This window comes from Notechis scutatus, chromosome 9, assembly GCF_049901735.1.
Source record: "Notechis scutatus isolate UNSWTSFEM ecotype Mainland chromosome 9, rNotScu1.2, whole genome shotgun sequence".
Classification (NCBI taxonomy): domain Eukaryota; kingdom Metazoa; phylum Chordata; class Lepidosauria; order Squamata; family Elapidae; genus Notechis; species Notechis scutatus.
In genome coordinates, this window is record NC_142017.1 from 9,828,389 (window position 1) to 10,116,746 (window position 288,358).

At 40.5% G+C, this 288,358-nt stretch overlaps 12 protein-coding genes and 1 long non-coding RNA gene across 21 annotated transcripts in view; 8 read left to right on the forward strand and 5 right to left on the reverse strand.

Moving 5' to 3' along the window:
- Positions 1-55,072: 55,072 nt before the first annotated feature.
- ZNF507 (zinc finger protein 507) lies at positions 55,073-68,265 on the forward strand. 2 transcript variants are annotated; one of them, XM_087971520.1, is made up of 7 exons: positions 55,073-55,312; positions 56,128-58,184; positions 59,500-59,605; positions 62,390-62,504; positions 63,574-63,678; positions 66,324-66,486; positions 66,895-68,265. In XM_087971520.1, the coding sequence occupies exons 2-6, from the start codon at positions 56,133-56,135 to the stop codon at positions 66,484-66,486; spliced, it is 2,541 nt and encodes an 846-aa protein (XP_087827646.1). In that variant the 5' UTR covers positions 55,073-55,312; positions 56,128-56,132; the 3' UTR covers positions 66,895-68,265. The 2 variants fall into 2 exon arrangements, with proteins under 2 accessions (XP_087827646.1, XP_026531702.2); XM_026675917.2 differs by having other exon boundaries at positions 66,324-66,458; positions 66,895-67,952.
- Positions 68,266-73,431: 5,166 nt separating this feature from the next.
- DPY19L3 (dpy-19 like C-mannosyltransferase 3) lies at positions 73,432-102,623 on the forward strand. Of its 3 annotated transcripts, none has more exons than XM_026675919.2 (19): positions 73,432-73,582; positions 78,446-78,587; positions 80,377-80,501; positions 83,121-83,211; positions 83,845-83,966; positions 85,022-85,167; positions 85,722-85,845; positions 86,459-86,593; positions 86,864-86,995; positions 87,408-87,509; positions 87,913-87,986; positions 88,124-88,282; positions 88,922-89,044; positions 89,676-89,787; positions 91,125-91,181; positions 93,418-93,500; positions 98,673-98,805; positions 100,270-100,428; positions 101,340-102,623. In XM_026675919.2, the coding sequence occupies exons 2-19, from the start codon at positions 78,485-78,487 to the stop codon at positions 101,508-101,510; spliced, it is 2,151 nt and encodes a 716-aa protein (XP_026531704.2). In that variant the 5' UTR covers positions 73,432-73,582; positions 78,446-78,484; the 3' UTR covers positions 101,511-102,623. The 3 variants fall into 3 exon arrangements, with proteins under 3 accessions (XP_026531704.2, XP_087827647.1, XP_087827648.1); XM_087971521.1 differs by lacking the exon at positions 73,432-73,582 and adding an exon at positions 76,297-76,553; XM_087971522.1 differs by lacking the exon at positions 73,432-73,582 and adding an exon at positions 76,452-76,557.
- A 940-nt stretch (positions 102,624-103,563) lies between these two features.
- On the reverse strand, positions 103,564-110,382 carry LOC148129823 (uncharacterized). The gene is made up of 3 exons (XR_015750634.1): positions 110,290-110,382; positions 106,262-106,335; positions 103,564-103,666 (listed from the first exon to the last, which is right to left on the reverse strand). It is a non-coding gene; the product is annotated as an uncharacterized LOC148129823 (long non-coding RNA).
- Positions 110,383-115,369: 4,987 nt separating this feature from the next.
- PDCD5 (programmed cell death 5) lies at positions 115,370-122,156 on the forward strand. The gene is made up of 6 exons (XM_026675926.2): positions 115,370-115,542; positions 117,528-117,568; positions 118,318-118,379; positions 119,399-119,490; positions 120,194-120,265; positions 120,943-122,156. Exons 1-6 carry the CDS (start codon positions 115,477-115,479, stop codon positions 120,982-120,984), a joined length of 375 nt encoding a protein of 124 aa, XP_026531711.1. The 5' UTR covers positions 115,370-115,476; the 3' UTR covers positions 120,985-122,156.
- A 367-nt stretch (positions 122,157-122,523) lies between these two features.
- ANKRD27 (ankyrin repeat domain 27) lies at positions 122,524-168,113 on the reverse strand. Of its 6 annotated transcripts, none has more exons than XM_087971528.1 (29): positions 167,917-168,113; positions 161,853-161,993; positions 160,767-160,877; positions 160,036-160,192; positions 159,362-159,516; positions 157,498-157,557; positions 157,348-157,401; positions 157,192-157,257; positions 156,067-156,143; positions 155,375-155,496; positions 154,154-154,232; positions 151,952-152,084; positions 146,759-146,851; positions 145,323-145,450; positions 144,667-144,749; positions 143,747-143,862; positions 141,154-141,246; positions 137,999-138,196; positions 137,000-137,059; positions 136,758-136,883; positions 135,795-135,839; positions 131,961-132,083; positions 131,150-131,347; positions 130,156-130,275; positions 129,347-129,508; positions 128,269-128,368; positions 126,643-126,724; positions 124,638-124,710; positions 122,524-124,005 (listed from the first exon to the last, which is right to left on the reverse strand). In XM_087971528.1, the coding sequence occupies exons 2-29, from the start codon at positions 161,952-161,954 to the stop codon at positions 123,748-123,750; spliced, it is 3,174 nt and encodes a 1,057-aa protein (XP_087827654.1). In that variant the 5' UTR covers positions 161,955-161,993; positions 167,917-168,113; the 3' UTR covers positions 122,524-123,747. The 6 variants fall into 6 exon arrangements, with proteins under 6 accessions (XP_087827654.1, XP_087827652.1, XP_026531708.2 ...); XM_087971526.1 differs by lacking the exon at positions 167,917-168,113 and adding an exon at positions 167,723-167,884 and having other exon boundaries at positions 122,524-124,001; XM_026675923.2 differs by lacking the exon at positions 167,917-168,113 and adding an exon at positions 167,723-167,884.
- A 216-nt stretch (positions 168,114-168,329) lies between these two features.
- Positions 168,330-169,270, forward strand: RGS9BP (regulator of G protein signaling 9 binding protein). The gene has a single exon (XM_026675986.2). It carries the CDS (start codon positions 168,461-168,463, stop codon positions 169,172-169,174), a length of 714 nt encoding a protein of 237 aa, XP_026531771.1. The 5' UTR covers positions 168,330-168,460; the 3' UTR covers positions 169,175-169,270.
- Positions 169,271-178,445: 9,175 nt separating this feature from the next.
- NUDT19 (nudix hydrolase 19) lies at positions 178,446-182,840 on the forward strand. Its single transcript, XM_026675927.2, is given in 4 exon segments — positions 178,446-178,799; positions 178,802-179,283; positions 180,667-180,874; positions 181,447-182,840. Coding segments are annotated over 4 exon segments (1,110 nt in total). The 5' UTR covers positions 178,446-178,585; the 3' UTR covers positions 181,653-182,840.
- Positions 182,841-186,038: 3,198 nt separating this feature from the next.
- TDRD12 (tudor domain containing 12) lies at positions 186,039-213,339 on the forward strand. The gene is made up of 32 exons (XM_087971530.1): positions 186,039-186,182; positions 186,268-186,426; positions 187,144-187,280; positions 187,724-187,843; positions 188,198-188,253; positions 189,895-189,980; positions 190,482-190,662; positions 190,907-190,924; positions 191,777-191,859; positions 192,819-192,892; positions 193,801-193,872; positions 195,081-195,138; positions 195,444-195,551; positions 196,765-196,947; positions 197,548-197,704; positions 198,594-198,721; positions 199,390-199,581; positions 200,395-200,523; positions 200,782-200,899; positions 202,411-202,550; positions 202,829-203,049; positions 203,898-203,997; positions 204,681-204,868; positions 205,774-205,984; positions 206,401-206,493; positions 207,533-207,702; positions 210,124-210,308; positions 210,817-210,871; positions 211,761-211,874; positions 211,958-212,111; positions 212,198-212,264; positions 212,851-213,339. The coding sequence occupies exons 1-32, from the start codon at positions 186,159-186,161 to the stop codon at positions 212,964-212,966; spliced, it is 3,897 nt and encodes a 1,298-aa protein (XP_087827656.1). The 5' UTR covers positions 186,039-186,158; the 3' UTR covers positions 212,967-213,339.
- A 390-nt stretch (positions 213,340-213,729) lies between these two features.
- On the reverse strand, positions 213,730-234,898 carry SLC7A9 (solute carrier family 7 member 9). The gene is made up of 13 exons (XM_026675929.2): positions 234,632-234,898; positions 230,846-230,986; positions 228,530-228,677; positions 227,511-227,753; positions 226,589-226,714; positions 225,164-225,263; positions 223,782-223,826; positions 222,297-222,420; positions 220,442-220,545; positions 218,530-218,626; positions 216,910-217,059; positions 216,619-216,793; positions 213,730-215,386 (listed from the first exon to the last, which is right to left on the reverse strand). The coding sequence occupies exons 2-13, from the start codon at positions 230,942-230,944 to the stop codon at positions 215,322-215,324; spliced, it is 1,476 nt and encodes a 491-aa protein (XP_026531714.1). The 5' UTR covers positions 230,945-230,986; positions 234,632-234,898; the 3' UTR covers positions 213,730-215,321.
- A 9,885-nt stretch (positions 234,899-244,783) lies between these two features.
- Positions 244,784-274,673, reverse strand: CEP89 (centrosomal protein 89). Its single transcript, XM_087971531.1, has 19 exons — positions 274,519-274,673; positions 272,938-273,044; positions 270,727-270,888; positions 269,923-270,118; positions 268,178-268,271; positions 267,712-267,740; positions 267,447-267,498; positions 266,620-266,835; positions 265,236-265,378; positions 264,070-264,120; positions 263,774-263,857; positions 262,641-262,750; positions 262,043-262,158; positions 261,226-261,406; positions 260,738-260,905; positions 259,582-259,723; positions 258,925-259,014; positions 251,445-251,614; positions 244,784-246,788 (listed from the first exon to the last, which is right to left on the reverse strand). The coding sequence occupies exons 1-19, from the start codon at positions 274,555-274,557 to the stop codon at positions 246,554-246,556; spliced, it is 2,385 nt and encodes a 794-aa protein (XP_087827657.1). The 5' UTR covers positions 274,558-274,673; the 3' UTR covers positions 244,784-246,553.
- LOC113432144 (E3 ubiquitin-protein ligase RNF182-like) lies at positions 251,651-255,024 on the forward strand. The gene is made up of 2 exons (XM_087971532.1): positions 251,651-251,774; positions 254,201-255,024. The coding sequence occupies exon 2, from the start codon at positions 254,217-254,219 to the stop codon at positions 254,940-254,942; it is 726 nt and encodes a 241-aa protein (XP_087827658.1). The 5' UTR covers positions 251,651-251,774; positions 254,201-254,216; the 3' UTR covers positions 254,943-255,024.
- A 237-nt stretch (positions 274,674-274,910) lies between the features above and the next one.
- Positions 274,911-279,371, forward strand: FAAP24 (FA core complex associated protein 24). The gene is made up of 5 exons (XM_026675933.2): positions 274,911-275,070; positions 276,290-276,435; positions 277,199-277,338; positions 277,979-278,131; positions 278,994-279,371. Exons 1-5 carry the CDS (start codon positions 275,063-275,065, stop codon positions 279,234-279,236), a joined length of 690 nt encoding a protein of 229 aa, XP_026531718.1. The 5' UTR covers positions 274,911-275,062; the 3' UTR covers positions 279,237-279,371.
- A 4,410-nt stretch (positions 279,372-283,781) lies between these two features.
- The window catches only part of RHPN2 (rhophilin Rho GTPase binding protein 2), a 44,592-nt gene continuing 40,015 nt past the window's right edge, over positions 283,782-288,358 (reverse strand). Inside the window, exons 14-15 of the mRNA XM_026675930.2 lie at positions 287,552-287,707; positions 283,782-286,458 (exon numbers count right to left, since the gene is read on the reverse strand). Of these exons, the coding sequence (XP_026531715.2) occupies positions 286,204-286,458; positions 287,552-287,707 (411 nt within the window). The 3' untranslated portion in view covers positions 283,782-286,203. The remainder of the gene's footprint in view (positions 286,459-287,551; positions 287,708-288,358) is intronic.

A 288,358-nucleotide genomic window follows, 5' to 3' on the forward strand; every position in this document is an offset into this window, starting at 1 on the left:
CACATGCAGTACCACGTTTTGATCTGTAAGAATTTCATATATTCAAACCTATTCAAAACCCACCTCGTTTTACAGCCTCTTTGTCTCAGAATGTCTATTTTGTTTGGACAAACCAGTTAAGGCTATAAATCCCCCTCACATCTCATCCAAAGACAGACACACACACACACACACACACACACACACACACACACATACACACACAAAGATTGATGGGAGCATCGCCGCACTCCCATGCATGGAATTCACAAATATTCACATGGTGCAAAACTAATTAATGTATTTATAACGGCAACTAAACTGTGTTCATGCCTGTCCATTACAACACACACCCCCTCTAAAAAAAAAAACCCATAAGTGTACAGAGGCCAGGGTGGATGCCATGCTTCAGCCCATCTCCTGCTGCTGCTGAGATACATATTTCTGTAGCTCTCCAACAGAGGAGCAGGAGGAGAGAGAAAGAGAGAATAAAGCATATAATAAAGGCCAGCACAATAAAAGAACTCTGGAGAAAGACCTGAAAAGTAGCTATCATGTTGGCAGATAAATTCTAACACACAATTATTCATTCCTAGCCTCTTGACATGTAGATTAATGAGTTTGATAACCCAGGATTCTAAGAAGTAGATTCAACACTGTTTCAACAGCTTCCTTTCTCTCTCTCTCTTTCTCTTTCTCTTTCTCTCCCCCCCCCACCCCGCCTCGTAACTACACACAAACGCTTCAGTCTATTGGAGGTGGGTAGGAGAGACACAGAAGAAAAAAGGAAAATCAATACATTTGTGCAAGTCATGAACATTTCTGTCATCCAAAATACAATCTCAAACATACGTCAAGGCAAGGACCCTTGGCAGAGTCCAGTATGAATCCATTGGGAGCATGTGATTGCTGGAGGGAAAGAAATTTGGGTTTCCGAATCTATTTCTAAGCAGAAAAGAAATTCATTGCACATTCCCACTTGCTATAAGGCCTTGCTGTGGGTTATATATCTGTGAAATTTTCCATTTCTGCCCTGAAGGCAAGTGGTTTGTTTTCTGCTCATCCCTATGGTTCAATCCTCTGTGATCAAAGTATGTTTTGAAAAGTACATGTTCCGTCAGATGCCAGCAAGGACATTTTAGAAGAATTCAGGATGGTCTCCATTCAGCAATTGTCATTTAGGTTGATAAACAGATTGTTTTAAACTGAGCTTTGCAAAGTTGGTTGGGGGAGTATATCTCTCTTTTCTTTCTCCTATAATCAGCAAAGGTTTTGTTCCACATAAATGTGTCTATTCAAAGCTCCGAAAATCAATTAAGTGAAGACTATTTTCAGATTGGCTGACAAATTCTGGGAGTTGAAGTCTTAAAGTCACCAAGGTTGGACATTCCTGATTTGGGCATATGTGATTCTCCCCGTCATGTAAAAATTCCTCTAAGTTACGTTTGATTATATTATTGAAGTGTTTTTTAAAACACAGTTGTTTGGTTATTTTCTAATATGAATCCCTCCATCACAACTGATTTTGTTGCAAGTTAAGAGACTTTTATGACAGCACTTGTCTAGGTGAGTCCATCAATATCATAAGTCAGAGGTGGTATTCAGCAGGTTCTGACCAGTTCTGGAGAACCGGTAGCAGAAATTTTGAGTAGTTCAGAGAACCAGCAAATGCCACCTCTGACTGGAGATTTTACAGTATCCTTCCCCTGCCACGCCCACCAAGCCACACGCACAGAACCCATAGTAAAAAAATTTGAATCCCACCACTGTCATAAGTGACTTATATGCAAAAGAAGACAATTTTGGGAATCTAGGTGCATTTAGGATTAATGAAATGGCACTTAAAATGCAGAGGACAAAACCAAGATTAGAGTCCTCTTCCTTCTCCTTTCAGGAAAACTGGTGTGTATTCAACAGTATTTTTTCAGGGATTTAGTGAAAATAGTGAATCAACATAGCACCATGCTCAGAGCATCTCTCTCTCTCTCCCTCCCTCCCTCTCCCCCCCTTCTCTCTTTAATGTAATAACAAGTGACATGATTAGCTAAGTGACTAAGATAAGTTGCTTGCATAGAGGGAATTTATAGCAACTCAAAGAAATGGGCTATTTTTATCACCATCGTCATCAACAACAATATGCTCTTAATATAGTTGTTGATTTCTTCTAATCATAAGAATGTTGGCTATAGAACTTGGATTTCTGGGAATTGTAGGCCAAAATGGAAGACTCAAGGTTGAGGAAGACAGAATAACAGTCCCTGTTTGATTACCCCTTATTTTTCTATTATTTCTCATACAATAACATCATCCATGGCACGTTATACGACAACAAGCTTTCCACTTGCTCAGAAGTGTACAGAACAACACAAAGGTGGGCCTTCTTCCTTCCTCTCAGCTTTTGAGATCCAAACTATCCTCTCTCTTGCATCTTCTGAGGCACTGATTTGAAGGTAGATACTCCAACAGTGCCTCCATACCAATTTCCTCCCACAGTGTCTTCTTAAGACGGACATTTCCCCCAAAATATTCCTGAAAAGGAAGCTGGTCTGTCAGCCACACAGGTTGCCGTTGCCTCAGACATAACAGAGTAGTTGCCTTGAGAAATTAGTTAGAGCCTTGGATCCAATTGCATAAAAATGCAAAGGGAAGGCAAGCAATTAAAAATAGGTAGAGATGACTAGACTCGGTTTCCCTTCCGGTGCTAAGCATTCTCCAGACCCAGCCTGCCCCTCTCTCTCTCTCTTTCTCTCTCTGCCATTAATCTGGCTTCTGCCAGTGATAATCAAGCTAGATTTTGATAAAGAACTGCAAATCTGTCTTCCCCGCAATGTTTTTGACTTGCTGCAAATTTCACTCAAGCTGAAGCATCTGTACAATCCCTTGAATGATTTGGAGTTAATAATTTGTATTTCACAGCCTCTGTTAGGCTTTAGACATCAGGGGTGGGAACAGGTTTGGCTTTTTAATCGCCTTGTATATTGTGCTGCTGAGAGATAAACGACACCCACTGTCTCAAATCTACATTCTTGCTTCTGATGCAAAACTGTAATTAATTTTGTGCAGTGTTTCAGAATTGATTGTGGTCACTTGAATTCCTAATTTTTCATCCACTTCAAAGATCTTTCTTGCTCTCACCCCTTCGTTAAAGGATGAGCTTTCAAGTAGACAAATACTTAGCTATGCACGTATTGTAAATGGGCGGCTTCTTTTTCGATAAGGTGAATCAGAGGTCAAGACATAAGTTTATTGTCTTGGTCTATTTGGGGACAATCTCTCCTTCCTCAGCAGGAAATAGACCATCTAAACTTATCACATTTATGTTTGAAAATTTCGCTTCTCAAACCTTTCCTTCCAAGTCTCATTACAAACTCAGAAGATTTCATTCATGGCATTTCTATTCAGCATAAAACAATTAGGCACAATTTAGACAATAATTACCCTAATTAACTACACTCTAATGTTTGTATTCAAGATTATAGAAACATTGTGTAAGTCTCCTATTTAAACAAGGTCCCTCTCATTTCTGTTCCTTGATAGTTGTGGCATGTGGTTCTTTTTGGCTGTTGTATTTCACTGCTTTAAAAAAAAATGTCAGTGAAAGATTTAACATTATGAATGAATTTGATTACGCCATTGTCAAAAAAAGCCCCATGTATCACAATTTCTTGTTTTTAATCACTACTGTAAACCTCGCAGCCTGGGGGCATAGTTTTAATTTGGGTGCCTTACTAATGAAAAGAAAAAAAAATAATTGTTTTGCCAGGATTTAATAATAAGCAATAAAATCAGCCAACCAGATTTTACCTCTGCATTCAATCTCTTTTTTATTATAAAACATTTTTGTCCTCTTTTTTTTCCCTTAGATTACTGGCGTAGATACGGAACATTTTACTAATAAATATTTCAGTTTGCTTATGAAGGCTAATGCTGTCATCTGAATATGGAATTATATTTCTTTCATGCTTCATTATCATTTCATGGCAGTAATGACAGTGAGGCGATGGAATATTTACCGGCTTTTCAGAAGACATTTATCCAATACATTTCCCTGAAGGGCACCTAGGCTTAAAGATACATTATCTTTTTATAAAACACTGCCCAGAATCCCAATTTGGACATCAACCAATCAGTATTTTGGGGGGAGAATCGGCTACTGATACTTTCCTTCCTCTATCTATCTCTCAAACACCATCAAAGTGCTATCCTATCAATTCTGCAATACTATGGTCTGGCCAAGCACCATTCATTCTTTCCAACGGATTGACAGTGGTGCTTTTATTAACAGTGCAAATATGAATTGCAAGCCAATTTTGTGAGCTCCATTGGATGCAAAGAACATGGAACAAGTGTTCCCAGTCTGTAAACCAGCAAGCAGGAGACATATACTTGCATGCATGTTTTTGTCACTGCAGAGTAGTATCCAATTGGTTGGTTGATTAATTATGTGCAGGATAACTCTGCTCACTGCCAGCAGTTTGATTCTGACCGGCTTAAAGTTGACTCAGCCTTTCATCCTTCCAAGGTGACTAAAATGAGGATCCAGATTGTTGGGGACAATATGCTAACTAAACCACTTAGAGAGGGCTGTTAAGCAGTGTCGAGCAGCATATAAGTCTAAGTACCATTGCTATTATTGTCAGTTTTTAGCAACCAAATAGATGGGTTTTCTTCATGATGATCTGGTCCTAACCTTTGTTCTTTCAGGTCTTTCTTCCATCCTGTAGCTGATTCGATCCACCTTCCTGCTGATCATCCTCTCCTTCTCTTTCCTTCTACCATTCTGAGCAATGGATCCTTCTCCAAAGAAGTAGAGGGAAAAATAAATTCGTTTTCAGAAGTTGAAAAACACAGCATCTTTTTTGGCTCTTTGCATCACACCAAATCCTGGACCTCAGACAAAAAAAAAAATCAAGGAAGATTTGTGGCCTGCAAATTCTTTCAAGGATACGTGTGAAGGCAACTCTTCCCAACCTAGCCCTCTCTTGACATGACGGGACCACGGTTCCCAGAATTGGTAGCAATTCAGAATTTGGGAAAGTTGTGCTCTCAAAATATCTGGATGGGGTCAAGATGAAGTGGAAGCTGATTGGGGGCAAAACCCTCTGGAGAAGAATTTGGAAACTGGTTGTTTTCTTAATCTACAATGACATAATGTGTCCCCTACTGGGGAAGATTCATAGTTTTTAATCTTACGGCAAACTTACCTTTGTTCTTTGCTTCAGAATCTCTGAAAGCCTCCAGGGAGAAAAATGGCTTTTCTCTTTGGACCTCGTATTGCTAAAACCTTTGATTCACCATCTTGTTTTGCATGACCCATCAAGCTAAAATGTGCTTGGCAAGATTTTGGGAGGAACAATTTGACTTCTGAAATTGTAGGTGCTTCATCACTGGAGGTTTTTAAGACAAGACTGGACAGCCACTTATCTGAAATGCTACAAGGTCTCCTGCTAGAGCAAGAGGTTGGACTAGATGACCTCCAAGATCCCTTCCAGTTCTATTCTGATTGATCGATTGAGTGAACTCGGGGAATTAGGCTAATTCACTAAGCACACAACAGCCATTCCCAGGTCAAGATTTCACATGGCTAACTGGACAGAATTATCCAGATTTAAGAAGTGTAGTAGGGGAAAACATTGACAGTGGCATCTGATGCAGCCCAGCCACATGAAAATCTTAGCCTCCATGTAGGAATATTTCAGATGTACAGACAGAATCTTTTGCTGGCAATGTTTGCCACAGGGATTCACCTTCCAAAATAGCAGAGAAAATATAAGAAGTGCCAAAAAAAAAAATCTTCCGTTCAGTGTTAAGTAGCCAAAGTTTCTTTCTAATACAATGAACGGTTGCAGAAACTGGGCTAGTCTAGGGAAGAGAAGGACCAGGGGAGACACGATATCAGTCTTCCAATATTTGAGGGGCTGCCCCAGAGAGGAAGGAGTCAAGCTATTTCCCAAAACACCTGAAGGCCAGACAGGGAATAGTGGATGGAAACTGAACAAGGAGAGATTCAACCTGGAAATAAGGAGAATTTTTCTGACAGTGAGAGCAATCAACCCATGGAACAAAGGTTGCCTTCAGAAGTTGTGGGAGCTTCATCACTGGAGGCTTTCAAGAAAAGACTGAAAATGGTGTAGGGTCTCCTGCTTGGGTGGGGGATTGGACTAGATGACCTACAAGGTCCTTTCCAACTCTGTTAATCTGTTAACTATTTCTTACCTATGAATTGCAAGCCGTCCCCAATCACAAATTCAGAAAATCTTTCATTACTCTATTTGACTCCTCTTGCTATCTAAATGAAGATCAGATCATACCTAATGATATTTCAGGTCACGGCGAAATTAATTAAATAAAAATATTTAGGACAGGTGCCAAATGCTTGGCTGTTTGGGGCAAGCCACCTAAATTAATACCGTGATTTCCCTTCTATATCCCAGAATACTCCACATCAAGAAGGAAACAGAAGCTGAATGATTACCCCAAAGTGTGTTAGATGAACTGGAAAAAGTCTATTCAAACAAAGCTCATTAGTTTTGATACCTCCAGGGCTATGACAAATTAAGCGGTGGGTGAATATGCTTGCAGACAAAAGGAAGATGCAAAAGAAAAAAAAAAGAAAAAGAAATAAAGAAGAAAAACCTAGCTCCCTTGCTCAGCATTGTGTAAGTAAATTTACTAGGGAAACAAAGGTTAAAAAAATACCCTGGGAGCTAAAATGACATCCATTTAAAAAGCAGATCTACAGTAGATCATTTGTTTTATTTTGATACTTGTGTGAGGTTGCATGGAAGGATGGTTAGACACCTGTATAACCTCAAAAGCAATATTAAACAGGGCAAACTTGCAAACTATAGAGTTGCATGTTCTTTTCTTTCTGATTTTGGGATCGTCTTTCCCTCTACATTTTTAGATGTGTGAAGACAAGTCTTAAGCCATACACTATGATTTGTACATTTCTTACCTCTAAATGTCAGTAAAAGGGGCAGTCAGAGGAAAATCTAGGGGCCACAGGTGAGTTTTCTTAGAGATCCCTTGAAGACCCAGAACAAAAGAATGGCCATCTCGGCTTAGGCCAAAGACCAGCATTGACTTAAGTTCTCCATCAAGAAAAAGTAAAATGAGTTCAAAACACATTCAACTTATCATTATCTTAATTGAATGGAAAAATCCCCAAAACCTTTTATGTAGGATTTGATGCAAGCTATTGATTTGAGTACTCCTTACTAGTACCTATCTCTTCCATCTTACGGCTATATCCATGTTGCTTGTATCTTCTCAACTTACATTGTTTTTATTGTTTCCTAGTATGATTTGATTGTTTATTAGTATCCTATGACTATCAATAAGTGTTGTATCTTATGATTCTTGATGAATATATTTTATTTTTTCTTTATGTACACTGAGAACATATGCACCAAAGACAAATTCCTTGTGAGTCCAATCACACTTGCCCAATAAAGAATAAACTTGGACAATAAATAATTCTATTCTATTCTATTCTATTCTATTCAAAAAGATATTTGCATACTAAGTCTGTGTAGCATTTTGCAGCTTGGTGGTCAGTTGGTCACTCAATTGGCCATTGTCTTCTAGTGACTCTAGCAACATAAAAAGTGTGAGATAAATTATAGCAGGACCGAAGCACGGCTTTTAATCTCCTTCCACCATCTGTACCTGGTGCTGCCTTGCCTTATACTGCAGGTGTGCATAACAACAAATTTTGAGTGTGTCACTCTCACTACTGCCGAAGCCCTTAGAACAATAAAATCTGTGTGAATTTTCCCCAGATCCTCACAAACTGATAAACTAATGCTGTGAGGGAAATAAATAACAGAAATTCGTATTCATATTGGTTATTATTCCTCTTTGCAAACAGTTCAAGACAAGGGATGAATAGACTGAAGAAAATGGGCAGGATCTCTTTATCATAGATGATAAAACCCAGGTAGTTTGAAGTGGGATTTTACAAGCTTTTTAAACAATACTCCAAGGCTGACTTAGGGGAATTTCCTCAACATTTATACTTTAAAACTAATGTAGTTATTGTTTCATACTTTGTCTCTAAATTAAAGTTCATCTCTACATAAATAAAAGTGTAGTCTTTAAGGGACCACAAGCTCTTTCTTAAAGAAATGTTTGGTCAAATATCTTTGTTTAAAAGAAACAACTTTATTTAAAATCAGAAAACAGATAGAACTTGCTCAATTGGCAGTTTGTAATTCTCATGACTCAAGACTGTGGATTGGTGCAATTTCTCCATAAATGTGATTTCTTTTTCAAATCTTATCTACCTATCGCTGTGGGGGGAAATGGGATGCAATTATTCTACCTAAATAAATAAAGTGTATGTCCATTGTATGGACAGAGTTTTTTCTTGGCAACCATATTGAAATCATAACTTATTTCTCTTGGTAGCTAAGCAGTTATTATTAGCCTCTGTGGGTAGGACAGAAAGCTATGATCTACAAATATAGAAAAACAAATTGTATGACCTCTTGGTTTTCCAGGAAGGTCTTCAAATGCCACACAATGGAGAGGGAAAGAAACGGCATAGTCCAAGTTACCCAAAGAAAGAAGAGATTCAATACAAATTGGAATTGTAGTACAATTGTAGAATTGTAGTGCAATTTCAATTGCCTTACTGGAAATAATAATGTGTTAATTGTATGATTGTAACCTTGTTGCTTGTATTCTAATCCTAATGATGTTAATTGTAAGACTGTAACCTTGTTGCTTGCATCCTAATGATTGGCATCAAAACCCTAGCCACTATAGAAAACCCCAGCTACAGAATTATCAGAGAAGCCATAGAGATTGAAAAAAAGACCTGAAAGCATGAATAGAAGAGATGATTCTACCAGACTGTCAATTATTTGGAAGCCTGCACTCACAAACAAAAAAATCTCCACACCACAAACCAGGCAAACAACTGGGCACAAACAGATCCCCCCTGATACCTCCAGCTCAAACACACCCCAACCAGGCATCCAGATGAAACCTAACTTCCTAATAAATGATAGCCGTCCGTTTACTCGGAGCCAAGCCGCACCAAAAGCCTCCAATACAGCAAACACAATGTTGCCAGCCAATCAAGACAAAAAAAAAGCTACAAAACAGACAGAAGATATTAGAAACACCAATCAAGCAGAACACAGAAAACTCCAAGCCCAATAAACACAGACTCCCAACCAATCAGGATGAAGAAAAAACCATTCTGGCACAGCAGTAGGCTAGCATCAAATTTAAAACAGAAACGGCTTTGAAAGTCTGACTCACAGACAAACACAATACAGAAGCCTGATGATGGCAGATGAGATTCTGCCAAAATGTTGCTACTACTTTAAAAGCACAACTATAATGACGTGGGAAAATACCCGAACAAAGCTAAGCTGAATACCATACATGTAAGTACCCGCAAACTTAAGAAAACAAAAACTTATATATATATATATATATATATATATATATATATATATATATATATATATATATATATATATATATATATATATATATATATATATATATATATATATATCGATCATACACACATACGAGAGAATACATAACAAAGACATATATATATATATATATATATATATATATATATATATATATACATATATATATATATATATATATATATATATATATATATATATATATATATATATATATATATATATTCATAGATTTTGGGTACAGGTATGTAGGTTAGGTCTTGGCGTGTTCGGGTCTTTTTCCATGTAAGATTGAGAGCATCTTGGCAACATTTTGACAAGGTCCCACTCGCCATCTTCAGGCTGGTGCTTTCGGCTTCGTGCTTGTGCAAGCAAAGCATGATCGGAACTGCCATCTCCCTATATATGCTGGTGGGGAGGTTGGCTGTGTTGTCATTTCTTGATTGGTTGATGGAGTTGATGTTTGCAAATTGGCTGGCTTTTTCGTAAGAACATGTATGGCTGAGGTATTGGCTGTGTGTCTATCAGCCTCCTGTGTTGTAATGACCTGGGTAATGGGCTGTGTGATGACCTTCTGAGTTCCATTGTTGTGGCATCCTGGGTCTTGTGCTGTAATCTCCTGGGTCATTGGCTGTGTTGCAACATCCTGAGGTTTTGTGGTGTAACCTCCTGAGTTCTGTGATGTGATATCCTGAGCGGGTGGCTGTGATGTGACTTCCGGGTTTTGGTTTGGCTCCGAGTTTGAGGCCTGGATATGTGTTCATGGCATGTGTCTTTTGCTTGGTTTGGGGGTTGGGGTGTGTGGTAGCTGGTGATGCAGCCATGGTCTGGTTTCTGCACGGTGGTTGTCTTTCGTCTGTGGGATGGGTTTGGGTTTGAGTCTGGTGAGGGAGATTGGTGGTGGTGTCAAGTGTTGTTTTGGGTCCAGTGTTGGTTTTCGTGGCTGAGACTCATTTGTTGATAAGGGCCTGTTTCCAGATGTCTGGAAGGTGGGAGGCATTGTCCTGTTTATTCATGTTATGCGGGTGTTTCTCTATTTCGATGGCTTCCCTGATTATTCTCCTGTTGAAGTGTTCAGTATTGGAGATTAATTTGGTTCCCTCAAAATTAATTTCATGTCCTGTGGCTTTAAGGTGCTGGAAAAGGGAGGAAGTATTTTCTTCTCTTCTTCTTTGCCAAGCCTGACACACAAGATTAAAAAGAACCCAATACACTATATATATAATACATAAATAAAGTTATAAACATAAAAAAAATTTAAAATAAAATAGTAAAGTAAAGTAAAATCATTGTTACAGACTAATCCAGCATTGGCACATCTGCACCAAAGCTGGCAGCCATTCATCTTTTCTTTTATGTATCTTTTCTTTTATATATACTGAGAGCATTTGCACCAAGACAAATTCCTTGTGTGTCCAATCACACTTGGCCAATAAAAGAATTCTAATTCTAGTTGCAAGAGTGTCCAAAAAAAATCCTATTCAAAACCATGGACAGTTCCATAAAGGCAAGTGCACTGTGTTGATTTCTAACCCATTTGTGTAGTAGTGTGACTTTTTACAAGATAAAATATTCTTAATGAATAGGCAGTCAGCCTTGCAGCATTTAAACAACTGTTCAAAATATAAACAGCTTCCAAAATCAAGCAAGAATAGAAATATGAAGAGAATATGAAACAGCTGTGTGACTTGTCTATTTATGCCAACTTCTCTATTGAACTCACTAGACCTTGGACAAGTTGTTGCATGATCTAAACTGGCTTAACCAAGATAAGATGGCATAAAGATAGTTAGACAAATGTAACTAAAGCTCACCTTCAAACTCCCTTCTTTTCATCTTTGTTAAACACAGAAAGATAATGCCACTGCTTCTGATACTGCCAAACCAGCAAATGTTGGGGAAATCACAAAGGAGAGATCTGCCAGATGGAAACTGGGTTTCTATGTGTGAAGCCCTGGGAAAAAAAATCGTATCTTGAATAAAGTTTGCCAAGAAAATGAGGGACTCGTGTTTAACTTGCTAAAAAAGAGAAGGAATTACTTTATAAAATTGCTGCTTTGGAAAAAGTACAATGGTGTATTTAAGCATAAAGGGCAATGTCTTAGGGCTATAGATTTAATTGTACTTCACAATGCACTAACTTAATCTTTAAAAAGGGAAGTTATATGAATCCAGCTGTTCAACCATGTAATCCAGTTGCATAAACTAATAATCCCAAGTGTTTGGAAGCATTTTTGCTTGTAAATTCCTCAAGTACATGCTGCTGGAAGAGAGTATGATCCAATTACAGTAAATATTCTTCACATGCAAACATTCAACCCTGGATCTCCAGTTAGGACTAAAAAAACATATGCTAATAGAAAACTCAAGAAATCCATTATAATTTACTAAATATGGAGAACTTGTGGACCTTTAGATGTGAGGAGGACACACATCACCAAGTAAAAAGATATGGTTGCCACTTCATCTTAAGTTAACAAAGGATCTCTAGGACATTATTATTGTGCCCCTTGGTGTAAAGTTGTCCTTCAGGACTTTGTAAACTATGATCAGATTGAATTCTGCTTTCAGCATCTCTTTGCCTCCAGAAAGCCTCTTCATTTTATCTGACTCAGGTCTATGTTTTTCAGACATTATGTAGTGAATAACCATATCCAGGTCCTGATTTATAAGAATCATGGAAGGAAAGAACAAATAATTATATGTCAATATATCCTATTTCTCCCGATTATTCCCATTTGGATATTAAGCAGCATAATGGCCAAGGAGTCAAAATCTTCAACATCTCCATACAAAATAGATAATTAAGGAAGCACAGGGAACATCATAAATGGAACCTCCCACGTTCGTTGAGGGCACTGATACCAGAAAGTTGATATTAAGGTTGATATTAGCTAATTTCTAGATTCCTTCCAACTGGTCTGTTGTTCTTGCTTTTACTTTTTTTTATTTCTTTTAATTTATTTTGATTGATGCCACTGCCTAGAGTCACTGAAAGTCAGGGGGAATACAAGTTTAAACATACACACAGACACACATAAACACGCACACACAAACACAGAGACATATATGTCCCATTTGAAATCCAAGCCTGATGTATTTTTCTCCTATAAAACCAAATCAAAGATTTCTTTTTTAAAAAGTGTTTTTTTCCTATAAGCACACAGCTGGAAAAGAACCTGGTTTATCTCATCTCATTAATGTGTATTAAACCTGAAGTCATTTTGTGTGCAAATATTGTAGAAACTGGAATTTTTTGGTTCACTGGCTTTGACATTTGAGTCTATTGGTTAAACACTCACATTTAAAATTATATATGTCCTTTCTTCATTTTTTTTTCTTGTGCACAATGTTTAAAAACACAAAAGAAATTTTGCTTTTAAAACTCTGCTCTATATAAGTTACCTAAAGTAGCTAAGTTTGCCCTATTTTTTTTTTTTTTAAATTAAGGTTACAAGGAGGGGAAAAAATGTAAGAAATACAGTCAGCCAAAGATACATGCCTTTAAGTTCAGTGAGGTCACTGAACTTCTGCAGCTCTGCCATCACACCAAGAGATGTAGGCAAAGGTTGGGACCACAATTCATGCAATGAGCAAGACGTCTCCAAAACACTTACAGGAATGGCAGAGAAAATGAAAATACCATCTAGAATGGATGATCAGGTATTGTCATGCCCTTGTTGGAGTCTGATTCTGAGGGGGAAATTGAGCAGCTGACAGGGAGGGGGAGTGTGGCTCCGGTGGCTGTGGAAGAAACAGGGGAAGGGCACAGTTCGGCTGGGCATTCAGAGGAAAACCCAGGGCCACCCTCTCTTCATCCTAGGACACGCAGGGAGGAACAGAGAAGGGAGCAATGTGGCTTATGAGAGAGAAAAAGGCCCTGATCCCTTTCATTAGTTGCAGCTAGGACAACAGGATATAAGTGGGGTGTTTGCACACAGCTCCTTGCTGGAAGCAAAGCATACATTATCTTGGTTGAGGCTTATCTGGGTTTTGGCATCCTCCCAGCTGTGGGTGCTGCGTTATCCTCTGCAATTTATCATCCTGGCCTGCCGTGTTAATTACTTCAGTGTGGTTTGTGTTGGTTTTTTTTATTTCTAATTATCTTTATTTTGGGTTTGGACTGCATTTCTGTTTTTTGAAAAGTTTGATATCCAGCTGAGGATAATTGGACATTGGGGCCAAGTTGGAGGCATTAAAGGGAATTTATTCTACTTTTGTGACTTTGTTATTTTTGTGTCACGCCCCTGATCATCACAGGTATATAGAATAGCTTCAAAGAACCATCACAATAATGTCCAGTCTCATCCAATACAAGTAGTCCTCGACCTATAACCATTCATTTAGTGGCTGTTCAAAGTTACAGCAGCACTGAAAAAAACATGATTTATGACCATCATTCACACTTAGGACCGTTGCAAATTTCACAGGGTCACCTGATCAAAATTCTGTATCTAGAACAATCATAGTGTCACGGATTCACATGATCCCCTTTTGCAACCTTCTGACACGCAAAGTCAACGGGGGGGGGGAGCCAGATCCACTTAACAGCCGTGTTACTAACTGAATGACTGCAATGATTCACTTAAAGAACTGCGGCAGGAAAGGTTGTAAAATGGGGCAAAACTCACCACTGCCTCCCTTAGCAATGGAAATGTTGAGGACCACTTGCACAATGTTTGCAAGGGGGCGAGCATGCCTGATATACATGAAATTGGTTTTTTATCAAGTTGGCTTATCTAACTCAGTTTTGAGTGCAACCTAACATGGTGCTGGTCTACATTAGAGGCCACCACGTTGGGTAAAGCCAAAGAACAATGTGGTTTTTCTGCATCTTCGTCTAAATTTTTCGTGGCCCTTCTGTTAACTCTGGGGAAAGACTTAGTAAACAAGCTGAAGTAGCAACTACACCCACATAATAATTAAAAAAAAGACTCAGTTTAGAATTCTTTCTGTAGGTAGAAAGAAACAGATTGCATCTGGGGAAGGACACCTCCAGAATCCAAATAATCCAAGAATCCAAGCATTTAAAATTCAGGATGCATGCATAGATAAATAGAACAGCCCTGAAATCAGCTTTTTCTGGAGTCTTTTTACATTATTGTGGATAGAATTTCCCAGCTACCATGGCTGGATCTGCAGAAGGAAGGCATCAGGTTGAAAGAAACTATATCTTATAAGATTTATCTGGAAGTTGCATCATGGCAACTGGAATTCTTTTCTTTTTTGGTCTGAAACGTTTCGCTGCTTAGCTGAGTAGCTTCTTCAGTCAGAAGTAGTTCTTCAGATTTAATTCCCAGATTGCTGGAGATCCAGAGAAACCATTCGTCTCTGCATAAACAACCAGCTGCAAAATTCCCAGATATCCATGAAGGGATTAACCTCTTCAGCAGTTTGTTGAAAAGCTATTAGAAAGAGATCCAGAATGCATCTACTCTAATGTAGATGGGGATGTGTTTGTTAGAAAATTGTTCACTTGCCGGAATTCTAATAATTCCATCCCATTCATTTCGATAAATATTGAAAACTGTGAGAATCAGAAAAGGATCCCTTTTGGTTTAGACAACTGCCACAAAGCTTAACTTTATTTATTTATCTCGTTCCTTTCTTTCTTTCTCTCCTTGCTTCCTTTCTTCTTTCCTTTCTTTCTTTCTTTTTTCTTTCTTTCTTTCTTTCTTTCTTTCCTTGCTTCCTTTCTTCTTTCCTTTCTTTCTTTCTTTCTTTCTTTTTTCTTTCTTTCTTTCTTTCTTTCTTTCTTTCTTTCTTTCTTCCTTTCTTCTTTCTTTCTTCCTTTCTTTCTTTCTTTCTTTCTTTCTTTCTTTCTTTCTTTCTTTCTTTCTTTCTTTCTTTCTTTCTTCCTTCCTTCCTTCCTTCCTTCCTTCCTTCCTTTCTCCTTAAAATCATCAACACATCATTGTCCAGTATTTTTGCTTACAATGAATGAAATCCTTAAGAGGCTGACTTCATAAAAATCCTATTTTTTTAGACCTTTGATGTAAAGATTAAAAGCTTTCCCCTCTTTGTTCAATGATTGAACATTTGTGACTTGTAAAGCCAAGATCTTTATTTAAGGTCTGATTCTATTAAAATCAGCAGTAGAAATGCCTAAATTAATTTAATCTCCCACAGAAAACTGGGCGATTAAACACTGGGGCCAATTCCCCATTTCTAAAATTGATTTCTTCAACTCAGGTTCTTGCAAAAAGCTCAGCCTGCAGGCTCATGCCAAGCCATAATATCCTTTGTGTAGACCTCAGAGACCATCCCCTGAAAACAGGAGCTCTAAAATATAGGTCCTTTCTTAAGCATGTTTAGAGGCTCAAGGGACGTTAAGAGAGAAAATGGATGCCTTAAGCTATCAGTTGCTTAAATAACCCATTTTGCCCCTTTAAATTCCTGGCCTTACGTGCCATTGATTTCAATGACTAAGTGGAAGCAAGTCATATTTTTTTCCAGGATCTGAAGAGTTGATAAGATCCACTGAGTTTAGTGCATAAAAACCAGACTCTTATTTAAAATATCAATAGTCATTTAGCTGCAACTCTCAGTTTGCAAAAAGTACAAACAATACAATCCAAGCAACAAACTGAACCTACACAAATCAACATTCTGCTTGTGCTGAAGATAAAATAATAAAAATGAAGCCTGGCAAAAAAAAATATTTTGGGGAAAGCAAATTTTGGTCCATTTTTAGTTTCTACCCCTAAAGGATGTAACACAAAACATACCAAGGACTGATTCAAACACAGAAATGTAATTCTGCTTATACTGTACATTTGAGTGACGGATTCCTCCACATCAAATCACAGTAACTGACTTTCAAAATGCTCCTCTATTTGAAAAGTGGTTTTCCCACAACTCTAGAAACAGAAGTGTTTTAGTTCAATCCATCCCATCTTCATGTACAGAGGAATTAACAGTAATCCTACTTCTGCTGATTGTAAGTTTTAGAAATAGCCACCTCTCCATTTGAATGCAGACTTGCCAAACTGAAGGATTAAAACAATCTTTCCCTTAGTAGAAAGACTACCTACCCATTTTTTTAATAAACAGGGGTCATATAATTAGAGAAATTTTGTGGCTGGCTTCCAGCATGCTTTTTTATGAAATGGCGCCCATTATAATTAGCTGTGCGACACTGATTTTGCATATTGAAAAATGTTAGAAAACATCTTCACCCGCTAAAAGGACATTATACACTTGTAAGAATTAGCCTCTCGTAATTCCATTTTGTTTCTTCTTCTTCTTTTTCTTTCTTTTCTTTTCTTTTTCTTTTTGTCATTTGCTTACAAAGATCTTCTCATCCTGCCATGAGAAGGAATTGTGTAACTGTTCATTGTGTGCCGTTTAGGTACCTTGAAAAGCAAGGTAACCAAGAAAGCTGTAATGAAGGAAAAATCACTACACTTTGCAACAAATTGTGGCATAAAAGGGACACCGTTTTAAGTTCTTGCAATTCCGGAGTGGATCACTTTAAAATAGATTTACTGCAGAAAACAGTGAGATCGTTGGATCTTAGTTATAATTTTCCATTTTATAATTTTATACTACTTTAGTTTATATTTGCACATTAAAATATAACACCTAAAAGTCTATCATTAAATACTTTTAATAAGTGCCATAAATAAGTTTTACAGTGCATATAAATCTAAGGCAAAATGTAGCACAAATTGTTAATCTTACACTTTTTCTCATTAATTGCAATACATAAACATATGTTTTGTACAAAGATATTTATGGCAAAATAAGTATAATAAATACAGCTTACTGCCTGTATTAATCTTAATAGTTACAAGTTGTTAATCTTATATATTAGGTAATAATTTCCAATAAATAATTGTTTATTATCTTGATATTTGCTTGTCTTGAGTTTTAGCAATATGCAATAAAGAAATGCAATTTTGAATAATTTGATTGTGAGACTGCTGGGAAAATATTGTAAGTTATAATTAGCCGAGGGAAGGTTTTGCTCGGTACATGAACTATAGAGAGACAATTCAATAACAAAAACATGCATTATTGCAACCATAAATTATTTAAAAAGTTAACTTTTGATTTCAGGCAAAAAAAGGGGGGGCTTTGAATTTTAAATGCAAAATTAGCAAAATATTTCCTATTCTTCTGGGCCTTTTTATTACTATAGAGTCCCTGTATATCCAAAACAAAAATGTTTCATTCAGATTTGTTTGCATAAGACTATATATATAACGAGAGAGATTACAAATTTTATTTACAGCTTTTACCATCAGATAGATAGAGGATAGATAGGGCCAGTAGTTAATTAGTTAGTTAGGTAGGTAGGTAGGTAGGTAGGTAGGTAGGTAGGTAAATAGACAGACAGACAGACAGACAGACAGACAGACAGACAGACAGATGATAGATAGAATCTTGTTACATCTGCTAACGTATTAATTCATTGCTTTCCTTTAGCACATTTTTTTTAAAAAAATCAAAGTTACAAAATACTACCTTAGGGGGGATTTCATCCTCTGTAACTGAGAAGTTAGGATGGTTCTTCATAATCCTGAGCAAGGTTTAAAGACAATTGAAATATAGGTGTGACTCAAAAATAACTGACTAGGTGATTCAAGTGCTTAAGCATCTAATAAACTATTAATGTATCTATAGCTAGAATATTTTTCAAGAGTTGACGCTATTACAGGTTTTTCATTAACCCACCAGGAATGAGTTCACTGCTAACCTCAGTCAAGGGAAAATAAGTTAGTCATAATCATCTCTAAACGGAATCATTTCTATAGGTACTGTAATGTCTTTTTTCCCCCTTTACTATTTAACTGCTGACACAATTACATGGATATACTTTTTTTTTTAATGGATGCTTCGTTTTATAATATTCCACCCTCCCTCCCATGTATTTCAAGAAACTGCAATAATGCAAAGGTTTAATGGATGAGCTTGTATTCAAAAAATGGATAATATGTGGGATAGAAAACTCTGAAGAATTATCCAAGAGCCGAAAGGGCCATTATGTTAGGGATTCAAAGGCAAAATGTCGGTGTTTTGCTTTTCCTGTACGAAAACAGGCAGGTGTGCTGCAAATCTAGGTCTACCGTGTGTAGATGGGAGCTGGAGAAAAGAAAATACATCAGTTTTAAAGCCTCTTGCCAAGGACTGAAGCATACTGACACGGATTCCTTTTTAGACTTGTTCTTTTTTCAAGACAGAGCACGTTTTGGCCATCTTTGGATCTCCTTCTATGTCTGCTTTTTCCAGAATGTGACTATCAGGCCTGCAACTAAGTTTTGAAGGAACCACGATCACTCGAGGTTTTTCCAGCCATCGTCTCAAAGGTTGCCGAATAAATAGAGAAAAGAGCTCAATGAAGTCTTCCTCCATAATCTGCAAAAACAGAGGGGCAGTGGACAGGGAGAACAAATCGTGGTTTTGTTGTCTTCCAATTATACAACTGTAAAGGACAAACATGTATTGTGAACAGCTAAAGTGTGTGCCGTGAGTAGGAACACAGGAACTGTTTGAACACAGTTGTGCAGATTTCAGTATCAATTAGGCAGACGTGCCATTTTCAAAAAGAGATGAGAATTACTTAACAATCTGCCCTGTTTTGAACAGTCATATTGTTGTTCACATATAAACTATCTTGCTCTTCCTTTGAAATGTTCTTTTTTGGGGGGAAATAGACATTTTATAATAATCTTAAACTAAGACTCAATAGTAAGTCTTCTCTACATCCTTGGAAGAAGAAATCAGAAGTCATTCTTTGGATATGTATTTGTGGATTTTTTCCCCCCTTTTCTTTATACTTTTCCACACTTTTATCCCTATTCTCTTTTTACTCTTTATCGCTTCTTTCAATTGCTGGCTTATGGGATTTTGTTTTTTTACCTGCATGCTTTGTAAAATGTAATTAAATATTATTTGAAATTGATGGAATGGTGCTTTTTTTCCCCACTGCCTTCAAAATTTCTCCAAATTTAGGAAAGCTAAATTTGGTTGAGATTATCTTCAGAATTTAATGAACAGTTAGATAGCAGATTTCTACCTCTTTATCCAGAGGTGATCCTTGCGATGTCATTGATTTAATGTGCTCCTTCTTATTTTCAGAGCCCTACAGTTGTTAACAAAAACTTTAATTGTTGGCTATGTGCATTATTGGAGGTGCTTTTATCTTTAAATTGCACTGTGTTGTTGATAATGTTTCCACTCTGAAAATATCCTCATGCCTTTCCAAATACAGCGTATTTCCTGTGCAAATGTTTCTCTCCACCCAGCCACCCCTCCCCAAAAAAATCACATTCATGTTCCAATGTTTGTTTCTTTGTGGCATTTGCTCAGATGCTGTAATGGAGAAGACGCTATTTGTGCAAATGTTGATTGCTAATAACAAGAGAAGTTAATCTTTTTCTTTTCTATTTTTCTTTTTATTTCTTGTTCTTTTTTTTCACTCTGAGTTCTTTGCATTCTGACATACCCTAGCAACAAATGAGCATTATTTTTGCTTTGGAGCAAGACCCACAGAGGGTGTTGGAAATAGTATAGCCAGATAAAGCCCAGAAGTTTCCCCTATGAACAATTGTTTTCATTTTCCTCCCGTGCCACTGGATATTATAAGTGGAAAGTAAAACACGAGTAAATATGTTCATTCCACTCTTGTGATCAGTGATAAATGAAAGGTTATGTTATGGCAAAGGTCATGCTTGGCCCCCTGTATGTTGGGAGGACAATTCAGCTCCATGAGGCTCTACTCCCACCAACAGGCCAATATTAGTATTGCACCCAGGCTGATTTTTCTTCTCCCATCCTTTTATTCCGAACTAATAATATATCTGATGAGAAGCACGCAAAATGCCTTTTAAGCTATGGCTACGTGCTTAGCAGCTGCCACCTAAATTCAGCAGCTCCAAAAAGTGGTTTTCTTTTCTTTTTCTTATTTTTTTTCAAGCCACAGACCTTCTTAGGAAAGTTGACTCTGTTACAGTCTTAAAATACTCCCGAAAGGCATCTTGCCAGATCATACAATTGCAAGAGCCAGAAGGCTAAAGAGAAACCCTGCTAGATTCTTGCATTTAAAATAGTATTTCCTCACTCAGTCGAATTAGGGCAACCATCTGGCAGTCACTAGCCAACCTTGGTGGCCTCAAATGCCATCTAAATACAAACAGTTCTAATTCTAATTGGTGTTTGGAGAGAACGTCTCTAAATTTCCAGATTTAGACTAGGAATTTTTTTTAAGTACTTCTATACTATTGCAAAGAAAACCCCTATATAGTTGTATACCTGAATTCACCAGGAATCACACTGTTCAAGAAAGAGGAAGTCTTGAAGGAGGACTCCTCCTATAAGGGTTGACTCAGAGATTATCTGATGGTGTCTTCAAGATAGAATATAAATAAGTCTTTGCCAATATGATGCAACTCGATTGCCTCCTGGGTTGTTTTTGGGTACCATATTTACTAAGCAGGCTTTTCTAATCAAACACAGTATTGTAATACAGGTAATTCTCAATTTACAACTACATTTGGGACCAGTTGCTAAGCAAGATGATTCTTAAGCAAGCCGCATCCTTTTTTATGATCTTTTTTGCCATGGTTTTTAAGCAAATCGCTGCCATTGTTAAATGGTTCGCAGGGTCATTGAGCAAATTCAGCTTCCCTCCATTGACTTTGCTTGTTGGAAGCTGGACAGGAAGGTCACAAATGGTGACCAGATGAGATTTTGCAAACCATTCTAAAAATGCGCTTCTTGCCAAGCATCTGAATTTCGACCATGCAAGTGTGAGAATAACACAACGGTCGTAAGTGCAAGGACCAGTTGTAAATTGCTTTTTTCAGCACTGGGGTAACCTTGAATTGTTTATGAAGATCAAGATTCTTGTGTTGAAAAGGCTGAATTGAAGAGAATAAATGAGTCGTAATAATTTTTTGTTGTTGTTAGTTGTGAAGTCGTGTCTGACCCATCGCGACAACGTTCCTCCAAGCCTTCCTGTCCTCTACCATCTTCTGGAGTCCATTTAAGCTCACGCCGACTGCTTCAGTGACTCTGTCCAGCCACCTGATTCTCTGTCATCCCCTTCTTCTATTGCCTCAGTCTTTCCCAGCTCTTCTCCAGTGAGTCCTTCCTTCTCATTAGGTAGCCAAAGTATTTGTCAATATTTCAGGAGAAGGATGATAGGAGGGGTCTATGACAATTCACTGTGTCCAACTTGCCATGGCCAACTCATCATGGGTCCAGAGTTACATGAATATCAAAGAAATGGTGGAATAGAATCATTAAAGAAAGGATGCAAAAGGAGAGGCAAAACGAAATGTGAATGACAAAAGTTAACGTTTTATTTATTCGAAATAATTAAATGGAATTGTTAAATTGTCCCGCAGTAAGTTGGCTGCAGCAAGTTATCCCATTCCCTGACAGGAATCAGGCATGATGGGATTGCTAAGTATGCGTCTTTCTAAACATGCTTCTGAATGTCAAACACTAGCATTGTGGCAACTTCTGTGTTTATCTACTTTTATCTACTTTCGTGCAAACGGCTGTTTTTCCTGCTTCTGTAACCAAATACAGCACGAAGGCATGTTGAATAAAACGATGGGGGACGTGGGTTCTTTCAGCTTTATGGGAGATCTCACCTTTATCCAGATCTGAATAAACATGTGACTTGGGGAGAATTGAACTCTTCCTCTTTGTTCCCGCTCTTTGTCAGATTCCCTGCTTGACAGAACGGACGCTAAACGAATGAGGGTATGCCGGGGATTACCTGTAGGTAAGAAATTTTGAGTGAGCAATAAGGAACGTGAAAGAGTAATCTCACAGAATTGCAATCAGAATAGAAAAACACTAGGAGGGAGCTACGACGTTTCCATGGCTTTAAAATCATCACAGAATAGAATAGAATAGAATGGAATGGAATGGAATGGAATGGAATGGAATAGAATAGAATAGAATGGAATGGAATGGAATGGAATGGAATGGAATGGAATTGGAATGGAATGGAATGGAATGGAATGGAATGGAATAGAATAGAATAGATAAAGAAGAATAGAATAGAATAGAATAGAATAGAATAGAATAGAATAGAATAGAATAGAATAGAATAGAATAGAAAGAATGGAATGGGAATGGAATGGAATGGAATGGAATGGAATGGAATAGAATAGAATAGAATAGAATAGAATAGAATAGAATAGAATAGAATAGAATAGAATAGAATAGAATAGAATAGAATAGAATAGAATAGAAAGAATGGAATGGAATGGAATGGAATGGAATGGAATAGAATAGAATAGAATAGAATAGAATAGAATAGAATAGAATAGAATAGAAAGAATGGAATGGAATGGAATGGAATGGAATAGAATAGAATAGAATAGAATAGAATAGAATAGAATAGAATAGAATAGAATAGAATAGAATAGAATAGAATGAATGAATGGAATGGGAATGGAATGGAATGGAATGGAATGGAATGGAATAGAATAGAATAGAATAGAATAGAATAGAATAGAATAGAATAGAATAGAATGGAATGGAATGGGAATGGAATGGGAATGGAATGGAATGGAATGGGAATGGAATGGAATGGAATGGAATGGAATAGAATGTAGAGGATAGAATGGAATGGAATGGAATGGAATGGAATGGAATGGAATGGAATGGAATGGAAGAGAAGAGAAGAGAAGAGAAGAGAAGAGAAGAGAAGAGAAGAGAAGAGAAGAGAAGAGAAGAGAAGAGAAGAGAAGAGAAGAGAAGAGAAGAGAAGAGAATTCTTTATTGGCCAAGTGTGATTGGACACACAAGGAATTTGTCTTGTTGCAAATACTCTCAGGATACATAAAAGAAAAGATACAGCCTCCAGTTATGCTCTTCTTTCCTTCTTCAGCTCTCCAAAGATGGGGGAAATATCCTTATGAAGCAGTGGTCCCATTTTACTTCAGAACCCATATTGTTTGGCCACCAAAAAGCAGCTTTCCGTCTTTCCCTAAGAGTTGATAGGAAACAGCCAATGCTAGACTAGTCAGGCTCAAAGCATGGATTCAAAACACAAATCAATCCCAGCATTTATTGAACATGGTAAATTCTAATATTTCAAAGTGTGTGTGGGGGCGGAACAAACCTAAAACAAGGGGAAAACCCTGCCTGGCACTGATGTCAGAAAGGAAGCTCCATCAAACCACAGCCAATAAGGTAAAACCACTTGCAAAAAGCTTCATCAGCCATATAGTTTATATATGTAGTCCCCCTTCTTCTTTGCATCCCTCCTACTTTTGGTCTCACAATAATACACAGGTGTCCCTGCAGTGCTAAAATAATACAAGGCCTTCCAGACACGGAAATCATTTCTGGCTTTGACCACCTGCTAAGCTCCAAACTTTGTCGCCGAACGCTACTCGGCTGCAAATAGCCATGTACAATAAGAATCAATGTGCAATCACTGAAAAAAGCAATAGAGTCATGAAATAGCTTCATATCATTCTTAGACTGTCCCCCGGTATAAATAGGAAAAAGAACTGGGGATGGGAAGAGGACCAAGTCAAAAGCTGGTCGGTTATTTATGTCATGAAAGAAGCTACTCCCCCTTCCCATGCTATTTGTTCTCTAATCATTCTTATTCACGAAAATAGCATCAATGGAGGGGTTGCTTTGTATGCATTCCTACCCACTTAAACGCGGATGGAAGGCAGATGAAAATGAGTTCACTAGAATGCAATGCAAATGGGATGTACACTTTAAAAAAACAACACTTGTTTCCTCTACAGCTTGGGGGGAAAAAACACAAGGATGCAATCTTGTAAAACTGTTTCCTTCCCGTTTCCAAGTAGCAGGTCCCAAATTTGAAGGTGAAACAAGAGTCTTCAAAAATGTGTGTTTTTGAAAAAGGTGATTACAGAGAAAGAGAGGATGAGAGAGAGATGGAGATGGAGAGAGAGAGAGAACAAGAGAGAGAAAGAGAACAAGAGACACCTATAGATATAGATAGATAGAGAGTCAGAGATAGAGAGATAGAGGTAGAGGTAGAGGTAGAGATAGAGATAGAAATAGAGATAGAGATAGAGAGAGAGAGAGAGAGGGAGAGAGGGGAGAGAGAGAGAGAGAGAGAGAGGCAGGCAGGCAGGCAGGCAGGCAGGCAGGCAGGCAAGCAGGCAGGCAGATAATAGAAGATGATAGACAGAGAGAATAGACAGTCAGAAAGATGGTAGAGCTTTTAAGTTCTCCATTTCTAAGAACATCTATCATTTGTTTACTGTGGCATCTTGAAGATGTTTCAAGGATCTGTAGCCCTAAAGATCTTAACACCATCCAGGAAGCCTCATCACCCTTTCAACACAATGCATGCAGCTTCACTGCCTCTATCTACTTTTTGGGGGTGATGTGTGTGGCCACAAAGAGATCCCAACAAAGAAGCGGCATGTTTGCACTAAATATCCACGTGCTGGTTTATCGGTGCTGATGAAAACTTTAGGAATGATTGCTGTAATTCAAAGAGAAAGCTCATACATCTCATCGCAGAGGGGAAAAAGAGACATTCCTTGTCTGACTGGCAGCATGCTGTTTAATTTGCTCTCCTGGTGCTGTTCGTTGTTGACAGGCAAGTTCAAGATTTTTACTCTCTCTTTTTCTGCCTGGGCTGGACAGTTCAATAAAGGAAACCAATATAGAAAAGGCTGTAGAAAAATCTCAGTTACCGGTCTGATAATCCCAAACTATTAGACATTACTATGCAAATTATCTACACTGACACAAATGACATCAATGCATTTCAGGCATCAGGCTAGAAGCCAGGAGACGGCGAGTTCTAGTCCCATTTTAGGCATGAAAGCTGCTTGGTTACTTTGGGCCAATCAACAGGAGACGGTGAGTTCTAGTCCTACCTTAGGCTTGAAAGCTGACTGGGTGACTTTGGGCCAATCACCAGGAGACGGTGAGTTCTAGTCCTGCCTTAGCCATGAAAGCTGCTGGGTGACTTTGGGCCAATCACCAGGAAATTGTGAGTTCTAGTCCTGTCTTAGGCATGAAAGCCAGCCAAGTGACTTTGGGCCAGTCCCCTTCTCTTATTCCAACTTACTTCACAGGGTTGTTGTGAGGAAAATAGAAAGAGTACGGAATATTAGGTATGTTTGTCGCCTTGATTTATTTATAAAACTACTAAAAGTGTGATATAACTAAATAAATACCAATAATATCACAGTCTCACTTATTTTATTGATGAATTTCAGCAGTTCCTCTAAATAAAATACAGGTAGTCCTCAACTTACAACAGTTCATTTTGTGACCATTGGAAATTACAATGAAACCAAAAAAAGTGACCTATGACCGTTTTTCACACTGACCATGCAGCACCCCCAGGGTCACATGATCAAAATTCAGATGCTTGTCAACTGACTCATATTTACGACAGTTTCAGTGTCCCGGGGTCACATGATCCCCTTTTGTGGCTTTCTGATGAGCAAACTCAACGGGGAAACCAGATTTACTTAACAACCATGTCGCTATCTTAACTGCAGTGATTCACTTAACAACTCAGGCCAGAAAGGTCGTATAATGGGGCAAAGCTCCCTTCACAAAAGTCTCACTTAGCAACCGAAATCTAGGACTTATCTCTGGTCGCAAGTTGAGGACTGTCTGTACAGTAGCTAAATCAGACAGCCAACTAAATTCCAAGATAATATTTTTTGCGGCTCTCCCTTTATCACTGTTCCCCCTATCTGTGCATTACTATGATTTCATTCTTCCCTCCCTGCCTGTCGCGACCATTTTTCTCATGCTCTTTTGTCAAGAAAGAAATACTAAACAGAGCGCAACTATAATGTAACAGAAAAATTGCTAAACAATAAGACGGATCCCTGAGAAAATTTGATATAGATTTCCTGTAGTTTTCCAGCATTATTTTTCCACCTTTCTCACATGGGATGCTGCAAAATGGCAATGAAAAGTGAATTTCCTGCTGTTACAACTACTTTGGATGCTTCTGCTTCTGCTCCTGTGGAGCCCGTTTGGATCAATTTCGAGAAAATAGCCTTTATCTACACTTCTGCACAGGGGGAGGGGAAACCATATTTCTACTTAGAGGTACGCTGTGCCAGCCTCTATGGCATACAGTTTGGCTGGCCAGTATAGAGAGTGGAATATAACGCTCAGGGTCTTTTGCATTGCAAAGACGCAAATGCTTTTTCATGCTTTTCGTCTGGTTGATGATTTGTGTGAATCATCCCTTGGAAAATGATCTGGTTCTAATTCCACATTCCAATAAGTTAGTCTGATCTGAGGATAATCCTGCTTGAATATCTCAGCTACGCTACGGTCTCTTTTTCTGGAAAACCTTTCGTGGCTTCTCTCTTTTTATTGCATTGATATTTTATTTTTATTTTGTTATAATTTGCTATTTCACTACAAGGTGCGAGATCAATGAACTCCTATAAGTTAACAAGACCTCAGGAGGTTTCCAGCATTCTTGTACGAGATCTCAGTGGGACATTTTGGAGCTCTCAGAAGACATGCTCGGGCACATGCTCTTTCAGAAGACACACTCTGGCATTACTAACTTAAATGTTTATGTTCCAAAACCGTCCCATATTGCTGATTTCAACCATCCCAGGGCACATATAGAATCACAGAATAATAGAGGTGAAACCAACCACTGTTCAGTGCAATAATCGAATTTAAAATAACCAGATTCTACTTCTGCTTGAACATATCCAGCAAAATGGAATTCATCAGCTCTTTGAGTAATTTGTTATAATTTTTTCTTATACTTTAGCTGAAATTTGTCTATCTGAAACTTAAATATATTATGGCATGTACTGTGACGTCAAAAAACTTCCATATTCTGTTTGTTACTTACAATGTCCAAAGATTATTTTCCCAGATACTGTACCCAAACTATTGTACACCTATTTATTTGCTCTCTTGTTTCTTAACTAAGGCACTTAGTTATTAAATTTCATCCTGCTTCTTTCAATCTAACTATTAAGGCTTCTGTTTCTGCTAGAACATTAGATATCTCATCAACCTTGGTGTTTTTTGCAGATTTGATTTTTGTTCCTCGCTCTTCACCTATACTGCTTTATTATAATATTATTATTATAATATTAAAGAATAATGGGTTGAGGACTGAATCTTGTAGCCCATCTCCCTGCCCAAACATCTCTCTCCAGTCTGAATACGTTTTTCAAGCCAAATATGTGCATTTTTTTTTCTTTTCATACCATCCAGTCCATCCTCAGTTTGCAAATCAGAATGCCATGAAGCAATTTTTGAACGCTTTGCTATAAAGGCATATTATATTTACCACATTCCTGCAATCTATTAAAGAGGCTATCCAATTAAAAATGAAATAAGGTTAGCTTAGCGAGATTTGTTTCTGACAAATCCGTGTTAATATATTGCTTTATTTCCAAGGTGCTTTCAGACAAGTTCTGTTTTAGACCTTTTCCAGGTATGGACGTCAAACTAAGTGATCTATAGATCCCTGGATCCTCCTATTTCCCTTTTTGAAAGCCAGGGAGAACATTTTTACCTCCTTCAGTTAGTTAGTATTACAATATGGCAGATTTCTCAAAGATAATATACAACATGAAGGTTCAGCCAAACATCATTAAGCCCTTTTCGGTCTCCTAGCATACAGTGCATTTGGTATGACATGTTTAAACTTATTTTGAATAAATCATGTTTCTATCAATCAAAACAGGATTCGACTGGCTTTTCTTTGTATAACCTGTTAGTATTGGTTCTCTCTTTGCTGAATACTTGGCATTCTATTTTTCCCCTCTTCCTTTTACTACAAATCCCAGCTGCAGACTTGGCTACATATGCAATGGTAACTCTTGGTTCATTCACTTTGATTCATCCGGAGTGCGGAAGGTCAGGAAAACTGGGAACTACAGGAACTGGGCCTGGCTAGTCTAGTGAAGAGAAGGACCAGGGGAGACATGATAGCAGTCTTCCAATATTTGAGGGGCTGCCACAGAGAAGAAGGGGTCAAGCTATTTTCTAAAACACCCAAAGGCCAGACAAGGAATAATGGATGGAAACTGAACAAGGAAAGATTCAACCTGGAAATAAGGAGAAACTTTCTGACAATGAGAACAATCAACCAATGGAACAGAAATTGCTCTCGGAAGTTGTGGGAGCGCCATCACTTGAGACTTTCAAGAATAGACTAGACTACCATTTGTCAGAAATGGTGTATGGTCTCCTGCTTGGGCAGGGGATTGGACTAGATGACCTACAAGGTCCTTCCAACTCTGATTATCTGTTATCTGAAAAAAAATGGCCAAAACGAAGATCATGTCTCTCAAAGTCATATTGTTTTCCTTGAACAGGTTTGGATCCATTTGTTACTTCCTACCAGTAGCAAATTATACAATGCATGGATTCCTTGTGCACCTATTTCAACAAATCTCCTTTCTGCGCAGCATTCCAGAAAGCTCCAAATCCATCCAAATAGCATGATAAACACTGGAAAGTTCTGCTTGACCTTTCATTAACATTTTTTTTCCTCCCTCAGCCAATATGGTTTTTCTTTTGCTACCGGCACCCTGAGGAATTATGAAAAATACTTTTTTCTCTAGTTTAGCCCATGTGCACTTAATAGGTTCACAAATATAAAACCATTATAAAAAAGAAAAACTGCCAACGCGGCTAAAACAAATTGTCATAACACTAAATTATTATATAAATATAAAAGGAATATGTCTGTAAAATATTCACTCAGTGGGGATCCCAAGGTGATGCTTTGGCTATGTTGCTCTTATTCCTGAGAGATCCATAACACATTTGGATATGTCATATGTCACCACATGAATCAGAATGTTAATGCATGTGCTTTTCGAAAGCAGAGATGTCTCCTTTACTGAATGACTTTATACATACATATATATGTGTATGTATATATGATTCTCTGGCTTTGTCTGATCAGTGTAATTTAATGTCTTGCTCATAATACTGCATCTTAAGGAAAAATATGCACTGTCTTAAGTAGTTATTTATTGTGGAATGCTAAGTCTATGCAAATCTATTTCCTCGAGATTAGTGGGATATAACAAAGGTCAACAATGCTTGAAATATTTGGAAATATATTCCCCACACACCTTGTCTATAGTACTAATGTCCAATATGCACATAGATCTTAATAGAGTTAATATATTTCCAGTGTAGGGTTTCGCCCCTATTGTTTTACAGTAGCTTTTCATGGATTGTTGATTCAGGAGCAGCTGGGGCCGACATAAACCTGCCCATCAACATCAGGCTAAATGATATCGTTTTAAGGGAAGGGTGTAATCTGGCAAGCTTCAGTATTTTTCATGGGAGAAAATAGTGCCCTCCCAATCATACCTTCAGAGACAAAACTCCAAAAACTCCAAACTTCTTCCTTCAATGGTGTGTAAATGGGACAGTATCTTCTCTATCAATGTTTCTCAACCTTTGAAGTCCACTTTACGAAGTGTGGACTTCAACTCCCAAGATTCCCCAGCCAGACCACTGAGGGAATTCTGGGAGTTGAAGTCCACACCTCATAAAGTGGACTTCAAAGGTTGAGAAACACAATTCTACATAATTTTGCAACTACGGCTTACCTTTGGAGGTGAAAGGGAGATGGAAGCCTGATGAAAAATACTTGTAAATTTTAATGTCTGTTCAATTTGGAATAGCTCATTCACACATGCAAGACATTGTAGAAACCAAATGTATGTGTGATTCACCCTAAAAAGGGCTAAATATAGTTTATTTTGTTTTATTTTTTTATTTGTACGGCCACCCATCTTAAACAACTCTGGGTGGATCATAATACATTCCTAAAGAGAAGGATGGGCTTTAGTGCCCATATTCAGGGTGTTTTAAAAGCTGTTCTCTAAACTTCAGCCTGATAATGAAATTAGTGGAAGACAAAAGATCTAAAATTGAACTGACTGAAGAGGAGCTACTTTGATTAGAGCCTCCTTTCTTTAAAGAAAATAACCTGCTCAGTTCCTCATGTCCTTTCATGAACCCAATCATACAATTAACAGCAAACATATTTTGACAGGATTGTGGCAACCAAATTCACATGAAAAACCCCTAACCTTTCCTGTATTTTTTCCTACTTTTACAACGAGAACACGGTGTTCAAATATTGTTTAATTAACAAAGTGTCATTAGAGCCAGTGCACTTCCATGCTCCCGTTGTAATGGTTAAACATAACAAAGACTGTACAATTCAGCAGTTATTGCATTCTCCCCAAAAGTGCTTAAATAATAGCCTAAAATCTGAAGAATTATTTTAATACTTCAATAAAAATAACCCAATTCAAAACATTTTCGTGGAAACACAGCTCCTTGCTCTAGGCTAGCGAATAATGGCTGAAAGGAAGTATATAGCTTGTCACTTCTGATTAGAGAACTGTGCCTCTGTGCTTTGAATGAGCGGCACGGTTGGTAATAGGAAGTGCAGATATTAAAGTTAATAAAATAATGTGGAATACGATATATATGAAACTTGACCAAGTATAGCCCAGAACAGGACATACATTATGCTGCTCAGTCAGCTCCTGTGTTCGGGCATCTAATCACCGACTTAATTTCTATTTTCTAAGGAGAGCATTACAAAAATAAAAATAAAAATCATAAAAGAAAACCCCTCACTCTTTGGAGATTACCCAAATATTTTATTGTGCTATATCACAGATGCCAACCAAAACGGCCTGACATAATGATACAAGCACACGGCAATGGGGCCAGAATTTTAAATTGCTTAGAGATATAAGTCCTATTTCAAAGCTAGAAGCCTGGTGGTTATTAGAAATAATTAGCCACAAAACTGCTGATGCCAAACTATCACATTGTCCTATTATCTACAGCATCTTCTCTTCTGGGTTGCCAATGCTTTATATAGTTTTTGTCAAGCAGATAAATGGACTTATAGACAGAGTATCCAATCATGGATTATTGATTAATCTAATATTCTAAACAAGTTATCGGATTTTCTTTTTCTCAATACCCAACTTAGCATTTTCTTATTTAAGGGCAGGCTATATTTGCGGCAGATCTTTTCATATACACCTACCCTCAAACCAATAATGAAACTATCCCCGCATTGTGACACTCTTAGGGGATTTTTTTTAAAAAAATAACAACAATAATAATAATTCCACAAGCTAATGCTAGTAAACCCAGAATTAAAGTTTATGCTTCCATATTTCACTCTCAAAAATATTTAGAACTTTGACACATATGACATTATGTTTTCATTAAAACAGCTGATTTCAAAATGCTGCACTGTGCAAAAACACTATAAACAGTTTATGATGAACTGCCAGGCTCTTAATTAAAACAATAAATCCAGACTGCAATATTTGTGCAGGCTCTGGTTTGACCTTTGCCTCTTGCTATCCACTTCCAAAGCCACTGCCTTGTTCCCTGTGCCAGTGGTGGATGGTTTTAAAACATGATCTGAAAGGCACTAAAAGATAAAATAAGAGAAAATGCACCATTACTCTTTTGCGGTAATGATTAATTCAGTTCATATTTTACAATCTGGTTATGAAGTTAAAGCCCGCAGACTTTACATCAAGTCTCTCCCATCTGTGCACCTCCTAGAGGGGGTACAAAGTGCCCAGCAGTTTACAAAATGGACATAAAGGTGTAATTGACAACCAACGTACATGGAAAGGAGGGGTGGAAGCAAGGCAATGTAGACATAATGAGTAAAAGATGATGAACTTCTCAGTGCATCAGATTCGATTTGTTCCTTAGCAGAGCCGATTCAAGGGTTAAGTGTGACTCGATTCTACGTGTGACTCTATTGTTAGTGGCTCTATTGATAGATTCTATAAGTGAGCAGATAATGGGGTCCACAGGAAATAATTTTGTAGGTCCACCACCTCATTTTGGAAAAACAGAGTTACATTATCATTATTTTCCTATTCGTACACATTTATTTTTTACTTGTCTTGACTTTACAGATAGTCCTTGACTTACAACAGTTCATTTAGTGACTGCCACAGAGCTGGAAGTGGAGTTACAGGACAATAGGCCAAGAGGGGAGTGGATCATGCAACTCTGGAAAGCCCATCAGTCCAGCAATGACCCCAGAGCACAACCAACCCTGATGGCAACAACCGAGAAGGCCACAACTGCCCCGCCACCGATAATATGCTTCCGATGTGCAAAGCTGGGCCACTGGGCGGTCGATTGCCCTGAGGTTTGAAGTTACAATGGCACTGAAAAAGTGACTTGCGACTATTTTTTCACCCTTACAACCCTTGCAGTCACACGATCAAAATTCAGGTGCTTGGCAACTAGTACTTCTTTAGGATGGTTGCAGTGTCTTGGTGAACACAGGAATAGCTTTTGCAACCTTCTGAAAAGCGAAGTCAGTGGGAAGCCAGATTCACTGAACAAGCCAGTCGCTAACTGAATGACTGCAATGATTGACTGCGGAAAGAAAGGTCGCAAAACTCATTTAACAAATGTTTCACTTAGCAACATCCATTTTGGGCTCAATCGTGGTAGTAAGTCGAGGATTCCCTGTATAACATGGGATATCAACCAGCTCATTTCATTTGCTCTGCTTGTGTTTTGGTTCCTGGGCTTTTCTGCTCTGTCAAGGCTCAGATAAACACACTACAGATTAGCCCATATAATCTATAAAATGAAACAAGGAATCTTGCGGTTTGGTCTGAATTAATAGATGCGCTGGATCCCAGATTTCTGATTTTAAGATTCACTGGCAATCTCAAGAGCAATATACACACACGTGCACACATGCGTGCTTTTTCAATAGCATGGTACTATGGGTTTCCTTGCTTCTTTGCCCAGCCAGGTTGCTTAACAACTTCCAAGAAAACCAACTTTGCTTCATGTCTTCCCATCACTGATTCACACCATCAAGGGGATAAAGTGCAAAAACACTACAAAAAATAAATTGATGAAGGCACTGACATTTCCAAATGTCTACATTCCTAGAATTAAAGTCGTGCAAACCAGAAGACCAAACCAGCTGCTGCTACATTTTCCTCTGTATAAGAGCGAGACCAAAGTCTGTGCTTTTTTGTGTCCTTAAGAAACAGTCTCTCTCTGTGTGTCTCTCTCTCTTCTCTCTTTCTCTCTCTCCCTCTTCCCCCCCTCTCTCTCTGTGCATGCATGTGTCTGTGTGAAGACTGAACTTCCAAACATCTGAACAAACATCCATAGTCAGCATAAAAGTGTCTTGAAGATCCATACGCAGCTGACAGACCATCTGTCTCTCCATTCTTGCTCTGTATCTACCGATTAAAAAATGAAGCTAAGCAAAAGGAAAAGGTTTTGTTCAGATTATACACCAGGCTCCAATCAAAATGCATACTGCTAACTTGATTTTGCCCAAGGTGTCCATTTAGCATTACTATTACATTTTTACGACTTTACACAAAAGTTATTAACTTCTGTTCTCAGGTTTGGATAGCCATAAATAACTCAGTTTAATGTTGCCAAATGCACCAAATCATGCCTTCCCATTGGTCATGCTGGATGGGAATTATGGGACACCAAGTCCACCACTTCTGAGGGGTACCATGTTGGGAAAGACTGCATCAAATATTCTTCTTTACTACTACCCAACTCCAACTTTGCGGAGTACTGATGACTCCTTTTGCCCTGAAATCTCCACCCTGTGGCCATATCACACAAAAGGAAACACAATCGCTTTCCAGACTAATTACTTATTATTTTGCAGTCTTAAGCTGAGCAGCAAGGGTGTCCAACTTCAACTTTAAGACTTGTGGACTTCAGCTCCCAGAATTCCCAAGCATGGGTGGCTGGGGAATCTGAGGACTTGAAGTCCACAAGTCTTAAAGTTGCCAAGGTTGGACACCCCTGATCGAATTTAAGGTGCACTGTTGTTGTTTCCAAATGTGAGGCAGAAAATCTGATTTATCAGCTAGGTCAATGAAGTCCATTTTGGAGCATGCATGATATGCTTTGCGTCTGCTGACCCAGTTTAGTGTGATATACATTTCTAAGATCATTAAAGGTTGTGGTGCATCAGATCACAAAGTACACTCCCCATCCAGATGTCACTCCTCAGATGCTCCCCTTCACCCCAAAGGTTGGCAACATATAGTAAAAGGTAGGTAGAGGAACCCTAGCCAGAGGACAATCGGTTGTGCTCCGATAATTTCTCTTTCCAGTATCTTGGCTACTCTCCATGGTGCTGAAACATTTATATAGGTCTGTAGTATCTATCTAAATCCTAAACCAGGTGTCCCAGTCTTGTTTCCATCAACTGACCCCTGTTGGCTCTTCTGGTTTGAATGACTATAGATTTAGATGATGGAAGTCATAATGGAGCAGAAAGCTGTATTGTAACCCTTCCAGCCCCTTACATCTTTCTCCTGCTGTGGATTTAGTAATGGTGGCCTCAGTTTAATGGTGAGTGACAGAACACTCAAGTAGTTCTTTTATCCCAGGCTGAATGTGCATATTTTATTCTGATAATAAATTAATTTTATTGATAATTAATGATAATTCTCCATCTAGAAACTGGCTGTTTGATCTAAAATCTTACACCGAGCCCTTGAGTAAAGCATATTGAAGCTAATGGGACACCTTTTTGAATAAATGCACATAAGACTGTACTCGTGATGATGACTGCCTCCAAATCTGATGGTCTTCTGAATTTGATTATTCTGAATTTGATCCAGTCTGATATTTGATGCCCTGGATCAATGCTAATTCAGTTGAAGATTTAATGAGGCCTTGGAATGCCAGATCTTTCTAGCCATTTGGTGTCTATGGTCATGCTGGTATTCACACATCCCATGATGCTATAGAGAAAGAAAAAAGATCTGAAATAAATAAAGGGTGGATAGCATATTGACTCCATTTATATCCCTGCAGGTTTCTTTTTGTTTCTTTTTTTTGTTATATTTTATTACCTCTGAAAGGGAGAAATGTTAAAGAGGCAGGAACCTGAAATGGAAGCAAAATTCTTCTATCTCCTCTTTTGTGGTGAGTAGAAATGCTAAGAACATGGCCCTTAGTCAACCCAACCAGTTATCCTTTATTATGCACTGCTGGCATTCGAAATGAAATGACTTGCCTAGAAAAGATAATCGGATCGGTCAACTTAAGCACACAGGGCCAGAATAGGTCTTCAAGTAGAAGTAAGACCTCCAGCAACAGTTTCTGGGAAGAAAGAAGATTGGTTATTATTTATCCCGACCCATATTTCAAAATAAATTTAGGCTACAGAAAGAACAGCCAATAAATCATATCGTTTACAACCTCATACCCTCATTAGCAGGACCAGTGCCAAGGATCAGAGGGCTTATACTTCAAAATATCTGGAGACCATCCTGTTGCTTATGTTCAGTCAAAGAGATGAGACCCCCAACTGGATGGGTCGAGATTTCCTTCTGAGTATCAGAAGTAAGATTGTGCTGCTCCAGCACCAATGTGGTCCATGTCTGGTCAGAAATATCTCCTGCCGATTTTAATGAGACTCGTTTTAGCATGAGCTGTACAGCGCGGTAGCCCTCCAGGCATTAATGAACTACAACTCCCATCATCTCTGGTGCTGACTAGGCTTATCCAACCCTTCCAGGAGCTTCTATTTCAGCCCTGTTCATGAGCCACAATTCCTCTGAAGGATGGGAGGCTGAGATTCTTATTTGTCCTTCCTTAGGGGGAAAAAAAAACACTGTGGGATTAAAATACTTAGGTAGATAGATGTCTGGGTGAGCCACTTTGGTGGAAGTCGGTGGGGAGAAGGGAGGTGGTGGGGCTGCAGTGGGAGCATACAGGTTGATCACAGTCTTCTCAAGGACTGCTCTGAATTCCCTGATCTTGTTATGATTTTTTCCCCTCTCTCTCTCTCTCTTTCCCCCTCCCTTCCACCTTTCCCTCCCCCTCCCCACAAACGCCCTGAGTGCCTGGCTTACAAAATGCATGAAAAGTAATTTAATTAAGTATCTATTCTGAGCTGAAAATGACCATTTTGTTCGAACCAGCCGAGCACTAGTTTAACCGGGGTGTTCACAACTCCCAAGCAAATCAGCACATTATGAAGGCAGCTCTTCAACTTAAGAACAATTACTGTCATTTATCAGCCTGGATAGCAATAGTGCCTGCATCGACAGCATTTGAGAGGTAAAAGAGCAAGGTAGGTGTAATGATATGCAAAGCCACCACTTTCCCGCATTTTGAACTGTCTCCTTCCCATCAATACATCTCCTGATCCCTACAATTTATCAATACAAGTGGGGGGGAACCCGTTGAAGGCAGGTGGGGGAAGGGGGGGGATCAAGAAGATAAATATGAATGGGGCATAATAAAAAGGTTCAAGAATGTTTGAGTTTCAAAATGATGAAAGGCGCACGACATCTTCGCTGTGTTTCCTGTACGATGACCTGATCGCATCAAGTTTTATTCAGCACAAAAAAAGAAGAAGAAGAAGAAGCCAGGATAAAAGATCATCTTTCTTCCAGATGGCTGTAGCAGCTACTTCTTCCACCATGCCTTCCTTCACTCTGTCATTTCCACCACCTCGGCCACCATTTCTATTTCAATCATACGGAATAGTAGCCGCATCGAGGTTGTTGCTTATACCCAACCAGCATGATTATATCCATGCTGTTACAGCTTGGGGATTTGCAACGGAGAGAAAGCCACAATTGTCACATGAATCTGGGTGACTTAAATGACTGCAGCACCTGACTTCAAGACCAAAAGCCAAGCAATAGATGGGGGAGGAAGGAGGAGGAAGAATTATAGCTGTCACATGATGGGAAACTGCTTCCCATCTTTCATTTCTGCATTCAGTTTCCCATTCCTTATCTTACAGATCTTCCAGGTGGAAGATAAACCGTCCTCTTCCAAGTCAGACCACTGGTTCATCTTGGCCAAGGATCAAGAGCTCATTGCCCTCCAGAAGTTTTGTATCTCAACCCATTATCTGCTGCAGCCAGCATGGAAAACGAAAGTAGATTATAGGAGATAAATGGCAAAGCATCTTGGGGGTGCCAGGTTTTCATCCCTTTATCCATGCTGATAAAGTCTCATGGCCCAGTTAACCACTTTCCAAAGTCTCTTGCAGATGCCATCTCCAGATCTATGGAGTTTTTCAGCACTGAGATGGGAAGATCAAACGGTAGGAAGATGCCACTTAAACAACCAGTCATGGAGACCTTGAGATTATCAGGAGCCAGATAACCTCTGTTGCCTCATCTGAGCTGATAGTTCTCTCTGATATAAAGGTTGGCATAATTCCACATGCAGAGTGCCAACACAAAGACTCTTAGCCACTGACCCACTGAATGGCTCATGATGCCCCCCACTCCATCCTCTTTCTTCCAGATGGCTGTAGCAGCTACTTCTTCCACCATGCCTTCCTTCACTCTGTCATTTCTACCACCTCGGCCACCATTTCTATTTCAATCATACATTTCTATTTCAATCATGATCCCCCCACTCCATCCTCTGTCCCAGAGCCAGTCCCACCCCTTGCCTCTTAAAACGAGTGGCAAAGAAAATGCCATAGTGGAGAGAATGCCCCCTGCATGAGAGCAGATGTGGCGTACTTCTTGGATTGGTGGCACTACCATGGCATTCTTCAATATGAGTCTCCGCAGGAAATGTTGATATATTCAAAATATGCTCTGAGCCAGAGGGTACGTCTTCCTCACTGTCATCTTATTACACCATGCAGGTGGAAAACGGACAGTTCAATCACAAAATCATAATGCTTAAGGCAGCATGAAATCATAAAGCTAGCAACAAAACAGGTGAAGCATGCTAGACTTATGATTCATGGGCTCCTTTACACCCTGGCATGTCAGTGATTCAGTGATAGCCTTGAATGGTTAGTCTCTGGCAGGATTCTCTCCTGCCTCTCTACCTTGCCCCCCAGCCCACCAAGCACAGGAGGAATAAGATACATTATCCATTTGGGTGCACTTACGTTTCGTTTTCTATTCCATAAAAATACTCATGAATAGTTAAACTGTTTATCCAACTGTACACACTGGTTACAAAGTATAGAAATGGACGTAGGAGGAAAAACTCATGTACCAGGAATACGGTTCCACATCTCACTCCCAAAATGCAACTGTTGGATGGACATCATATGCTATTCTCAAAGGGAGCTAGGGAGATGAGTCACGCAACATGCTGAACCACAAATTACTTAACCTTGATTTTAAACTAGACTAATGTGAGCGTGACTTGGGTTTTTGTTAGTCCCTAAAAAGCAAGGACCACATTCCTTAGTTTCTATCATGTTCTCTATTTCAGATGTCAGGTGCCAATAGTCCAAAAGCCTAGGCCTCTGACAAAAGCGATGGAGGTCTTTTTTATGGGGTTATGGGTTCCTTTTATTCATTCCCATCCAGTTTTCATCATATTTTTTTCTTGTTGTTATAGTGTTCTTTTACTAAAACACTGGCATGACATGACATAACATGACATGAGTCATTGGCACTCTGGGCACTAAATAAATGTAATAATAAATATACACATAGAGCTACCAGTTTCTCTCTATATCTCTCACATACACACGCACACACACACAAAATAGAATACGTCAATCTAGAAAGAGGTGAAAAATATTTGTTTACGCTATAATATGCTAAGATGCCGAGTTTGTCGGTCAGAAAGGTTGGCAGTTCAGTGGTTCGAATCCCTAGCACCACGTAACGGAGTGAGCTCCTGTTACTTGTCCCAGCTTCGGCCAGCCTACCAGTTCGAAAACATGTAAAAATGCAAGTAGAAAAATAGGGACCACTTTGGTGGGAAGGTAACAGCGTTCTGTGCGCCTTCGGCATTTAGTCATGACCACGGAGACGTCTTCGGACAGCGCTGGCTCTTCGGCTTTGTAACGGAGATGAGCACTGCCCCCTAGAGCCAGAAACGACTAACACATATGTGCAAGGAGACCCTTTACCTTAATGAAGGTAGGTTGTCCTCTGTAGAGAAGAGATAAAGACCAGGTTTTGCAGTGTGGAGTAAGCCACAAAGCCTGAATTCACACTTACAGCTGAGCTATAAACCATTGTTTCTACACCGCAATGATGGGGTTCACACATGTCAAGCCCAAAGCAAATTAGTCACACCCTACCACATACATCAGCTATAGAGTCCAAAAGTGATTTTATTTTCATATCCACATACATGCTTTCATTTCTCCTAATAACAATGGCGTATCTTGCTATTTACAAAGCTGAAATCTGTTCTTATTGTTGGCAGAACAAAACACTTGGCTAATGTCTTTTGCATTATGCCACAATGATTATTTATTTGACTCTCTGAAATATTCCCTGGGTTTTGCTGAACTTGCTCCTTTGGTATACCATGCTTGCCTTTTCTTCTCTCTACACAATCCAGGCAATTAACGAGATGACATTTCAAACGGTTCTAATGCCATCATTCTATCATTTCTGCTCCATAATATGTGATGTGATCATGCCTTATTAAGGAATGTGCAATGCAATGAGAGTAGGCGATAAATTCTAACTAGATAGAGGTGTAAATTGAAAGGAGGGGATTCATTCAAATAAAACTGTAGTTACATAATTATGGGACAATTTCAAGGAAGTAGCTGCAAAATCTGCTTTCAGACCACTGGGAAGTTTAAACAGAGCAACATGCTAACTGGTTCCATACTTACTGACTAACAAAACTCAGGAAAAAGACTGATGGCCACCTGACCTCAAATGTTTAATTTGCAACTGGTAGCCAGAAGAACTCTGGGAACTGGTCCACACAGCTCAAACACTGTACTAGATGGCAGCTAAACTAGCCTTCCTTTCAGACATAGTACAGTCTTTGTTCCCAGAAAGACCTGCAGAGGCTCAAAACAATTTGGGATGATGATAGATCAACAGCTTTTCAGACTCCTCCAACAGGTTACTATTTAGCTAAAAAAGATACCAAGCTTAAGGTTATGGTTCCTGGATGCTCCTTTATTATCTGAGTACAGACTGAACCTGGTTTCTCTGAGCTAAGGAAACCTTATCTGAATTCTGTCTACTTCATGTCTCTACAAATAAAGGTTTTTTTGCAACAGAAAAAAAGTGCAGTGAAACAGCTTCTCCAAAACCTTTTCCCTTTGATTATACTGGACTCCATCTCCAATCATCCTCAGTCTGTCTGACCATCATCAGTGAATGAGAGTCATCATCCAATAGGTCTCAAGGCTACCAGATAAGGAAAGGAATGTTTTGAGAAAGAAAAGTAGGCTAAAATAGTAGCTAGCATTTTTGATATTACTTTTGCTTTTTAAACAAATTTATAAATACTCTATTCCTCACTGCCATACAGCAGTGGGGGTGGGTGAGGATGGGGTGTATAGATATGAGGGGGAGGGAGGGAGGAGAAAGAAAGAAGAAAGAAAGAAAGAAAGAAAGAAAGAAAGAAAGAAAGAAAGAAAGAAAGAAAGAAAGAAAGAAAGAAAGAAAGAAAGAAAGAAAGAAAGAAAGAGGAAAGGAGGGGGAAGGAAGGAGAAAGAATAAAGAGAAAGAAAGAGAAAGAAAGAAGGAAGGTAGGAGAAAGAAAGAAAGAAAGAAAGAAAGAAAGAAAGAAAGAAAGAAAGAAAGAAAGAAAGAAAGAAAGAAAGAAAGAGGGAGGGAGGAGAGAGAAAGAAGAAAGAAAAAGAGGAAGGGAGGAAGGAAGAGAAAGAAAGAAGGAAAAAGAAGGAAGGAAGGAAGGAAGGAAGGAAGGAAGGAAGGAAGGAAGGAAGGAAGGAAGGAAGGAAGGAAGGAAAGAAAGAAAGAAAGAAAGAAAGAAAGAAAGAAAGAAAGAAAGAAAGAAAGAAAGAAAGAAAGAAAGAAAGAAAGAAAGAAAGAAAGGGAAGGAGGGGGAGGAAGGAGAAAGAAGAAAGAGAAAGAAAGAGAAAGAAAGAAGGAAGGAAGGAGAAAGAAAGAAAAAGAAAGAAAGAAAGAAAGAAAGAAAGAAAGAAAGAAAGAAAGAAAGAAAGAAAGAAAGAAAGAAAGAAAGAAAGAAAAGAGGAAGGGAGGAAGGAAGCGAAAGAAAGAAGGAAGGAAGGAAGGAAGAGAAAGAAAGAAGGAAGGAAGGAAGGAAGGAAGGAAGGAAGGAAGGAAGGAAGGAAAGAAAGAAAGAAAGAAAGAAAGAAAGAAAGAAAGAAAGAAAGAAAGAAAGAAAGAAAGAAAGAAAAGAAAGAACAGCTCAGCATTTTGGTGGTTGCATTTTTGAAGCCCACACATGCTGTGCATAAGGAGAAGAATGCATTATTACATGACATTCCTAATTATACCTCTCTCGGTTGGAGTCCATCAGAAGCTCTGCATGTTGTGCCTTTATAAGAAATACTGTCTCCAGAGAACATAAGAAAGCACATGGTAAGCTGGGAAATAAATCGCCACCGTACCGATGCTATCTGTTATGTTTCCCATAATCTGAAGCTTTGCGAAGACAGTGCAGGTAGTTGGCGTTTCTTCTCCCAGCTCACACATGGCGTAAGACAACACGGCATCAAGAATGGCTTATCATCTAAACCCTGTAAGTTAGTTTCAAGTGTCATATCATATTAGGTATAAAATCTCAGAATAGTAGAAGCCTCACCTTTCTCTATACGCACTTCAACTATTTCTTTTTCGCCCCTTCTTCTCTCTCTAAGTTTTTTTTCCCCACATGGGCCAATCACATCCTCAAAGTACACAGGTAGAAAAGGGCTTTCCAGTGAGACAATGGGGAGAGGTCAACGTCCTGTGGTCTTGGCCAGTAAAAATACATACCCAATATTGAAAGAAGAAGGAAAAACAAAGCTCTGGTTATGGAAATCCAACCCACCATGTAGTCTGACTCCAAGACTCAAGGTTGGCTTCCACAAACAAGCACACAGATCATCTTCTCTCTTCCTGGTACCATTCAGGAGCATCTGTAGCTGCTAGGACATCCCTTATACCAAATATTAGGAATATTTTGAGTGTTCTGGGAGTGTCTGGAGGATACAAGAAATGTTTTTAATCAATGGAAGGTAAGTTTAAAAAAACAAGTAAAAACTAAACTAAAGATAAAATAAGTCCATGTATTTTAAAGGCCAGATTCAAGGGTAGCATGCCGTAGGTTTTAGATTGGAATGGGACAACTCACCTTGGCCAACTCGCTGCGGCCAACTCTCCACCACGGTCAACTCACTTGCCACGGGACAATTTAACAATTCAATTGAACTATTTAAAATAAGTTTAAAAAATTATTTCAATGTTTGTCATTCATTTCATTCTGTCCCTCCTTTTGCATTCTTTCTTTCGTGATTCTGGGCCATGATTTCTTTGATATTAGTTGGCCGTGGCAAGTTGGCCAAGGTGAGTTGGCCGTGGCAAGTTGTCATAGACCTGTTTTAGGTTATGAGGTGCATAGGTACACCAGCCTGCATTCATTCCTTCTATTTCTCTCCTCCCCCTTCCCATCATTCTCTGCCCCCAGGACTTCTCTACATAGGATATCATTGAGCCATGGTGGCGCAGGGGTTAGAGTGCAGTGCTGCAGGCTACTTTGGCTGACTGCCGGCTGACTGCAATTTGGCAGATCAAATCCCACCAGGCTCAAGGTGGACTCAGCCTTCCCTCCTTCCGAGGTGGGTAAAATGAGGAGCCAGATTGTTGGGGCAAGAGGCTGACTCTATAAAACTGCTTAGAGAGGGCTGTAGAGCGCTGTGAAGTGGTATATAAGTCTAAATGCTACTGCTATCGCTATACGTTTATATGGGGCACGCAGCCGATTAGTGACTCTATGCAATGGAAATGAAATTGATGTTGATACTCTACACACTTTTATCTCGTCGATATTAAATGTACATCTGTATGAAGAAGGGAAAGGACTACCACCATCTTGTATACGTAACCTGGAAAAATATATCCTGGGATTTTTTTTTTTTCCTGCATCCTTCCCTTTTTTTTCACCGCCACCATGAAACCGGTCAAAAACTGGCACATCACACCCACAAAAACGGAGCCTGAACACAAGACCAAAACAAGCACAGATCAACCACGAAGCCCTCCCCCTCTTCGCACACCATGCACCAATGGATAATACTTTTCCCAACACAGGTATCCTGCAGCCCCATAACAATTTTCTTATCAGGAAGATTGAATCCCCTTCCTTTTCTCTCCCCTCATCTCCAGCACTTTGTTAATGCCATTTCCAATTGGCTACTGAGCGACACTGGTCTAACTTTCGTATCTTGCATTTGTTCAGCAACAGTGATATTGATCCAGAGACGCACACAAACTCTGCTCTTTTTTTCTTTTCTTTCTTTCTTTCTTTCTTTCTTTTTTTTGTATATAGATAGAGAGATAGATATGGATAATTCAGCAGAATGGGTCTCTTCTGAAATTACTCCGGCTATCGGGGGGAGATTAATTCCTGCTTTTTCTCCTTTCAGCAACTCTTTCCTGATTCATGGATATCAGAGGATAATTTAGTGCCGTACATAACCAAACAATATGATCTTACTTGGCGCTGGACTTGGCGCTGCCTCTGTTATCTGAAAACAAAGCAGCAGAGGGCGTCTATTTCTCCCTCGCCTGGATTTCTTTTTCAATGAAAAGCTTCAAAAGCTCAGACAGAACCGGGATGTTTCATGGCTGTAATGGTGCAGTCGGTATTTAAGAGAAAACGGAACCCCAAAACACATAATGTGGCATAATCCTTCAAGGAGTTTGATTGGGAAGGGGGTTTTCTAGTCTTGCTTATCAGAATTTGAGACAACTTGGGGTTTGGGGCAGTGGCATTACATCCTTTCCCTGGCGTCGGGTGTGCTCCTATTCGATCGCTTTCTGATGAAATCCATAACTATTTACTTAGCTCTAGATCAGAACAGTATGCATTTCTTTTGCATGAATTCATGACCAGGTAAAGGTTAAGTCTCCCTCGATTGTGAGCTGCACCGGTTGTCGGTTTGTTTCCATGTGCAATTCAAGGTGCTGGTTGCTAACTGCATGCCTACATGCTATAGGGACTGGTTACTTGAGGCAGCCCCTGACTCTTGTGAAGATTATGCACAATTACAGGATTGGTGTGCTGCAAAATCCTTTGATTAAACCTCATTTCTCACGACTGCAGAAGGGCGCCTTCTCTGCATCAGCCCCTTTGGTTGCTCCTCAAAATCCAGATTTCCCCCTCCCACTGTTGTTTAGAAGAGCTGTGAACTCCTGGCTGTCCACCCAGACCTTTGGCAAGGGCGAGTGAGACCCTTCACCTCATTCCACTTGTCATCTTTTATCTCTTTTTTAAATTTTTATTTATCTTCTCCCTTTTTTTTAAGAGCCGTGGTGGGGCATTGGTTGCAGGCTAACTCTGCCCACTGCCAGGAGTTTGATTCTGAGCAGCTCAAGGTTGACTCAGCTTTCCATCCTTCCGAGGTTGGTAAAATGAGGACCCAGATTGTTGGGGGCAATAGGCTGACTCTGTAAACTGCTTAGAAGGGGTAGTAAAGCACTGTGAAGAGGTATATAAGTCTGAGTGATAGTGCTATTATGGTTTATTGATTTAATAGTAATATTTTGTATGAATGGTGTGAGATGCCAGGAGTCATTGAGAGTCAGGTGACATAGAAGTTATTACCATTTATTAATATTATTATTTCATGGATATATATATACAACAACACTAACTATGCTGTTATTACCTTTCAGGTTGCTATTCTATTTCTCCATCAAAGCCAACAACCCAGGTTTCCTATCATCTCTAAGTAAGGAGATCCTATTTAGACTTATTTTATTTTATTGAATGCAAATGTTAAAATCAGTCAGAAGCCCTCACCTAATTTGGCATCTGTTAGTTAGACACCATCTAATATAGCTAGCTGAATGGCTAAATGATTGTCATTTTGACCTTCCCCCCCCCCCCCCCCGATGATCATCCATGGGTCTCCCAAATAGATCCCTCTAGGGATCTATCTGATCTTGTATATCCACTTTATCTGCTGGTTTCCCCTTCTTCTCTGACGAGGTACTATTCTCTTTATACTGCTAAAGGATGCCTTGGAACACGACGGCAGACACTGAAAAAAAATGGAGAGAACACACAGGACATCCCGATGAATTCACTGAACGCACATTCACAAATTAATTCTCGTACACAATGAAACTATCCATCAAAATCAACACTGCCTTCTGGATAGGGGAACTTTTGTGCCAAGAATATTTCCACCAAGAACAAAAAGCTGTCCTACCATCTTATTTTTAAACCAAGAAAATTACATATTTCCAAAAGTATCTGAAGAATTAATTATCCAGATACAAATACCTTCAACGCTACAGGAAGAAAGGCTGTAACAGAGTTCTCTCGGGAGAACAACCAGACAATAGGCTAAAGAAAACTGCTCCATAATGTTTCTGTTCAGGTAGCCGTGTTAATCTGATGCAAGAAAAACAAGAGACTGGCATCACCTTAAAACAGGGCTTCTCAACCTCGGCAACTTTAAGACAGGTAAGACCTGCTGAAGATAATTTGGTGCCAGAGATGAAAAACAAAAATGTTGTTTCTCCATTCCATATAAAGGTAAAAAGTTCTCCCCTGTCTACTCATGTCTGACTCTAGGAGGTAGTGCTCACCTCCATTTTAGACAAGAGAGCCAGCATTGTCCAAGAACATTTCCATGATCATGTGGCCGGCATGACTACCCACTGAGGTACACGGAACTCTGTCTACCTTCCCACCAGTGGTGATATTCAAAAATTTTTTACTATCAGTTCTGTGGGTATGGCTTGGTGGGCGTGGCTTGGTGGGTGTGGGAGGGGAAGGATACTATGAAATCCCCATTTCCACCCCACTCCGGGTGAAAAATCCCCATTCCCTCCCCACCCCACTAACCTGCTTTCCAGCTCCGTTCTCCTGTGCAACAAAAGAAGACCCAGCCAATCAGCTCGGATTCTGATCAGCTGGACTCAGGAGGCAGCAAATAGATGGGGGCAGGGCCAACCAGTAGTGGTATTTACTGGTTCTCCAAACTACTCAAAATTTCCACTACTGGAATACCGCCTCTGCTTCTCACCAAACTAGTACCTATTTATCTACTCACATTTGCATGCTTTTAAACTGCTAGGGGTCAGGAGTGAGGCAAGTAACAGGAGCTTGCCCCATCACGTAGTGCTGGGTCTCAAACCTGGACGGTCAGCTTTCCAGCCAACAAGCTCAGCATCTTTAACCGCTGAGCCATTACATGTACAAAGTCCAATTCACCAGGAGTTGAATTTTTGTTCAGAACTGAAGTACTATAGAGATAATATTCCTACTATTCCTATGCTTTTTGTCTAAGGGTAGAACCGGAATCAAATATTTAATATGGATTTGGCACCAAATGAGGAGGGAACTGACTAAAGATACCTACTGAGATGGTCTTAACATTTTAAGGGGGATTTTCTTGCTTGTGTCTTTTTGGCACACAAGAACACTTAGCATGCCTACTCCCCTTTTTTGTATATATTATATGGTATCACACATTTCTTTAATCATTGATAAGTGCAATGATTATATTCTGAGAAGTATGTGACTTAGCAGGGTCTAGCAAAAATACAACCCTATGTGTGTTTCGACATCATAAGCAAACCTGAGCTCAAATATATGAGTTGATAGAATACCCTTGCTGTGCAAGATTGAATAAGCACGTTGTCACAATGTGCTCATTCTCCCCATATTAGCATCCCAAGCAGGATCTTTAACCATTGTAGTTATTGGCTTTCTGTCCTATTGGTGAAACAAACAAATGAACGCCGTTCTGATGGAACAGCGCACGCACTTCCAACACGTTGCCCATGCAGATTTCCTGTTGGAAAGTGTGGCACTATGGAGGGTGGCTGCTTGGGGACACCAAAGGCCTCGTGTGTCATGAAAGGAGAAAAAAAATTGAGCAAGGTCCACATGACATACTGAACCAAAAACTATTTTAGCAAAATAGTCTAGAAAAATCCAGACTATAGGATTCATGTGTGTTGTATTGCGTTAATATGGCAAAGAGAAGGATTAGGCATGACATGATAGCTGCAGGGATGGGATTCTACCGGTTCGGACCAATTCTGTAGAATCGGTTATGATTCTGCACAGTTCGGAGAACCGGCAAATCTTGCCCCTGGCAGGCCCCTCCCTGCCCCACCCAGTCAGCATCATGCACAGGCCCAGCATTGCTGACTGGGTCCTCCCTTGCCCAGTCACTCCACGAAGCATTTCTTTTGTTTTCCCCTTCCGGCCATCAGCTGTTCCTATGATCAGCTGTTCTGGGATTCCCTTCCTGTTGTACCGCTTCGCCCAGGAGGCTTCCCTGAGGCTCAGGAAGTCAAAACATAGAGAGGGGCGCATCACACACCCCATGCGCTCCATTTTTTGCCTTCCTGGGCCCCAGGGAAAAACGCTCCCCCCCCGGAGGCAAAATCACCCCTCCAGGAGGCTTTTCTGAGGCCCAGAAGGCTCAAAAATTTGGGGGGAGGATTTGCTGCCCCCCCAAAAAATAAAGGCCACACCCACCCAGTCACATAGTCACACCCACCTAGCCACGCCCACAGAACCGGCTGTTGAAAAATTTGAATCCCACCCCTGGATAGCCGTCCTCCAGTACTGGAGGGGCAGTCACAGAGATGTGTGGGTTGAGTTATTCTCTAAAGCAGGGATCTCCAACCACGTTCCGTGGACCGTACAGTCCGCTGAACAACTCACCGGACCGCTGGCTTGCTGGGTGGCGCCATCTTTTTGATGAAAAAGCGCTTCCGGTGAGCTTTTCGGTAGAAAGCTCACGGAAGCACTTTCATCAAAAATGATGGTGGCGCTTAGCGCTTTCATGTGAGCTTTTCGGAGTAGAAAGCCATTTCTACCGGAAAAGCTTCACTGGCGAAAGCGCATGCGCCATCTCTTTTGATGAAAAAGTGCTTCGGTGAGGTCACCGAAGCACTTTTTCATCAAAAAAAAGATGGCGGCTGCCCAGCCGATACCGGTACGCGGCGCCCAGCTGGATGTCTTGGTACCGGGGGCGCAATCAAAGGTTGGGGATCACTGCTCTAAAGCACCTGAAGGCAGGACAAGAAGCAACAGGTGGAAGATCGTTAAAGAAAGATCCAACCTAGAACTAAGGAAAAATTTCCGGACGGTGAACAATTAATCAGTGGAACTTGCCGAATGTCTTCAAGAAAAGATTAAGCACAGTTAGTCAAGACATTTGAGGTGCTATCAAATCCTTTGGAAAGTTTCTTTTAGAAAACTGTGCTTTCCCAAAGGGTGCTTTTCATTTTACTATAACATTTGACATGTTGCCAGCTTTTACAGCTTAGATCTACATTTAGCCTACTTCGACATGCTTTTAAAACATATCTGATAAACTAGTAAAAATTACATATAATGCAAATGACATTCGAGACAAGTTTTTACTGGCTTAAAGAGCAAGCTATAAAATGATAACAAATAGGGTTGTTTTGATTTAGTGCTTTTTAAACACACACACACAACCTCTCACTCCAAATGTATGACGGAAGTTAAACGTAGTGTTGCTGCCACCTCAAGGTCTCGGAAGAAAAGTGTCCTGTTTTATTTTCACTCGCTCCTATCCAGCTCATTTTAGTGACACCGATTGAGTGTGTACATGGAGAGGCCCTGTGAAAATATGTCACCTTATAAAATCTCAAAGTGATTCAGCGTGCCTGCTCAAAAAGACGGGCTTCTTTTATACAGAGCACAGTCCTTACTACTGGAGGAGCAATGGATTCTAGCAGTTAAGACAGCAAGAGGAAAGTATATCTAAATTAACCCAAAAAATTAGGTAAGTTTTTTTTTTAAATCACTTGGAGATGTGTAGCGAATTGCAATGAACTCTAGGACATTAAACCTGGACTGTTGGTAAAGTCCAGGAAGGTTTCTTTTCTCAGAGGCTGCTAATAAGTCACAAACAGCTAATGAAAGCAATTAGGGATAAACAAAGAAGAGATGTTGGCACTTATTTGCAAAACTATTTCATTGAAGGAGCATTGTGCCAATAGTGTACAATGGATGCTACTAGGCCCAGGTGTTAGGAAACGTTTTTTCTCCAATAAGAAGAAGAAGAAGAAGAAGAAGAAGAAGAAGAAGAAGAAGAAGAAGAAGAAGAAGAAGAAGAAGAAGAAGAAGAAGAAGAAGAAGAAGAAGAAGAAGAAGAAGAAGAAGAAGAAGAGGAGGAGGAGAAGAAGAGGAGGAGGAGGAGGAGGAGGAGGAGGAGGAGAGAGGAGGAGGAAGAGAGAAGAGGAAGAGGGAGGAAGGAGGAGGAGGAGGAGGAAGAGAGAGGAGGAGGAGGAGGAGGAGGAAGAGGAAGAGGAGGAGGAGAGAGAAGAGGAAGAAGAGAAGAAGAGGAGGAAGAGGAAGAGAAGAGGAGGAGGAGGAGGAGAAGAGAGGAGGAGGAAGAGGAGGAGGAGGAGAGGAGAAGAGGAGGAGGAAGAGGAGGAGGAGGAGGAAGAGAAAGGAAGAAGAGGAGGAGGAGGAGGAGGAGAGAGGAGGAGGAGGAAGAGGAGGAGGAGGAAGAGAAAGAAGAAGAGGAGAGGAGGAGGAGGAGGAGGAGGGGAGGAGGAGGAGGAGGAGGAGGAGGAGGAGGAGGAGGAGGAGGAGGAGGAGGAAGAGAAAAGGAGGAGGAGAAGAGAAAAGGAGGAGGAGGAGGAGGAGGAGGAGGAGGAGGAGGAGGAGGAGGAGGAGGAGGAGGAGGAGGAGGAGGAGGAGGAGGAGGAGGAACCTTTTGCGGAGCAGTGCTAATGAACCTCAGAAATCCCAAAATTAAAGTTGAGTTACCCTCAAACCTCACTCACTCTTGAGTCCAATCAGTGCAAGGGAAAAAGGAACAGGTAATCCTCAACTTACATCCTTTCATTTCGTGACTGTTCAAAATTACCACGGCACTGAAACAAAGTGGCTTATAACCAACCATTTTTCAAACTTAAAATTGTTATGGCATCCCTGTGGTCACGTGATCAAAATTCAGATGCTGGGCAACTGGCATGTATTTATGACGGTTGCAGTTTCCTGGAGTCATGTGAACTTCTAACAAGCAAAGTCAGTGGGGAAGCCAGATTCACTTAACAATCGTGTTATCAACTTAACAGCTGCAGTGGCAAGAAAGTTTGTAAAATGGGGCAAAATTCAACAAGTGTCTTGATTAGCCATGGAAATTTGGGGTTCAGTTGTGGTGATAAGTCAAGGACCAGTTCTGTTGTATGCATGGCATTCGGCCTTTATCTGATGGGCCTGATCCTCTAAATACCGGGTAAGCCATGGTTTTGGAAGTGTTTCAAACATCCTAATACCAAGAACTCAGTTATGGCCACTGCACTGCAGCATGCTATGTAATATGCCACGAAACAAATTTATGATTGTTGAGATGCCAATTAGATGTTCAATTTAAAATGAAGAGCCTGTGATTAAAAGGCTGAGGAAGTTCCAATGCACTCACATTCCCCACTACAGAAAATGTGTAGGCACTGGGGGAAATTTACAACCCAAATGTTACATAAAATATACTACCTCCTTTTGTGCTTCTTGAGGAATTCTCCATGACTTATCCCATTAATAACACTAAGACACCCCATTCTTTTTAATCACTGAAAAATATTTTGAACCCGAGCTACAACGAATAAGTAGAAGACTTGACCACTGTGAGGTCAACAATTCCGGAGGACTTTTAATGCATTTGTGAGCTCACAGATTTACGAGCCCATTCTTTTAAAAAAAAAAAAAATTAAAACATAAGTAACAGCATTTTTAAAAAATGATTACATCATCTACTCTTTTTTAATGCCTTCAAAGCATGCTTTCTCTTTGGTAGCTAAGTTGAAGAGTTTGTAGAATAATTACAAGCTAAGAAATCTTTATCCCACAAGATGAAGGAGAAAAGGCAAGAGTGGTGTGGCTGGCCTAGAGGTGGAATTCTCACCTCACAAATCAGGAGGCTGTGAGTTCGATCCTAGGTAGGGGCAGATATTTCTTTCTCTGGGCATGCTGGAAAAAAACAACTCCACCTTGGTGACAGGAAGGGCATCCGGCCATTAAAACACTTTGCTAGCTTCATTCAGTTGCCCAGACTCCACCTTGCAAGGGATTATGGGTCCCATAAAGTTAAATGAAGATGATGATGAAGGGGAAAAGACATGCATACAGGGTGTTACATTTTCTTCCTTTGCACTGGTTGGACGCAGAGTGAAGTTTAATAATAAACTGGGAGACTGTGAATTCTAGGCCTGCCTTAGGCATGAAGGTCACCTCAGCCAGTCCCCCGCTCTCTCAACCCAGCTGTTGTAGGAATCACAGGAGGCAGGAGTATTCAGGGTTTCCAAGAGAAGAAGAGGATCCATAGTTCAGGTTGGAGTGCTTTAAAGCAGGCCCGTCTCTGATTTTGGCTATTGGCCTCAGATATTTCATTACCCAGTTAGGTAACGTCATCCGTGCACTGCTTTCTTGTGAAAGCAGGACCACACTAGTTGCACTGATGATGTTACCGAGGTGGGTAATGAAACGTCTGCAAGCCAGCAACCAAAATCAAGAGAACCCCAAGAAACTCTACAATATGAGATGCATTAGCTCCCTTGAGTTTCATATACAGATGTAGAACATAGAATAATAGGATAAGGAAGGACCTTGGAGATCTAGTAGTCCAATCCCCTGCTCAAACATATGCGCAATGTGTTTATGTACACATGTACACACACACATATACATGTGTCTGTGTCTACACACACATACATTACACACATTTGTGTATGCACACATAAATATAAATATTTAACTATTCTATACACACACAGGGAGAGAGGCAAAGTAAAACTATAACAGCAATAACAATAGCAGCCCCACGTCTGCCAGGCTGATAAACTGAGGATCACCTCTCCAGGGACAGGAAATGGTAGCTTAAGAGAGATGCATTTATTTATTTTATGTATTGATTTATTCAACCTCCCATCTCAACAAGTGACTCTTGTTGCAGTGAAGAGAATTAAAATGAAATGAAAACAAGTTACAAGAATCACAAGGCAAGCCAAGCAGCCTGGTGATCAAACCCAAATCCCCAGTAGTACAGTACAAACAAAAAGCGGTTGCCAGATAAAGATGTGCCCCCACCCACACTTTGAGGTGTAGAAATGGACGTTCACACGACCCAAATGACCTGGCTCCCCAATATACCCCCCCACACACACACACGCCAGGCTCGGATAGCTTTTAAAGAGGACCCGTCTTATAGCTCTGGTTACCGCACGGCTTACGGTACCAGAGAAGCGGGTCTGCTCGCCCCTCCCCCAACGAAGCGGGTTAAGAGCGTCGTGCGAACGCGGAGAGAGTGAGAGAGGGAGGGGGAAAGGGAGGGGAGACAGAGCGCGCACGCGCGCTTCCCCGCTGGGCCGGCCTCGCGCGCCTTCCGGTCTCTATGGTAACAGCTGGGCGGGGAGGGGAGGAGGAGGAGGAGGAGGAGAAGGAAGAAGAGAAAGTCAGAGACGGAACTTTCACTCCCCGGTCACCTGACCTGGCCCCGCGGGGTCACGTGACCGCCTTTCCATCGTCGCCATTTTGAAGTGGAGTGGTTACCGCAGAGAAGAAGGAGGGCGAGAGAGCCGGGGTAGGGAAGGGAAGGGACGGGAAAGGGAGCCGTCCTCGGGGAAGCGGGCATCGGGGACGGGGACGGGAGGCCGGCAAGCCATCGGATAAGGGGGCAGCCGGGACCGGGGAGACAGCGAGGGAGCGAGGCGGGGGAGGGATCTCGAAAAAGGCTCTTCCCCTCCCGCGGCTCAGCCGGAGGGACCCCTCGGATGAAAGGGCTGCCGTTTTGCGGGGAGACTGGCGGTTTGGGGGTCTCCCCAGAGCCCGTTTCGCCCGGCAGGAGGGGATTCTCTTCCCCCCCGCCCCAATCCGCCTCCTTCGGTTCACACGAGGGCGCTTGGCCAGGCTGGCTCCTTTCACGCCGTAAGCCGAGCGTGGCGTGTTTCCCCGCGGGGTGAACCGCCGAGGTTGGGCTCGCTGCGGGGCAGAGACCCAGGCAAGGGGTAGATTCCCCCCCTGCGGGTAAGGGCGTCGTGAGAACAGACGGGTGGCGTGGGTGGGCTCTGAGTTGGTCCGACCCTGACGTTCTTTTTTTTTTTTTTTTTTTTTGTTCCCTTCGTTCTTCACGAGTTTTCTCCACCCGCAATAAGTGGGTGTGGAGAATAATACAACCTTTTCCGTACGGATTTGAACCAAGCGACCTACCTATTCACTCAATAGGACATGCCTCCAGATGCCTGAGATTTACCCTTCTTAGAATTCCCAGCCAATAGAAGCGCTTGGCTGAGGATGTTTGGATTTGTAGTCCCAAACCCCTCTGGAGGTGTCAGGGCGCTGGGGGTAGAGACTGGTGGAGCCTGTCAAACTCCTTCCTTAATGGTCAATTGTGAAGATTCTGTTTGGCGGGTTTCCCTCCCCCCAATTCCTTGTCTTGCTATGGCAGGTAAATGCACCTGTCCTTCAAGATTTTTCCTGGTTTTATAGTGTGTTTTTTTCCCTACAAAGGTCCTCCCAATTGGTTAGGTGTGTGAGCTGACGATATTGCCATGCTAATAGGTCTTGAATTAAATTGGTGCCCCATATTAAAAACAAGAAACAAAATTAAAGGCTACAGCTTTAAAGTCTGTGTTTGAACCTTCCCCTAGAGCCAGTTTTTGTAGTTTCATAAAAGGATTTTAGTTGGCTTCAGTTCTCATACATTTTGCATACATCCTCTAACTTGTCCTTCCCTGTCCTCTTCTGCCTTGAAAACAAAGCACTAATTTTAAAATCCTATGTGAAATTATGTCCTGATTGAAATTATCCCACAGTTTAGCTTCAATTGAATTGTCATATATAAAAGGCTAGTATGAATGTAGCTACCGGTAGTTAGATTTAGGTATCTCAGGCTGTAAAATGCCAATGAAGGAATTGGAAACCTGGGATTCTCCACTGTGTTGTCCAAATTTTTATTTTATTTTATTTTATAATTTTCCGACATAGGAAGTCATCACAGCCAAATTCCAATCCACCTAAACTGTTTGAGTGCAGTATTATTAGAACCTCTCACTAGATTAATCAAAATGTTATTTCTATTGTGTGGCGCATTTAGTAACTTAAGGCAATAGACCTCTACCTATTTTCCTGTGAGGTAGATTGGGCTGAGAAAAAGTGACTTCCCCCAGTTCCCTAGTGACTATTTGAAAGTGAACCCAGTTCCCTGCTCCTGGTCCAATATATCAACCATGCTGCCTCTCTAAGCTGAAGACAATCTACAAATTGCAGCTAGCCAAGAATGATGGCATGGATAATGATATTGTTAGAATTTAAACAGTTTGTTGCTTACTGATTGCTTTCCAAGCTTATTCCAGATGCTTAGTTTTGGTATGGTTGAAGGCCATGTGGGTAATTTGCCCTAAATTTATGAAAGTCTTTGTGAACCAGTTTGGTGTGTGATTAGGCTCAAAGCCAGCTGGATGACCATGAGCCAGTCACTCTCAGCCATTGGAAGAAGATACTGGCTGTCAAAGCCATCTCTGAAAATGTTGCCAGCAAAAAGGCAGGGTCTCATCCAGACTGTTGCCAAGAATCAAAACTGATTTGAAAAGTAGGCTTTATACACTCCTCGGTCTTTAATAGATTACATTTTTATTTCTAAAGTAAAATAATGTTGCATGGTGCTGTAGAAAAGATGCTTTCTTATACTCTAAAAAGATACTTAATCAACTCTATTTTTGTCCCAGATTACTGCTATGAAGGTTTTCAGTTAGCAAGAGGAGAGCATTCACAAGGAAGATGCAAGTACTAAACTGACAGTTGTTCCGATGAACAGTGCTGTGCTCTGGCACATGGGAACATCAGCAATAATCACCTGTAATAATAGAGCAGGAGAGCAGCTAACAGGAGTGCTGGAGTCGGCAAAACGAAAAATTGTCTCTGAACCCTTTCCCTTTAAAACCATCTGTTACACTGGCAAGAACTTGGTAAGTCCATCATGTGAAAGGTGATGATGATGTCCATTCAGTCATATCCAACTCTTGATTATTCTTTGGGCCAGGTCTCTGCACATCTTTGGATCTTGCACTACTACTTTGAGTTTTTCTGTTGTTCTGGTTGGTGTCAGTTTTATTAGTGTCCAGCCACCGTGTTGTCTGGTGGCCTAATTTCCTTTTATTGCTAACTCTTCCAAACGCAAATGTTTTCTCCAGTGAATTCCCCCACATGACATGGTCAAAGTAAGCGAGATGTAGCTTTGTGATTTTACCTGCTAGTGATAATGTCTGGGGTTATTATGCGCTCTGGTACTTGCTTGTTAGTCCTCTCTGCTGTCCAGAGAATACGCAGGAGCCTTCTCCAGCATCACATGCAAAAGATCATTTCTTAATTAAAGAAGCATCCTGTTCTTGTAGTTAATTGCACATACTTCAAATTACTGATGATGAAACAGATCGTGTCATATACCAGTGGCCCCCAACCTTTTGGGCACCAGGGACCAGTTCCATGGAGAGAGGTTTTTCCACAGACTGGAGATGGCACGGTTTCAAATGCTGCCTTGTAGCCCACAGATGGGCCTTTGCTTGTTTGTGTGGTCTGGTTTCTGGCATGCCATGGCCCGACGCTGATCCATGGACCGGGGGTTAGAGATCCCTATCATATACTATCATAGCCAGTAAAATGAAAAAGACATATTTATAGCCCAAAAATATGCATCTTTTTCTTCTCTGTACTTTACAAGCTGGAGGTTTCCGTCTGTAGCCCAAGCATCAATTTATTGTTTGTTTGTTTATTGCCATTTTAGGTATTATGGAAGAAGGCAGTAACATCATTGCCCTAATCTCAAATCTGAGGGAGCAGGAAGCCGTCCTGATTTCCGAAGCCATCGTAAGCTCATCCACAGAGAACGCCGATGACCCATTAAAGGGTAAACCTGATCCCCTCATCCAGGTCATTCAAAAGCTCAGCAAAATTGTCAAAAGCGAAAAGTCGCAGAAATGCGTTTTGATCGGGGGGAAACGCTTGTACCCCGACACCCCCAGCCTTCCAGAGGCCCCACCCAAAGCCCTGGAATTGCCTGCTCTGGGCACCATCAACATAGAAGACTATTACACGATGGACGACCCTCCGCAGAGCAAGCGGAAGGTCCTTTGCTATGAGTGCAGCCTCTGCAAGTCGGTGTCGCCCACTCTTCCCCTCTTACAGGAGCACATCAAGCAACACGGTCAGCAGAACGAAGTCATGCTCATGTGCTCAGTCTGCAGTTTCACCACCCGGAGCGTAGAAGATTTTGAAAGTCACATTCGAAGTCACCCGGAGAACAGCAGCAAAATCCACGCCCTGTTGAAGGAAGAGCATTGCATCGGCCCTTCGGGCACCGCTTTGCCTGGGCCAGTAGAAAAAGTCATCATCGGCAGCGATCATGAGATGCCACCTCCCCAAGGGCCTGAGAAAGGGAGGCGGAAATGGTACACTTACGAGCAATACGGCATGTACCGATGCTTGATTTGCAGCTACACGTGTGGACAGCAACGAATGTTGAAAACGCACGCTTGGAAGCACGCGGGCGAGGTGAATTGCTCCTATCCCATATTCGAGGAAGAAAAAGAGCAGGCCACCTTGCCGGATTCTGCCATGTTGGATACCGTCGTCCTGTCCCTAGATAATAACGAGCCAGGGCTCTGCAATAACCAGCCCGTACAACTTCGCATTTGCAGCCCCGAGCCGGTGGCTTTCAAAACTGAATCGCCCATCAAAGAAGAACCATCCCTCGGTCAGCCAGCTGCGCTTTCCCCTGCAGACCAATTATCAGAGGAGAAGGCGTCACATGAAGATCTTGAGGCGGATCACTTGGGGGCTGACAGCTTGCTTTCTTCGGCCCAGAAAATCGTCCACTGCAGCCCGAACAAAAAGGGCCATGTTAACGTCATTGTGGAGCGCCTGCCCAGTGCCGAAGAGCCTGTCTTGCAGAATGACGTCATGGATAATGTCTTGCATTACTCCGTGGGCGCCGCCCCCGAACACCCGCCGGCTGGGCGGGATGCGTCGGATGACGTTTATCACATGGATAAGAATTCGATTGAAATCGAAGAAGTTATCATTGGGTGGAGCAGCACGGAAAAGGCCGAAGATAACACGAATCCCAGCCGGGCTAAAACGGCCGACGAAAATGCTCCACCTGCCCGGAGGAGAACCAATTCAGAGTCTTTGAGGCTGCACTCGCTCGCCGCCGAAGCCCTGGTTACGATGCCAATCCGAGCCGCGGAGCTTGCTCGATCCAGCTTCCGGGCTTTCGCCGACGTAAACCCTTTAAGCTCGGAGGCTGGGCAGAGGCCTCCCGACGGTGGCTATTTAGGCCATTCTAAACGGATCGCCTCCCTGAAGACGGAGGAACTGGGTAGCCTGAACCAAGAGGAAAGGGCTTTCGTGGAACTGCAGAAGGAGAAACCGGAGCTCCCCGAAGGCCCCATTAAAATGGGCATCAGCATGTCGCTGCTGACCGTGATCGAGAAGTTGAAAGAGAGGACGGACCAGAATGCCTCCGACGACGACATTTTGAAGGAGCTGCAGGATAACGTTCAGTGCCAACCGCCGGGGGATGCCAGCGTGCTTGGGAGCAGTCTGGTGGAATACATCCCTGACGCGGAACGGCCCTTCCGGTGTCGCCTGTGCCACTACAGCAGCGGCAACAAAGGGTACATCAAGCAGCATTTGCGGGTCCATCGGCAGAGGCAGCCTTACCAGTGCCCGATTTGTGAGCATGTGGCCGACCACAGCAAGGATTTAGAAAGTCACATGATCAATCACTGCAAAACCCGAATGTACCAGTGCAAGCAGTGCGAGGAATCCTTTCATTACAAGGTGAGCAGCTGCGCTTTGCGTTCATCAAACGCCCAGCCCTTGGGGGGGGGGGGGCTTAGAATTCAAGTGAATTGGTGGGGTGGCGAGTGTGTTGTCCTCTGCTCGTTTAATACAACCCACCACCGTGGTTTCTAATTGTGGTCCCGCTTGTGGGGACCTCTGGGACTTGTGCAAGACACAGAACGTAGAATAACAGGGTTAGAAGGGACCTTGGAGGTCCTCTAGTCCAACCCACTGTTCCTCAGGAGACCCTATAACCTTTACAGACAAATAGCTGTCCACTCTCTTCTTGAAAACCTCCCGTGATGGAGCAGCCCCAACTCTGGGAGGCAAGCTATTCCCATTCACTCGCTGTCAGTAGAATGTCATTGTTCTTCCTGTCAGGAAATTTCTCCTTAGTTCCAAGTTGGATCCATTGCTTCTTGTCCTGCCTTCAGGTGCTTTGAAGAACGGGTTGACCGCTTCTTCTCTTGGAAGCCCCTCAAGTATTAGAAGACGGCTATCATACCATACCCTAGTTCTTCTCTTTATTAGACTAGACATACCTGAACCCTGCAACTGTTCATCCTGGTATGTTTCTTTCTAGCGGTAGCTTGGCAAAGCAATGGAGTGGTGGCAAGCAGTATTGCAAACAAAACTTTTTTTCAGGTTGTCAAAAATGATTAATCCTTTAGAATTAATCATCTTTATTAGATTTCTATACGGCTGCAATCATCGGTGCGTTGTTTTTAATGAACGCACATGAGTCAAGCAAATGTAGTTTTGTTTAGATTAGCCTTTTCCAAATTTAGAAATTTTAAAAAATGTGTGGACTTCAACTCCCAGAATTCTGAACTTGTGAACTCAACATGCCAGGCTAAAATCTGGCATGTTGGTTGGGGAATTCTGGGATATGAAGTCCGCATACCTTAAAAGTTGCCAGGTTTGAAAAACACTGTTTTAGACTGAAAATTATCTCCAGTTATCTGGTAGGATTTCCTATAACCCATCTTATTGTATGCAGTAACTTCCCCCACATTCTCTTCACCAGGATTAGGTATTTGACCAAGTTTACACATTGGCACCTCATGCTGTGTGAACTAAGCTGTTTCGACTTTTAAACTATGACCGACAACCTAGCAAGATGGAAGCATCCAACCCATGTGGGTTCAAGTTATCAAACGGCTGTTAAAAGTGTGGCTTCGAGTCACGCGCGGACATTGTTAGTTCATCCACTGTCATTAATGCTTACGGCATAAAAGAATGCCCAACTGAGGTTGGAGTTAGGGATTAACAACATCGTTTTTAACACTTATGCGACTGTTTTGTGTTCCAGAGCCAGCTGCGCAGTCACGAAAGAGAACAGCATTGTCTCCCAGATACATATGCAACCCCAACGTTTGACGGCTTAATGGCTTGCAGTGAAGCAGATGAAAGAGTTGGTACTGTCTATCTCATTGGCTAGTTTTGTGGGTTGGGTTGGGTTCCCTTGGTACACCATGGCCTGGGTGATTGTGAGAATGGCCAGGATGCTCCTTCTCTCTTGGTACCCTCCAAAATGCTGCACTACTCATCTCTTTGGCTCTGCTTGACTGACAGTTTCAGGAGTTATAACATGGTAGATCTAGAGCAGCGTTTCTTCATCTCAAGAGACTTTTAAGAGCCGTGGACTTCAACTCCCAGAATCCCACGAGTCTTAAAAGTTTGCTGAGTTTGAGGATCATTGGTCTAAAGCTCAGGGATCTCCTAACTGGTCCACTTTAAGACTGGTGGACTTCAACTCCCAGCATGAACTCCCACTCAACTCCCAAGGTGTCTGGGGGAATTCTGGGAGTTGAAGTCCACAAGTTGCCAAGCTTGGAGACGCCTGCTCTAAAGGGTGCCAGTTTGCAAGAAGGCCATTGTAAATTCATCCTTTATTTCCCCAGTTGCACAAATAGAATCTGATAATCGTGGGGGAGAAAGATTCCTTGGAGAATTGAGAGAGGGGAATGTTTCTCAGCTACCCTTATTTCAGGCCTTTTGTCACTGAATAATGATGAATTATTTGAGGGTGGGATGTTCTTTTTCTTATTCCTTCATCTGGATGCAGAGATTAGTGTTTGTCTGCATTTTTTCTTGATTGCTTATTGCTTTTTTTTTTTAAAGGGAGGGTGTAGGGTTTTTTTTCCTGCCTGGTTAGTATCTTAAAGTATCTTTTTATTTGAAAAGCTCATGTCAGAAGCCTGCCTTCACTTAACACCATTTCCTTTTTTAATTGTATTCATTAAAAGAGAATGCTAGCTTTCCAAAGCATTTTGGAAGCCCTTTGCAATCAAATTAAGATACAATTGCAGGAAGGAAACCCTCTTGTCAAACAGATGCCGCCTCTATAAAAAAAACCCAAAGTTTATGGCACAGCAGCTGCTTGCACGTCAATCCCTTGAGCAGGAACACGCCTTCCCTGCTTAGAAAATCATGGTGGCTGCACTTATAAACATTAAAGGCATCCCCGGCGCCCAGGATTGAAGGGGGAAATATGGTATCACTATAGAAAGAGACCCTCAGCTAAACCGGGATTGTCCTTATCTTCTACCCCTTCCAAAACATGTATGCATTATAAAGCAGGTCCCAAACCTGCCAGCTCAACTAAATCGTTTAGTAAAAAGGAATGGGAGTGTAGTGCTCTGTCAGATTTAACAAATTTAATCGGAGAGTTTTATAGTTTACAATATTGGTTGTAGTGACTACAGGCATGAGTAAGCAGGAGTAGGAGTTTAGGTCAGAGCACTTTATTACATCATACCTATACGCAAGAAACTGATCTACTAACGGTCCAGGCAAATTGGCACTAGGTAGGAGTCAACGGAATTCAATGCGGGGGCTAGACTTAGGTCTGTTATGGGAGCACAGCGACTCCAAACTGATGACATGTTTGATCCCATCCTCTGGTTCAGCGTGGTCATCTCCCACCTCCAGTCAATGATACATCATTTGCCAGGGCTTAAGACTTTTCTTCTCCCAAAGGTGCTTTTTCAAAAGGCAACTGGACTTTGTTCTTCCTTGAAGTTGTTTCGCTTCTCATCCATGAAGCTTCTTCCATTCCGACTGACTGGTGGAGGATGGAAGGATCGATATTCCTTGCAGTCCTCTAGTCGTTAGCACTTTCTCTGAGAATCATTGAGGCCAATTTGGAGGTTTAATCTGCACCCTCAGGGTCACCTGAATAGTGCAGATGGGTGTGTGCGTATTTTATTGATACATCCTACCCTCCGATTACACAAAGGGTGACTGTTACGCTAATGGCAGAGGAAAATATGTCCAGTTTTGATCATGGCAATACAGAAATGGTATTGGAATCTAGAAACATCTAAGGAAAGGGCTTTGAATCACTGGAGAATGAATAGCAGGTGATTCAAGGCAGCAGCGGCAGCAGCACTTAGACTTATATACCACTTTACAGTGCTTAATAGCCCTCTCTAAGCAGTTTACAGAGTCATCTTCTTGCCCCCAACAATCTGGGTCCTCATTTTACCCACCTCGGAAGGACGGAAGGCTGAGTCAACCTTGAGCTGGTCAGGATTGAACTGCTGGCAGTGGGCAGAATTAGCCTGCAACACTGCATTCTAACCACTGTGCCACAACAGACAGACAGACAGCAATAGACAGATAGATCAGACAGACAGACAGACAGCAATAGCAATAGTACTTAGACTTATATACTGCTTAACAGCCCTCTCTAAGCAGTTTACAGAGTCAGCCTCTTGCCCTCAACAATCTGGGTCCTCCTTTTACCCACCTCAGAAGGACGGAAGGCTGAGTCAACCTTGATCCTGGTGAGATTCGATCTGCCAAATTGCAGGCAGCCGGCAGGCAGCAGAAGTAGCCTGCAGGACTGCACTCTAACCACTGTGCCACCGCAGCTCATTGAAAGGCAGCATCCCTTAAAAATTGTGGTAATGAAAGCTGCCAATCTACATGGTTGGAAAGGGTGAAGAGGATAAGTTCATCAAGGCCACCCAGAGTTTATCTTGATAGCAAGATAGACAGCCTATACATTTAATAAAGAAATAAGTAGCTGGTCAACAGCATAGCTCAGCTTACCTTTCCCTGTCAGTGGGCTATGCTGCATGGTGTCCTTCCCTGTATTTTATTTGCAGCTTAGAGGGTTCTCACAGGCATCTAATTAGGCCTGGTGGAAACCAGTGTTGAAGGAGAACCAATGTCTTCTGGTGTTCTTGTTACAGGGGACAAGATTTCAGTCCAGAAACTTTACCGTTGCGACATTTGCGATTACACAAGCACAACGTATGTTGGCGTGAGGAATCACAGACGGATTCACAACTCGGATAAGCCATACAGGTGAAGATAATCTGTATATTTAAGCCGATTTTGTTTTGTTTGTTTCTTAATGCAGCAACCGGCAGGTAATTTGAACTATTCTGATTTTGAAGAAGGGCATAAATAAGCGATCAGAGATCCTCCATCCTTCTGCGCACTGTTTCCTACGCATCTGCTTGCCATAGGTATAGCCTGTTTTCATTGGCAGAATTCAAACCTAAATTTTACCCACTAAATTATTAAATCAAGTGGGTTAAGCCTGGCTTTTTAGAGAGTCCCATTTGCAAAAGACACGTGAACGCTTAGAATATTCCATTTAAAACGTTCAGAGAGAGCTTGAAAGCAGTCAACTGAGGTTTGTCAAGCCAAAGTCACCTCTCAGGAACGTTTCAGAGATTGCATTCTAAAGTAATGCAAGGCTTGAGATGTAAATAAATCTGAATCTGCTTTTTCATCTAATTGTTAAATTCAGTTACAGGGCTACGGTCCATATATTTCCCCATCCTGTCATAGTGAACAATTTAGCAGCCATTTTTGCAAAGGCTGTGGGGTTTTCAGACTTTGGCAGATAGCTGTCTCTCTGTTTCCTTGCTTAAATAGGTTGCCAACATCTGGAATGGACTCTTGACTCATGATTTTGCAATCTTAATGGCAGCTGTCCAGTAGTGGGATTCAATTTTTTTTGCTACCTGTCATGCCCAGTGGTGGGTGTGGCAGGGGAAGGTTACTGTAAAATCTCCAGTCAGAGGTGGGATTTGCCAGTTCTCCAAACTACTCAAAATATTCACTACTGGTTCTCCAGAACTGGTCAGAACCTGCTGAATCCCACCTCAGCAACCTTCTCTTAATAAACTTGACCAGCCTTTTGCCGACGGTTGCTTCCAGAATCCCCCAACCAGAATTTTCTTTCTCTCCCATCAGAAAGTGAGTTGGGAAGTAAAGGAAGGCCACTTTTGGGTTGCAAGCGATCAAACCTGGAAGCGTTGCTAATTTTCCAAAACATTTTTTTTTAAATATTTAACGCTGGGGCCTTAAAATGCCAAGGGGGCGCAAGACGGTTGGAGTCAACCCTTTCTTTGCTTTTCTTCAGATGCCGCGTCTGTGACTTCGCCACCACAAGTATGAATAGCTTGAAGTGTCACATGAGGCGCCACCCACAGGAGCATCAGGCGGTGCAGTTAATGGAGCAGTTCAAGTAGGTAACAAACAGCTCACCGAGACAGCAGCGCCAGCAGCCATCTTGTTCTGTGGCTAAATAACAGGGTCACAACTCTCCAGGTTTCTTTGTCTCTGTTCTTAGTGCTTGGTCTGTCTCCCTTTTTAGTCGTTGTGTTGCCGTCAGCAACCCAAACATTAAGAAAGCTTCAGGCTGTGGATAAGCTCTAATAAGAACGATTCTTCAGCTGAACACGGCTCTCAGATTTATTGGAAGAGACCTGTAGCCACTGACTGATGAAGAAAATGCACTGTGCATTATCTGTTGAGCTCCAGAATGCATTCTGGAGATTGTTCAGCTCCATCTAGAGTAGGGGTATCAAACTCGATTTCATTGAGGGCCGCATCAGGGTTGTGTGTTTGGCCTCGGGGCCAGGTATGCATGGCCAGCTCAACGTCACTTGTGTTAGGGGCCCTCCTGAGCTCTGTTTTTGCTGGCAGAGGCACAGCAGGCCAGTCCACTGTTTCCAGAATGGCCCCTTGGGCCAGATCTAAGTGCAGGCCTGGAGTTTGACCCCCCTGATCTAGATCAACCAGGCGTTAAGAGATGAAAAGTTGACAAGAATTGCATTTGGATGCCTTGAGTGGAGTTGCTAAGATTTGTAGTGTTCTATCTGGAAGACCTCTTTCATCCTTTAGGAGCTGCGGTGGCGCAGTGGTTAGAATGCAGTACTACAGGCTGCTTCTGCTGACTGCCAGCTGCCTGCAATGTGGCAGGTCGAATCTCACCAAGCTCCAGGTTGACTCAGCCTTCTGTCCTTCTGAAGTGGGTAAAAGGAGGACCCAGATTGTTGGGGGCAACATGCTGGCTCTGTAAACCGCTTAGAGAGGGCTGTAAAGCACTGTAAAGCAGTATATAAGTCTAAGTGCTATTGCAGTTGCAGGCTAACTCTGCTCACTGCCAGGAGTTCGATCCTGATTGGCTCAAGGTTGACTCAGGCTTCCATTCTTCTGAAGTCAATAAAATGAGGACCCTGATTGTTGGGGGCAATATGCTGGCTCTGTAAACCGCTTAGAGAGGGCTGTAAAGCGGCATATAAGTCTAAGTGCTAATGCTATTGCTATCCTTCTTTCAACCATCACATTCCAAAATCTCTGCTAGAAAGAATGTCCAAGCCCCTTTTAACCGGAGCTCCATGTAACATTCTGTTACTGAGCTTATTGATTTGTTTCACTGAGTAATCTTTTGAAAGATTGGGTATCCGGTCGTCCCCCCAATTTATCAATTATTTGGTAGTACAGGTAGCCGTCCACTTACAGCCATTTCTTTCGTAACCCTTCAAAGTTACAACAGCACTGAAAATGTGACTTATGACCATTTTTCACATGACTATTGTAGCATCCCCATGGTCACATATGATCAAAATTCACATGCTTAGCAACTGACTCAAACCAGCTGTCGTGTCCTGGGTAATGTGATCCAGTTTTGCAACCTTTGGAGAAGCAAATGCAACGGGGAAGCCAGATTCAATTAACAACTGTGTTCACTGCAGTGATTCACTTAACAACTGTGGCAAGAAAGGTCATAAAACAGGGCAAAACTCACTTAGCACCTGTCTTGCTTAGCAGTGGAAAATTTGGGTTGAATTGTGGCCGAACATCGAGGGATACCTGCTTTAGAGAGAGCCAGTCTGGTGTAGCCTTAACAACAACAGTCTACAAAGTGAGAGTTTTAGTCTGCCTTAGTTAGCTGGGTGATTTTTAGGCCCGTCCCTCTCTCAAAACCCTAGCAAGGAGGAGGTAAGGACAAACCACTCCTGTGAATGGCCAGGGATAAATCTAATTTGAAGCGCAAAAAGAAAAAAAATAATCTTAGAGCAATAGACATCTTCTCCATTTTAACCAGATTCAGCCTTTGATCTTCTGAAAATTCATATTCTCAGTTCCTGAGAATATGGGATGTCCCCTACAATTTCTGCTTCCTGAAAAGTCCATTTTATTACCGTGTTTCCCGGAAATTACAACCCACCCCGAAAGTAAATCCTAGATTGGTTTTTTTTACATATGCGCCCTACCTCCAAAATAAGCCCTAATTAAGACCCCCCCCCATTCCAGGGTTCACAGGTAAAAATTAAGCCAGGGTGGGGATGGAGGGGGGGCCTGCCCTACTACTTACGTTTGGACAGTTGCAGCCAGGCCTCGCACACCCCGACACCTGCCTTGCCAGCCCATTTCTTCTGCAGCCAGCAAGGCTTCCCTGAAGGCCTCTCTAGCGGATAACAAAACTCCGATCAGCTTTGCTGTCTGCAGAAGAAATTTCTGAAGGCCTCTGACAGCAAAAAGGAGGCTGGGGGTGACGCGCAAGTGAGGTGAGTCAGTGGACAACATTCCCTCCCAAAAAATAAGACCTAGTGCCTTTTTTGATGGCAAAAAAAAATATCTGACAAGGTCTTATTTTCGGGAAAACACAGGTAGCTAATCTGTAATCTTATAGGTAGGGCTATATATTTGCCCTGAAACAGAATTAAAGTTAGGGGAGGAACCCTAGTCGAGGTTCTTTAAAATGATATTTAAACTGCAATTCCAGATAAGCCAGGCTTAAATGAAAAATAGAATACTGGTCTGAAAATAATGCTTTGCTGTAGTATCTGTTTACACTTGCAATAACTTTTGCATCCCTTTCAGATGTTCTCTCTGTGGATATGTATGCAGCCACCCTCCTTCCCTGAAGTCTCATATGTGGAAACATGCAAGTGACGAAAACTATAATTACGAACAAGTGAATAAAGCTATTAATGATGCAATATCACAAAGCGGCAGGTGTGTGCGATCGGCAGTCCCCGTTTAGGTTTGTGACACCAGATTCAATCCAAAATCACGATGAAAAGATAACCCTTTTAATCCCCTGGTTTGAGAGAAGAAATGTAATAAAAAATGAGGGAGGGAGGGATGATGAAAATGGATGCTTTTGCTAGCTGACCTCTTGTTTTTTACTTTATTTATTTATGAATTTTATTTGCCGCCCACCTGGCTGTCCGGGACAACTCTCCTTATGCCAAACTTCTAAACCTCTCTTAAAAAAAACAACAAGAGGCTATTCAATAACAGTTTGAAGATAACATTGCAGCACTTTTGAGAAAATGCAGAATATAACTTACAGGTCATTTTTCAGTATTGTGTGTAGTATTGAACAATCCTCCCATCTCTTGAGCGTTCGTGAATGAAAAATAAGCAACTTTTTCCCTTTGTCTTGTAGGCTACTGGGTCAGCTTACTGGGAAGAAAGTAACCAAAACTTTGGAAGGCGATGCCATTCCTTTCACCAGTAGCTCCGAAGGTTTGTCTCTTTCAAACTCTCCTAAGGCGACAGCGAACAAAATAATGATTTCTGACCACCATCAGGATCAACCTTCTACAACCAATACCTCAAGCAATTCAGAGAAGGCCGCAGGCCTGTCCTACCTGGGCTCAGAATACTGTGTTCTGCTCTTCTGCTGTTGTATCTGTGGATTTGAGTCCACCAGCAAAGAGAATTTGTTGGACCACATGAAAGAACACGAGGGGGAAATCATCAACATCATTCTGAACAAGGACCATGCAGCAACTCCAAGTATAAACTAAATCAATGTTTCTCCACCTTGGCAGCTTGGAAGATGTGTGGACTTCCAATTCCTAAAATTCCCCAATCAGCTCCCAGAAACCCCCAGCCACGCATCTTCAAGTTGCCTAAGTGGAAATACATCGAGCTAGACAAAGTTCCCTTCGCTCTGGATCTCCAACTTTGCCTGCAAGACTTGCTAAATCAAAGAACTTAGGAATAAGCATGTATGTGTATGTACATATTTATTTGCTCAAAGTGCTTTTCTTCAGCAAGTCTTTGTTCCTGCCTCCATTCCGAAGCCTGTTATCTGCAGAAGAGCAGATTATTTTACACGTTTTTGAAGAAACCCTGACATGATAATGCTGCGTTTACAGTAAAAAATAATAATAATAATAACCCAGAAGTTACCTTCTACCCACAGAACTATTTTTAATGCCTATTATTAACCCAAATGATAGTGGTGTAGAGAATTCACCGTGAGGAATTAACAAAAAAAGGGATTTAACCTTTCTACCTAGAAATGCATCCAGAGGGCATAAAATCTGCTGCAGGTAAGTGTTAAAAGAAAACCATCTTGATACGACCGTAAAGCAGCCATTTCTGAGGACAGAAGCCTTTGTTCTTAGGCTTCCTATCACAACTAATGGTTTTCCAGGCAAAACCTCTTTTGCTGCGTCAAGCGGCATAAAATAAGTTCTGCCTCCTGGTACAATATTTGGCCGCTTAATTCTTTTCTTCGATGTGATAGAAAAGTATGTCATTGGACCCTCTTTAAGCAAATTTTTTCTGTACTACCTGTACATAGGTTAAGCAGATATTTATTAGTATTTCATTTCAGTGTGCTTAAGCATGGATAATTTTAGAAGGGCCACAAGATACAAGATAAAAGGTTAATCCAACTCCGAAGTAGTGCAGTGAAAGGGATCTGTCTATTTCTCCCTCCATTCCTCTTCCTCCCTCCCTCCCTCCCTCTCTCTCTCATCAAATAACATTGCAAAATCTCTATACAAAAGTCCATTGCAACTCTTAAGAGAGAAAAAAAAACCTGCTGGATTTAGCACCTGAAAATAAACAGGTCCTGTCCAGTCTCAGGCAGCTTTTAATCTGACAGAGGGATTGTTCCATCAAAATGAGACCGAATGTTAATTTCACTCCTTGCTGCTCCTTTCTCATCTCTCTCAAAAAAAACCCCAACACCCCAGGAAGGTTAAAGGCATCACAGAGCTCAGCTAAGAACACACAATTTTGTGCGTTCTTAGCTGAGCTCTGCTGTTCTTTCTGGCACCTTGTGACATTACACTGTTAGGATTTGGCAGGTGTTACAACCTCTTTTGTCCCTTAGGCCAGAGTGGTCTCCATTCTTGCCAACTTTAAAGACTTATGGACTACAACTTCCAGAGTTCCTCAGCCAGCCATGCTGGCCTGGGAATTCTGGGAGTTGAAGTCCACAAGTCTTGAAAATGGCCAAGTTTGAAGATCCCTGTCTTACGCCATGGATTTCTTCCTCCATCAATGATTTCTATGCCAATGACAGAATCTCTTCTCATTACTACAAAACCAATGTTATTCTTTGTAAGAAACATAGCTGGGTGCTTCCTTTTAACAGTTCTCTCTCAGCTCATGTCACGCCTCTACTGCATTTCCTTTCACTCCAGTAGCTGATTGCTTACAGTGCAGTTGATAAGCAGTTTTGAATTATTTTGCAAGACTTGTGGGATATATCCCTTCTCTATTTATTTATCTATTTATATTTGTATTTTAGCAAAGTTAAAACCTCAACAGTTTTTACGGTGCTACTTGAGTTGGGTGTCTTTTTTCCCTGCCCTCGCCCCAAAGTGTGAAGTTAGGCAAATGGAAAACTTGGTGTAAATAATTTTCAAGCTTTAAATGCTGAATGGGGAATAGTTCTTGAAAGCATTTCATATTACCCAATGTAGGATTTCTCCTTTTTGCATTCTTTAATACTGTATGTTGTTTCTTTCTGAACTATATGCAGCCGTACCTTGAAAAGAGAGCGTTGTAGTAGTCTGGGGGTCCCCAAATTTGGCGACTTTTAAGACTTGTGGACTTCCAACTCCCAGAATTCCCCAACCACCATGGCTGGCTGAGGAATTCTGGGAGTTGAAGTCCAGAAGTCTTAAAAGTTGACAAGTTTGGAGGTCCCCGCATAGTCCAAATTTGAGAAGAACCTACCACCCATCGTTATCTGGCACCCGCTCTTGCCAAAAGAAAATTCTGATCTTTACCTTTTACTTTTAAATGAGATGCAATCCACCACCAAACAAGTTACCCATTTTTGATTTACAGTAATACGTCAGGTTAGGCTTACAGTTAGATAGGATGTAGAATGTGGCTGTTTCCAAGTTTGTCCTTTAAGGCAGCTTTTCTCAGTCACAATCACTTTTAAGCTGCATGGATTTGAATTTAGGGGATTCTGGGAGTTGAAGCCCATGCAAAGTAGCTGAGGTGGAGAAACTTTTTTTTTAAGGAACAGAAGGGGTGTCCAACCTTGGCAACTAAGACTTGTGGACTTCAAGTCTTAAAATTGTTAAGGTTGGACATTCCTCATCTAATTAAAAAAAATTTAAAAATGCATTTTTAATTTCCCCTTTCAAGCCATGGTAGCTGTCCTTTGTTTATTTTCATTCTTCACAATAGATCATGCCTCTTTAGTACACTACAATAAAATTGTGAAAGTATAAGCTTACAATATATAACAGCAGTGAAGTTCCTACTGAAGTTAGCTATTAATTTTTAGGCATGTTTTTTTTAAAAAAAAATGAACAAGGAATAAAGAAGTGCATTTTCTGTATGTAATCTTTAACTCGCACTGTTAAATAACTCAGAGATATTTTTTTTAAAGAAATTAAGTGACTAGTCAGTACTAAAAGAGTGACATTACCTTTATTTGCACAAGAAGCCAACCTATTTTAAACTGACATTCTTCAGTCTGGAGCCTGAAAGGAGTTTATTGATCATGTTACTTGCCTTGGGGGAGGGGGGATGTTGAGATGTACCTTATTTGGATATATTGAATTTCCTTTTTATCAAAAAGCACTTTTCGGATATATAGCATGTCTTCTTTTCAGTTTTTAGATATTGGTAAGATGATGCTTAGACTCGCTAATTATACTGTTTGCTTTAATTTATGTAGGAGCCGAACTCAATGCTCTGAATTAAAAAGTAGGCTTTAGTTTCTAGTTCTTACGGATAAACTTCCCATTTATACTTCAAGCTGCGGGTATTTATATACTCTTGTTAGGGAAAAGAATTTATGGAGAAGAGTTAAGAGAGCCACCTTACTCTGTAATAGCCTCCAGTTGTATCCAAGGAATTGTATTGAATACATGCTATGCTAAAAAAAAAAACCAGCATGCTTCCTTATTTGAGTTAATCAACTGAATCACCCAGTTGTAAAACTCTGCCAAGAACAGAGTAGAAGAATATTAGAAGTGGTTGAAATCACATTTGCACTCACTGGATATTTGTGCACGACAAATAGTATGTAGAGTAAGGCACATATAAACCTACCCTCCCCCTTAAAAAGCAAGCCTGGATTGGCATTTTTTTCCCCCTAGGAAATGCTAGCCTGTAGATGGTTTGGTCTTTATATATATGCAGATATTATGCAAACATGGCTTGAATCTTAGTGGATGCGAAAATAAACCAGACATCTAGGATACAGGAAGCACCAGTGCCTCTTTGCTCTCCTGTCTGAGTAGACTAAAACCTTCAGTCTGAGCTCATTCCATACGATTGCATTAAATATACTTCGCTGGAAAACAGAATATTATACTAAACAGGGCCCTGCTTCCACAATTAAGTATGGCATTAGCAGCTTGGCCGAGAGAGGCTATTTTACAGCTTCACACGGCGCCTTTCCCTTGAGAGACAAGTGAAGTAACTGCCAGTTTCTGAATTTTAAAGCTCTTATTTAATCACTAAATAAATGAATAAAATGTACAGTCGGTGCTCAAAGTAATGTTAAAAATATATTTAATAGACTTTTGCAGTTGATATTCATGAGCATGGATACATTTATATTTTTGTAAGAAAAAGAATTGTAATATGACGGCACTGCTTTTTATAGCCAAAGTATAAAACGTATAGAAAACTGACACGTAAAAGACCACAGACCTTGTTGTTGTTGTTGTTCTTTTTTTTTTTCCCTCTCTCTCTCTTATTGTTTCTTACTGATAGGATGGCTTATTTTGTAAGATCCGCACATTAAACTGCATGCCTTAAGCTCTCTTTAGAATTGTCTTGTTTAGAAACGACGGAAGCAGGCTTTGTATAGAGCTACTTTTGACTACCTTACAAGATACTGAACAACAGTTAGGATAATTTATTTTACTTTTACAGAAGTTTTGTCATGTATTGACTAATTGTATTTTGGTAATAAACTCCTTTGTTGATTACATTGGTAGCAGGCTCTTGATTTACTGTGAGATGAACCACCGGAAAAAGCAAAGAAAGCAAAGTGGTGAAACTCTCATTTTTATGTTGTGTTGTTTTTTGTTTTTTGTTTTTAATTCATAGCCGGCAATCTTGTTAATCTCTTAAGAGCAAAAGTAGATGATGATTTTGTTTTGTTTTACACGGAAACCTTCCCCAGCTCTTGCAACCTGAAAGGCATTCCACAAAGAAAAGTGAATTGGTCACAGAAGATTAACAGTACAAAGGAAACCGGATCTACCATCTGTCAGTTGTACATCTGGAGCCAAGTTGCACAAGGAAACCTTACAACGGTTCTACTTCCTTTGAGAAATTATGAACTGTAGCAATTCAACTCAACATGGGAAGACCATGCCAACCCAAGGCTGAATCACACTTTGTTCCACAAACCCACAACTACGTGGGTTCATCTAATGTGACACTCTAACCCTAAAGTGAACCACATGTTTAATACCGGTTAATGACAGTTCCAGGGGAACTGGGTTCACAGATCAGGCTTAATCCAGACTAGGATGTTTGTCTGGGGTGGGCCTTTGGACAGCTGCCTAAAGAAAGAGCTTGCCTAGTAGTTCGAATATGGCTCTGGGTTCTTGTTGGCGTGCCCAGCTAAGAGATACTCCCAAAGGAGCTTTTTCCCAAGAGGCAACTGGACTTTCTTGTTTTTCTTTGAAGACATTTCGCTACTCATCCAAGAAGCTTCTTCCTCTCCGATGATGGGGAATGGAAGGATTTTGACCACGCAGTCAGAGTGTAAGAAGCTTCTTGAATGAGAAGCGAAATGTCTTCAAAGTAAATCCAGAAAGTCCAGTCGCCTCTTGGAAAAAGCACCTTTGGGACAACCATGAACTGGATGACTGAGAATCTCCAGACATTCAGCTAAGAGCCTGTTTGATGCAATGGTGAAGGTATCAGGCTAAAAACCGGGAGGTTTGTGAGTTCTAGACCTGCTTTAGGCACAAAGACAGCAGGGTGACCGTGGGCCAGTTACTTTCTCTCAGCTCTGGGAAGGAGGCAATGGCCAACCGCTTCTGAAAGCCTTGCCAAGAGACCAAACTCCGTCCAAAAATTGGACATGGTTGAAGGAAAGACAGGGAAGGTAGCATCTAAATAATCTTGAGAGCGCAAATGCAAAAAAGCAATGAGTCGGATTTGCTTAATATCTGGACGGGAGACCACCACGAATCTGCTGCACCAGGTCATCCTCAGGACTTACAACCGTTCATTTAGTGCCCGGTTCCAAGTTACAAACGGCACCAGGAAAAAAAGTGCCTTAGGTCCGTTTTTCACACTTGCAACCATCGCAGCATCCCCAATGGGTCGCGAGCTCCGAATTCAGACGCTGGGCAACCGACTCACATTTATGACGGGTTGCAGTGTCCCCTGGGGTCACGGGTTCCCCTTTTGCAACCTCCTGGCAAGCCAAGTCAGTGGGGAAGCCCGATTCACTTAACAACCGCGGCCAGGAAGGTGGCGAAAGGGTGGCAAAAACTCAACGGTGTCACTTAACAACTGTCTCGTTTAACAACCGTCTCGCTTAACAACGGGAATTGGGGGCTCAACTGTGCCCGCAGAGGCGGAGGGCAAGAAAAGCAGCGAGGATGCGCGCAAGCCGTGGCTCGCCTCGGGGAGGGTCTCGTTCCTGCGCGGGGGAGGCGGGGGCAGCGCCTTATCCACGCGGGTGCGCGATTTGCGGACCCCTTTAAGCGCCCGCCTGTTGCACCGGCCCCTTCTTTGCGTCCCCTCCCGTCCATGCCGAGCCCAGCCCGGCTGGCTCCTCCTTTCGCCCCGGCTGCGCTCCCGCCCGCCCGCCCGCCTCCCTTCCTCCGGCGCCCAACCAGCCGAGGCCGCCTTTCCCGGAACGCCGCCAAGCCTTGCGCCGCCGCCGGCAGGTAGGTGGATCCCGCCGCTCCCAGGCTCCCCGGGCGGGCAAGGCGGCGGGGCGGCGGCGGGTCCGGGGTAGGCCGGCTGCGGGAGGGGCCCGAGAAGCGGCTGGGCCGGGCCTTGGTTCGCGGATGCTGCCCCGCCGCCCTCGCAGCTGTGCGTGGAAAACACACGTGTAGGGATGCTCTTCGGGATCGGAGCCTTCGGGGGGGTCTCCTGGGGCTCCCCTCCCCCAAGAACGACCGCAATTGGTCCGCGTAGATCCGGATCTGCCCCTTTGCGCCGAGCCAGCCTCATGCACGCAGGCATTGCGCACGCACACACACACAAAACCTCTCGGTCTGTGTTTGCATTCACACGTGCACACACACACACACACACCCCACCCCGCCTCCCTTTCATGAGCATCGCTCCAGGGCCATCTTCGAGATGGATTGGCACGAATTGGGCTGCAAGAAAGAAGAAGGGTCTTTCTTGGCTTGGGAGCTCAGTAGGTCGTGGGAACTGGGCCCTGTGTGGGGGCAGTTTAGGGGGTTCAGGCACCTGGGCAGACCTGAACCCCTCAGTGGATTCCATTAACCCTGGTTTCATTTCGCCATGGTGCCCTTTTTATGCCAACCAGGTTCGTAACACAACCTTGGGATTCTTCTCTATAAATTTAGAACCCTGCCACCTTTATTTACCTTTAATTCCCCTCTTCTTTCCTTTTTTTTTTTTTGTAAATATAGTCCTTCGTTTTCAAAGAATTTATTTTAATTTTATCTAGAAATATGTGTATATCAAATGTAGGCCTTCTTAGAAAAAAAATAACAGGACAAAGAAATCTGACCATAAAAGCAATCAGTATGGTCTAATATTGATAAGCACCAGTTATATTATGTACAATATGTATATATCCGCAGAAGACCTACCTACGTAAAAATAGGATATAAAGTGGATCGTTTCTAGATCTTTTTCTCCCCTTCCTTCCCACCTTTTCTTTTAAAAAAACATAACTATACTTTTTAAATGTACACATGGCATTAAATTCCCTTTCTTTTTGCCTTTTGCGTTTCCATCTTTTTTTTTAAAAAAAAAGAAACTTTCCCAGTCGAGGCTTAAATCCATCTAAGAATTTTAAAGACACAGTCTGTTTTCCTACCTGGGATTTTCCCATTGGACCAGCAACATTTCTGCCATTATGGTCTCTCTGCCAATTGGATGATGGGAAATGTGGTCCAGCATCTCTGGAAGACGCACCTGGATTGCAGAGATTTATTCTACATTACTCAGCTGCAATCAGGTGCCCTCTCTTCTGGATGACAGACAACGCCATCATCCTCAGCTTGGCTGGAGAAAACTAGAATAGGCCCTAGAATTGCTCTTTTTTTTTACTCTAAATCTCCTGAAATCATTTTGGAACAGGCTGGTATGGAACAATATTTAATTAAAAATCAATACAGGTGAATACTTTCTCTCCTTTCCTTCCTTCCTTCCTTCCTTCCTTCCTTCCTTCCTTCCTTCCTTCCTTCCTTCCTTCCTTCCTTCCTTCCATTCGTTCTCCAATTTATAATGTTATATAGTCTCAGAATAGGCAGTCAGCTCCTCTCTTTCCCTTTTCCTGCCAAATGTCATATCCTTGGAAAACACCCAGATAGGCTGAACTCGCATGAAAAATTTAACCACAAAGAAATCCAGCACGTTTTAGTTGTGTACAGATCCAGCCTCCGATTATTTTCAGAACCTGTGTAAGCCTCAAAGATTAGGCTAAAATTGCTGCCCTTAGGTTAATTGTGGACTGGGAGGTTGTCTGAATGTAGTTATTGCTTTAAGATGGATTATGATTGAATTGTCATGGTGCATATGTATTTTACTAACTAGTCGGTTTCCTTACCAGTTCATTGATAGGTAAGTTAAAGGCTGAAAAATTCAACTGTTGATTCAAAAGTTGGTTCCAGCTTGCTTTTGCCTTACGTAGCAATAATCTCTGCCCTCTTGAGCTGGATTCAATTTTGTGAATTTGGCAATATGCGTAGCTTGAGCTGAGTTGGTGTCATCCCAGATGTGTCTGTTCAGAAGTAATTCAGTTGGGTTTAACCCTAACTTAATCTAACGAGACAGGCAATTTTGTACTGATAGTGCGTTATCGTAACGTAGCTTCTTGGAGAATCTGTTCCGGTGGGAAAGACTGAAGAAGCAGAGTTTTGAGTTTGGAGAAGCCATGATAGGGTGCTCATTCTCTCCCTTATCCCCCTTCTTTTCCCCTTCCTGGCACCTCCTTTCTGAATAAGCAACAAGGAAGACGCCACAATTATTTATTTTGCAAAGAGATTGCAGTGTTTTTCAACCTGGACAACTTTTAAGATGTGTGGACTTCAAGACTCAGAGTTCCCCAGCTAGCATAAAGTCCACACATCTTAAAGCTGTCCAGTTTAAAAAAACACTGATCTAAGGGTTTCGATACTGGCTAGGGAATTCTCGGAGTTGAAGTCCACACATCTTAAAGTTGTCCAGGTTAAAAAAACACTGATCTAAGAGTTCCATGACATCGGTAGCATTATGTAGCAGTTTCAGTAATTAAAATCCCTCTTCTGCCTGGCAAAATGCACATTAATCTTGTGCTCTGAATGCTCCTTTGACAGAGGAAGCCCAGAATAGAAATTTCTTTCCATCAACCAATAATAGATAAAACAGCACTTCCTTCTTTCTTTCTATTGCACGCTGCTTGTTTAAACATTGAGTTGAACTTAGAACCTCGGCACTCTATGGTCACGTCCTGTGGATTGTCTGGAAAAAAGTGCAGCAGCTGTTTGTCACTGCTTTCGCCTATGATGGTTTTTAAAACTTCCCAATTTGGCCCACGGATCGATCAGCTGTGATCAGATTTTTATAAACCAGCCAGTTAAGCTGCTACCTGCAGTGCTGAAGCATATTCTGCTCTTTAAAGCAACTCTTCTGTAATAGACTGAGCAGAGAGAGAGAGAGCGTGACTAACCTAAAGTAAGTTTTCTCCATTTTGGGGTCCTGCCAGGAGAACAGAATACTGTACTTTTGGCAGTATTTTTGGAAGGTTGGTTTTAATCCAATGGGATTTTCCTATGTATTTTTCCAGGAAACCTAGATAAGGGAGGCTCAAAAAGCATGCACGCTCAATACGGATTTATTGGGAGTTAACATGCTGGCACTGCCTGGGTGTAGCCGACTCTGAGACATATAATTCATTGTCACCCTTGATCCTGGTTTTCTCCCCACCCCCTGGGTATATCATAATTCATATTCTCCAATGGGACACATCCATAGCCCACAGTCATCAATCATGCTCTCCAGTTAGAATTTTGCCCGGCAGAAACTTCAGTCACCTAGTTACTATCTTTGAAAACATTTATGGAATGCAGTTTCAGTTTTGCAAGCTGTTGCACAGCTCCCCCCACCCTTTCTGTTGGCAACTCTAAAAAGACCATAGAAATATTTTATGAGTTGACATGTATTTTGCCAGGAACATAGTTTTGGTTGTTAATCATTGCAGTCATAAGCTCAGGCACTCACATGACCGGAACCAATTTTTCTACCGTTTTTATGGCGGTTGTTACGAGAATCATGTGATCGTAGATCCCAATCACTCTATCATTAAGTGAATCATGCAGTCGTTAAACAAATCAATTTTCCCAAATGGTTTTTTGTTTTTTTTAATTGAAAACATGCTGAAAATGTAGCAAAAATGCTGGGAACTAACCAAAACTGCACAAGCCATAGTCATGTGGTTATAGAACTTTAGACTGTTATTATCCCTCCTTTTAAAATAACGTCACGCAGGAAATAATTATTTTATTTCCATACTTGACTTCTCACTGCCTTCTGGTAACTTGGTATTGAAAAGTCTTCATAGAAATGAAGATCCCATTTGGAAGTTTATCTTGATATATTTAGCCCTTTTCTGCTAAAAAAAAACATTTTAGTTACTACAAAACTAAAATATTCTTTCAGCAGAAGAGGGCTTGTATATCAAGATAAAATTCCAAATAGTAGGAATTTACACATTTCTATAATTATGGATCCTACTACTGGTAGTCCTCCACTTACGCCCACATTTGAGTCCCAAATTTCTGTTTTGAAGTGAGACGTTGAGTGAATTTTGCCCCATTTTACTTTTCTTGCCTCAGTTGTTAAGTGAATCACTGCAGCTGATGAGTTAGTAACCCGGTTGTTAAGTGAAAAGTCAAAAGGTTGCAAAAGGTGGTTGATCACATGACCTTGGGACACAGCAACGGTCGTAAGTATGAACTAGTTGCCAAGCATCTGAATTTTGATCATATGGTCCTGGGGACGCTGCAGAGGTTGTAACTGTGAGAAATGGTCATAAGTCACATTTTTTCAGTGCCGTTGTAACTTTGAACAGTCACTAAATGAACTGTTGTAAGTTGAGAACTACCTGTATTGTACCAAGCCAAAAGAAAAAGAGAGAGAGAGAGAGAAAGAGAGAGAGAAAGAAGAAAGAAAGAAAAGAAAGAAAGAAAGAAAGAAAGAAAGAAAGAAAGAAAGAAAGAAAGAAAGAAAGAAAGAATCAAGATATTTTGCTTTTATTCTATCTTCTTTGTGCCCTGGATGACAGATCTGAAATCTCAAATGAACTAATGTGTTTGATAATCGTGTTTGTTTCTCTAATTTATTTGTGACAGGAGTAAGCCAAGAAGATGATTAATTGCTCTGCAAGGAGAAAAAAAATATTTCTGCAGCGTTAATGTTCAAAACCTGCCATTCTCTGTGTAGTGTGAATCTTTACTTCCTAGTATACATTTTAAAGAGGAGGGAGGAGGAAAAGAAGGATTGATTGACTGTTAAGTGGATGTTTAATTAACACCTTTAGTACTTTGTGTTTGTAAATATGCATATAGGAACCAGATAAAGTATAATGTGTGAATGTTACTGACATCATGACAAGTGTTAGACAGAGAAGAGGAATAAAAAGTACCAATGTTCCACAAGATTGTCTGTCACAGGAGAAAAACTGGAAACTTAACGAGAAGAGCGTAGCTGGTAAGTCACAATTGTGTGAAAGAAAAATTAGAACAATTTTTTGGTCACTTTTTAACAGTTTTCCCCTTTGATCTCCTCTCCTTTTTAATTTTTGCCTTTTTTTTTGGTGTGTTGTTGCTTTGCATCTTGCCTTTATTTGAAACTTAATGAAGGTGGTTTTTTTAAAAAAAAAATTAACTTAGAAAAAGCATTCAGGGTGTCCTAAAAAGTCTCGATACAGTTTTAAATTTTAAAATTGTACCGAAGCTTTTGGGATACCCTGTATAAACGTATTATTCTTGTTGTGCTCCTTCGATATTATTTTATTGCTCTATTATTTTATTTCTGTTCTGTTTGCACTGTTTTCCTTTCCTTTTCATTATTGTAAGCCCCACAGCGAGATAGGAAGCAAACCCCTGGCAGTGGGCAGAGTCAGCCTGCGATACTGAATTCTAACGACTGTGCCACTATACGGCTCCTTATTTTTGAACAACATGCAAACAAAAAATGAATTATTCCATGCAGAAATAGCAATTAGTTATTCTTTTTTTCAGTATTCTGTTACATTAAGCCACAATGTTTGCCAACAATAAAGCTCAGAGAGCACCAGAATTACCACCTAAATGAAGAGCTCTTTGGTCTGGTTTTGCAAAGAACATCTCTGATTTCAGTTGGCCTCTCTTATGCAGTACAGGTGATCCTTGACTTACGACCAATCACTTACTGGCTATTCGAAGTTATGATGGACCACTGCAAAACAGTGCATAAAATTGTGTCGGTCCCTTGGATGACCTGCTTTATGACCACCCTGACTTAATACTATAGTGGGCAGATGCCATTAGGGCAGTGATGGCAACCCTTTTTGTTGTGGTGTGCCGAAAGCGCATGCACGCCAGCACCCACAATGCAATGCACCCCGCACCCCACGCATGTATATGCAATACCCCCTTCCTGATCCCTTACCTGCACTGCACATGCGCATGCCTCCCCGCTGATTTTTGGCCCGTTTGAGACCGTTTTCACCCTCCCGGAGGCTCGAGGGAAGCCTCTGCAGTCCTGGGAGGCCAAAAAACAGGCCTTCCGGAAATACCGGAAGTGCCCGTTTTCAGCTTCCGGAGGGCCTCTGCAGCCCAGGGCAGGCTGTTTTCGCTCTCCTGGAGGCTCGAGGGAAGCCTCTGGAGCCTTGGGAGGCTGAAAACGGACTCGTTTTGGCACTTCCGGTATTTCCGGAAGGCCCATTTTTCAGCCTCCTGGGATTCCAGAGGCTTCCCTCGAGCCTTCAGAAGGGCGAAAATGGCGTCAAGTGGGCTGAAAATCAGCTGGGAGGCGCACGCATGCGCAGTGCAGGTAAGTTTGGCTGGGGCTCGTGTGCCCGCACAAATGGCTCTGCATGCCACCTGTAGCACGCATGCCATAGATTCACCATCACGGGATTAGGGTGTAAGATTATGGTGTAAGTCAAGGATTTACCTATACTCCCCTGTCAGGAGAAAACAACCAGTCTTTAGCTGAACTCAGTAGTTTTAGTACAGGTTTTGTTAGTGGTTTCCATTTTCTGTGCTGTGTTGGAAAGAAATAAAATGGTCTACATGTATATGATAAATCAATATTATTTGTTTATTTCTTATTAATTTTTTATGCCACCTGTCTCCCCTATAAGTTGACTCTGGGCAACCTACAAGTTATAAAATAAACAATATATATATATTAAAGCATTAAAACTATACAGATTTATGGATAGAACATGGACAGTAACTGGAGAAGATGACTGACTTCGTTTCAAATCATTTAAATTCAAACTTTTAACTAGGTGCAAAACAATGGAAGAAGGTTTCACTTGTCATTGGTGGAATTGTGGGCCTTTTCTTGGGAATACTCACATCTGCTTACATCTCCACGCTCCATGAAAATGATCTGTGGTTTTCAAATATCAAGGTAACCATTGCTGTTGCATTCTGAAAGTTTTGGTCTGTTCCTATTTTACTGTTCTTCATCATAAAAGTGTTTGCATAGAATATAATCAATATACTTAGTGCTATGTGTTGAACATTTTGTACACCAGGAAGCTGCCCAGTTGTCTATTTTTTTGTCACATGTCACAGCAAATTCAATTCAATCTTTTTTGTTCGTCCTTGTGGGATAAATCAGGGCCCCCAAGTGATCGAAAATCTTCCCCTCAAAAAAGTGATAATTATTTCAGTAACTCAGCAATTTGAACACAACACTCTTTCTACAATGTAGGATAACAATAGAAATCTCGTATTAATCTTATTTATTAATTATCCAATTAGACCTGATTCAATCACAAGACTCTGAGGCCCAGCAATAATTAGCAGCAACACAAGCATTTGAATAAACTATGTCCACATTTTACATATTGATATTTATAAAATATATATCTTCTATTAATATTAGTGTTGCTAGTAAGGAAGAACTACTTTGTTTACTTAACTAATGTTAATGTGGCTGAATGGATTTTACTATTAAATTGTTATGCTCTGGCCACAATTGATGAAAGTCTAGAAAAGAGTAGAACTTGTTACAGAACTGGCAAATAAGGAAAACAGATGTTAGCTTAGTATAAAACAGATGTAAAACAGTAATGTTTACCTCATAAAGTGTGGCATTTGGTAGAATACAGCTGGTGCCCAGCTTACAAATTAATTATGTTTGATGCATTCTTGCTAATTGGATCCCTCTCTATGATCAATCTTCCTTCCCCCCTCCCCCATTAAACCCAGAATGTTTCAAAAATATGTTAGATGATATTGTACATTATATATAATTTTTTTCCAAATGCATAACAAATGTGGAGACATCAGTAGTATTAACCTACAAGCTTTGTGGCTGATTGAATTTAGGGTAAAATAGTCCGATACAAACAATTGAAAGTGCTTCCAAAGATGGTGAGATCTCTCATCTGGAATTGTTGGAGCTGGCTGGCTGGGGAATTCTGGGAGTTGAGGTCCATACTCTACCATCTGGAATTGATTTTTTTGGTTGTGAGTTCAGTCCACCATTCTTAAAATTGCCAAGCTTGGGAAACACTGCCCTTTGTGATTGGACTACCATTACAGCCATTAAAGCAAACATATTGCAGCTCTTCGTGTGGTAGAAAATGTGTATCCCCACAAACCTTAACAATGGCACATCATCACAGCACTTGCCTGAAATATGTCCTTTGTGCCAATTGTGACTTGCTGAAATAATTTGTGACAGTTGTGGGCTGATGTCATCATGTTGGATATTAGTTCTTCCTTCTCTCCCCCTTAGATATCCTGGCTAACCACCTGATAAGCCTTGAATGTCAGCAAGACAATAAAACAGACAAATACAGCAGATAAAACAGCTTTAAAACAAGCAGAGTCCCTTAAGTCTTTGCAACCCAGGAGATTAAAAGCTTACCAGCATAAAAGCATCTTTCCCATGTTGCAAAAGACAAGATTATTTTAAATAGAAGGACTCTATCCGATTCAAATTGGGATCAGACATGGAATGTAATGACAGGATGAGGGCTGTAACATACAAATGACTTTAGAAAAGACAAAAGAGCGTGGAAAAGACGTCCATAAAATTTCCATTGGGTTCATTCCAGATTAGAGTAAACTAATTGATTTTGGTGGATTATTCTAAGCAGATGTAATTTATCCAACTTCTCTGGAGTTTTTTTTTTCCCCATGTAGGTGTAAGAATTAAAAAGAGAGAGAGAGTCCAGCTACCAATTTTAAATTTTCATTTCACCCAGGAGCGCTTCTGTTCTTATACATAGGGCACATCAGTTAAGACTTTTTGTTTGTCAGTATAAAATCACAAGAATTACTGAATCATGGAAGTAACTTTCAAAAACCAATGCTAGATTAAGGTGGTTTTTTTTTCTTGATTATAATTCCTATCCCGGTTATCTGAAATAAAACATGGTTTATAGTTCCTTGCATTTCTTTAGAAATTGGTATTTTGATCAATGGACAAAATTGTCAAGAAATATGTGAACGTCAGTAAGAAGAGTTTAAAGCTTTGCTGTGTCATCAAACCACAAAATAATCTTGATTAATCTTTCAACCTCAATTTCACACTGCTTGAGCTAGGAAAGTTAGTGATCTATGGCCTGGAATAACTGTATTGAGGAATGAGATAAGTATTACAAACGACTTTGCCTGTTTAATGTATAGGGTTGCATCTCGACCTAGTCATGCCAAGTACAGATACCCTGAAGTCATTAAGCGTGGGTTTAGCCCATAAGTTTAAAAAGTTGTATTGCATAAATTCTTCTCCGTCTTCCTCTAACTCTATTTTACTTAAGACTAAGTTGAAACATTGCAGTCAGACTTAATGGGACAGCTTTGGTTTTTAGTATAGCGTTTGCAATATGTCAGACAGCCTTCCAAAGTGGGGATTGAACTAATTTTAGGATGTACAACAAAACATAGTTAAACATGGCCTTTTTGTGATATGTGAACCCTGCCCAAGGGTACTAAACAGGTCAAAGTCAAGCAAAATTAATAGATTCATACTTTAAGGTTCTTCTTGCATCTCAACCAATTTGCTTCTTTGTAGGAAGTAGAACGGGAAATTTCTTTCAGAACAGAATGCGGTTTGTACTACTCTTATTACAAACAGATGCTGGCGGCTCCATCAATTCAACAAGGTATGGTAGAATTACTGTTTCAGTGTTATTTTTCTGCATCAAATACATAAAAACTGTTGTGTGCTTAGAACCCAATTATCCAGCTTTGCCTTCCACAGGTAATCCTTGACTTTTGATCACAATTGATACTAGAATTTACATTGTTAAACCATGCGGTTGTTAAATCACAACATTTTTGACATGATTCTTTAGCGAGTCACTGCAGTTGTTAAGTGAACCATACAGTCTTTAAGCGAATTCGGCTTTCTCCATTGACTTTACATGTCTGGCCCTTGGGCCGTATGCCACCCTGGAGAGCTATTAATGTGGGCACACAAAATTATAATAAAACATATTTAAAAAATAAAGGACGCTTGTTATTTATATACATTAAACTATTGTTATATATTTTATATGAGGCTCAAGACAATTGCTCTTCACTCAGTATGGCCCAAGCAAGCTAAAAGCATGGATCCCCATGCTCTAAACAAAGAAGATAAAGTTGGTTGAGATGGGCAGTTATAGAAAATGAATGAATGAATGACATTATTTCAGTTTCTTTCTTTGTAGCTTTGCTTTAGCAGAAGTCTTCAACATTTTCATGGGTTTTTATAGGTGGAGGTGTCACATTTTCTCTTCCTTTTCACTGTGCAGGTTTACACAGCTTGATCTATGACAATAAAACTGAATCAATGAGAACAATTAATATACTTGAAAGGATGAATGTTTATCAAGAAGTATTTCTCAGCATGCTATATACAGTGCTTCATTTGAAAGTAAGTTGTAATGAAAAATCCCTGGCAAATACTCAAAAAAGTCACCCATGTGGTTATGGTTGTTGCATAAATGCAGTAACATTTAATGTCACTGTTTTACACACACACACACACACACACACACACACACACATGGGGCCTGAAACATATTTCAAAGCCACTTTGGGAGACTGGGAGCTCTAATTCCACCTTAGATATAAAACCGCCAGAGTGACCTTGGGCCAGTCACTCTGCCAGCCCTACGAAGGAGACAAGGGCAAACCACTTCTGAAATCTTTATATAGAATAGAATATATAGAATTCTTTATTGGCCAAGTGTGATTGGTGCAAATACTCTCAGTGTTCATAAAAAGAAAAAAAAACATTCATCAAGAATCATAGGTATAACACTTAATAGTAGTCAGAGGGTACAAATAAGCAGTCAAATCATACTAGGAACCATAATAATAAGCGATCAAATCAAATCAAATCACATTAGCGAACAGTCAATAAAAAATCCTAAGGATACAAGCAAGATTTTGAAACCTTGCCAAGTAAATTTCAGGTTCATGTAGTCAGGAATCAAGGCTGACTCAAAGATATATTTGGTACAATGGTTAAAGTCCTGGATTTGGAGTAGGGAAACGTAAATTTTAATCTTGCCTTGGGAATGGAAGTCGGCTGCATGACTTTGGCCCAATCATTTTTATCCAGCCACATGAAGAAGATTTTGACTGGCAAAACATCATCTAAAAATCTTGCCTACAAAAATGCAAAGATTGGTCCTTATACTCCCCCAAGAGTCAAGATTGGACTCTAAGACACACACATAAAAATATTTTTGCTTAGATGTAATCTTACTGAGTTCAATGTGGATAACCTCTTCCCCCAAGAGTACAGTAGATTTGAAGAATTACAGGATGTCTTAGTTGAACCTAAGTCATATTTCAAGTTTCAAAAGGCTTCCTAATAAGCAGGATGGGTTTTACAAAAAAAAAATTTGGGATACAAACAGTTGACATCATGCTGAAAGAAATTATGACCACTTCACTACTTGATTTATCCTTCTTTTGCAGAGATTTTTAGAACCTGTTTATTTTTACATCTATACACTGTTCAGCCTTCAAGCTGTGTGTGTTCTTGCCTTATATGCAACTAGCTGGCTTCTTAGCGGAACATGGCTTTCGGGTGTATTAGCTGCTGTCTGGTATATCGTCAACAGGTGAGGTTGTTTTCTCCTATCATAATGATTTTTTTTCCCCTGGGGAAAATTTTACCTGGGAAGATCAGAATGTTCATATTAGGAGAGCTACCTTGAGGTAAACCCAGGTAGGCAGGGGTGGTATTCTACTGGTTCGGACCGGTTCAGGCGAACCAGATGTTAAAGTTACAGCTGGTTCGCCGAACCGGTATTTCAACCGACCAGCTAGCCCCTTCTCTCCCAGGAATCTCCACGCGGCCCATTTTTGGTGGAGGTAAATGCAGGGTCCGCGCAGAGGCTCTGGGTGAGGGAAAAAAAGGCTTCACACTCACTCGAACGCAAAAACAAAAGTTAAATCTGGACCAGAAATTCCACAATTTCACCATACTCCTCACTGTTAGAAACCAGACCATTTTTTAAAAAAACACCTTTTAAACATTTGTCTGATTAGCCTGTAAACTTTTTGCCATATTTCACAGTAGGCAAAGAATATTCCAAGTGTGTTTTAATTTCCCCCTCACTGAGAAGTTTCCCCATCTTAGCTTAGAACTAACAGTTGATTTTGATTTCCACAGAGTAGATACCACCCGGGTGGAATTCACCATCCCGCTAAGAGAAAACTGGGCACTGCCATTCTTTGCCGTCCAGCTCGCTGCAATTACGGTCCTTTTCAGACCACATTTGCGATCTGCTCACGAAGTAAGTCTCTCTTTCCTTGTCAGAAAGGTTTTCCTGAGAAAATGTCATGCTAAACTATTTGGCTACAGCTAAAGAAATATTGGCAACGGTATCAAAACAAACCCATATCACATCATCGATTGAATTCATCCTACAAAGACCATAAACTTTATATACTATACCTAGCATTTGCCAAAAAGAGCTTAGCATCTAATGTCAGGACAAAATGCATCCATAGATTGGTTCAACCACTGCATTCAAGGGGATTAGGAAGTCCCTATGTATCGTCCTTCACATGTCATAACTGATGATGCCAGCAGTTCAATTCTCATTGGCTCAAGGTTGACTCAGCCTTCCAGCCTTCTGAGGTCAGTAAAATGAGGATCCAGATTGTTGGGGGCAATATACTGACTCTGTAAACTGCCTAGAGAGGGCTGTAAAGTTCTGTATAGTGGTATATAAGTGTAAGTGCTATTGCTATTCTATTCTATTGCCATGGTGGCGTAGGGGTTAAAATGCACTATTGCAGGCTGACTCTGCCCAAAGCCAGGAGTTTGATTCTGACTGACTCAAGGTTGACTCAGCCTTCCCGTCTTCTTTTTCATTCAGTTGTTTTTCTTCTTCCCTCTTACAGAGGTTGACACTTCTAGCCGTGTTTATTGCAACCTTCCTCTTAAGTTTGACTTGGCAATTTAATCAGTTCATTCTGTTGATCCAAGCAATGGCTTTGTTCACCCTCGACTGCCTTGACATGATTCCTGAAGGAAAAGTAAGTTAATTATTGGATGGAGCACTCATTGGGGCAGACTGAAGTCATGTTGAAATAATAAGAGACTCACACAACTGGCTGTGTTTGATACTATCCTGCTCTGCACAATATATCACCTGAATGCAGTGGGGTTATTAAAAAATAATGAATTTTAAATTGGGTTAGGTGTAAAGCAAAAATGAATCGTGTAAATTTAGTCTCTCTCGTCCAAGCATTAATACCAAAAAAATAGAAGCTGTGACTGGCATCATTTCTTAATCCTTTTTGCAGGTTGTATGGCTCTATATCATTCAGGTGGCCAGTCTGCTGATGGTTTATACCTTACAGTTCTTTAATTCCATGATAATTGGATCATTGCTTGTAAGCTTTAATATGTCAGCCTTGTTAGCGAGGAAACTTCAGGTACGTATTCCATTTTTGCTTTGCCAAAATAACTAGCTACGAAAGCATAAAAGCTGTTGTTTACCTGCTCTTTCATCTGTTTTGTACCATTATAAATGGTAGACAGCAAGCACAAATAAATATTATTTACACCTCATTTCTTCCCCTTTTTCCTCTCTGTCCTTGTGGCTCACTATTTTAATTAGAGCTCAAATCTATCTTTTTGAACCGCGCTAAAAAATTGGCTATAAGTCGAAGATTACTTGTCTGAAGCTGAAAATGGCCTTTGTTGGATAGCAATAAGTGGTTAATACAACAATAAAACTTTTCATTAATTAACATTATTTAATTAATAATCCAGAAATACCAAACAAATGTAATTTGTGTTGTTGTAGATGCATTTTAAGTACTGTTAACTGCTTGCCTTTTCCAGAATAACTTGAAAACCGGCGGCTTGTTAAGCAGAATTGGGAAACTTCTCCTCCATGTGCTTTTAGTGCTGTGCTTGACATTCCTTGTAAATAATTTTATTAAGGTGGGTTTTTTCCCCCCTCCATCTATAGAGCATCATTTTAAGATGAATATGGGATAATTAAGCCTTAGGGATTAAATGTTAGAGGACTATATCTATTTATGTAGAAGAAAACTTCAGTCTTCTTCAGCTCCACATCTCTAATTTATCTTCTGGTGGTTCCTCCAAACTTCTGGACCGGTTTTTTGGGTTCACAGAAATCTTCAGGGAAAGGAAAATCTTCTCCTCTCCTCCTTTAATTTTAGAGTACTTTTATTGTAGATTTGAATCGTATGAATTATTGCACTGATTTAAAGAATATTCAAGTAATTTCTGTCATGAGAATAGAAAGATTGGCAGGAAGGGACTAAATTGTACAGTCCTTTCCAGAGAATATAAATGCTGTACGTTTTTCCTTTCCCCATAGAGAATTTTAAATCTGGAATCGGATGAGCACATCTTCAAATTTCTGAAAGCAAAATTCGGATTCGGAGCAACAAGGTACAGCAATAATTGTTTTCCTAAAGCATTTGCTTAGAAGGAAGATCTTTCCACGTTTCAGGGTAGAGGAGATAGTTCTCATAAATGAATAGCTTAAATCACAGACTTTGTCACCGTATTTCTTCTTATTTCTTTAGAGATTTTGATGCTAACCTGTACTTGTGTGAAGAAGCTTTCGGTCTTTTGCCTTTTAATACTTTCGCAAGACTTTCAGATACGCTGGTTTTTTACGCTTACTTATTTGTCCTGTTGATCACGGCCACAACAGCTGCTGTTGTCTCTTTTCAAAACCTCAGGTAGGTCTGTTTCTGAATGGTCGAGCTTTGTTCTGGTTGTGAGGGTTCCTCCCCCACCATTAAGAGCGCGACCAGGTTTAAGAGAATTTGGCAGCATGTATATGCCATTGATTGGATATGCATCTCTGAAGCATTGTTTCAAAATTAGTGGACTTAATTTTCCCTCCCCACCAGTGGTGGGATTCAAAAAATTTTTACTACCAGTTCTGTGGGTGTGGCTTGGTGGGCGTGGCGTGGCTTGGTGGGCGTGGCAGGGAAAGATACTGCAAAATCTCCATTCCCTCCCCACCTACCTAATTTTCAAAGAAACTGATCAGGGAAATATTTATTTACACAGCTGCACATACCACCCCCATTGTCTGCAAAATTATCACCTGCAAATTTAAAAAAAGCGATGCTTCTGTATATTTGACCCTAGTGTTGTATTGTGTAAAAGTGTAAAAGTTCACACAGGGGAACATTTAACACATTCAACCCATAGAATCCCTTACAGTTGCATTAAAATGCTTTATGGTCTGAATAAAGAATAAGTAAGAGGATGCTTTGCGCTGCCTACAAATGTCCTTTTAAAAAGAACTTTAAAGTCGTCCTCCTTGCTAGGCACAGTTATATATCTTTCCTCCTCCTTCATTTGCTCAGTGGTCGTGCCAGCATCAAATCTGTGGAAAAACAACCCACATCTACCACCGTGTTCAAACCTGCCGTGGCTTACCACTTGATGCACACCATTTCCTTCGGGCTCCTGGCCATAAGCACCATGAGGTACGTTTTATCTCGTGCATCTATCGTGAAAAACCACAAAAAAACAGTCCATTAAGAAGAAACAAAGAACCAATCAGATGGATGCTGGTCTCCCTTTGCATAAACCCACGGCATTGTCCTTCTATAAAACCTCTGACAGATTAAAGGCTGTTCATTTATAGTTTTTCCTGATGAGCAGTCAGTTGTTGCTGTATTAGCTGCCTGGAAAGCTGCTTTTAAATAGTTTCATGGTTACTTTCTACTTGGAAACCATTTCTGGATTTTGTGCTTGAGATGAAAAAAAAAATGAAACAATGGCTTTGGGTTTTGCTGATTAGATAAATTTGTGGCTATAGAAATATGTATGTAAAAGTAAAATATTGAGGCTGTAATGTTATGATATTCTACTGCACTAAAAAGAATTGGAAGTCAATACTTTTCTTTTCGTTTTTTCCTTTTCCCCTATATTTCTTTCTCTTCCCTTTCTACCCTCCCATTTCCCGACTATTTTCACTTTCTTTTGCATTTTATATTTTGATAAGTTTAATAAAAATTATTAATTAAAAAAAATATAAGAGCTATGTTTCATTTGCAGGGGGTGAACAGATAATAGATATGGTTTATTTTTCTTTAATTTTCCTTTTTCTTGCAGGATGAAATATCTCTGGACTTCTCATGTATGTATGTTTGCAGCTTCTGGCCTGTGCAGTGGTGACATCTGGGGACTGGTTCTGAAATGCATTCATCATTACACACCCAAACGGGTTAGAGATCTTTTATTTCTTTAGTTATGTAACAAATTATACAAATAGTCCTTGATTTAAAACCGTTCATTTAACAACCAGTTAAAGTTTCGACAGACTTGAAAAAAGTTGCTTACAACTCACCACCAAAGTTATGACTGTTGTAGCACCCTCTGTGGTCACATGGCCACATTTTGGTTACTTAGCAACAGGCTCACATTTATGACCATTTGCACCATCCCACGGTCACATGATCACATTTTGCAATGTCCCCTCCCCCATTTTCAAACAAAAAAATATATCACCCGTTGGATAGAATGGATTCGGACTTCTGACCCCATCATTCGCTTAACTGCAGTGGTTCACTTAAGGACATTGTAAAAAGTGTCATAAAATTGAGTCCGAGTATATGTAACTCAACTTACAATCATAACAACTTATGACCAAAATTCTGACTTCAATTGTAGTTGGAAGTTGAGAACTACCTGCACGGAAACCCAACTTCAAAGTTGAAACACTGGATGGCATACAATCAAGAAACAAGCATTAAAAAAAGATTGGTACATTTAAAGATAACAGCAAAATTTAATAAGTGATTAAGAACTCAAAATTCAAATTACTCCCCTCTGGAGTAGGAATTTCAATCATTACATTTTGATCTTCTCATTTCGATAATGAATAAAATTCTGGTTTAGTTTTCATGGCCTAAACAGATTTGCGATATGGTGGATGAAAACAGATTGAGTACAATTTAATTAGTTATTTGGTAGGGGTTGTGCAATATTTTGTGTCTGACTCTTTCGAGCTCAAAGCTCAAAATGTCCTGTTTCCCGTGCAAAATTTCAGCTCTCAACACAAACAGCTATTTTACTGCATTTTCAAAAGCTTCCAGCACTGTTCAAAATGTCAGTTTTCTGCTTCAAATAGCCATTTGCATTGAAAGTAGAATGTTTTACAATGTTTAGAGCTCAAAATGTCGGAATAAAATATTGACATATTCCTAGTACTGTATTTAGAATGCATTTGGAAACACGCTTCTTTTGAAAATGAATGCTATTTAAGTCCACTAGATGGTGATGTTGTAGAAGCTATGAAAAGCATAAAACAATGTAAAGATTTTCATAAAAAATGCTAGGTGCGCATGATTTGCTTAGATGCAGCACGATAAAATTCAGTACAATTCATAGAAATCTAATACAGAGTCTACGCTTAATATTCTTAATAGAAACACTGTCAAAGAAAGTCATTCTGTGACTTCAAAGTATGCGCAATTTGTGTGATAAATTTCTTATGAGTTTGGTCTAAACAGGATTATTTTTTTCCTTTCAGTACATAAAATTGTGCCTTTCTCCTTATAGGTGTCTGTGATTAGATATATAACACCAGTCCTCATACTGCTCTACCTTTGTTATAAGGTAAGAGCCTTTTTAAGTCTTTTTCAGTTTGTTTCTTTTTCCCCTCTTTTCTCAGAATAGAAAATTTTTGTATCAAGGATTTACCTATTTGAATTAAAAAAATAACTCAAGCTTTAATTGATACATAATTTGCCATGGTTAGTCCCTTGATTAGGCTGTTGTTATATCAACTACCAAGAATAAAACAAACAGTCCCAACAAACTGCACAGATAATCCTCGACTTACAACAATTGGTTTAGTGACCATTCAAAGTTACAACGGCACTGAAAAAAGTGACTTATGACCGTTTTTCACACTTACAACCATTGTAGCATCCTCATGCTTGTGTGATCAAAATTCAGCTGCTTTGCGACTGGCTCATATTTATGGCAGTTGCAGTACCCTGCGGTTGTGGGATCACCTTTTGTGAACCTTCTGATAAGCAAAGTCCATGGAGGAGCCAGTAATCGTGTTCCTGTCTTAACAACTGCAGCATTTCACTTAACAGCTGTGGCAAGAAAGGCCGTAAAATGGGGCAACGTTCACTTCACAAATGTCTCACTTACCAGCAGGAAAGTTGGGCTCAGTTGTGGTCATGAAGTCAAGGACTACCTGTATATAAAGAGAGAGAGAAAACCCCACTCCTTTCTAAAATCGATAATAGCAATAGACTTATATACCACTTTATAGTGCTTCTCAGCCCTCTCTAAGTGGTTTACAGAGTCAGCCTCTTGCCCCCAACAATCTGGGTCCTCATTTGACTCACCTCGGAAGGATGGAAGGCTGAGTAAATCTTGAGCCTGGTGGGATTTGAACTGCCAAATTGTAGGCAGCTGGCTGCAGCAGAAGTAGCTTGCAGTACTGCACTCTAACCATTGTGCCACAGAGACTCCTGATGTTGGGTAGTGAAACGTCTGCAAGAAATGAACCAAACTCAGAAAGCACCAGCGACCCCATAAGTAACATACCTATCCAGGAGTGGTGGGTTTCAAAGAGGTTTACCACCAGTTCGGTGGACATGGCTTGGTGGGCACGCTTCGGGCGTGCACACACACTTTGCACACATGCAGAGGCTTTCCTACTCACCTGCAATCCCTGTGGCTTCAGCAGCTGACACACGGCGCAGCTGCACTTCAAAAGCAGGGAATAAAGGTCAATACACGAGCCTGGGCAGGCAGGTGGGCCCAACAGCAGCTCAGAGAGAACCGGTTCCGTCTCGGATGATCTTCGGTGCTACTGGTACACCAGAACCGGGCTGAACCGGTAGAACGGCACCACTGCTACCCAGCAGCCTCTTCACAACAAAACAAAAGTTGCAGGTTTACTAATGAAGCCCAAACTGTCAAGATTGAATTCGCTGATGCTTCCTGTGAATATTATTGCTTTTCAACTTATTTATTTATTTATTTATTTATTTGATTCGCCAATTGTTTACAAGATAATAAGTATAAGTGTATACATAGTTGTGAATACATGAAATGGGTACATATAAGAAAAATAAAAAGAATAAGAGAAACAATAGGACAGGGACGGTAGGCACGTTGGTGCGCTTATGCCGCCCCCTACACCCCCTTGCTAAAGAGCTGGAGGGAAGATGGAATGCGGAGGCTCCAGACTTCAACCGTGAGAGCCAAGGACACTTCTGCAGGTGTCAGCCAAGATGTGAACTGATCTCAAAACAAAATAATGGTTCATCATTGGACAACGTGACCTGTGCAGTGGGAGGAAGGAGAAATCTGTTCTTTTAACTGTGCAGGGTTGTACGGGAAAAGTTAGAGCTGGTTTTGCATTTTTCAGTGCTGAAATGATGTGCCCAGTATAAAGTTTTGCTTTTGGGATTTCAAAGTTCCTGAAACTGTCCACATTTGTTGGGTTCGATAGTCCGACCGTTGACACAAACTCCTTTACATGCGCATACGATGCAAACGCCTGCACAAAAGGAGGCTGGGTTGAGTTGTGATATTGTGGCTGCTACCTTCCCTGCTTAGACTCATACACATCACGTACACTCATCTGAGTTGTGCCTTTCACCAATTTCTTGTTCCGGATTTTATCCTGGTCCATATTTTCCCTTGTACGTGTTTTAAAACGAGAGTCCGCCATTGCCAAACAAAACAGTGCATCAAAGATCAGAAACATCTGCTAGTAACTTTGCTGCCCGGGCATTATAAATGATGGGTTTTTTTCCATACTGAAGAGCTGGGCTCCTTTGGGCATCTGCCATGATTTATTTGGTTATGTTTGTTTTCTTCTTAGTTCCTGCCTGGAATAATGGCAGAGCTGTCAGAGCTGAGAGAATTCTACGACCCGGACACAGTGGAGTTGATGAACTGGATTAAGTAAGGAACTTTACTCTGTTTAAATCACATGCTGGATGGGCGAGTCAATGTCTTTTGTGACCATGGCTTCCAATTCTATTCAATTACTTAAATTTTTAAAGGCTAAAAAATGACCTAGGTAGCTTGGTTTAATATGGGTACTAAGATTACTACCCAATGCCATTTTTTGGCAACCTATAACCTTCAGATGAGTGAGGATTCAGCTTTGGTGTGGCGGTCCCAACAGTTGGCAAGAGATAAAGACTCTAGAAACATCTTGTTAGAAATTTTTGTTCCATCAGACCAAACTTTCAGCAGCTGACCATGGTTTGACAACGTTCAAGATATCCTGCACCACTATTTGTTCACCTCAGTCACTTGAAGATAAGTGGACTTCAAGTCCCAGAATTCTCCCAGCCAGCTTGCAGTGTTTCTCAACCTCAGCCCCTTCAAGATGGGTGGACTTCGACACCCAGAATTAGCCCAGCTAGCAAGCTTATGGCTGGAGGAATTCTGGGAGTTGAAATCCACCCATCTTCAAGTGCTGAGGTTGAGAAATGCTGTCTACTACACTACATCAATGATGCAATAGCCCAGGTTCTAAACAGGCAAGAAAATAAAAAAAAAACATGAACAAACTATTGCAAATATTTTACAAAATGGCACACAATTTTAGCATGTCACAGATTGTTCTGACTGCTAGGTAGTCCTCGAATTACGACAGAGACACATGCACACCCCAAAAAAGTACTTGCTGTTCCAAAGTTCCAATGGATTTTGGTTGCTTGACAACCATCGCTACAATTGATAATAATGGGTGTTTTCTTCTAATTTTTGGCAAAAAACCTTGTTTAGTCTAGCTGATAAGACACTTATCGGGAGGCCGTAAGTTCAAATCCCACCTTAGGCATGAAAGCGAGCTGAGTGACCTTGGGCCAGTCACTCTCTCTCAGCCCAACTTCTTTTATAGGGTTTTTGTGGAGAAAATAGGAGGAGAAAGGAATATTAGATATGTTTGCTGTCTTAAGCTATTTATAAAAATGTATAAAGGTTGGGTGCAAATAAATAATACCCCATAGGAAACAGTGGGTTTGCTTAATGGCAGCAGTGTTCGGTTAAGGACTGTGATGGGCACTTTATGCTGGCTGGGGAATTCTGGGAATTGAAGTCCACAGGTCTTAAAAGTTGCCAACCCTGATTAAGATGATCTCTAGGGGTTAGGGGCATAATGTTTGTTCTTTATACTACTTCATTCTAATTTCTCTCTTTCTGGCTATAATAATGAATAGTGCGATTATTCAAAAGTAAAGAGGTCATATAAATCACTGACAGCATCCTGAAAGCCAGCTAAAGTGATCTCCATCCTTCTGCTTCCTTATTGGCATATTCTCATGACAAATCTTCACCAGCCAGAGGGCTTTAAAACCACTTCTGTATTAAGAGATGCTAAATGTTTGATAAACCTGGTCTCCCGAGTGCAATATGCAGTGTTTTATATATAGATTTAAACATAAAATATACATGGGTGTTTGGGTTCAGCCACAAACTGGATTTGACAAGTCGCAACGAACACCATTTTTCAACACAGTTCTGGGCTGGAGAATACAGAACTGTTGTTTAGCCTCCTCCTTTTAAATTACCTTTTTTTTCCTTGTGATTTGTTACATGGGATTTATGGGCGTGGAGGGGAAACATTATGCATTGAAGAAGTTAATTACTTTTGCAGGAATAGCAGTTGGCAACCAATTTACGCCTCTGACCTGAAGTTGGGAGTCAGACTTAATAAGATCTCAGTAATTCAGTAGCACAGGTAGTAAAATCTTTTCTGCGACAGTCGTTAAGTGAAGGCAGCGGTTGTATAGTGGCCACTGTGGTTGTAAAAGGGGTCGAAAAGCAAACCCATAATTCATTCCGGGCGCGGTTTTGCCCAAAACTGGAAATAAGTGGTAGTTTTCAAAATTGTTATAAAACAAGGTCAGGTGAGTGTGGGACGTTGCAAATGGTTGTAAATGCCACCATGTTGCCAAGAGCTAAGAGTTTAGTCACGTGGTTGTGGAAGGGTCCTGACCATGGGAACTTTGGCGCTGCTTGTAAGTAGACCATGTTCAAGGTAGGTCTGTCATAACTTCAAATGCTCACTAATCAAACCCGTCATAAGTCGAGGAGTGCCAGTATTTCATCATATTCAACAGCTTGACTTCAGAAGTTGTGGGTGCTCCATCCCTAGAAGTTTTTAAAAAAGAGACTGTGCAGCCACTTGTCTGAAATGGTATAGGGGTTTCTGCTTGAGCAGCAGGTTGGACTACGTGACCTCCAAGGTCCCTTCCAGCTCTATCCCAATTCATATAAGTTTCAGTCTGACTTTGCCTTGTCTCATTCAGCATTTCTGTACACAATCCTTTGACTTCCGACATGCAGTTTTTCTATCTTCCCAGGTGTGTTTTTCCCTTCTTTTTTTAAAAATCAAAAGCTTAAGCTTCTTAAAGAGTTTTTTTCCCCTTTTTGGTATGTCCTAGGCTAAGCTTCATATACAGCATTTTTTGTTCTTATGCACCATCAGGAAACATTCAATCTATGTCAAAGTAATGCCAAATTAGGAGAGTTTAGGGTTGCAGTACCTGCATTTGTAACACTGGCAATTAAATATTGCCAAATGAGCACAGAAATACTGCCGCCTTTCCTCTAATGTTGAAATGAATCTTTATTTTTGAAAAGATCCAAAGGAAGGGAAAACTCTGTCTTTTCCCCAAAATTCCTGTACTTCCCATTGAAGCTTTCTGTTGCAAATGAGTTATTTGATAATAATTCTATAATACTGGAAAGTGTAGATAAAACAGAGGTTCCCATTTTACATTATACTCTGCTCAGCTTACCCCCCATTAGTTTAACAGTAATTAACTTGTTGAAGCTTGGAGCTTCCAAAATAAATGAGATTATTTGTTCAAAATGCCATCAGGTCTGCTTGGAGTGACATTTAAATTACATAATGTAAATCAGTTTGACCTCTAAGTCCTTGTCATTATTTAGTGACATTTCTTGCAGAATAAATTGCATGAGGGTTGAGCAGCCTGGGTATGAAGCTTGGCAGAAACCTATAAAAACAAATTATCCTTTCATTTTATACATCATTTATCCAGACATTTGTAAAAATTGCTTCGTCTTTCTGTAATGGGAAACTGCCGTTTGGTCGTTTGAAGCACATTAGCTGAGGAAGGCTGAAGTTGAGCATTTGAGGGGCTGCTTCAGGGTGAAAGATTTGAGGAGTGGGAGGCAAACTGTGTCAGCAATGCTTGATCTGAAGCAATATTGTTTATTTGGTTATTGACATCCCACCTTTCCAGCTACTCTGATGTAACTCTCCGTGTCGTTCTTGGTCCCTTGGTCCCGACAACTGGCTTTGGAAAAGACTTACGTGGCCGTTGGCAATATCCAGAAGGTCACGCAACCGACAACCCCTGCTATGCCTTCTTTCATAACATATGCTGTCCTCCAAGATCACAAAGTCTGTGCCAAGAGATCTGAGGATCCTATGAACATCTTTGGGTGACCTTTTGGCATGCACCGGATAAACCTGAGTGAAAGAATTGAGTTGAATTGCTTTATTAATTCATTAAATGTGGGAATAAAACATGACTAAAGGGCGGGACACAGGGGCTCAGTGGCTAAGACGCTGAGCTTGTTGATCAGAAAGGTCGGCAGGTCGGCGGTTCGAATCCCTAGCGCCGCGTCACGGAGTGAGTTCCTGCTACTTGTCCCAGCTTCTCCCAACCTAGCAGTTCGAAAGCATGTAAAAAGTGCAAGTAGAAAAATAGGGACCCCTTTGGTGGGAAGGTAACAGCGTTCCGTGTACCTTCTGGGGTTTAGTCATGCCGGCCACATGACCACGGAGACGTCTTCAGACAGCGCTGGCTCTTTGGCTTTGTAACGGAGATGAGCACCGCCCCCTAGAGCCAGAAACAACTAGCACGGATGTGCGAGGGGAGCCTTTATTTTTCACTTTACCTATTTATACCCAAGGGCTATGCATCAGATCATCTGGAGAACATCTCCAGTAGATGATTATGAAGTGGCTATCTGGGGGCAATGCTTTAGTACAGGTGGTCCTCGACTTACAACAGCTCCTTTAGGGACCACTCAAGGTTACAGCGTCGCTGAAAAAGGTGACTTATGTCCGTTTTCCACATTTATGACCATGGCAGCATCCTCGTGGCCATGTAGCAGGACGATAAAAGAGGTGTACTGTGCCTGGTTATTTGGCAAGGTTGCCCTTCGGGAATTTCCCCACGTCAGACAGGATTTTGGAAGGACAACTGTCTGTTTTCCTATGTGCAAAAAAGCTTTGATGAGACGAAATGTCAAACAGATGGCCAGGCTGTGTGTCTGTCTTTCAAGTGCATTTTTTCCCCTGGAAGGAAGAACGCGGAGGCAGAAAGATAACTCTTTTCATTTCAATCAGAATAGAGTTGGAAGGGACCTTGGAGGTCTTCTAGTCCAACCCCCAGCTCAAGCAGGAGACCCTATCCCATTTCAGACAAGCGGCTGTCCGGTCTCTCCTTAAAAACTTCCAGTGATGAAACACCCCCAACATCTGAAGGCAAAGCTGTTCCACTGGTTAATTGTCCTCACTATTAAGAAGTTCCTCCACAATCCCAGGTTGCTTCTCTCTCCTTGATTAGTTTCCATCCGTTGTTTCTTGTCCTGCCCCCTGGTGCTTTGGAAAATAAATTGACCCCCTTTGTGGCAGCCCCTCAAATTTATGTTCATTTATAGAAGAATATCTATCCACTGCTTCCCTATAGATTTCCAGACTAACTGAATTTAATTAGTGGTCGTAGAGGTGACATCTTGAGATCTCATCATTGCAAGTGAACCCTGATTTATTTATTTTATTTTTAATCATTTGATTTTTGCCTGAAAAAACTTGCCAGCCCTTGCTGTAAGCCGTCTAGTGACCCAAATTTCCTTGAACCAACTTGGGAAGTAGGCATGGAACTTTGTTGATCTCAACCGTCTGGATTTTTGATGCTTTCTGGTCTCCTTCATGACTGCAACCTTCGTAGGTTGTACTGATAAAGGCAGTAGTAAACCCAACATTCGATATTATACCATTATCTGATCCTGGATCGTAAGCTGGTCAAAGTAGCAAAGAGATGAATCCTATCACTTCTGAATTGAATCTTAATCTTGCTTCAGGTCCAACACTCCAAAGGAAGCAGTGATTGCAGGAAGTATGCAGCTCTTAGCCGGGGTTAAGCTTTGCACTGGAAGAATTTTAACCAATCACCCCCATTATGAAGACAAGAGTCTGCGAGAAAGAACAAAGCAGGTAAGAGGATCTGACCTTCGCCAGCTTCTTGGGTTGTCCTCGTTTTTAGCAATGGTGGATAACAGTTCCATTTTTTTCCCCTCCTCCCTCAAACAAATATCACCAACATAATTTTCCTTTCTTCCTTTCATGCTCATTGCGATGAAGACAAATTTTATAATATAAAACTTATTAACATTGGCGTATTCACCGAGGTGTTAGAAACATTTTGGCCCCTAAAAACACAATTTTTCTAAAACAGACGAAGCACACACTTTATATATATATAAATACTGTATATTTGCCTTTTTTTTCAATTATCCAGCGTGCATCAGCAATAATGTCCCATCTTCCTTGGCTTTCTCTAAAGCCACCCTGAACATCTCACCTTGCTTTTTAACATGTAATCTGCATTCGAGGATCCAAAACAGTATTTTTCTAGCAAGTGATATTAAGGCTATTGATCGGGGGTGGGCAATTAATTTTCCCAAGGGGCCCTATGAGAAATTGGGACTGTTGGGGAGAGTTGATGCCCTGTCCCCAGTCATCAACATTGTGCCAATGTCCTGCCAGTGGTGGGATTCAGCCGGTTTGCAGCGGTTTGAATGAACCAGTTGTTAAATTACCCACTCATCTGCAATCAAAGTGGATCCATCGTACTGTGCTGCAATGGAGAAATGGGCAACGGAGCGGCTGGTGCAAGGGAAGGAGACAGCCACTTTCCCTCTTTCTTCTCCCTGCTCCTCCTCCTCCCCTTGTGCCGGTTGCTCCGTTTCTCCATGGCAACGCAGCGCCTAGGATCCACTTTGATGGTGGCGGGGGGTGCAATTTTACAACCGGTTCATCCAGGGTCAGGTTGACCATCGCAGGAGGCTTATCCCACGTGTGGCGGAGCTGGAGGATGGAGACGGGCCATGCCTCCCACAACAGCCAACCTTACCCTGGGCAAAATTGGTTGCTAAATTATTTTAATCCCATCCTCTGTGATGCCACCCTGCCCCCTCCACTGATGCCACACCGATGTTCCAATCCCATGAGACTATTGTGACTAAACATGACTGATCTCCATGTGTGTATAGCTTGTTCCCATCCTTTAAAGGTTCCCCTCGCGCATACCTGCTAATCGTTTCTGGCTCTAGGGGGCGGGTGTCATCTCTGTTACAAAGCCGAAGAGCCAGCGCTGTCCGAAGATGTTTTTGTGGTCATGTGGCCGGCATGACTAAACGCCACAGGTGCACAGAACGCTGTTACCCTCCCACCAAAGGGGTCCCTATTTTTCTACTTGCATTTCTTTTTACATGCTTTTGAACTGCTAGGTTGGCAGAAGCTGGGACAAGTAACGGGAGCTCGCTCCGTTATGCAGCGCTAGGGATTCAAACTGCCAACCTTTCCAATCGACGGGCCACCACATCCCGTCCTTTAGTCATCTTTTATTCCCACATCTAATGAATTAATAAAGCAATTCAACCCAATTCTTTCACCCAGGTTTATCAGGTGTATGCCAAAAGGTCACCCGAAGATGTTCATAGGATCCTCAGATCTTTTGGCACGGACTTTGTGATCTTGGAGGACAGCATTTGTTACGAAAGAAGGCATAGCAGGGGTTGTCGGTTGCGTGACCTTCTGGATATTGCCAATGGCCACGTAAGTCTTTTCCAAAGCCAGTTGTCTAGTTGCTAGGGTGGGTCCACCTTCGCCCATTTCCTGCATAACAAAGATTCCAAGCGGTTTCTCTTTTTGCTCCGCGGGATTCCAGATCTGGACTAGATTCCACCAACATCAGTGCTCCGAATTGCATTTAAGTAACTCCAAGAATTCAATTATTCTTTTACGTGTCCCTGGGATGCCCTTTATGAAATCCATCGTGAACCAGGAAACAAAGCAATTACATATGGAGTCCGCAACCTTTTTGGCCTGGTGGACACATTTGAAATTCAGAAAACAGGCGAGCACTGTTGCAGGATGGATGTGGGAAACCAATCCAGTAGCGGCATATTCGTTTAATTAATAAATAAATAAAACTAATAAATAAATCAGGTGGTTGGAAGGTTGACATAGTATACTATTTTAGTTTCCTTGCTTGATCTAAATGAGCCAGTTTGGTCTAATAATGTAGATACCAGGCTAGATGACTAGAAACTGTGAATTCTAGTCCCACCTTAGCCATGAAAGCCAGCGGGGTGACTCTGGGCCAATCACCAGAAGACAATGAGTTCTAATCCCACCTTAGGAAAGCTGGCTGGGTGACTTTGGGCCAATTACCAGGAGACAGAGAGTTCTAGTCCCACCTTAGGCACGAAAGTCAGCTAGATGAATTTGGGCCTCTCTGTCTCTCTCTCTCTCTGTCTGTCCCTCCCTCCCTCTCTCTGTCCCTCCCTCCCCCCTCTCTCTCGTGCATGTGTACACGTGCCAATTCACCTTGCAGGTGTAGTACGGAAAATAGGAGGAGGAAGGTGTGTTAGATATATTCACCACCTTGAGTTATTTGTAAAAATAATAAAACAGGATACAAATAAGTAAAATAAAAATAAACAGCCTTGCACTTTCTGTTACAGATGATGGATGGTCCAGGAGAAGATGATCCTGATCTCAAACCTTCACCGTTCCCTCGATTCTGTGAGGAAATCAAAAGAAATCTGCCCTCATACACGATGTATTTTACTAAAGTCTTTCACAACAAAACATTCCATGTTTACAAACTGGCTCGACATCAAAACACCACATAGCTTTTGCTACAGCCAGTCGCAGAAAGCGCTAGTTTATAAAAGTGGCTTTTTTTAAAAAAAGGGAAATTGTTTTCAATTGGTTGAAAGTGTTTACTTTTTAATTACTCTGACAATGCAAGAACGTTCCCTTTTGTAACATTTTTACATGTCCCATAATCTATGTAAGTTATCAAAAACTAGTTGACAGAGGCCGCTGATATATATAGAACAGAGATCATGAAAGGCAAATATTTCATAAATTCTACCCCAATATTCTATGATTTTAAAAAAAGATCTAAAGATGGGGAAGTGTCTTTTATGGCAATACCACCCCCTACTCATCTACATCCCATGCATTAAGGGCCTCTGTGAGTCTTCCCATTTAGTCTTTAGGGAATTCTGTTACAGCTTGATGTACTCGTGAGCCTTATAAGTTGGAAGTCTTTTCGACCTTTTACAATTCCCTATCCTTGTTAAGGACTGAGAATAGGAATGGACTATTTAGAGCAGTGTTTCTCAACCTTGGCAAATTTTAAAATATGTAGACTTCAACTCCCAGAATTCTCCTGGCTGCCTGGGGAATTCTGGGAGTTGAAGTCCACATGTCTTAAAGTTGACACGGTTGGGAAAGACTATTATAGAAAGAAATTCAGTTCTCAACTCTCGGTTCCTTGGTCTTCAGTATCAGCTGTAGTAGATGGATCCATTTTCTTCAAAGCTTTAGCAGGGGAAGCGTTATTAACAATTAAACACTCAATCCAGCAAAAAATTTCAGGAACACCCAAGTGCTTGTGGTCACTGCACTCCTACCCATTTTCAGTGTCTGTGGTTCTTCAAACCATTATTACTAGCAGGACTTTTTACACCGTATGCCAAGTCTATGAGTAGCAATTTGCTTTCTTTCCTTTCATGCTTAATTGTTGATTTGTCTAGGCATAGAATGTTGTAATTGAGATTTAATAGAGTGCAGTAAAATACAATGACCTATATTTCGAGGAGTTCAAGAAACTTCACATGAAAATGCTCTGATATAAAACCATGTTCAGTTTCTGTATTCTGCTTCCACCTCATTTTGAGTGTGTAACGTCCTAAGGAGGATAAAGAATACTATAAAGAATTATCCTAAAAAAGCCACATACTTGGTTTTTAATGGAAAATATGATTTTGTGGTTCCAAAGACTCATCCATACACCACTCAGCACAAACCCTTTGTGAATCATTGATGTACGAGAAGGTCTTATTTGGGCACCTTTTGAAGTTTAATGAAGACATCTATCTTGGGTCCTTGGTGGTCTCTGAGTTTAGTTGCTTTCCTGCAGATATTTCATTACCCAACTAAGTAACGTCATCAGTGCTTACGGGAGTGGGATTTGCTATCTGTTTATGTACAAGTAGCTTGTCCTGTCAGTATTGGTAGAGTATTCTTGGTGTTTCCTTGATTAAGCTATTGTTTACTGTTAGATTGTCTGAGCTGGTAGTTCCTTGGCTGGGATATTGTTCCTTAGTTGGGTAATGAAATGTCTACAAGAAAATAAGCAAGAATACAGCAAGGACCCCACAGTGCAACCGTGACCTGTAAATATTTTCTATTTTACCATCAATTTTGTAGTGCCTTATTTTTAAGAAAGTCGTTGGAATTATCGCTAATTTGAACATTGCATACGGAACTGAAGAAAAGAGTTTGCTTGATGCAGAACTTCTCCAGGTTTTGAGTAGCCGCCCATCCGTTGTGGGCACAACCTCTCTTAGGATGTCCTCTTAAGCAAACCCTATTGAAATGGATGGTAAGTAAAGAAGGCAATGATCTCTCTGCCTTCCTAATTTAAGCACTAAAAGTAATTCCCAGTGGAACGCAGCCGGTGTTACAAATTGTGGTGGCTGCCATATGCCTTTGGAAAGCCATCAAAGGGATCCTTAGGGGTATCTTTGGCCGATTTGAGTAATTCATGTAAGAAAATTGCTACAATTAATTTCTAAATACAAGAAACAGGGTTTCGACTAGCACCTCCCAGATTTAATTAAATGAAGATGGGTAATGAGATTAAAGCTCCCCAACAAAGCTGTCTTCCATTTCCCAATTAATGAAAAGGTTTCCTCTTTGCAATTGTCCTTGGGAATATCCTTGGGATAGTTGTGATTGTGTCAATCACACACCAAATTCAGGTAGGCAGGAAGTTCTGCAACGAAAAAGAACGAGGTTTTAAGTCAAAGGTGTATCTCGACCGTGTTTTTTGTTTTAAGAGTGTGAAAATCCCTTAATAATTTCTCTCCTTTCCCTTAATGAGGTTGGAGTCCCCTGCCAGTTCAGCAGAATTCAGTAATAAAGTGTTTCAGTAAAGTACTAAAACTTTAATTAAGCCTACAGGGATGCACGCTTGATCTTGCCAAGAAAACAGCCTCTAGATTGGTCAATGGGAAAGGTAAAATTTAATTCATGCTAAATTCATAGGGTAGCTGACTCAGTGATGCCTACATTTCTCCCAAGTTGCCTACACAGATAAAAGGTCAGCTCGGCAGAGTTCACATAATACATTTAACCCCATTTACTTAAAAAAAGCTCATTTTCTAGCTTCTCAAGAGAGAACCATCATTTGGGTCATTTGGACTACCAGTTCTGTGGGTGTGGCTAGATGGGTGTGGCCATGTGATTGAGTGGGCGTGGCTTCTTTTTGGGTGTGCAGCACACACCCGCACTCCATTGGAGCAAAATCTGAGGCCCAGGAAGGCAACAAATAGTGCACTGGGGGCGTGCAAGTCTCCTGGGTAAGCAGTAAGACAGCGAGGGGGATCCCGGCACAGCTGATCGTCATAACAGCTGATCGTTGGGAGGAAAAAAAAGAAATACCAGTTCCCTCGAACCGGTAGCTGTTTTTTTTACTACCAGTTCGCCCGAACCGGTAGAATCCCACTACTGATTTCACTCACTACTCACTCTCAACATAACTGCAGTTTAGTGAGTTTATTAATATTCCCTAGCAATTCCTTTCACCAAAACCCAGAACTGTCCCAATTAAGTCCAGCCACGAGCAGACCAAGGTTAGTCCACAGAGCAATGGCCCAATAGTCCACACAGCACTTGAAAGTCGTTCAAACAAAATAACTCCACCAAACAAATCCACCAGGCAAAACAAAAATCCACGCACAAGAGAGCTCACGAGGGAAGAAAAGTCCAGAGTTTCCAAGGCATGATTTGATTCCAAACATGGTGTCAGTCCAGAGTGAGGCAGGAATCACGAGTAGAAAACAAACACGTTCTTCCCGGCCACACCTCCATCTGTCTGCTGTGATAAATAGCCAGCTTTCCAGTGCAGCCCATCAAGATGGGGAGAGCTTTCTCATCTCCAGTAGTCTAGCTGACCTTCTCTACTCCTGTCTTTTTCTTTGCCCTACATGTTCTTGGATTAGTACAGAAGGCAGTTCCTCCTCCTCTTCGCTGGCCATCTGCCACTGCAAGCTTTCCCCAGCTGGAATCTCAGCCAAATCCCTTCCAGGGGGCCATTCAGAGCCATCAATCAACTTGGTCTTCCACAAAGCTTTTAGGGTGGCCAATGATGGCTTGAACTTTTAACTAGTACATGTCTGCTGTCATTGATCAAAAGTAATACTTTGTTTTGTTTTTGTTTTCTTTTTGACAGGAAAAAAAAGTGGTATGGAATATTGCTTAATTAAAAACAGGCATGAAAACAAGCAGTTGTCCTGGAAAAACATCTCCCCAATTGATTAACATGGGTCCTTGAATAAAATCCCTTTCAGGAAACATTCCTTTAAATCCTTGAGCATATACTTTAACCGACAATGCAGAGGAATTTTAAAAATGCAAATCCATCTTTTATCTGGTTTGTGGAGGACACACAGAATTTGTGCAATAGCTGTGCCAAATGTGAAAGAAAGCTCTGTATACCTGCTTTGTTACAATCAATCCTGTCTCAAATCTTAGAAAGGCAATTGGAATTTAAACCCAGCAGCAAAAACTGGTTACTACTGTGAAACACAACTGATTGTTGAGCCTCGAGCACACATCATGGTTGCAAAATACAAATTTAAAAAGAAAACCCAACTGCAATCCCATCTTTGTACATATAACACAAACAAGAAAGGGCTTTTGTTTAAAAAAAAAAACAATTACAGACACATAAATATTAACTATTACTCCAGCTGACACCAATATACTCCTTATTTGTGCATTTTTCTTTCCAAGGCAAATGTTTTATTGTCCCAGTCATCCTGATCAGCCACAAAAACTTCCCCAAGCGCTAACCGTTGACCGGGTTTTTTTTCCCCTGCTAAAATAAATTATAATAAATCTGCATTAATTTCTCTCCTTTTTTCAAAGAGCTTTATATTCTGCAGGATTTATCGCCACACTTATCATTTTTATTGCAGCTTAGCGTTTCTCAAAGGTTATGATCCAAGCCGTTTTCAGCAATGCTGCAAACAAAATCCCTGCTTTTTTATGTTGTTGTTGTTGTTGTTTTTTGTTTTAACCAAAGTAGAGCTAAAATTGAGGTCACAAATACCATGCGCAGAATTGCCTTAAATAAAGAAAAATAGCTAAGCCCATGATTTATTTGAGAAATTCTGCCCCAGGAAAAGGTGACTTCTGAATACATTACATTACTGAAGATGAGGAGAAATGCAGGCATTTTCTGGCCTTGTCTGGATTTTTTTTTCTGTCTTCCAATAAAACGAGCAATTCCCATGTTCTTACATCAATACCTGATGTCTCCAATTAAAAAGAATCTTACACAGCAGATGCTAGGAAAGATACCTACATAATCTCTAGCGAGATGCTCCAAGCTTCACGAGACGTTCCTGTCAACATGTTGGCTTCCCTTCCATTGTTTTCCTAAGATGTTATTTAAAAAAAAAGATTGCATTGAAGTTTATCTTAGTGTAAAATACAAATTGAAATAAAGACCGGGAAAGTGAAGTAGGAAAAGGAAGGGGAAAAGAAATGTTGATAGGAAGAAAAAAAGAAAAAAGTAGTAACTTCCAAGTTTTTTTCAGTGCAGTAAATTACAAAGTAAAAAATTACAGTCTCCACTTTTTACTTTCATATAATTAGTAGCTACTAGCCATTTGTATAACAAGTTAAGCTCATCATCCAAACCCCAAAGCCAGGGTTAGCAGGACAAATTTCCTTAAAATAGTTACTTTTGCCATGTCTGATAATTCGATCCCTTTTCCCCATCCATCTGTTGTGGGAACTGACATATCTTTCCATATTGGCACGTATAAAATTCTCGCTGCACCTGGTTTTGCTAAGATGTCAGATGACTGCATGGACTGAGCTGAAAGGATTCTTACGAGCCTGTCTAAGTCTGTGTTGATAGCAATATTTTAGTTTTTCTTACATACATCCAAGGAGAATTGGAGGGGCAAGATCTTTTCTGTAATTCCCCTGTAAACATCTCAAAAGTTTGTCTTCTCCAAGTCAAACCAACATTATAGCATAATAGAGGGATATCTGTAACTGAAACGTGAAGATTGGGAACACCAGGCACCTCTCTTATATTCTATTATATTTAATAAGTGAAAAAGTTATTCACCGCTAACAGAGGTGGCATTCAGCAGGTTCTGACCAGTTCTGCAGAACTGGTAGCGGAAATTTTGAGTAGTTTGGAATACCACCTCTGACTGGCCCCGCCCCCATCTATTCTCTGCCTCCCATTGAGTCCCAGCTGATCAGCTGGGTCTTGTTTTGTTGCCCTGCACAGGAGAACGGAGCTGGAAAGCAGGTTAGTGGGTGGGGAGAGATGGGGATTTTGCAGTAACCTTCCCCTGGAGTGGGGTAGAATGGAGATTTTACAGTATCCTTCCCCTGCCACGCCCACCAAGACACACCCACAGAACCAATAGTAAAAAGTTTTTAATCCCACCACTAACCGCTAACCCTAACCTAGCCCTAACCCTCCCATTGTCCATCAGCACCCAACAGTCATAATCCAACTATGCTTTCTCATGATCAAATTCATGACTCGTAAACTGTTTTTACATGTTAAATAACAGGTGGTTAATAGAGGGATTAGATTAGTGTAACATTTAGCCTAACCTGTTGACATACGTACGTATGTATTATGATTACGGTAGATCTTAGGTTGATTTGATTATCAGATATGGAATATTTCTTATTTAACACAATATTCTTGTTAAATAGGGTTGGGAAAGCTTATAACTGTTTGTAGACTTGTTATGTAAAGGGGAGGAGAATTCATCGTTGCTTTTTTTTTTTCAGCATCCAGCAGGAGTGGATTCTATATGTTTAATGTTAAATTTATTTGATACTTGGGTCATTTTGTTGTTGTTGTTGCTGTTAGTGCTGGAGGTATTTTTTGTTGTTGTTTTTCTATTTTCTCTTTTATTTTTGTTGATAAAACAAAATCAATATATATTTAAAATCAATTCATGAATCATGAAGGAGTGGTGCACAGGTGGAGCTCTCGCCTCTCACGATCAGGAGGCTGTGAGTTTGATCCTAGGTCGCGGCAGATATTTCTCTCTCTGGGCACAATGACAATATATCTGCTGAATGAAACTCCACATTGGTGACAGGAAGGGCATCCAGCCAGTAAACACTCAGCTCCATTCAGTTTCCCCGACTCCATCCTGATGTAAGGGATTATGGGGTCATTAAAAGACAAAAAAATATATATTCATGAATCGTGAAGATGACCCCTGTTTCTAATTTCAATTTCAAAGACTCCTCCAATGTTTTCACTTTGTTAGGCAGAACTTTGATTTTGTATTGATTCCTGAAACTGAGGAAATGGGAAAAATACATTTTATACCTGGGGAGTGTTGTGACTATATGAGTAGATACTGCTACTTTTGTTAGAGATTTTTAAGGATATGCAGAAGCAAACAAATGTCTTGTGGAAAAGGAGAGGAATCTGATTATTAGTAATCGATATAATTATTAGTACTTATAATCAACAATCTACATTAATTCAGACAATACATTTCTGTACTTATTAAAGCACTTGTCTATATTAATGAAGTTTTATTTAATTTCCAAAGGTGTATTGATTGGCTGTCAGGAGGTCATAACAGATCTCTTAATAGTGGGCTGAATGTATTTATCTACTTAATCATTCAATAAATATATGCACTACCCCATCCACATAGCTCTCTGCTGCTTACAAAAATGCAGAAACACAGAAAATGGTTTAACCTTAATCGGTATAGAGGTGGGCAACCTGGAACCCTTTTGATGCTTTCATTTTCCCTAAAAATTTTATTATTGAATTATAGTAAGAGACAAGCTGATCAATTTCCATAGCTTTAACAGCAAATGAGTATTCACCATTGAAGAGAAGGACCTTATGGGGAGATAAAGAGATAGCATCTGAGTGGTGCCTAGAAATGGAGCTCTCATCTCACAATTAGGAGGCTGTGAGTTCGATTCTAGGCAGTGGCAGATATTTCTCTCTCTGCATACAATGAATATATTATCTGCTGCGAACTCTGCATTGGTGACAGGAAGGGCATCCGGCGAGTAAACACTCAGCTCCATTCAGTCGCCCTGACTTTACCCCAATGCAAGGGATTATGGGGACATTAAAAGACAAAATAAAATAAAGAGACAGCATCTCAAGAAATGGCTGAAATCTCTGGGGAGGTGAATTTTGATGTGAATGGACTGTGGGAAAGGAGTGAGAAAGAAATGGGTATCAGGTTTTACAAACTTGGTGGTTACAATCACATTTTCAGACCAGGTGAGTTCTGGATCAGGATCAATATATATTGTATCTGCCAGCATCCTTCCAGAAAGATCTAAGGTTTCCCTCTCTGGTAGACCTTAACATATGCACCAATGGGATCATTGCCCAACTCAAAACTTGCTTAATGCATAGTCTGTATAAATCAGAGGTGACTATACAGGTAACCCTTGGCTTATGACTGTAATGGAGACTGCCTATAATGGTTGTAAGTCCTGACAGTCGTAAAGCAGGTCACCCACCTGACCAACTCTATTTTACAATCGTTTTTGCAACTGATATTAAGCAAACACAGTGGACATTAAGTGAACCCATTGTTCGCTATGGGGCGTTTTTGCCCCAAACTGGAAGTAAATCTTCAGAATATATATCCAAGTCTTCATATAAAAAATATATATATATAAATCATGGTCACATGACTGCAAGACATTGCAAATGGTTGTAAACGCAGGCTGGATGCCAAGCACTCAAAAAAATGCAGTCACACCATCATGGGGAGGGGTAGCTGTTGTAACGTTTGGAACCAGGTTGTAAGTATCTTTTGGGGAGGGGATTGGTCATAACTTCAACCCATCACTAAATGAGCAGTCGTAAGTCAAGGACAATCTATAGGGCATGATAAAAAAGACGGACATGGCAACTCAAAGTTCGACCTATTTTTATGAATGTTATGATTGGTGCAAAGAAAGCCCACTCATCTTTTTGTGTGGGGAAAAAAATGATGGCTGCACTGCACTGTTGTGGCCGCCATCTTGCCTTTTTTTGACCCCTCCCTGCAGACACACACACGCACACCCGATAGAAACGTATGATTCTCTAACCATAATCCCTCACAGGCCTCTTATAAAACCAACATTTACAAGCTGTCAAGCTGAAGAGAGAGAGAGAGAGAAAAACGCCTTTAGATATAAAAGCAGAGCGAGAGAGGGAAAGAGTTGTTTTTCTCTCCCTTCCTGGCGCTCCTAAAATATGATCTTCTGAACTCTTTGAAAAATTATTTCATTAATATTTCAAATGGCGTTCTCGAAAGCATCCCCTGTCTCTTCATCATTAACACTGACAGCCGCAACAATAAAAGCTACCTCTTAATTCTTCATCCTGATCATCGGAGATGCTCTTCCCCAGACACGTCAGCTGTCGCTCACATGATAAAAACATGCTCCTGGGCGGCATCTAGAGAGACAAGGAACAGGAGATTAAAACACTCGAGTGTGGAATTTCTGTCGGCTGCAATTCCTTAAACTGTCTTCTTGCCCGTTAAATGAAGACGAATCACTCAGGTGATACCAAAACAAACTCTTTATAATCCTAACATCACTCAAAAAAAAAAAAAAAACCCACCCAACCTCCAACCCTTTTTGATATCAACTCATGTCACGTTAAATTTGTTCAAGCAGATAATATCTGAATAACAAATGCCCAACGCTGCTACACTACAATGGATTGTAACTTTACTATCTTGTTCTTCCTTTCCAGGCCTTGAGCTGGTACCTAAGGCTGGTGGTGTGGGAAAAATCAGTTATTTGATGAGTGCAAGGGATGAAATTGAGCTATATACATAAAAATGAAAATACCACTCATACATCATCACAAAATCTCCAGAACCGTAAATCCTACAAACTTGAAATTTGGCACGTATGTTTCTCTTCACTTCTAGTTACTCACTAAGAAAGGATTTTTCGAAATGACCATCGGAGTATTAGTATTTAGCATATTATTATTAACATGCTCTGATGCTAAGGAGTTTTAATCACCCTCCCCACCTGAAAAGAAATCTGTTCCAAATGCAAAATACAAGCAGAGGAGAGAGGAGTTTCAGTTTTAGTTTCACAGCACCAAGCAGCTTTAGTACAGAACAGCTGAGCTAAGCCACGCCCAGGCTCCTTGCTGTTTCCTTCTTGCTCACACAGCAAATACTGTTGCAGTTTCCAAATGGCCCTCAACTCTCACACATTGACAAGACGCTAACCAGATGAATACCGATGGATGTTGGTAGGCAGAGGCAGAATTTTTCCCTTATTTTCCTCCCCAAAAACTAAGCCCGACCACATAGTTTTGTAGCAAAGCACGGCTATCGAGCTAGTAGAGATATACGGCCAAAGTTTGTTATCTTATTAGAACAATTCCATAGATTTGCAATAGGATTTTTTTTTTCTTACTCCGACATTCCCTTATTGCTCCTTCCTCCTGATGTATGGGAGATGTTTTCCTCCCCATTTGATTGCATTATAGGTAGTCCTCGACTTACGACTACAATTCAGCCCAACATTTTTGTTGCTAAGTGAAATGGTTGTTAAGCGGGTTTTGCCCCATTTTATGACCTTTCTTGCCACCGCCGTTAAGTGAATCACTGCAGTTGTTAAGTTAGAAAGTGAATCTGGCTTCCCCATTGACTTTCCTTGTCAGAAGGTCGTAAAAGGGAATCACGTAACCCTGAGAACGCTGCAACTGGCATAATTATGAGCCAGTTGCCAAGCGCCCACAAATCTTGTTCCCATGACCATGGGGCTGTTGCACCAGTCGTAAGGGTGGGAAAACGGTCATAGGTCACTTTTTTTCAGCGCTGCAACTTTGAGCAGTCAATCAGTGAACCATTGTAAGTCAAGGATTTACCTGCATTTTGTTTTTTGAAGGAAAACAGCCACAGGAGCTAACCTCAGCTCCCATTCATCAGGAGGAGGGAGCAGTTAGGGAATGTCAGGCACTAAGGAAAAAAAAAATATCCTATTGCCAATCTATGGAATTGTTCTTAATAAGATAACAAACTTTGGGGTATATCTCTCTATATATATCAGTTTAATCCCTTCCACTCATCTGAGAACTAGGAGGGGTGCGGTGGCCCAGAGGTGGAGCCCTCACCTCACAATCAGGAGGCTGTGAGTTCAGTCCTAGGTAGAGGCAGATATTTCTCTCTCTGGACATGATCAGAATATATCTGCCGAACAAAACTCCACATTGGCGACAGGAAAGGCATCCAGCCCTTAAACACTGCTAGCTCCATTCAGTTGCCCAGGCTCCACCCTGCAAGGGATTATGGGGTCATTAAAAGATGATGATGATGATGATGATGATGGAACTGATTTTTTCCCACGCCACCAGCTTTAGCTCAAGCCCTGGAAAGGAAAAATGGAATAGTAAAGTTACAACCAAGTGTAGGGCAGCAGCATTGGGCGTCTGTTCTTCAGATATTAACTGCTTGAACAAATTTAAGGTGACATTGACTTGATATCAAAAAAGGATTAGAGGCTGTTGTTGTTTTTGAGTGACATTAGAATTATAAATGGCCCGAAGAGTTTGTTTTGGTTCTATCGGAGTTATTCGTCATCAGTTCAACTTCACTTCAACTTTTAGCAGTCAAGGACTAACTTGTATTCCTCCCTTTTTGGTTTTTGAAGGAAAACAGACCCAGCAACTAATCTCAGCTCTATTACCTATAGCAACTTGCAATCCTTCCTTCCCCCTTCCCCTCCCTCCCCCTCGTATCCCACCCTTCTCCCCCGGCCAACTCCATTTCAGCCTTCCTCTCGCCCCTCTACCTGCCTTCTCCGGGATCCAGCTCGCCTAGCCAGTTGCGCAGTCCCTCTCAGGTGCCTCGAGAACTGCCAGGAGAGCTTGGAAGGGCGCAGGGTCCATCCTAAACGAGGGGAGGGGCGGCAAGGGGGCACTCCAGCCGCGCAGGCGACAGGATCGCGGTCCCAAAGCCCAGCGCTGGTTTTTGGGGGCAGAGCGGGGATCAAAGCAGAGCGGGGGGCAAAGCTGGAGCTCCGAGCGGCGCTGGATTCCCCCGAGCGCACCAAGGATGCTGAAACCGCTCGCCCCTTTAAAGGCAATTTTCCGCCCCAATTTCAGCCACGATTCAAGATGCGCCTTAACTGAGGTGAGATGAAAGAGTGGGAGGGGCCCTGGGGGCGGGGCGTTGGGTGGGAGATCGACCAATCAGCGGCCAGGCGGGCGGCTTCAATGAACGCGCACGTGGCTCATCGGCCATTCATGAGAATCGTCGCCTAAGTGTGCGGTGTAGGACATACCTGGCGAGATGGGGATGATGGTTTCTTGGGTCGGGAAAGGAAAAGGGGGAGGTAAGGCGGGTCTCTAGGAGGAGGAGCAAACTATATACACGGTTTATGAACATTTTTAGAAATTTACTTCTACGGTTCTTATGTCTGGGGTTCAATTGCAATGTATTGACTCGCATGTAATTCCAAGATCCTTAAACACAAGTTTATTTCTGATTAATGTTTCCCTGGCAGGGAAAGGGCTAAAACGATAGGATAAAGGTTTGTCTCAAAGATGAGTGGCTGTACTAAATCTATCATTTTATTTACAAGCAAAACAAATCTCAATTGTACACAGGTTTGCAGCTCAGCTGAACTCATAGAGTCCTTAGGTGAAGGTTTTTTTATTATTATTTTAAACCCCTGATCTGCTATGTCCTGCCTATATTTCTGATATCTTGATTGGGATCCCTATGGTAACTGTAAGATGGGCACTACATAAAAGTGTATGTAACAGGGCCAGGGGTTGGATCTCCAGCCTTGAATAAATCCAGCATAACAGAAATTTAAGTTCTTATAAAACTTGGAAGAAACCTCAATAGCACTGAACGAGATGTGAAGCTATACTTCTGGAACAAAATGCCAAGACCACTGCTGCGTGTTCAGGGAGAATCGGAGCATAGGGCCACATCCTCAAACTTCCACTCCTTTAACCTTAAACTATCTACTACTGAGCTCACCCCATAACTAAGAGGGCCTGTAAGGGGCGTGCATAAGTGCACAGTCGTGCCTACCGACCCTGTCCTACTGTCCCCATTTATTTGTACCTATTTCCTGCATTCATACTTATGTTTATTCTTATATCTTTTATCTTGTAAACAATCGATGTATCAGATAAATAAGGGAGCCTCATAGATTTACAGCCTCAGAAATGCCTGCTGCCTAACAGCACAAAAACAGGGATAAATTGCATTTGGTTCCTTCTTATTCCACAGCACAAAAATAATAATTTTGGATAGAGCCGGCGCTCCCTCTGGTGGCCACTACCTGGCCATTTCAACAGACAGGTTATAAAAAAATTGAGGGTGGGGGGGTTTCTACCAGACCAAACAATACATAAGGATTTAATTTTTTTTGGCCACTCCACAATCTAACACAGTTTCCCATCCAATCGTTCATCTTGAAGGTTTTTTGGCAATACTGTAGAATAATTTAAAATGCAAGAAAACCCGTTAGCTAGCCTGTGCAACAATACTGCAAAAAAAAAAAAAAAAAACATATTGCAAGTATTACAAAGTCCATCTCTCCTGGCCCTCTCCGTTTGCCAAGATCAACCAGGCGTGCTCACCTGCTACCCTCTATAACAGAAGTCTCTAAACTTGGCAACTTTAAGACTTGTGGACTTCAACTCCCAAAATTCTCCAGCCAGCAAAAGCTGTTCCATGGGTTGATTGTTCTCACTGTCAGAAAATTTCTCCTTATTTCCGGGTTGAATCTCTCCTTGATCAGTTTCCATCCATTATTCCTTGTCTGGCCTTCAGGCGCTTTGGAAAATAGTCTTGACCCCCTCCTCTGAATGTTTCTTTCAGTGTTTTTCTCCCTGTATTTTTATGTTTTATCTCTTGTTGTATCTTTAAAGTATATAGCTGTGTGATTTTTGGTTAGGCTTATGTAATTTTTTTTAAAGGATAATTCTTACTTAAAAGTAATTCCTATTGGGCAATATAGTAATGTACTGTATGTTACTACAGCAATAAATAGAGCATTTATAAATACTGCTATGCTGGCTGAGGAATTGTGGGAGTTGAAGTCCACCAGTCTAAAAGTTGCCAAGTTTGGGGAGCCTTTTAAACAGGTGTCTAACCTGGCACTTATATTTAGATTAACTCCCAGAGTTCTCAGCCAGCAAAGCTGGCTGAGGAACTCTGGGAGTTGAAGTCCACAAGTCTTAAAATTGCCAAGGTTGGACACCCCTGCTCTGAAATGTAATATCCGAGCCTTCTTTAATTCCAGGATCCTGGTGATGGGTGATCGAGCCGTTAGGCCTGGCAAGCAGAACTCTCGTCCTGTTCAAGGTCCGCCGCCGCCGTCCGTGTGCGCGCTCGGCGTTCGACTCTTGGGGTCTAGTAGAAGGCGGTCCGCGCAGGCGCAAAGGAGGCGGCCTGACAGGCGGGACAGAAGCGGCGGGCGCGGTCGTCGCTGTTGCTGCTGCTTCTCCGTCTCCCTTCCACGCGCGGCGGGGCTGCTCCGGCCCGTCTCCCTGCCTCCGAGGCGATGGCGGACGAGGAGCTGGAGGCGCTGCGCAAGCAGAGGCTGGCCGAGCTGCAGTCCAAGCATGGGGTGAGGCGAGGTTTCCGGGCCGACCCGCGCGAAGCTTTTCTCCTCACGACGCCTCCCCCCCCCTTCAGCCTCCCCTGAGGGGATCGCGCGTCTCGTCAGAACGGGGCCCCGCAGCTCCCCAACAGGGAGGGGGAAGAGGCCTAGGCCTGCCTGCCTATCTATTTATTCATTATTATTATTTTATTTATTTTATTTTTTGTTTTATTTTTATGCCTCCCATCCCGCCCCACCCCCCCACCCCAAATCATAATACGCATGGACTGGAGTGCACAAAAAGAACCCCTCCCGGTGTTCCCCTCATACATTTCTTCACATACACACACACAAATTGTCGGTTCGCACGACCTCCTGACCCGCGTGTGTGGTTTATGACTCGGAGCGAACGTCGAACATGCCATAAAATTGAGGGATCCGGGTTCAGCTTGTCGTGTGGGAAACGGGGGCCTCTTTGATTTTGGCCTCTTCTCCTACCCTGCTGGGTAAACTGCGGTTTGCCTTAAGGTGGTTCCGGGGAATAAACCACGTTTGGGGTCGCTCGGCTACCAAGCTGAGCCTAAGTAAGCTTTGCAGGGATGTAATATGTCTATATATATATATATATATAGACATATTACATCCCTGCAAAGCTACTTAGGCTATCAGCTTGTAGCGAGCGACCCAAACGTGGTTTATATATATATATAAGGGAAGAGAATAATCTTCCAGAGGCTTCTCTTCCTTCTTACTCGTTGCTGTTATTAATTTTTATCCTGCCTTTTTAAAATACAGGCAGTCCTCGATTTACAATCGCAATGGAGACCAAAATTTCTGTTGCTAAGCAGGAGTTTTGCTCCATTTTACCCCCTTGCTTGCCACATTTGTTAAGTGAATCACTGCAGTTGTTAAGTCAAGTCATATGGTTGTTAAGGGAATCTGGCTTCCCCATTGACTTTGCTTATCAGAAGGTATCAAAAAGTGACCCCGGGACACTGCAACCGTCATAAATATGAGTCAGTTGCCAATCAATCTGAATTTTGATCACATGACAGTTGGGGATGCTGCAATGGTCCTAAGTGTAAAAAATGATCCTAAGCCATTGTTTTATTGCTTGATCACTAACACAAAAGTTGTAAGTTGAGGACCACCAAAGGCAGCAAACAGATTTAATTGTCCTACCTTTTCTTCTCCATACAAGAATTAACCCTGTAAGATCAGGTGGGCTAAGAAAAAGTGACTGGCCCAAAGTCACCCAGCTGGCACTTATTTATATTTTTCTTTATTCTGCCTCAAAGGTGCCAAATGTATCTCATTCTTTTCCTCCTCCTGTTTTCTTCACAACAACCCAGTGAGGTGGGCTGGGCTGAGAGAGGGAATGGCCCAAGCCACCTAGTCGACTTTCATACAGAGAAAGGACTAGAACTCACCATCTTCTGGATTCTAGGCCAGTGTCTTCACCGCTATACCAAATTAGCCCTGAATGGAGAAACTGCATTGTTTTGTTTTCCAATAAAGGAGATTTAGTTTGCTACTTTATTTTTCAGTTTCTGTGTAGGAAAAGCCAGCATCTTTCTGGGCTACCCCATTTCAGAGAAATACTAAAATTAGATGATTTTCCAGTTGGAAAGTACAATATATTTGCAGATAAGCTAAAAATTGAGTATATACAGTAGTTTTGTTTCTGTACAAAACATGAAACTACTTTTGACATAGAAGCACTGAAGATTGTATATATTTGCAGTTTATATGTTCTAAAAGGGATAGACACTGGCTGATTAAAACACCCAAATAAAATGTACCTTCCTTTGACCCTTAAATTCTTTCTTGTTAAGACGCTAATATTTGTGCATATAAGCGTCAAATGATGTTGAGCAATTCTATCCTTGAAACTCTTGTAATATTAAGCTGATAGCATGCATGATTTAGCATTTTGCCAATCAGGGCTCAGAACAAACATCTTCAGTTTATTGTTTCAGTTATCAATAACCTGATTATTTCTAACCTTTTAGGATCCTTCCAGTGAAATTGCACAACAAGAATCAAAACAGAGGTATTGCTGTGTTATTTCAGTACTTGTTTCTAGAACTTACTCTCTTTCTCTAACAACGGGGCATATCCCAAACTTAGGACCACAGCTTATGAACATTCAGTTTCAGTTCTTGTGGCTTTAAGAATATTTGGATCATATAAACATGATTTTGTATGCTTTTGCAAACATTTCATGATAGAGTATATATTTTCTTTCAAAAACATGCATTGCAGCATTTTAAATGGCATATTATTGAATATTTGGAAAATCTTTAGGAAAGAGAAAGTTGTAATGGGTGTGCACTAACTTTTATGATTCTCTGCAAACAGTGGAATCAATGGTTTCTGTTCTCTTGTTTAAAATTTCTCCAGTATTCTGTTGTTAAAACATTTTACTGTTCAATGCTGAAAGATATATTCATGATCAAAGCTGGTAATGGATGTTATGTTTTACCAGTTAACTTATTATTAGGATATGAGCTTTCTGGGATAATTTGTAATGTCATCCTGTTTTTTAAAATTGCTCTAGCAATTACTTATAAATGGAAAACTGATTTGATTTTCAGTTTTTGAAGAATTATAAAAATTAAACATATGTTAATGTTAAAAATTAATATGCTGGAATAATTAATGGAAAATTCCAAACAATGATATAATAACTAAGTCATGCATTGCTTTATATAGATATTATAATTAACATTTTAGCAGAAAGCAAAAGTCTTTGGAGCAATTTTTTATTTTCTGCTGTGTAAAATTATTTCATTATTACAGGGAAGTTGAAATGCGAAATAATATTTTGGCTCAGGTTTTGGATCAAGCAGCACGTGCCAGATGTAAGTATTTATTTAACATTGTTTGACTTGCTGTATATGACCATTCAGTTTGCAGAAAGCAATTTTGGGTGACATTTGTAAGAGATTCAAATAAGGGACTAGAAAACAGAATACAATAAACTCTTGAATGGAAGAGAAATAAACAGAGCAACAAAACTAACAAAATTCACAGGCCAATCACAGTTTCAATCAAGATGGATACATCCAACATTCTAGCCCAATGCCCAGGGAAGAACCAGATTTTCAAGAAAGACAGAAGAATCTTGGTATAGACCTCTAGGTTAAAAGTCTTATTTCATTGCAAGGAAGTGTCATGGGCTGTAATACCATCCATGCCTAAATGGTACTGACATTGTATGCATACTCAGAATTTCATGGGTCAGCAATCCTCCACTTCCTCACCAGCTTTGAATTGATACTGGTGTCATACAGTATGCTATATTTAATATCCTTAATTATAGCAATATTTATATACTACCTGTAGGTATTTCATTTTGTCTTGATTTTGGCATCTGAATATTTGCAGCAATTACTTGATCTCGTTACTTGAAAAAGTGGTGCATGTATAACTAAAGCAAACATTGTAGAGTTGTCCTAAGATCAGTTAAAATACAAACTACTCCTTGAACCTCTGTACCATTCTTTAGTTGGTCAGCTTTTACAAATAGGTTTTATTTAAACAGCAGTAAGTATAAGGGTTGCCCTTCTTAATTCAAGATTAAGGTGAAAAGACTGGGATGGATGTAATAAACCTTTTTGTTCTTGAATATAGAGTTGTGAGAGCCAGCATGGTACTTAAAGTATTGGACTAGGGCTGGAGAGATCAGATTCAAGTCATATCGACATTGGAAATTTACTTGGTGATTTTGGGCCTCCACCAAGCCAAGGCCAGTTTTGCTGTGGGGTTAAAATGAAGGGAAGATTTCCTTGTAGTCTTCAGCTCTTGAGAGAGCAACCCAGATATATCTCTAACAAATGAATGACGTTTAATTTGCCAAGTATCTGTTTTCTTCTTGCAGTAAGCAATTTAGCACTTGTAAAGCCAGAAAAGGCAAAGGCGGTTGAAAATTATCTTATACAGATGGCAAGATTTGGACAGCTAGGTGGAAAAGTAAGTTTATTTCTTGTTCTTAGTCCCTTGCAATATTGCTCTCTAGCAAAGTGTTCAAAGTCGTAGAGTTGAGGGCACTATATGCTCCCCAAAAACCTGATTATTTTTTTCCTATTTGGAATTTGGATGGTATAACAGCCTGCCCAAAAAATTTTTTAAAAAAATGTTCACTGCTATTAGGATGGTCCTTTATCTGTCTCCCTGCGTAACATCCTCTCTGGTTTCAGAGAAGAAGCTGTTTTATATTTATAGAAAAGAGGATATAGATGGATCACTTGCTCCAAGAGAACTTCTGCTGGCAATGTTGCTAAACAGGAATGTTTCCTACCTTCTCTAGAACTTGCTTCAGGGGGGGAAGAAGCAGCCTGTCTCCTAAGCCCCCTGAGCATTCTGGAGAATGAAGAGATTAGTGACTTGAACAATTAATATAACCAGTAAAGCAAGCAGTTAGCTATTCATAATATTTTGATGGTATCCCCACCTTTGCTTCTGCTTCTGTTCTTTGCTAATATGCTATTGTATGTGGAGGACAAAGTCGTAAATATAGTACAGTTGATTGTTGCTATTTGTAGCTTAATAAATAAGGAACCAATAATTCAAAATGGGAGCTGTAAATATTTTAAAACCATGCATTTTTCAGCAAGAGCTCTGTGTACCATACTACCAAGTAAATATTCTTTCTATTCTTCTCCTGGCTTCTTAGGTATCAGAACAAGGGTTGATAGAAATACTTGAAAAAGTGAGTCAGCAAACGGACAAAAAAACAACAGTCAAGGTAAGAGGTCTTAAAACTAATTCAAACTAATTATATCTGCTTCGTACAGAAAAGAAGAAATGTAGAAGACACAGCATAGCTGGCATTGGGTATTTGATGTAGCTCTTTATGTAGAATAGAGCAAATTACATCACTGAAACTGGCAACAGATTATTTACAGATATATACATTGCAGATTTTTTTTCTTAGCCCATTTTTAATGTTTTCCCTCTTTACTCTTCATCTTTGAACTGTTCCCACTCTCAATATTCCAGAAACTGACTGTTCTTTCAAGTTTAGGGTAAGGATGGTGGTTGACCATTTGTATGTTTTGTTTTTGCTATTTGGTTCTTTGGATTTTGACCCTGGTCAGTTGTCTTTTTTCCTCTTTGATATGCCTTGTTTTCATTTATCTGCAAACTGTCCAGATTCTTCCTTCTGCCTCCTTCCCCACCCCCAGCTTAGATGCTATGAAGGATTTAAGTAGATAAGTTTTAAAAGTACATTTTCATTTTGTGCACCTTCAAAATTGTATGGAAGACTAGCAAGTAATCATATGGGATTACACATCAGTGCTAGAATTGCTGTACATGTGTGTGTCCCATAAACATTTGATATTGTTACTGTAAATCAACTACTGACAATTTAGCCTCAAACTATTTAAGCCTGATTTCACCTACATTCTAACATTCTTCTAGTTCAATAGAAGAAAAGTGTTGGATTCTGATGAGGAAGATTAATTGATGAAATATGAAGACAGTTGCCAACTGCTAATCATCTGGAATATGTCAAGGAAAGTATGTTCTATCATAGACGAAAGTTTACAAAATGTTCTGTATACATTTTTATAAAAAGTAAAACCAATAAGCTTGCCTTCTGTACAATTAAGTGAAATTGTTTTCTTAGATAAGTTTTATATAATGAGTTTTCAGCTTTCCTTTGACACTGTAGTTAAATTTACTGTGCAACTGACAGATGTGAAAATATATTTGCTTCTCCTATAGGTGCTTCATGTCCCATAGGAAATGAAATTCTACCTTGCCAACAAATACCAATTTAAGTCTACAGGCTAAATTACAAATTGGAAAGAGAATTTTGTTTTTATATTTAAATGGGGGGGGGGGGATACATTATAGCCACACAATCTTAATTTCTTAAACCATGAATAAAAAGTTGAGGAGCAGCCATCAAGTGTATTCTTTTCCCTCAAGTAGAAATTATCACCTATTTTTCAATGATCTTAACTCTGATTAATGCCAAACAGGATTCCCTGACAGTTACGTTTTTGAAACTGGCTTTGAAGCCTGATTAGCATTACCATGGTTTCAAAGAATCACAAATATGTGTACATTATATGTCAGAACCCTTCCTAAAGTTTTGCTAAACTTGGTTTGGAACAAAGCAAGACAGGGTTGTTCACAAAAAATATGGCTGTATTGTTGACTGATTTGCTATATTGCAAATTCAGGATGCTTTGCTTAGAACATCATGAAATTTAATTAAAGTCTGCTTGGGAAAAGAAAACCTTCAGCACGTAGTTTTTATACAGAAGCGGATTAATAAATGCTTCAATTTTTGAACATAATTTAGCCAAAGTTAATTTTAAAAAGGAGATTTTGCTGAAATCAATTAAAGGCTGGTTTCTGGATTTCGTCTTGGTGTAATCCACCACCACATAAACACATTCACTTCTGAAATTATTTCCCATTTTCAGAGTTGTAAGGCAGCTCAAAGACCATCTTTCATGCATGATGCCACTGTAAACAATTTTATGCCTTTCTGTTACTGAACATAAATGTTTGATCCATGCATACAATCTACCCTATGTAAGTCAGAGTGTTAAAAGACAAATTCTTTTTCTGGCTTGTATGGGCTCTGAAATCTATTAAAACCTTTCCATTGAGCAAAGTTAGCCATGACCAATTCTTGTCTATTCCTGTTCCACAAAGTGTTTTTTTCTTAATACACATTTTGTACAACACTGGAAGTTCTCTATCTAGGATGGTATCTGTAAATATACAGAGTTCTCCATGTAGTTTTGAGGGGCAGCTGTAGCTGTATTCATAGATTGTGTTGAGACAATTTGATTAGCTTGTTGAATAAGCATTATAGTTGGGTTTATATAAAACATTAAAGTGAATCCAAGCATAACCAAGCAGGTGAGATTTCATCCTATGTTCAAGTATCACACTGCTCCTCAAGAAATACCTTGTGTTCCAAATATATGGGCATCAGCAACATTCTGAACATTTAAGGAAACTGTTTTTGACACACATAGATTAGCTTACAAACTGTAATTTTGAATTAGAGTCAGATATTAAGAACACAGAACTGTTAATTTTTACTACTATAGTTTATACATTATTTGGCACAAGTCCAAGGCACATATGAAAATTAAGTGAATTACTTAGTAGAAAAATAAACTTTTTCAGCAGCAAGCTAAGGCTGTTTTTAAACCGTATATTAGTGAACAGAGAAATTCTAAGACAACCTTAACTACCTAAAACAAGTTAAGACATATTAAACCAATTTAAAAAGCACACAATTTTGTATACAAACGTTATATAAACACAAATATGAAATGAAACTATTGCGCTGTTCACCATAATTGACTTGAATGTTCACCTAAAGTTGACATTCCATTTCTAAAAGTGCACAACAGACTAGAAGTGCCTTTGAAAGTAAGGGCAATAAAGCTGCTTTTCAAAAATTGCAACTTAAATGTGTTCTGCTTAACTAGGCTCATTTTAAGTAGTCCTGTTTGTGTGCCACAAATACATAATTTAAAATAGCAAATGTGGTTGGGCTGCTCAGTTATGTGGGCATTTTGTAGAATACAAACATGTTCTGAATAGAGGTTTCAACTCTGCTCACAGAGGGAATTCTCTTTTTAATTGGGTGTCTACTCTCTTCCACAAGGTATAATGTACCTTTGTTAAAAGCTATTACTCTTAATTTCCCTGTTGCAACCTTCAATGCAATCAATTTAGTGAGCACTAAACCAGCTACACAATTTTGCCTCTTTTAACTTTTAAACACACCTTGTACTGTTGGGAGTACTGTAAGCATTCAATCAATCTGCAGTTCAACAACTAAAACCACTGCTTTTTCAGAATAAAAATAGAACAATCCTTCAAAATGCCATAAAACATTTTGCTCTCACATACCTATTATTACTAAAATTGATTAGAGAGTGCAATACTATAGAATATAGATTCTGACATCTCAATACATTTCTAGTTTGTTTTTTTTTAAATATTGATCTACTGTACAGGATTTTAATGATTTATTCTAAAATAAACAGGAGTGTCAGTCTCCAGAAGTGCAAACTCCATGCCAAGTCAGAGGGGGAAGCATCTCTTCCTGCTGAACGTCCGATGTAATTTTGAAAACATTAATCCCAAGTAGCCTCTTCAATGCTGAATGGGAAAACCACTCTGTCTGAATCTCATGTTCCTTGTTTTAAGACACCCAGATTTCCTTATTCATCTTGTTTTAGAGCATCAATCTTCCGGACAGCTGTCAGTGGAAGCAGCTCTTGCATCTCTGGGCAAACTGTAGAAGTCACTGCTATCTGTTGTTGAAAGTGCCACGCTAATAGTGTGACTCCGATGTACTTCTCTTTTTCTCAAAGGCACTATCCCTGCATCACCTTCAACTGTTACAGGTCCATCACTGCTGTTGGCATCAAGATTATGAGTCTGGATTTTCTCTAACACATCCACTGGGTTCTGCTTGTTATTAAAGTTCTTGATAGCTAGCTTAAAGAAGAAAGGGAGGGAAGGATGGCAGGGTTTATCTTGTTGAAATGCAAAGAATTCCATCTCAAAAAAAACAAAAAACCCAGCCATTCTGACTGTTTCATGTCCTGCAAAACAACATTCATTTTTTACTTGTTTTATAGATTTCCAACCTATCTCTCCTTTTCAAAGAGTTTTGTTTCAAATTGCTATTGTTTCTTACTACTACTGTAAAATCTTTGAAAAAGTGTTAATTTTGTTCCAAGCTTGAAATAATTGCATGCCCTAATCGGAGATACATTTAGAATCCCTGGTTGGAGAATATCAAAATGCCTTGATAAGATTCCACAAGGCTGAAATTAAAATTGTATGTTGAAAGAGAATTAAATCTTCGCTGCTAATGCCGTTCATTTCCCTTTTTTTTCTGCAGCAAAGAGAATATTGGCAAATCTTACTCTAGGTCCTGACAGCCAGATAGGTTTTTGCCTTAGCTATACAAACATCTTTCCCTTTTAACTTTTTCCTCTTCTACCCCAAATGTTCATGTTTTTATTCTATAAAAAAGAACTAAACGTTTTATCCCATGCAGAATTTATTCGTGTTTAAAAAACAAACAGAACTGCAGTGGTATGAAACTCTTACTGTATACTTACCTGGTGCAATAATTCTTCATCAAAGTTAGGCATACTTTTATCTTTTGTTATGGCTTTGCGCAGGTCTCTTGATCTAAGGGAACACAAGATGAAAATTAAGTTACTCCATGCTTCAGTCTATGTCACTAGGTTCCTCAGGCCAGCCGCCAGATGGCAATATTTCAATTGAAAAAGGACCAGCCTTGCTTTCACTTCTAATGCCTGATTGAGCTTTCTTGAAAATAAATGTCAGGACATCCCCTTTGAAATTTGTAAATTTAAAGCTCTGAAACAAAACAATTTAAAGGTATTTTCTGGACTATAAGCCATTCCTCCAATTGTCTAAATTAGAGATAGCTAACTTGCATTTTATATGTCAGAAGCATTTCTGGGATGCATTTTATTTATAGGCAATTAATTTTAATGTTATTCATTTCTGTATTTTTTGTCTTTGCCCTTTTAGCATGTAGCTTCTGATGTGTGTGTGTGTGTGTGTGTGTGTGTGTGTGTGTACATATATACATATACATATACACATATATACATATACACACACACATACACACACACACATTATATATATAAAATGTTTTCTTAAGTTTTCGCGGGTACTTACATGTATGGCATTCAAAAGCACAACTACAATGACGTGGGAAAATACCCGAACATATATATATATAATCATGAATGTACATTTATAATGTGTTCTTTCCTGGTTTGGATGGATCATCTCAAATTCAAGATTATCTTCCTTTTGAGTTCAATTCAATAATCTTGAAATGCATAAACACTCAGCATAGAGACTTAAAACAGTCCTTCTATTTTTAGAACAGCCAATACAAAACATTGATAATATCAATTTCAGATACTCCTCGGCTTACAACCATTGGTTTAACAACTAAAATTATGGCGGTGCTGGAAAAAAGGTGACTTACGACCAGTCTTAACATGTACCAGCTGTAACAGCATTCCTGTGGTTGCATGATCAAAATTTGGGCACTTAGTTGGCATGTATTTATGATGGTTGCAATGTCCCAGAGTCACAGCAGTGCTATTTGTGACCGTCCCAGATGGCGCTCAAGAAGCAAAATCCATGAGGAAACCAGGATTCATTTAACTACCATATGATTCACTTAACGACTGTGTCAAAAAGCCTGTAATATTGGGCACAATCTAAGTCAAAGACGACCGGTAATTCCCACAGAAGTTAATAACATACGCTATAACATGTCCCCATAATTCAGGGAAGATCATCAAAAGATTCAGTCCTTACTAGATGCCAATATCTGAGGTAACGTCGATGTTCTGACCAAGGCTTCCTGAGACAATAACAATCACATGCTTAGTCCCCAAAACCCTCTTTATTTCAATGGCTGTGAATTATATTCATTCACAGCCCGTAATGAGTCCCAAACAGTTTGTGAATAGTCCAACAGAAGTCTCCCACGGTCTTTTCGGGATAAGGCTGATAAGCACCCACCTTTATCTCCCTCAAAATGCTGCCAATGATTAAATTGCCAATTAGCTGTACAAGGCCAAACGGAGCACAAAGTCAACATGAAGCTTCAGAGTTTAAACTGACCAGAACGAACAAAGTTGCTTCCTGCAAAGGCTCATGTCACTTTAGTCCTCCTTTATGTCTTATGGGAGGGGCCAATCATCTCCCAGCCTTACTCCCGAGTCGCCCCTTTTGTCTTAACTGTTCTTGCCTTCTGGCAGCTCTGCACATGCGCGCGCTGGGAACTGGCTCCCCCTGTTCCTCTGCCTCCCTGATGTCAGATTCTGGAGGCTCCGAAGTCAGCACACAACTCCCAGATGGCCCTGGCCCCATCTCTGTGTCGGATGCAGATCCCTCATCCGAGCCCTCCCCAGACTTCCGGACTGGCCCATGTTCTTCTCCACTGTCCAACTCTGCTGCCAGCTCTGCAGGCCGCTGGCAGACCACAACAGTCAGCTCTTCTCATTTACTCTGGCAATATTTTTTAGTATCGGCATTTTAAATACCTCACCAAAAGTTGAAGCTTACTTGTTAAATCGGTGGATTGACTCGAGTAGTTGAAGGTGCTGGGCAATGATATCCTCCGTTGTCTCAGGAGTCTTAAAACTGACTGTAGATTTAAAGCACAAATATTCATGAAATGGGCAGTATTCTTGAGCACTTGGAGGATTAGGCAATCCTCCATTAAAATCAGCGTAATCTCTTTTTTTGACAAGCAAAAGAAAGGCCTAAGTAGGTTCAGCGTCATGGTGACACTGCACCTTGTAAAGCTGAATGGGTTATGGATGGATCAATACTTCAGGCAGAATGAGATCTGGAACAGACTATATAATTTTCAGCAGCAAGTACAGGATATGTTTGGATGCTCACTTTACAAATAATAAAACTTCCATTGCGTATAGAAAACAAACTACAGTTAGTCCTCATTTAGCAACACAATTGAGACCCATAACTTGGTTATTAAGTGAAATGGCTGCAAAGTAAAACCACAACTTGTGCTTAATCATCTCCAGCTTTCTTTTGCTTAACCTGCAGAGGTCATAATGCAAAGACAGTTTTACTTTATCACTGTCCTAACTGCAAATGGTTACTAAAAGAGTCAAGCCACTAAACAAGGACTATCTGTAGAGGTTTCTCACCGTTACGTATGCCTGCAGTTGTAGGTATGTACAGGCACAAAGATCACTCCTATGGGAAATAGTTTTAAATACCACAGCTCTGTAGGCCAAAGAATTTTTTATGATACTGCTAGCTTTGCCATTTACGTTTTGTTAGGTGCAAGCTGAAAATAATGCCCTGTGGAAGTTTTCTGTAGAAATCACAACAGTCCAAGGACGGTCTGCCTTGAGATAGGACCCCAGACAAGAACAGCTGTGTAAGGATTGTAACTTGTGAGTTTTCTACAAAGTTCTTCCAGGCTATGTAAGAGAGGAGTCACTGGAATAAATGGACTTTCAATCTGATTTACAGCAAGGAATTTTTAAGGAGGATGAATTCCTTAATCCACCAATCGGGTAGAAAGTACCCATTTTAGAGACCCATTTGCAGGATGAGTGAGGGTGGTCAATTGCTCTCATTCTGAGTAACGAAAGCCAATGAGATGCAATTTGCAATCTATGTTGCAAGTCAGTTGTGAAAAGAAAGGTAACTCTTCGCCATTTCCATTTCTAGATTCTCAGAGTGGGTGTCGTTTTAAAGCTAGGAATAAAAGCCACGGGTAACAACCTTGCTTACACAATGAGAAAATAAAAAGGTTTAGCTTCTCTAGAGCCAAGTTCACCCTTGGTCCTGGCCCAAACTCTACCAATTAACATTTCAACATTACTGCAGTATTCAACAACTCGGCATTAAGCAAAAAAAAAAAAAAAAGTTTGAGGCCAAAGATTTAAGACCCAAAATCGCTGCTCTTCATTTCTATTTCAAAGTAATCGGCAGCCTTGCTGGATTGCACACACTTAAATATCATCATCTGCAAAAACTCCAGCAACAGTCAGACAAACACTGACCGCCAGCTATCCTCTTGCACACACAGGTCAAAACATACCAGCAAAGAGACAAGATACTTTTAATTTGTTCAGGAATCAAAACAATATTCCTGTGTTCTAGCTGCTCTTATTCTCTGTAAGCTTTCACTCGTCACAATGGAACACTCACTTTTTTTCCTGATCCTTCGTGTCATGTGAGTTTTGCAGAGCGTTTGTCTGGCTTCCTCCTCAGATGCTGCAGCCTGAAGAAGCTTGAGGAGGCCTGAATTCTTTAAACAAGGTGGAAGAGAAAGGATAAACGGGAGGATTTGCTCTTATTAAAAAGATTACTGAATCCCACTGATGTTGCATATGTCACCCAACCATGCCGTCTTGAGATTAAATTGAAACCCGTTGTCCCGTCTTTAAATCTGATCGTGCTGTGTTAAAGCAGAAGAGGAAAAGGCTGCACTAAGTGAACCAAGACCAAGTCTGCAGGCAAGCTCAGCATCTCTAAGTTTACGGGATGAACTGGTGGTTTCTGATGTACTGATTGGACCACAATGGATTGATTTTGTGGGAGATATCTATCAACACGGGTTTAAAAAATTCAGCAGGTGGGATCATACAACAAATAAAGGCATGAGTTGAGCATAAAGAGCAACCCAGTCATTCTAAGCAATCCTGAAACAATGGCCTGATTTAAACTAGGACATTTTTATCTTCACAGACAGTCCTCACTTAAAGGATCATACATGGGATTGATGTTTTCATTAAGCAGTGAGGTTGTAGAGCATAATGTCAGATGATCAGCTGCTTAGCAACAGTAATTCTAGTAGTTCTGGTTACCATGCCTTAAATAAATCACTGCAAGTTGTTAGGTGAGGACTTCTTGTGTCTTCAATTTCCTGCTGGTTTCCCCACTGTCTTGGCTCATGGGAAAGAAGCCAGCAGGAAGGACTGAAAATCGCAATCACATGACTGTGGATACTTGGCCAGAAATCCAGGCCAGTTGCTGAACACCCAGATCATGATCACGAAGGTGCCACAAGAGCAGAACTTCAAGGATTGGTTATAATTATCAATATTATTCAGCGCCTTCATAATTTTGAACAGCATTAAGCAGGACCATCTGAATAGGTTCTATCAACCAACTCATGCCTTGTTGCTTTAGGACATATCAAGGGCTGGGAAACATTGTGAGCCCTATGAAGATTTAAGCATTTTTTGGCATAGATAATGATTCTGAGACTTCACACAACACTTACAGGTTCAGCATAGTCAAGAGGGGTGCATTGCCTGTTGTTCCTAAGGTGCACCAATGCGCCATTCTGCAGCAGCAACTGAACCACAGCGTCATAATTTCCTATCACCGCTTTGTGAAGAGGTGTGTTCCCTTGGTTATTGGGAAGGTTAACTGAGGCTCCATGCTAGAAAAGGAAAAACAGGAAAAAAAGAACATTTCTTTTACAAGCCACGCTTGCAAATTTCAAAGCCTTCAAACTCCATTCATTCATGGGCAATATTGTTTAATCTATCAGGGTCCTGCAAAAAAAAATTCAAAGAAAATATACGTACATTCCTTGGTATTCAAGAGTCATAAGCATTAAGTTCTCACTTTTCTTAGAATATCTCCTAAAAAAGTTTCTGTAGCAGTTTTTTATTAAAGTCTGAAGAAAAGGCTTTTCCTATGTGTGCTATCTTATCTTTTCAACTGGAAATGCAGAAAATGATCTTTTTTTTTGCAAGGTTACCATGCAGCTAAGCTGAGTTCCACCCCAATCCTTTATTTTCACACATTTCTTCCCTCAGATTTAAGAGATGATATACACATTTCTGTGCCTTCTCTTCAACACAGTCGTAAAAGACAAAGTGAGAAAACAGCTTGCTTGTTTAAACAAACCCCATATTTCTATAACTTCCAAATTGTGAGAAACAAGCTTCAGTAAAAATGAAAACAAATATTTTAGATCTCAATTCTTGCGATCATGAAAAAGGAGTCATTGATTTATGACTGCTAAGGCAAAAAGAATAGAAAAACAGGTGAAAAAACAATATTGAATAACAATCTTCTCACCTGTAATAAAATGGCTGCTATCTCCTGATAGCCGTTCAAGCAAGCATACATTAAGGGGGTATTTCCATAAATGTCCCTTCTGTTTTGCTTAACTCTGCACTCTATCAGATATTTCACTACCTGTTGGGAAAAGGGCATTACAACTAGTGAGTTTCAACACAAAACAACAAAAACTTTTCACTGTCACACATTCTGGGGGAGAAATGTATGAAATCTTCTGCTTTTAATTATTTATTCTGATTATGTGCCATCAAGTTGATATTGATTCCTAGTGGCCACACAGGTAAGATTTTCTCCATGACTAACCTGGTCTTTTGGGGTCTTCCAATGGTGCCCTCCTCACCACTGCAACTGAATCTATCCACCCTTTTCTTTTCCCTTCCACCCTTCCCTGCAACAGAGTGTCAGGTTCCAAGTAATGCAGCCATCATTAAATTGCTTCAGAGGCATTTCTATTCCTCAAAGAACTATTTTATTTGATTACACATCTTGGAACTAACTGGTAAAAACCAGTACTGAAAGTTTCCCGGGCTTCCACATAACTAAAAGGTTCTCATTTTTCCAAAACAATTAGTCACATTGTCCAACCAGGATATAAAATAGTTTCCTAGCAACTTTGCTCCTCCTTCCTCTGGCCCAGCAGCAGTTGGAATGCAGCTGACTCATCGCCCAGCTATGTTGTTTTGGCTGGAGCTTAATCCACCTCAGGCCCCTCCTTCCAGTCTTCAGGTGTGTCAAACTGAATTCATACAATTCCACCACCAAATTAAATTCAGGCTTGACACAGAGACTTTTCCAGAGAGCTAGGTCTTTACATAATATGTCCAAAGTAGGTTAATGTGAACATGATCAATTAGTGCTTCAAGTGACACCTCTGGACTGAGCTTTACTTATTAACATTGTGAGCACAGGTGGTGCCACAGGTTGCCTAACCATGATCCAAAGGCCAATGTATTCATTCATGGGCTCCCTAGCTGTCCACCTGGGGGCTCACCTGAAAATGGCCATTCTGGCAGGCAAAGTGGAGAGGTCCTGCTTGGTTCCCATCTTTGGCTTCAATGTTTGCTCCATGTTTCAGTAAGAGGGCTACCAAGTCCACATGCCCATGTAGAGCAGCAACATGCAGTGACATCAGACCAGTTTGGTTGGTAACGTTCACTCCGAGGCCATTCGAAGGCAGCCTGAAGAATTTCTGTTGGGAGAAATAAAAGCACATGGGACATCAGCTCAGCATTTCTGCACAATCTATCCCCCAACCATCTGAGACCAAGACATAACAATCACCAAACGCGCGCTGTTTTTATTTCAAACTTTCTACGTGTTACTATGAGTGGAGCAATGCAAAATGCACCAATGTGAAATTATATTAAGACTAAGGAGGACTTTTCAGACCCTGAGAGCAATTAATCAAAAAAGAGGCCCTTGATCTACAAATTTGCAGATTTAAAATGGCAATTCTAGATACCATGGGAGAGGGGAAAAAAAGACAAGAAAGACACCAGACTGCTGGGAAAGGAAGATATTGGCTTACTTGCATAGGTACAGAACTTTGCTGAAGCAGAAGATGAGACAACAAGCTGTAGAAGAGACAGCTGAGTCAAGGCTATAAAGCCACCTCCTTTGGAAAACCTTCTACTCCTTTCCTCAGCAGTGAAATGAATTTCCCTTGATCCTTACAACAGCCCACTTAGTGAGGAAAGCAGCTCATGGGAACATCTTTAGAAGACAAGTGCGATTATTAATCACAGACTTCTTACAAGCCAAGTCAGAACATACATGCCAACCTGACAGGAGCATCCACCAACCTTTTGCACAGGACTGCATTTAGAACACTGACACAAAGGATGACATAATTCTGGGGTCCCCATATTGCTTGCTTCCTTGGGATCTTCCAGGTCATCATCTCCCCATTCCAAGAGATAACGCACCTAGGATAAATGCAGAGGGATGGAAAACACATGGTTTTTTCAGATCTCATTCTCTACAGTGATCCATCTTTATAAGCTCTGCACCCTCTCGTAAGGAGCCTCACAGATTTCCTAATTTAAAATTCACCTAACAGAAGAAGCTTAGACTAAAACATTTGGCCTTTGGAAATCTAGTTTTCGGCCTGAAAGGATTTTTGCCCACCTGGGCACACAGAAGCATTTTGAAATCTTATCACTCTGCAGGTTTGCTATTCTTCAGCCCGAGGGTAAAGATGTCATTTCAGCAAGAACAGAACAGCTGTCTGGTATTTCCCCAGAAACGGGCAAATTAAATGAGACATGCCAGAAGACATAATGTGGCCCCTCGTGACATTTCATTTCCTACCAGGCAAGTGATAGAACAGTTAAATGTTCTCGCTGCCAAGATGAATTTGCAAAGGAGATGTGATCTAAATTAGAAAAGACAGCCCCCCTTTAATCTAGACTTTGATGTTCTCCTCTGTTCAATCCCTTTAGCTGGGATTGCTGGAGATTAAAAGCCAGAAGGCTTTGCACAGAATAGGCCAATGTCTTTCCTCGGCTCTTTCTGCTATTTTATTGATCTTTTCAACATGCTTCATAGTTGAAGCCAGAATGCTAATTTTTACCTAGAAGAAATACACTTCATTTGCAAAAATAGGCACTTTGCTCCCCCAGTCAAAAATGAGGGAAGCATGGTTACGAGCATTGTACAAAGGAAAAGTGTTTTGTTTTTTTTAACAAACAGTTCTGTTTAAAAACCCAGCATGTGCTCCATCTAGATCTAGAGGAAAAATTCTGTTGGACCAGATGTTTAGTGCCCTTCATCTCTGGCCAGGAATCCACCTCCTTCTTGGCACTTTAAGTGATATAACCTACTTGCATGCCTCCTCTTTCAGGTCCAGTCAACACCTAAAGCAGGGACTCGTTGTCTACATCACATCACAGTTTGCTGTAAACCTACATCATACATGGTTACAGAGAAACCATAGTGGTTGTGTTCATATAATTGTGAAGCCAACCCAGCCCAACCCAACCCAATCATGTATAGACCAAAGCAAAGCAATGTGTGAGAACTATAACTCTAAATCGGGTGTCCAACCCTGGCAGCTTTAAGACTTAAAATCCACCAGACAAAAGTACAAGTATAATGACTAGAAAGTTATAGAAATTTAGGAAAAGCTATGTAATTGAATTAGAAAGGAATGAGACAATCATAAAGTAAGGGAAGGGAAAAATTATTGAGAAATTGATAAAATAGTGACAAGATATGAAATTGAATATATAATATGAATATATAATATGAACTGAGATTATGTCTGTATGGAGATGTGATAACCTGGAATCATGCTGTTCTCAAAAAAAGATGTTTTGTTTTCATTATGTTTTGTGAAAACCCAAATAAAACTTTTACCAAAAAAAAAAAAGAGTTAAAGTCCACAAGTCTTAAAAGTTGCCACATTAAGACCCCCACACTCTAAATATTCACCTTTTAGCTTCTATCCCAAAGATAATTGATCTAATGTTGGAAACTGTTCATTTCTCACAACAAAACCTAGAAGCAGACACAAACCTTTTCTGTGTAATTGCTTCGTATGACAATTTGGCTGGCTTTTAGATTAACAAAAGAGGTAATCTTCAAGACCCAGTAAGTACACTCTCCCACTATATTAAACTGGGGCTACCTAGGAATTTTGATTGACTTAACACATTGCACAAATTCAGTGATTAACAGTTTCACTAATCAAGCAGACTATGTACTCTCAGTCAGCATCCTCCATTTTGCAAAACAAAGATATTATGGGGAGGGAGGAGAAGGGGAGGAGATGGAAGCTATCCGGGGAAGCTCTGAAAATGGGACAGAGTGGTGGCATCATCCTGGCTTCACCTTAAATTACAAAACATCTTAAGAGAGTTCTTTATCTTCTTAGCCCTTCTCTTTTGAGATACAAGAATTCCTGGCAGGGCAGCAAAAGCTCTTACTGATTGCTAATCCACCATTTATACTGTACAATCCTTGGATTCATGCCATATTTAGGGTCTCCATTTCCAATCCTGGCAGAGGGAAAGATCATCTATAATGCCTGACCATGGTTTACTGCATAAGCAAAACTGGCTGGATTTGCATAACACAATAAAGAAGAATATTTGTTCGGGTTGAAATGAGGGATCCTTGGTGCTTGGTTGTTTTCTTGCAGACTTTTCATTACCCAAACTATGTAACATAGCTAGTTGCATAACACAATCCATGGAAAATAAAGTTATGCCCCAGATTTAATATAATAGGAGAATGCACCTGCTGGGTCTTGAAAATTATGTGTTTTGTCCACAACCAGCCAAGTTGTCATATAAAACAAATGCACCTTAAAGCTTATGCATGAATTACTTAAGATAGCAAACCGATATATGGTTGTATTCTGTGGTCATTAGGTCTCCATTGGGCCACATTTTATCATCTTTTGCATTAATCACATTTGGCCAATAAAGAATTCTATTAACATTTTTTAATTCTACATACATCAAAACTACAAATGGTATAATTTGCCTTGTTGGTGAGTGTCACAACTATAAAGGCTTCCAGAGAGTAAAATTGCTATACCCATTTTTTCTATCATCCCTGTAGACAGTAAATAATGCCCATTATAGGATGGGAATCACCAAGTTCTGTAGCTCCGTAGAAAAAAAGATTTTTGAAAAGCAAAACTTTGCTTTTTATCTCGTATATCTATAAAAATTGCAGCTCTGTTACTACCATTAGGCCTTCCATGTCTTCTCGCTCAGAGCTGATACTGCTATTATAGAACAATGAAGCCTGTTTTTATTCAAAATCTACTTTTCTGGTGTAAAATAATGATCCCAGGTAGGACTATCAAAATTCAATGCAAGAACATTACATCAACCAGGAATCATCATCATTTAATGACCCCATAATTCCTTGCAGGATGGAGTTTGGGCAAATGAATGGAGCTCGCAGTGTTTTAATGGCCAGATGCCCTTCCTGTTGCCAATGCGGAGTTTTGTTCAGCAGATATATTGTCATTAGGCCCAGAGAGAGAAATATCTGCCTCTACCTAGGATCAAACTCACAGCCTCCTGATTGAGGCGAGAGCTCCACCTCTAGGCTACTGCACCATATCTTACTACATCAACCAAGAATGGCATTTTTAAAAATGGCACAGACAAAACTATATCAATACACTCTATGCCTACACAATGGACACATGTAAGTGGAACTGCCACAGTTTAAGTTGTCACATGGAATAGTCCTACTCAAGACTCTGAAGTGGACTTGTCTTGCAAAGTCCACCCTATTGTCCTCCTTCCCTGTAGAAAACTGATGAAGCAACTCAAACCCACCGAACATTTGAGGACCCTCATTTGGATGCTTTTGTAATTGTTGCTTATTGTTATGGTGACTGAAAACTTCAGGATCACCCCCCAACATTTTGCTATTCCCATTACCAGAATGGTGGGCAACCAGAACAGGCTGATGTTTTCCAGCCTGCCCCACAAGAAGAGTTGAGAGCACAATTCTAGATATGCTCATTATGCAATTGACCATCTATTTCCACTTGGATTTTCTTTAAGAACTGCTGGCTTATAGTGGGACACTCTACTTAGCACCATCATCAATATATGCGCCCACCAGCATCTACAGTCTTGCAAAGCATGGATCCAATGAACTGCTCTTACCATCTCCAAATCTCCGTCAGCAACTGCTCTTAAAAGTTTGTCCACCTACAGAATGAACAACACCAGAAAAAGAAAGCGTGTTTACCTGAATTGGCATCTATTACAGAACTGTTATACAGTATTGCAAAGGGTTTTTTTTTTTTTTTTTTTGCTCTTATGACCAGCCCAAAAGCTGCAGCACATACAGAACAAGCTATGAACATGTGAAATGGTTGCTGAAGCTGAAGGTTTGATTTGACATAAAAGGACCCTGAAATTTAGACACCGGGATAGAAAGCTAATTTGGTCTAATGAATAAGACACCACACTAAAAAGTGGGATACTGGGGGTTTTCAAGCCCCACCTTAGCCATGAAAGCCAACTGGGTGACCTTGGGCCAGTCACTGCCTCTCAGCTCAAACCTCCTCACAGGGTTATTATTGTGAAGAAAATAAGAGGAGGGAGGTGTATTGAATATGTTCACGGCTTTGAGTTATTTGTAAAAATAATAAAGGCAGGGTACAAATGAATGAGTGGATGAATGAACTAGCAAGCAAATATCTCACAAATGTCCTTTACTGTCACAAATCTAGTTGATTGCTAAGTGTAAGAACTATGCACTATCTATCTTGTAAGCAGACTTATTCGTAGCAGCCCTTTCATTCTGAAATGCTCTCTCTTCTAAAATTTATGAGGTGCCTAACAATTTTGATCTTTTAAGCTCCAGTTAAAAAGATCATCCGCTTCCCCAGTATACATCTGTGCATCTTTCATCTTCTATATTTCATATTCTATATTCATCTACTTCAATCTTCCTTCTGAAATCTGAAGTTAGCAGCACATAAGGAGCATGTTATGTATCCTCGGCCTCCTGAATCTTCCAATCAAACGGACGGAGCCTGATGCTATTTAAGGAGCGACAAAACGGGAGTTATATTCGAGCTTGGGCTGCCCTGCCAAATGCTCACTAGTTAATCAGCTTACCTCTTTATAATTAGATTTGGTTTCTTCTGGTGTCACTGTTGTCACTGGTATTATGAAAGATAAACTGGAGGTGGATGATACTTGGCTGATGGTGTCTTCACAAGACGAGGAAGATCGGACGGGTGACTAGTGGACCCCATAAAGAAATCAAAAGGAGAAAGTTGGCTGCGTTCCTCATTTATTTAACAGCTGATCAGGAGGATATTTTTAAGCTAAGAGTTGGGACCAATTCTTTGAATTACCTGAGAAGCATGTTGTCCTTTTTCAAAAGTGAGGTAGTTCAGTTCCATTAAGGAAACAATCTGCAGAGAGATTAAAACCCAATGAGCAAGAAGTGCAGATCTCAAGAAATTAACCCCCTGGATATCATATATGCTACCAGCAAATAAATAAACTAAGTTCATAGATGGTGCTAAATTATAATAAAGTCTGTTTTCAGAAAACTTAAGAGAAGCTAGTCAAATGCATTTCAAAAGTCACACAGTTTTTTTATAGCTTCACAACATAAATTTAGGCAAAGTGAGAAAAAAAATTAAGCCAAGCAGAATGGTATTAAACTTGAACTGCTTAGGCTTTTAAGGTGTCACAAGATTGCTTGTTTTTATTAATTTGTATTGAAGATGCTAAAAAAACAAAGAGGAAAACTTTGAGGACTTTTACTGTGCATAAAAGCAAATATAAGAGTACATAGATGGAGATTCTATATTTCTCTTTTAGCTCTTCTGTGTGTATGAGTATGTATAAAACACAACTATGACCTTTCTCCAACATTAGCAATCAGAAGCTACTTTCAAATGGCTGTGCAAAGCTGTTTCTTTTTTAAAAATAAGTTCTCCTTAAAAACCAGAACAAAATATGTTTAAAGAAAGAACAGATCATGTGGAGGGCACTACAAAAGTTGTGGGCCACGACCCGAGGGTTGGAGCACCCTGCTTTATAGCACTCTCTGGGCAGTTTACACTGTCAGCATATTTCCCCCAACATCTGGGTTCTCATTTTACCAACTTCAGATGGATAGAAGGCTAGACTAACTTTGAGCCAGTCAGGACTGACCTTCAGGCTGTAGGCAGAGTCAGCCTGCAATACTGCATTCTAACCACTGCGTCACCTTGGCTCTTTTATTTAATTATTGTTGTAATATCCACTAAGGACTCTGCCCTCTCTGCAATTAAACAGTGAGAATATGCAGGATGTCTTGGCTTCAAAGCATCCTAAGAACATTCTAGTTGGTTAAAAAGTACCGTTGAATTTAATGCACATTGCACAGGTGTCTCTTTCATCCGGTTCAGAATGCCTGGGTTGGCTCCATTCTGCAGGAGGACTTCGATAATCCCTTGGTAGCCCCAGCGAGCAGCTATGTGAAGAGGAGTGTCTCCTTTTTCATTACCAATATCTAACTTGCAAGAATGGACATCATAATAAACCAGAGCCTTGACGCACTACGAAGTTAAAACAGAACAACCAAGATAAGAACTTTGCACGAAAGCCATGGCTTATACACAGCCCGATGGAAGCTGCTGCTTTGCATTTTATCCATCCAGAGATTTATTTATCCAGGGATTAATCCTGCTGTGCCATGAATGCTTCCTCTCAGACAACACACACACACAACAAGGTTAAGCACACCACGCACACAGTTCACACATTTTTTCCATATAACAAAAGAGCAAGGAGGTTGCCTGTTCTAAACATTTCCCTCAAGATTTTGACTTTCAAAGAACCACAACAGCAACAGAGCCACTGTCAAAAGACACCCATGTCTTCATCCAGACTATCTTCGGATTTTTTACCCCCATGGAATGTTTTTTTTTAATAAAGTTTTATTTGAGTTTTCACACATACAAAATACAAGTAAAACATCTTTTTTGAAAATAGCACGGTCCCGGGTTGAACTTCTTTATACAGACACAAAACTCAATTTTATGCTCCTTTTTGTGTTCTATCTATTCCATATCTTATACTATTTTACATTTTCTATATAGTTTTTCCCCTCTTTTAATTTTCTCAATTTTATTTTGATTATCTCATCTCAATTCAAATCATATTTATACTTTTGTCTGTTCTGTTTCAATTTCATATTATCTTTTCTCATTAAACAAATTTTCTCCTGTAGTTACTAATTGGAATATGACACCTTTATATCTTTTAATTACATCCATTCAACTCTTATTTAAACTTCAATATATACCTTGAGTTTATGACCTTCAATATAATACATAATACATAACTTCCAATCGAATTCTGCTTAGTACATTCTTATAATACACACTATATTCTTTAAAAAAAAAAAAGAAAGATTGTAAATATATGTTATAAACCCTCATTCCATTCCAGTTCAGTTCTATCATTAATAATCATTAAAATCTTAACATCTTTAACACTTCTTTTCAATTAAATATCATACTTCCTTAAAAACACATATAATCTCCATAATTAATTTTTCCCTTATTTCTCTTCACATATGTTTTATAAATCATTAAATATACCTTTTGTTACATTTATTTATTGACAAGCATTCCACTGAATCACGATAGCTATTTTATCAGACATTTTAATCATACATTGTTTCATATTTTCTAAAATTATTTCTGCTTCTAATATAACCATACTATCTTATGTACCTTTGCAGAATTCCTTTTTCCATTAAGTTTTCACCCATTATCTCTAAATAGGCCGTTTCTCTATATTTTGCTTCTGTCCTTTATAACTTCTTTTCCTTTCTTTCTTCCCTCTCATCTTCTCCCTCCCTTTTTACCCCCTTGTCTCTCTAGTTCTAATTCTCTCTTCTGCATTTCCCTCTTCTGTTGCTTTCTGATTTTATACTTATTTTTCACTCTATTATATTTTTTTTGGAGTTGTTTTTCCCAATCTTAAACTTTCCATTCTCTTTCCCCCCTTTCCTTTTTTCCCCCCACCTAAGATTACTTGTTCATTAAAGATGGCTTCTTCTTTGTCGCAATCTTCTTGTTCTGCAGGCATTTCTTGTTGTTTCTCATAATTCCAAATCTCCATTTCTAAAAACTGAAATATGAAGCCAAAAGAACCTCTCCCTTCTTGTGCATCTTCTTTGTACTTTTTAAGTTCCATTTTCAGTTCTTCTAAAAGTGGAGCCATTTTAAACAGTTTTAAACAACCACCCGATTGATTTTAGTCATTCAAAACAATAACCAAGAATCCAGAAATCATCAAGTAATCCAGATAGTCCCGAGTTATATCTTCTTATTTCTTTTTCGACTTTCTCTTCCTGGGGTTTTTGTTGTGATATTTCAGTTAGAATGTATCTTTTGGAAGTCTTGTTGAGATTTTGCTATAAGTTCTTTTTTAATTCCAGGCAGTCTCCTCCCTTCCAGATCCTACCCTTTTATTCTCTTTCTCTCCTTTCCTGTTTTCAAAAGCTTTTAATTATCCAGAAATCTTATTATCCCTTTGACTTTTTATTTTCAGCATTAAATGCCTATTGATGTCAAAGTGGATTTTTTTCCAATTTCTTGCTTAAGTCTCTTAGCTGTCAGTATAGGAAAAGGAGAAAACCAAATCTTTTCCTTTTCTCTCTCCTTGAAGCTTAAAAATCTTCTTAGGGAACAATGTTATTGTTTTTTAACAGTTTCAATTCCAGGGCACCTTATTTGTTGCTTTTGCTGTTTGACCCGGTCAACCAAAACTTTCTCTTCTATTCTTCCTCCTGCACATTCTTTTCCGGTCGAGTTCTTCTTTGTGGTGGCCACATTTCTGACCACCGCTGTAACCGCCTTCGGGAAAGGGAGTAATGGCCAGCTGGGGAGGAGAGATGCGGCTCTCCTCAACCCTGCAGGCAGTCTCCCCCCTCTTCACCACCTCTACGGGGTGGCTTAGCCCCGAAACCAGATGGCTCGGGGCGCTCCAGCGGCGAGCACGGATCGAAGCCTCGCAGAAATGAGGTTTCAGTCTGTCGCTGAAGAAGCTCAAACCGGAAGGCCCCCATGGAATGTTTTAATTACTGCAATTTTGTGTTAGCATGCATTGGATTTAATGTGTTTCAGAGAAATCTTGAACAGCTAGTAGTGATGTCTTGAGCACAGGAAATGGAGAAAGAATGGTGTAAAAATAATTTAAATCAATTAATAGCCTATTTTTATGTTTTGTATCTGCAAGAATAACTGAACACTTGATAGGAAAAGAAACTAAAACATTTGGAATTTGCTTGCCCCTCAAATGAGATGGAAAAGAAAGTTATGGTCCAAATGACACTCATTAGCTTCAGCGGGCATCTCCAATCTTGACAATTTTAAGACTTGCAGATTTCAACTCTCAGAATTCCTCAGCCAGGAATTGTCTTAAAGTTGACAAGACTGGAGACCCTTGAATTACAGAACTGAAGGACACCTATAAGAACTGCTGTTTTAAATGATCTACTTACATCCTCATGCCCATAAATGCAGGCTAAATGGAGTGCAGTGTTGCCATTATTATCCTGCGCTTCCGTGCTTGATTTATAATGTAACAAGAGAAGCTGAAAATAAAAGGAAAAAGCCAATGTTATCCAGAGAAGAAGTCATAACAGGCTGGTATCTACTGGGCATCTTATCATTTCTGAAATCAAATGAAATGACTAATTCCCATCTTCCCTTTCAGCTACCTTTTTTTGACCGAGTTGCAAACTGGGATGAAAACATCTCACTTTGCACTACTGAAAAACCAAGGTAGAGTTACCACCTAGCTACCCAGACCTCCCTACCAATAGCTAAACACTTCTTAGCACTTCAAAGAACAGCTACAGAAAATAAAAATTCCTTAAGCTAAGTTAATCAGTGGAACAACTTATCTCTAGAAATTGTGGGTTTTCCGTCACTGGAGGTTTTTAAGAAGAGACTGGATAGCCATTTGTCTGAAATGGTATGTATAGAATTTCCAGCCTGAGCAGAGGATTAGACTAGAAGAGGTCCCTTCCAACTTCGTTATTCTGTTAAATTAATACATAATTTCTGGCAAAATGGGACTTCACTGCTGTCCTTCAAAAAGTCACCTTAAATAATGGTTGGCACCAACTCCAGAGATTTCAAGCTACTCTGTAATTTTACATCCAACTGTTCCAAGAATGGGTTTGATGCATGGCCTTTGCCTTTTACATCCTCTTTCCATTTTTCACACCTCCATCCACGCTCACTTCTAAAGAATCTTGCACGCTACTTTTGCCAACTAGAATAATGCCTCAAGATGAAGAAGCTCACCAAAAGCTACCACCTCCTGCAAAATTCACAGGTTATTATGGATGATAACGATGACGAAATTTCCAGGGCCCAGTCTAATTGAGGTACAGCCCCTGTGCTGCCTATTTGCGCATCTAGAAGGCACAGACACAAAATGGCTGACTCATGTATTTATCCAAGGGTTGCCAAAGGAGAAATGATGAGTGCCAAGACTTCCATTTACTAAATAAATAAGTCCTTCTACAGTGTTCTTCACCGTATCAGTGAAGGCCCAATGACACTGTTGCCAATAAAAATGATTCTGAAAGCTGGCATTTTGCTCTGATGCAGCTTTCTCTTTTATTAAAAGAACTTTTAAGTTAAGAGCTTCAAGAAACCTGACGCTGGTCAAGAGCAGAGGTGGCTGGAACAATTCGGGAATGAATGACTTTGGAAACATCTGAAGCACTTTTCATGGAATTTACATTTTACAACAATGAATTGTTTTCTCCAGTCCAGCTCCCCAGCCCCCCAATTCCTGAATCCCCCAAAATGGTAGAAGATGCAGCTTCATCAATCAAAGTGTTTTATTTGTGTCTGGCTATTTATGGAAATGTTATTGCATGCCCTGCAAAAGATAACAGGAAGCGAGCACAGAAGAAGTGAAGGCCAAATACATCCGTTCTTTGGGCTGCAGGCCAGCGTCAGCATGAAAGCATTTTTTTTTCCCATATGCAGGGCCAACACTTCCATTAGGTAAAGTGGGGCCACCAACTGTTAAGAGGAAAGGCAAGGACAGGGAATAGAAGCCAACGGTTAGCAAAGAATACCTCAGTTAATATGAACATGGCTGAGGACTCTGGGAGGGATAGTCCACCCAGCTGAGACTGAAGAAAGTGAGGGTTAGGTTAGGGCTTGAAGTTAAAACAGCACTGAAAAATGGGGCTTACGGCCGTTTTCCCCACTTAGGACTGTGATAGCATCCCCATGGTCATGTGATCAAAGTTCAGACGCTTGGCAACTGGCATGTATTTATGACGGTTGCAGTGTCATGGAGTCACGTGATCCCCTTTTGCGACCTTTTAACCAGCCAAGTCCACGGGGGAGCCCAATTCACTTAACAACTATTTATTTAGGGTATGGCACGTGTTAGCCAGCGATCACCAAGGTGGCTGACTCCCTCTGTGGAAAGAATTTTTTCGGGCAGTGTTATCTTTAGCCGCGGGATGCCTGAATGCCGGTAGGCATTCAGGGGAGGCTCCTTTCTTATCCCTGCGCAGATTATTCACTCACGGGAATCGAACCTCCAAGCTGCCGACTTCAGCAGTGTGCAAGCCACTGTCTTACCACGTGAGCCACCACGGCCCCACTTAACTGTGTTACTAACTTATTAACTGCCATGATTCACTTAACAACTGTGGCAAGGAAAGTCGTAAAATGGGACAAAACTCTTAACAAGTCTTGCTTAGCCACAGAAAATTTGGGCTCAATTATGGCCATAAGTCGAGGACTACTTGTATGATAGGATAGGATAGGATAGGATAGGATAGGATAGGATAGAATAGAATAGAATAGAATAGAATAGAATAGAATAGAATAGAATAGAATAGAATAGAATAGAATAGAATAGAATAGAATTCCTTCTTGGCCAAGTTGATTAAACAAAAAAGCCATCATTCCACTATTAAAGCAACTGAGCCCAGATTTTGCTTTCGAGTGACTCCACGCTGAAAAACACCTATGTAGATGTTCTTTGTGTCTGTCTGTAAATAAACATGAAATTACACATAGCACAACAGGATTCACAAACTGTTTGTTGCTTACTGTAACATTCTGATATCCCTTTTGACAGGCGAGATGAAGGGGGGTTGACCCGTGGTAATCCGTGGCAGTGACAACAGCTCCTTTGGAGACCAACAAGTCAATTAACGGGGCTTGTCCTGGGGAGGAAAGAAATTTGCTCATTACCACCCAAAGGATAGCATGCGGCTGTGGTTTTTTGTTTTTTGTTTTTAAAAAGCATGTTGCGTTTTCAGAATCGGTCTGAGAGCGTAAGGATTTTCTCCTTATCCTTCCTGTGCAGACTGTGTGATACAGATACTCAACTACCACAATGGAGGCCAAACTTTACGTTGCAAAGCAAGAAATTGGATAAGGGAGCTCTGCCACCATTCCATGGCTTTTCTTGTCGCATTTGTTAACTGAATCGCGGCAGCGGTTAAATTAAGTCACCCAGGTGTGAAGTGAACCTGGCTTCCTATATTGGCTTTGCTGGGTCAGAAGATCGCAAAAGAGGATTGCTTTGCTGGCTGGGGAATTCTGGGAGTTGAAGTCCACCAGGCTTAAAGTTACCAAGGTTGGAGACCCCTGGTTTACACAGAACATATTATTAATTCTTAAATAGCATTTAAAATATTTTTATTTTGCTTTTTTCTTCTCTTTCTTTATTTTGCAAATGTATATATGGTAGCTCATTTCAGTAAAGTAAGTCTGGGCGGCCAACCAAACATAAAGCAAACCCAAACATGTAACAGTATTAAAAATAAACAACAAAAAAAGACCAACCAATAATGTTTCAAACAGTATAAAGAAAAACATAAGAGACTGGGCTCTGCTGGGCTCTTTGCTCTAAAGGGATTGAAACTTTCAAGATACCTAACTAACAGAGCTAAAGGATTTCTCACTGGATTGGAAAAGGCCACAACATTTGAAAAATGAAAAAAAAAAAAAATTGCAGCGCTCACCATAAATAGCAGCTACATGGAGTGGAGTAAATCCCTGATCGTCTCTAGAAAATGGTGTAACAATCGAAGGATCATTCAGCTTCCTTAAAGCAATGATAAAAGACACAATCAAACTCAAGCAGAATACCAGTGTTTTAATATCCTCACAGCTTTTTTTGTCCACAAGAAGCACTATAACATGGGACACGGTGGTTGCAAGGCCACCCATTATAATTCTGCTGTCCTCTGGACTTGCTCTTCTATCAGCTTCAATTCTTTCCTCCTAAAAATAATGGCATCACCATCGGCATTGACAAATTCACCACCTGTCAATTGCAAAAGGCAGCTTTACTTGGAACAGCTTACATCCTGCGACCGATACCTCTAACACCATCAAACACCCACACCTGGGTATCCTAGGTCCTCGGGAAGGACTCGATAGGTGGATAAAAATGGCAAATCCAGTCTGAACTCTACGACAAACAATAATACTGGCATATCTTACTAAGCCTTATGAAGATGACTGAATGAATTCCTGAATAATCCTCATGCACATGCAGACCAAAATCTGGCATTAAATCTGAAATAAGCCACTGAAGGCAGAATCAAATGTCTTAACTTACTTTCTGAATCACTGGGGATAAACTCTTGGAGAGAGAGAGAAAAAATACTCTTACCCAGAAACTAGCTTCTCACATTTGTCACAAAAGCAGAGCGGATGGCACATGTTTTGCAAAGCATCTTTATCGCTGTCTCCTTGACTCAATAAGCGTTCTACTTCTTCTTGGTTGCCTGAAGCAACTTGCTGCAAAGAAGAATGAGAGAGAGAGACACATCTGGGCAGGCTCAAAACCCAAAACTCAAACAGAGAAAACACCAGAAGAGGAGAAAGTCCTTGGAGAACCCTAAGAAGGACTCAAGGTCAGTTCTCACATCACAGCAATTGTAGAAGAGTCGGTGTATTTCCATCCCAAGTCCCTAGTTTATTGTCTATCCTAGACTGCATATCCACTGTGACATCTCTGTAATTGTTAAACTGTATTGTTGAGGTATGTAAGTGACTTACATTCCTAACATGTATAAACTAACAGATGTCTACTCAAGTCTTCCCAAGAACAATATGCCTTATTCAAGCTGAACAGGCATAAATAATTTCCTCCAATTGCTATATGAAGTCCTATTGGAACTGTGGTTCCAATATACCTGGAAAAAAAATAGGTAGGAAAAGGCAGGTGTGAGATTAAAGCTTTGCTCTCCAGGATACATTTCCATAAGCTATTTTTAAAATGTAAGAATTACACCATTTAACAAGATAGGAGCGGTGTCCAAAAAATACTGATTATTTGGATACTTGGAGGCTTCTAAGATGAGACTTGACAGTCACTTGTCTGGAATAGTATAGTCTCCTGCTTGAGCAAGTGGTTGGACTAGAAGATCTCCAAGGACCCTTCCAACTTTTGTTATTCTGTTATTTCTGATAAAAAACATATTTAATGTTATTAACATGACTTACTACCCCAGAACGGGTTAACCAAACCCTTTCTTAGGATCACATAACTTCATTTGAAAATGTGGATTGAAGTGTGGATTCATCTCTCTATTTACAACATTCCCAAAGAAGCAGATTAAAAAATAAAAATCCTACATACAACTTCAACAGCAATAAAAGGATAACATCAAACTGATTCATCAACTTCTCTCTTGCCAGCAAAGCCATAATCAGCTCCAAACAAACTCTCAACACATTAAAGTTTAAATATTTAACTAAAAAAGGGGGACTTTAATAATATGCCCACAGAGATCACTCCTAGGAAAGCTTCTCTTCCAGCCTCCTCTTCCCAGTGGAAGATAATTAAGTAGGAGGAGAAATCACACAGGCACTGTTTTGAAAAATATATATAATTAAAGCCATATTCCACCAAGAGTGATGCTACTCTGATTAAAGCATCCATTATGGCACATAATAAAAATGGCACAGGAAAGATAATTCCAAAACACCCAATTTTAGTCCACATATAGCCGTGGTGGAGATAGTCCTCCAGCCCGTTACTGGGAAAAGCATAATATTTAGTTAGTTCTTGCTGAGCTAATCCAACAGCTATGCAATCCAAACCTTAAACAAGCAGTCAATCGGGGTAGTGGACAGTTGAGAGAGAAGATTCATTCTTTGTCTTAAGAACAGCTTTTCACTAAATCCTTCAGATCCCTACAAAAGGAAAAGAGAGAGAAGCTATTAGCTACTGGAAATGTTTAACTAAAAACAGGTATTTGCAAAACCTGTTTTTTTCCCACTGATTTAACAGATGTCAGATCTGTTTAAACTGGTGAATTCCATTTTAAAGCCTAACTCTCAAAATTGAACACTAGCCATTTTCTTGCACCGAAGGATGGGTTTTCAGTTTTAATCTAACCAATGAATAAATGAATTCCATCTTTCAACCAAAAGCTTACGAATATGTAGAATCCTAAAAAAAGTGAGCATTAAGAAAAATAAAATCACCACCGAAGAGAGGACCGCAATGTCATCAGAGGAAACTTCTGCTCTTTTACCAACTATGTTATTGTTTAGATGTATATCCTGACTCTTTTAGAGAAGCTCAAAGTGACATACTTAAGGAATCCTTTTATCTTACAATGCAATTCTGAAGGGTGTGGTAGCCTGAGGTTGCCAAGCATTCTTCTGCAGCAGGCAAGGGCCTCCTGCTTGTTGTCCAACATCTTAACCACTACCCTGCATTGTCTCCAGTTTTATATTAAAAGTTCGAGCAGCATCTGCATGTCAGAACCTCATTTAAAAATCAGACTGCTGGAACATAGCCTTCCTTGCATCAAAAAGGTCCTATTTCTAATTTTGTATCAGTAGGGATTTATTTGTGGCCACAGATGAAAGTTTTATTGACAGTAACCATTCTCAGACAGGGATTGTAATTAAATTTTCTCATTTAACAGTCCTCTTGCAATGGAGTTTTTAATCAGCCATGTTCATACTATTTTTTACAGAGTACAAAAATAGATACAGGTAATCCTTCACTTACAAGGAGCAATGGTAGCACTGTGGTTAGAATGCAGTATTGCAGGCTAATTCTGCTGACTGCCAGCAGTTCGATCCTGACCACCATCCAACTTTCTGATGTGGTAAAATGAGGACCCGAATCGTTGGGGGCAATATGGTGATTATGTGAACCACTTAGAGAGGGTTCTAAAGCACTGTGAAGTGGTATATGTCTAAGTGCTATTGCTCCAACCAGAATTGGAACCAGAATTTCTTTGGCTAACCAGGGCAGTTAAAATAAATCACAGCCAAATTTACAAACTTTTTTGCCATGGTTGTTAAGAAAATCATTGCCGTTGTTAATTTAGCTTCCTCCATTGACTTTGCTCAATGGAAGCTGTGTGAAAAGGTTGCAAAAGGTGATCACATGACCTGGGATGCTGCAACTGCCATAAATACATACCAGTTCCCAAGCACCCAAATTTTGATCATGTGACGATGGAGGAGCTGTGACAGTTTTGTGAAAACCGGTAGTAAGTCGCTTTTTAAATGCCATTTTAACTTCCTTACTACCGCTAATAGGTTTGCCATGCCCTTGTCTACTGCTTCTTATTTTATTATAAAATTTGTTTTCATTTGTTTGGTCAACCATGTTGAGTAATTCTCTCCCAAGAAGGTAAAAATATAGCGAATCAACTGTGAAATGATATGTTGAACAGGTAAGAGAACGAAAGCTGTAACAGTGGTAGAGTGTGAAAGTCTCTCTCATGCCAGTCGGAAGAAAGAACTAAGTTTACATTTTAGATTAGTATGTCATGTGTCAACTTACTTGGCTTGGAAACCATCATTTCTAGTTACCATGAAGTCTGAACTTGGCCACAGTGATTCATTTAAGGCTCAGCATGTATTTTGTAATCAACTGTGCTCTAATGACACCATTCACCTCTATACTAAGCTAATATGCTGGCCTACGTCTATAAGAAAGGTTTGGTTTGATTTGCACTAAGCTAAACGCAAATGAGATGCTTTTGCTCAGCACATTGTGCTAGTGTTGATCTAGATGATGGATCTCATCTCCTGAAGATTTCTCACCCATGTTTCAGATTAGAACAGGCCACCTGGTGACCTCTGGGTATTTCAGCTAGCTATTCTAGAAATCCTTACAGGTGGAGCTCTCGCCTCATACTCAGGAGGCTGTGAGTGCGATCCTAGGTAGAGGTGGATATTTTTCTCTCTGGATACGATGAGAATATATTTGCTGAATATAACTCCGCACTGGCAACAGGAAGGGCATCCGGTCAGTAAACACTCAGCTCCATTCAGTTGCCCAGACTTCACTCCACAAGGGATTATGGGTCATTAAAAGGAGATGATGATTCCAGAAATCCTTGGGTATATGCTCAACAAAACATAGGAGTCAAGGATGAGAAACTTGGTCCTTCTAGGTGTGTCATTCACTAACAGATCCTGACAGCACAGCCCATGAACAGCTGAAGTCCAACATCTTTGGTGTATACTTGGCTGGAGAAGACAGCCTTCACACTTTATAGCCCAGGGGATTATATACCTGTCTTTTCCCCCCTTCAAATCTCTGGAAAAATTGCAGCCTGAATCAAGACCAATTGCAGACCAGTTTGTAATGAAGCGACATTAGCAAGTCAGCTTAGATCAATTCTAGTTGATAAGGAATATTACTCATTTCCTTTTCTTATACCACCCCAAACTAGTTCAACTTTCAGATTGAGATATATGCAATACTTTGCTAAATCATTTTGGCGTAATCTGACTCCTCACAAGATTTAAGTTATTTTCAAGCAATAAAGGGGTAGAAACCAGCATCGCAAGCTCCCAGCATATATTTGACCAAACATTTTCCTTACTTCCTAAGTTTAGTTTAGTTTGCTTTATTGTCACTGAGCAGATAGATTGAATAAACTACAGTTCAGTTATCATGACTAAATCTGTCATGTAAGCACAGCATTGAGGATTTAAATGCAAGTTAGGCCAAAGAGGATGAAGCATGAAACTCATGGAATTGGCACACTACAAATCCAGATCTTCTGCAAAGAAACATAGCCATTCATGATTTGCCCTTCAGGGGTTCTATGTTCTAACGTCCAAAATAAGTTTTAAAAACTGAGGTTTAGATAGTTGCGTTTAGGCAAAAATACCCCCCAAAAAATTAAACAAGTATTGGGAAACTGGGTATGTTTTATTGACTCGTTTTACTTTAAAGAACTGCACACATTCTCAAATTTATCAATGTGTTTTATTTTACAGAAGGCAGCAAACCCCTCCATCATCCCAACACATTTTTTGCCTTAAACTTCTTCAGAAGTTAGCAGAGTAACAAGTTGTGAACGATCATCAAACTAGCTGCAGGCAAACTATTAATAAGTGCAACCACCATTCAATTCTGTTCCACACATCTTTCCCACTCCCCCTTTTTTTATTTAACATGGCTCTGAGATCTAACAAGCAACATTTGTGATCCACCTCTGCCATTTTAGAAAGGGAATGGCAAGCAGCGCAAGTTTGCTTGAAAAGATATCCCACCAAGAAACAAAGTGAAAGTGTTGCAAAAGTGATTTAAAGTGCAGAAGAGGAGTGAAGGAGTTTGCCAGAGAAGATCCCCAGGCCTTCAGCATCAAGTGGTCCAAAAACCAAGCCGTTAAACCCCTAAGTTCCATTCTTTGTAGATGGCTCACAAGCGCAGCTTCCATTCAGGGATCACGTCCATCTCCTCCAGCTTCGATTCAGATCAGGAGCACCTAAGGTTTTGGAAGTTTCTCTTGTCATCATCAACTTTGTAGTAACTGTATTGTCTAAAGCAGAAATGAGGAACTTGTGGCTCTTCAAAAGTTGACGAGCTACAATTTCCAACATACGTATTTTTGACCATGGAAGAGAGTCTTGAAGACCTTTCGCTTCGTGACATGGAAAATTCAACACTAGCTTAGAGTCCAGAATGCTAAATTATCTAACATTCAGAGCGATTAGATTCAACAGGCATTCTAAGTTAGAAGGGCACTACACTAACTGGCTTCAGGAACAAGATATAAGCCATGTTCTAGCAGCAGGCAGTTCCAGAACCCATCTGAGGAGGACATTTCAGTAATACTGAAAATTTGCCTTAGACCTCCACGTGATTTAAGACATATGTTTTATTCTGCAAACACCCTAACAAGTACAAAAAAAGGAGCAGGAGGTAATGATTTTATGGCTGTAAGAATATTTCCAGTCTCAAAAAGGAATAGTAACAGGTCAGTTAAATCCCTGGTCCATTAAGGGAAAATTATGGCCACTCAGAGTTCTTGATTGAGATGGGCAGGCATAGAAATTGAACAAATAAATTAACTTCACTATGCCTTAAATGCTGTGAAAGAGTTCCTTTATAACACTGCATCCAACTTTCAGCTTTAATGCAGCTAAAGCTGCTAGATTTTTATTAGATGGCATAAACTGGAAGAAAAGACAGGATGACCTATAGTAATGAAATATCTAGCAACGCTTTGAAGATAAAAAATAACCACCACTATGGTTAAAATCTGCCAGCTACCTCTACCTTCGTTCCAGAAAATACCTGGAATTGCTTACCTTATCCATCAGCTTTTTTAAAAAAAAATATCTTCAGAGTGCCTTTCAAAAGCATGAGTGCTTTCTAAAATATCTCTGCAATATCTGCTATGGTTTTAGTGACATGGGACCACAACTTCTACAAGCAAAACCATTTATTGCTGGCAGAAAATCACTGTAACTCAGCTGTATGTCTTGACACACAAAGGTTGTGGATTTAGCACTTCAACTCTCCCTCACTTAGCCCAGAATGTACAGCTGTTCAAATATATTCCACTTAATGCATCGGCAAGGCTCTAAATGATTTGACTAAGCCCAGAAAGCTGAAAACTAAAAGTGACTGTTTTTTAACTCTTAAAAAAGGACTTCTCCCAACTACTGTAATCCTAAATCAATGGTACTTTTAAATCCATCTCTGAAAAGCCCTCCATGAATTGTTGACATAGGCCAGAGGTCTCCAAACTTGGCAACATGCTCTTTTGTAAGCACAAGATCAAAGACGGATTTTTTATATATATATCAGCCTTTATAATTCCCCAGCCTAAGGCTCCAGTTGCTAAAATGCTTGAGCGGCCTACACAGGATAATAACCTGGCTTTGACAAATGAAATGTGTTTCTGAGCTAGCTCTCCAGATTCCTGTTACATGATGGCTAGAATCCTGCAGACCTACAAAAAGGGAACACTATTAGAGAGATTTTGAGGCTGGGATAGGATAGACGGCATTACAGGGACTTACTGGTGTCCTGTCAGACAGGTTTCCTTGACGGATATATTCTATTGCAGCCTCAACTGAGGTCAAGCAATATCCCAGTTCATCCTTTGCTGAGCTGCAAAATCTGAAGTTTTTGATGTAGCTCAGGTTTGCCATCCTAGACAGGGAATAAAAACTACATAAGCAATTTTCAGGAAGCAAAAAAAAAAGAAACAATTTGTGCAACTGGATCCAATTTCTATTCATTAAACAAACCTAGACGTTTTCTGATACTTGTTTTTAATTCTGCTCGAGTCTTCAGTTATAAACAAGTATTATATTTCAACTCGGATAAGTTCTGAGCTTACTCATTGCAAGGAACCAGACAGTTCTTATTTCTGTTTTATAAGGCCCATCCTGATTATCACGGTGATCCAAGAAAAATTTAAGATAGGTTCACCCATGGCACAAAGCCATGATATTCTTAAATCAGTCTTACTGGCTGGACTTGCACATTTTGCTAAGCTCTATTTACTAACCATAACAACTGAGTTTGTACAACATACAAGGCCAAAACCAAATCACGCTATGGCTGTATTCAAATTTGATACGCCTTTCAGCAATTTTTACTAAATAGTTGGGTTAACCCAATGGGTTCATCCAATGCTTTAACCTATATATCACAGGTCTCAACCATAAGCTTCCCAGAACACACTGTGTCACACACACAAAAAAGCAAACCACACTATGGCTTAATAGAGTATGTGAACTCAATCAGAATGCAGGAAATCAAAATGGCGCCCTGAAGTTTTATCTGTCATCAACATTTGGGATGTACTTCAGTCTTTGAGATCAAACATTTGTGCCCAGATTCACCAGGATATGAAATGGTAGAGTAATAGAATTTGTCTAACCATGAAAAACCAAACCAGGATTCAAGCACTTACCACATTTCTGCATATATTGATTATATAATCCATTCAAGAAAATATGGTCCAATAACATTTAGCTATTGAGCTTTAGTTTTGCCTAGTATCACCCTGCTATAAAGCTCGCCCCAATGTGTTTAGTACAAAACTCTGAAGAAGTACCACTGGGTACTGTGTGGTGCGCACGTACGAAAATGTGTGAGCTTTTAATCCTTGGTTTTGACAGTCAAAAACACAAAGAATTAAAAATCAGCTTTAAGTTATAACTGACATCCAAGAACCTGAGTATATTTCTAATGCACATAATCCATGTAATCCATGGAAAGACAGCAGTTAAGCAGCAGATGTTTCGTTTCTATCTGCATATCACGCCAAATAATGGTCAAGGTCTCTTTCATAACACCCTGTACACATTTCAAAATCTGTACCAAAAATGTTTTTGGTACATGTTTAAACTGCAGGAGTTGCTGATGCTCTGAAACAGCAAAAAAAAAAAGTATACTGTTTAGTATTCAGAAGATATTGGCATTTTTGGATGCTGCTGCTGCTATTATATTACTGTTGTTATCCTTGGAATGGATGACATTATTTCATCAGTGCTACGTCATCATCAGAGGTGGTCTTCAGCAGATTCTCACCAGTTCTGGAGAACCAGTAGTGGAAATTTTGAGCCGTTGTGAGAACTGGCAAACACCACCTCTGACTGGCCCCTCCCCCGTCTATTCTCTGCCTCCCATTGAGTCCCAGCTGATCGGCTGGGTCTTCTTTGGTTGCCCTGCACAGGAGAACGGAGCTGGAAAGCAGGTTATGGGGTGGGGAGGGAATGGACATTTTGCAGTGACCTTCTCATGCCACTCCCACCAAGCCACACCCACAGAACCGGTAGTAAAAAAATTTGAATCCCACCACTGATCATCATCATCATCATCTAGCACTGATGATGTTACTTAGTTTCAGCAATGAAATGTCTACAAGAAAACAATCGAGCTCAGAGACCACCAAGGACCCCTCATTCTGGATCATTTGAAGCTTCTGAGTGGCTTCCAAGAACATCGCCATGTAGAAGCTACTGCAATACTTGAGCTCCGAGTTCAGTGAGAATATTATTTTAGTCAGTGTGTCTATAATGTCCTGTTCAAGGAGGATTCTCTAATGATGTTTTATCAGAGCACTGATGGTGTTAGTTAGTTTGGGTAATGAAAGATCTGCAATAAAACAAACAAGCTCAGAGAGCACCAAGGACCCCTCATTTCAACCTGGAGCTACAAATATTCTTCTTTATAGAATTCTTTGAAACGGGGGAAAACAGGTTACATACCAATTAGGAATTTCTGTTTTCACAAGGAGATAGAGCAACACAGAAAGAAGATCATCGGCACACATAGTTTCCATGTTAACTGAAAGGGGAAAGAGAGAAGAAAAGAAAAGCACCCTATTTAGAAAAAAGTATCTCAATTTAGGCACCTAGAAACATGTCAGGAGATTTCCTATGGAGCGACAATGCCAAACCTCAATAAAATTATAAATTAGTGCCTCGTCTAATAATACAGTAATTCGTAGCAGTTTGGAAATGGCTTAAGAGCATTGTTCTCCCATGAAGCTACCCACAGTGGCGCAGTGGTTAGAATGGAGTACTGCAGCTAATTCTGCTGACTGCCGGCTGCCAGCAGTTTGGCAGCTCGAGTCTCACCGGCTCAAGGTGGACTCAGCCTTCCATCTTTTCGAGGTGGGTAAAATGAGGATGCAGATTGTTGGGGTCAATAGGCTGACTCTGTAAACTGCTTAGAGAGGGCTGTAAAGCACTGTGAAGTGGTATATAAGTTCTATTGCTAGCATGACCCTGTAAAACATTGCTTCTCAGCCTTAGCAATTTGAAAATGAGTGCACTTCAACTCCTAGAATTCCCCAATTATTCCAACGGTCACCGTTGGGTCAAGGATTAAGAGGATTTGAAAACACCAAGTCCAGAGGTTCAATGTCTATGGAGATTCTCCGTAACCCAGGTTGTCACAAAGATGCTTTTTTTCAGGAGTCAACTGGACTTTCTGGTTTTTCTTTGAAGATGTTTTGCTTCTCATCCAAGAAGCTTCTTCAGCTCCTATTAGGTAGTGGGGAAATGGAAGGATTTATATCCTTGCATACAGCTGGTCATTTGCATTCACCTGGATCATGACGACACAGATAAATATCCAGGTGGCCTTAAAAGAATGCAAATGACCAGCTGTCTGCAAGGAGTATAAATCCTTCCGTTCCCCACCATCCAGAGCTGAAGAAACATCTTGGATGAGAAGCGAAACGTTCAAAGAAACTCCAGAGGTTCAAGCACTACTAGCGAATTGTAATTTTTATCTCCGCACTGCATTTCTCCATACAGGGAAAAGATATTTCCACGCGAAAGTTAAGTCGCGCCCTCGGTTTTCCGAAGTAATGCAAAGCAAAATCTGGACCCTGATTCAAAAGCTCGTGGAGGAGGGTGCTTTCAAGAGCACAGAGAAGCACCTCCTTGAAACTTCATGACTTCCTCCCCACAGTGACGCACCTCTTTGACTTGGAGACTGCATGATGATGTGCACCACTTTGCGCAAGCAGTGGAGCTTCTGTTGTGGAGAGGTGCACTTGTTCAGCTGCCCCAGTTCCCGCTTGGCCCGTGGGATATTGAAACTGAAACCAGCACCGTCAGAAAGAAAAAACAGCTTAGACCGCAACAGGGGCAAAATAGAAAGAAATAACTTCTCAAAAGGTACCCAGGTTATTATCTCACGGCTGAAATTGAGCCTGCATTTAAGCGGGTCATCATGTCATCATGCCTGATTTTTATAACCTTTTTGCAGTGGTCATTAAGTGAAGTTGGCAGTTGCTAAGCAAACCCTTTGTTCCCAATGGGATATTTCTTGCCAGAAACTAGAAGTAAATGCTGCTGTACGCATCAGGTTCAGGGTTCATATATCCAAAATGAATTAACAGCCCAAAGGCAGCCATGAGCGAAAGGTTAGGCCAAGACTTATTTTAAGCAGGAATAGCAAATTGCATCCTTTGGGTTACATAATGAGATCCAGTGAAAGCCTCTAATAAAAAAGGCATGAACCCTTCCCTTCTTTTTTTGAAGAAGCAAGAAGTTGGCTGTCTCCGTTTTCCCAAGTTTATCTATCCATTCTTTCTTTGCTCTTCCCAGGAAGAAAATGAAACAAAACTGTGCTATGAAAACCCTTTAAAAAGTAGTGGAGAACTCACCTGAACTCAGGCTTGATACCCAGGTCTTTCTGCTGCAGGTCTTGTAAACTTCGGGTGATTTTGTTAAAAGCCGCATCCTAAGCAGGGAAGACATCACTGTAAATCCTGGCAGAAGAGGCTTTTAACAGAACTTCATTTACCAACCTAGCACCCCTGAGCAACCGTAGCTCCCGTGACTCTACTAGTCAACCTCTGTTTTTTTGGATTAAAAAAAAAAAGAAGCTAATATAATCCAAAGCCTCAAGCAGAAACAGTACTAATATATCACCAAGGCTGGTACAGCAGCTCCACCCCACTGCTTTGAAAGCAAGCTACCTTCCAAGCAAATCTTTTAAAATTTATTTTATTTATTTATTTTGTCAAACGCTTACAATACAATAGAAATAAGAATAAACATAAGTTTAAATACATGAAAAAGGAACTAATAATTGGGGACAATGGGACAGGGACGGTAGGCGTGGTTGTGCACTGATGCACTCCCCTTACAGACCTCTTAGGAATGGGGTGAGGTCAGTAGAGGTTAGTTTGAGGGTAAAGGAGTGGGGGTTTGAGCAGGTGACAACAGAATCAGGTATTGAGTTCCAGACATTGACTACTCTGTTGCTGAAATTGTACTTCCTGTAATCAAGTTTGGAGTGGTTTATATTTAGTTCGTATCTGTTGTGTGATGACAAAAAAAAAATGACAAAGCTATTCCTCCATGGCTTGAAAAGCTGGTAGATGGGCATCTTTGGGCAATGGATGCGTTACCACCTTCTTGCAAGAATTAAATTGTACACTGGCCAGAGCTACTCTCCAAGGGAGATGGTTAGGAAATATGAAATATATAAATAAGAATGCCGTCCTTTCTAACTTCTAGGATTTCTTGGAGAAAGCTTCTAAGAGATCCAGGGCAATACTTTAGATCAGGTTTACCCCTTTAATTCTAGGAACTTTTCACCCTAGTTTACCAAGTTCTCATGCAGAAGTTGTCAAATTAAGAATCACACATGGGAGTTTTGCAAGGAATGTCCATTCGATGCAATTTGGACCCTCCCTAACGATGCAATGATTCTTACATCCCCAGCATTGGGGACTACCCGTGTTTCCCAACATAACTTTGGCAAGGCACATCTGGGAACCTACCTCACTGGCTTCAATGGTCCCCACGTATTTGAAGATGACGTCATAGAGAGAGTGATGGACATACATCTGTACCCAGAAATAAAAAGCAAAGAAAGCATTCTGTAGGTCTACTCAAGAGGGGGAACCCAGATCCTAACAACCATCCAGGATACTCACATCCACAGCTTGTTTCATCAGGTTCATCTGAAGCTCCTGCTTTGCAAGCATTCTCTGAATTATTTGGGAGAAAAGAAAGCAGAATGAACACACAGGCTTGCCTAAGAAACACACAGCCACACATGTTTACATGCACACATCTGTACTTACAAGGTGGGAATCTCTCAACAGCTGCTGGATGCATTTGGTGTAGAGGGCGTTCACCGAATCCTGAAGATCAAAGCAAAGTGCATGGAGAAAATTGGGGTGGGGGCTAGGAATAATCAAGCATTTAAAAATAGCAGCCAAGTCTTATTGGGATAATTACACAGAATAATAGGAGAGGTATAAAAGAACATTGCAACTATGCACATCTGTGGTTCTCAATCTTTTCTTCACCATGGATCCCTTTTAAGTACCTTTTGTGGCCACAGACCAGCTACGGACCACCAAGACTTAATTCAAGATTTAAATCACAACATTTCTTCAAGCCTTCATGGACCTCATGAAAACATCACGGCACATCAGGAATCTGTGGACCCCAGGTTGAGAACCACTGGTGTGCATTACAGGTAGTCAAGTTACAAGTTTGTTTAGCGGCCATTCGAAGTTGCAACAGCACTGACAAATGTGACATGACCATTTTTCACGCTTATGACCAGTTGCAGCGTCCCCATGGTCACCAGTTGCTTGACAACTAGTTCATATTTATGATGGTTGCAGCGTCCCCCGGGGTCATGTGATGACCTCTTGAGACCTACACTTAGGCAAGAAAAAACAAAAGGACACATATAGACTGGGTGAAACCAGGCTCAATAGCAGTAACTGTGAGAGGGATCTTGGGGTCTTAGTGGACAACCAGCTAAATATGAGCCAGCAGTGTGCAGCAGCAGCCAAAAAAGGTAATGCAATCCTAAGTTTCATTAACAAAGGGATACAATCGAGATCAAGGGAGGTACTAATACCACTCTATAAAGCCCTAGTAAGGCCACACCTAGAGTACAGCATCCAGTTTTGGTCACCACACTATAAAAAAGATGTTCAGACTCCAGAAAAAGTACAGAGAACAGCAGCTAGGATGATTAGGGGACTGGAGACTAAGGCATATGAAGAACGGTTACAGGAACTGGGCATGGCCAGTCTAGGGAAGAGAAGGACCAGGGGAGACAGGATAGTAGCCTTCCAATATTTGAGGGACTGCCACAGAGAGGAGTGCGGGGTCAAGCTATTTTCCAAAGCCCCCGAAGGCCAGACAAGGAATAATGGATAAGGAGAGATTCAACCTGGAAATTAAGGAGAAACTTTCTGACAGTGAGAACAATCAACCAAAGGAACAGCTTTTGCCTTTGGAAGTTGTGGGAGCGCCATCACTTGAGACTTTCAAGAAGAGATTGGACTGCCATTTGTCAGAATGGTGTAGGGTCTCCCGCTTGGGCGAGGGGTTGGTCTAGATGACCTATAAGGTCCCTTCCAACTCTGATTATCTGTTATCCGTTACCTTCTGACTAGCAAAGTCAAGGGGAAGCCAGATTCACTTAACACACGGTGCCACTGATTTAACAACGGCAGGGATTCACTTAACAAATCTGGCAAAAAAGTCATAAAAACGACTCAACAAATTTCCCACTTAGCAACATAATTCTGGGCTCAATGGTAGTCATAACTCGAGGACAAACTGCATTCAGTGATACATCTGAGGCACTCTCAAAAAGCTGCCCAGAGTCATTTTTCAGAGTGAGATAGATCAATTTAATAAACATGAAACATTGTGGTAACACTTAAAGCTATACCCCAACTCAAATGCTTTGTAAACAAAAGTCTTGCAGGATCGTTCCACTTACACAAGCCAGCATATGACTGATTCATTTCCAAAGAAAGCAACATACTTTAGGTGACACGAATATGCCATGGCCAGAATTTCCACATACCTCCTTCCCCATATAGAAAAGATTCGGGGAAAATGTTAATTTAATGGTTTTAATCCTTTTGTCATACGCAGTTAAGTATTAAATCTATTGGAAGTGGAAATACTAACTATATAGTGCCGCAGGATTTTCCTGTCATGCTCCTTGAAAGTCCTGTGGAAAGATGCAATGGCTTTATCAAATTTTTCTGCATGCCTTCCCAAGAATTCTTTCACATCTTCCATGTTTTTCAAGGAGTAAGAGTTGGATGTCGTTGAGGGTGGTTCTGAAATGGGAAAGCGCTGGTCAGCAGACAGAAAAGTTCTTTTGTTCCCTCCAAGAATCAGAGGACAATTCACACAGTGAAATTCATAGAGGCAGGCATTAAAGGTTTACAAACTAAGATGGTTCTACTGCCAAATTTCTTCCTGGAGTCTCCTTGTTTTGTGACTTGTTGACACATTACCCCAAGTCATGGTTTGCTTAAACATGGTTGGTTGATTAAGCCACAATTAGCTGGATTTCCACAGCACCAAACAAAATTTAGACACCAAGATGGCCGGGTTCATTCAAGCCAAGCCAAAACTCAATGAAACCATGTTATGATTGAATGCAATGGGTGAACCTAGCTGCAGATAAATTGTTCCTCATAACTGTGTAGAGAATTTAAGCTTCATTCCTGCAGGTTCATTATTGTATTTTTATGATTCTCTTTCAGGCTGAAAAAATAGTTTACTCATATAGAGAGAGGAGGCATTCAAAAACTGATCAAGCACCTATGGTCAGTGCTGAGAAAAACCTTTACCTTTATTTTCATGTTTTTCTAGAGGATGAGCTATGCAAAGGATGTTAAAGCTCTCTTCCCTGTCATTATAAAACGTTTCCTCAAATAGAATAGGTATGGAGCAACGGTGGTTAAATTCACCCCCAAGGATGATCATGTTTCCTTGTATAAAGACTTCCTATATAGGGAAAGAGAGAGAAAGAAAAATTCAATAACTAAGTAGAGCAAAAAGTAAAAACACCACCATAAGCAACATAAGACCTGCAGGCTCAGAGGCGCCAACAATATTCCCAAAATAGTATCTATAGATGTCCAAAATTAAATCAAGATTTAAAAATAGACAAAGTCTACCAGATCATTTACTCTCATGAGGAGAAATAACTGCTAAAATATCATTAGATTACGATTAAGAAGATTGAAATCACGATGGCTATCATACCTGGTCTGCAATTGTTCAGGAAGCCACTAAATATAGCAAAATATACCAAAAACACAATCTTTTTTTACTATCACATGGACTTTCAGAATTTTACAGCTGAAATATCTTAGCACTGAAAATCACCAGCCGTGGAAATTACCATCCTTCCAGACAAACATGTCTAGGTAATGCAGCCTAAAACAGATTACTAAATTCTCTAATTGAATCTTGATAGTTTGTCGCATTTCTCAGAGCATCACGAATGAATTTGTTTACTGCCGAAACACTATTCATCCAAGTCTGAACTGGCTCCCATTATTTCTGTTGTCCGTACCTTTCCATTCAAAGTGTGGAAATTGTTGTCTGCTGCTTTAAGAATGTAAGAGTCAAACTGGCAAGCTGAAATGATGCTGTTTGAAAGACTGCCTTTACAAGGTACCAGTATCTAGGGAAAAAGTTAGAGGATGTTACTGCACATACAGCTGGATCCCAAATCCATCACATTTTTGCTACAGCATTAGAAATTAAACCATGGCATAGGGTTTCCTGCTTGAGCAGACGGTTGGACTAGAAGACCTCCAAGGTCCCTTCCAACTCTGTTATTTAACTATGAAGAATAAGCAGGGCCTAGTAACCTACTGGTTTATCTCCAATTTCTGCAAAAATTGAGAGAGAAAATAAAAGGCTGAGTGCACGTTCTCCAAGAGAACAAAGAGCACCAAGGAATATATACCAATTATTTTTAGATTATCAATCAGTCGACCATTATTGCGGTCAAAGACCAGCATATATTAGATTTGTGTTTGTCCACCTTGGTATCTTGCAGATATGTGGGCTTCAACTCCCAGAATGGTAAGTTGGCTAGGGAATTCTGGGACTCGAAGTCCACAGATCTTCAAGTGGCCAAGGTTGAACATAGATTAGATTATACTGTACTGAATTAATCTGAGTGTCTTTTAATTGCTCCATAGCAGAGTTGCTAAAGAAGCTTCTCAAAATTATTCTAATCATAGAAGCTATGTTTAACAGCCCTGTGATACCTCAGTTACACAGAGTGTCACCTGCCCAGTCCTTTCCCCATGGAGATCAGACACAAAAGTACCCTTTTGACGTTACAGTGGGAAATGGTACATAAGTATTTTAAATAAACTTGTCCCTAGATCACTTCCCTTACTGGCCAGGGAATTCTGGGAGTTGAAGTTCACACAGCTGCTAAGGTTGAGAAATATTGTCCTACATCAGGAGTCTCCAACCTGGGCCACTGGAGGACTTCAACTCCCAGAAGTCCCCAGCTAGCAAAGGAGTTGAAGTCCTCCAGGCTTAAAGTGGCCAAGGTTGGAGAACCCTGTCCTAGATGAAACCAATGCTCACTCTTGGCCCTTTCAGAAGAGAATCTTGGGAGCCATCCTAATCTACTTACCATTCCATGGAATTCGGCAACTTTCTTGCAGAGATCCGGTCGTCGTTTCTGCATGGTTAAGTAGAAGGGGTTCCTCAAGATATCTTCATCATACATAGCCATAGGTGCCACCAAAATATCCAGCCCAGCAGCTTTCTGTAACTTAATCCATAACCCCCAACCCCAAAAATAATCAAATTCAAAGCAACATAATCAAAGAAAATTGTTACCAAAATGAGAATTTACTATCTTTTAAAGAAGTTATTTATTCTACTATTATGCAGCATCTGCTTTCTTTTATCCAAAATATGTTATGCTACAGCATGTTATTGGTAGTAGATAAATATAATGACTTCCTTGAAGCAAATCCAATTTCTCAATTTCAACTGACAATACATTCACGTAGGGTTCTTTGGTAATACAGAAGCTCCTGCTTCTGAGATATGGTTTTTCCTCCAATCTCTCAGTCCATTCTCGAACTTCAGGATTTTCTGGTAGTTTCCCAACTTATACCCAGATCCAACTCTTAATATTTTTTTAATTAGTCAAGTTGCTAGGTGTTGCCTCCTACTTCAAGAGTGATCTTCTCTTTGAGGATTGTACCATTACTGTTTGGTGGCATTCTTGCATTGCCACAGAGAAAATTATTGTGGCAATTGCTCCACTAACATGGTACCTACACAATTTCCTGTAGAAACTTTCCCATTACAAGAAAATGTTGGTGGATCAGGATTCTGTCTCTCTTCCTTTCATGGGGTAGACTTTGATTCTAAGCCAGAGGTCTCCAAACTTGACAACTTTTAAGACTTGTGGACTTCAACTCCCAGCATAGCTGGCTGAGGAATTCTGGAAGTTGAAGTCCACAAGTCTTAAAGTTGCCAAGTTTCGGGACCCCTTTTCTAAGTTCTCCAACGTTGTGTCCTGATGTCAGCCCTCCCAGATAAACAGGAAGCACAATTAGATGGACTACTTCTATTTTATTGCAAGGCTTAACAAAATCTTGCCAGTCTGAAGACACAAACTTCTCATCACCACTTTTAACAGGGCAGGGCAGGACTTTCCTAAGTTTTTTTCCTCTGACCATTAAGTCATTAGGGGCTCCTGCCTCTCTTCTCTGTTTCCAGGGCAACATCTACTCTTACCCCGAGATCATCTACATATTCCATTACCCCTTCAAATCTATTTGACTAGCTTCAATCATCTCGGCCAACGTGGGCCATGATTTTGCTCCGTGGAGGCAATGGGAATTATGGTCCAAAACACCTGGAGAAAACCAAAATTGAACTAAGTCAAGGATGCAGACCCTGATGCTCCGAAGTTTATACATGGCTTTCAAAGCCCCTCAAAAAAGTGGCTATAGAATTGCAATGTTAATGATTGTAGGGGGAACAGTTTTATATCTATGGTTTTTATAATAAGCTGCCCAGAATCACTTTGCAAGAGTGAGATAGGCGGCATATAAAGGTAACAAATATATAAAAATAAACTATGCACTTAGTGGCTGTTAGACAGCATTAATAGCCAGCAAACATAAATTACATCAATATCAATTTTTGCTCTTGTCCCAATCGTTTCCTTGCCTTGTTGGAGTATTAAGACTCGCCACAGTAACATCACGGTTCCTTAGCCTTAGAAATATTGCATCCTTGGAATACATGGAAAAAATAGTTTAACCTTCTATTCTATGAACTTTCTACACAGAACGAGCCTGGCTTGGCAAACATATGACCACAAGCCCTTTGAAGTTTTAAAGCACAAGCAGCACAATATTACAAAATCTCTTTGGTCACATGCTGGTTTTCATCACCGCACATTCCAATTCTTCATGAGAAGAGTCACAAAACATCAAGCAGGTTTTGTTTACAATCAACTCCTCTGGCCTACCTGCCATTACAAACAGGTTTCGTAACGCACAGCAGCAAAACATATTTTTGGGGGATTTATTTTAAAGTTCTGACTTTGCAGTGGTAATGCAACACGTAAAGCATGACCTATTTTTCCTTCTGTTGACTGGAACGTTTTCCACGGTGACCATGGAAGATAAAATCCACAAAAGAAGTATCCTTTTGACCATTGCAACACTGTGTATCTAAATAGCGTAGCCAAAACGTATGTAAAACAAGCAAAGAGTAGGGGGGGTTAGGATTACATCACACCACAATTTTCTTAGGGCGGTGGTTGAATCCACCACCACTCATAGAATCAGAATTAAAAGAGATCATTTCAGCCATGGCATCTTAACTCCCAGATCAATGTAGGAATCCAGACTCAACCATCCAATGGAAGGGAGTTTACCATGCCCCAATTGAGCTGATCTTTCTGTTAAAATAAAAGCAAGGTAACCTAATGCCTTAGCAAGGGATTGGACTAGAAGACTTCCAAGGTCCCTTTCATTATTTTATATATTTATCTTAAACGGTACGGGGTCTCCTGCTTGAGCAGAGACTTGGACTAGATGACCTCCGAGGTCCCTTTCATTATATGACATATTTATCTCAAACAGTATAGGGTCTCCTGCCTGAGACGGAGATTGGCCTAGAAGACCTCCAAGGTCCCTTTCATTAATGCGTCCTGGGATCTCAAAAACTCCTACAACCGAGTCGATTCCTTAGGATTTCTTGCAGAGTTGAAATCCAGGCCCCACTATCAATTAACAGATAGTCTTCTAACCCAATCCCATAGACTAATTCAAAAGTTGGGTGAAAGAACAAGGACACCCTTACCTGGCTTCTAACACTGACACTCCTTTTATAGCTAACTCATAACTGTACAATCTTTCTAGGCTAGGGGTCCTGAACCCCGGATCGACACCAATCCATGGCATGCTGGAAACCAGGCTGCTCAAACAAGAGAAGTCCCACCCATGGGATGCAGGCAACACGCGAAACCATGCCCCTCCCTCCGGTCTGCGGAAAGACCTCTCTCCATGGAATCGGTCCATGGTACCCAAAAGGTTTGGGGGGAAGACACTATTCTCGGCAGCCTATTATGTGAAATAAACTCATAAATAATGGACATAATGAAAAGTCCCAAAGAAGAGAATATAGGTAGCTAGGGTTAAACGGTGGAGTCCTGGATGCTCTCCACGTGCAAAGAATACTGTTTTAATTCCAAATTATAAAGGAGTCATTTGCTTTCAGAAGTTTCATTACCCAACTAGGGTAACATCATCATGGTACCTAGCTGAGTAATAAAGCATCTGCAAGCAAGCAAGCAAGATCAGACAGCACCAAGGAGTCCGTAATAAGAACTAGAATACAATGAAAACTTTGCTCAGCCCATAAGGTCCAAATGGCACATTTGGTTTCACTGAATCCAAAGGGAGGAATAATTTTCTGTTTAAAAACCCATAAAACTATGTCCCTTCCCCCCAAGAAAGTTTTCTGTGAGGGAACTTCTTGCTCTTTTGGGGAACTTTCAACCAATGTGACCCTCTCATGCAGCAGAACGACTTTAATTTGGAGTAGACACACATGAGCAAAAATTTAAGCTTTTGCTGATTAGAGCCAATTAATATGAGATAACAGATCATCTGTTTATTGTAGCTGGATAAGATAGGGAAGAAACAATGACTCTCCACCAGTTAAGGTAAGTTGTATAAATATTTTGACCTTGAGCTCTTAGAGTGAGTATTTTGCACACTACTTTCCTTAGATAAAAAAGTGGACACTCCTGCACTCATTAAAAGTTAGTAATAACAGGCCAGCTTTTAAACTCAGGCTGTAACTGCAATTAAGTCTGGTTAGTATATAGAAGGAAAATCACTTGACTGGGATTTTTTCTATGTTGTATGCAAGATTAAATCTAGTTAGGTGTTTGCTAACTTTAGCAGTTTTAAGATATCTGGACTTCAACTCCCAACACTAATCTAGTTGCTCCATAGTAAAGTCAGTTCCGAAGTTATCTATAGCACTTGCAAAGTCACCACTGTAAATCTGTGTTTCTCAACCTTGGTAGCTCGAAGATGTGTAAACTTCAACTCCTAGAATTCTCCAGATAGCCGTGTCAAGGTTGAGAAATAAAGCTGTAAGCAATGGCTACTTAAATAAATGTGTTAATCGTGCAGCTAGCACTATTATGGCATAGCTTCAAACTTAACTGTCAACATCTCTGGCCAAGGAAGTTAGCTGATAAAATACAGTGCCATGCTGTTCCCATATAACACAAGCACATGACTTGATACAATTTAGATATTAAGAAGTATCCTGGCGTGCTTGTATGTCCACTCGAACAAGTTTGAGTTGCTGAATATCTACATCTAGAGTCTGCATAGTTCCCTTCCCAGGAACGTGTCCTTTACAAGACACAGTTTTGACATTATTTCTATCTGCCTAATCAAATCAAACTGGGTACATCGGAAAATTAAACATTACCCAGAGATAATGCGCAAGGAACAGAAACTAGGCCAAAACTTCGCAATAAACAGAAAAGAGGAACCATGCAAGCAAATGTCACACTGGGTAGGTAAAGTTAATGCAACATTTTTGGGCCTTTTGTAAAAAGGGGTTTTCATGCTTGGGCTCCTTGCAATTTGAACAGAATCCTGAGGAATAACTAAAAACATTGTAATTAATATTGTCACACAGAGACCCAAATCCATATCTGAGGCCAAGCACCACTCAGCCTAACACTCACCATACTCAATCAGAGGGGATTAAATCATGTGCTACATGATTGGGTCAAGTTCCAGCAATTTTGGGTCTTTATTCAGCCCTTTAAGTGAAGCGAAAACTAATTTGAAAAGTCCAGTGGGGTCCCATTATTAGACTAGTGTTTTTCCAGCCTGGGCAACTTTTAAGTTGTGTGGACTTCAACTCCCAGAATTCCCCTGCGAGGATAGGATTCTGGGAGTTGAAGTCCACCAAGTTAAAATTTGCCCTGGTCAAAAAACACTTATGGGTTATGTTATATTACTGTACCGAATTAATCCAAATGTCTTTAGCTGCTCCATGTGGGAGTTGCTAAAGGAACTTTTTTAAAAAAATTATTCCCAGTGCACTACTGAAAAACACCCCACTAGTCATTTAAAGTCACTTCCTGGGTCGGCCAGCCTGAACTCCTGTATCATTTATTTTTGAGTTAGTTAAGTACACACAACTGCAGGTTCAATTAGTGAGGAAAGGCCAGGATACCGATGCTGCATCGCATCGTCCGAGACACACCGCCGTTTACTTCCACGTGCAAACTTCCTCGTTTCCTGCCCCGAATACAAGCTGCCCCACACAGTGGCCACGCGCGAACCTTCCTCTTCTCCCTCCCCCCGTCTAAAGAGGAAACCGAGGCATGCACAGGAAAAAGGGCCCGGGCGAGGAAACCACGCAGCGCAACGACCCCTCGCATCCAACCCGGGAGAGTCTCCCCGCCAGGAACCAGCCCGGAACCTCCCCCCGGCCGCGTCTCCTTTGCAAAGGGAACGCCGAGGGTTTCGACGTTTCGTTCCCCTCCTCGCCCGCTCTGGTGGAGACCCTCCGCCGCCCCCGCTCCGGCCGTCGGGGAAAGCCTGCCCTGGAGGGCTTTTCAGGCCCCGGATACCCCGCCACCCACCCCAGGCACTGCAGCAGGCAAGGCAGCCCCCTCCGGACCTTCGCTTCTCCCGACGTGCAGGCAAGGCTAACTTGCTAACTCAGCTCCCGCCGGGGGAAGCGGCACTTTCTGGGGCCAGGGGCTCCGAGCCATTGCACGCTTCGGGGAAGGGGCACGGAGGCCTGCAGGCAGGCAGGCAGGGAGGGAGGCTGGCTTGCTGGCAGCCCCGGGAAGCCTCCCCTCTCCGCCGCCCCGCCGACCCATCCTCCGGAGCTTCCCGGGACGCCCCCCGACTCCTCAACGAGGCACCCCGATCTCTTGCAACCCGCGCCTCCCTCGCCCGGCCCAAACGGGCGCTCAACGCTCACTTTCCGGCGAAGCCCCCGAGGGTCTCCTCTGCGCCCCTTCCCCACGGCGGTGGCGGCAGCAGCAGCAGCAACGGCGGCATCCCCTCTCCTGCGCCCCCCCCCCCAGCCCCCCAACCTCTCCTCTTCGCAGCCTTCTCCCCCCCTTCCCCGCAAGCGCCGCCCGTTCCTAGTCCGGGCCCCGAGGCGGATCCTACCCAGCAGGCGAGCCAATGAGCCCCGGCTTTGTCGCAACCGCCCCGGCGCGTCTGCTTGGCTGGGCAGGCGGCGAAGGTGGAGCTTGGGAGGCAGCGGCGGGGCGGGGACCGAGCCGACCCAGCGGCGGCAGGAGCAGCAGCGGTAGAAAGAGACTCCCCTCCCCGGGATGGTCCCGCCGGCGCCAGCTGCGCGCTATTTAACCCTAAGCGCCCGGACCGCGCCCAGCCCGGAGCTTCCCAGGCGGGCTTAAAGGAGACGGTCGCCGCTGCCGCGCCTGGGAAGCTGCATTCGGGCTCTTTCTCTCTCTCTCGTTTTTCCCCGGCTTCTCCCTCCCCGGGGATGCGCGCAGGGCGAGGAAGGGCGCCACGCTTTGCCCGGAGTGCGCGCAGGGCCGGTCAGGAGGCGGAGGCGCCCCCGGGCTCCCCACGGGGAGGGCGGCGGCGGCAGCAGCAGCAGCGAGGAGGGCTGCTCCGGACTCCGGCCATGCGCTCCCCGTCCGGCGGGCAAGGTTGCTCGGAGCGCTCTTGAGCCTGACGCCCGGCCATGGCCAAAGAGGAGTGCAAGGCGCTGCTGGACGCGCTCAGCAAAGTCACGGCTTGCTACCGGCACTTGGTGCTGACCGTCGGCGGCGCGACGGACTCGCAGGAGCTGCGCGAGGAGCTGAAGAAGAGCCGGCGGAAGGCGCAGGAGCTGGCCGGCGTGACGCGGACCAAGCTGACGGCCGCCCTGCGGGACAAGGCGCTGAGCCGGGAGGAGCGGCCCGAGTTCGAGCGCCTCTGGGTCATCTTCTCGGCCTGCTTGGAGATCTTGGAGAGCGACATGCGGCGCGCCCTGGAGCTGGGCCAGGCTTTCCCGCTCCACGTGCCCAAGAAGCCGCTCATCCAGACGGGGCTGAGCGGCGGCACCTCCGGCGTGGCGGCGCGGGCCATGAGCGTCCAGAACATGAAGTACGAAGCCGAAGCCAACATCGACGTGCTGGACCTGACGGACCTGGAGCAGGAGATCGGCCAGGTGGGCGAGATGATCTACGAGATGGAGATGAAGGTCAACGTGCCCCGCTGGACGGTCGAGGCCAAGCAAGACCCGGGCGCCGAGCTGAACGCCAACCTCAGCGGGGGCGCCTCTTCCCTGGGCGGCGTCTCGGGGGTCGAGAACAAAAGCCTTTGCGATCCTAGCAGGGTCCTGGCCGGGATCATTTTCACCGCCGTCCTCCTGATGGCCATCGCCCTGGCGGTGTGTGTGGCCAAGCTCTCCTAAGGCTGGACGGAGAGAGGTGGGATCGGTTCCTTGCAACCGCGGGGGGAGTTGCTACCTTTTCTGCACCTGCAACAGCCACGACCGGGATGGGGACTGAGATGGACGCTTTTTCTAAAAAAAAAAAAGCTCCGGGACTGTCGATCCAAGATCTTTCTCTCTCTCTCTCTCTCTCTCTCTCTCTGTGTGTGTGTGTGTGTGTGTGTATGTATGTATATGTTAAGTTTTCGCGGGTACTTACATGTATGGTATTCAGCTTTGTTCAGGTATTTTCCCACTTGAACACTAGAAGACCTTTTTATAATGACTAGAAGTCATTATAGTTGTGCTTTTAAAGTTGTAGCAACCTTTCGGCAGAATCTCATCTGCCATCAGGCTTCTGTATTGTGCTCATCATATATATATATATGCAATATATATATATATATATATATATATATATGCACATATATACATACATACATACATACACTACATACACATACACATACACACACACACACACACACACACACACACACACACATATATATATATATATATATATATATATATATATATATATATATATATATATAAAAATATACATATACATATACACACACCACACATGTTTTTGTAGATTTTCACGGGTACAGGTATGCAAGTTTTGGTGTGTTCAGGTCTTTTCCTGTGTAAGATTGAGAGTATCTTGGCGACGTTTCGACGAGGTCCCACTCGCCATCTTCAGGCTGGTGCTTTCGGCTTCGTGCTTGTGCTCCGATCACGCTTTGCTCGCACAAGCACAAAGCCGAAAGCACCAGCCTGAAGATGGCGAGTGGGACCTCGTCGAAAGGTCGCCAAGATACTCTCAATCTTACGCAGGGAAAAGACCTGAACACACCAAAACTTGCATACACACACACTCACACACAGGAGAGTATTTTATTTTTTTTTAAAGCCTGCTGGCTGGGCCTTTCAGGGTTAATAATGTGCGGGTATTATAAACTACCACGGTAGGGATTTGACTGCTATTTATAGAAGACCGTTCTCAGGAACTGGGACGGAAATATGGTTTGTGATTTAAGCTGGGAGGGGAGGGGAGGTGTGTTTCATGTTTACAAAAATGGGTAATAATAATTCCCGATGTGGAAGAGGCTGTGAACCAAGGTCAGAATGGGAGGGGGGTATATGTGGGTTTCAAATATAAACGGGCATTAACTCTGAAGCTGAAAGAGGGCAGTAACTTTTTTCCCTAAACCAAGTGGTGCAGCCTCCAGGCACAGAAACTTGTCTTTGTGAAAGATTGAACTGAAAAGTTGCTTCTGTTAACCACGTGCAGTATTTTTAAAAAATCCAGATTTGCAGAAGAAAACTTTCAGCGGCATTTAGGGAAAGATACGGAGTTGTTTTCAACTCACTACTGTTTCAGGTTTGCTTTGAAGCGGACTGGAAGGGGGGGGGGAAACCCTTATCAACAGGTTCTTAGTAGCCAACTTTGAACAACTTTACACATAAGTGTAAACCATTGTTTCCCTTCTTGAAGTCTACTGCTGTAGCGCTGAATCCCATGGAAATCAGTGAGATTTAAATTCTAAACATGCATCAGATGACAATGTGGTTTCTTTCGGCTTACTTTTTTTTGCAGACACAGGGATTCGTGTTGTTTAAACTAAAATATGACAAGATCTTCAGCGAGTTCAGAAATTTAGACAGGACTTTTTCCTCTGGGTTTAGAGACTTAATCCTAAAGGGAAATAAATTTAAACCTCCCGTCTCTTTGTTTTCAGATACTGAAAACTCTTTTGACTTCTTTCTAAAACAGAGAAGTAAGGTTTTAATAATTTCTCCAGCATGCTTATTCATTAATACATGAGAAAACTATGGGACTCTTGAGTAAACTTGTTTCTATAGTTGTATAGGTGGAATTAATTTGAAAGATTTACAGCTTGAAAATTGAAGTCAGTGAAAACACAAACCTTAAGATTAACCTAAAATCTCTTGTGTTTGGATGTCATGCCAATTATATGTAATCCGGCAGCAAAGAGTAATCCATTATATCTAGGCTAAATTTGCAGGTTAACAACAGCCCTTCTACAGGTATGGACTACCTGCAAGTTGTTGTGTAATTATTAAGAGACAAACAGGAAAATAAATTTCCGTTCAGCAATCTGTTAAACCCATCATATTTTACAGTTGTGCATGGCTTTAGGATCGGTATACTGATCCCATTGAGTTCCTTGCAGTTGGACAGATGCAGTCTTGTAAGCTTTACGAGAGAACGCCCCAGATTCAATGGGTGAATTTCTAAAAGCTGAGGTTCGTTGAAATGAGTTGCTCCAACTTCCGAAAGCACGTTGAATTACGGAACTGAAACCCTATGGGTAATCTTTTTTAGAAATAAGATCTGTTACCAGGTCGTCCTCAGCTTACAATGGAGTCCAAAACTTCTGTTCTTAAGTGAGACATTGGTTAAGTGAGTTTTGCCCCATTTTACGACCTTTCTCGCCACCGCTGTTAAGGGAATCACTGCATAAGTTCATAAGTTGGTAACCCGGTTGTTAAGAAAGTCTGGTTTTCCCATTGACTTCCCTGGTCAGAAGGTCACAAAAGGGGATCCCGTGACTTTGGGACACGTTAACGGTTATAAATATGAACCAGTTGCCAGGAATCTGAATTTTGATTACCTGATTGTGCAACGGTTGTAACTGAAAAATGGTCATAAGTCAATTTTTTTCAGGGCCGTAACTTTGGCCGGTCATTAAATGAACTGTTGAAAGTTGAGGACTACCTGTATTTAATACATTGGCCTTTTAGCTCCTGGATCAATATACAAAAGAACAGGGCTGCAAGGAAAGAAAGACATAAATAATTAAATGTGCACTTTGAGTGGCTAGCACTAATGGACGCTGTGCGGTCAAAGCCAGATTCTGCATTTGCAACCAAGCAAATCTTCTAAGTATGTTACCTCAAAAATAAATAGTTCTGTGTTCAGTAAGCAAGAAAATACTGCATTCCCAGGTACTCTTAAGGCATCAATATATTTTGACCATTGATTGTAAATATCTGCTTTTAAGAAAGTCCTAGGAACAGGGCTGTGGGAGCCACAAGGATGTCAAAACTGTGTATTCCTTTTGGTGCTAAAGTACCCATCTCTCTTTCTTGTAGCGCGATTCAAATGGCTGCTATTGTATTGTTCACTTCACTTGAAGAGAACATCCCTTGTTCATTGGAAGGACCCACGTTTGCTGTTGTAATTACGAGGCAGTCGAGTTGTTTGATCATGAACAACTGAATCATGATGATCTTTATTGGAGTCTAGTCTTGCATTTATACACATTTTTAATTATCCTCCATCATTGGTTAACTTTTGTTACTGCTTAACTTTCATTACTGTTTAGCACGGTAATTATCTCTAGTTAAAGTCTAACATATGTTTACTTCCTCTCTCTCATCCTCCTTTAGATTAGTGACTTTGTTTACCTGAGTTGTATTTGCTTGGAAACATTCTTTATCTGAGGTTTGCCATCCGAGATTGGAACATTCCTGCAATTACAACTCTACAGTTTGCATGTTAACAAGGGCTAGAATAGTTCTCTTAAATACGTCTCATATTTTATGGGAGAACACCTAGACTTAAAGTGCTCTTACATAGGCTGCATGCAACACTGTTATATAGGCTGGAAGGAAGAAGCTGCAGGAAAACAATTGCCTAGCTGGAATGCTCCCAAGACACCTTTTTAATTGGGAATTAAAACAGTATTCTTTGCACCTTGAGAACTCAAGTCCAAGAACTATTGGTATGTATAAAATTGCCACCTCTCCACTCTTGTTTTACAGGGTTTATTTTGCAAAATCCAGGTTAAAGTCATAAATACATCACTGCAAACTACTTATTTCCCTGAAAACTAAGTTATCTTTATGAAAGCATTTATGTTTAGGAAACAGTTCTAATTCCAGTAAGATTTATTTTCCAATTTAGAAAGGTGTTGCTCATGTCTGTACATCCATTAACTGTCTGCATTACTTGTTTTTTCTCTAAGCTATTTCTAAATTACATCTCAAGTCCTGACACAGGATTGTCATCATCTGATTAATTAATCTCTTCTTTGCTCAGCTCTCATCACATCTGCTCAGCACCACTGACTGTGCGATATGGTTTAGGGATAGTTTTATCATGTGTGCAAAACTGACCAGATGCAAAGAAGATCAAGATTGGTGCCACCCTTAAATAATACTGTGAAAGAAATATCTTCTTGTAGGGGGGTTTATGTGTGCCAGATTGATCTTCAGGAACTGATGGAATAATCAAAAACATGACATGCTTTTGTTCATCCATAAAAATAATGCAGGAACCCTGTTCACCTTCACCTCTGCTCTAAGATTCACAAATGGTGTTTCATTCTGGAAGAAACTATCTCGAAGTCTCATTTTTAAGTCATACAGAACCAGAAACATTAGCACAGAATTTTATTGCCGATAAAAGTCTGACCCACTGAGGTTTTCTTTTAGCTAGGTCTTTAAAAGCCTTCAGAGACTCTATAGAATCATCAACCCCACATCACGATTATTTATTTATTTAAAGTTTATTTAAAGCCAAGTTGTTTTGCTCTCTAAAAACAAAAGCATTGTTAACCGTCTTGTGTTTACAAAGCCATAGATGTTTTCATTGTAACAAAAGTGTACGTTTTCGTTGAAAAGGAAGGAAGCGAAGTCCCTTTGTAATAGAATTTATTATTTTAAAAAGTCAAATTCTGCAATTTTGATGAAGTTGAGAATTACGACAGGAATGGTAATTTGAGGAATTATGAACTCTGAATGTTTGATTTTTTAAAAATAGTGTTGATTTGTTGCATTCCAACGAATGCTGGGTTTATATTAAAACAATTGTTTCAGTATTAATGTGAAAGTAAGTATTATAAACTGGCATTCCGTGGTTCAAGAGTATTCTTTTATGCTCAGGATAAAACCTATTGCTATTATTTATTTAAAATAAAACCTCTTCTGTTAACTTGCCAGCCTTTTGAACGGATTGCTTTTAAAGACAAACTCCTAAACATACATGTGTGCATGTGAACTTCTTTAGCAATATTTACCTTTCGCATGTTTTTCATGAAGTTATTTGGCCAGAATGCTGAATTAAAGGCCCTTAAATCTTTTCCTTCACTATATTTCTAAGCTCACAGTGCCAAGCTGGCACAAAAATGAATTTTTTGCTAAACTCAGCTGCAGTGTATCCCAAATGGCCTGTTGTACTTATTAAGAATTCAAAATTCGCTCCCAAACTAGGGTCCAATTGAAAACTGGCATTAAAAGAAACGCTGATCCATTTTACACTTTGTTCCATTTTTGTCTTGTATTCCAGTAATTACAAATGGAGTTGGATTCTGCTGCACTGCTTAAGGCAGAAGAGATGCACATTAAAATTTTCGTTGTCAAGAGTAATAGAAAGTATTCAAGCAAAGCAAATAATACAATCTTGGCTGTTAAGGTAAAATATTTGTGAACATCACTGTGTAGTGATGTAGTCAAGTAACCAAGGAAAGAATAAATCTAGAACTCAGGAAACAATTACTAAAAGTGAAAGCAATCAATGGACCAACTTGCATTCAGAAGTTGTGGGTCCTCCATCACTGGAGGCTTTGAACAAGAGACTGGACAATCATTTATCTGAAATGGTATAGGGTCTCCTGCTCAAACAGTGGGTTGAACTAGAGGACCTCCAAGGTCCCTTCCAACTCTGTTCTATGTTCTGAGTATTTATGATGCAGAAGACTATAACACACTTTCAAATTCTCCTTTGAAAAACTGCAAAGTGTTTTGTACATTAAAATGTGAGGCATGTGATTCCCTTGGATGTAAGCACAATTATTGATGGTGTGAGTGATTGAAGATTATTTTTTCAGAACTAAACCATGACATCCATGTTTCGTAATAATTGCTCCGTTTAAACATTTCTTGCTTATGAAATAGCTACAAGATGTATGGGCAACACAACAATCTGCCTTTTTCATCTGCAGTATTTGAAATTACCAGAATGTCTCTGTGCTGAAAAATTAAAAGGGTCATTTTTCCACATCTAATGGTACGTACTAAATAAGTTTTCTGGCCTTGAAAAACAGGCTCTTCACAGAACTGCAATTTCCTTTTTTAATATCGGCGAGCCCAGGATAAACATTCATCTGCTACCTCTTCTGTATCCACATTTTTACTTGGCGGTTCTGTGAGGAATTAAGCTCACTGAACTTCACTTGTTTCAGTGACTTAAGGGTTGCATAAGATCAGCAGCAAGTTAATAGGCCAGGTTACATGACAAGTATGGTGGACTCCCATGGAAAGGATGAGACACAAGCGAGTGAACTCGGGATGGGAGTCCAGAGCAATTTCTGGTGTCCCATTTTATTGAGAATTTTACACATAGTAAGCATTCACATTGTGGATTTCAATAATTAAACACAATACACATAATTGTCTGAGCTGCTTAATTGTTTCTGGTGTTTGCTTTTAATTTCCTTGTTTTATCTAGGTGACCTTTAGGCAAACATGTATGTATAAGGTCTTAGATTAATCATTACTAAATACTGGAGTCAAAGTTTATTCCCACAGACAAGCTTACCTACAATAATCTACAATAATCTTACCTACAAAAAAAAGTTTGTAAAATTTGTTTGTAAAGTTTGTGAAAGTAAGCAAACCCAAGTTTGCATGATTTAACAACACCTGTGTCAGCTCTGTAAGGTAAGCCAGCCTTGAGAATCAATTCCACGGGAAGACTAAAAATCAACTTTATTAAGACCAGCTACAACAAAATCGGGTAAGTTTGTTTGTGCCTTACCTCTTCTACCCTTCATTGAGGGAAAGACCAATATGATAAGAGTAAAGATAAAGGTTTCCTTTGTCCAGTTTGGTCTGAATCTAAGCTCGTTCCCATTTCTTGGGGAGTAGAGAGCAGCCAGTGTTATACAAGATGCTTCTATGGTCATGTGGCCAGCATGTCTATGTACTCCAAGGTGCACAGGTTGCTGCTACCTTCCATTTGCATGCTTTCAAAGTGCTAGGAGCTGGGACAAGTAATGGGAGCTCACCCCTTCACGCTCAGTCTCGAACAAACAGGGCTGTCTGTTGACAAGCTCAGCCTCTTTAAGCTTTAACCCTCTGCGTCTTTATTGAGGGAGACGTCAATGTGAGTCTCTCCTAGTACCCTCTTTGTGGCCAGGCCTTGAGGAATGCTTGACGGTTTCTGAATGTTTCTTTTACAGCCCTTATAGGGCTCTCTGCAATTTCAATTTATATAGCATGATGCAGGCTAGTCTGCAACAAACACACACACACACCCAGAAGAAATGCAGCTAACTTCAGACTTGCATGCTGCGTAACTGCAGCTTCCAAGCTGGAGATGGGAGCAGATGGATCAATGAGGTGGCAGCTGAAGTCTGCAGCGGGGGCTTTATCTCTGACCTTTGCTAGTCCATTAGCAAAGCTCTTGCAACAACATGCCCAATGGTGCAACTCAGTAAATCTGCCCTGGCTCGACCCTTCCATACAATCCCCAAAAGATCATCCCTGGGCCCCCCACCCTCACAAAAAAAAACATTTCTCATCTTGACCACTTTAAAGTTGGGTGGACTTCGACTTCCCAAATTCCCCAGTCAGGATAGGGTAGCCGTCTATTTATGACTGGAATTGAGCCCAGAATTATGGTCAACAGTTGTATAAGTTGTTAATCAGCAGGTCACTCCATGACCACAGTCAAATCTTACAAACTTTTTTTTTGGGGGGGTGGGTGGTCGTTAAGTGAACCCCACAGCCAATAAATGAATGCCTCAAGCACTAAGCAAAAATAGGGTAATCTTCCATTTATGACTGGAATTGAATCCAGAATACTGGTAATCCAGGTCGCTCCATGACCACAATCAAATTTTACAAACTTTTTTTTTTTGGGGGGGGTGGCCGTTAAGCCAAGCCAATAAACGAATGCCTCAGGCACTAACCAAAGATAGGGTTGTCCTCCATTGATGACCCAAATTAAACCCAGAATACTGGTCCTCCCTTATTTTATTTATTTTTATTTATTTATTTGATTTGCCAATTGTTTACAAGATAATAAGTATAAGTGTATACATAGTTGTGAATACATGAAATGGGTACATATAAGAAAAATAAAAGAATAAGAGAAACAATAGGACAGGGACGGTAGGCACGTTGGTGCGCTTTTATGCACGCCCCCTACAGACCTCTTAGGAAAGGGGTGAGGTCAATGGTAGACAGTCTAAGGTTAAAGTTTTTGGGGTTTGGGGAAGAGACTACAGAGTCGGGTAGAGTATTCCAAACATTGACCACTCTGTTGCTGAAGTCGTATTTCCTGCAATCAAGTTTGGTGCGGTTAACTTTGAGTTTGTATCTATTGTGTGCTCTTGTGTTGTTATGGTTGAAGCTGAAGTATTCATTGACAGGTAGGACATTGCAATTTTATATACCATGCTTAAATCAGACTGAAGACGGCGTAATTCAAGGTTTTCTAGTTCTAGAATTTCAAGTCTGGTGGCATAAGGTATTCTACAACGAGTAGAGGAGTGGAGAACTCTTCTTGTGAAATATTTCTGGACTTTCTCAATTGTGCTAATATCAGATACGTAATGAGGGTTCCAGACTGATGAACTGTATTCGAGTATTGGTCTAGCAAATGTTTTGTATGCTCTGGTTAGTAGTGTGATATTACCAGAGAAAAAGCTACGTAGGATTAGGTTAACAACTCTTAATGCCTTTTTGGCTATGTAGTTGCAGTGGGCTCTAGCACTCAGATCATTAGAGGTGAGTATTCCAAGGTCCTTTACAGAGCTTGAGTCATCAACAAGGTCTTGACTATTCAGCTTGTATTTTATTTTCTGATTTTTTTTGCCAATATGTAAGACAGAGCATTTATTTGTTGAGATTTATGGAAGTCGTTAAGCAGGACCACGATCAAATGTGACAAACTTTGGTTTTTGGTGGTCGCTAAGCGGGGCCGCTAACCCCACTGTGCCAAGAAACGAATGCCTCCGCCAAGAAGCAAACCTAGCCCTCCCCTTCTGACCCTAACTGAGCCCGGCATTACGACCCACCCGTGGTGGAGGTCATTAAGCAGGTCCCTCCAAGACCAGGGATCCAGTTTGCAAACTTGGCTCGCCCAACGACACCGCCAGTGCCAGCCTCCCTTCCCAGCCCAGGAGGCGGCGCGTTCCCAGCCTGGGTGAAATATCCCAAGTCCCGGGGAGGCGGGAAGGGGCAGAGCCGGCTTCTTCCCCACCGCAAGGCCACCTAGCCCGCAGGGTAGACTTGCAAAAGCGCCCTTGCCAGGAGAGAGGGGAGAGGAGAGGCGGCCGCTGCCTCCGGCCCCGCGCCGAGCAAGGAAGCGAGCCGCCCTTCAGCCCCGCTGGGGCCCTTCTCCGCCCTGACATGACCTCCAGGCCCTGGCGGGAGGCTGCCACGCTGCTCCTGGCGGCGGGCAGCGGCGGCGGCGGCGGGCGGCCTCCGCGTCCCTCCGCCTTCGACTACCAGGTGCTGCTGCTGCAGCGGAGCGCCCGGAGCGCCTTCCTGCCCTGCGCCCAAGTCTTCCCGGGCGGCGTGGCGGAGGCCGCCGACTTCTCGCCCGCCTGGCGGGAGCTGCTGCCCGAGGGCCGCGCTGCGGGCTGGGCGCCGAGCCGCCCGCCCGGCCTCCGCTCTTCACCGCCCGCCGCCGGCCCGAACTGGGCGAAGATGCCTTGCCGGCCGACGTGGCCTTCCGCATCTGCGCCATCCGGGAGACCTTCGAGGAGAGCGGGCTGCTCCTGGCGGTGCCGGCCGGGAGGGACGGGGGCCCGGCGGCTCCCGCTCTGCTGCCCACCGAGCTGCTGCAGCGGCTTCTGCCGGCCGGCCAGCTGGAGGAGTGGCGGCGGCGGGTGCAAGGCGACCCGGGCAGCTTCCTGCAGCTCTGCCGCCGCCTGGGCTGCGCGCCCCACTTGCGGGCGCTGCACGAGTGGGGCAACTGGCTGACCCCCGTGGGGCGAAGCGGGCCGGCCGGCCGCCGTTACGACACCGCCTTCTACCTGTGTTGCTGCTTCGGGCAGGAGCCGCCCGCCGCCTCGCACGACCGGCAGGAGGTGGCCGATTGCAGGGTGAGGAGGAGGAGGAGGAGGAGGAGGGCCCGGGAAAGGCAACTTGGAACGGTTTGCAAAGCCCGGGGCTCTGGGCGGGCTGCAAGCAGAGACTGGGCATAGAGAGGGGACTCCTCGACTTACAACGGTCCGTTTAGTGACGGTTCGAAGTTACAAGGGCACTGAAAAAGGGGGCTTGGGACAGGGACCCCCCTTTGGGCACCAGGGACTGGTTCCACGGAAAGAGGTTTCCCATGGACCAGAGGGGGGGTATGGTTTCACATGCTGCCTGCATCCCATAGATGGGGCTTCGCTTGGTTGCATGACCTGGCATGCAGCGGTCCAGTGCTGGGCCAGGAATACGGGGTTGGAGACCCCTAACTTAGGCCCATTTTTCACCTGACCGTTACAGCATCCCCATGGTCATTTGATCCAAATTCAGACACTTGGACAACTGACTTACAGTTATGACGGTTGCAGCGTCCTAGGGTGGTGTGATCTCCTTTTGCGACTTTTTTTTGCAAGCCAAGTTAAGAAGGGGAAGCCAGGTTAACCAAAACATTAACTTACTGAATAACTGCCGTGGTTCACTTAATAACGGTGACAAGGAAGTTCATAAAAGGGGGCCAAATTCACTGAACAAATGTTTTGTTTAGTGACGGAAATATCGGCCTCGGTTGTGGCTGTAAGTTGAGGACTACTTTTACTTGCTTCCAGAAACCTCGTTTGCATCCTGGGTTGGCAGGAGGAATGGGAAAGGGAATCCTAAACTACTATTGTGAACTTCAACTCCCAGAATTTCCCAGCCAGCATGGGGTAGATTTCCACTTATGACCATAATTGAGCCCAGGATTATGGTCATAAATTGTGGAGGTCATTCAGCAAATTGACCATGATCTATTTTACATTTTTTTTTTTGTAGTGGTGGCGAAATGAACAAAATTGGGCAAATTTGTTTGTGCTTTACCTCTGCTCCCTTTTATTGAGGGAGAGACCAATATGATAACGGTAAAGATAAAGGTTTGCCCTGCCCAGTTTTGTCTGAGTCTAGGGGGAGAAGCTCATTTCCATTTCTGGGAGGGGGGGAGAGCAGCCAGTGGTTACACAAGATGCTTCCATGGTCATGTGGCCAGTATGACTATACTCCAAGGTGCACAGAATACTGCTACCTTCCACTGAAACGAATAGCTATTTATCTACTAGCATTTGCATGCTTTCAAAGGAGCATAGGAGCATAGGCTAGGAGCTGGAGCACATAATGGGAGTTCATCCCTTCACACTCAAGTCTCGAACAAACAGGATAAAACAGTCACTGAAAGCACCAGAATCCCTTCTACAGAATATCCCTTTAATTGGGAAATGACATGGCTTGGAGATTGATTTTAATGCTTCATTCTTTTTCAGTGGTCAACCCCTTTAGAAGCTGTTGAACTTTTTAACTCAGGAGAAATCTGGATAGCACCACCGCAGCTTTATGAGTTATGTAGGCTCTGCCATTTTTCATCCCTTCATGATCTGGAGAGGTTTAGCTCAGAACGAGCTTTAGAAGGTTGTGAACGCTGGATGTCAGTTACGTTGATGGCTTCAGATGGCCACATGCAATTGTTGCCAGGTAGGTAAAAATGAAGGACTCTGGTTTATTGATGCACTGAACACTAAACAGAAGCTGCAACGTGAATCTACCTGTCTGAATAAGTGGCTTGCTGGGGTCATATGCCAAAAAGTGCTTAAGGCAAAAGCTAAATAATGAAATTAAAATTTCCTGATGTAAATTTCACCTAGTACACTTAGTAGGATTAATGAGCAGATATTCATTAGACTTTTGTTATATGGAACATACAGTATACTCAACTATAATGCTACGTACTTGGTTGTAGAAGTGCTGTGTACTGTGAAAGCAGTAATCGTGGTTTGTAAATCTTGGATCATTGCTTAACATGTTTATGAACCCAGTAAATAAAAAGTACAATTTGATTGCATTCGTATTTTCCTGTGCATCTCTACTTTAATACTTCTGCTCTTGGTATGTTGAGACACAAACCTCTATTAAAAATAGTGTCTCCTAGTCAATATTTTGTCACAACTTTTCATATCACCATTTAGACTGAAGGTAATGTTAGTATCAAAAATTCATATTTATACCTGTAACTCTGCATATAACTGAGAGAAATAATTATATTTTAGGTGACGATTTATATCCCAAAGATCCTGATTTTACTGGCAAAAGGAAATCTGTGTTGACCACAAATAAAAACATTGAAGAACTAATGAAAGAAGCAAGAAACCATCACCGGATAGTAATACGAAGCCGTAATAATACAACTATCCACATGAATATTGAATCTAAATATAAACATATAAATCCAGTTAGACTGGACTCTAAAATGTGAAATAACGTGGATTGCACCAGTCAGTTGTATTTCTCATACTGGAATTACTAAATTTTGAGAGATGTTGGAATAACAATGAATTACCATAATAGCACTGTGCCATTTTTGTGGACATACCTCAATATTAATGTAAATTATTTAGATTTCAAGTTGTGTTGATCAGTGTAATTATTCTTGTTATGCAAATGTGCCAATTCTGGAATAGAGACCTATCTTCTAAGAACCCGAATTTAATTTACTTGTTTGTTTACTTGTATGTTATAGCTATACTGATATATCCTTAAAAAAAATTTAAGGTGGTTTGCAACTTCATTATCATTCAGTACTGTAAACAAAAGACTATCACATTATATTTTAATACATTTGAATTATTATTACAGTTATTATAAGTGATAAGTAGGCATCCAGAGTACATGGATTTGGGTCATGGCAGCGATTGCTTGCCTTGATGCTGATTTCAGAATAGTGGGTATGACTATTCTGGGTAGTCATACCCAGAATAGGGTATGAATGAAGCTCCACCCCTTTTCAATATGCTTTTAGTGCATGCAGCACACATTAAAAGGAACAGAACTTTGGTCATCCAGGTGCATCTGCTGTTTTAAAGGCAGTGACCATTCCTGCAGGTGCCGCTGTTGACCAATAGGTCATTTGCCAAAATTGAAAAGAACTGAACAATTTGAATGTATGTAACAATATATTTTTCTCTACCTGGAAATCATATTCAAAATAAGTGCATTGCAGACTGTAAATGCATATATTCAGAACTACTTCTGGGAAGCACTTAAATGCCATTAAAGGCCTGGACGTCTGTTCTTATTTGTTTGTTTGTTTTTTTATATAAATTTTTATTGGTTTCTAAAACAAACATAAATAAAACATAAAAACATCAAATCATCTTCCATATATGTACATACAGTGTGCCGGTTGGTTTACAAATTGTTTTGTGCTTCCATTTCATAGTCTTCAATTATAATTACATTGTATATAATCTCGTATTTTCAATCAATATATTAAATACATTAATATCATTATTAATCAATCATTTGACTATACTTTTATTCATTCATGTTTTCCAAAATGATCATTTTTAATGGTTCTTTTATTCTTGCTAAATGAAATAAATACTTTTAGCAGTATTTTTCATGGTTCTTTTATTCTTGCTAAATTAAATAAATACTTTTAGCGGTATTTTTCATGGTTCTTTTATTATTGCTAAATGTCCCACAAATGGTCATTTCTCCTCAAATACTATAGGTTTAGAACTAGCTGGATTTTTATTTTTTTAATATATCTGGGTGAAAACTCAAGACTGTGCAAGACAAGTCATTTCACCCAGGGCCATAAAACATTGAAAATGTTTCTTAGCCATATATAAAGCAGGGGTCTTCCAACTTGACAGCTTTAAGACTTGTGGACTTCAACTCCCAGAATCCCTCCTCCAGTCATGTTAGCTCAGGAATTCTGGGAGTTGAAGTCCACAAGTCTTAAACTTGCCAGGTTTGAAGACCTTTGATCTAAAGGATCAGATGCCTTCTTTTCCCATAGTTAGTGCCCAGTGAATCCAATAAAACATGGGAATCCAGTAACAAACAGAAATCCAATAAAACATGCCAAACAATCAATGGGGCCTATGTGTGTGTGTGTGGTGTGTATGTATGTATGTATATACACATACACACACACATATATATTTAACCCATGGTTTTTCAGGTAGCTTTGGGTTGTGGCTGCAATGGGTTGCTCCTGTCTCCCTTTTTATACGTTTTTAAAGGTTTAGTCAATCAATTTCAATAGAATGGAATGTGTTAGCTTATTATAATCCTTCCTAGTCAATCAGTATGAACATCTTCCTCGTATGCAATCCTTCCTTCTTTTCATATGCTTAAAACGGACGTTTCCTTATCTAAAATTACATGAATGGAATAGAATAGAATCTGGAAGGGGCTCCGGGGTCTTTTAGTCCTACCTCCTGCTCAAGCAGGAGAACCTATACCATTTCAGGTAAATGACTTGTCTAGTCTCTTCTTAAAAACCTCCAGTGTTGGATCTGAAGGCAACTTCTGTTCCATTGGTTGACTGTCCTTACTGTTAGGAAATTTCTCCTTAATTCCAGATTGCTTCTCCCTTTGATCAGTTTCCAACCATTGTTTCTTGTCCTGCCCTGTTTCTATATGTCTATACATATATCTTCCTATGCATAAGATGTATGTTTTCCTTTACATCAGTTTTGCCGTGTATTTTATTTACAACGGCAGCAACCAGCCCTTTCTCCACCCCCCCCCACAACCTTTGAGAAATAAAAAGATACATACACAGAAACAAAACTTCCGGTTCTGCGCAGACGGGCCGCGCGCTGGCCAAAACCCGACGGCAGAACTGGGGGGCGCTGCTGCGCATGCGTCGCCGCCGCGGTCCCGCCCCCTGAGGCAAGACGGAGCTTGCGTCAGGCCGCGTCGTCGCGGAGGGCGCAAGTGAGCATGCGCGGGTGGGTTCGAATGGCGCCTTTGGCGGGAGCCTCGTGCGTGGAGCGGGGTGGGGGGGAAAGGGAGTCTTGGCTGTTGAGGAAGCCGCGGAGGGTCGGGCGGAGGGAGTGGAGGCCTCAGGCCCTGGCCGTTGTCTCCCGGCAAGTCGCCCCCGTCCTTCCCAAACGGGAGGAATCCCCTTAGGTTAAAAGCCAGCGTCTAGGTAGCCCTTGCATAGGTGGTAGTGGTGATGGTGGTGGATGGGAGGGCAATAATAATAATAATAATAACGAGGATGAGGATAATAATAATGATAATAATATAATAACGAGGATGAGGATGATAATAAAATAATAAAACAATAATGAGGATAATAATATAATAATAACGAGGATGAGGATGATAATAAAATAATAATAATGATGATGATGATAGGTTTTGTATGTTGGTTTTCAGCCCAGTGAGGTTCTTGTCATGGATGAAGGACTTAAAAATCTGACTTCTTCATATTAAAACCATGATTTTTTAAAAAAATCGTAAACCTAAATCCTACATGCTTCGTGGCATTTGCTTATTTAATAGTCTAAATGTGGGAGGCGTCCAATTGGCATCACTCTTCAGAAGGAAGTGCCTTTTTTTAGGATGGGCTCCTTCAATTCAAATTTATTTTCCCAATTTCCCACTAGCTGCCTGCTCTGGATTCCCCCGGGTTTCCTTTGCTTTATTGTAATTTCATTCCGTTTTTAATATTTATTTCCCTGATTTCCCAATTAGCCCTCTGTTCTGGATTTTCCAGAGAGCTCACCCGTCCCAATTCTGGATAGCACTTCACCCCCACACAGCCCAGTTCTGAACAGCTGTAATTGAAATGGGGAAACTAAGTTCCTTGGAAAGAAAAAACGCAGTTTAAGGATTTGGGAATAGCTATATCTATTTGGAGGGGGAAGACTTGCAGGGGCCAGTTGAACAGTATTGTGAAGTAAACACTTTTTTAAAAAACAGAATTGGGGGAGCTGCATTTTCAATGATAAATACTACAAGATTGATGGGTTTTTTTAATAAAAAAACTTTATCACTTCAAAATGCAGAAAAGGATGCCGCTAGCTATTAGCAGCTGTGATTAAAGGTAGGTCTGACATAAAAGAAATTGGACTGCAAGTTGCTCACCTAGGAAAACAGCTGGCTCAAATTCTCAAATTGAGAAATCCATTTGCTGTGCTGACAAGATAGATTTACAGTTTTATGTTGCAATTCTGTCAATAGACACTCAAATACTATTGGCAGTTTTCGTATCTGCTAAACCATTCTTTTGTTAGTATGCCTTGCAGAATAAATCACAACTAGATTGCAATTTCAAACTACTATTTTGTTAATCATGTCTTGCAAAATAAATTGCAAATGCCGTTGTAATTTCAAACTAAACCGTAAATCATGGTTAATAGCCAAATGGCTTGGTTTATTATATTAAGTAATGTGCTTTTGATGAGGGGTGTGTGTGTGTGTGTGTGTGTTGGCTTAGAATGAGTTATGAATGAACCCACTGTGGTGTAGTGGTTTACACCAGGGGTCCCCAACCCTTGCGCCATGAACCAGCAAGGTTCCGCAGCATGCAAGAAATTGGACCGCACAAACAAGCGAAGCCCCATCCATGAGATGCAACATAAAAAAGCCATGCCCCCTCCAGTCCATGGAAAAACCTACCTCCATAGAACTGGTCCCCAAAAGGTTGGAGGCCGTTGGTTTACACCATTTAGGATATTGAGAGTTTCAGGTGTCCTGTTTGATTTTGTATCAACTAGATTTAGGGGGCCCTACCAGCAAAACTGTTGAAATTATTCTGGTATCTCTTCTCTGTTAATTTTTTCAAGTCGTATTGAAATTTTATGTATGCTTTTCTAAAATTGTGTCCTGGTCATTTCAGCTTCAAAATCACTTCAGGAATATTTTCATATGGAGTTTGATGGATGATCTGTTGCATTTTTAGAGGTGCAGATAAAGCTTGCAATTCTCCTTAAATGAAAAAAATCATTGGAGGAAAAAAATGATTGAAGTCATAATACTGAAGGTATCGTGATTAACTTTCTGTATATTAAAATACATTTGGGGCGATGTGAACGTATTTTAATATGGGTTTCATTATACTTATTTAGATTGAAAATCCAGATTGCTTTTGGGTCTACATAATAGGAGGCAGAAAAATTGTAGTCAATGAAATGGAATATGAAACACTTCAGACTGAAATGAATCAATTCTATAACAAACATTATCGATGTGTGGATGCCAAGCCTTGTGCACTGGAAGAGGGACAGGTGATTTTAATCTGATTTGTTTGGCTATATCTGGGAGAAAAACGAAACTTCCTTCCTTCCTATTTGTTGTTTATATGTTTAAAGATAGCAAACCTTCTAAAATACTTAAATGCAGTGCATTCATAATAATAATAATAAATATTAGACAATTCTGGAATCTTTCATCATAGCAATGGCTTAGTGAGGTGGTAAGGTAAGGGTTAAGAAAGCTTTTCTGATGGTGAGAGAAAGAGAATATTAAAAGGTTATACTTGTTAATATTAGGACACAAGATTTGCTTTTTATGACAGTGATGAAAATACATCGTACTGTCTTTTAATCTTGGATAGAAAACATGGAAATAGGCACATCTTTTGCAAAATCCATATGCTAGATAATATTTAAATAATTGATTTTGGCATGAAAGCCAGCTGAGTGACTGGGCCACTCATGTTCCCTGAACCCATGATCAGGTCCTACGACAAGCCAGTAGATACATTTCTGTTGCAACCAATGGTTCAATGCTTGCAGACACTGCATTTGTGGAAAAATACTAGGAAGAAGAAAATGTAAATAAGTAATTTAAATATCTATTGAAGAATGCCTGAAAAAAACATAGAAATCTCTGATTCTTGTCTGATATGTATTCTATCACACATGTATTTACTCTGCCAATTATCTGTTATCAAACAAACAACATAGATTGTATAACATTAAACATTCATATACCTTTCTTAGGTTTGTGCTGTTTACTGTGAGGAACTGAAATCTTGGTGCAGAGCTGTTGTTAATTCAATCATATCATACACGGATTATTACATTGCAGAATGTTTCCTTGTGGACTATGCCAAAACTATTCCTGTGAACACTGAAAAGTATGTGTTTATAATCTGTAAAGTCATTCAGTAAAGGATTGGACCAAGAATTGAAACATTTTGTCATAATGTTACCTGTCTGCCCAATCATATGGGCAATGGCCCTGCTGTGTTGGTTTGATCCAACTGATACGTTAGTATAAGACTATAGGCATAGCTGGACATTTTTGGATTCATTCAAAGCCTAGGATTCGTTTAGAAAATTTGGGTTGACTGGTTAGTAAATTTAAAAACTGAGAACAGAAATAGATTTGTCATAAGGTTCTGAAGAATATAAGTTTATGCTCATTTTCAGGTCACTTTACTGGTTTTGCCTGTAAAGCAACAGCACTTTCCTGTAAATAGAAGTTATTATAATCTGAAGTTTGAACACTAAATCTACTGGTATGAAAATTATTGGTAGAAATTTGTAATTGTGTGTTGTGAAACCTATTTTCTTTCAGGATCTGTGTGGTCGTAAAATCATTTGTGAGGCTGCCTTATAGAGCTACAAAGTTTAGGTTGTACTGTGTCAAACCAGTAACACTACGTGTCAACTATTACAATGACAATTCTGAGATAGTGTAAGTATGGCTGCTGAGAGATGAGGTTAAATATTCTAAGAAAAACCTTCCACTAACTTCAGAGAGGATCTTTTCTGCATAACTGTTAGGTGACTTTGAGCCAGTCCCTCTCTCTCAGTCAAATTCTCCCCACAGAGTGGTAGTTGTGGGGAAAATAGAAGGAAATGTATTACTGCCTTGACTTGTTTATAAAAGTAATAAAGGTGGGATGAAAATAAATCAGTAAAAATAACTTTATAGTCAACTTATTGTTTTATACCTGCTTGTACAAATTCCATTTGCCGGATTTTTGTATGTTTCCTTTTATTTTGCTGCAGTGTAATACATTAAAAAGCTTCTTGTGTTTCTTTCTAGGCCTGCTAACAAATGGGATATTGCAGCAATCCAGTACTTCCAAAACCTCCTGAATGGTAAAAAAAAAAACTAGAATAACCTCTTACATAATTTCAGTTTTTTGACAAGCCTATTTTATAAAATTTTCATAAAATAATGGACTTAGGAGACTTATATTTAAATTGAGAGTTGTATAGAATTCATCTTAGCAGCAACGCACATTCTTCTTTTTAACTGTAAACAAGCAAATGTCCCAAAGATGTTTTTTTTTTTTTTCAAGAGGCAGCTGGACTTCTGGTTTTCTTTTAAGATGTTTCACTTCTGATCCAAGAACCTTCTTCAGCTCTGAAGAAGCTTCTTGGACGGGGAAGCGAAACATCTTCAAATAAAAACCAAAAAGTCCAGTTGCCTCTTGGAAAAAAAAAAAGCACATGTATACATTTTGGACACAATTTATCTCATAAACTTCCTCCCCCCTTCCCTTCGGTCCCCATGACCTACAACCATTGTAAAATACAGGTAGTGCTTGACTTACAGCAGTTCATTTAGTAAACTGTTCAAAGTTACAACAGCACTGAAAAATGTGACAATACCATTTTTTACAGTGATGACCTTTGCAGCGCCCCCATGATCATGTGATCAAAATTCAGACACTTGGCGACTGGCTCGTATTGATGGCTGTTGCTGTGTCCCAAGGTCATGTGATTTCCTTTTGTATCCTTCTGACTGTCATGCCCTTGTTGGAGTCCAATTCTGAGGGGGAGATTGAGCAGCTGACAGGGAGTGGGAGTGTGGATCCGGTGGCTGTGGAAGAAACGGGGGAAGGGCTATCCCCTCTTCATCCTAGGGCATGCAGGGAGGAACGGAGAAGGGAGCAACATGGCTTACAGGAGAGAAAAAGGCCCTGATCCCCTTCATGGGCTGCAGCTAGGAAGACTGTTTAAAAGGGCAAACTGCGTATGGCAAAGTTGCTGGAAGCAAAGTGTGTATTATCTTTGTCAAGTCTGGGTTTTGGCGTCCTTCCCAATCATGGGTGCTGCATTATCTTTTGGAAGTCTGCAATTTATCATCCCGGCCTGTCGTGTTAAGTACTTCAGCGTGGTTTGTATTGGTTTTTTTTATTTCTAATTATCTTTACTTTGGATTCGGATTGCATTTCTTCCTTTCATAGACTGTTTTTGGAAAAGTTTGATCTCCAGACGAGGATAACTGAACATTGGGGGCCAAGTTGGAGGCATTAAAGGGAATTTATCTACTTTGGTGATTTTGTTATTATTGTGCCACGCCCCCGGTCCTCGCATTGACGAGCAAAGTCAATGGGGAAGCCAGATTCACTTACCAACTGGGTTACTAACTTATCAACTGCAGTGAATCATTTAACAACTCTGGCAAGAAAGGTCATAAAATGGGGCAAAACCCACTTAACAACAGAGATTTTGGGCTCAATTCTAGTCATAAGTCAAGGACTGCCTGTACATGCAGGTTGCCAAGTACCCAAAATACGATCAGTGACCCGGGGACGGCGTGTCTGTCATAACTTCAAGGACCAGTCATAAGACACTTGTTTCAATGCCATCATAACTACAAATGGTCGTTAACGAGAGGTCGGTTGCAAGTTGAGAACTGCTTGTGCTTTGGTCAATATCCAGTATAAAGAATTGATATTAAAACAAAAACTTACTGCTATGGTAATCTAATAAGCCTCATTTTAATCATAGAAGCCACTCAAGTGGAGGCCAAGATATGTGCTGTTGAAGAGGATAATTTTGCTGTCTATCTTTATGTCACAATAAAAGGTGAAAAGGTAATATTTACAAATTACATACAGTCTTTTAAATTGAGTGTTGGCTTCCTGGCCATGTTAATCCTGTGCAGGGAGTAGTAAACAATATCCTCTTCTATGCAGTGCTTATAGTTAGGGTTGTGCTGCAGTGTTTGAATAGAATTATATGACTTATTGCTCTGAATTGAGATCTAACAATGTATTTCAAAATTCTACATACAAAGACCCACAGCTGCAGCTGTCAAAATAACTAGAGCACATATGGAATGGAATGGACCTTGGAGGTCTTCTAGTCCAGCCCCCTGCTCATTTAATATAGTTTAGATTAAATATTGCAGTGCTGTTTTCTGCTGCTCTTAATGTGATATTTTTATTTTGACAAAATTCCTTAAACACCAGAAATGCCTCGTTACTTAACTATGTCACATTAATCATTTCTAATATATAAGCATAAAAACTCTCGTGTATTTTAATGTATCCGCCTCTTTAACCTTCACATGCAAAACACTGCTTTTGTCACAGGTGTGTGTGAACGATGCTCTTGTTGCAAAGAACTATGCTTGCTATGAACTTGAGAAAACAAACCAGAAACGAGATTCAGAAGGTGCCAAATCTCGTTCAGAGGAGAAGAATCCTGTAAGGCTGCTGTGGCCAATGTTACTACGAGAATCTAAGGTTTCTGAGATGGGCAAGTATGAGATATATGAGCTGCGGTAGCGCAATGGTTAGAGTGCAGTCCTGCAGGCTACTTCTGCTGACTGCCGGCTGCCTGCAATTTGGCAGTTCGAATCTCACCACTCAAGGTTGACTCAGCCTTCCATCCTTCCAAGGTGGGTAAAATGAGGACCCAGATTGTTGGGGGGCAAGAGGCTGACTCTGTAAACCGCTTAGAGAGGGCTGTACAAGCACTGTAAAGCGATATATAAGTCCAAGTGCTATTGCTGAACCCGTCCCTCAAGGAATAGGTGATAGCAGCCGGCATACTGCTGGAATACACTCTGCCTGCACACTACAGCAGGATTGCCCAACTGCCAGGAATGGCTAGCAGGCTATTCCAATGTTCTGTGATTAGAATGCAGTAGTAGGGGTGAAATTGGCAGGGCAATGAGACCTGGAGGTGTTGGAGGCACAAGCACTGTGCCTTTCAGGGCTGAAGGAGCTGCAGAAAACTGGGAGAAAGTGGATGATTCTTCCTGGCTGCAGAGTTGTTGGAAAAAAAAAAAAAAGCAAGACACAGAAAGATAAATGACAGCTGCTTGGAGTCGTCCTATAACCTACCCTAGAGCAAGGATGTCCAACTCGAGGCCCAGGGCTGAATCCACCCTGCCGGGTGCTTAAATGTGGCCTGTGGGACGGGCCTGGAAATAACAAAGGACCGACCCGCGGTGCCTCTGGCAGCCAAAACGGGGGGCACACAGCTGCTCCACGGCCTGTTTTGGCCAGCAGCATGCTGCAGGAGGCGTCGGTCTCGTCTTCCCTCCCCCCGCACCCCGGCACTAAAGTATCTGCCATGAATTATTCCCAATCAAAAAGAGAGGAGAAACAAAGGGGCACACTTTGGTTCGTTGCACACTGAATTCGACCAATGTTTACCACTACACCAAAACTGGGAGTTCTAGAGTGCGCTGTGTTCTCTATTTTGTATTGTTTTTACCTGTGGTAGCCCACCCAGAGTCACTACATGAGATGGGTTTTTATACTCATGAAAATTGTACTTTATTTTAATTTTCTTTTTTTATTATTTTATTTCCAGGACATGGCCTTTAGAAGATGCATTTTAACATTTTAGTAAAAAGTCACTTGCACATTTCTTTTAGGTGCTGCTCCTGTTTGTGATAATTCTGAGATAGCAGAGTTCACACATTTCCCAGAAATTAACTTACATAAACCAAAACAGCCTGTAAGTACTAAATGCATCCTTTTTGCCTTCTTGGTTTTCAAATGTCAAGCATTGCTGAACTGTTAAAACATCCAAAACCTGGGGAAAAGCTCCATTCAATTTTCGAATGGTTTATTCTAAATATCACACTACTAACTAGAGCATACAAAACATTTGCTAGACCAATACTCGAATACAGCTTATCAGTCTGGAACCCACATTACGTATCTGATATTAACACACTTGAGAAAGTCCAGAAATATTTCACAAGAAGAGTTCTCCGCTCCTCTACTCGTTACAGAATACCTTATGCCACCAGACTTGAAATTCTAGACCTAGAAAACCTTGAATTACGCTGCCTCCAGTCCGATCTAAATATAGTATATAAAATCATACATTGCAATGTCCTACCTGCAAATGAATACTTCAGCTTCAATCATAACAATACAAGAGCACATAGTAGACACAAACTCAAGGTTAACCGCACCAAACTTGAGTGCAGGAAATACGACTTCAGCAACAGAGTGGTCAATGTTTGGAATACTCTACCTGACTATCTGCTTTCTTCCCCAAACCCCAAAAACTTTAACCTTAGACTGTCTACTATTGACCTCACCCCCTTCCTAAGAGGCCTGTAGGGGGCGTGCATAAGCGCACCAACGTGCCTACCATCCCTGTCCTATTGTTTTTTCTTATAAGTATCTATCTCATGTATTCAAAACTATATTTATTCTTATACCTGTATCTTGTAAGCAATTGACAAATCAAGTCAAATGTAAAAATGTAAAATGTAAAAATAAACGTTTACAGATTATGCAAAAGATGATAGCGCATATCTAGTATTTAGCTGCTTTTAAGAAATATGATACCAGGTATCTTGCTTTCTATTCTGTAGTGAAATGCATTGTTACAAACGTAGACATGATCCTTTTTGTAGAGTCCTGAATAAAAATGTGAGATTTCTTTATTTGCCTGCTTAGGATGTAGTGGTGCCTGTTTCCCCTTTGAAGCAAGGAATAACTTTTTCTGTACCATCAGGCATGCAAACAGTCAGGTATATTTTAAATGTTTGTATTTCATTTCTGTTTCATTAGTGGTAAGATACTATTTTCTTTTTTTAAAAAACCAGAAAATTGTTGGTTGATATTATAAAGTAAAATTAATATTTAAATTTAAGCTGACTTAAATTGACTTACCCCACCCCGCCCCCTAACCCCCCCCCCCGGCCCCCCCCCCCCCCTCCGCCCTAAGAGACTGAGGGATGTTTTAAAATACCCCCCCCCCCCCCCCCCGCCGCTCCCCCCCCCCCCCCCCCCCCCCCCCCCCCCCCCCCCCCCCCCCCCCCCCCCCCCCCCCCCCCCCCCCCCCCCCCCCCCCCCCCCCCCCCCCCCCCCCCCCCCCCCCCCCCCTTATCTATGTTTTTGTTCAACAGAATATTGATCAAATTCATCTTAATAGCTCACTTCTTATGTATCTTATTCCCAGTTTTGAGATGGGCAATTAATATTCTCAAGGGGCCACATGAGTTCCCGGTCTGCTGTGGAGGGCTGTGGGGGTACACTCACCCAGAAGGCCATGCTTCAACCGAAATGGTGGTGGGTGGCTGAGCCCATATCCCCTCACACACTGTCTGCTACTGCCATCTGAGGCTGCTCCAGGATTTGGCTTATAATTTCCAATTGCCCTCACATGGTCCAGGAAGCCAAATGGTCAGCAGCCGTAAAATACCCAGGTCTGTTTCTATTTGCATTTTTCATAATTAGCTGGAATCTACACACACACACACAAAAAAAAAACCCATGTGAGCAGAGGACACATTCCCATTTCTCCCCATGCTGTTTTTCAGGGAGAATAAGAATCCCAGAATTTAGAAAAATTCCTGATACGTGTGTGCAATCTCTCAGCAGTTATGTTTACAGATATTACTAAGATTTTTTCTCAAACCATTGTGCTTCATTTTAGCAACTTGCCTAAGTCAAGTACCAAAATACAGGAAAGGGAGAATGATCTCTACAAGAACAACCTTGGGGTGAAGTAAGCTTTTTCTCATCATGACAACCAGTATTTATGAAGTCCAAGCAATTAATATGTTTTGTATGAAGAACAGGCAGGTGCATTTACACCTCTTCCTTGAAATAGGTTTGAGTCTGCGTGTTCCAGGAAAGGACACTGCTGGTACTGCATCTCTTTCAAAAATGAAGGTGGCTTCTTGTTATAAACTCAGAGCCTCTGATTTGAGCTGGCCTTAATATTTAGCTGAAAAGTGTGATTACCAGTAATTTGTAATTTTCCTGCAGCAGCACAATCTTGACCATGATGATATATGCTTCAAAAAATTTGAGCTCCCTGCCTGGATTTCAGAAAAGCAATGTCTTGTGCTCAACTACTCTTAGAAAAAAGCAACCCTTTTCTCTGAATTAGTACTTGGAGAGGCTCAGAAAACAACTAAAAGGCATTTAATTGCTTCTTGAGCCTTTCCAAAATCAAAGTGAAGTGGTGAACTTTATCCAGGAAAAGAATGGAAAGCTTTCCAGTTTAAAAAAAAACATGCTTGTTATTGGTGAGTTGATCAGTACCTTTGTTAATTATATTTTTAGATATTAAACTATTGGAAAAGTATGTACTGAACTGGAGTATTGGGGTTAATCCTCAAGCCATGGGGTGATCCATGTCCTGTTTATTTCAGACACCATATATAGTTGCTAAACAGCAGTTCATTTCCTACCATGATGGAATAAAACTTTTTAATATAAGGAATTAAATGTGGTAAACAAAAAGAAAAGTTACATTGTAGGGTTCTGGAGAGCTTCTGCACAGGAGAAAATTTCCTGTATGCCTAATTACACTTGGTTAAATTAAGTGTTCTATTCTGTTCTATTTCTTGCAAGCAATATCAAACCATTGCTTTTCTTTTCCAGGATGTTGTGTTTTTAACAGCTGAATAAGTCTTTCTTTATAACATCTATCATTAGTTTAAATTAAGAAACATTCTAATTTGGGATTTGGATTGCTGAGACTTGGGGCCAAAATTTGTTAAGTGAATGAACCAGCAAATACAACCCAAAACAGCAAGAAGTTGTATATTATTATTACATTTATTGTCAGAGTACAACATGTGTACAATGAGATTGGCTGATCCTCCCTTATATTTGACCCTCAACTGTTTGTAAAGCTTAGAAAAACAAAGGCTGAATGAATGAACTTTTAATGGATACTTAAAAAATCAACTTGTGTGTTTTCAGGCTTCTACAGTTTTTAAACCCTGATCCTCTGAAAATTGCCACTGATCAAGAAACTGAGGTAATTCAAGAAACAAGTTAACTTTTAATGTTTTAATTTGTGTGAATGTTTTTCTGAAAGGAGAAATGTTTTAACGTTTCATGTTTTAATGAAGGCATAAGAAACTGAATCTTCAGATTTGCACTGTCTTAGAAGTTTCTTGGATATTACAGGATCCAATTAACTTGGGACATGTCTTTATTTTTGGGGTGTTTTTGTTTATTTTGTAAAAAAGAAATAAACAAGGTAGAAAACACTTGTGTCAAGTTGAACACTCAAAAAAATTATGTGTGGCCTTTTAGCCTTTCGTTGGTGTTTATTTTTAGGAGCTGAAGCTGAATATCACCACTACATGTCTTCCTGTTGTGCTGAGTAATAAAATTGAACCATGTTCATCTCTAGAAACCGCACCACTGTTTCCAGCTTTAAAAAAGGTAGTATTTACAATCTTCAATAGGATATAATTTACCATATTGCAGAAAAGCATATTGGTGATGCCTTGATCAAATTCCTTAAATAGTAATGACTATACATCACTCTGAACAAAAGCATTTTAATAATCCTTCATGGTTATTTTATTTTATTTTTTTGCAACATTCAGCATAGTGATATTAGCAGTTAACAACAATTAATAGCCCATGCTTCTGGGACTACCAAAGCCGTCCCAGGTTCGTTTAGCAAAATTATTTCCATTTTGGTGGTGGCGTATCAGAAAAGGGAGGAAGGGCATTGTATAGTTTTATTTAATGACAGTTTAATCTTGATCCCTTCAATAGTTGAGCCCTTCAAATTTTGGGGTTCTGTAATCTCCCATGATTTGAAATGGACACCTAACTTAGAAGCATCATTAAAAAGGCAGCAACAGAAAATAATGTTCTTCCTGTGTCAACTTAGGCAGTTCAACCTGCCCAAGGAACGGTCCAGTTCTACAGAGAAAGTATTGAGTCTGTCAGTTATACTCCAAGAACCTTCTGGTTTGGTACAGCAGCGAACAGGATAGGTACAGACTGCCAAAAAAAGAAAAGAAATTGCTACCAGACTGCCTTCCATTGAGGACCTGTACATTTCACGAGCCAGAAAGAGGGCTGAGAAAATATCTACAGTCCAGTGGTGACATTCAATCACCTTGCACCATCTTGGGAGAGGTGGTAGGGACAATTTGAATCGGTTGTCCCCACCCACACCCACCCACCTTCTTCCTTTTAGAGACTGAGTCCCACCAAGCCACGGCCACAGAGCCGGTGGGGAAAAATTTTGAATTTCACTCCTGCTACAGACCCCTCAAATTCTGGATATAAATTGTTTCAACTCCTCCCCTCAGGGAAGGCCAAAACAATTAGACACAGGGACAGTTTTTTCCCTTGTGCCATGACTGCTGAATACCTAATCCTCATGGTATTGTTCAACGTCTAAGTATGTTTACCAGTGTTGTATGACTGTAGTATTATCCTTCCCGTCTTCTCTACTACCCCCTCTTATTATATAATCATTATGATTGTTATTACTCTGTTGCTTTGCAAGTACATTGAGAGCTTCCGCACAGGAGAAAATTTCCTGTATGCCTAATTGGTTAAATTAAGTGTTCTATTCTGTTTTATTTCTTGCAAGCAATATCTAACCAACTATTCTTTGTTCCTTTTCTGAAAGGAGCTTTTAAGAAAGCAATTCCAAGGACCTAATCATGTACAGTCTTACTCCTGGCCTGCAATAGCACGTGGATATGATTCGCTTATTATCTCTTCTGAAAGTAACCCACTTTCATATCTTCTGCCAATCATTACATTTTTGCAGTCAAGAAATTGCTACATATCGTTATCAGCTAGACAAGGTGTAAGTGGAACGTTCAATTAATACTTCACAATTCCCTTAACTACTGGCAAGTACTTAAAATGGGCTACAGTGAGGTTATTATTGTTCCTAGTTCTCCTGTTGCATTTTTTAACATGTTTTTTTAATGAAATTCTTTGCATAGAAGGAAAAATGATTTTGGAAAGATGGCAGTGATTTAAAGATAGCAATAATAAAACATGCAGTGGTACTCAAACGTATTGTAAAATACCATTTTATAATAACTTGGTAAGGCCACACTTGTAATACTGCATTCAGTTTTGGTTGCCAAGATGTAAAAAGGATGTTGAGACTAGAAAGAGTGCAGAGAAGAGCAACAGTGATTATTAAGGGATTGGAAACTAAAACATGAACAGTTGCAGGAACTGGATATGTCTAGTTTGATGAAAAGAAGGACTAGGGGAGACATGATAGCAGTGTTCCAATATCTGAGGGGCTGCCACAAAGAAGAGGGAGTCAAGCTATTCTGTTCTTAAAAATGTTTGGGTCTCTGCACAAGTTTGTATTGTTTGTAATGGCTTTTTTAAGAAGTATGATCTACATATTTCTGATTCATCTCTGTATAATGTTTTGTATATGTAGCCAGTAGCATTAGTCATATGCCCTGGCCAGAAGAGAGCAGAACTGGTATTTGAGCACCTGAAAATGTACAGCCATTGCTCCAGGCCTCTCCACCCAATGTTGCTTGTTCTGGGAATGAAAAAGGAAGAAATCAAGAGTGTAAGAATTCCAAGAGGATGTAAGCAAAACTTGATTAATTGTATTGCCCACGGGAAGGAATGAGCAGATAAAGGCACAACAAAAATGTAAAGGGAACCCTAAGCATGTGGCATAGAATTTTAGAATAATGCTGCTGCCTCTTAAAACATTTTAACTGTAACTACAGGCAGTCCTCGACTTACAACAGTTCATTGAGTGACCATTTGGTTACAACGTCACTGAATAAAGTGGCTTACAACCGTTTTCCACGCTTACGACCATTGCAGCATCCCCAAGGTCATATGATCAGAGTTTAGCAATTGATTCATATTTATGACGATAAGAGCGCCTCGGGGTCGTGTGATTCCCCTTTGCGACCTGACAACCAAAGTTGGGGAAGCCAGATTCACTTAACAACCGTGTTATTAACTTAACAGCCGCCGGTGATTCACTTAACTGTGGCAAGGAAAAGTAAAATTAGGCAAAACTCACTCAACAACTGTCTGGCTTAGAAACAGAAATGTTGGCCTCCATTGTAGTCATAAGTTGAGGGTTACCTCAAATGAAAGCTTTCTTTGTTTCAGGTAACGAGGTTTGTAAAAGACATAACTCTAAGCCCTAAAGCAGGGGTGTCCAACCTTGGCAACTTTAAGACTTGTGGACTTCAACTCCCAGAATTCCTCAGCCAGCAAAGCTGGCTGAGGAATTCTGGGAGTTGAAGTCCACAAGTCTTAAAGTTGCCAAGGTTGGACACCCCTGCCCTAAAGCATAACAAATTACCTCAGAATTCCCCTTTTCCTCCAGGCTAGAGTGCCCTTCAGAGGTACAGCTAGTGTCAGTGTATTTGAACAGTTAAGTTAATAATGTTTTATTTCCACTTTCGAACCCAATGAGCTCGTTTCAGTGATGCCTTCCTTTTCATTTGACAGGTGAAATCGTGGTAACAACCCCACCTATCTTTTTGCGGCTGCTCGAGCATCATAGTTTACTCTTCCTTAGGTTGTGTCATCTGGTGTTGGATGAAGTTGATGTATTGTTCTCTGATGCCAAGGAGCAGGTGAGTTTGTGCTTGGAAGCACTTTTTGGCCTCTGATGAAGGAATAATAGCACTTAGACTTATATACCACTTCACAGTGCTTTACAGCCCTCTCTAAGAAGTTTTTACAGAGTCAGCATAATTGCCCCCAACAATCTGGGTCCTTATTTTACCTACCTCGGAAGGACGGAAGGCTGAGTCAACCTGGAGCCTGGTGAGATTCAAACTGCCAAAGTGCAGGCAGCTGGCAGTCAGCAGAAGTAGCCTGCAGTACTGCACTCTAACCACTATGTCACCATAGCTCTTAATTGGAAGAAAAGATTTTTTTCCCTTCTGCCAAAAAATAAAAATCAGCTGTACTTTTATATTGTTCCCTATAAATAAAACATTTCATTGGGATGCAGAGAGCTTGAACTTGATTTAATGGAATGGAAAGAAAAACAGAACAAGTAAATATCTAACAATACGTATACCAAAATCCCAGTTCATTTCAAAAGAGCAGCTAGTAAGAAGTTGCTTTCTTGTCCCATCATTTCCATTCATAATCTCCTGAATAGCAATTCTCTATTGTAAAGGCAGAAGATAATTATGAAACGGTGAAAATTATGGGAAAAAAAGGCTGAAAAACTAATTTTGTTGTACGAGGTGCAATGACAAAGTATAAACGAAACTTTAATCCCTGTTTACAGACACTTACTATCTTACAATACTACAAATCTAACCTGAGCGTTGAAGAAAAGGAGTTTGTGCCGCAGCAGATTGTTGCTGTTGGAAACCACTGGGACAAAAATATAGAAGTTTTAACAAAAGAATTCATGAATGATCCATATATTGTAATCACCTCCATGGGAGAAGCTGCCATATATGGGAAAGTGCAACAGGTAAAAGGTTTTTTTACATATCTCTTGTCTATATAATAGCGGGTTTGGATTTGGCGAAGGCACCAAATGAGATAGCTCTTAGTAGGTAAAAGCATAAAAAGTAAATCATAAAAATTGTCAGATTTCTGTGCTGCTCAGCTCGTGGCATATAAGAGTGTCCAGGTGGTAAAAGATTCCTCTGTGCAAAAAATAATGTGTTATGGCATCTCTAGAATTCAGTACAGGTAGTCCTTAGCTTACAGCAGTTCATTTAGTGACTGTTCAAAGTTACAGCGGCACTGAAAACAGTGACTTACGACTGTTTTTCACACTTAATGGCCGTTGCAGCATCTCCAAGATCATGTGATCAAAATTCAGAGGCTCAGCAACTGATTCCTATTTAGGACGGGGGTCATGTGATCATCTTCTGCCACAATTTGGGGAAGCCAAATTCTTTTTAACAACCGTGATCCTAACTTAACTGCAGCGATTCACTTAACGGCCATGGCAAGAAAAGTCGTAAAATGGAGCAACATTCACTTGAGAAATGTTTCACTTGGCAGTAGAAAATTTAGGCCCAATTGCAGTTGTAAGTCAAGGACTACCTACTTTGTTCACTCAGATCAAAGGATCAAACTGAGTGTCAGCTGGACCATTGGGGATTTCTATCTTTTGGTCCTTGACTGTGTATAAAAAAACATGATTGTGGATTCTGCCTAAGAAAATAATCCTGATGGGGTTAGGTTTGCATCTCTAAATCACTTGCCAAAAGGCTTTTTTTTAAAATGAGGAACTATTTACATTCTAACACATTTGAGTAACATGTAATTTCAGGTTGTGCAGCTCTGCCTTGAGTGTGACCGGATCTCTACTTTACTTCAAACGTTAGATTTTACCCCTACAGATGCTCAGAAGACGCTGATTTTTACAAGTTGTGTGGAAGAAAGAGACATGGTATACAAGGTATCTCCTTCCCTAAAACTTGCCACGGTTGGATGCCCCTGTGTTAGAACCTGCATTTAAACAAAGCTAAGAAAGGATGTGAGGCATGGTTTGTTCAGGGCATCGTAATAGAAAACTAAGCAATAATGGATGGACTCGGATCCAAATAAATGAATCACATTATATGACTCAGTTATTTTCTATCGACCAAGCTTTTAACAAAAATTCTCTTATATTGCATATTATATAACTTGATTGCATCCTCATTTTTATGATCAGGCGGTAGAGAGCATTTCAATCTTTTGCTTGAAAATGAACCCGGGAATTGGATTTCATTCTGATTATATTGTAGAGCAGTGGAACAAAACAATCAGCCCTGGAACCCATGTTGTATTGGGTAAGTATCTTCTCTAGGCTCTTTCTCCAAAACCAATTGACTCTTTAGTTCTCTACTTATGGTTTTATAGTCTAACTTATAAAGCATTTTTCAATTTTGGATTAAGACCGGCGTCAATTCTGTTGTGATCAGCTATAATGATGGCCTCATTAATCCTTAGGGTAGGAGTTAATCCTATAATGAAAAACAAGAGATGGAATTACCGTATATGCCGGCGTATAAGACGACCCGGCGTATAAGACGACCCCCAACATTTCCACTCAAAATATAGTTTGTTATATACTCGCCCCTCTTCCGCACGCCTTCCACTTTTGCACTTTTTTTTTTGAGGCACTTTTGCGCACCATGGAACGAATCCCGTGAAGCCGAAAGGAGCAGCAGCCTTCTCCCAGCTCCCAAGGAACGAGGCTCGCACCGCCCGAGCTCCGCTGAGGTATCTGGCTGGGGCTGTCAGGAGTTGTTACCGCTGGCGCGGCTCTGCGCGGCTCCAGTCCCGCTGCCTCGGGAAGGGAAAGGCAAAAAGGAAGAGCCGCAAAACCTTTCCCTTCCCGAGGCAATGCGGGACTGGAGCCGCGGAGCCGCGCCAGCGGTAACAACTCCTGACAGCCCCAGCCGGATACCTCAGCGGAGCTCGGGCGGTGCGAGCCTCGCTTCCTTGGGAGCTGGGAGAAGGCTGGCTGCTCCTTTCGGCTTCACGGGATTCGCTTCCACGGTGCGCAAAGTGCCTCAGCCGCGGGCAGCCGCAGTGCTTCCCAATTACTATTTGTCGGCGTATAAGACGACCCGGCATATAAGACGACCCCCAATTGGAGGCATCTTTTCAGGGCAAAAAGTCGTCTTATACGCCGGCAAATACGGTAGTAAGAACAGTATTTATTCTCGATGCTTCTATTAACCCATCTTGTCTACCTGCTCCAGGTGGTTATTTTCTGCCTATAAAGGATGTGGTTTGCCTTATTTGTAAGCTTCCTCCCAAGTAACTAATTAGTAGTCTGAAAGCGATATGCAGGAACATTCCTTTAATTTAAGAATCAGCAGATGAGTCTTTATGTTAGAACTAAGCTTACAGAATCCTGGGGGGTTTGTGCCAGTGGTGAGATTCAGAAAATTTTACTCCTAGTTCTGTGGGCGTGGTGTGGCTTGGTGGGTGTGGCAGGGGAAGGATACTGAAAATCTCCATTCCCTCCCCACCCCACGAACCTGCTTTTCAGCTCCGTTCTCCTGTGCAGGGCAACCAAAGAAGACCCAGCCGATCAACCGGGACTCAATGGGAGGCAGAGAATTAATGGAGGCAGGGCCAGTCAGAGGTGGCGTTTGCCGGTTCACTGAACTACTCAAAATTTCCACTACCGGTTCTCCAGAACTGGTCAGAACCTGCTGAATACCACCTCTGGTTTGTGCTGATTATAAAGTGAGCTAGATGTATCTAGAAATACGGATTTTCTTTCCAGTTTTTGACAGCACGTAAAAAGAGGCTTTTGCATTATGGACCTTCTGATTTTTGTTTCCAGTTTTAACCGATGACTGCACAGCAGCTGTAAAATTTACAGACGCAACCCGTGTCATTCATTTCAGCTTTCCACCAACTCCAAGAATCTTTGGTGCCCGCTTACATGGCCTGTCTGCCAACTTCCAAAATTCAGTAGAAAAGGTCTGAGTAAATCCTAATAAATTGTCTGCATGAAATACAGTTTTGCAATTTCAAATGGAAAAGCTCTCACTGGGTCTCTTTTCTCTCTAATACACTCCAGTGGCCATTGAGCCTCTCGCTCTACCAAAAACTCTACTTATTAATTCCTTCCTCCTCCCCACCCCCCCCCAAAAAAAAAAAAAAGATTTTGAATTTATGCCTGGAATTTTCTGTCCAACTCACAATGTAATACTTCTCTTCTTCTGTTCTTCTGACATTTTTCTTCCCTCCGTGCAAAGAGTCCATCACTGGGAAAAGAAGAGAGCAAAGCCAAATCCATCTTGCTGTTGACAGAGAAAAATGCCTGCCATGCAGTTGGAGTGTTGAATTATTTGGAACGGGCAGAAGCTTTCGTCCCCCCTGACTTGTACAACTTTACCAGGGGAGTGTTGGAAGCCAAAGAGGAAAAGAGAAGCGGGCAGCCGTTTTGTTCTTCCGTTAAGGCCTATGGAATATGCAAGTAAGGAAATGCCAAGGCCATTTTATTGTTATGGAGATTCTCGGCCATCCAAGTCATGGTTGTCCCAAAGCTGCTTTTTCGAAAGGCAACTGGACTTTGTTTTCCTTGAAGACATTTCGCTTCTCATCCAAGAAGCTTCTTTCTTCAGTTCAGCTTCCTGCATGAGAACCAAAACCTCTTCAAGGCAAAAGAAAGCCCAGTTGCCTTTTGAAAAGCACCTTTGGGCCAAGGCCATTAGTTTCAGCAGTTGTTTACCTTGTTCTCCTGCTATAAGGGGATAACTTAGCAAAACATGCAGACAGCAGTCTAATGGCAGCAGTTTGGGAGAATTTTTCTGGCTGCTGATACATCATATTATCCTCTGATGAGGTGAAACACCCGATCTATTCAAGTAGCAGAGGAAGGAAGTGTAAAATCTGGCTTTTTATCAAAACAACTTGTTAAGGAATGGAGAACAGCAGCATCAAATCATGGATTTGCCGCAGCAACTTCTGAGCCTTAGGCAAGGCTCCATGCAAAACATTGTGTTGTATCACTGCGATGCAGCCTTTTGCTTGATTCCTTTAGTGAACTGTTCACATGCAGGGACACCCTCTGTGGCTCTCACCTGGGATTCACAGAACCTTTGATTTATCACCCATAGCAATCTGTGGTGCTCCAGTGACACGTTTGTAAACTCTTGTTTTGTGGACGTTTCTTCCCCCGTGTTCTCCATGCAAGCTGTGATGGTATCGATTCCTTTTCCGCAACTGCTTGCTTTGTTCTGTGGTTCCAAACAGTGCGATATTTTGGAATTGCTACCCTAATATTCTTTTGTTGTTTAACCCTGTCTCCTTACGATCATACAGAAATAAAAAACGCTGCCCAGATCGCCATCGCATTAACCTTCAAATTGATGTGCCCTCAAAAGTAGCTGACGAAGCTCTGCAAACAGGTGGAATTATAACAGTGAGTCTACAAAACACCTTCGGTTTCTAAATCGGTTCAGACTGGGATGCTTGTTCCAACTTTCTCACAGAAAACACTTTTCCTGCTGTCTCCTCTTGATCCTACCATACCTCTCTCTGCAACTGGATGTCACCTCAACTGCACGATGCCTTACATTATTTTAGAACAGGGGTCCCCAACCACCGGTCCCCAGACCGGGACCGGTCCGTGGATCATTTTTTTATCGGGCCGAAAAGCTTGGGCGCCGCCATCTTGTTTCAACGGCGCTTCCGGGTTTTCGGTTGGAAAGCGGTGTTTGGGTGCTCACGCCTTAGTTTCGTCGAACGGGGGGGGGCGGCTTCGAACGAAGAGCCGTCCCAATGGCGGTGGAGTCTCATGTTACTCAGGTACCGGTCCGTGGAAGAATAAATAATCGTGAAACCGGTCCCTGGTTCAAAAAAGGTTGGGGGCCGCTGTTTTAGAAGATCTTGGCAGAATTGCTTCAGTTTCCTATTCTTTGTGTGCTAGCTTCCCCCCCTCCCCTCCCAAAAAAGGCTCATACAAGAAAGAGAATGGGGAGAAAACAGTTAAAACAGATGCATTTTTAATGGACATTTACAGTAAATCTAATTACTGGTAGAAATCTTCCTTTGTTGACTTCCGGGAAATATGCAGTGCTTTTTACGTGTGTTTTCTATTTTCAGATACTGCCTCTTTTTATTGTGGATGCCACAAACTACTTAGGCCGTGTGGTAGGGAAATGGGGTAATCTCTACGCAGCTCTTGAAACAGAGATGAAGGACTATTATCAGGAATCTAGCAATTGTACCCCAGTGGACAAAGTGGAGAAGCTGGCAATGTATGGACTGCGGGAAGAAAATTCTTTCCACAGGTAGGATACTCGGAGCATTGTAGAAATAAATTAATTTAGCCATTGTTAAGCAGGGCAGTCATAAAGCACAGTGCCAAAGGACCGCACCACATGGCAAGAGCAGTCCCAGCTGCCCCCCATAACTTCAAAATGTGATGAGGGTTAAGGGGTGCAGGATGAGGAGTGCACAGTTGTGGGGGGATGCCAGAGGCTGCGAGAGGGCAGGGCAGAGACAATGCAGTTGCAGGCTGCAGAGAGAAAGCAGGAGCAACTTACCAGAGCAATTTGCAATTTGCAAATGGGATCATGCGACTTCAGCTTCCCTGCAATGTCACAACTGCGAGCAGAGCGCCCAGATTCCAATTCTAGGGGTGCAGCAATGGCTGGAACATCAACAACCAAATGTACCTCCATTTTTTTTTACCACTATCACAATTTCCACAATGGCCACTAAATGAATGGACACAATCAGAGGATTATCTGTGTAATGACTGGTATAGTGGTGGTCTAAATCAGAAATGGAAGCAGACAGTGCTGTTTCTCCGAATGGCACCGTGCCCATGGATTCACTCTTGGGGTCTGCCTTGATTACTACTAGGGCAACGAATAGGACCATAAGTAGGGGGATAGCCAGGTTCCTTGTGGGCTATAGAAAACTCTCACCCTTAAAGTTATCTCCCCAAACAGGATTGTTTGAGCAGCAGAATGTTTTTTTTTAATTTGTTTATTCATGAGCAGCAGAATCTTAAGGGGCCAAAAGATGATTGCAGGTTGTAAACATAGGGAATGTGAACTGAATGCGTAGTTCTATTTGTTGCGCTGAATCATACACTCTGGTAAGGTTGTACACGTACATAAAAGGCCAATTTGTACATTTTTTTAATAGTTGGAAATTCCTGGTGTCTTTCCCCTGCATTCTCTTAAAGGGTCCAAGTGCTAGACGTGGAACAAAAAGAAGAGCCCAGTGCGTTTTACAACGTTGACATCAAGTACATAGATGAAGGCAGAATTGGCTATGTTCAAAATCATCACTTGCTTAGTTTACCGGAACAATTTCAAGCGTTGCCTCCTCAGGCTGTGGAATTCATAGTTTGTAGGGTTAAACCCATTGATAATGAAGCAGAATGGCATCCAAAAGTAAGTTGACAAAATTTGGAGTTGGTTTGATTTAGTTTTTGATCTTTGCAAACAGTGAATACTTTTTTTCTTACTAATCCCAAATGTAATCTTTTCCAGATGTTTTGATGAACTATCACACTAAATGGTGCCTAGTGCCCGATTTTAAACAAGAAGCAGCCAATTTGGTTCTCTTCCCCCCATCCGCCTTGGTTTTAGTTTTAATTCTTTCATTGTGCCAAACAATGACTGGGATACACTGAATTCCTTAAGAGTTAATTAATATATTTAATAGGCACCTGTTCATATAATTGCTTGCCCTGTGGCTACACTACACTACTGCAGTAAGCTTCTGTTAAAGAGAATGCTGTTTAGTCATTGAAAAGGAACATTGTCTGTTTTCTGAAGATTGCCTTTGTTTCTTGTTTTTTTGTTAGGTATCCAGATGCATTAATGACAAAATCAGAGGAAAACCACATGAAGCCAAAGTAGCTCTTGTCCTGGGAAATACAATTTGGGTAGATCCGGTGGTATGTAATGCAGAATTCAACTGTTCCTTATTTCCTTTCTTTGAAAATGCAGGTAGTCCTCAAGTTATGACCACCGTTGAGCCCCAAATTTATGTTGCTAAGTGAAACGTTTGTTAAGTGAAGGTTGTCCCGTTGTACGACTTTTCTTGCCGCATTTGTTCAATGAATCACTGCCATTGTCACTTTTTTCAGTGCCATTGTAACTTTGAACAGTCGCTAAATGAACTGCTGTAAGTCAAGGGCTACCTGCAATAGATGTAGCCCTTGACTTAAGACCACAGTTGGGGCCAGAACTTCCATTGCTAAGCTATCGGTTATCAAGCAAGCCACGCCTGATTTTTACAGCCTTTTTTTTTTTTTTGGCCACGTGGAAGTGAACCACTGCAGTTGTTGTTGAGTGAATCACGTGGTGGTTAAGCAACTCCATCTTCTCCCATCGACTAGGCTTGTCGGAAGACAGCTGGGAAGGTCATAAATGGCAATCACGTGACTCTGGAATGTTGTAAATATGGGCTGGTTGCCAAGCATACCCTAATTTCGATCACATGGCCATGGGGGGGGGGGAGGAATGCTACAGTAATTATAAGTGCAAGGATTGGTTGTAAGTCATTTTTATCACTTGTGCTGTAACTTTAAACAGTCACTTAATGAATGGTAAGTCAACTCCCCGTTTTGAGAGTTTTCCCAGGTTTTGAAATGAGAGTGAACAGGTAGTTTCTTCTGGGTAATAGATATGATCAGTAGCTTGTAATTCTAATTTTCAACAACAAAAATGCTTTCTTTTTGTATTTTATTTTTTTTACATTATTGAAACTTAAATCTTAGAACCAAGAGAAGGACAGTAAGATCTGGCTCGGTCTAGGAATGTCCAAAATTTAAAATGCAGTCTCTGTAGATACTCATCTTCTAAGAGAACGAATAAAACAATAAAAGGATGAGATTGTGGCCATAAGTAGGACCAAGCAATAATTTGGAGCCTCAAAGAATAAGCCTGCAAAAAAAAAAAAGTCCCTTGTTTGTTTGTTATTTTAAATTCTAGATTCGAGTCACTAAACTTCAAGACCTGAAAACTTCAATCAACGAATATAATATTCGCTCTGAAATCCTATCTACTGGATTGGGAGTGGACAATCCTGAGCATATACAGGAACTTGAGAAATTATTTAATGAGGCTGAAATACCCCATGAGAAAAAAGAGAAGCCTGCATTGTAAGATATATTTTATGGATAATTACTGGGTGCGTGCACTAAAACTGGATGGTGGCTGTTCAGAATCATGTTGCGATCATACTAGTTAAAGAACTACATTGGTATATAGTTTCACGCCCTATAATATGGTTGTGGGAGGTAAGGATAAAATTCATGAGGTTAAGCTGGATATTTATAGCTCTGATATGTGTTGATCTGTCTCTGTTTCAGGAAATAAGTAGTCCCTTGAATGCATGGTTGACATTAGGTTACTCCAGACGCCAAGGAGTAAGGATAGGGCACTCCCCCAGTTCTGCAAATACAGCCATGGGTTTCCTACCTACCACCCACTGTTGGTGGCCGGGCGTAATAACAAGCACAGTCCTTATGTAAAGAACACATCAAAAGACATTTTTATTTTATAAGAGATTAATAGGTCAAGAACCCCGATAGCTTTAAAACTTTAGAAATGATAGCTTTAGACTTGAAAGCATCCTTTCTTTGTTCTTCTGTTTCAGAGACTTTAATTATTTGCTCATATTATAGGGAGTCGTTTAATTAAAGTCACTGCTTTGAGGTAGTTTGTGAAATCTCAGTGTCTTCTCCCCTGTGTTGCTCTTAGACTTTTCATATCACTTCATAAAGAGGAGAGCAACACTTCTTTTGAGCACACAAATGAAGGCGTGGTGGGCCCAAATCAAGGAAGAGAAAATGCCTCTTGTGTGTATTTTCAGGAGACCTTCTCCTGCGAATCATCCTGCCTCCCTTCTCAGGGCACAGGTGATCATGGTTGGAAGCTCCACATTTCCATTTTCCTGCCAGAAAGCTCCATTCCTGTCTACAAACTTCCACAAAAATTTAAACCTTGCTACCCACTAGGGGGTGGCAAAGAACTAAGAATAAAGCTCTTCTCTTTCCAACTGGCTAGAGAATGGCTTTCTAGCGAAATGTTTTTGTCCTTATTAGATAAAAGTATTTCAATGTTTGCACATTCTTTTTTTAAAAAAATAAAAGAGGTATTGTTAAACATTACAGCTGATCAGCTGGAGAAAGGGTAAAAATGCTTCTATTAAAAAAACGATATGTGTTAGGATCTTTTTCCTTCCTAAATTTCAGAAGAGGAGAGCACGTACTTTTGCTGGACAAAATATCTCGATATATGATCAATAGTGTGATCTTAAGAAACATGGCATGCGTTGCCCTGAAATACTGGATAAAAGCGCAGCAGCTGATAATGTTAAATCCATGGCAAAACAAAGAATTTGTGTATTTGCGCTAAGCAAGGCAGTGGTTAAGTGAGTTGGGCCTCCATTTACGGAATTTTGCCACAATGAAGCGAATCGCTGTGTTGTTAAGTGAATCACAGGACCATTAAGTCAATCTGGCTTCCCCCATTGACTTGGCTTGTCGAAAGACAGCTGGGAAGGTTACAAACGGTGAGATCACAAGGCCAGAGGACAGTGCAACAGTCATAAATACACGCCAGGTGCCAAACACCTGAGTTTGGATCACGTGTCCATGGGGATGGTGCAATGGCCATAAGTGTAAAAATTGGTCATAAGTCACTTCTTTCAGTGCTATTGTAACATCGAAGGTCACTAAACGGATGGTTGTAAGTTGAGAACTACCTGTATTCTAATGGCTTAATGCTTGTTTTGACTGAAGGTTTCTCCTAAGACTGAAGCCCAGGTAGGTTCAGATTTTTCTGGGAGATTCTTCTCAATTTTTGAGTCTTGCTGGGTGACTATAATAGATCTCCCGGGAATAGATAGACCTTTCAGTGTTTGTGCATTTCCCTTTTATTCTGGTATGTTTTTATGAATTACCAAAGAAAAACTACAGTGCATTTTGAGTGGTTGGCCTCCTTAATGTCTCTGGAAAAACCTACAGCCGATGGAAAGATTTTTGACAGGAGTCATAGTATGTGCTTCCTTTCATAGCACACTGGCTTCCCTGCCACCAAATTCTTGCAGTCAGACCACTTGACAGTATCTCTCTTTGAATATTTTATTAATGCATCAAAATACGAAATGCAAAGAAAAATTAAAAGAGGGAAAATAAAAGAGGGAAAGGGAAAGAAGTGTAGGAGAAAGGGGAAAAGGGAAGCATTGACTTCCAATTCCTTTTGGTTGCAGTAGAATAAAGTAGTAACATGAAACTCAACTTTCTACTTTTGTACTGGCCATTTCTATAACAACAAACCTGTCTAATCAGCAAAATCCAAGGCCATTTGAGAGCATCAACGTTGTAGCGTGTTTGTTTTTTTTCTCCTGTCGCTAGCAGCAAAATAGAAGACAGGTGCTTCTTTGGCATTAGCAAAAATAAAATAAAAGGATGTGAGAATTTTAAAACATATGCTGTTTGAAGCTAAATCTGTTTTCTCTTGGCTGAAAAACTCTGCTGATTCAACATTTCAGCCACGAAATTCTCTGTCCATTTCAGATTAAATCCCCCCACGGATGAAAGAAGTGAGGAGGCTGAACCTGTTGAGCAGAAAGTCTCAAATCCTGCAACTCTGAGCTCAGAGACCTCAAGCAAACAGCCCTTGCCCGTTGTACAGAAATCGCAGCACAGCCAAGATATCATCCATGATGGTTATTCTCAAGTGTCTTTAGAAAATCACTGTAGTAAGTACGATGTAGCAAATGAACGGGTGGAATAGAGTAAATACCCACAGGAGGAATTTTGTTCTGAGAAACAGGAAAGATAACAGAGTGTCCTGCTTGAGCAGAAGGTGGGACTAGAAGACCTCCGTGGTCCCTTCTAACTGTATTATTTTATGTTCTGTGAAAATTCTGATCCCTAATGATAAGACTGCAGAGGGTTAATTAAAATATGTATGCAAACTTTTCTCTCTCCCTCTCCTCTCTCTCTCTCTCTCTCTCTCTCTCTCTCTCTCCCCCCCCTCTCTCTGTCTGTGTATATATATGCATGCTTCAGCAATAATAGTGCTGATGGTTGCCATTTGAAATATACTGAGATATGGACTATTTTTCTTTTGTGAGATATCTTTACCTTGAAACCACTTTTCTAATTAATTTAAATGCAGTTGGAACATTGTGTTCAGTTTTACCCATTGAAATCTGGTAAAGAGAGATGCCATGCGAATTTAACTTGTTTTATTTCTTAAAGTAGATGAAACGGCGCAAAATAAGAACAACGAAGACATTCTGCAGATTTCAACTAAATGGTATCAACCTTTATTTGATGGGACTTATATACAGGCCTTAGTTCTATGAAGAAGGGTGGAGGGTAATGTTTTTCTTGCTCTCTCCTTGTCTATCCTGGGTTCAAAGGGCTGCTTTTAGAAGGCTCCTGGCAGATCTCCAACTGCAAAGTTTTAAAACTTCCCAGAGAAAGTCCAAAGTTAGGGTTGTTTGAGCAGTGGGTGAAAAATATCTAATTTGACACGTAAATCATGTACTCTTTTGAAGAACTAGAAGAGTTAGTTCTCTCTCTCTCTCTTTCTTTCTCTCTCTCTCTCTCACTCACTCACACACACACACACACACACACACACAAACTAACTGCAAATTCCCCAAAATTGATTTCCTTTTTTTTTTCTTCACTCATTATGCATATTGTTTTGTGGCTGCATGGCTTTGGATTCAAATAATGTTTATTTTTCCCACATGGGATTTCAAAAAAAAAAAAAAATCTTTTTTAACATTTTACTCTTCCAATTTCAATATGTAATTATTTTTTCCTTAAATGTTTTTTCCCTACTTGATAACACTGTATCTTTCAGGGCATATTTATTTTTAGTTTTATAATGTAAAGCTTGAACAGTTACATCTATCTGTGCAAAATGCAATTACATATCTAACTGGTAGGGTAAAGCAGTTCAACTGTTGGATTGGGGTCATGGCCAAGATCTCAGTCAATGAATAAATATTCGGCTTTTCAGTTGGATGCTTTGTTTTGCTGATTTTGGGGTGGGGCGGGACAGAAGAGACCAATTTGATTGAGATTATTCTGCTCATAAGCTAAGTTACTTCATGAGTATTGCATCTAACTTCGTATACGAGCAGCATTCATATTTGAAAACTCCACTTTAATGCACTGTTTTAACATTTCAGCTTCCACCCAACAATAAAATGGTTTGATAAGCAAGACGCTGTTGTTGTAAAGGTAAAATTGCAAAATATTAGTAATTACGACTGCAGGATTTTTGAACAGAGGATCGCTTTCAGGTAGATTGATTTGTATTGTCAAAATCTTTTCGAAGCACGGTTTTATCGCTTTTTGACAAACACATATTTTAACATTTGTGCAGCGCTTCGGCAAACGGCAAATTTTATTTGGCCAATATGGAGCTGCAGAGAAGCATCCTCAGAGAGAAATCAACGTGCGTCCTTAAGGGCGACGAGCCCACCATACTCCTTGTAAAAGTGAAGAAGGAACCTTGGTGCAACTTGCTAAAAGAGAAAGTGAGTTGTAAATAGTAAAAGAGAGAGAGAGAGATTGTTCCTAAAGCATTTGCATGGTGTAATGAGGCATTTAAATTTGCCAACAGAACCATCATGTATCGTTTGACTTTGATTACTTGGATGATAATGAGGAAAGAAGCCCATTCTGTATAGGTAAGCAGTTCATTGTTTTATGTGCAGTATCTTCACGTCTAAAGGGATGGGAAGCCCTTCTGTATTTTTTGCAAACTCTTCTGGGGAAGACAGGTATCCACATTTCATTTTACCACACTGGAGATGGAGATACAGGTAATCCTCAACTTACGCCCACAATTGAGCCCAAATTTCTGTTTGCTAAGCAAGACAGTGAAGTGAATATATCCCATTTTGCAACCTTTTTGCAACCAATCCAAATTTTGATCACATGACTACGGGGTGCTTTAAAGATCCTAAATATGAAAACCTGCCATAACTCGATTTTTTTCAGTGCCGTTGTAAGTTGAACGATCACTTAACAAAAGGTAAGTTGAGAATGGCCTGTAATTAGATCGGATAGGTCTCTTCCATGAGCCTCTGTATCTTGCCCATAGAAGTCAATCGAGTCACAGGCCAATTTATGCTTGCATAGCACTAATGCAGGGATCTGTTTGCAGATTATACTGTGTATTTCATGGTAAAGTTGGAAACTGGCTTATAAATGTATTCTTAAAAAGTCTGTATTCATACATTTGTATAACAACACTGTGATTTTCTCCATCAGCATCAAGTCCTAAGAAAGTGTATCAGATTCCTATAGGGGTGTGCGAAGAAGAAGAGGAGGAGGAAGAAGAATCTTCCAAAGACAGTGATTCAGAGAGTGATTTATCCTCTTGTTAATTATATCTTGGCCTTTAGTCTTTGATCCCCTACAAGGTTAAAGGATCTAAAATAGATAGTACAAAACCCCTTGCCTGTGCATCGGATGCCTTTTTCATAGTGATACAGTCTCAGCATTTTATTAAAAATGTTGACAATGGGACTTCTATGGGGTGCCACATTTGCTGTTTATTGACAGTTATAATTCTAAGCATGCTCGCTGCAAATGAATCTTAACAACTTTGAGTGAAATTTAATTTGATAAACAAGTTGATAATTACATCAAATTTAACAATTAGACCAGGACAGGTACAGTATTGAAAATTGCTTTTCAGTTGCAATTATACCAAAATACTTCACAAAGAAGCATGTTTGGTTTTTTGTTTTTTTTTTTGGTTTTTTTAAAAAAATACAATAAAATCTGAGTTTTGTGTTTTGTAATGCTATAAGGTGCTAACAGGATAGGCTGATCATTTATTGTAACTCGGTTCTTAAGGAATGTAAAATGGGTAATGCTAATTCAGTCTAGTTGCTATGATGAGATAATTTACCTTTACCTTTGTGAGAGGTAAAGCAGTAATATAACATTACAAACGAATAACTTTTGGTTCTTTTTTCACAATAGTTTCAAATACACAAAGTTTTGTATATTTGTTTCAGAAAATGTTCAGATACCTGGTTTTGCTTTGAAGTGTTTAGCTTTGTTGTGGCATTGCAATATATCAGCTGGGTCAACCAAAACATCACATATTTCTTCCTTGAGCAGAAGAAAATAAAAGCGTATCACGTATCATATCATTTATTGGAAAATCTGAATACAGAAAACCTGTAATTATAGATGCAACTTACACAGAATAGGAAGTTTTGCAAAAGGTTATTGACAGTGTGTTTCTCAACCCCAGCAATTTTAAGATGTATGGACTTCAACTCCCAAAATTCCTCAGCCAGCAAAGTTATAAAGGTTGAGAAATTGTGTTAGAATATACAAGCTAGTTCTCTGAAAATCTATAGTTACTGTACAATCCAATTGTTCTACTTCTGTAGCTGTGCAAAGTTTATCGAAACAACAAAGGAAGCACAAGTCTACAAACAACCTAAGTTTATAATTTTGCATTCAGATAAATCCAATACTTGGCCCTTCTCTGAATTAATATCGGTCCTGTTAACCGTTAGTTGTCTTTCTGAGAAAAAAAAAGTGTTCATTAAAATTTAAAATGATTAACCTCTGTTTTGTAAAATCTTTTATTATTTGTGGCTTGAAACTACTATAGAGTCAAAATAGTCCCAGAGGCTAATATTGAAACTGCAACCTTTAGGGAACAGTTCTGAAAGAGAGTGTCTTGGATTTTATAAAAGCCCCTGAGTAATTTTCAAAAATTAATATTCAATAACGGTAAAAAGTCTGTGGTTCCAGCTATGATATGGCCCTGGATTCTCCCATACTTGGTATTTTCTAAAAAGAAAATGATACTGTTCGTGCATGTTTGGAGGAGTGACATCCTAACCCTAACAGATTTTCAAAATTGCAGTAATAAATCTCACCAGTCTTTTTTAAATGCTACAAACTCCTTTGTTATCTTTCAATTGTAGTTTGATAATTAGATTTTGGGGTGCGATGCGGTTGTCCTCGTTTCTTAAACATCCAACACTGAAAAGTCCAGAAGGTAACACTCTGCATCAACCTCATAGTTAAAGCTCCCCAGGAATGAAAATTAACAGGCTTGGATGTCACCGGAGGAAAAGTGTAGACAATTCCTGTCTAGGCTGTGAGGATTAAGACCTCATGCCAGGCCAATAAACTCCTATTATCCCACCCACTGATCTTGCAAAATGCTTTTAATACAGAGAAAGCATTGCACTGTCTCAAGCTCTCTTGAGGCCAAGGATAGACTTGTTGACTTCCTCAGGTTTTAGAGGCAAACATCTCTATCCTTCTTGCTTCTCCTTGACATTTGGATATGGCTCTAGCCTACTTGATGCAGGAGTTGGCCTCTTCTGTTGTGTTGGTTAACAGGTAGCTCAGACACATTGTCCTATGAGATTGCCCAAAAGGTAATTCTCAGTTGTTAAATGCTTTTCATTTTGAATTTAGTAGTGGAAACTCCCCGTTTCCATTCTTGATTTTCCCACGCTTGGCTATAAATCTTTAAACCATAAGGGATGCGAAAAATATCCCCCTTCCTCAGTAAGTCACGGTAAATATGAAAAAAAAAAATCTTTGTTAAGATCTTTGCCATCCTCATACATGTTGTAAGATCTTTGCTGTCTCGTGCATATTCCGTAAACCACCAGCCCTAAATTTTGCTTGGGCAAAATGGAACTAGTTTGAAGATTCTGTTTCTGCCCTGTTTCAGAAGGAAAAATAGAATTTTTTTTTCATTCAATAATTTCTTCCGATGGAACGACTTCCAGCAGCATCTGAAGATACATGGTGATAGGCTCTGAAATACAGAGGTTATCAGAGTTAAAGATACTCTATTACTTTAATATTTTCTCTTTTTCTGGAGACGTTTCCAATCAGGGTTGACTGCATGAACCTGGTTGTGATCAAGCTAACAAGATCCATTTAGAGATCTCTTCACAAATCCTTGTGTCCTCAGCATTCTACATTAACGGTATATTGCTGTCTGATGTTAGCAGAGGGTAAATGCTGAACTGAAGTCATCTTAAACTAAAACTCAGTGTAGTTTTCTTCCCAACTTCACTGTCTGCTTCACTGTCTGACCACCCCCCAATAAAACCACCCCATTAGTAGAGAAGCCGTTTTTTCCACTGAAATTCAATTCCATGGCATGCTTTTCAATTCAGCAAAGCCTTTAACTTAAGAAAATTAAGTCCCGATTTAGCATAGTAACTAACCAGCAGAGGCCTAAAGAGGCATCCTTGCCTGGTATTTCAGGGGCACAATTCTTGATCTTTGATACATGTGAAGGAATACTTTAGGAAGCCGTCATCAAAAAGAACAAATGGGACTTTTATCACTTCACATATCCAACTTTTCAAATTCCATTCTGACAAGACAAACATCTGTAAGCAGGTACCCACAAGTGCCATCAGTTTAAAAATAAGGAAAGTCTTCAAAAACATTCTAAAGGAAGAAGTTGGAATTCATTTTTTTTTTTCCTATTCTAGGAAAGAGATAAAAGGGTTGACCTAAGATTTCTATGATGCTTTAAAAGGGGCAGCTGTGTACCGATAAAAGGCCGAGGTTGAAATGAGTCTTTGGTGCTCTTTCAGTTTGGTTGTTTTTTGTTTACAAATGTTTTGTTATCCAAACTAGGTAACATCATCAGCGCATAAATGAAGTTTCAGGGAAAGAGAATGAGCTGGCAATTGAATGCGAAATCCACCTTCATTTGGATTTCAGAACTTAGCAGACTTGCTAATGATTCCCCAGCGGCTTCCATTTGCAATAAAGTTCAGTGTGGTTATTTATAAAACCTCCATTCTTGGGTAGTTCCAAAGCTGAATTAACTTTCATTGCTTTATTGATGCTCTGCTTTGCTCAATTCCATTCACCCCTATCACCTCTTTTAATGAATATTTTAAGGACTGCATTCGTTCTATTGCTTCCTTGGGAACAGGAAAATGGGCTAAACTTTTCTTTCTTCTTTTTAGAAAAATCTGTCTTCCATTTAAGGTGGAAACCATCCGCATAAAACCACGCACTTACCTGAGATTTTTTGAGCCCAGCCAAACTTATAATGGATGAAAAGAACGTAAAAAATAAGTCCGCTAAAAATAAATAGGACACAGTACAAATATGGAAGCTCAGGCTGACTGATAATAGGTGCCAGAACCAGAAAGATGGCCACTAGCACCACAACAAAAGGGATGATCAGTGGTATCTGTAGGAGAAAGCAAAAATATTGTTAGGGAACTGGACGTAATTTGGCAAAGCTTGCTTGCACGGGAAGGTGAGGAATGGTGGCCCAATGAAACACTTTTCTGGGCTGATACTTACTCTGATAGGCCTTTCCAGATCTTTTCTGGTGTAGCGCATAACGATCAGTCCCAAGATAGTTAAGCCATAGAAGAACCAGACTGCAAAGCTGAAGTAGTTAATGAGGGTATCGATGTCTCCTGGGAGGACATAAAAAAATGCTACTGCACCCTGAAAAAACGGAAGAAAACAGGAAGATGTGTGACAGGAAGGAGCTGCCGAGAAAATGCAGGCTTCACGGTCTTGGAGAAGAGACACAAATGCAGCGGCCAGTTTTTAATTCCACGTGTTCCATTCACAGCTTAATGGCCACAATCGAGGTCAATCAAAATTTATGTTGCTAAGCGAGATACTGGCTAAGTGAGTTTTGCCACCTTCCTCATCACATTCGTTAAGTGAATTGCTGCAGTTCTTCAATGAGAAGCACCGTTGTTAAGTGAATCTTGTCAGAAGGTCGCAAAAGGGAATCATATGACTCCAGGACACTGCAACCGTCACAATGTGAGTTGGTTGTCAAGCATCCAAATGTTAATCACATGACTGCAACGGTCATAAGTGCGAAAAATGGCCGCAAGTCACTTTTTTTCAGTGCTGTTGTAACTTCAGTCACTAAATGAACTGTTCTAAGTTGAGGACTACCTGTCTATTATTTTCAGGGAAGCATCAGCTGTAACAGACACGATTAGTTATGAAAGATCGACTCTTAAAACTGTTTTCCAACATGCAGTTCTCTTTGCTATTTCTTAATACATGATCGCTAGAGAGATCTCTAGAAGAATAAGAATGAATATGAATAAGGAATAGTGTGAGATTTCAAGGATCCTTCAAGAAAATGTATCTGAAATGGAATAGGGTTGGTCTAGGACAGTGGTCGGAGGTTGGTTTAGAAGAGTGGTCGCCAACCAGTGGGCCGGGGACCATTGGTGGTCCACGAGAAAATTTTGGTGGTCCACAGAATCGCCCCTAAAGCAATCCAGGCTGCGTGGGAACACAAGGCTTGGGTCGCATTGTGAACAACACGAGGTAGTGAGGGGAGGTGGGAAAAAGGGCAGAGAGGGGGGAACTTGCCCCATGCGCCTTGCCTGGCCATCGGGCTGCTTCTTTCCGCTTCATTCTTTTGCTTTTGGCTGCCTGCAAGGAAAGCAGCAAAAGTCTTTCATTCCCTCCCCCAAACTCTGCCCTGCAAGGCTTCCTGCTCCAAGAGGCTGTGCCAGCACAACAAGTCTCACAAAGACTAATTTCTGGCGGAGTTTGGGCGAGAGAAAGAAAGGCTTCTGCTGCTTTCCTTGCATGAAGACAAAAGTCTCTCCCCCTGAGAACGCAGCTGGAGACGGTATCTTGCAATCCCAAATAAAGAATGATCGATCGGTAGGAAAACGGGGTTGGGGAACTTTCCTGCAGACTTTTGGGGGGATTTTCCCAGGGTCCCTGGTCCATGGGATTTAAAATTATGAGTTTGGTGGTCCCTGAGGTCCAAAAGGTTGGCGACCCCTGCTATAGAAGACCTCCAAAGTCCCCTGCTATAGAAGACCTCCAAACTCATTGTTCTATTCAAATTAAATTATAGACCCAAATTTGATAGATTTTTTTTTTATTTGAAGCTGGAAACTTTTATTTTGCTATCTGAGATATTATACTTACATAAAATATAACTGAAGGTGCCGGTGTTAAACGTTTAACGCTGATGTAGGATAAAACCTTTAACATGTGCCCTTCACGTCCTGCGACGTAAGCAAGCCTAGAAAAATCAAAGTGTGATATTCTCTAGTTTAGTAATGCCACACCTGCAAGAAAACAACCAAGCTCTGAATACAGGTAGTCCTCGAGTCACGACCACAATTGAGCCCAAAATGTATTCTGCTAAGGGAAACATTCGCGAAGTGAGTTACGACTTTTCTTGCCACGATTGTTAAACGAATCACTGCACTTGCTAAGTTAGTAAGCCGGTTGTTAAGTGAATCTAGCTTCCCCATTGACTTTGCTTGTCAGAAGGTCACAAAAGGGGATCACACACACACCCCGGACACTGCAATACCGTCATAAATATGAGCCGGTGGCCAAGCAACCTGAATTTTGATCAGGTGACCATGGGGATGTTGCAACTATCCTGTGAAAAACGCTTGTAAGTCACTTTTTTCATCGCCATCGTAACTTTGAATGGTCACTAAATGAACCATTAAGTTGAAGACTTAATGGGACAAAAGGCTATTCCGTTGCATCGAAGATCAATCTGTTACAATGTCAACAGTTTTGTAAAAAAAGAAAGAAAGACAGAAAAAGGCTTCAGGGCAGTGTTGCTTGACACGGAAAGGTAAGAAAAGCTGCCCGAGCTGAACAAAATGTTCTCTTCTAGCTATCTATATTCATGCTCGGAAAGAACAAAAAAAAAAAGTCAATGCAGCAAGAACACATCATGATTCTCAGAACATTTGGTATGCAACATTTAAGATTTGGAGGCAGGAACAGAAAAATGGCATTTGGTTTGATCAAAGCAGTTGACAATGAATCTCGCATCTCCAATGCATTAAGATCTTTTATTTTATTTTATTTGGCTCCTTCAAGGCAGTGTTGACTCCTGGCAATCACCCGGACAAGTCTCTGCCTGTTTTCTTGGCAAGATTGTGAAAACCAAAAAGGCCACTACTTCCTTTTTAGGGCTGAAAGAAAGTGTCTGACCCAAGGCCATGGTTTGTGCCTAGGGTAGGACTGTAACTCATGATCCTTTAGTTTCTAGCCTGATGCCTTAACCATCACACCAAACTGATTCTCCAACTAGCCTGTGCTACAATAAACAAGAGTGAAAAAGTCAGATTTAAGCTTCTTTGGCTGATACCCTCTCCCCCCCCAAATTTTCCCCTAGGAACCGAACAAAATATAAAAGACTATTTTTTATTTTTTTTAGTCATCCTAGTGTACCAGGACCCTTTTACCAGGAGCATTGGTGAGATATGAACTGATGTTGCCAAGTCCTCCTTCACACCATTAAATTTCCACAATTCTTTAAGAAAATGCTGCAACAGCAGTTGCCATGTCTTAAAAACTATCGCATGAATTAAAGGAGACACCCAAGAAGCACAGAACCACTCCATTGAGAAACGAGACTGCTAATCGACCGTGAAATTTGTCTCTAGCTTTGCGGTCTGACCCCAAAATTCTCTCCTCACTTGCTACAGAAAAATCACCAAAAGACGCCCTTTTCCATCATGGATGAGATTTCAGCATCAGCCTGACAGAAAATAGTTCTTGTGCTTGGATGGGGGCTGCGGATTTTTTAAAAAGCAGCGCCGATGAATGAAATCCAGACAGGGAGGAAAGCCAGGAATATTTCAAATTCAATCTCTATAGATTTTACCTTATAAATTACAGCTTTTCAGCTTTTCCAAGGCTTGATGACAGAATGAATTAGCTTCTGCAGTCTGTTTTGACAGCATATCTAGTGCCTTTAAAGCAAAGGCATGAATTTCTAGCTAAGCAGCAGGACCACGTATTTATTGGTCATGAAAGATACAGCAACTGTAATTAAAACATCCTGCTAGGCTGGTCTGAGTTTTACCTGCCAGACGTGAAGCAAGTCCCATTGGCCGCCCCCAGGGCTGAAAGGGCCACGAAAAGAGGAACAATCCAAGAGGCAGGGTAAAGGACTCGATCCCCAAACGTCTGCAGAAGTGGGAGGGGAAAAAACACATTTAAAACTTTTAAGACTTTAAACATGCTTTAAAATGCGAAGATCGTAAGGCTGGCTGTTAAAAAATATATATTATAAATGCAAGGGGTTTGGGAAAAAAATCTGTGGAATCCTTTTCCAGTTTCTGAACAAGATTTTTTTTTCCCCAATGAAGTGCACAGTTGTCTCCTTTACAGATTGTCCTCAGCTTACGACCGCAACTGAGCCCAAATTTTTTGTTGTTAAATGAAGACAGTTGTTAATTCCCCCCCCCATTTCCCCACACCTTTCTTGCCACGGTTGTTAAGTGGATCTCAGCAGTGGTTTAAGTTAGTAACATGGTCCTTAAGTGAAACTGGCTTTCGCCCCTTAACTTTGCTTAGCAGAAGGTCGCAAAAGGGGATCCCATGACCCCAGGGCCCTACAACTGCCATAAATAAGAGTCAGTTTCCAAGAGTCCGAATTTTGATCACATGGCCACGAGGATGCTGCAATGGTCATAAATGTGGAAAACGGTCATAAGCAGGGGTTGGGATTCAAATTTTTTAATAACCGGTTCTGTGGGCATGGCTTAGTTGGTGGGTGTGGCTTGGTGGTCATGTGACTGGGTGGATGTGGCTTGGGGGTCATGTTATTGGCTGGGCGTGGCCAACTCAATATCACTCACATCGAGGCACGCATCTCCTCGCCTGGGTCTCATGACTGTGGGGATGCTGCAACAGTCATAAGTCTGAAAAATGGTCATAAGTCACTTTTTTCAGTGCCATTGTAACTTTGAATGATCACTCCACACAAGCAAAGTACCAGCAAAGGAGGGGGAAAAAAACTCCAGAGACAGGAAGTCTAGTCCTGCCAAGAATGTAGTACGGGTTAACGGAGAGGCAGTTTCTGTAAGCAACACCAGAATGTTTCCTTCCTGCCTTCCTTACAGGATTAGGCCAGTAATTTCTTCTAACAACTGGTTCTCCAAACTGCTTAGAATGTTAACAACTGGTTCTAGCAAATAGGTGCGAGCTGGTAGAATCCCACCCCTGGGCATAAGTCATCTTTTTCAGTGACGCTGTACCATTGAGTGGTCACTAAATGAACTGTTGTAAGTCAACAGTACTAAAGCATTGCCCCCAGATAGCCACTTCATAATCATCTATTGGAGATGTTCTCCAGATGATCTGATGCATAGCCCTTGGGTATAAATAGGTAAAGTAAAAATAAAAGTTCCTCTCGCACATACATCATTTCTGGCTCTAGGGGGCAGTGCTCATCTCCATTCCAAAGCCAAAGAGCCAGCGCTGCCCAAAGACGTCTCCGTGGTCATGGGGCTGGCATGACTAAACACCAAAGGCGCATAGAACTCTGTTCCCTTCCCACCAAAGGGGTTCCTATTTTTCTACTTGCATTTCTTTTTACATGCTTTTGAACTGCTAGGTTGGCAGAAACTGGGACAAGTAACAGGAGCTCACTCCGTTACGCGGCGCTAGGGATTCGAACCGCCGAACTGACAACCTTTCTGATCGACAAGCTCAGCGTCTTAGCCACTGAGCCACCGCATCCCTGATTACATATAAATACAAGACATTATATCTTGGATCAAGTTTGACTACTCAAAAGATTGTTTTTTTGGAGAGTCCACACAGCTCAGTTTGAAAATGTGCCCATGTATCTTGACCAAAAAGAATCACACCTACACAACAGATAGCTATGAAGACTACAAATTTGTGTCCATGCAATTCCCTGTGATACTTACCACTGCAACTGCTTGAGACTGCAACAGTTCCGTGGCTGTCATGACCGTGAAATAAGAAACATTGATCAAAATATAACACACCGTGACCAGGGGGATTCCAATTATTATAGACCACGGCAGATTTCTAAACAATGTGAAAATACATGGCGTTAATTCGTGTGTATATTAAAGCTTAGTAGTTAATTATACCTCCACATGTTTGCAGTTGAACAAACTATTTATAAAGAAAAGGAGCTTGGTTTATAGATAACGCTCTGCACTGTTCAGGGAACTTGGTAAGGTTTGTCTTTAGATGATGCTCAAATATTGCTATTTTGGAAAAGGAGTTCCTACTTCACGTTTTCATACCCTCCAAGATTATCCATTTAGCCACTCCAGAAAATCCAAAGATGCCGTCTTCCTGTTAGGTGTCAGTGTTCCAGAAAACCTCAACTCCAATCAATAACTGCGAGACAGACATCCTCTCAAAGGCTTCTTTTATTAGAGTAGCAAACTGGCACATCTGAAAAATCCTGAATCTGAAAGTTTCGGGTTTCCCTTCAATAAGTTAAAAAATTACAAATCCACCCCCTGCACCCATCATTCCATCACATGCCCCAATCACCATCCGTCCCAATTTGAGACATCCCCTCACCCAGGTGCAGAAATAACATGACCTTGACTTAGAAGAAGAATGCTATTATGTCTAACCACATATGCTCCAAGAAATTCCCCCCTCCCATTTTCCCAGGCTCAAGAAAGTGGCAGTGTGAAAGCGTCTGGTGCTAATATGGCTTCCAAAGCTGACACTAGGTTTTTCTCATCTTTGATGGGTTGAATTCTTCATAAATTTATTAATTACTTTTCATTAAAAGTAATTCCAAAGTAGGAAGTTGGGTTTATCTGATTCAAAAGATACATCAAGTCCCTTGAGGCAATCCTCACAGTCTTGCAGATAACAATACAATAGCACTATGTACCGCTTCACGGTGCTTTGACGTCCCTCTCTAAGCAGTTTACAGAGTCAGCCTATCGCCCCCAACAATCTCATTTTACCAACCTTGGAAAGATGGAAGACTCAGTCAACCTTGAGCCGGTCAGGATCGAACTGCTGGCAGTCGGCAGAATTAACCCGCAATACTGCATTCTAGCCACTGTGCCACTCTGGCTCTTTGATTCAGAGTATGCAGATTTATTGTCATGAAAAAGAGGTTGGAGCACAGAATGTTCACACCAGCTATGTGGCCCACGTTGCAAGTATTTACTTCCTCGATGTTTATAGCTGCCCTAAATGGCATGCAACTTATTTCACCGGCTCAAATTTGACTCTGCCTTCCATCCTTCTGAAGTCAGACCCTGATTGTTGGGAGCAATAGGCTGACTCTATTAACTGCTTAGAGACAGCCGAAAAGCACTGTGAACTAGTATATAAGACTAAGTGCCATTGCTACTGCTATTATTTCAAAGCAGGTGGAAATGTCCATTTTTTGCTCTCTCCTGCCTTACCTGTAAGGATCTTTAAGCTCTTCTGTGATATAATTAAGTTGATTCCTGGAAGAAGAAAAAATACCAATAGTTACTCTGTCCAACTGCAATCCTAAATTATGCAAATTTAGAAGGAAACCCCTACAGAATCTGCTGGGAGTTAAGAAACCACAGCAGGCTATAAAGTGAAGTATTGATGATAGTCACAGTAATGCTGTGGAATGTCCTATTCAAGTATCTCAGACAAGCCAGCTGGAAATGACACCTAAACTTCTATCCATGATGGTTAACCAGTAGGAAACCCATGTTCAGGATATACTTTCCACTTGCATTACTTCCTCCAATATCGGTGTAACCGTGTATTCTATTGATGGTAGTTTGTCCATTGTGAATTTATTCAATTCTCTTTACAAGCTATCAAAGTTTAGTCATTCTTTCCTTTGGAAATAGATTTTTCCAATGGAAAACTTGCTGGGAAACCAATAAGATGCCGTCAGTTCTGCAGGTTGTTATAAAATCTTCCCCATTAACTAGACCCTCCCTGCTACATGTTTAAGACACAACATTATCTCTATGGTTTATCGAAAATAACATTCGCTATATAATTTTGATGGCACTGCAGAAAGAAATAAGGTGTTCCCTGATGCCTTCCCCAGGCACAGAAAGTCACAAGTTGCAATCAAGTGATGTCTCCCTTAACAAAGGTTGTAAAGATCAGTTGTGATCATGTGATGCCCCACTTAATAACTGCTTTATTTCATGACAAATTTTCTGATCATAAGTTGAGAACTTATGTGGCACTCCAGCTGAAATGCAGTTCCTAGTATTTCACATTGCTGGTCTTGGAACAATGGGAATTGGGGTTTAGCAACAATGCAAGGAGAACCAGTTCTCTATGCCTGCCTTCAATAGCACTAGCACTTAGACTTATATACTGCTTTACAGTATTTTTACAGCCCTCTCTAAGTGGTTTATAGAATCAGCCTCTTGCCCCCAACAATCTGGGTCCTCATTTTACCCACCTTGGAAGGATGGAAAGCTGAGTCAACCTTGAGCCTGGTGAGATTCAAACTGCCAAATTGCAGGCAGAAGGAGCCTGCAGTACTGCACTCTAACCACTGCGCCACCGTGGCTCAAGGTTCTCTTTGCCATGGCCATCATGTTCTAAAGCTTTTATAGAAACCATCTAAAATAGCAGCCACTCCCAGCTGAAACTTGAGATTCTGTAGCTGCCTGTGCTTAAAGTCTGTCTAAAGGAGAAGGGGATTTCACCTTGATTGCTCATCTCTACAAAACATCAAAAAAATCCGTTCAACTGCTGCTGTTTTCAGGTGTCATGCTTCAGAATTCATCTACCAGTGGGAACGATTTAATTGGAAACCAGGAAAATGTAAATAAGTTACCATCCATCATAGGCCCAGAGTCCACTGTAAAATGCCAGGCTTATGCTTCCCACAGAAATGGAGGAACTGTCAAAAGAATTGTTAAAATTTTTTGTGTTCCCTGAAAAACAAAACAAATCCTATATGAATACTCTATGCAGCAGATGATCTGAAGAGCACCCTACAAAAATTTCCCAACAACAAATCCCCAATCTCTAGGATGCCATGGAGGCATACTTTAGACTGAGCAATAAGATATAAATTATTTAAAAGCAATGCAATAAATATTTTTTAAAAAGTGTGTTTCCCATTACTTATGTTGTAGAAGGGAAGGAATCGCTGTCTTTCTCTCATTCTTTTCTCTCTCTCATTCTTTCATTCTTTTCTCTCTCTCTTTTTCCTTCTCTCTCTCTCTCTCTCTCACACATACACACAGATACACACACACACACACACACACACACACACACAGGCAAGCACAACAAACACTCTTCCATTTTAAGTTTCAGTAACAGTTATGAGGTGTTTTTCTTCATTTGCAAGGAAGTTTATGAGACGAGCGTTTCTCCAAGAAAAGCATGATACAGGTAGTTCTCCACTTGCGACTGGTTGCTTAGTGACGTTCCAAATTACAACAGACCCCCAAAAGATACTTATGACCCAGTTCCAAAATTCTGAAAGCCCGGATCCGCCTCACGGTCACCTGCATTTTGAGCACTTAGCAACCTGCCTGCATTTAGAGCCCTTTGCAGGGTCCTGAAGTCAAATGAGTGTGATTTACAACAATTTTGCCGAAAACAAACATTTACTTCCGTATAACGAACAATGGGTTGACTTAACGACAGCCGCAAAAAAGGTAGTAAAATCAGGTTGATCACATGGGTGATCTGTTTTATGACCATCATGACTTATGACCATAATTGACAGGATTCCTTACAGGCACAAGCTGAGACTAGACTGGCTTATAAACCCAGTCTTTGCAGTGGGACCCAAGGTCTAGATCAGCCTTTTTCAATCAATCAATCAAGCACAATAGAGTTGGAAGGGACCTTGGAGGTCTTCTAGTCCAACCCTCTGCTGAGAGCAAGAGACCCTACACAATTTGAAACACGTGGCTATCCAGTCTCTTCTTAAAACCCTCCAGTGATGAAGCATCCACAATATGAAGAATGGGTTGTAGGAATTGGGTATGGCCAGTCTACAGAAAAGAAGGACTGCAGTGACATATATATTCCAGTGTTCCAGTATTTCAGGGGCTTTCCATAAAGAAGACGGTGTCATTTAGGGGACCATTTCCATTTAGCATTCCCCAGATCTACTGGATTTCTACTCCAAAAATCCCCTATGGCCAGGCTAGCTTGGAATTCTGCATTTTGCAGAGCTACTCTGTCTATTTGCTGACAATGTAAGGGGGTTTATGTATCTTTATAAGCTACCAGAACATACCTTTGGCCAAGAGAACGATGCCACTTACAATGATAATTATGACAATTATCATTTTAGTAGCAGTTAAAATGTTCTGAACATAGCTCGTCCATTTCACACTCAGTGAATTCAGGACTGTAATGGCCACTGCAAGACAAAGAAAGGGTGATAAAATTGTTAAAACATTGGTTTTTCCCCTCATTTAGTTTTTAGCTTAGTCTGAAAATATAGAAGGCATGCAGGGTACAATCGTTCCATTTCGTTTGTGGCCTTTTTATAGAGGGGTGAGACGTCAATGTCATCTTTCATTGAAACGTTCCCAGGTTTTTCCATCATTCTTCTATATTTATTTTTCTAACCACAAAATATTCTTTAAGGAAAAGAAGTATGATGTTCAGATGTTTCCAGAAGTGTCCACTAAAATTGTAAATAGGACAGAAGGGTAAAATTATTGCATTCGGCACATCGTTCATAGATTTTCTTCACTGTGGAGGGAAATCAATCTAAAAAACATTTATCTATATCTATCTATCTATCCTTTGTATCCTACCTTTATTATTTTTACAAATAACCCAAGATGGTGAATATATCCAATACCCCTTCCTCTTTCTATTTCCCCCCCAGTGACATTCCTGTGAAGTAGGTTGGGCTGAGAGATCACTCTGGCCCAAAGTGAAGCTGACTTCACAGCTAAATCAGGATTTGAACTCATGGCCCTCTGCTTTCTAGCCTGATGCCTTAACCACTAGACCAAGCCGGTTCAGTTAGGCCACCTAAAGAGCCACCATCTCTTTCCAGCTGTATAACACTGGCAAAGGTCGTCTTCCGGGGTCTACGGAGATTCTCAAGTCACCCAGGTCAGGGTTGCAGCCCCCAAGTCCTCCAGATCTACACCCGCTTCCATCTCTAACTTGGTTTCCCTCCTTTAAGGCCAAAGACTCACCAATGGTTACTGTAGCCAGGCACTTAATGACCAGCACAGGAGGGTCACATCCTGGGTAAAATGGAGCTGACACGTACTCTGCGAAACTGAGGCAGATAATGGCGAAGGCGCTGGGCTTGATGACCATGAGACTAGACCAGGAAAACAAGAAGGCTGGAATGGGTCCAAAGGCTTCCAACAGATAAGGATATTCCGCTCCCGATTTGGGGATCGTTGTGCCGAGCTCAGCAAAGCAGAGTGCCCCTGAAAGCGGATTAGTTTCAGCATCAATACGGATGGTCGGGTGGGGATTCAACCAGGGTAACAACTGGTTTGGTGAGCGCGCGCGCCGTGTTTACAACTCATGTGCTGCTGCAAGCCCTATGTGTAAAACGGCCGATGTGCAGCAATCCGCCGTGCCGTGAGATCAGCTGAGCTGGGAAACCCAGAAATAAAGCACAGACTAGAGCCAGGGCAGGTGGGCAGGCCCAACAGCTGATCTGATCTTCAGAGTGACCGGTTCACCCGAACCAGGCTGAACCGATAGAACCTCACCCCTGCTGATGGTCATACCTGCCTTAATTAGGGCTTCTAAATAAAAATGACCCGTAACTCCCTTTGTTGACAAAGGTATAGTTTACTAGGTATGGTAGGTATAGTTTACTAAAAATCAAGTTGTGTTTTTTTTTAACCGTACCCTGCAGATACCTGCAGACGATGAGCAGAATGTCAGTAGAAGTTTCCCCATGGCTAACCTGCCACTGCAACCACTACACCCTACCACCAGAAGTAAGCAGTGCTCCCTTGATTGAGCAGAGCAAGACTTGCAGAAGAGAAACAGACACCAAAAAGAGGAATCAAATAGGTTCGTGTGATAAGCCACCTTTTCATAACCCATCAGCAGTCCCTGAAGGTTGGGGATGTCAAATTTATATTCCATCAGCACAGAGCAATGGAAGAAAGGGTGTGAAAAAGAAGCTTGGCTTGGCTTTCTGTAAAAAAAAGAAAGAAAGTAATGGAGAGCACGAGGAACGGTTTACCTAAAGTGGCCAACACTCCGCAGGCTGCCCAGATAACCAAGCAAGGTCCGATTGCTCCAATATTAGCCAGGACAGACTTGGGAGAAATAAAAATTCCCGAACCTATCACAGTTCCGACAATGACACAGATTCCACTGATCAGACCCACCTAAGGAGGCAGGGAGGGAGGGGAAGCAAACAAATTTGAGATGGTTTGTTTGTTTACAATTTATTTACATTTTACAACGGGTGATTGTTTTTATGATACTGACATGGTATCATCATCAGAAGTGGACCCGCTACCATTGGTCAGATGGAAGAAACGAGTACAGTAATACATTATTTTGCATCTCTGTGACTCTGACCCACTTGCAACTTTGGTCTACAATGCAACACAAGAGACATCAATAAGCAATGCTTACTGCTCATGCTGCCGCTTTTACTCTTCCTTCCTCAAGGAATTCCAAGTAGCATTCTGGAAAGTCACGTTGATTTCAGAAAACTCACATCTTCTCATTTAGGAAGCTCATTCTGACTTCAAGCCAATCATTGGACATCAGGCATGGTAAGATATGGAGGGTTTTGTATAGATGACGGCACCCATGCTAATCCATCCTCTGACTCAGTTGTAACTCCTTAGTAATGAAACTAACTGTAAGAGTGTAAAGTCCCACTTTGGAGGAGATCTCTTTAACAGCCGTTTCCTCCAAGTCTGCTGGGTACCTCCTGAGCTTTTCTACTAGTGGAGGATCAGCGAGGTTTCTTAAGATCAATGACTCTCTACCTACCGCCATGTTTCAAGAGTGATTTTTGTAGTGAAGGGCTTTTTTCTTTTCATCCACTTTACATCTAGCTTTGTTTTGGGGAGGAAGGACTGATGGAGCTTGGCCAGTTGTAAGAGGCCAATCCAACTTCCTGCTCAGTGCACCATCCCATACATTGGGCATTCATTGATAATATGGCTGCAGTACCTACAAAGGGGCCTGGAAGCATTTCATTGTTTGGAAAGAAAATCCCACTGTTAGATGTATCTTTGACCTAATAGAATAGCACTTTTTATATACTTTGAACTAAATAGTTCCAAAACAGCTTTTAAAAATATCTTTTGTTCTAGCTGTGTGTTGCTATATCTGGATGGGTTCTCTCAGCCATCAGAAACAGCAAGGGGGAATTCTGAAGATATCTTCTCCAGGAAGGTTTTTAGCCTTCTGACATAATCACTGTTCTATCGCCAGGACAAAGCAGACTCGAATACCGGAGTTGAAATCAGCTCTTTATTAGCAACCAGTAATTTCAACTAAAGTCGAACCGCGGCAGCCCTTTTTATAGCAGCTGCTCGCGGCTCGCAACCAATGGCATGTATTCAAACTTCCCGCCGCTTAGGCGGCCAATCAGAAACAGTTGTTATTAACCAATCGTTAAGCTAGGTTGTTTAACCAATAGGAATGTAGTATTAGAAGTCTATATTTGAATACACTACAATCACGATTCTCTAAATGTTCAAGAAGAAAAGCAAATTCATTCCATATTTCCAGGATCAAAGATATGGGTAGCTAATTTACCTTCAACCAAGTGTGTTTCTGCTGGTAAAGTAGTTCAGTTCTTTCCTATCTTTCCTAGCACCAACCATTGATGTATTGTTTCAGATCTTCAAGTCCTATTCTTTATCTAATTCTGTCTGATACCCAAACCCACCAAATAGTCAGACAGCAAAAAGCACATGCCTAAATCAGACTCCTGCCCCTTTCAACAATGCAGATGAACAGCTTGGGCTACGATGCAAACATTAACCCAACATTCCAGGGAAAAGTTTTTGTGAACTTTGTTAACCTATTCTACAATCCCTGTTCTACTAATTAATGTGTTAACACATAGAGGGGAGAGGGCGTGCTTGGCTGGCTCTTTTGACCCCTTAGAAATGAAACTGTTCGCCTTGGATGTTCACTTTGATTCACATATCATATCTGAAACAAGAAATCACACCACAACTCAATAAAGCTCTTGTGATTACATGGCTTCCTGATCACTGTAATTGATGCTTTCTGCTTGCCTCCTCCTTCTGTACCAGATTTCCTGGAAATATGTTGAGCCTCTCCTGGTTTTTTTTTCTTTTTTGTCCAATTTGAACCTCAGGTGGGAAAATGCTATACCTGGAATCTCTCATTGTTATGAAAGATAATATTATCTGCTAAACCAATAAAGGGGAAATGGTACCTAACAGTGTTGCCCCCAAAGAGAAAAAATCAACTAGATCTGTAAACTTCTTGCAAGGCGAGCCACAAAATCACACGTCTAAGGATATTTAATTGTTTAAAGATTATATTATACAAATCTTGCCTCTTTCTGTAAGTTTGTGGATTTAGGTTTCTTGCTTGTAACAGATACATCATCAAGAGCCTGGTTTCCATTTTGTTTTCTGTGTCTTACTTTCTCCATCACCTTTCTGAGTGTTGACAAACCTGCCAATATTAGCAATCTCTGCAAACAACACAAAAGTTAACAATAATTATATTAATACTAAACGTTAAATGTAGATGCTACATTATAATTTGTTTGCTCCCTCCAATCCTTTGATTTTAATCGAATGAAGACAAATAGCCTGGTTATATAATGAAAACTAAGTAATTATCTGTGGACGGATGGAATACAGCAATTAAAAACTCCAAATTCACCAGGATCTGAAAGCGCTTTTGATAAGTCATCCTTTTCAAATAATAATTCAGAAAGTTTGTGAATGAAATTCTCTCCCTTTTCAGACCGAGGACAGAAAACACTTTCATCACTCTGAAATGTTTCTGTACAGAAATTTCGCTTAGCGACAGAAATTTAGAGCTCAATTGAGGTCGTAAGCAGAGAATTACTTGTATTAAAACCCAATAAAACAGAGTCCTGTTCTTTTTTCTTTTTCTTCCTGCATTACTGTACCTGCTAAGCTGGCTGACAAACAGGAGCAAAAATGGAAGATCATGGTAAAACAAAGCCCAAACAAAATCTTGGTTAATCTCAGTCTCTCAATGTTTACATCAAAAAATTGTCTGGCAAAAACTGAAATGCTTTTACCATAATTTATTACTTAAATGTGCTTCAGTAATGTGAACTGTGTGACCACAATTCAACACATCAGAAAGATCAGCGCCTGAACTTTGGAATTGCAGTTTGTTGTTTTCTTCTTGAGGACAAGACATGACTCACATAAAGGATCTCATCGGATGAGAAGAAAAATGGCCATAAAATAGTTTATTGTGGGTTTTAAACGCTGCTTATTGGATAATTTACTAGAAAGTATTCACGTGATTATTTTAGTTTTTTTTTTTTTTTTTTATGTTGTAAATTTTATGGATGGTTTTATGTTTTAATCTGTGTGGTTTACTTTCTAACCCAAAAAAAAAAAAACTGAGTCAGTTTTTTTTAAAAAAAAATCTGTTCTACTCAGCAGCGACCAGAAGTTATAAGCATTGAAATGTCAAATGTCAAAATCCACATTTTAGGAAAGAATGTGACATTTTATGAAGCACTTTGGCTTTTTATCAAGCCTGGGGCTCAGCAAAGAGAATTATTTTACACAAATGGAAGTAAATGTGTACTCTTCCTGTTAAGGAATGAATTCAAGGTATGTGTCCTTTTTAAAAATGTTTTTATGTTCCAAACATGAGAAGATGAAAGAGTTTGTTCCTAAATGGACAATATTCTATTTCAAGCTTAAGAACAAAACTAATTTTACATTATCTGGATCTTATTTTTTTCCTTTTTGCCTAAGTTCTCCTTATTTCCTCCACTTTAGTCCTATATATGTGTGCTTTCTTACTATATTATCACTGATGCTTTGTTCTTCTTGAGTAATGCCCCAGGAAATAATCCTGGAAATTGCTCTCTTTCTTACATTTGTATCCCGCCACAATCCACACAATCAGGATTGATTGGGAATCTCTTGTCACAGAATATAAATGGATCACGCTTGAATATTCACAATGGAAACAACCATACTTGAAAAATAATGGGCACCTTTGGCAATTCATTAAAGCAGCCAAATCTGCTTTCAGAATCCTTTGTTGCTCTGAAGTCTGTGTCTGTCCTGTCTGGTTTGGTTCTGCAACCCAACAGGACAGACACAGACTTCAGAGGATAATTAGGACTGCAGAAAAAACAATTACTACCCACCTGCTTTCAATCGAGGACCTGTATTCTGCACGAGTCAAAAAGAGGGCGGTGAAAATATTTACAGACTCCTCACATCTCGGACATAAACTGTTTCAACTCCTACCCTCAAAATGACGCTATAGAGCACTGCACACCAGAACAACTAGACACAAGGACAGTTTTTCCCTGAACGCCATCACTCTGCTAAACAAATAATTCCCTCAACACTGTCCAACTATTCACTAAGCCTGCACTACTATTACTGTTAATCTTCTCATCACTCTTTATCACCCATCCCCTCCCACTTGTGATTGTAGGACTGTAACTTTGTCGCTTGTATCCTTATGATTTATATTGACTGTTTCCTAATATGATTTGATTGTTGATTGTACCCTATGACTATCATTAAGTGTTGTATGTTGATTCTTGATTCTTAACGAATGTATCTTTTCTTTATGTATACTGAGGGTATTTACACCAAGACAAATTCCTTGTGTGTCCAATCACACTTGGCCAATAAAAGTATTCTATTCTATTCTATTCTATTCTATTCTATTCTATTCTATTCTATTCTATTCTATTCTATTCTCCTGGAAATACACATAACTGCTTTAATGAACCATTGAGAGGTTCAACATTTATAGTTCAAAGCAACGTTTTAGACCTGAATCCAAAACTTTTGTTCATGTGCTTTCGTGGAAATTGGGCATGAAAACAGCAGGGAATCTTAGCGCCAATTTTCAATTGTCACCAAATATTGGACACCCAAGTAATCTAGGCAGGACTTTCAAAGCCTAAAAGATTTTTGCTCCAAGACTCCAACAATTTCTTCAGTTACAGGTGAATATGCATTTTAAAATAGGTGATTTCTAAGTCTGTGTTAAATAGGAAGGCTTCGGATGAGGGAAATGTAACTTTTTAGGGAAAAAATATATAAGAAATATATATAGAAAAAAACTGAGAAAATTGTGAGCTCTGGACATTATTGCTTCAGGTATGACAATAATCATTTTCTCATTCCCCAATGCATTTTCCATGACAAATGGATTGCTTCATCACCACCACCCCACACATCCATAATCTAATGCAAATATTTATGGTTTTCAATATTTAACTTACTTGAGCTTTTTTGAATATACACTTTGCCAAAAAAGGTGTGTGTGTGGGGGGTTTGCTTTACTGTGTTTTTTTTCGCTGTTCACTATATTTTGTACTGATTGCCAGAAACAAACTTCTGTTTGTTTTTATTTATAGCTTGATACTCAGAAGTGCCTTATTTGCACTCTAAATAGATAGAGCAACATTTTAAAAAGCTCATCTAGAAGATTATATATAGATACAGATACTTCAACTTTGAACAGTTCATTTAGTGACCGTTCGAAATGACAACGGCACTGAGAAATGTGACGTGTCCATTTTTCACATTTACGTCTGTTGCCCTTGGTCACGTGATCAAAATTCAAACCCTTGGCAACTGAATCATGGCAGTTGCAGCATCCCAGGGTTATATGCTATTTCCCCTTTTGTGACCTTCTGACAAAAAAGTCAGTGGCGAAGCCAGATTTACTGAACTACCCCGTTAGTAACTGCAATATCCACTTAACAACCATGACAAGAAAGGCAAATAAAATTATGTAACAATTCACGAAACAACTGTCTCCCTTACCAACATAAATTTTGGGCTCAAATGTGGTCGTAAACGAAGGACTTTCTATATTCTGTGTATCTGCTAGAAGAAGCATGGTTGTTATTCCTGAACAAGGGTTCAGAGAGTTGAAGTTCTAAAGATTTCCCTTTGAATGGCACAGGTAGAAATTTAATCACAAAGTTCCAGGACAATCCTAATTTCTTTTTACAGGTCATAGGTCTATTTTGTTTTTGTTTTTTTAAATTACTTTGAGCTTTCTATTCACAATTTGGGGACTGTTAAGGCCAGTTCATAAATAATCCCCTTTCCTTCAGCAGGGAACCAAGATCGTCACTTACTGTGGTCGGTTTTGTGCCTATGTCATCCAAAGAATCCTCCAGTCGGTCCTTCCTTTCCCTTCTTTCTCAAGTGCTTTTCCTTGCAATTCAGCGTCATGAATACCCACGGCTGAAAAAAGAAGAAGAAGAAGAAGAGAGTGGGAAATTGCTGTGGCTACTTAAGCCCAGTGGTTATAAAAAAGATAATAATTAAACCAGCATGCTTGTAAAGAAGCATTAAGGGCCCAATTATTTCATGCTGAACTGTGTGCGTGTGTTTGGTGGATTAGCAAACTGGCAGGGAAGAAGAAGAAAGGGAAGGAGGTGTGCAAATGGAACGAAAGAGTGCAATGGTGCAGCCGGCGTATGCCTGGAGGCGCCAATAAATTTCAGGTTACCATGACTGTATATAAAAAATCAAAGTCATGCAGGCTTCATTAGAGAAAACAAACAAACACACTTTTTGGTGGAGAGGGAAAGCTGGTTTTCCATGGTTGTAATTCCAATTAAATGCCGGTGGTATTTTTTTTTTTCCTCCAGGTTTGGGAAAATCCTCTTGCAAAGTTGCCAGTCCCTGTTTTATCTAATGCTCGCAGCAAGAACAATACAGAGTTACATCCTGAATATCTTCACTTGTCTTACTTTTTAGAGCCCTGAATTCACTCTCGGCCATTGACATTTTTGCTGGGTATTTAAAAAAAATAGCCTAACCATGTTATTGCTGTTATTTCCAGTCGGTTGTTTTCCGACGAGGTAGGGTTTGCAAGGATATGAATTGCTGATTGATTTCTATATCTGTTTTCTCGGTTATTATTTCTTCCATTTGCCTTTTATCTCACAAGAAATTCAGTGGGAGCCATTACTTGATTATAAGCACTTGATGCCTATTAAAAAAACAGTTTAGGATTCCAAGATAGGTGTGCCCGTATCTTTATAACTCTATTGAACATAATGATAATAGAAGCAGTTATCGGCTTAGGTAAACCAATGTTCACCTTCAACTCAGTTTCACTTAGATGCCATTGAATCATAAAAGTATCTTGCTGAGTGTTCCTGTTAAAAACCACAGTGCAACCTGCAAGTGATGGTGTGTCAGCACAATCTTGGAATAGAACAGAAGAGAATAATAGAAGTTGGAAGGGACCTTGGAGGTCTTCTAGTCCAACCCCCACTCAAGCAGGAAACCCTACACCATTTCAGACAAATGGTTATCCAATCTCTTCTTAAAAACTTCCAGTGTTGGAGCATTTACAACTTCTGGAGGCAAGTTGTTCCACTGGTTAATTGTTCTGACTGTCAGGAAATTCCTCCTTAGTTCTAGGTTGCTTCTCTCCTTGGTTAGTTTCCATCCATTGTTTCTTGCCCTTAACAATAGCAGATAATCAGAGTTGGAAGGGACCTTGTAGATCATCTAGTCCAACCCCTACCCAAGCAAACCCTACAGCATTTTTGACAGAAGGCAGTCCAGTCTCTTCTTGAAAGCTTCCAGTGATGAAGCTCACACAACTTCCAAAGGCAACTTCTGTTCCATTGGTTGATTGTTCCCACTGTCAGAAAGTTTCTCCTTATCTCCAGGTTGAATGTCTCCTTGTTCAGTTTCCATCCATTGTTCCTTTTCTGGCCTTCAGGTGCTTTAGAAAATAGCTTGACCCCCTCTTCTCTGTGGAAGCCCCTCAAATATAGGAACACTGTTATCCTGTCTCCCCTGGTCCTTCTCTTCACTAGACTAGCCAGGCCCAGTTCCTGCAACCGTTCTTCCTATGTTTTAGTCTCCAGTCCCTTAATCATCCTGGTTTCTCTTCTCTGTACTTTTTCAGTACATCAGCCCTGCCTTAGATGTTTTGGAGAATAGGTTGACCTATTTTTGAGAATCATAAATCATTATTTCAAGGCCGGGGATATCCAATATATGAAAAGACCTTCACAGAAGTTTCCATTGGATTTGCTTTCCCAGGTAACAGGTGTTGTGGCTTCAGAGCCATGGTAGAGGCTGAGGAAGCCCTGGGCAGGTTCAGCCTCCTTAGATCTGCTGGATCATGGGGGTTCAATCTTGGCAACTTTGAGACTTGTGGACTTTAATGTTGGCTGGGGAATTCTGGGAAGCAGCCATAATAATATATATTATTGGGGAGAAAACAGACTAAGGCAAGTTATTCTTCTTTTAAAGTAAATAGAACCTGAATTTGTTAAGGCTAATGAGGTAGAAGGGCATCTTAGGTGTGTACTTGCACTGTCAAATATTATCTGTTGGTTCACTGACAGATTTGAGATGGGGTTATGTAATTAAGCATTCTGTCATTATGCAAATTCAGGTCACATCTCTACTTTTTAATGCACAGAGGATTTTTAATTATGCATGGGAGAAAACGAAACCCTGCTGTTCTCTCCCATTGGAGACTCCAGCCTTGCTAATTGCTACTGTTTTGTCCTCATTTGTCACTGGGTTTTTCAAAAGAAAACAAAAAAGATGTAATTTACTTCTTTAGGCAAATGAGCAAAACTCCTTGTGGATTTTTCCTTGTGGCTGATCAGTGGAAACATCCTGTTGATGTGCTTTAATTTGAAACACATATCAAGCGTTATGGATTCGCTTGGCATCTTCCAAGCATCAAGCCTGCTTTTCAAATGGCAAGCAACTTTCTTTTTGCCTGCTGTTTTTTTCCTGTCTTTTTTCCTGCTTCTTGAGAGGTAAAGAAGTCTGACCTAGCTACCACCATAAGCTAGTTGCTTAATTATTTAAAATGTCTTTAATTTTAGGGTGACATGATAGCAGTATTTCAGTATTTGAGAGGCTGCTACAAAGAAGAGGGGGTCCAATTATTCTCCAAAGCACCAGAAGGCAAAGGCAAGAAACAATGGATGGAAACTAATCAAAGAGAAGCCATCTGGCATTGAGAAACTTCCTAACAGTGAGGACAATTAACCAGTGGAACAGCTTGCCACCAGAAGTTGGGTTGCTCCATCACTAGAGGTTTTTAAGAAGAGACTGGACAGCCACTTTTTATTTTATTTGGTTTGTCAATTGCTTACAAGATAATACGCACAAGTAAAAACATAGTTATGAATACATGGATACATATAAGAAAAATAAAAGAAGCAATAGGACAGGGACGGTAGGCAGGTTGGTGCGCTTATGCACGCCCCTTACAGATCTTTTAGGAAAGGGGTCAATAGTAAAAAGTATTGTCTGAGATTATAGAGGTTCTCCTACTTGAGCAGGGGGCTGGACTAAAAGACCTTCAAAGTCCCTTCCAGCTTCTATTCTATTCTATTCTATTCTATTCTATTCTATTCTATTCTATTCTATTCTATTCTATTCTATTCTACTCTACTCTACTCTACTCTACTCTACTCTCTCCTCTCCTCCTCTACATTCTATTCTATTCTATTCTATTCTATTCTATTCTATTCTATTCTATTAATTATTCTATTCTATTCTATCCTCTCCTCTCCTCTACATTCTACTCTACTCTACTCTACTCTACTCTACTCTACTCTACTCTCTCCTCTCCTCTCCTCCCCTCTCCTCTCCTCTACATTGTACTCTACTGTACTCTACTGTACTCTACTCTACTCTACTCTATTCTATTTTGAATTCTATTCTATTCTATTCTATTCTATTCCAAATGCACTCCCGATTAATTAAGCAAGAGAGTCCTCTGTGATTAATATAATTGTTGGGTTTGGGTCAGTGTTTCTCAACTTGGCCAACATTAAGGTGTATGGGCTACAACTTCCAGAATTCCCCAGCCAGCATGGCTAGCTAGAGAATTCTGGGACTTGCTATCTGAGCTTGGTTGTTTTCTTGCAGACATTTCATTACCGTACTAGGTAACACGATCAGTGCTAGTAGGGAATGAGGTTGGATCTCATTTTATATTCTTGCCCTGTCAGTGTTGATGGGGATGGTTTTAGAGATTCTTCAGTTGGGCTGTTTACTGTTTAGCATGTTTGGCAGTTCCTTGATTGGGGCATTTTTACTTCTTGATTGTTGGGTAATGAAAGGTCTGCAAGAAACAACCAAGCTCAGAGAGTATCAAGGATCCTCCAATCCTTTATTTATTTATTTATTTATTTATTTGTCAATTGCTTACAAGATACAGGCATAAAAATAAACATAGTTTTGAATACATGAGATAGATACTTATAAGAAAAATAAAAACAATAGGACAAGGATGGTAGGCACGATTGGTGCGCTTATGCATGCCCCCTACAGGCCTCTTAGGAAGGGGGTGAGGTCAATAGTAGACAGTCTAAGGTTAACGTTTTTGGAGTTTGGGGAAGAAACCACAGAGTCAGGTAGAGTATTCCAGACATTGACCGCTCTGTTGCTGAAGTTGTATTTCCTGCAATCAAGTTTGGTGCAATTAACCTTGAGTTTGTATCTATTGTTTGCTCTTGTGTTGTTATGGTTGAAGCTGAAGTATTCATTGACTGGTAGAACATTGCAATGTATGATTTTATGTACTATACTTAGATCGGACCGGAGGCGGCGTAGTTCTAGGTTTTCTAGGTCTAGAGTTTCAAGTCTGGTGGCATAAGATATTCTGCAATGAGTAGAGGAGCGGAGAACTCTTCTTGTGAAATATTTCTGGACTTTCTCAATTGTGTTAATATCAGATACGTAATGTGGGTTCCAGACTGATGAGCTGTATTCGAGTATAGGTCTAGCAAATGTTTTGTATGCTCTAGTTAGTAGTGTGATATTACCAGAGAAGAAGCTACGTAGGATTAGATTGACAACTCTTAATGCCTTTTTGGCTATGTAGTTACAGTGGGCTCTAGCACTTAGTTCATTAGAGATGAGTATTCCAAGGTCCTTGACAGAGTTTGGAGGTCTTGACTATTTAGCTTGTATTTTATTTTCTGATTTTTTTTGCCAATATGTAAGACAGAGCATTTATGTGTTGAGATTTGAAGTTGCCATTTGATTGACCATTCTGATACATAGTCAAGGTCTTTTTGGAGGGTAGTAGTATTGTCTGTGGTGTTGAATAGCTTGAATGTTGAATGTTGAATAATCCTCCTCCTCCTCCTCCTCCTCCTCCTCCTCCTCCTCCTCCTCCTCCTCCTCCTCCTCCTCCTCCTCCTCCTCCTGTTTCGACATCCTGAACTTTCAGTTGTAAGCTTGCAAACACATCACACTTTTTAAATGACAGCCTTAATGTTTCCTCTGGCTAAATCCTTAGATGATAAGCTTCTTCCGGATAAAGCTGATTGCATTCTTTCTGGGGGTTTATAAAATGCTGCAAATGGAGGTCGTGCCACAGAAACAAAACACAAGATGGCAAAGAAGATTAGGTGGTTTCCTATTAGAGAAACATTGACAACAGGTCAATTAAACCTAAATCAATTTCAGATAAAGGTCTGACATTCCCTTAAGGCTCAAATTGACAGTTTAGAAACTTAGAAGGCTGATTTAGGAAAGAATTAGATATAGTGGAGCAATTAGAAAGCAACTTGAAAAAGATGTTGAGACTCTAGATAAAGAGTGCAGAAAAGACCAACAAAGATGATTAGGGGACTGGAGGCAAAAACATATAAAGAACGGTTGCTGGAACTGGGAATGTCTAGTCTAATGAAGAGAAGGACCAGGGGAGACATGATAGCAGTGTTGTCCTTGAGCCCTTATTTTTGAACATGTTTCTGACCAGTCTCTACATGGACCATGGACCGTTCTTCAGTTTATTTTATTTATTTATTTATTTATTTATTTGATTTGCCAATTGTTTACAAGATAATAAGTATAAGTGTATACATAGTTGTGAATACATGAAATGGGTACATATAAGAAAAATAAAAGAATAAGAGAAACAATAGGACAGGGACGGTAGGCACGTTGGTGCGCTTATGCACGCCCCCTACAGGCCTCTTAGGAAAGGGGTGAGGTCAATAGTAGACAGTCTAAGGTTAAAGTTTTTGGGGTTTGGGGAAGAAACCACAGAGTCACGTAGAGGATTCCAGACATTGACCACTCTGTTGCTGAAGTCGTATTTCCTGCAATCAAGTTTGGTGCGGTTTACTTTGAGTTTGTATCTATTGTGTGCTCTTGTGTTCTTGATTCAAACTATCTCCCATGTCAAATAAAGCAGATATTTCTGTTCCTTTTATTACTTCAGAGGTGGTATTCAGCCTGTTCTGATCAGTTCTGGAGAACCGATAGTGGAAATTTTGAGTAGTTCGCAGAACCGGCAAATCCCACCTCTGACTGGCCCCACGCCCATCTATTCTCTGGCTCCCATTGAGTCCCAGCTGATCGGCTGGGTCTTCTTTGGTTGGCCCTGCACAGGAGAACGGAGCTGGAAAGCAGGTTAGTGGGTGGGGAGGGAATGGGGATTTTGCAGTACCCTTCCCCTTCCATGCCCACCAAGCCACGCCACACCCACCAAGCTACACCCTAGAACCGGAAGTAAAAAAAAAATTGAATCCCACCACTGCCTTAAGCCATAGTTCAAAATTTAGACCATTTGCCAGCCAGGCAGCTAAATCATCAAACATGCTGCATGCCAGCTCCCTATGTAGATTCTAAGGCACTCGTGCAAATAATGCAGCTATATTGCTGGAAGTGACAAAGGCACAAAGTCTGGCTAGATAAGAAAGATGTTCTCCACTCCCTGGTTTAAAGGAGCCATAAAACTTGCCAGGAGGGTAAAGAGAGATGGGGAAATTCTAGCGAGATCCAATGGTTAATTACAGTTCCTAGAGAATTCCTTTGCATCCCCAAAAGTTGTTTTTTTTCCCCTGTTCCTAATTGGGCATCTAAAAAAAACAATGTCCAACCGAGGGTAGAAAGGAGGGATGCTTTGGAACAAATGGACAAACTGAAAACTAACAAGTCACAGTAGCTCCTGTAATGTCCTTCTGGGTCTAAAACCATGAAATTGCTCAGCTATTAACTGAAATACGTAACTGGGCTCACAAATCATCCCTTTTTTTTCTGATGGCCTGGAAGATGGCCAGGCTAACACCAATCTTTGAAAAGAGGATCCTGGGAATTACAAACCTGTTAACCAGGCTTTTTTGTAAGATAATACTGATAAGAAAGTTAAAATCCAGGCTGGGGAACTGGAGAAAAAACGCCCAGGCTGTGTAATCTTCCTGGAGTCCTGGATGGCATCTGGAAAAGAATCTGGTCTTGCTAAACATTCACAACTTTTAAAAGCTCTGAACAAACTTGTCGCTTAATTTGCTTTCAAAGACATGTTTGTCTTCGCCAAGCGCCTCCCCAGAGGTTCTTAAGAAACATTTGTAAGACCCAAGAAGAGTCCTACAGATCATTAACTAGGAAAAGAAGGAAGGAAAATAAGAATACTGCATTCACTGTGGAGATAAGCAGAATTCCTTCGCTCTTTTATCAGTCTGAACCTGTGGCTTTTCAACATCGAAGATCTACCCAGAATAGAAACTGGCGTCTTAGTGGCGCAGATAAGATGGACGGCAGATAAATCTAATAAATAAATAAAAATAAAAATAAGAGAGGATGAAAGCTACAAAGCAGACCCTCAGTTTAAAAGTGACCGTACTTTAAAATATCAGCATGTTTGCACTGGGAACATTTAACGCATTTCACCTTTTATAACATCAAACATTAATCTCCAGAGGCTATTTTTGATTTGAAGGTTGGGGATGGGAGAAATTATCCTCTGGCCTCAAAAGGAGCATTCTGATTTATAATACATCTCCTCTGTCCCAAAATATATAAAAGTGCTTCCGTTATATATGAGCCTCATATGAAAACCACCGAAAAAGCTAAAATTGTAATGGTTAAAGGACAAACTAATACCGATGCCCCAGATTTCCCTGCAAATTTTTTATTCTTGGAATTACATGACTACCTCCTAATTTAAAAACCTTTGCTAAAAATCACCATATCTAGGGATTCTGTTGATAATTTCTCTAGCTCCTTGTAACTAAGCCAAAATATTCCCTCCCTTACTCTTTATAAACATTGTTCCATTTCTCCATTGTTTCTAAATTCTGGATAAAGTGGATAATTTATACGAGCAATTATTTTGAATGTTGCTAGAAGAAATTGTATACAACATCGTGGACGGATCTAATGTTGCCTATTCAAGTCTGCTCTCAGTTAAACATCTCTTAAAATATGAGAAAAAGAATAAAAGCAATCCATAAAATTGACAATTATTAGAAAAGGTGTTAACAGCAGGGGAAGGCCAAAAAATTTTTAAAAAAATTTTTTTTGAACAGGATTGCAAAATACATTGGGATTAAGAACTCCATGAGCTAGTCCCTTGCAATGTGTTATAAATGCAGAAATAATAATCTAATATTAATTTTGGCAGGCCATAAATACTGTAGATAATGCTCTCTTATTTCTGGAGGGTGAAAATAACATGGGAAGTATTGCCTCTGTGTATATATTCAATTAAGTCTGCTGCCAATTCAGCCTTAATAGAAAATTGATTGTTTTTTTAAAAAAAAGAAGGATCAAGTATTTTTTTAGAAAAAGGCGAGGAAGAAGGCCATTTCCTTTCATGAGCTGCAGGAGATCTCCCAGTTGAAAAAAAAAACACTTCTAATCATTAATTCTGTGTGTTTATCTCCTCTTTTATATCCAGAGCTGTGGGGAACACCCTGACAGTGATTCTCCACAATTTCTCTTTAATCTCAGACAGCATCCGTGATTCTTGGAGATTTGCTCTTTAAAAGTCCAATTAGCCACGAATAAATCAGCAGCAACCATTCCGCTGTTATTCTGCATCTTTGCCAGCATTTCATAGGATGATATTGAATTTCAAATGATGGGCGCCTTGCACACCAGGGGCTCTTTCATGTCCTAAATATTCAGGGTTCCCTTTAGACAATTGCTCTAGCAAGAAAAAAAAAATAGCATATGAACTCCATGCCCTTTAAAATAAGTATTTTATTATTATAAAAAATACATAATTGGAAACCAACCAAAGCTGTAAATAGTATGCAACTGTCAGCATTTATAAAATTACAGATTTACCCAACCAATCATTAGGACAAATTAAAAACAGTGGGGGAGGGAGGGAGAGACAGAGGAGTTTAGTAGACAGCAGATAAGAGTGCAAAATCTCCCTTTTATGTTTGAATTGCCATGAGAGAAACCTATTTATGGCTTGAAAGACAACATTCAGACAGTAATATGCTTTGTGCGGACCGAGCTCCAGGGCGTTGCAAGTAACTGTTCAGAATTGCCCAGCCCAATAAAGAATCAGTGCTTAAAGGGACATACCAGACTGGATTTATTATTTATTTATTGGTTAAATTTATTTGCCACCTATTTCCCTGTGGGGCTACACTCTAGACAGCTGACAACAATAAAAGGGAAGAAATTAAAACAGCGTGAACCGAAGTAAGATGATAGCACAATAAGATAAACAATGCAAAAGAGTGCAACGCTGTAGTTTATGCACAGGTAAACACAAACTGAGTTTAGGCACAGACCCCGACAATGGACACCCTCTGTGAAGTTCTAAAGAAGAGAGTTCAGCATATTCCAAGATGCTCAGAGTGGCTCAGCCAGAAAAACCAAAGAAATAAGCTAAATAACTACAGGGAAATTGGTCTAAACCAGTTATGGCTTTTGCAAAGTAAGAACTCAGCCAGCACCTTGGATAGTACTCTGAACGCTGAATTCAAAAGCTGGTTAGACAGAGTTAGCTTTGCTTCTTCTGTGCCTGTATGGCTCTATCAGTGAAGTTATACTCTTGGTTAAAACAATGTCCCAGGAGTTTCTTTTGCTGCATATGCCAATGAGATGGTTGATAGTGTGTATGTACATGAACTACATCTCCATGAGGCATTAACTACATTTCCCATGAAGCATTCCCTTAAGGGGACAGCTCCCATTCCCAACTAACTATATACTGTCTAACCAGGATACGTGGAATAGCTTCAGAAGCGACTCTTGTGCCAAAGGGGAGCTTATGATAAAAGGACTTGCTTCAGTTTGCAGAAATGTCAAACCAAAGCAAGTCATGGTAATTCCTGAGCGAGGAGGGAATGTAAAAGCATCTTTTTGAAAATGTTTTATAAGAACCGGCTAAAGCAGGGGTCTCCAACCTTGGCCACTTTAAGACTTGGGGACTTCAACTCCCAGAATTCCTCAGCCAGCCAGCTGGCTGAGGAATTCTGGGAGTTGAAGTCCCCAAGTCTTAAAGTGGCCAAGGTTGGAGACCCCTGAGCTAAAGCGTGGATGGAGAACGTTCTCCGCTCTGAGGTGTTCCACCCCGCTTGGTACCCCAGACCATGTAAAAAAAAGAAAGAAAAGAAAAGAAAAAAAGGAAGGGCTGCTGAGTTCTAGGAAAGAAGGAAGGGGAGAAAAAGAAATGTCAAGTGTCCACCTGGTCCCAGCAACCTGGTGCAGGTTGGTTTCTGCTGCTGTTACAAGGAGGGCGCTACAATCTGTGCCCATCCATCAGAAGGGAAGGCATTCAGCTGGAGCATGGAAGCATTTAGTGAACCTTTCAGATTTTTTTCCCCCCATGATCGGATAAATAATGGCTGATTATTTGATAAACCTGAAAGACACTGATATGTTACAAAAGAATAGAAAGAAGGAAAACCTGGAATTACTAGCTTAGGGAGTTGGATGATTTAGAAAAGACAGGGAATGAGGTCTTGCTTTTAACAGTTTTATCAATACAATTTTTTTTAAAAAAATCTGACTTTGCCCAAGTCTTGTACATTTGTAAAAGATGGATATGGACAACTTTTTTGTGCTCTCTTACTAATTGCCTCGGATAAGAGACTCCCTGAAATGTAACAATTCTGATGGAAATTTAATGATGTAGCTACATACATTCGAACAATCAAATAAGGCTACTGCCTCCATGATATATGAAGAACCATAAGTTATAATTTTAGTCCTACATATTTTCAATTTCAAAGTATTCATCTTTTCTCCTAATTAGTCATATTGCTGTACATATATGTTCTTTCCTTATATTGCTTTTATATATTGCTTATACTTTTCAATTCTTTATTTTCAAGCAGTCTTTTATATATATAAAAATCAACTAAATTTTGTCTCCAACTGAAATGACGTATAACTTTTAAAAACAAGAATTTCTCAGCTCTTCAGTAAAAGACTATATAATATATATTCTTATCCTTTTTGTCCGTATCTTTATAAAAAAGTTCAGCTAAATCAAGTTCAGCCATTTCACTCCCACATCTCTAGTTGCTTAATAAAGAGTGCAAGGAATTACATAAAATCTATTCAAATTCAGTTTTTCTTTGGTTTAAGCATCTAAATGTTGTATTGACAACACTATTCAAACTCTGGCTTCCATTAAATACTACATTTAATGGGGCTTCTTCTAGGAAGGTGTTCTCAGAATAGGTAAAAGGGGCCATCCGAAAACCCTAAGAGAGGCAGAGTTGGTGCTGAAAGCAGGATCTGCCCTGCCTATCAATTAGAAGCTTTGTTGAGAGACCTCTCCCCTTTTTGAAGTACTAAATCTGTACAGTGGTACCTTGGTACTCAACTACTTTGAAACCCATTGAATTTAGTATTCAACGCATTTCAACACGAACATTTCACCCTGGTGCTCATCATTTGTTTGGTACTTAACACATAAGCTGGAAATTGTCGGAGTTGGCAGCCTTGTGACTCAGTAGCTTATTCCTTATGGGGAAAAAATTGTTTGGTACTTGTTATTTTTGGTACTCATTGCGCTTCCCGGTACCAATTAATGCTGAGTAACCAGGTACCACTGTATGTTCTTTGTAACCGTCAAGGCAAGAAACATGCTTTTTTGCACGAAAGATGCTTCTTGGGGCTTTGAAAGGACCCTTATCATACAATGCTCATCACATCCGTGAAGATCTCTCTCAACCCAACGGCTAAATCATCCTTTGCTTCTGACTAGGTTTCCTTTTGCTCTTTTATATTTGCTTCTTCCCATCCTGCTTTGCCTTGGAGGAAGCAGGGATGACCACTCCCTTTAATATTTAGTCTCCTTCTTCCTTCGGAGCTTGAGGGGGTGAGGACCCTTCCACATCACAGTAGCTAAAACTGTATCTGCCCAGCAGGACTTTCTGAGAAACGTCAGTTAATGGCGATTCATAAGCAGCGTTGACCGATTTCTGTACGTTCTTCTCCAGAGATTTATGCAGGAGTTCCTTCATCCTCCGGTTTTCTTTGGCGGTTGACTCCCAAATTATTTCAAGTTCACTTTCCATTTCTCTGAGAAGAAAGAAAAAGAAGGAGGATGGGCTGGGTTTGCATGCTCCTCGCCCTCCATGTTTAAGCAGCACTCTGGAGGTGAACGATCAATCAGCATAGTCACAGAACAATTGCATTAATTTTAATATCTTGCCTGATGGTAAAGGTACACCCTGTACTCTGAACAAGAATGATTAAGGATCTCTAAGCTAATGTTCAATAAAATGTTCTCATATCTTCATTCTCTTATCTGCAGCTAGTTCGGGGAAACATCACAAAGAATTACTTTAACTTTCCTTTCTCTTATTAATGACAGCACGGATCAATGAATGAGCAAGGGTTAAGGATTCTCTATGCAGTTCATCTTTTTTTTTTTAACGACCCATTTTGTTAGGTGTTAACATCTGTCGGAGATGCAACCCGACTTCCAATTTGTGATGCCCAAATGTACTGAATTATGGGAGCTGTGGCCCAACAAATCTGGAGACCACCAATTTGGGATAAGGTGAGCTGTATTATCTCAAGGGTTCACGTATGCAAAGACAGGGATTTTTTACTGTTAAAATTCTTATAAATACGATGATCAAGATCCAGGGATGCAGTCATGTCCTTTCTTATTTAGGAATATAAAAGAATCTTGGCTGAAGCCCCAAATTTCCCTTCCTAAGCAGGACAATTGTTAAGTGAGCTTTGCTCTAGTTTACAACCTTGTTTGCCACCATTGTTAAGTGAATCACAGCAGTTGTTAAGTGAATCATGTGGTCATTAAACAAACCTGGCTTCCCTTATTGACTTTACTTGTTGGAAATTGGCTGGGAAGGTTACAAGTGGTGATCATAAGACTCCGGGACAGTGCAACTGTCGTAAGTACATGCCAGTTGCCAAGCACCAGAATTTTGATCACACAACTGTTAAAACCGGCCATAAGTGACTTTTTTTCAGTGCCGTTGTAACTTCAAACAGTGACTAAACGAATGGTTACTTGTCAAGGACTATCTGTAGTTTAAAAAAAGACATGAGCCATCACAGAAGAAAAGAAAAAACTTCTGATAGGGCAGTAGAGAACAATATGTAGCTCCTAACTGCCTCTTCTGCTCACTAATGTTTAAATTATTTGTCAGAATTCAGACATTTTAAGATTTTTTAAAATGGGAACTATATCAAATTCCCCATAGCCTATGAGAAAAAAATATAAAACCTCAAACGGGAGCTCTGCTGTTAGGTACATTCTTTCAAAGGAGGTTGAAAAATTTGCTATATATGATTTGGTCACACTTCTCGATGTTCAAATCAGCCCTAGTTAAGATTACATGACTGCTGATGAGAACAGATCTGCGGTAATCTCCTGCTCTTGAAATCTGTCTGCGCGTCAATACATCTTTTAAGCAACCGTGCCTCAATTCATCGAAAGTCATAGCCCTGTCCCAGCTTGCAAATGTTGGTGTTGTCTCGTCCTAATTCAATCTTTTCCCATGCAGCGTTCAAAGACTGCATTGTGTGTGTTCAGCACGGCCCGGGTTGGCGAATTGTAACCTAGTTGCAAAGGGCTGAAAACATACCGTAATAAGAATGATTATGTAAATTAATCGTGTAACCTTTCCTGGGTGCAATGATTACGTTTACATGTGGAGCTGAAGTCTAAATAGGTTTCAATAATATTCAATTCTGTCACTCTCCCATTTAATTTAGCTCAGCTTACAAACAAGGTAAATACTTTATAATTCCGCAGGTTGTATTTTCCTCCTAAGAAAATTGGGTGTTTTAGGACAAGAGACTTACTTGTCTGTTATAGGGTACTTAGGCTTATGTGTGCAATTCCTTTTCCCTGTTGAAGGCAATTCAATCTTTTTACCATCGTGTCCCTCACTGTGTTTCTAAAACTGACTTTCACCTGGCGGCAAGGTCTACAAAGTGAGTGGGATAGTCAAGACCACCTTCTGGCTAAAATTGACTTACTTCCCGGAGGCCTTAAGCTCCCTTGAGCCTACTAGAACTTTTCATTCAAGATGGAAGACTTTACAGACAAATGGCCGTATATAAAGTTGTCATTTATTCCCATTCACTTTACAGTTCTTGAGATTCCTCAGAGCTAACGAGGTAGTAAGATAGCAAATAACAAGAAATTGATTTGCTGTACAGACAGATAAATGACAACACTTCTTTTTTTTTTCTTTAAGAATGGAAAACTTAAAAAGCAAAGCCTGGCTAAATTTCTCCGTTAACCTTGAAGAAACGGCACGGCTTCCATCTTAGCTGGTTTCTTTTGTCTTCAGCCTTGCCTCTCCTCCTCACAGAGAGAGAAGGATCATTCAAGATCAGTCAAAACAAGATGGCAGCAGCAATAGCATGTAGACTTATATACCTCTTCGTAGTGCTTTACAGCACTTTCTAAATCAGCGGCCCCCAACTTTTTGGGCACCAGGGACTGGTTCCATGGAGAGAAGTTTTTTTCCCCACAGACCAGAGGGGGCGTAGTTTCACAGACTGCCTGCACACCACGGATGGGGCTTCGCTTGTTTGTGTGGCCCAGTTACTGGCATGCCGTGGCCCAGTGCCAGTCCATGGACCGGGAGTTGGGGATCCCTGCTCTAAGTGATTTACAGAGTCAGCCTCTTGCCCCCAACAATCTTGGTCCTCATTTTACCGCCCTCAGCAGGATAGAAGGCTGAGTCAATCTTGAACTCCTGACAATGGGCAGTTCTAATTAGCCTGCAATACTGCCTTCTCATCACTGTACAATATCAATGGTGCAGGACATGATCAATATGCTATGATACAGACAGCATACTATCCATTTTATAATGATCCCGACTGCTTTCATATATCTCCAATTCGAAGAAGGTTTCCTGGTACACTAAATAAATTTTATATCAAGGTACTCCAGGCACATTCCAACAGTGACAGTACTTTGTCAAATTCTGTTTTAGATCCTGTGTTATTAGGGAACAAATGAGGAATCCTGGTAAGTTCTTTTATTTTATTTCAAATTGTTTTATTAGAGTGTTATAAGAAGACTGTGAAATCTTTCGGTTGGCTAAGAGCTAGCAGGAGGAGGAGGAGGAGGAGGGAGGAGGAGAATAGAGGGTTAAGGCTGTCTGTTTCCTGACATTAGTTTTAATGTGTTGCTGAAATTTCTATCTGTTGGGAACAATTTCCCAGACAACACATGTTGTCCTTAAGTAAGCTGGTGGGAACAAATCAACAACAACATTATAAATTAGCCCAGCACTCCTGATTCTCGTTGCCAAGCTACAGATGCTTAAGAACAACCCCACCACCAATCAATAATTCCCTCTTTCTGCTATTCTTCGAACAAGGGCAGTGGGGGTGGAAGGCTTTCGCAGATCAAAAGCCAGATAGCTGACCTGAGAGTCGAGAAATCTGTTTTTTGCATGACAGGCTGTAGCATAAAAGAAAACATTAAAGCAATTTCAGATTTCAGAAGAACTGCAAGTGGAACTCAATCCAACACTGAAGGAATCTGGCTTCAGTAAAGCCTTTCGACCACATTGTCCTACAATCTTTTTTTGTATATCACGTTTAAAAAATAAGAAATAAACATAGTCACCGTAGTTAGATGTTTAACCATTTACAGAATGATTAATTCATTATAATCCATTTTACCAGGCTGCATCAGAGGGAGAAAAGATGGAAAAGATTCTTTTTATTCTTTTTAAATGATCTTGTAAGAGGCTGGCATTTGTGTTTTCTGCACATTGGGGGCATGGATGCACTGAACACATCTGGTGCACCTCCTCCCCCTCCACTGTAAGGCACATAGCACACAAGGAGGTGATACATTGTGCACTGTGGAACAGGTGGTTTCATTCACAGGGTGCGCACTTTGTGAAGAAATCGGCAGTGGGTCTGATCATGCAATTTATCCTGTAATGGGCGAGTGGTTATTGTAGACACAGATGGCACACGGTTTGAATTGTGACTTCCATTATTTTATCAAACAATGGTTGGAGATGATCTGCAAAGAATACTGCTCAATTATCCATCTCCTGTGTTGCTTAAAAATAAGCATAGTCATCAAAACTCTGACACCTTCCTTCCCACCCACAGTGGGGGAAATAAAAAAAAAAAGGATCACACTTTACGAATTACTCTAACACAGAAAATCTTCCTTCAGCCAAGAGTTGGCCAATTCTTGGCTTGTTACCTGTGTCTTCGCTGTGAGAATCCTCCCCATTCAGGAAACATTTTGCTAAGCCTCGTTAACCAACCTCTCAGGTTGGTTTCTAAGAAGAACTGACCACCTGGGGTGGATGGGTGGGGGTGGGATCCCTGTGAAACCAGCCAACCACAGATTCACTCTGGAGAGAAGGATTGAAAACCGAGTTCAAAAAAGTTAATCGCTCCTGTCCGTCTTGCCTCTCTTCAGGAAGACGCGACAAGCAGCCGGCAGGATTTGTTAAGCTGGTTGTTGTCACCCCTTGCAATCAATTACTTCCTTCAAGGTTTCGTTAGGCTGAGGGGGGAGGCAGGGAGGGGGGGAGGGAGGGAGGAGGGTGGCATTTTCAATCCCAAAGAAGAGCGAATGCAGGCAGAGTACACCAGATGGGGCTGTTTCAGCGGGTTCTGCATTCTGTCGTCGTCCCCCCGTCCTCCCTCCCCTTTTCTAACCAATGGGATGCACTTTGTTTGGGGAAGGAGGCTCGTGTGTTAACTTACCTCTTCTGCTGCAGAGCTTCATCGAGGGATTCCTGCTTCTCTTGCAGCAGCCGCTGGAGGTGTTTCATTTCTCGCTGGTACTGAGCGGTCTTCCCTGCAAATTCCTTCTCTTGCTCGGTCACTTTGAGGTTGATGTCTCCCAGCTTGCCTGCCGCAGTCTTTTTATACACCTGTGAGAGTTGGAACAGAATCACTCAGCTCAAAAGCCCGGCTTTGAGGCTACTGCAGGGGCATAGATGGACCATAACTGGCTACGAGGGGAGATGGGTCCTTCTCGCGGCTGCTCCTTCATCCTGAGTCACGGGACGCCCGGTTCGGAGAACAAATCAGGTAGGTGGGATTGAAGAGAGACAATCAGGTCATCTTTCTTCGAGCGTTGTTTTTTTTTAAACTAACATGCAGCTTGCCAATGAAGACGGCAAAGATGCCACTGCCTTGGCGGACTGTGTGGTCTCGTTCTAGGTTTTTGTCTCCTAGAAAGGCAATAGCTTCAAAGCCCAATGTTGGTTTGACTAGACATGACGAGCAGCTAGACTTTAAACACACCTGCTGCTCTACAAGATCAACAGTCAAGTTTTAAGGATCCCTGTCCAGGTAACGACAAAAGAGATGGGACTCTGCATTATGGGTTATTTGTCCTTTAATCTAAGCACCAGAAGGGGAAAAGAAACAACCTCAGCTTTGCAAATTGATGCTTCCATGACCATGATGGCTATGTATTTGTTTTCATTCTAGATACTGGAATGTAACTCCTTTTTCCTTTCTCTCGCACTTCATATGCCTTCTTTTGAAAAAGCCTGCTGGGCAAATGGAGCTATATTGGTACAAACACGGCATTAGACTCTGAATAATCAAAATTAATCAGAAGGCTTCATTAGACAAGCACCTCTGTCATTGAGTCTACTGCTTATAACAAGTATTTTCCTGCCAACAAATGCAGATTGATCGGGTTAACAACAACTCTGAGGGTGAAGGCTATATTCCTGCTTCAAGTCTATGGTTGGAGAGTCAGCCCTCTGCAGTGATTTTCATGAATAAAACAAAATGAAGTAACATTGAATTAGACAGCCTGTAAAATTTCACATAGGAGTCTATACATAAATACTGAAGCAGATTTCAATAGCATTTGGATGTGTTGCTCATTTCCTCTCTCGGCGCTTGAAACTTTCACAGGAATCTAGCACTCAGAATATGAAGACCTTGCTTATTATAAAGAAGGTGAGCGTAGTTGTCATTTAGGGCTTTGGGGGGTGTTTGAATTTCATGGGGACATGCTCACATATAGTACATTTACTCCACGGCATTCCTTGGCTAAAGCTCCCTGCAAAAGATAAGACAGCCCAGAGAGGATCAGATGGAATAGTTTCAACTGGTACATCTTCCATGTTCGAAACTGATGCCAGTAAGCCTTTGAAAATGTAATCAGATCATACTGGCCCATCTACTTTAAGTCAGTCCAGAGATGCATCCTTAGAAGCTTTTCTGATTGTTTATTTATTTATTTGTAGCTGGTTATGATACACATTGTTTTACTTTTGTTGCTTAATCTAATCTGGATAAAAACGTAGATTCTATTAAACTTTAGTCAGACGAGAGTCTAGATCACACTTGATTCCACATTCTGAAGGCTCATAGGGTAGTAAAACAACTGATCCAGTAACGGCTTGATGCATACAGCTGCACTGCTCAAGTGGCCTTCCTGAATGTCAGTAGTGTCTACGAGGACTTTTTATCCGTAATAAAGTAAATGAGGAAGCTTCCTTTCTTTTGTTTATTTCTTTCACTGGATATTAATCCAGTTTAAAAAAAAAAGACTTGTTTGGATAAAAATAACTTATTCTGTAAACATTATTTTAAATGCATGTAGGACTTCACCTTTAATCTGGTGCAGATACTATACAATGTCACCCAAATAATCAGTTAAGATGGATAGAAGACAACGTAATGTTCCAATGAAGGTTTCCGGGATACAAGATAAAATGGAAAGTCAAATGTTTGCCACCTATATCAGCTCATATTGGGCTCACCTCTTTCTCTAACTTCTCAGCATCATGTAAGCATACATCTGAGGAAGTCCCACAGTGGTTTAAGCACTTTTTTAAAAAATTTCATAGATTTATTACTCTAGTTTAGTGCTTCTCAACCTTGAGAAATTTAAGCTGTGTGTACGTCAACTTCCAGAATTGAAGCTAGTCTTCAATCCCCATTTCCAGCTAGAAGTTTTTCCCAGTCCTATCTGAAATCCTGGAAAACTTACTGCCATTACAGGAGACTAAATAATACAACTGTGAAAGGACCAATATCATGGCAGCAATAAGATAGCTTTCCACGTGTCTAAATATTTTGGCTTAGGAAACAACAGGAAGCAAGACTAGTTTCGCATCAACTTTTGAGTTAACAAATTACAGTTGTACTTTGAAGAAAATGACACTAGAAGATAATCTGAGGAAAAGTTGTAAATAGTGCTCACACAGTCAAGAGAAGGTTGAATATGTCCCATAATCAGTTGTTGGAAACACAACTTCCAGGAGATTTTATGACACAAGAGGTAAAAAAAAAAAACTTTGTAAAATTATATGAAATTAAACACATTCATAATGAGAAATTTAATGAGAATGGATTTAATCAATTTTAATGTATCTCCTCTTCCAGCAAACAAATAAATGCAACTACAGAAATATTACACCATTACGAAAAAGGCCCGATTAAAAAAAAAAGAAAGATTAGGGAAACTCACGGCTGTTCTCTTTTGACAGTGTGCCAAACGGGAAGATGAATTATCCTCAAACTGACGGGGAAGAAAAAGTGCTGAACGAGGAGCTGGAGTGCAAAATCTGTTACCAGAAATTCACCCTCCAGAGTCGCAAGCCCAAACTCCTGGACTGCCTCCACCGAGTGTGCGCAAAATGCCTGACTAAAATCCTTCAGGTAGGAAGCGGCTCGCTTCGCATTAGCTGCCCTTTCTGCCGGCATGAAACGGAGCTGCGGGAAGAAGAAGTAGAAGGACTCCCCGATGACTTAAATATCTTGTCCAGACTGGTGACCAGAGACAAGTCGACATGGAATTCAGAGTGCAAGGAAGTCCTCCTGACCCCAAAGAACTTGGCTTCGTCAAGTCCTTCGCGCGGCTCCTCCAACTGCCTGGTGATAACCATCATGGAAGTACAGAGAGACGCCAGCTGGACTCCCAGTCAAAACAGCCTCTCGGATTATTACACAGATCAAAGCCTGGACTCAGAATCTGTCAATTCCACCAACCAGCTGGACCAAGACGTTTTCTCCAAGCTCTGTAATCATGTTCCCAGAATACTAGTGTGGCTGCTTGGGTTTTTTTACTTCGGTTCTTTGCCCCTTGGCATCTATTTATTAGTGATTCAGAAAGTCACTCTGGGAATTGTCTGTGTCAGTCTCGTGCCATCCAGTCTGACCGTGTGTCTTGTGTACGGTTTTTGTCAGTGCCTCTGCCAAGGGATGTGCGACTGTTCTTCTAGAAATTGATGCCAAGCGCAAAAGGGTATTTTGAGACAGCTCAAAGTCTACACCGGGGTCTTCAAACGTGACAGCTTTAAGATTTGTGGACTTCAGCTCCCAGAATTCCTCCTCCAGTCATGTTAGCTCAGGAATTCTGGGAGTTGAAGTCCACAGGTCTTAAACTTGCCAAGTTTGAAGACCCTTGTTCTACATCAGGGGTGTCCAACCTTGGCAACTTTAAGACTTGTGGACTTCAACTCCCAGAATTCCTCAGCCAAGCTTTGCTGGCTGAGGAATTCTAGGAGTTGAAGTCCACAAGTCTTAAAGTTGCCAAGGTTGGACACCTGTTCCATGATGGGTTTGTGACTGTAAGTAAAAGAAGGACATCTGTCTATGAACTGGTGTTTTCAACATTCCATTCTTCTGACTACAGGGATGAATAAAGATGATCTTTCTAGAAAGATAAAATCTTTATGTGGGAGAAGTTTGGCATCTTGAAAATGCAACATTGTCTCAAAGCAATTACTACAAAGTAGGAGAAAATGAGCTGAGGTCTCTGAATGCAGCCTTTTAATATATTTTGAAGGCTGCCTCTTACTCAATCACAAATTGGACCAGAATCTAGTGGGAAGAATGCTTTCCCCTGAGAAAGCAGCCTGAAGTTATTTTCCTTACTCCCCAGACTGTTACGTCAACGGGGGGAATAAAAGAAGAAAAATTGCTTTGTTAAAGTAGAGCCCCGTTTAATTTGATTCAGGGCTTTGTTGAAGAAAGCAGCAGTGAATTGATCTCTTGCTCTGCAAAGGAGGCAGGAGACATCAAGGACTGCAATTTTTGAACTCTTCATGCGCTATCAAATTGGACAGCACTTTAAGCCAATGTTTAATTTTAAAAAATACAGCTATATGTGCTCTATATGAAAAATAAACTAGACTATTTCTGGCAAGGTAGACTTCTTCGATAAAGTTTAGATATCACTTATACATCGATGCTAAATTAAAAACAAGTTTTATGTATATGGTTATGGACCCATAAATTGTATATGGTTGTGAAGCTGGTTCGCTAAAAAAATAAGAGAGTTCTGTTTTATTGTATGCCCCGTCTTACTCTGCAACAGACAATTCTATCGACTGAAAAAGGAGCATGCGCCAACATTTTTGGCAAAACATACTAAATTTTGAACCCTGCTGCTTTACAATGGAGAAGAAAAAATTGTTTCTGGAAATCATGCCAGAATTCATGACATAACTGTCTTGTTTAAAACCCTGTCTAAAAGTCAGCGGTGACCGTTTGTAATTTGATTCGAATAATTTGGTGTCACCCATCTTTACCTGAAAATAATCGCTATTCCAAGCAGCTGGCACATTTCAGCACTTGGGCATGTTTCAGAAACCTCTAGGTGCCAAAATTACTGCTGAAGCCAATTCAACATGCAAAAGCTACATCCCCCTAAATAGAACATGGGTTTCATAGGGCTGGAAGGGAACTCAGAGATCTTCTAGTCTAACTTCCTGCTCAAGGCAGGATTTCTCCAGCTTTGGCTGAGGAATCCTGGCTGCCTGGATGAACTCAACAGACTTCATCAGCAGTGACATGCAACTTTCTTGGAAGCCACCCCTTCTCAGGAGGTTATGGGGAGTGTAACTGGTGATATTGGGCAAGGCTTTCATTTCTGATCCTTTCAGGGGACTAAATGGTGGGGTAGGGCTCATAGTACCTCCTGGTTATTCTATTAAGGCCCTAATGCCTCTCTGCCCCTTGGTTTTTGCCAGAGTGAAAAAATCTGGGAGGGAAAGAATTTAACCAATGAAACAAATGCTTCTAGGAGCAACCATTTTGCTCCTTTAATCTGCCAAAATGGTTTCTGCCCGGCATAAATCTGATTGATTGAGAGATAATTTCACCAAAGGTTTGTAAATCACCAGCTTTATATGACCTGGATGAAACCGATCCTGTCCTGTTAGCTTTATATACACTGGGATGAATAAAAACATATGACAGAATTGGGCTTCTGCAAACTTGCGACTGGGTTCCAACTGCTAAGGCTAAATTGACCACTGTAATCCAATCCCCAAAGCTTCAAAAACTCCATAGAGCAACCTGCTTAACCCACAGCATCCCTGAAATCTAGAAATCTCTCCCCCTTGCTCCTTACTATTAGAAGACTCTTGCTTCTCTTTGGGTTACTAAAGGCATGACGCAAATATTTTGTGAGTCAAACCTACATCATGTTGAATGCTATTTACTTCTTTAACGGAGAAGTAACCACAGGAAGCAGTCAATGCCTAGGTCAACATTTGGATAAAGCAATTATTTTGCCACAATATTTAGGATGAACAGAATGTTTACTGAAGGCACTTTTAGCAAAAAGCGGTTTTGAAGGAATGGGGGAAAAAGAGGGTAAAAGTAAATCATCAAAATGTATTTGTTTGAGTTGAGTGAGAGGAAACCGCAAGGACAATTGGACCTGAAAGCAGATGAAGAGAGAAAGGAGACACAGATATCCCCTGAGCCCAACTGTTACTTCTCAGCATCCGAGAATTGCCAAGAAAGAAATAAACTTGTTAAACAGATGTTTTAAAAAAAAGCACACACAAGAGATTCAACCAGCAACAGTGTTTCAAGATCTCATTGGTCCCTTTGAGACCCCCCCCCCCAAAGCCTGATGGCAAAGCCAGGTCTGGAGGCACTTTTAATCAAATATTTATTTTAAGGCTAAGAAAAAGAAAGAGAATATAGACAACTGACTTCTAAAACTGAAAAGGCAACGCTTTATGTAATGTGATGTTAAAAGGTTATGAAGTTTATCATTACAATAACTGTTGCAGAAAAATTAGAATGACAGGCCTTTGCAAGCACACATTCACTGGGATACTGTTTTTGATGTCATATAAAAATGTGTAAGCTGGAAATTGCACTCGCAAATGTGATTAACTGATTAACCAGTGTGGAGTTTGTTCTTTATATGTAAGGAACTGACAACTCTTGCTCTAAATGTGTCCTCGTGGCAAATGTAAAGATCTTAATGTTAAGAATAGTAGGATTCCTCAACAATGGTGTAAGAGTACTTTTTATAACCGCTTTTTAAACGAAATTAAAATCCAAAAGAAAGTTTTGGTCAAGCAGGTCATATTTCCCGAAGGGAGGAACGAGTTAACAATCACATGAGGAGATATTTGAAATAATTTGATAGGTAGGTTTGCTGGAAAGCAACAAGATCACAGGATGATACATTCCATATATTCTGCTTGTGATTCCCTAAAAGCATCTGACTGACCTCTGCGGCAATGCTGAACTAAACAGATTTCTGGTTCTCATGTTCAAGACACTAAATGGACTTCAGAAATAATTTTTTTGGCTGCAGGGTCCATAATAGGAAAACAACAGTGCAAAACCTGCATTGGTCTATGTTCAAAACTACCGTAATAATTAGCAGAAGAATGGATAAACATGACCGCATGGATTGAAATCCAATCAAGCCAAGTTATATTGTTAGGGGCAATGGAAAAAGGGCACATCTTCTTTGTCAAAGCAGCTGAAGCATCATTCAGAACTCAAAAACTCACATTCGTCTTGTTCTACTAATAGTAAGGTAAAGTTTGGCATTGTTTCACATGATTAGTTAGTAAGTAGCCATGTCTTGATAAACTGGGAATAGATGTATATCTAAATACAATTAAAACACCAGCACTATCAATTTCCAGCCTTGGGAAATAAGAGTGTGCGTTATGGATACAGATGTGCAAAATTCATTCTATTCCAGGCCATGCTGAGCCCACTTCTGGACTACACCGTTCCAGGGAAGATTTGGCAATTTCCAGAATTGTTAAAAAAAAAAAAAAGTTTGAGAGGTTCCAAGGATGATCTGGCCACAAAATAGCCTGTTTTGTCCAGAGTGTCGTGTTCTAATCTATCCTACTTCCATGTTTTCATAAAAACTTATATTTCTGATTCCGCTCTGAATGGATACCATGTTATATCCAGCAAATATTTAAAATGATGTGCTTACCTTGACTTTCTCTTCTAATTTTCCCAGGCGTACATTTCCTTCTATTATTTTGTTGAGAACGCCATGCTTCTCTTTCTCCAAACAACTGGCCTAGGGAAATCAGAAAAGCCATGGGTGAGTTCTCAAAAGGTTTTCCTCTTTAGAGGGGAAAGTTTATTCTACTAAATTTTAAGTTCCCAGGTAAGTTCAGAGATTGGATAAGAACCTACTTTAAATCACAATCCTCTACCCCAGGGCTGTCCAACCTTGGCCCCTTGAAGCCTGGCGGACTTCAACTCCCAGAATTCCCCAGCCAGCAAAGCTGGCTGGGGAATTTTGGGAGTTGAAGTCCGCCAGGCTTCAAGGGGCCAAGGTTGGACAGCCCTGCTCTACCCAGTATTATCTAGCTCACAAAAGGTTCCTAGAATATTGTGCAGAGGTCCTTCATAAAACCACCTTCTTGAGATCCTTTTAGACAATATAACATATATTTCTTTATTTATATCCTGCCTTTATTATTTTTACAAATAACTCAAGGTGGTGAACACACTTCTTTCTCTTCCTATTTTCCTTGCAACAACGCTGTGAGGTAAATTGGGCTGAGAGAGAGAGCGACTGGCCCAACGTCACCCATGCTTTTGCTTCTATATTAAACGTATCTCTGATTCCTCTGATTACCAGGTTTAAAAGCTGATCACGTTCTTGAGTTATATTTTCTGCCAAGCTGATCATATTCACTAGATATTGGTGGGCAGCCATCTCCTTTTCCATTGTTTCTTCCAAGTGCTGCTTCAAAAGACCGATCTTCTTCTGCGACCGCCTGCATGGTTTTGGCAGAAAGCAGACAAATCTCTTAGGGAGCAATTCAATTTTATTTTAATTCAATATTGGGATTCAACTCACAAAGGAGTTGCAAAAAATTATATTTGGGTTAGCACCCCAACCAAACGATTAAAAGAATCAGTCATCAAATGCCCACTGAAACAGCACACTTTTATTTTTACAGGATTTAATATAACTAAAAGTCATTGTGTAGGTTTTTTTTTAATGAATTACCATAAAGAAACTATCTAACCGGTTAAAATAATAGCACCTTTACCATTCTTTCGTACTAATAAAAGTACCAGTAGTAGGCTTTGGGAAAAGACTGCAAGGAAAGCACCAGGCTTACTACAGGTAGTTCTCCACTTATGATCACAATTGAGCCCGAAATTTATGTTGCTAAATGAGACATTTAAGTGAGTTTTGCCCCATTTTACGACCTTTCTTGCCACAGTTGTTAAGCCAATCACCGCAGTTGTTAAGTTAGTAACACAACCTCTGGCTCCCCATTGACTTTTCTTGTCAGAAGATCTCAAAAAGTGACTGCATGACCTCAGAACACACTGCAACCCGTCGTGAATATGAGTCAGTTGCCAAGCATCCGAATTTGGATCCTATGACTATGGAGATGCTGCAGTGGTCATAAGGGTGAAAAACGGTCATAAGTCACTTTTTTTCAGTGCCACTGTAACTTTGAACGGATCAGTGAACAATCTCTTGTAAGTCGAGGACTACGTGTGTAAGGGAAGAAAAGTAGTGGACCAAGGTGACAAAGATGAGAAAGATGACAAGAGAAAGATTTTAAAACATTTTTCTCAGCTATGATGACTACAAAGATGAACCCAATTTAAAACAAGTATTAGCTTTATTTTGATTATTACATCATATGCAGTCTTAAAAAGCTTTCAGTATTTTAAAAGAAGCAGGCCACCTGCACATCCAGTGACCAAAAACTGTCTTTCTGAGAGGCTGCAAAAGGGAGACAAAAGCACAAGAACAAAAATAAGTAAACCTTTTAGTCTTCTGGGCCATTTCCAGCTCAGCTTCTAGAGCCTTGTTTTCTGCCACCAGGTCATTTTTCTCAAGAAACAGGCTCTTCGTTTCCGCTTGGACAGAGGCGAGTTTTTTCACTAGTTCCTGGGTCTCCATCTCTCTCTTTTCCTGTTCTCTCTGCAATTGGCTAGAGAAATAATAATGAAAACCAGGCAGCAAACCAAGGCATCCATCTTCATAACTTGTAGAAATGAATAGATCAATTATGGTTGATTCAGTAGTGAAAGAAATAAATATTTCTGATGACATGGCAATTGCTGCAAATGTTAAAAGCTTGCAGCTACAATAACCAAGGCACTTCATTAAAACATTTGGCATACAGTAAGAACCCACTTCACAAAGTCTAAAGCTGTAGACATAAAAATGTAGACATAAAAATGGCAAAGTATTGTAAAAAGTACATAAAACACACTGGCAGGAATGGGACTTTTATAATCAGACGCTTACTTTTTAAATTTATTTTCCAAGGCAATGTGCTCCTCTGCTCTTACGTAATCAGTAACGCTGGCCTTTAATTCTTTGTATGCAGAGCGTAATTCTTCCAGCTTTTTCTGACAATCTTTCAATTCCACTTCTTGGTTTTGTTTTTCGGTTTCCAGAGTAATGAGCTGTTTGGTCAGTTTGGAAACTAGACCAAAATTATGGATTGCCCAAAATTCAAAACATTTGGGGGGAAAAAAGAGAAAATTAGATTACAATTTTTGTTCATATGGATACTTTTCAATTCCAGTCTAGTGATTCTTACATGTTAATTTGCAGTACTACTATTAGCTATAAATCTTCCTTTTTACAATTCTGTAATATCAGTGCAAATTGTTCAGCTGCTGTCAAATATGCCATTACATCTGTAAATATTAGCAGGACCAGCAACTACAGTGAAAAAAATAACCATCTCTAACTCTAAATTTTATTTTGTCTCTTTTATATTGCTGATGACACTGACTTGCAAATGAATACAAACATATGTATGACACAATGTTATTTATTTTAGATTTTCATATTCTGGTTTATAGCCATGTTTCATTTTACCATGATGAAACTTGAATGTGTATCATATTAAAATTAAATCATCAACTACTGCAAAGTTTTACTAAGTATTACAAACCAAAACAAATCTGAAAAGATTTCATGGCTGAATTGATAGTAGTCACTGATTATCAATACCAGTAATTCTAAACAGGCTTACAAAACTTTTACCTTTGGAGGTAAAATTGATATCTCTCTCTATTCACATTTGTTGGGTGTAGAGATAAATTTATTTCACCTTCTTTAACATGTTGGTTGATGGTGTCGTTTATTTTGGTTTCTTGTATTTTAAGCTGCTCCATTAATACTCTATTTTCTTCCAGGACAAGCTTGGCTTGACTTTGCAAATGCTGCCTGTAAAGGAACATTGATTTGAAATTTGAAATAGCACTGAAACCTTCCTGCAAAGAGTTCAAAATAATATATAGTAATAATAAAATAAACCAAAATGCATTTAGAATATATGTGTCCTATGGGAGAAATCTCTGTATAGATGTTATATTGTGAATAATTACATTTTTCTAGGCAAAATCTGGTATTTCTTTTAGGACAGCATTCTTGGCATGTGCTGTTTCTGCTATCAAATATTCACTAAATATTCACAAATTTTCACTAAGAAATATAACCACTTAATAATAACCAAATAGCAATAGTTATTTTAAACTTAAAAATAAGTTTAATATAATATAATGTATACTGATCATATTATTTCTGCTTATTTAAACACTGTTGAATTTTTACAGGATTTAATATAACTAAAAGTCATTGGGTAGGTTTTTATAAACAAATTACAATAAAGAAACAATCTAACAGGTTCAAATAATAGTACAATTTACCATTCTTTGGTATTAATAAAAGTACCAATATTTTTAGTTAATTTTTGGTGTAACTGCTCGTTTTCCTTCACTACTTCTTCCACTTGTACTTTAAACATCTTCATGCTTTCCTGAAGGAAAAGCAAAACAAAACATATATTCACCATGGTAAATTCAACAAATACAATTTGGTTTTACGATGAAGAAGATGATCCTTATGGGATTCATTAAATTGAGTCATTATTGTCTTTTAAATATCCCAACGGATAATCACACTGCTCTACTCCAATCAGAGTTTATATTATAAATATGTGGACTTTAGCAGAGACGAAATTGTCAATTTTTTAAAAAGTGGTAAGGGACTGAGGATAGGAAATAAGGTCCGTTTGTATAAAACTTAAGAGTAGGTGAGAGGCCTAGAAGTGGAGCTCTTGCCTCACAGTCAGGAGGCTGTGAGGTGGTAGGTATTAGCAGAAATTTCCTTCTTTGGGCAGAAAGAGAAAATATCTGCTGTGAGCTGTGCGTAGGCATCAGGAAGGGAATGTAAATGCTTGGTTCCATTCAGTCACCCCGACTCAAGGGATTATAGGGTCATGTATATATATATATATATATAGCAAAAGCACTTAGACATAGACCTCTTCACGGTGCTTTACAGCCCCAAGTGGTTTACAGCAGTGATCCCCAACCATTGTCCTCAGCGGCGCGCCCAATCTGGGTCCTCATTTACCAACCTCACCCGAAAAGCTCAGGATGGCAAAGGCGTAAGACTTGTTCAACCTTGTGGGACCCTGGTTTACAGAGTCAGCACTTGTCAACAATCTGGTCCTCATTACCAACCTCACAAGGATGGAGTAGTCAACCTTGTACCTACTCTTGTAATTTAAGAGTAGTCCTCTTAAACAGCAGATTAGGTGAAAGTTCTCCAAAGAGGAAAGAAAACAGCCTGACATTTTCCTTGACCACTTAGTTTTTATGTGTAAGAATCATATATTTTATTTTTTTAAACTTATTGTGTATTTGAACACTTGGCAGCACTGATTTGCAAAAATCTATTATTTCCAAAGATATTTTAAGACTGAACTGTATTATACAAACACTTTTCTAGTCAAAAGGCATTGCACAGATTTTAAAATACAGAGCTGTTAACTTGCCTCATGCTCTAGAATCAACTCTTCCTTTTCTTTCATTCTGTCTTCATAGGCCAACAGAAGAGGAGATAAATATTTCATGTCAAGCTGAACAAAATAAAGAAGGAATCTTCAACCCATTAAAATGTATAGCAGCATTAGACTTAAAACATTTTAGTGAAGATTATCTAATCAGATAACAATATTTTAAGATTTTATTTTAAGATGTCAATAAGATAATTAATTATCTACAATTTGGAAACAGATAACGGTGAACATATCAGATACTATAAAATGAAAATTGTTAACTTATTACTTACCAGCCATGGAGGTATTGGTTTTTTCATTGGCAGACTTCCAATCTTCACACTCTTAAGATAGTAAAAATATAAGCCACATTAGTACCAACAACTTCCTGTACCTATGCATTAAGGAAGTATATTTTTTTAAAAGAAATCACAACCAGACTAATACAACCAAAACCTCAGACACCTATTAAAATTGAAAGTGGAAAGGAACTATAATGAATAATCTTGATTAAATAAATAAACAAGGATGCAACCAGGAAGAGTATACATGATTTGATAGAAATAGCTGAGTGATCAAGCAAGCATAGCATCTCCCCTGTTTGTTAAAGTAGAGAATCCTTTTTCAGACTTTCATCTGAAAAAAGATACTACTGCTTTAAAGAGTCAAGGCATAATGAGGATGAGCAATAAACAGGGTACATGGGAACTGCTATCTTCATTACACTCTGCTTTGGTCACCAACATTGTGTGCTGAGAATCAGAATGCCATATTCCAGTTCCATGAGGACAGGATCTCTCTGTGATGGCAGTGAACTCTGGGATTGGAATAATGGTACATGAGCTTGGGAGACAAGGCAAAAAAGACACAGCCAAGGGACTGGTCAGATAAAAGGCAGCTGAGCTCACAGTAAGAATTCAGGCAAAGCAAGAGGCTCAGCTGCCTTTCATCTGACACAGGTCATTCTCACATACCATTACAGGAATGCTCTCTCTTCATGAAAGGCTACAAAACTATAGTACATAGTTGGTACTATAACTAAACTTTGAGGCACCTGCTAAAGATGTACCACTTCTCTGTATTAATGTTGCAATAAAGATTGGTGTTTGGTTACATTTTTCTTCTCTTCACTATTTTAGTGACTCTGTTAAATTTATACATTTTTAGTTTTATTGTGCGGGTGATGGAAGTAACTGTTCTGTTGTAAATGGCTATAAAAATTACAATAAAGGGAAAAGGTATTATTAAAATAAGAGCAACTATCACTAACAATAACAACAACACGGAGGAAAATTTTGAAAGCCTTTCTTGTGGTCACATTGGAAAAGAGAGTATATGATACCCAAGCTAGAACACTGCTGTTAAAGAGAGGTGAATGTCTTTTTTACGAGAACCAATAAGCTGGGAATGCTTAAACACTAAAGATACTATATTCTAAACAATCTTGAGAGAACATTACCTCATTGGGGGAAATTGGTCTGTACTTTGTTTGATAACGACTTAGTTCTGCATTTAAGCGATGAACAGTCATTTTCAAACTATCATTTTCATCTACTAGTTCCTGGGCTTGTTGTCTTAATAACAGCAATTCTGCGCCTTCCTCTGGATTAATACAAAAAAAGAAAAAGCAGATTAAATTTTATAGCCAGGTGCATATTACTAAAACATCTCCAAAATCTAACTGAAGCTGAAGGCTGTATAATCAAATTGAACTTCTTTAAAGATATGGTGATTCCATAAAACTATTTAAAATTCACATGTACAACTAGGAATCCCCAAACAAAATGCAATTCAGGAGCTATATATGGCAATTTAATACACCTATTTTGCTGCTAGTCTGAGATTGTATAAATGAGAAGATTCATGGGCAGGAATAAATCGTGAAAGCTAAAAAATTGTGCAGGCTATAAAATATAACGCAAATCCAAAGGACCACATGACAAAATCTATGCATGTAACTTGGGACTACAGGTCAATGACAACAGCAGATACTTTATATGAAGAAGATACTAGGTAGAGCCAATTAAAGGACCAGGCAGCAGATGATGGGGGTGGTGGTGGAAATTCTGCTTAAGACCCCTAAAAACCCACACCTAGGGGTCCAGAAGATCAAACCTGCCTGGATGGATATTACGTAATTTTGGAAATTACGTTTAAAAAAATAGCCTAAATCTAAATCTAATGAGAATAAGGAGCAGAGTGTTCCATTACAACTGACATGTGATGATGATGTCCTCATTTTGGGAAGGATGAAACCATCAAAGGCAACCTGCTCAAATGTCCTTGATATTTTATGACATGCTTCAAAGAATCCTATCCTGAGGTGGGGAACTGGAATGACAAGTTAAATCAGTGTACTTCAAATGCCAGCCTTAAGATCCGAGGAAGTGCATAAAAGCACTTTCAAAGTGGATCTAAAAAAGCAACAACAACAAAAAAAACCTGGACCCAGCAGAGGAACCCACAGCAAAATGGAAAAATCTTTCCCAAACAATCCAATTGACCTGCTCATTCAGAAATGCATTTCTTGGGACATAAATTCTGGAAGAGGAGAGTCATAGGACAAACATCAGGTTACTAACTCAGTTAATTTTTAAGGTGCTTTCTTAAATATGATACAAAACATTACCATCTGTTTTTATCATCTCAATTAGTTCCAGTTAAATACATTCTAACTTATCATTTCCCCCATATCTTTCCTAAATTTGCCAGATATATTAAATAATGGTACATGTAGAATGATAAAATTCAACCATTCTTCCCTTGATTCCCACGTATATAGTTTTATTCTCTCCCACATGAACACCATAAATTATATTTAAAGAAAATAGATTCCTTTGCACCTTCACTGTGTGAATTCTGCTTTTCCTTAAACTGCCTGTTCTCTTTTTCCAATTTCATAATTTTTAATTGGAGTTCCTTGATTAACTGCTTTGACTGTTCAAGTTCGGAAAATAAGGTCTGGTTTGCATTGTTTAGATGCCAATGTTGTTCTTTTAATTTCTGGAACTTCTCTCTGGGGAGAACCATCTGTTCCTGTTTTCTGTGGAGGACTGCATCTACCCAAGAAATGAAATAAAATATTTATCAGTCACATAAATATATGCAAACCTTTTGTTAAAACGCCTGTACTCTAAGAATCTTTATTTAGAAGCAGGCATTTTGCATTTATTAAAAGGCTTCTGTCTCAACTTAATCCACTCCAGTAGCTTGAAGATACTTATAACATTAATAATTATTAAAGTTACACAAGACATATCTTAATTCAATTGCAAACTGCAACAGATTGTTATGTTTTTATTTTGTGGGAAACAATTTACCGTCTCTTCACCCTCTAAAAGTCTTATGGTGAGACCAGATGTACATTGAGACTGGGGCTATTATTAATACAAAATATACAGAGTGCAGTATTTTGGAGTTAAAGTAGAAAAAAAAATGCAGGGAACATACAGTATTTTTCTAGCATACACAGCAACCTCCATTTCCATTTTATATTCCACGGTTTAGCATTTTACCCAAATCTCAACAATAGCTTATGTTAACAACACAGGGAAACAAACAAGTCCCAAATTCTTGTTAGGTTAAATTATGGCTCAGAACTACACTCAATCTATTCCGTAGAATCCAACACAACTCATTTACACTAAACTTAAATTTAGAGAGTTTGTACCTGAAGAGGAAGGCGGTATTTTATTCAGGGGAGTTTCACCTGAGTTGTCTCCCTAGAAATGGAAGAAAATATTTAACCTAATTTCTTGAAGGACTCCTCATTTCTCCCCACAAAATATCAGCAACTATTCCAAAAGGTATACACTGAACATTTAAAATTGATGTTCTTTAGTTCTAACTTGGAAAGTTCTTAAAAAAATTTTTTAAAAAATTCTAGATTCAATCGCTTAAATAAAAATGGAACTTAATTTTTATGCTGTTCTTACCTTAAACCTCACTCCAGGATGTTCAATTTCTGTAATATAAAAATGTATTTGTTTTGAGGTATAAAAGAGAAATATATCAAATGCTCCTAATCAAGCTTGAGCTTTCATGATCTGTCTAGTTTCACCTCATTTAGTTTCTATTTTTTCCACCTTTATCTTAAATAAATATCTTGGCAAGTGTAAAGGAAAACAGAGGTTTGTGCAATGAGGGTTTTTATAAAATGCTATTTTTTGCTCTATTCACGGAAAAAGGTGAAAAGAAATATATGTTAAGATATAGTCACTCTTGTCCTGTTCATTTGGATTCAAGTTCTCTCTTTCTCACTGTCAACTATGCAGTCTTTCCCCACATGGAGGGAAAAATTATCAGAGTCTGAACTACAGTACTAAACCAAACAACACTAAAGGTGGGAAACAGATGGTAGAAATATTTATCGTCTCCTTAATCCTAATGCTCATTTCTCACCTTCAACCTGAACATTTGGCTGGATGAGACAACTTGGTTCGCAGACAAAAGAATCTTCTTCACCATTGGCACTAGAAGATACTTGGAGTTTTTCCTAAATAAAATTTTTGCAATACATTATAGAAACTGATGTTACCAAAAGGCTCTAGGCAGCTGACGATGTCATTAAAAAACAGAACATTGATTAAAAAGAGGAAAACCAAAAACACATGAAAGGACAAATAGTGGGTGCAATGTACAGTATGTGCTTGAACGCACATTAAACAAGACATAACAAACTGCAGCCTCCTGAGCCTTTGATGTCCTGTGAAAGCATCCCTCATGCTCAAATTGAACCATGAAACAACAGACTCTATGATTTCCTCACAGTTTTTAATGGATAGTGAAAGGAAATAGGAGCTGTGGAGGCACAGTGATTGGAATGCACTACTGCAATATTAAACCCCGCCCACAGCCAGGAGTTCGATCCTGACCAGCTCAAGGTTGACTTAGCCTTCCATGCTTCTGAGGTTGGTAAAATGAGGACGTAGATCAGGGGTGTCCAACCTTGGCAACTTTAAGACTTGTGGACTTCAACTCCCAGAATTCCTCAGCCAGCAAAGCTGGCTGAGGAATTCTGGGAGTTGAAGTCCACAAGTCTTAAAGTTGCCAAGGTTGGACACCCTGACGTAGATTGTTGGGGGCACTAGGCTGATTCTGTAAAGCACTGGGAAAAGGTATATAAGTCTAAGTGCTATTGATAAATAACTATTTAAAATCTCTTACTGGTACCTCTTAATATTAAAAAAAATTACTCCTGTCCACCTTAGAGATTCCCTATCCCAAGCAAATACTGAAACCTGAGTACGAAGAGACTATGTGTTGAAGGTCCTTTCCTATATGGGATATACCACTTATGGGATGTAGGTGGCTCTTCTAGTTGGCTGCTCCTTTGTTTTGGAACAGCTCGGACTCCTCTACAAAGAATGCCCCAAATCTCTTTGTGCAAGTTAAACACAATGACAACACTGTTAACAGAGGGTTTTGAAGTTTAGTGTGTTAACTGTCTTTCTTTATATATACAGCAGACAGGTGAGAGGTCAACTGGTTGCAAATAGATGTGCAGGAGTTTAGAACAGGGGTCCCCAACCACCGGTCCGCGGACCGGTACCGGTCTGCGGAACAAGTCCTACCGGGCCGCTGGCTTGCTGGGCACCGCCATCTTTTTGATGAAAAGTGCTTCCGGTGAGCTTTTCCGGGTAGAAAGCCATTCTACCGGAAAAGCTCACCGAGCGCGATGCCGCCATCTTTTTGATGAAAAGTGCTTCCGGTGAGGTCACCGGAAGCACTTTTTCATCAAAAAGATGGCGGCGCCCAGCTGATGCCGGTACCGGGCCGTGGCGCCCAGCTGATGCCGGTACCGGGCCGCGGCGTAAAAAAGGTTGGGGATCACTGGTTTAGAAGGCTTCTTTTGCAAGGGAGGGAAGTTACTCTTATTGGTGTAATACATCGACCAGTATCCAACTCGGGGGAGGGGGGGGGGAACTATATATGTATATTTGTCTTTTTTAATGCACGTTTTGTCTTTGTAAATTTTTTTCTAAGTTTATATTTTAATTTCTTGAATAAAATAAAAATTATTATTTAAAAAAAAGAATGCTACAATCTCTTAAGGACCACATAATAGAAAATTTCCAGGGAAAACAAGGATGGGGAATCTTATAATTTATGCTCAGATAGCTAAAAGAAAAATGTTGAAAGCTTACGTGTTTGATTTTATGTGGCATGGCATACATAACCTCATGACTCCTGTTTTCTTTTTTATTAATAATCTGACGGCCGGGATCTGATTCTTTTTCTGTGTCAGAAGTGAATGTATCCATGTCATCCTCACAACAGCTCGCAGACGCTTCCAAAGTTTGCACAGCATTCCTTTCACCACCATCATTCTTCCAATTTGGACTATAAACAGAAAATACTAAAAGTGTAATCCAATATATGTATTTAACAAAAAATAATTATATTAAGTACTCAATGTTTTTTTAAAAAGAATATAGGGTTTTTTTTAAACTGAGCTTTTCTGTGTGATATACTTTCTAGTCAACAAAAAAGAGATGCTATTTTACAGGCAATTAAAAATTCACAGTGCTTCTCATATTAATGCTTTTACTAGTCAGACATTTCTTCTGAATATTTGCCAATCTCAAACCAGAAGTGCTTTTCAAAGAAAGCTTGTTTATGGTGTTTTAAGAAATACACAAACTACAACTGGCTACAATATTCAGAATTTGGGAAATCTGTTTATTCTGAAACTTTCTTTTTTTAAAGTGCAGTTTCCAAGATTTAGACCTGCTAAAAGTCGTTATTTTTAGAATCATTTTGTAGCAGAAAAAGGGAAGAAAGAAAAATGTATAAAAGTGGCAGTCACATAGACTGCAGTTTACATTTGTCCTGTTGGAACTTTGTTGTCCAACTTGTTCCAACAAGTTGGAACTTCGGACTTCCTTGCTAGAGAATAAATTATTTTATACCATTGGATTAGGTGTGCCGAAATGTGCAATATTTTCTACCTCATTCGTAGCTCAGTGACAGTGGCATATGGTTCAATACAGTCTTCTTGATCTTGCAAGTAGCTAGCATCACTTTCCGAAAGAGATCGCTGACGAGGCTGAGGGATGGCAATAGTTCGTCCAGTTAAGGTCGTCACAAGAATAGCGGCTGCTAAAGCAGACCTGGAAAAAAATCATTTCAAAAAAATCACGGATCAGGAGGATGGGATAAGATAAGTAAAACACTTAATCGTAATGAGTTCAAAATATAAGTTAAATTAAATAAAACATACATCTTAATACAATTGCTTCCTGAATCTAGTGTTTCCTTTCAACAGCTCTGGGAAAAGAGCCAGCTTTATATATAGCTACTCACATATTTTTCAACAGGCTATAAGACTATTTACATGGAAGGTCCAGGTTGTACATTCATATGTATATGAATGTTAAAACATGACATGGTTTCAACTATCTGAAATAATGGAGGAAACACCCACAACGCACACACACAAAAGAAGAAATGTTTCTCTACAATAGAAAAGTATGGCAAACTGTTTTAAGTATTGCATGTGCTGCTGAACACCTATATTGGATCTATTAAATCCACTGCTGGATTTAATCAATTCAACCCAATAATACCGTATCATTTTTCTTAATTCTTATAGGAGTAATCAAAACAATTCACTTAGTTTATTATTTTTAATCTTAGTAAGCTAAATTCTAATCTCAACCACAATGCAAAGTTTATTAAACAGGAAGCCACATTTCCTACTTTCAGCTGCACTGGCATTTATACTCAGGGGTGGGATTCTACCAGTTCGCACCTATTCGCTAGAACCAGTTGTTAACATTCTAAGCAGTTCGGAGAACCGGTTGTTAGAAGAAATTACTGGCCTAATCCTGTACGGAAGGCAGGAAGGAAACATTCTGGTGTTGCTTACAGAAACTGCCTCTCCATTAATCCTTATTACATTCTTGGCAGGACTAGACTTCCTGTCTCTGGAACTTCTCTGGAGTTTTTTCCCCCTCCTTTGCTGGTACTTTGCTTGTGTGGAGGGACCATTCAAAGTTACAATGGTACTGAAAAAAGTGACTTATGACCATTTTTCACACTGACAACTGTTGCAGCATCCCCACAGTCATGAGGGCAGGCGAGGAGATGCGTGCCTCGATGTAAGTGATATTGAGTTGGCCACGCCCAGCCAGTCACATTACCACCAAGCCATGCCCACCAACTAAGCCATGCCCACAGAACTGATTGTTAAAAAATTTGAATCCCACCGCTGTTTATACTCTATCTCCATCTGCATTTTATTGTATATGCACGTGCTCCACAATGCTCCCATGCAAAGAAGGATTCCAGCTGAAGCAAAAGTGGGCCAATATACAATCACCTTTCAAAAGTGCCAAATATTTGGATAGCAATGGAGGCATAATTGCTATCTACAGTAATAAAACAACATTTGTCAGTGATGGAAGGAGTCTGAATCTCTCCAAAATAATAAGAACCAAAAAATAATAAGATCATAGGCTTAATATTATCATATGGGCTGCAGCCCATATGATAATATTAAGCTGGCTATGATCTATAAATTTTTGGAAGAAAGTCTGTTTTGGTTTTTTTTGTATTTCAAAGACAAGCTAACATTTGTACTATCAAGTAGACTGTGTTCAAAGCTGCCGAAAACCTCTTTAAATTATATAACATGCAAATACCGTGTTTCTCATATAATAAGGCCGGGTCTTATTTTTTTTGAGCCCCGAAAAAATGGCTAGGCCGTCTTTTCGGGGGTGACTTAATTCCCCCCCCCCTTTGCATCTTCGGGCGGGCGGGCGGAGATGGCTTGGATGTTGACCTCGGCGTTGGTGGGGCACGTCGTATCGGGGTCAACGCAGGCAGCCCCATATCCGGGTGTGCAACAAAAGTACTTCCTAACGGCAAGCCCCCCCACCATTCCCCCCCATTTCGCATTTTTTAATATAGGCCTTAATTTTGGGGGGAGGGGCTTAATTTCATTTCACGCCTATAAAACACGCTGGGACTTCCTATTGGGGGAGGCCGTATTGTTGGAGAAACAGGGTATGTGGTACCCATTTGTCTTTCAAATGTAATCATACATATGTCTGGTATATACAAATGTACAGGCAAGATAAACCATACTAAATATTCAGATATCAATTAATAATATTAATTCTATTACATGACTGCAAATCAAGAGATGAAAAACCTACCTGGGCCTTTCTGGAGAAGGGTTTGGACTACGAGGGGGAGGGGTGCGGGGGACAGCAGGTTTAGGAGCTATGGTAGCTGCAGGGATCAGGCCATGAGCTATATGTTTCTAGACAATTTAAAATAAAGTTAGTTGGCAATGATTGAACTAACACAATGGAGAAACACAAAAGTGTACATGCACGAGGATGAATAACATGAAAGGAAGGAACATGAACATGCAAATCAATGTATGTGGTAAGCCTAAATGGTTTTGAATGTGATGCGCAAAACGACCATATTGCCATAAAAATAATAGTTATCCTGTGGCTACCGACTATAACTTTTATTATATATTCTATGTATTTATTTTCATGCACATTTGATTCTTGGGATTACAATGTAATTTTTGAAATGTTCATTCTTAGTAGAAAATATCATATTCCAATAAAACAGCTATTCTGTTTCAGAAATCAAAATTACTGGTGATGTTTATATACGGTAATTTCCCTAGATTCAGATGACAATCTTTCTATAAGAATCTCCATGAAAGCTAATAGCTATCTTTTCCTCCTTCTACCAAATGCAGTTAACATACCTAGTCAGTTTCATCATTTATCAAGACATGCAAATCAAGAACTCCAACTTACCTCTTGGAACAACCAGAATCAACGTTTGGTTTTGTCATCTAACTTTGGCTTGGTCAGAGAGGAGTAACCCAAAGATTGAGGTGGATTGGATAGGTATGTGGGGGGAGGGGCAATGCGGGTTGGGAAGGGTGCCTAAGAATGCATGAGAGGTTGTGTGCGGGTCAGAGACAGCATTGTGGGGGGCAGCATGGGTTGGAAAGGGTGCGAGTTGAGGAGGACACACAGAGGTCCATGAAAAGTACCATGAGTCAGGAAGAATGGATCAGGGAGAATGCGTAAAGTTGTCCAAGTGGTGCTGCATAGGACAGATAAGGTATGCCAGGGAGGTAGCACAGGTCAGGTAAGTGCATTAAGGTACAGAGAAGAAGTCACAAGGCTTACGAAGGGCACCCAGGGTGATGGTGTGTGTCTGGAAGGATGCATGGGTGTTCTTCCCTCCCTTCCTCCCATTCCCTTTCCCTTCCTGTCCCACCAGGAAGATGACAACTGCCAGGTGGGAGGGGGAGCAAGGGATTGCACAAGTGACTGGGAAACTGTCACAGCACATTGACAATGGGAGTCATTGTCACCAAGCCAAAAAAAGGTGAACTTTTCCCAACTGCCTCCCTTGAATCATAGGGGTGGGAAGGGACCTTGGAGGTCTTCTAGTCCATCCCTCTGCCCAGGGCAGAAGAAATCCTCCCACCATTCTGGACAAATGACTGCCCAGTATTCAACCACCAGCGATGGAGCCCCTGCAACTCCAAGAGGCAGGCTGTTCCATTGCTCCCTTTCTGGTCCCTCCTTCCAGATCCAAGCTGGGATGCTCGGGAGGAGCCAGCCACCTGGTTGCCATGGGAACCGGAGCCACGCTTCCCATCAGGGACCGCCGGCTCATCCTCCGCGCTTTTGATCCTCTGACTTTCCCTCCCCCTTGAACTATTAATTCCACTACCACCCCAGGGAAATACTCACAAACAGGCCTTTCCGGCCCCTCCTGAAATAAAACGGCATGAGGGCGAAAAGGCGGAGGAAAAAAAACACAACAAACGAGAACGAAGCTGGGAGCCACAACCGGCCAGAGGGAGCGGCTGCCCCTCCCCTCCCGAAGATGCGGACGCTTCCCCTCGCAACCACACAGCAATTAGCCGCAAGGCGATTGGTTGCTGCGTTCCGCTTTATCCAATCGACATCCGCATTACTGAGGCCCCCTTCGCCTTAGCAACCCGCGTCCGTTAGGAATCGCCACGCTCCTGGCGAGCTATTTTTTTTCCCCGGGAGGGGCGGGAGGAAAAGAGAGGAGGGTTTTGATTGGCTGGCGGCAGCAAGTGCGTCATGGCTGCCGCGCGCTGTTGGAAAAAGGCGGAAGTAGGAACTACTCACTATAGCTGGTGCTTCCAGCTATGAATGGGAGCCTCTCTTGGTTTGCGTTCGCGGGTTTGCTTGCGTGTATGTGCACGTTCGCACGTGTATTTTAAGGCATTGTAGGTTCTTGGACATTGCTGTGCAGGATCTTTAAATGAAAAGGTAAGAAGAATGCTTTGCATTGATTCACATGTACATGTGGATTATTTATCAGCAATAAACTGGTCTTAGTCCATAGTCCCCAAGAGATTGGCTGTTATTCACGGAACGGAATGCAGAATAACGGAGTTGGAAGGGACCCTGGAGGTCTTCTAGTCCAACCATTTGAGAGGCGGCCACAAAGAGTCAATTTATTTTCCAAAGCACCAGAAGGCAAGACAAGAAACAATGGATGGAAACTAATCAAGGAGGGAAGCAATCCTTGGAATTGAAGAGACACTTCCTAACAGGGAGGACAATAAACTAGTGGAACAGCTTGCCTTCAGAAGTTGTGGGTGCTTCATCAATGGAGGCTCTTAAGAAGAGACTAGACAGTCACTTGCCTGAAATGGCATGGGCTCTAGAAGACCTTCCAAGGTCCCTTCCGGCTCTATTCTATTCTATTCTAAAATTCTAAACCCCCTGCTGAAGCAGGAGACCCTGGCCTATACCATTCTGGACAAATGGCTGTCCAGTCTCTTCTTGAAGACCTCCAGTGATGGAAAATCCACAACTTTTAGGATGCAAGAATTCCACTGATTGATTGTTCTCACTATCAAGAAATTTCTCCTTAGTTCTAGGTTGCTTCTCTCCTTGATGAGTTTCCAACCTTACTCAGTTTCAGCACCTGATTCCAAGCTGACTTGAGCCAACTCACAATGCAAAGCAATATAAACACTGAAATCTACAGTAAACAGATGGTGGATCCAATCAGCATATAAAACAAATTTCATGTAACCAGCAGGGCCCCCAATCTGGTGGGATTCAAAAAATTTTTACTACCGGTTCCTTGGGCGTGGCTTGGTGGGTGTGGCAGGGGGAAGGATACTGCAAAATCCCCATTTCCTCCCCGCTCCTCCAACCTGCTTTCCAGCTCCGTTCTCCTGTGCAGGGCAACAAAAGAAGACCCAGCCGATCAGCTGGGGACTTGGGAGGCAGAGAATAGATGGGGGCATGGCCAGTCAGTAGTTCTACGAATTACTCAAAATTTCTGCTACCGGCTCTCCAGAACCTGCTGAATGTTACCTCTGGCCCTAATCCTCCATCTCAGAGGCTGGGAAAACAGCCCTCTGGAAAGTCTTCATCTGGAAGTCACCTGGATTTCATGGGCAATCCCTGGTTAATGAGAAATGTATAGTTTTTGCATTTTCACAATGACAGGTTAATGGTTTCTCTTGCACAGGACAAATAACCTTACATGTGTGGAAGGAAGTTTAATAATGGCAAATGATAGCACCCCAGTCCGAGCAGGAGCTGTAAGTGTTCCTTTGGGCCATGTGATTGGCCATGAGAAATGGAAGGGCTCCCAGATTGCTCAGGAGATGCAAGGTAAATTGTACTTGGATAAAATTACAGAATTTTGCATACCATCAGATCATCCTAAAATCTGAAAATTAAACCAACATATTTATTTAAATATATTGGTCACCCAACTCTTTTTATTTTGTAAAAGGAAACTGATCGATGCATTGCCTGTTTTTAGATGTTCAGTATAGTTTAGTGGGGGGGTGGGGGTGTTGAACTAGGATAGTGAAGTGAATGGCTTTCAGCAAATCAAAGTATCAATTAATATCTTGGTTTGGTCTGGAGCTCTTAATTATAGTTTTTCTAACATCCAAAAGGTAAATAGGTTATCTAAACAGCCAGAAAAATTAGGATGTCTCATTTTATTAAGCTAGGATAATCTGAAGATATCACTAGATCACAAGGACTATTTTATTATTTTTACCAGATCGTTTTAATTCTCATTCATTTGAATGCCAGCGCTATATACTATAAATGGAATATGACAAGCCAGATGTTAAAGTCTGATTTAAATGCATACTTTCACTCTGTAGGGCTAAACATATTTGGAAATGATCACTCTTGAAACCATTGGCATTTTCTTCTGAATTACTTACTTAGAACTTGGAAAGAAAACAACAATTTGATTTTCAGAGTGTGTTCAGGCATTATTTGTTTAAACATAGAATTGGTTGGGTTCACACAATATGTTAAAATCAAACTTAGGAGGATATATAAACGCAGCCAGAATTGTGTACCTACAATAGTTGTGCCACTACTAAAGTTTCCATGCTTCTCATTTTTCAAGGGAAAGTTAAGCTTATTCTAGAAGATGGCCTGGGTCTCGTGGACTTTCATCTTTCAAACAGGTGCTGCATCCTTTACATTTCTGAAGCAGATCTGGTGGCAGGAAATGGCTTCAAAAGAAGACTTGTTCGTTTTAGAAATGTAAGCACACATACTCTTGAAAGTATCGTTTGGATCATCCTTTTCAGGAACAGAATGTTAGCAAAACATTAGATCAATTCATCACAATTCAAGGAGAATCTAATCTTTAGTACCATGCACTGTGATTTAGTAATTATACCAGCAACCCAAATCCGCCATTTTAAGAAGTATATTTTTAATTCTTAATCCAAGGATTCTATGCGTTTTCCTTCCTTCCTTGCGTTGCTATTTCCTTTTTGAAATGATCCGATTTTGCTTTAGGAACAAAAAGATATTTTGCCTAGGTGTAGCTTTGTATTTATCTTCAGCTTATAGAAAGCTCTAACTGGTTCATCTGTACCTAATTGGCTGTTGCAGGAAAAGTTTAGGAATTAATGGCCGTTATATGGTGTATTATGGTTCTCTTATGCACTGATCTGAATGATGTCAACCCAGCCATTGACATTCTCATATCTCAGGAAAGAACAGTCTTTAACCAGTGATTTTAAGCAGCATGACTGAGTGGATTGAAGGGGAGAAAGAGTGAAGAAATCACATTTTTTAAAAACTTTCCCAGCTGCTCCTAATTGAGCTTACTCTAGGCTGTTGGTTTGTCCCTGTCATTAATACCTGTTACTCTCATTGTTCCTACTTGCTCCAGACTTGCAATCTTCAAGGGATTGTATTTGTTGAAAAAACCCAAATAAGTAACCAGTATTTTCCAGAAGTGCAGAAATTTGTTGTCCTGGAACTCGGAATGACATTACTTCCGGTGGCCAGCCAAAAAGAAGCAGCTCAACTCATTGCTCAATTGGTAAGTACCTTCAAGAGCTGTTTGTACTGCTATCAGGCTGTGAAGCAGTGCTTTTCAAAGTTGACAAATTTATGAAGGGTGGACCTCAGATTAGAACTGGTGTACAAGAGCTTCTCATATTTTAAGTGGCTCTGCAGGAAACAGAATTCTGGACTAGACAGGCCTCGATTTGAGGCGGCAAAATAATTTCAAAACTAGGGATGTTTGACTCCTATTAGATTTGGAGGAAGTACCTCAAAATGCTCAGAACCTTGAGTGCAATACCTGTGACTCATTAAATTAGCTACATTTATTTCCAATAAAAAGATGAAGACTGCTGCTCTATGATCCTGCCCAGCCCAAAATGCCACATTTCATTCTGCAGCCGAAGCGCTGACCATCCTATAACCAACAATCTTTCTGAATTACAGGTAGGCCTCGACCTACAACAATTCATTTAGTGACTGTTCAAAGTTACAACGGCATTGGGAAAAAAAGTGACTTACGACCGTTTTTCCCACTTACGACCATTGCAGCACCCCATGGTCACATGATCAAAATTGAGATGCTTAACTACTGGTTCATATTTATGACGTTTGCTGTGTCCCAAGGTCTCGTGATTCCCCCTTTGCAATCTTCTGTCAAGCCAAGTCAATGGGGAAGCCAGATTCACTTAACAACCAGGTTACCAGCTTACCAACTACAATGATTCACTTAACAATCATGGCAAGAAAAGTCGTAAAATGCAGTAAAACTCTTTTAACAAAGGTTTCCCTTAGCAACATACATTTTAGGCTCAATTGTCAGTCCAGAAATGCTTGTAAAAATTTACCACCGAAAAACACAAGAGGGCAGCCAGACTAAATTTGACTTTCCATTTCAGGTGCATGAGCAAACGAAAGCCAGTAATCCTTTCCAAAGTAAGAAATGTACCAGGTTATTGGAACCGTCTGTGCTCCATACAGTCCAGCAGATTCCAGGAGTTGGAAAGACAAAGGCACTTCTTCTTCTGGAAAACTTTGGAAATATCCACCAGCTTTGCAACGCTTCTCTCCAGGAGCTTGAAGGAGTAGTTGGCCGCAGCCTAGCTCAGCAAATCCATGCATTCTTCACCCAGGCAAAATAATGTGTGTTTTCCAACATCAAGCTTTTTGAAAGTCTGGAAGTTCCCTTACACACACGGTCAGATTTCAGTTGGTATGAAACTCAAGAGAGCCTTCATTTCCATCGAGGAGCAAATGAAACAGGATTTTTTTTTTAAGCCCCGAGTTTGTTCCATCTGGGCTTTGTAGGGCATGCTTTTGGCTTTCAACTGCAGACAGCTGGATGTGATGTCACCTTTTTTGAATAGCACTATGAACACTTTTTCCTGGAGAATTTAGCTGCAGGACTAAATTTGGCTTATTTGACTGTCCCTTTAAGAAGCAGCTGAGATTGCCATGAAAAAGAATGTATTTAAGAAAGTATTAATAAACTAACAAGAACTATTTAAAGGAAGACCTTTGCCTTTCTTTAAATAGTTCTTGTTTTTAATACTTTCTTAAGTACATTCTTTTTCATGTCAGTCTCAGCTGCTTATTAAAGGAACAGTCAAATAAGCCAGATTTCATCTCTGTTAAGTCTGTTGAAAAATAGGGAGGCTCTGAGTTTTTAGACTGAAAAAGAGCAAGTTGTCCAGTGTAAATGAATTTTACGTTCGTTCAGCGGACCGTCCCGATTTGTCATATTGTTTTGGATGCAGGAGAAACCCAATCCATCTACCTGACTTTGGCTTACCATTCATAACTTGTTTGTGTAGAAGTTAAGAATTCTGAGCATCGGAACTGCCCTGAACAGACCATTTACTGACTGTTGGGAACTGTTATTTAATGTGCTTGATTTTTGTATCCGTTAAAATCAGGGGTCAGTTCCCTGTTCTGGTTTGTTTGAGTAATACTGAGGTAATAAGAGGAGTTCCTGGATGGATCATCATTTAAGAAACGTGTTCTCACATCAAGATTGGCCCAAGGGACTCACTTTGGGTACTTTAAAAAAAAACATCCAGGAATGAACCTTGTTTCTTTCCGGCACTGGGTATAATTCTGGAAATCCTTATTTATAGGTCTCATCTAGGCTTTCCTCCATTCGTGATCTACATTCCTCTGGATCTACATTCCTCTAATCAGCCAGTTATGACGAGAACCTATAGCGGAAATTTTGAGTAGTTCGGAGAACTGGCAAATGCCACCTCTGACCGGCCCCCATCTATGCTTTGCCTCTGGAGTCCACGCTGATCGGCTGGGTCTTCTTTGGTTTCCCTGCACAAGAGAACAGAGCTGGAAAGCAGGTTACTGAGGTGGGGAGGGAATGGGGATTTTGCAGTATCCTTCCTCGTCACACCCACCAAGCCACACCATGCCCCAGAACTGGTAGTAATCTCATTTTTTCCCCCCTGCTACTTACTGAAAGGTAACCCTGCAGATTTACAAGGTTTCAGTCCAAGGTTATTTTTTTAAAAATTTCTAATCCCACCACTGATCTGCTCTATCAAAAACATGGTTTGACAGGTGGGCCCGGTAGGAAACAGCTTCTAGGAGTGGAACCTGAACATTACTTTGCAGGAGGCCCCTGGAAGGCCGCCAAACTGAAATTATGAAGGCGTATCAAGAGTGAAAAGAAGGAATGAGTCATCCTTCTCAGTCTGCCCCCGAGGGCTTCTGTATCACTTCCAGCAAAGTTATGCTTCCGTGGAGCTTAAAGGTTGTAACCTGGTCTTTTCAACCAAAACTCCCACATGTCTTTCAAAGAAAGAGCACATACCTCACATTACATAGAACCGGCTAGAGTTACCCTTTCGGCATTTGGCTGCACGCAGCCTGGTTTTACAGAGAGCCTTGGGCCACGGGCTGCTTCTGAGGGAATGGGATAGAGAGATAAAGGAGGCATTCAGGCTTGGTTCTGGGCACCTGCATCCCTGCAGTTTTCTTGGACATGATACTGGATGGCTTCCCATTGCTGCCTTCCAGCATTTACTTCTTTTCAAATCAGGCTGGTAACTCCAGCATTCCTCAGCGTTGTTCCATCTGCGTATTATTTCTGAAATAATGTAAGACCGAATAGGTACCGCCACCTAACTGGGCAGAGAAGGCGGCTAAGGCTGTTTTGGACTCTTGGACAATATTACAGGCATCCTTTTTGTGACTGGTTGACATTGTTTTAAGCCAAGGATGGACTATTTTTTTTTTTCAATGACTGGATGCCAGAGTTAACAGCAGGCAGAAAGGCAAAATGGGTTAATGCAGTACTTTTGCTAAAGGCCAGGTGGTTTAGGCCAGGGCTGTTCAGAAGCAGGTGTTACAATTCGAGGGGGAAGATGTTGCAGATACAAGCAGGAAAACACGTTGTTAAAATGACTGAGATTCTTTCCTTCAATGCCCTCCTGAGTCAAAAGGGCAAAACCATTAAGGAAATTTTGCCTTGTATGAAAGATAATAAAAGGCGCCCTCGGGTATCTCTCTTTCTCCAGGAAGTTCAGTGGTGGTCATTTAATCTTGCATTATTTTTTTTTTAAAAAAAGGAGTAGTAATCTCGCCCTTAATCTCATTTTTTCCCCCCTGCTACTTACTGAAAGGTAACCCTGCAGATTTACCAGGTTTCAGTCCAAGGTTATTTTTTTAAAGAAAAAAAAAAGACAGTAAATCAACGCTTGGTAATCTTGGAAATACTTGGGAGAAGCAAGGAAAGGAAGATCATGTTTTGGTCATTGAGATGTTTTTGCTGTGTGCATATGATTATAGCTCCCTCTACACCTGGCAGGTCTCTTAAGCGGTTTTACAGAGCCAGCATATTTCCTCCAACAATCTGGCTCCTCATTTTACCAACCTCGGAAGGATGGAAGATTGAGTCAACCTTGAGACGGTCAGGATTGAACTGCTGGCAGACGGCAGAATTAGCCTGCAGTACTGCATTGTAACCACTGTGCTGCCAGGGCTCTAATCCAGGGGTGTCCAACCTTTCACCTTCCCTGGGCCACATTAGAAGATGAAAATTTGGTTTGGGCCGCACATAATTAAATTAAATAATATTAAATTAAATTAAATTAAATTATTAAATTAATAAAATAGTAAAATAATAAAATAAAATAAAATTATTATTTATTATTAATTATTTATTAAAAATTATTTATTTTTTATTTTATAATTTTCCGCCAAATTTTATGGGAGGGGGAGAAAGCTCGCCTCGCCTCGCGCCTACCTCTCCTCCTGCAAATTATTTATATTTTATTAATTTTCCGCCAAATTTTGCGGGGTGGGGGAGGGGGGAAGAAAGCTCGCCCGCCTCACGCCTACCTCTCCTCCTGCAAATGCAGCGGTGGCGGGGCAGAAGCAGCAGTGGTGGCGGCGGCGGCAACAGCAGGAGGTGGCGGAGCGGGACTTTTGGGCTGCGGCTGCCTGCCTTTTCTGTTGCTCGCCTTGCCCCGCCTCGCGCCTGCCTCTCCTCCTCCTTGCTGGATCTTTCATGAAGGTTGGGGTGGGCGTTGGGTCGCATTACAGGCGACCTGGGCCGCATGCGGCCCGTGGGCGCTGGTTGGACAAGCCTGCTCTAATCAAAAGCATGAAGCTAGCATTTCAGAAAACGCTACATGCTAGTTTGCAACAATGCCTTTAAAGTCCCCCAAGATCCCACTGGGATGGTAGAGAGGATTCTGGAAGGCTGGCCATCCTGCCTACAAATGGGTATTTTGTGATCTGCTATGCCCACTTGGATGGGCATTTTGTGAGGGCACCAACCATATGATGTGCCCTGCATCAAAAGGTTTGCCTACTTCTGCTTCAGTGTTGAATCCAGCTAACTATGGCTTAACCAACCATGGCATATTATAGCACACATATTCTGTTACTATACATTATCTGGAGAACCCAGAAAATCAAAAGTGGAATGTGTGTGTGTGTGTGTTTTCTTAAGTTTTTGGGTACTTACATGTATGGTATTCAGCTTTGTTCGGGGTATTTTCCTACGTCATTAGAGTTGTGCTTTTAAAGTTTAGCAAGCGTTTGGCAGAATCTCATCTGCCATCACAATACAGAAGCCTGATGATGGCAGATGAGATTCTGCCGAAACGTTGCTACAACTTTAAAAGCACAACTATAATGACGTGGGAAAATACCCGAACAAAGCTGAATACCATACATGTAAGTACCCGTGAAAACTTAAAAAAACTAGATAGATAGATAGATAGATAAACAGATATCTTTGGTTATTCGGGTTTTCTCCCGCGTAAAATTGGAAGTATCTAGGCGACGTTTCGATGAAGTCTCGTTCATCATCTTCAGGCTTGTGTCTTTGGCTTTGTGCTTCTCGGAGTAATGTGAGCTTGCAGCTGCTTCTTCCTTTTAACTGCTAGTGGGGTGTGTGTGACTTGATTGGGTGGGGGCTTGGCTGTGTTCTGATTGGGTGGGGGTGTGTTCTCATTGGTTGGGGGTTTGGCTGTGTTCTCATTGGTTGGGGGGTTGGCTGTGTTCTCATTGGCTGGCGGTGTGTTCTGTTCAGGTGGGGGCTTGGTTGTGCTCAGGTTAGTCTTAGTTGCCGGGGGATTTATATATATATGTGTGTGTGTGTGTGTGTGTGTGTGTGTGTGTGTGTATAAATATATATATATATCGCAGATGAGATATAAATGAACAAGTCAACCTTCCTCCAACCTACATTTTATTATGTACTAGGATTAATTCCACAGTATTGATTGAATATTGCACAATATGAATAAGCAGCCACTATATCTTTCTTTTAAAAAAACAGACCTTCATTCAGAACAACAGTTAAGAAAAATTAAACTTTTTTTATCTCATTCATAGTTGCAGTGAAAAGTTGTTCATCGTCACATATAAGTCAGGACTCATTCTTAAATAGTTTAAAATGTATATATTTACATCTACTGGGTAGAAACATTAAAAAAACCAAAATAATAATAAAATGGCATTGATCTACCAGCCTTCCCCGTTTTTCTTCTTATATTCCAGTGTTTCTCAATCTCAAATAACGGAAGATATGTGGACTTCAACTCCCAGAATTCCCTAGACAACAATTCTGGGAGTTGAAGTCCACATATCTTAAAGTTGGCAAGGTTGGAAACACTGTTCTATTCCAATTTCTTCTTTAAAAAATTCTCAAGCTTCTTGTAATGGATTCAATGAATTTCAATAGGAATTTAGATTTCCGTTCTTTAAATTTTTAGCCAATCATTAAGATCTACCGTTAGCAATATTTCAGCTTAATCGACAACTATTGTTTATTAGCCTTTAGAGAGTGACAATAAAACTCCAAGCAACAACTATTTTACCAGTTGGGCATGTTCTTTAGTGCACTGAACTCCTAAATTTCACTCAAGGCATAGTTAAATTACTTTATCAACCCTTTGGAATGCATCTTTCAAGTGGCACTCAAAAAAAACAAACCGTTGATATCCTTCTCAAAATAGCATTACTGAGCTATGTATCTGCATGCTGGCAGGGGAATTCTGAGAGTTGAAGTCTGCATATCTTCAAGTTGCTGATATTAAGAAATACTGATCTGAAGTGAAACCTGGCAGGTGCTAAGTGCAACCAAACTGGCTGATCTCTTCTACCCTCTTGTTTACATTAGCATATTTCTCTACACGTTCTGTATTAGGAAACCTCCATCTTTGCTATAATGCTTGGCAGGTGCAGAAAACGATACCCAGTTACATCAGACCTTGCAAAACAAGAAGCTGTTTTTCAATGGATCCATTCTGTGTTACTTAAAAGTTGCCACGGTTGGTTTCAAGGTTGTCCTTGGGAGATTTATTTCCACCACACATCGGGTGCCATGACAATGGATGTTGAATGCCAGAAAATGCAAAATCTGGTTCCCCTAGATAACCCTGCATTGCATCTGTGGAAGGCTTTAATCAATCATCATCTTTTAATGACCCCATAATCCCTTGCGGGGTGTAGTCTTGGGCAACTGAATGGAGCTGAGCGTTTACTGGCCAGATGCCCTTCCTGTCACCAATGCGGAGTTTTGTTTACCAGATATATTCTCATTGTGCCCAGAGAGAAAAATATCTGCCTCTACCTAGAATTGAACTCACAGCCTCCTGATTGTGAGGTGAGATCTCCACCTCTAGGCCACCGCACCATTCCCATGGAAAGCTTCAATGATAGGCCAAAATGCTGTTGTTTGAAAATCTTTTGTGCAAATCTTCAATCTGGGTTATAGAACGAATGTCAGCATTCTTTTCTCTCAGTGGCTGCCATCCACCTTGTTCCCTATCCTGAGCCCCAAGTGATGTTATTTATCTTTTAAAAAATGTTCCGTTTATTTAAACCAGGGGTCTCCACACGTGGCAACTTTAAGACCTGTGGACTTCAGTTGTCAGAATTCTGGGAACTCTAGTCCACAAGTCTTAAAATTGCCGTGTTTGGAAACCCCCTGGTTTAAACCACCTCAACGCAGAATAGAAAATAGGATTTGAAAACCTTGACATGTAGCCTTGCCACTACCACACCCTGTTAGATTTATTCATTTACACCCTGTTTCCTTTCCATCACCTGGCCATTCAAAAATTTAAGAATTTGGTTCTGTCCAGCTGTGTAGGCTGTCAACTCACAGAACGTTACCAACTGGCCTATAATTTGTTTCTCATTCGAGTTTTAAATTAATTAGCAAGTAAATCTCCTTGATCCTGCACCATTATGGCCAACAGTTCTATTTACTTCTCCCCTCAACGTAGGTGAGATGGTCAACCATGTGGCATTATTGTGCTACATGTTCACATTTAAAAAAAAACAAAAATAAAAATAAAAAATCCTCAGTCTTTGCAGAAACCATTCTGTTCTTTCTCAAGATAGATCATAACGAAGCCAGAATCCGGGCAGAAGTTTGAAAGCACTCCACAAACATATAGACATATGACATGTTCTTCCAAAACTTTCTGGTCCTTGCAAAGTGAACAGTTGAAGCCAGATTTGAACGGGTAGTTGTTGACTTCAAGTCGGGGCTACTCAGCCCTGGGTTCCTAAAGGCTACATTGTGAACTCACAACATCCATTCCGAGACCCTTTGTGGGCGAGACCGCCCTTGGTCACCAGGCCCTAGTACAATGAACTATCGGTGTTGAAAAGTGTGAATGGGGTTGTCAGTTTCTTCTTCATGGCAGAGGTCCCACTTACAGCCGAAGGAAGGCAGAGGGTGCTGGCAGCTTTCTGCCTATTTTTGGTTCCCCAACTCAAGAAGGACAATTTAGGCGTCACCTTCTTGGCTTTGTCGGTCCTCTCATCTTCCATCGCCAGACATATAAGGGAGTATGTTTTCTGCATCCCCGCTGAGTAAGTGGCACATTTGTTATGCTGTAGGGGAAGGAGGGAGAGAGTTACGAGCATTAAAAAAAAATAAAAATTAGTCAATGCAAAGTGGAAAGCAATGTTTGAACTACACAAGGAATCCTCGATTTACAATCAAATTTTTGCTCTCTATCACTGCAGTTGCTAACTTAGTGACAGGGTTGTTAAGTGAACCCAGCTTCCCATTGGCTTTTGCTTGTCAGAAGGTCACAAAAGGGGATCCCATGACCACAGGATTTTGCCTGAATTTTGTTCACGTGATCATGAAGAGGCTTGCAATGGTCGTAAGTGTGAAGAGTGGTCACAAGTCACTTTTTTCAGTGCCGTTGTAATTTTGAACGTCACTAAATGAACTGTTGTAAGTCAAGGACTACCTGTATTCTGTGATGGGAGGATGCTGTTCTTCTGCATTCATTAAATTCTCTCTGGGCCAGCCTCCAAGTTTATGTAGGTCGACTTTCAAAAAAACCTGGCTTATTATTAAATCTGGGTCAGAGATTTGACTCCTTGTAATATTGTTTCTGAACAGGTTCCTTTGCCCAAAGAAAAATTTCCAAAACCCAGAGTTGCAGTGAGCAACAATCTCATCTTTGCAAAAACAATAGGGTCATTTTTTTCTAGAAAATTCCATGCCGGTGACTAGAAAAAGGTATCTATTGCAGGCAAAAGCTATTTGCTATTTTTAAAAAGCAATTAAAAGTTGCAAAGATTTGAAATGCTGAAGGAATAGACATTTTCTTCCTACCAGTTCCCAGTTTATTTAAATCTTTTTTTAAATGGAAACCCACACTATTAGCATTTAATTATTTGCTATGGCAATTGGGGTAAGGGGATGGGTGGGTTGAGAACTATAATAACAACGGGAAATGGATCTCAGCTTGCCTTTCCTTAGAACACAGTTCCATTTTCATCTTCATTTAATACAAATTCAGAGGCCATCCAACTCCAAACAAGCCTAGATGGCTGACACTTTAAAAAAAACCAGGAACAATTAAACAATAAAGATGCATCATATGGGTCCAGATTATTGCTTAAACATAATAAATATCTTGCAATTCTGATGGTCTTGTAGTGAAATTCTGCTCCCAGCTTTACTTACCAAGGAAGGTGCATTATCTTGACAGCTGATCACTTGGATCTCAATCTCCTGTTCGCTCAAATTCTGGAGTTTTTCCAAGACGTCACTCATCCCCAACCATTTGCAATCCGTGTCTTCAACAGCAATCACAGTGTCTCCTTCTTTCAAACCTGCCAACTAAACAAAACATCCGCTATAAAGCCAGGCAGAATCTGGTAGACTTTCCTTACCAACTTTAATTGTCCAACTTCACCATGGAAGCCAGATTAAAATAATAAAGGTTTTAAGCTACACGCCTATCTCTAATCACATAGGATCTGTTGATTTCAATGGGGTATTAAGCCCAATCACTCAACCAATCATGTGGCAATAAACTCCACGATGCCTAGTGGGACTGAATTCTGAATCAACAGATTGTGATTTTATTAATAAATAATCTTGGTGGTGGGCTTCCTCATTGTGCTGTTAAATCCTAAATTTTCTTCCCTTAGATTTGGCTTAGCATACTAAGTGGATCTAGCCAATTGGGATTTATTTGCTACTCCGAGGTTAAGCAATCTATGGTTTACTGCGATGTATAAACTCAGTCTTGAAGAAGTTAACAAAGGAAAAAGATGGATTATTACTTTCATTGTCTACAAGTAAGGTGCATTAGGCAATGTTTAAATTGGACCAATCCAAAGTGTTAAGAAGAATCCCAGATTTCTTTTGGATTACAGCTTAAAATAAACTCTACTTTTCAAAGTCATTCGGTAACAGGGGGGACATGTCAAATAGCAAAATAAAAGCCCATCAAAGAAAGGGGGTTACGTTTCTGATGGATTCCAA

Coding starts and splice junctions, on each gene's coding strand:
- TDRD12 (XM_087971530.1), top strand. CDS start 186,159: ATGATTGAAGTCATAATACTGAAG. Junction 192,893..193,800: donor TCAGGCATGCAAACAGTCAG/GTATATTTTAAA, acceptor GCTTCATTTTAG/CAACTTGCCTAAGTCAAGTA. Junction 198,722..199,389: donor TCTCTGATGCCAAGGAGCAG/GTGAGTTTGTGC, acceptor CCCTGTTTACAG/ACACTTACTATCTTACAATA.
- ZNF507 (XM_026675917.2), top strand. CDS start 56,133: ATGGAAGAAGGCAGTAACATCATTGCCCTAATCTCAAATCTGAGGGAG. Junction 58,185..59,499: donor AGGAATCCTTTCATTACAAG/GTGAGCAGCTGC, acceptor TTTGTGTTCCAG/AGCCAGCTGCGCAGTCACGA. Junction 63,679..66,323: donor CAGTTAATGGAGCAGTTCAA/GTAGGTAACAAA, acceptor CATCCCTTTCAG/ATGTTCTCTCTGTGGATATG.
- FAAP24 (XM_026675933.2), top strand. Junction 277,339..277,978: donor GACTTGTTCGTTTTAGAAAT/GTAAGCACACAT, acceptor TACTTGCTCCAG/ACTTGCAATCTTCAAGGGAT. Junction 278,132..278,993: donor CTCAACTCATTGCTCAATTG/GTAAGTACCTTC, acceptor TTTCCATTTCAG/GTGCATGAGCAAACGAAAGC.
- DPY19L3 (XM_026675919.2), top strand. CDS start 78,485: ATGACAAGTGTTAGACAGAGAAGAGGAATAAAAAGTACCAATGTTCCA. Junction 89,045..89,675: donor CTGGCCATAAGCACCATGAG/GTACGTTTTATC, acceptor TTTTTCTTGCAG/GATGAAATATCTCTGGACTT. Junction 100,429..101,339: donor TGGATATTGCCAATGGCCAC/GTAAGTCTTTTC, acceptor TTTCTGTTACAG/ATGATGGATGGTCCAGGAGA.
- LOC113432144 (XM_087971532.1), top strand. CDS start 254,217: ATGAATTATCCTCAAACTGACGGGGAAGAAAAAGTGCTGAACGAGGAG.
- CEP89 (XM_087971531.1), bottom strand. CDS start 274,557: ATGCCGTTTTATTTCAGGAGGGGCCGGAAAGGCCTGTTT. Junction 263,858..264,069: donor AACCAATACCTCCATGGCTG/GTAAGTAATAAG, acceptor TATTTTGTTCAG/CTTGACATGAAATATTTATC. Junction 262,751..263,773: donor AGTTGATTCTAGAGCATGAG/GCAAGTTAACAG, acceptor CTTTTCCTTCAG/GAAAGCATGAAGATGTTTAA.
- SLC7A9 (XM_026675929.2), bottom strand. CDS start 230,944: ATGGAGAAAGTAAGACACAGAAAACAAAATGGAAACCAGGCTCTTGAT. Junction 226,715..227,510: donor CCTGGCTACAGTAACCATTG/GTGAGTCTTTGG, acceptor TTTGTCTTGCAG/TGGCCATTACAGTCCTGAAT. Junction 225,264..226,588: donor CATCGTTCTCTTGGCCAAAG/GTATGTTCTGGT, acceptor TTTGTTTTTCAG/GGAACACAAAAAATTTTAAC.
- ANKRD27 (XM_087971528.1), bottom strand. CDS start 161,954: ATGGCTATGTATGATGAAGATATCTTGAGGAACCCCTTCTACTTAACC. Junction 157,402..157,497: donor TGTTGAGAGATTCCCACCTT/GTAAGTACAGAT, acceptor CAAATAATTCAG/AGAATGCTTGCAAAGCAGGA. Junction 130,276..131,149: donor GCCAGAATGGCCATTTTCAG/GTGAGCCCCCAG, acceptor TTTTCCCAACAG/GTAGTGAAATATCTGATAGA.
- PDCD5 (XM_026675926.2), top strand. CDS start 115,477: ATGGCGGACGAGGAGCTGGAGGCGCTGCGCAAGCAGAGGCTGGCCGAG. Junction 117,569..118,317: donor CAACAAGAATCAAAACAGAG/GTATTGCTGTGT, acceptor TCATTATTACAG/GGAAGTTGAAATGCGAAATA. Junction 120,266..120,942: donor ACAAAAAAACAACAGTCAAG/GTAAGAGGTCTT, acceptor ACATTCTTCTAG/TTCAATAGAAGAAAAGTGTT.
- RGS9BP (XM_026675986.2), top strand. CDS start 168,461: ATGGCCAAAGAGGAGTGCAAGGCGCTGCTGGACGCGCTCAGCAAAGTC.